General features: G+C 44.2%; 1 protein-coding gene across 1 annotated transcript; it reads left to right on the forward strand.

Moving 5' to 3' along the window:
- The first annotated feature begins 52,216 nt into the window (after positions 1-52,216).
- Vwa3b (von Willebrand factor A domain containing 3B) lies at positions 52,217-235,106 on the forward strand. The gene is made up of 26 exons (XM_038343822.2): positions 52,217-52,331; positions 77,262-77,356; positions 81,362-81,612; positions 83,413-83,575; positions 91,662-91,831; positions 94,887-95,002; positions 124,895-125,020; positions 142,802-142,992; positions 149,169-149,323; positions 154,759-154,897; positions 155,925-156,056; positions 163,796-163,894; positions 169,570-169,749; positions 174,798-174,934; positions 177,331-177,485; positions 183,628-183,738; positions 185,384-185,471; positions 185,566-185,722; positions 198,657-198,775; positions 204,413-204,463; positions 205,723-205,924; positions 218,438-218,549; positions 223,050-223,174; positions 224,619-224,756; positions 225,643-225,743; positions 234,866-235,106. The coding sequence occupies exons 1-26, from the start codon at positions 52,217-52,219 to the stop codon at positions 235,104-235,106; spliced, it is 3,669 nt and encodes a 1,222-aa protein (XP_038199750.2).
- The last annotated feature ends 18,600 nt before the right edge of the window (positions 235,107-253,706 follow it).

Raw genomic sequence — 253,706 nt, forward strand, 5'->3', positions numbered from 1 at the left:
GGGACATTTTCGTTTACTTCAAAAGTATGGAAAGACAATCTCCCTCCGCAAGCACAAAAAGAAAACTGTTCTCCCTTTCAAGAACTTACAGGGAAAAAAAAAAAGAACTTACAGGAATCCATTATAACATAAGCAAGCCATGTTCAGCAGGAAGGGAACAGAATGATACAGCATATCTCAGTGGGATTTAGCCCTTGTATGCAAGCCTCATTCAGATCAACCAGAGCTTGATACTTGCAAGGTTGCACGCTCGAATATAAAAGCCTTGAGAACACCTCAACTGAGGAAGGAGCAACATTTGGGAAATGCTTCAATCGCTTTTGTTAAAAACTTGACAGCTGGGAGTAAAGAGAAGACTGTCAGCAAGCCAGCTACATGAAGCCTGCTGTGAATGCTTTACAGGAGAGCTCCAGGCTCTACAGCAAAATCAGCCCAATTAGCTTCTCGTTAAAGCAGCACTGGCTGAAGCCCTAGCACTCTCTGTGAGGCTGAGCTAGGAGACCAGCCTGGGCTACATGTAGAGACTGTCTCGAAAACAAACAAAGGTTAGCTGTGAAAAGGTGAGCTACTTTTGGAAAGGTGTTAAATATTATTAGCTATTAAGGAAATGCAAATTAAAATCACAGTAGAATACCAATCATCTACTTATCAGAATGCTTAAAGTTAAAATAGTGACATCAAAATACATGTAGAAAACAGGTTGGTCCCACCTTGCCGGTGGCCATGTAAAATGGCGCAGCCCCAATGGGTTCAGTGTGGTAGCTCTCTAAGAAAGAGAACTCAACATGCAGTTGTCAAACATCTGGCAACTGTGCTCTTGGACTTATACTCAACAGAAATCTGATCATAGCTGATTTTGTATTTCATAATAACTTAAAACTAGAAGCAGTCCAGATGTCCTTCAATGAGTGACCAAACGAATTGTGGTGGTTTTCTAAGGATCAAGGGGCACGTTCCCAGACCCCCAGTGGATGCATGAAACTGTGACAGTATTAATACCATATATATGTGACAATGAAAATCAACTCTTCAGTGACCAACAGAGAGCTGGTGTATACACCATGGATTCTCTGGGCACAGGTGAGACATACCTTGAATGGGATGGAGCTGAATGGGATGGGATGGTGTGAACTCTCGTCATGATACTCAGAATGCATGTGACTTAAATGCTGTGGGAGAGTGCTCTTGTACACTGTAAATATTTGTCACTCGTATAGGTTTAATAAAACACTGGTTGCCCAGTAACCAGGCAGGAAGTATAGGCAGGGTAACCAGACTAGAAAAATTCTGGGAAGAGAAAAGGCAGAGAGTCAGTCACCAGCCAGACACAGAGGATGCAAGATGAGAATGCCTTACTGAGAAAAGGTACAAGCTACATGACTAAACATAGATAAGGATTATGGGTTAGGTTAAGTTGTAAGAGGTAGTTAGTAATAAGCCTGGACAATAGGGTGAACAGTTTATAATTAATATAAGCCTCTGTGTGTTTATTTGGGACTAAATGTCTGTGGGACCAGGCGGGACAGAAGCTTTTATCTATAATTTAAATACTACAAATGATTTTATTTCTGCCATTTTCCATTTAATATGGTTGAACTATAGCTGAGCATAGGTAACTAAAACAGCAGAAAGAGAAAATAATATCAGGGAGGATCATCTTGCATTCATGATGTGGATTAATACTCCACAATAAAAAGGAATGAATATTGATATACACAGCAACATGAATAAACCACAAAGGTTAAGTAAGAAAAAAATAAGCTCAAAAAGTCATATGTGTTTCTATTTATACAACATTCTTGAAATGAAAAAAATAGTAACTATGGTGATTGCTGATGTCAGAAGATGGAACTGTACATTAATGTAAAGAGTAGTGAGAGAGATCTCAGTAGTGGCAGGGCGATTCCATCTTCATTGTGGTGGTAGTTACACTAATGTACTGTAGGAGCCAGCCATGATAAGCTAAATATGAACAGATCACCCAAAGAAAATTCTTTACTTCCAAACGTGATCACTTGCCAGAGTAGGACTCGGTCATCAATAAATTTAATAGAGGCCTGAGTCTCAGTAGTTTACCCTGAGGTAATACCTGGTTGCAGGAAGAACCACAAACTGAGATTACCCTGGCGCCACCCAAGAACAGACCATCCAAAGGAAATGCCTAACATTCCAACCACTATAGATAGGACCACCTGTCATTACACACTCACCAGGACAGCCCTAGAGAAATGTCAGCCAATCAGTGGTCCTGAACCTCAGAAACCCCTCACCCCCACCTTTACTACTATAAAAGCCCAACTCTCACTGAGCTCGGCGTACTCTATTTATTCCAATATGTTGGATATGCCGAGAGGCCAAGTTTGCAAACTTGCATGAAATAAAGGCTCTTTGCTTTTACATATGGGACTCTGTCTCCTTGTTGGCATTTGGGGGGACTTCGCGGATTTGGGCATAACACATACACCATTAGTAATGTCTTATCTGACTGTTGTACATCAGTGAAAACAGGAACTGACACCAATACACACCAAAGAGCTTACTCGGTTTACAGTTGTGTGAGCTGTGTGCACATGTGCACGCATGTGTGTGTGTGAATATTTTTCCTCCTGGTCCTCCACGCTTCTTGTGGATACCCCGGACTAAATCACATGGTATGGAGGGTCCTACCAACCTTGAAAGGACATAAAAGCAAGATAGTTTCCATTGTTTGATGAGTGTCTCTGAAGGCTTTCCCCTGGGTCTCCTCCTGTATCATTTTTACTTTATGCTATCCCTCTTAATGATGATCCTCCTCAGGTTTTAAGAGAAGCTTCTCCTTCCTTTTCGGGCCCCATCAAGTTGATTCTGATAGGATGGTGCTCTCTCACCTTCAGGTCTGATCATGACTCCCATGGTGGCAAGGCCCTCTCTCCTAATAAAGCTCATTCCTGAAGAATAATTTGTGTCTGCTCCTTTCCTCAACCAACCAACCAACCAACCAACCAACCAATCAACCAACCAATCAACCAACCAATCAACCAACCAGCCAGCCAGCCAGCCAGCCAGCCAGCCAACCAACCAACCAACCAACCAAACAACCCAAACCAACCAAACAAATACCAACCAACCAACCAACCAACCAACCAACCAAACAAACAAACAAAACCAACCAAACACCAATCAACCAACCGACCAATCAACCAATTAACTGACCAATCAACCCACCAACCCACCAAACAACCCTTCAATCTCAAGCCCAAGACAAATGGGCTAGCTGGCGTGCCTATTTAACATATCAGAGTAGACTCTGGCCAGCTCTCCCAGCATCCTTCAGTACCTAGGACTTCTCTCAGTTCTCACAGCTTCATTCAAGCCATGTGGCTCCTCCCAGGACATCTCACCCTCCCAGTGTTTGTGCTTCTGCTTCTCTTCCCCGAGCCTGATCTCTATAACTCAACCATTTTGGCTACACCAATCTCTAGGTCTCCTGACTCTAGGTGCCTCATGGTTGGCCTCTCCTTTCTTGCTGTCCCTCCCCGCTTCTCCTCTCGTGGTCTGGTTTAGTCTGCTGGCCCTATTCAGCCTGGGCTCGTCTCTCTGCTTTCTCCCTTCTACCTACCATAAAAATCTTCCCCATACTTTAGGCGTAATCATGTCTTCCTCCTTTTGTTTCATTTTTTTCACCAGCCAACAGACCGCCCAACCAACCACATAGTCAGCGTATTACCGAAGCTGAACTTGGGTTCATTGCAGATGACTCTGTAACCAATTAACCAAATTTTCACCGTACCACACCACCACACTTCCGTTTTTCTGTCAGTGCTCTTAGATCATGTTGTCAGGACAGTTCTCAGAGCCTCACAAAGTTTTGAGGGCTAGCTAATTTGATGCTTTGTTTTTCCCCCTATGTTCTTTTTATATTTGTTCAAATATACTTCACTGCATTTAATTGTCCTGAGGAATTTTCCATCAGTATCAGTTTCCTGGTGCTGCTGTAACAAAGCGCCACAGGCCAGGTGGCTGAGAACAATTGTCATCTATTGTCTCGAAGTTCTTGAGGCTGAGAGTCTAGAACAGAGTCTAGAATTCCATGGGGAACACAGGTCATGTTCCCCATGGAATCTGCAGGAGAAGGACCTTCTTGGCCTCATGCTAGCTGCCTTCTGAAGTGTGGTGAAGGTTGGGGTGTTTCTTGACTTGTAAATGTGTCACTGCGACCCTCCATCTTCACACAGCTCTCTCTTTCTTCTGTGTATCTATCCAGTGTGCAAATTACTTCTTTTTATAAGAACATCAGTTGTATAATATTAGGGTCCACCCAGCGAGCCTATTTTAAATTGACAGTATCTGCAGAGGATGTGTCCAGTGATGGTCACAGTCTGGGGTACTGGGGTATTAGGACTGCAACACATTTTCTTCTGGGGGCATAGTTCAACCTATAACTGGGTGCTGGGGTTGGGGTTTGATGCTATGTTCTTTTGTGCTTATAGAACTGGGAGGATTTCATGGTGCTGCCTTCCTCAGTTGCCTCCATCTTTGGGGGATTGTATGATAGGATGCCATTCTGGAAGGGTCTGCCTGCACTGGGTAGAGTGTCTTGCATCTGTAATCCCAGCACTCAGCATGTTGAGACAGAAGGATTCTGAGTCCCAGGTGTGAGTGGGCCATATAGCAGACTCTCAAACAACAACATCAAAGCCAACAATCAGAAACCTGCCCAGTGCCCCGCTGCTCACGATGAGTCCCAGACGTCACAAGAGGCTGCGGTGCTTCCCTCTCAGTAAATGTGTGTGAAGGCTTAGAAGGACTGAAGATGTCCCAAGGGCTCTGTAGGTTCTTGGCACTATTTTTATCCTGTCATGCTGTGTGTTTGTTCTTACAGTCCTTTTTGGATCTTCTTGGGATAAAATATGGTATAAACCAAATTAAATAAATGCTCATTCTCTGCCATGGTTTGGTGGCTTAATTTAATAGCAGCATGGGGGTAGGCTGTGAGTTCCAGGGTCCCACAGTGGCTGTCACAGTGGCAGGTACCTCCTCCATGGGACCCTTTATCAACTTCCCTCATTGGTGTTAGGTCACCTTACACTTCTGCCCTTCTGAGAAACCGGCTCAGGATCCTGGGGTCACCATGTGGCCCTGTGGTTGTCAGTTCTGTCTAGGATGAGAGCTCCTTGAAGGTAGAAGGACCAGGACACTTTCATCATTTCCTCCCACTGGCTTCTAATTCAAAATTTTGTCATAGGAATTATTCAGTAACATTAATGACAGCAAATAGGAGGAACCTTGAGGACGCCATCACAGCAGATATCTAAGGAAAGCTTCAGAACAGCAAACTTGGTCTCACTCTCTATATGTCAAGTCCTGAACAGGAACCTTCTGCTAGAACCCTAATAACAAACAGCGGGGATACAGAGTCACGCCCTCCATCACCCAGATGGAGTTCCTCCGCAGCTCTGTTCTGTGAGCATCCACATTGAGAGCAAGTCACTTGTGCACCTCTGTGTGGGCACCATGAGTGCGAGCCCTTCAACAGTGAGAGGAATGTGTGTGATATGACATCTGTTTCCTGAACAAAACCAGACTCCACCTCAATGCTTTTGCAAGTGATTCCTACACCTGGAACATGTGTGTTAAGAGAAGCCCTGATGGTTTAGCCTTTTCTTAGGAATAAACACATATGTCTTAACATGTATAAGTGATCCCCCTCTCTTCTCTCCAGTTGTGTGGCGTGTGTAGAAGCTGTCTTCTTGCACTTATTAGGACTGTTAATACTCAGTGCCATCGTCAGACTTCATAACTGAATAATGCTTTGTTTTCTCTACCCCCTCCTCTTTTTTTTTTTCCCTTTTTCGAGATAGGGTTTCTCTGTAGCTTTGGATCCTGTCCTGGAACTAGCTCTTTTAGACCAGGCTGGCCTCAAACTCACAGAGATCTGCCTGGCTCTGCCTCCCAAGTGCTGGGATTAAAGGTGTGTGCCACCACCGCCTGGGCTTCCTTTTCTTTTTAAACTATTTTTATTTTAGGAATATGGGTGTTTTGACCACATGTATGTCTGTGCACCATGTATGTGTGTACAGTGACTAAGGGCTCAAAGAGGGCATGAGATCCACTGAAACCAGAGTTACAGATGGCTGTAAGCTGCCATGTGGGTGCTGGGGACAGACCTGGGGCCACTGAGTCATCTCTCCAGCTCCCTCTTCATCCTGTTGAGACAGGATTTCATATTAGCCAGACTGGCTCCCTCACCAGCATCCTGCCTTCCCCTCACTGTGTGATCGACCTTATCTGTGCCCTTTCTCTCTCAGCCCTGCCTTTCCCATCGCCAGGACTCTGGATTTCACAGTCTAGGGAATCTTGAACCTTATGGTTCTTCTGTTCTTCCCAAATGGGCTCCTTGGCTTTGCAACTCAGGGTGTGTCATTTACTGTGAGGAAATGCAGTTTTCTTTGTCTTTGTTTGCTGAGAATGTTCCTAGCCCAGCCACCCTCTGGTCCTCCTCCCCGGAGGAGGCTGCTCTTACTCTTTTCATCCTTCCTCGCCTGTTTTGATTCAGGGTTACCGATAACTCTCCATTTCTTTGAAGATAGAGTCCTGCTCCTGTTCTCACTCACCTTATGCTTTGGGGGTGATTTCTCAGATAAAAGGGAAATTGCCCTCTTCAAATCGCATTTTTTAAAACCAGCAGTGCCCAGAAATGCTTTGCATACCCTAAGAGCTTCACTTTCCATTCTAGTCTTTTGAGTGTCATGTTCAGTCCTAATTAGGGAACTGAAGGCACATTTAAATTCAGTCTTTTCTGGTGCTACCAATGCAAACAATTCAATGAAAGTGAGAATTGATCAGACACTGTCACCCATGGATGGCCAAGCTTGCAGACGTGTAGGCAATGGCAGCCTAGCCCAGTGTGTTCCTCGGCCTGGCTGCTGAAAAGAGCCATGCATTTCCTATTCCTCCATAAAGCGAAAATGTAAAAATGTAGAAAAACACTCTCACGTCATTTTGGCTTGATGACAGCAAGCTGCTGAAGTCCTGTGGATCAGAGAGCGTTGAATGTCACCTTGACACAATCTAGAGTCCCCTGGGAAGGAAGTCACAGTGAGGGACTGTCTAGATTAGGGTGGTTTATGGCCACGTCTATGAGGAAATTTCTTAATTGAGTTAACTGAGGTATGAAAGACCCACATGATTCATTTCCTGGGCTGGGCCTTGGACTGAATAAAGGGGAGAGAGCCAACTGAGAGTAAGAAAGTGTATGCATTCTCCCTCCTTCCCTCCCTCTCTCCCTCTAGACTAGTCGCTTAGAGCTCTCTCTGCATTGGCTTCTCTGTTGCGATTGACTGTAATCTGGAATTGTGAGCCACATAAACCTTTCTTTCCTAGGGCTCTAGTTCAGGGCATCTTGTCACAGTAACTGGAAAGGAAACTAAGAAGAGCATCAACTTTTTTTTTTTTTTTTTTTTTTTTTTGCATGAGCTGACATTTTAAAATAAAGGGAGGAACCATCTTTATTTGTTTTGTGCTGTTGTGTCAGAACCCCTGAGACTGGATACATTTTTATAAAATAAAGAAGGCTCCTCAGCTCACGGTTTCAGGGGTTAGAACTCCAGCACTGGTGAGCTTTTCTGCTTGGCCTGTGACTATGTCACAGCCACACTGACTGGCATCACATTACATGGAGGAGGCTCAGAGGGCTGAGAGCCGTGTACTGAAGAGGAAGAGGCCTGTGAGAGAGATCACACTAACACGGCAAAGGAACACGAGAGAGGGCAAGGAGAACGAGACAAAGTTACGTGACAACAAACCACTCTTACTGTGACCAAGGGAGTCCCAAGAGAGTAAGCACACTCTCCAGGGACCTAACTTATTCCGTAAGAACACTAGTCCTTTAAGCCACCTTTGTCACCATTTGACAAGTCAAACCATAGCAGAAATCAAGTAGCAAACAGACCAACTAGGAAGAAAAGTAACTGCCAGTGGCTTCTTAAAGTCTCCCGCTCCCAACACCATTTATTAAGGACTAAACTGCAACATGCTTGTTTTACATTAATTTTTAAAATTATTGTCACTAGTCAACACAAAATGAACTCAATGATATTTTGAGAACTTTTTATTTCATTTTACTTTGTTTTTTTGCTTTGTAGATCTTTAGCAAATTTGTTTTGATTTTCTCTTTTGTGTTTTTGTTGTTTTTGTTTTTCTTTCTTTTAGGAGAGAGAGAAAGCATGAAGTTGGATGGTTAGAAAGTGGGGAGGGTTTGGGAAGAGTTGGGAGAGGGGAAACAGGATCAAAATATACTGCATAAATTTTTCAACAAAAATCTTTATTATTATTATTTATTATTACTAGGAGAATGAACGGAGGTAGGCAATAAATAGCTATCAAGAGATCTAATAATAGCCCAAGATGAACTGGCTCTGGACCTGCAACCTCACTGCTTTTACAAGCGACGTTCTCACTGGCCAGGCAGCCTTGTAGACTGTAACACAGAAACAACCCCGTGCCACACTGGGAGCTTCAGAAAGGATTCTCTTTCCAGACAGTCTCACGTAGCTGTTGGCAGCAGGCTTCGGTTCTTCACCCTGTGTACCTTTTCGCAAATGGCTTCGGGGTCCTCAAAACAAGGAAGTATGTGTCACAGCTCATCTTCTGGTAGGATATCAGCCATGCTGGATTAGGAGGACACGCTTCTCCAGTGGAAGTTCCTGCTCACTAATTATGTCTACGACGGCAGATCCAAAGAAAGTCATGTCCTACAGAAGGAGTCAAAAATCAGCTGATCATTTCTGGAGAACACAGTTCAACTGGACACTAGAGAAGGGCCCAGAGCAGGTGCTCGACTGGGCAAGGGTTCCTTGAGTCTGAAGTCCCTGCATAAACTCAGATGAGTATGTTACAAGGCCACCCAGCTGTCAAAGAGAACTGGGCTTGTGGGGTGGATGACCCAAGACTGTTTGTGAGACGGAAATTCAATGACCTGGTGCTCAAATGTTGTCTGTGCCACAAGGGTTCATGTGTTGCAAGCTTGGTCCCCAGTGTGGTGATCTGTAAGAAGCCAGGCCTAGTGACCAGTCTTAAGGTCAACTGGGGACATTAGCTTAGAAAAGACCATGGGACCCTAGTCTCTATGTCATCCTGTCGGGAGAGATGATCTTCCCTCTCATGGATGCTCCTGCCACTGTCATGTGAAGGTATCCTGCCCTTGAGTCTCCAGAAGTGTAGCTAAATAATCCTCTTTTCTTTTTTTTTAAAGATTTATTTATTTATTATGCATACAATGATCTGTTAACATATATACACTAGAAGAGGCACCAGATCTCGTTATAGATGGTTGTGAGCCACCACGTGGTTGCTGGGAATTGAACTCAGAACCTCTGGAAGAGCAGCCAGTGCTCTTAACCTCTGAGCCATCTCTCCAGCCCCTCCTCTTTTCTTTATAAAGTTACCTAGCCTCAAGTATTCATTATAGCAATGGGAAATAGACTATACCATACTCAAAGACTATAGTATAACTCAGAGTGGACCAAACACTGAAACAGCAACAAGTATGGTGCCTGGGACATAGAAAGCAAAGGAGCACAGATGTTTAGATTTTCTAGATACTCTTCTTAGTCGGGATGGTGAAATAGTTGAGAAATTGCCACCAGTTGAGAAGCTTAGGGAAAGGGATGCTTGGGACACTTCAGGTACTTTTGCACGTGCTATTTACAGACACAGACTCCCATAGGCATGTTCTTAGAAACGTCTGAAAATAGAGAGTGTGAAGAAACATTGGCCTCAGGAGATGATCAACCAAACATCGCTGTCTCTCTGGCGGAGGCAAACATGGCGGCGATGTGCCTCTTCTGTTTGTTCTCACTATCTTGGACCTTAAGCCACTTGAGGGGAGATGCTTGGCTTTAGCAGTTGGTCCTAAACCTCACGTTCCTCTTTGCATATGCCTTCGCTGTCACCCAACGGCCACATCTCGTTCCAGTGGCTGACCATTTTTAAAACATCACTGTGCATTTTCAGGGTGACAGTCAGATGTGACTGAAGGAAGGGGCTGTCACGTGATGCAGGCAGCTGTGGAGGTCGCTGCTCCTGGGCTTTATGAGCATTTTAAAACTCATCCAATCTTTCCTTAAAAACTTACATTGTTTATGTTTTAGAACTTCTTACACTGTACATCATTTCCAGTCCCCTTTTTCCTCCTCTTCCTAACTCCTTCCACAATCCCTATTCCCTTCCAAATTCATGACTTTTTTATTTCATAATTATATATGTATGTATGTTGCATATATATCTCACACCTATTGAGTCCAATTAGTATTGCTTATATACACGTGCTTAAGGTAGGGCTGAGCACTAAAATTACTTGAGCTTCTACTTCATGCCATAAGATGAAATATACTGCCTTCTGTTTTATAGTATGTGTATGGGGTGTGTGTATGTGTGTGTGTGTGCGCGCATGCATTGGACATGTGCATACAAATCTGTGGAGGTCAGAGGCTGATGTTGAGGGTATTCCTCAAGTGCTGTCCACTGAGTGTATTGAGGAGAGTTTCTCACAAGAATCCAGGGCTTGCTGGCTAGCCAGCTTGCTCCAGGGATCCCCAGAGACTGCGTCCTGATTCCTTGGGATTATAGGCTGCCACACTCACTTGGTGTTCCTGTGGGTGATGAGGAACTCCAGTCTCAGAGTGACTGAGCCATCGCCGTGGCCCCTAGACTGCCCTTCTTAAGGATTTTTACCAGTCCTGAAAACTGAACGCATGTCAGTTTTCTAATTTAAACATTTTTCTCTTAGCGTGTTTCTTTCCCCCCAACCTAAGCCTGCTTTGTCTTCTTTCTTGTCCCTTCAATTTAATGAGGATACTAAATTAAAAGTGAGAGTATCAATAATTTATCAGTATCAAGGATAACTCATTCTACACCACGATCCTTCTCTAAACATATTATTGAGAAATATTTCTAGCCAGGAGCCTCAGGCTGATGAAGGAGAGCTGTCTCCTAATTTGGGAAAGTTGTTCTTGAAAAAAACGCTGGCTTCCTTGCTTGAGATGAGCCACCACTGACACGTGTTTGTTTTGTTTTAATTCATTTTAAAGAGGGTTATAGGAAGGATCTCAACAAACCTTATGTGGAGTACAAGAAGACAGGCACAAAAGAGTGTATTTATATGAAATTTCAGTCAAGTCAAAACTAGTGTATAGTGACAAAAAGCAGATTGGTTGTGGTTTGGGGCCAGGATCGGGGACAGGGGGAGAAGGGGACCATTTTTGGGGTGACGGAAATGTCCTCTGTCGTGATTGTGACGGGGGTTACACGCAAGATAGTCTGTCAAGTGCATCAGACTGTGTAATTATATGTAAGTTATACTTCAGTAACACTGATATACAGGCAAGAATGTGGTGTGATTTGGAGCCCAGATGTGGACAGGATTCTCAAATAAATATAAATAAATATATGTGTATTTTTGTTTGTTATTTACTTAAAGATCTTCTAGCTAGGTACCATAAATGCATCTATTTGCTTTATGTCTGAGTGACATCTCTAGCCATGCATCCTTCTGCGGTCAGTACCCACTGGGCTAAGCAAGGACTTTAAAATAGTCTGAACCAGCTCATTTGCCAGTCCTGCACAAAAACCTAGCTTCGAGGGCTTGGCTTTCTCTGGGTGACAGCTCTACAGGCCCCTCCCCCAGGCAGACTTCCCATCTGTGCTTTTAATTCCTTGAGCAAATGTAGCCATGGGCGTGTACCATTCCTGCATGGGTGGTATCCCAGCTCCACATGGATGGGCATATGGGCGCCTGTGGCAGCCTTCAGGTACACCTGCTGCTCTCTGAGCACCCACACTCAGTCAGTAACAGGGTAACCAGGGCCCCCCACTCCCTCTGCCCTTCCCCGGCCCACCTGCTTTCCTTCTAGACTCAGGTTGCTGCTAGACAGGGCCTCGAGTCCATAGATTTCTCTCTTGCCAGCTGCCTGGATGTGGGCCCAGGAGGAGCCCGTCCTGCCAGTCAGCTGTTGCTGGGAACCGCGACAAGAACAGAGCCGAGTCTCTCTGTAGCAACACAAGAAAGCAGAGGAAGTGAACATGGATCATGACAGACATGGGGCAAACATTAGCCCTCTGTGGCTATGAACGTGTTTCATCTGTGCCCCCAAATAAAGGGCAAACTGAAGCTCCACTCCTCAGGTCCTAACGGTGGAGGGCTGACAGGGAAATGGAAGACAGCCTAAGTCTGGACTTCATGCTTCTTTCGTTTCTTTTGAGAGAGTCTCCCTATGTAGCCCAGGCTGGCCCTGGATTCTCAGTCCTGCTGCTTCTACCTCCCAACTTTTGAAGTTTTGAGTATGTCAGCTCCTTCATGCTTTTTATTGGAACACAAACATAAAGCCAGAACTCACAGTGTGTCCTATGATGCCCCTTCTTGGGATTGTGCTGAAGAACAAAGAACCGTGATGGATTATCATTATCCACAGACGTTCACAGCCTAAGATGGGGCGAGGAGTCTGCTCCATCACAGTCAGTTCCTTTAAAGGGCTTCTCAGCTGGCATGCCCAGTTCTGATTGAGCCGTGGCACTGGCGTGGCTTTGAGGCGGTGTGATGGACTGGATGCCCCTTTGGTGCCTCTTTTTACTATTAAAGATAAAGCTTTAATGTTTTACAGTGTGGAGACTGTGTTGAATCAGTTGACTTTCTTGTGGGCTCTGTGGGCTCCTGAATGTTTCTTTGGTATATCCTGTATGTTGGGTCACCACATGAGTAAAATGTGAATCTTCGTGGTTATAGAGGAAGGAAAGAGGTCCTGGCAGGAGCAGAGGGCAGGAGCTGCAGAAGCAGGGGTGAGCATAGGCTCCCACAAAGCAGCCAAGGGGAGGCTGCAGGAAGTGGGCTACGGAAAGCCCAGTGGCCAAACTCTACTTAATGAGCACAGGTTTGAGAAATGATATAATTTAAGAATTATAAATTCTTTTTGCTGTTTTGTTTTATGAGACAGGGTCTCCCTGTGTAACCCTGGGTTGTCCTGGAACTAGCCCTGTAGATCAGACTGGCCTCAAACTCACAGAGATCCTCCTGCCTCTGCCTCCTGAGTGCTGGGATTAAAGGAGGTATACCGCCACTTCCCAGCTAAAATCGTAAATTCTTAAATGTATCATTTATGCGAAGAAGCACTTACACTATAAGTGAAGGAGCACTGAGCCCAGGCCTCAGGCCTCAGGCCCCAGCGGAGTGTATTACTCTGTGTGCAAGAATGTCTAGGGGTGGGAGAAGACAAGTAACTTCAAGGCTCTGTAAAAACAGTTTGGCGGTGGATTTCTGACATATTTATGAGCCACTTTCTCACCGAGTCTAATTCTCCTCATTAGTAGGATGGGCATGCAAGGAGCTGCTTTGCAGATAAGTCACGTGAGGGTCAAGCAGAAAGAAGTAAACCCCATGGGCACCAGAATTTAGGTTGCTCAAGGTATATAAAATAGCACAGTGTTTGCATATAACCCTCACGTATCTTCCAGCAGACGTTGCATCATGTCTAGGTGACTGAAAGTACCTACCACAATGTCAAGCTATGAAAAGAGCTTGCGTTGTTGGCTTTACCAAGCTCTTACCTGTTCCTTACAGACATGTTTTTTTTTTGTTTCTGTTGAATACTTTTTATTCACAGTTGCATGAAACTAAGGATGAGGAACTCTGAGATACAAAGGATCAATTGTGTTTAAATTAATATTATATGAATACTGAGAATTATTCATCAAACAAACAAAAGGTTCTGAAAGGTGGAGGAGAGGAAGGCAGGCAGACTAGGATCTTTATGACTTGAAGAATGACACTGTGGTGAGTTCCATATATATATGTGTATATATACGTATATATATATATATATATATATATATATATATATATATATATAATATAGGCATATAGGTAAAAGCACATATTTATATTATATACAAATATATTGGTACATACAAACACTCATACACACACACACACACACACATTTGGCATTGTACAGGGCTAGAACTGAAACTGGAGAGCTGGAAATGCTAATGGATTCAGATAAAATGAAAGCAAAGGCCCAGGGGAAGCTCAGCTGTGAAGCACTGGGTGTACAGGGAGCTTTGGGTTCGATTCTCAGTACTGCAAACAACAGTAACAATACACTTGCTCCGCCTGCCCAGAAGTGCTGTGTTGGAACTTTAGAACATGTTAGAAATTGTTCTTATTGGAGATCTTCTCCAAATCGAAGCCTGCCGCCGAGGCTTCTCTTTTGTAGATGCAAGTCAAGGCTGAATTTCCTTTTTCCTGCAGTTTAGTAACAAGGTCACCTGCATTTGCATCCACGAAGGCTCTGTGGGGAGCAGTGACCACACACTTCTGTCTTTAATTGCCAACGAGGCACAACCTACCAGGATCCAGAATGTCTACCTGAACCTGGTAGCGAGAAGAACCCCTGCTTCCTCAGTGTCAAATGAGCCATGTGGAGTCCCTGGGCTTCTCCCTCTACCCGGCAATAAAGAGATAACAACTCATTTTTTCTCCTACAGAACAATATCAAAAGGAGTAACTATAATACATTTTAAATAAGATCCAATGTCTCTTAGGGTCAAGCTGTATGAGATTCAATTAAAAAAAATCACTCATTCTAACAAGAACCTGAAAGCTCATGAACTGAATTTTAAAACAACGAATAAATCCCAGCCCTAAGGTAATAGTAACCAAGGTTAACGAATGAAAACATTTTAAAGCATCTACAATAAAAAAGAAACTTTAATGAACAATTATGAATATGCTTGAAACAAATGAAATCAGTTTAGATTCTAGTCAGGAACGGGAACTACAAAGGACCGTGTGGAGGGGCTGGAGCAATGGCTCAAGGATTACAAGTGCTTGCTGCTCCTGCAGAGGACCTGAGTTCAGTTCCCAGTGCCCATGTTGGGTGACTCACAACCACCGGTAAGTCCAGCTCCAGGGGATCTGGCCTTCATGGGTACCTGCATTCACACGCATGCCTCTCCCCACATACACAAATTAATTAGAACATAAGATAAATCTAAATAAGGAAGTGGATATTTTAGAAATGAACAGCATAGTAACCAAAACCACAACAGATAAGCTCAATAGTAAAAGGGAAGAAGCCGAAGGAAGAACAAGAAAATGTGAAGCTAGAGCAGCAGAGATGACCCAATTCCAATGACAGAAATAGGCTTAAAAATCTAATGGACTGAGCAGGTTATATATAGGCATATTTATGAATATTCATATACATATATGCATGCAATAATAATTAAAAAAGAGGTCATGTCTTTGAAGGAGAGAGGGGAGGGGTATATGGGGAGGTTTGGGGGGAGGAAAGGGAAGGGATACATGTTGTCATTAAATTATAATCTCATTTGGAGGGAGGAAAGGGATACATGTTGTTATTAAATTATAATCTCAAATTAGGTGGTGGTGGCACACACCTTTAATCCCAGCACTTGGGAGGCAGAGTCAGGCAGATCTCTGTGAATTCGAGACCAGCCTGGTCTGCAGAGTGAGTCCCAGGACAGGCTCCAGAGCTACAGAGAAACTCTGTCTTGAAAAAAAAAACAACAAAAACAAAAAAAAAACAAACAAAAAACAAAAGCAAAAAAAAATCTCAATCTCAAGAAAAAAAATAATCTAGCATTGATTAGATCTACTATTTACTATCCTGTGGCAAAAGAACCCATACTTGTCTCGTTAGAGTTTCAAAAAGAATAGAGAAAGAACATAGAACAAAAAAATGCTGAGTGATTTAGGGGCTGAAATACCCCTCAGATTTGACAAGAAACATAAACCTACCAAGAAAGAAGCCAAGAATACTCTAAGTAGAGTTAAGGTAAAGAAAACCACAGTGGAAAAAAAAACCAGAAAGAAGATGATGATGGCACTCCACACACACTGTGGTGAAATGTCTGAAAACTAAATAAAAGAAAAAAATCTGGGAAGAAAAATCAGAAAGATTTTACATGTGGGTGAAAAGGACTTTAATAACAAGAGGTCTTTCATCAGAAAACACAGAGGCTTCAGGGGGGAGGAGGCCCAATCCTTGTGAAGAGCTGCAGGGAAGAACTCAGCTCACTGGCACAAATAGTGTCTGAAATCAAAGGACCGAGGCATTCACGGGCAAAGGGAAAGCAAAGAACTCACCACCAGCAGATTTATCCCTAAATAATGACTCTAAACAGAGAAGAAGAAGAAGCCTTACAAAGGCAGGAAAAAGAAAGAACTAGGAGCCAGGTGGTGGTGGCGCCTGCCTTTAATTCAAGCACTTGGGAGGTGAAGGCAGGTGGATCTCAGAGTTCAAAGTCAGCGTGGTCTACAGAGCGAGTTCCAGGACAGCAGGGGCTACACAGAGAAACCCTTTCTCAAAAAACAAACAAACAAACAAACAAACAAACAAACAAAAAGGTCATTTTGTGTTTATTAAGACCATCCCTCCTGACCTTAAGCCATGTTATATGATAAAAGCAAAACTGGTAATGAATTCTGATGTGGTTTTAAATGAACATGGAGGAAATATTTAAGATTATCTTAAATGTTTAATGAATTAGATACAAATTCATAAAAATGTCTGTATTAAAATAAAATAAAATAAACCCAAACAGAAGGCTAAACAAGTCAAATAATAACATTGGCAGCCAGGAATAAAGGGAGCAGAGAAAAGGTCTGGAGTTGCAGCTTAAACCTGTAATCCCAGCACTCAGGAAGCTGAGACCAGGCTGGGTGTGAAGGAACATCCTTCGTATGCTTATCTGTAAAATGATTAAGCAAAGAAGCCCAGTAATGGCATGCCTGCAAGCCCGTGGCTGGGTTTCCCTCTGTAGTAATATGCCTTTTGGCCTTGGATATTCTCCACCTATTTCCTTACTAAAACACCCACTGGTTAGTAGGAGATGGGTATTGGAGATCTTTGATAAATGTATTGGATGTGGGTCCTCCCTCACCCTGGAGTCCTGCTATGTAGCCCAGGTATTCCACCAGTTTGGGGTCCTCCTGCCTCAACCTTCGGAGTGCTGGGATTATAGTTATGTTGCCACCATGCCCGCCAGCATAGCAGATCGTGAATTCTATATTCTGCTCTCCAAAAACACTTGAAGAGAGGGAACCGAACGTCTGAGAGGTATTGTATACCCTTCCTTTGGAGGTGCATGTAGGCAAGAGGATGTTCCACCAAATCTACCATCTACCCATCAAAGAACCTTCCTCGAACCGAAACTTAGACGTACCTCTCCAGGGAGCTATGAACTTGGGAGAAAATCTTAAACTCTTGTGCTTTTATTTCAGTGATGACGTAACAAAAGCATTGGTGGAGATAGTTCTGGGATTGCCCTCAGGGGCAGCATCATTTGATGCGACATAGTTTTACTTCAGTAACTACAGTTAGGGGACAAAGAACCAAGGCTGATACAATGTAGGCAGAGCACTCTTCCCAGGTGATAGTGAGAGAAAACCCTGGCTTAAAGACAACGCCCACCTGCTCAAAAGGAGGAAAGGGTGAGAGGGCTGAGCATCACAGGGAACACGCGGTAGACAATTTCAGTAAAGTTATCTTCTAGTGTGAGCAGCAATTCAAGTCCATCAAGCCAGTACTATTACACTGAGTTAATTATGTTGATCATTAACAAATGAAAGTAATTAAACTACGGTAGAGCATGGAGAGAAGTTTCAGTGGTTAAAGTGTGTGCTTTGTAACTGTGAAGTCTGGAGTGTCGATCCTAGCATTCAGGTGACAGGCTGGGTGCCCTGTGTGTGCCTATAAGCCCAGCTCTGCTGAAGACAGAGACAGGAGACTCGCCGGGGCTTGTTGACTTCCAGCCAAGCTGTTAAACAGGAGCCCCAGGTTCAGGGAGAGATTCTGCCTCAATGAAAGAGGTGAAGAATGATAGAGGAGAACATTCAATGTCCTTTTCTTCCTCTTGTGCAAGCGTACATACGTGCATATACTCATGTGGAAACATACATGCACCTACAGAAACAGAAGTTGTGTCAGCTAAAATTTTATTATTTTTCTTTTAGTTTACTTGTTTCAGAACTCTGAAATTATCTGCGTAAGGGAATGATTTGTTGTAGGATTGCGTATTTAAGCCACGTTTGATTAAAATCACTAAAAACAATGCTGAGTTGTACAGGAGGACTTTTCTTTAAGCATTGTGCTGTTGTAGAACAGCTTTTGAACTGGACAAATAAATCTCTTCTGAGATTTAGTAGAGAAGACACTCAAGTCCCAGGAGATTAAAGGACTTTTCCAAGGTCAGGCAACTAATCCAAAGCTAGACTGTGACTTGCAAGTCTCGCCTGGGCCCCTTTCCAAGGCACGGCCATGCAGAACTGTGATCCAGGACAGTGGGTTGTTTATATTACATGAGTAGATGGCAAAGCCTTCTGTTAACAGAGGCTGGGAGCTCTGTCTTTCCTTCCACAAAGCTCAGACTTGTGGTACACGTTCTCTGTAGGTTGGGCACAAATGGGAACCAGAGATGAGGTTGAACCTCAGCCCAATACACTGTGCCATTACATCCGAGGAACTGCAGGGGATGATGAAGGATTTACCCAAGGGCTATTATTAACACGGACGGTATGTGGACAGGAGGTTCCATAATGACTCTCTGGTGGAAAGTCCTTTTGTGCTTTGAAAAAACGATCAACACAGAGGCCATGCTGGTGAATGCCTGTAAACCTAACACTTAGAAGTTAGGGGCAGAAGGTTCTAAAGTGGACCGTACAGTGAGACCTCCATTTCACAACCGAACACAAACCATGTCCCCTCTCTGAGGGAAAAGTCTTCAAAGAAGGCTGACGAATTCTAAAATTGAGGTTCATGTTTTAAACTTTGAGTAGATAGTGAAATAATAGCAATGTTGTAATTATTGATTTGTTCAAGTATTAAACTTGTACATATAGATAAATTCATCTGAAACATTTTAGCACAACTTACGTTGTATTGGCTCTAGGCATTCAGGAAACGTGGCACGCATGCTTGAAGGTCACATCTAGGTTGTTCTTGAGCACCTTTCAAATGCTCACAAGTCCAGCAGATGACACGGCCATCTCTACAGTTCAGTGTCTTCTTCTGCAGCCCTGTCTACTGGTCTGTCCATCATCGGCATCCTTCAGTTCTTTCTTAGGCCCATTCCCACCTTGCTTCCTGTGGATGACCTGCTGTCTCTCGGAGATGGCCACACTTCCACCTTCCTGATACACAGACGGCCCTAGAAAACCAGGATCCTGTGTGGAAGAGGGAAGGAGGGAGGGAGTAATTTAATGTGGACAGCGTAATGGAATTAACTCCCGACCCATCCCCTAGGGCCATTAGTTCCTTAATTAGGAATCCATTCTCTTGAGCTGGTGAGATGGCACAGAAGGAGGGGAAGGGCAATCAATGGCTGTGCAAGCCTAATGCCCTGAGTCCAGTCCTTGGGACTCATGAGGTGGCGGGAGAGAGTGGCCTCCTGAAAATTGTTGTCTGATCTCCAGTGGTTGTTTTGGCACACATGCACTGACATTCACACACATATTAATAATAATTTAACAATAACAATAACAACAACAACAACAACAATAACAAAGCATTTAAAAGGAATACTGTCTGTCTTTTAGGGATGGAAATTTCTGGCAGATAGACTTTCTAAGCATCTAAGAATTGAATTCAAGAAGTCCATCAGTCTGGATGGGGAAAAATTCTGAAAGTTTTTTGTAAGCTTCAACTTTTTTTGCAAATTTCAAATTGGTTACTTTAAGCTTTCTTCAAGCTGGCATTTCCTTCCGTTAGGAAGGGGACCAGTCAACAGCAGACAGAAAGTGACAGTCACAGTCCACTCGGGGATTATCTTTGGTGGTCTGTTTGCTGCACATGTCTCAGGATGTTGTTTATGATGATTTTTACTTCTAAAATGCTAGAGTCTGTGTGAAATTTTATTATTGAAAGTATTTACTTGAAAAGTGCACTTATTGCTACAGTAAATTTGTTTTAGAAAACTTTTTGAGGGACCTACAGAGATGGCTCAGCAGCTAAGAGCACTTTCTGCTGCTCTTCTAGAGGACCAGAGTTCGGTTCCCAGTACCTACATTAGGTGACTCATAACCACCTGTAGCTCCAGCTACAGGAGATATGACACTTTCTCCTGGCCTCCATGAACACATGGTAAGCATATTCACGCACACACACCACATAAACTAAACATGTTAATAAAACTAAATCTTTAAAAATAAAAATGGTTTGAGAATTATATTTTATAATTGTTTTCCCTTGCATTCCTATGCACTTCATTTATTAGTTTTAAAACATTTTTTTCCCGATAGGGGGACAACACAAAACACAGCTGTTACCTCAAAAGTGATAGAGATAGAGGGAAATATGAGTGACCATGGCCTGAAGACACAGCTTCAGGTATCCCCAAATTCCACATGCCAATGAGGCGGCCATTTTGTGAGCTAATCATAGTAACAGAACAAATAAAGCCAGACATCAAAACACTTTTCAGGTACATTGGTGGGCACACCAGGTAGGTGGGTTCCAGCAGGATGGGGGAACTCTGCTATAGATCGTGGATAATGCCTTACACCGCCCTTGCCCTTCGACCGGTGGAATCTAGGGTTTTGCTAAGTTAGTACAGCCCACAAGGTGTTTATTTGTTAGCTACAGAATGTTGGGTTAGATGCATAGGTGAGCAAAGAATGGTCATTCAGGGGGCTAAAGATGGTTCAAGATAAATTGTGGTAGGCTCAGGACCTGTGACACTCCAACCTCTCCACATCACTCGTGTTCTGGTCAGGCCACCAGCTTTTGAACACAGTGTCTTTCCAAAAATCCCCATGCCCAAAGGCTTTCCAGGCTGCAAAGAGCACCATGGCACCCAGAAACCCTGCCCTAGGTGGTTAATTGTCATAAGGAATGTCCCCAAATATTTCTCACTGCTGTAGTGAGAGGTGTTCAAGTGTCTTATCCTACTTAGTACTAGATTGGATGCCTTTGTTAAACCCTCAGGGCTCAGGGAACTCTGCAGAAGAGAAGGCAGAAAGATTCTGAGAGCCAGAGGTGATGGGCGGCTCCAAGGAAACAGTGTCTTCCAGACACAGCAGGACCGATGTTCCTTGTATGAACGCACAGAAACTAGGGCAGCACACATAGGGCCTGCACAGGTTCACGGTGGATGGGGTCCCCATCCTGATGGGGGAGGTGGATATGGGCTCCCACCCCCAATTAAGAAGCTATTTGCAAATGATATATGCTGGCAAAGGAAAATATTTTTCCTCAGTGGAGACTCCCTGGGCATATTAACCACACGTCAGGGCAGTGTCTTGCCCACCAATAGATGGTCTACACAAAATGAACTCAATGCTATTTTTGTAGACTTTTTTGGTCTCATTTTGCTTTGTTTAGACAATTATTTGTCTTAGTGGTTGATTTTTTTATTGTTTATTTTGTTTTCCTTTTTGTGGTTGTTTTTCTTTTGGTTTGTGTGCTTTTTGTTTTGTTTTAAGAGAGAAAAAAGAACATAAAGTCGGATGAAAAAGGAGGTGGTGAGGATCTGGGAAGAACTGGGGGAGAATAAAAGCATAATCAAAATATTGTATAAAAAATCTTCCAATTAAAAGAATAAAAGAAAAAAGAGGACACAAATTTTAAAAAAAGAGGAGAGATGGGAATACATAAGAGGGTTTGGAGGGAGAAAAAGGGATGAGAAATAATGTAATTATATTGTAATCCCCCCAAAATTAAAAAAAATAAAAAGATCCAGGTGACTCAGGAGCACAAAGCTTTCCCGTTCTAGGATTTGTATCCTGTTTAGTTTCCTCTGGCTTTTGAGTTGCCCTTTCTGAATTGTGTCCCCTAAAAAGATGTTTCAGTTTTAACTCCTGGCAGCTGAGAATGTGTTACTTCTGGAAATAGGATCTTGCAGATGTAACCAAGTTTAGATGCTACCATACTAGAGTAGATGGATACTATAAACACAGTCTTCATAAGTGGAACTAAGCGAATCCTGTAACTAGGGTACTTGTGAGAAGCAGAATAGAGACACACATGTGGGTGAATAGCATGTGACAAAAGAGACAAGAATGACATGGTACAGACGCCAGCCAAGGGGCATGGTCCACAGAGGCAGAGACTGGGAATGGTACAGATACCAGCCAAGGGGCATGTCATTTTCCTGCTAATGGTTAAAAGTTAAAGGGAGCCAAGGAAGGAGTCCACTCAGTTGCAGAAGGTACTGAGTGAACCTGGCTCACTAATGCTTTGGTTGCAGACCAAAACTTTCTGTTGTTTTAAGTCCAGCCTAGAGCTGGAGCTCCAGTGTTAGAATACTTACTTACATACAACTCTGGGTTTAACATAACCAAGAAAGATTGCAGGGGCTGGTGAGATTGCTCGGCAGGGAAGGTACTGGCTGCCAAGCTTGCCTATCTAAGTTTGATCCCCAGGACTCACTTGGTAGAAGGAGAGAACTGATTCCTGCAATTTGTTCTCTGACCTCTATGAGTGTTCTGAGATGTGGGTGTGCGTGCACGCACACACACACACACACACACACACACACACACACACAGTCAGAGAGGGAGAGAGAAGAAGAGAAAGGGAGAAGGAGAGAGAAAGGAGCGAGGGCGAGAGAGAGAAGAAATAAATGTAAAACATTTTTCCTTACAAAGACTCTAGTGCTCTGTTATTACAGCTTTGGAGAATAAATCCAATGTATATCAGAGCTTCAATAAAAAAAAAGAGGGTTATAACCCAACTAATATCAGAGACCTGGTTGTGTGACTTGGGGGGCCTATTTCTAATAAGGCATGGCCAAGCACCAGAATCTGGTCTGAGGCGAGCATTGATTGTTACATACCATCTGGTTGTGAGGTTGTGGGGAAGGAAGGAAATAGACAGCTTCCACCCACGTCCAACTGGCGAATCCTAGAGACACCAAAAATAACCGCACAATTGTTGGGCCCTGAGATCAGCTCGGCTCAGGGAAAACAGAATGCCACACTTGGTTAGGGCTGCTCCCATCCCTCAAATACGGCAAGCACGATAGTTTTCTTCTATCTTCATTCACAGCCTGGTCTCTCCTGGAGTCCCAGACTTAAATTTAGGAATGTCTGGGTAGAGGCCAAGCTCATCAATGAAGTTATGCTGGCGCCTGTTACTCTGTATCGATTCCTGGGAATGAGCTCCCTCCCAGGGGAGCTCATTGCCTGTGCAGGGACATGCCTGTCTACCCAGGAGTCTACAAGATGGTCTATCTTGCCTGCTTCCCAGGAGTGCAGAATTTGACCTTAGTTGGGATTCTCTTTCCTTGTTAGTACTAAATCAATAATAAAGCCTTCATACTCAAGAAGGCAAATCAGGTCATCATGTGTTTGGACAACAAGTCAGATGCTCTTAAAAACAAAACAAAAAATCCTTTGACCTGTCAGGCATAAGTATTCATCTCTTTTTTTATTGTTGCCCCTTGAGGCAGGGTCTCACTGTGTCATCCAGGCTGTCCTGGAACTTGCTATGTCGATCAGGTTAGTCTTGAATTCACAGAGAACCACTGCCTCTGCCTCCCTCACGGTGGGCTTAAAGGCAGACGCCATCTACCTACCCTCTGACCTTCTGGTTTAATGAAGAAGGGGTGGTGGAGGATAGGGATAGATGAAGCAAGCCTGTTCCGTTCCCTGGGTATATAACCCCCCAGAGACAAGTGATTCCTTGCTCTTAAGTCCTCACTTCTATCATGCTTAGATCTATGTCTCTATTTCTAGAATCTCGAGACTCCTTCTGCCATTGAGTGTTGAGCCTTCTGCTCTTATCTTAAATGTATCCTGAAATTTACCATGATCTCAACAGACTTACATAAAACTCTTATAACACACCAGAACATTCTAAGAAACTACCTAATTGTTACTGGGAAGATGGCTCAGGGGAGAAAACACTTGCTGGGCAAGCATAGGAACCAAAGTTTGTTTCTCTAGCACCTACCTAAGATGTGACCCCAGCAGGCAGGGAGTGGAGATGGGCAAGCTGGCTAGTTAGACGAGCCAAATCAGCAATTGCCGGGTGCCACAGAGATCCAGCCTCCATAAATAAAGGGGAGAACAGTTGAAGAAGGGAACTGACATCAGCCTTTGGCCTCCACACACATGCAGGCATGTGTTCATATGACCTTACACACACATATGCACTCAAACATGAGAACATACACAGACATATGCAGGGCAAATCACACACACACACACACACACACACACACACACACACACCACACAAAGCAACTCAGAGCAACCAAAGACAGCACTCAGTCCTTCCGTTGTTCCTCATTCTCAATACATTTACTTTTCATGGAATTTAATCCTCAAATGTCAGAAAAAAATGTTTTTCAACTTTCTCCTCCGTTTGAGAGATAAAGTCTTTGATGGCACATAAAATAAAAATGTCTACTCCTGCCCCTGAAATCAAGTTTCTAATAGAAGAAAAACCTGTTGCTCCACATATCTTCTAATGAGAGGCAGGAGAGATGGGTGGCTCAGCAGTTAAGAGCACTGGCTGTTGTTGCCGAGGACCTGGGTTCAGCTCCTAGTACATCATGGCAGCTCACAATCATCTGTAACTCCATTTCAGGGAATCCTTTGGCTCTCCTGACCTCCAGGGGCTTCTGTATACACATGGTACACACATATATAATCTGGAATACACACACACACACAAAATAACATAAGGATTTAAAAATTTACAAAAAACAATATGCAATTAAAAATATCTACTAATGAGGTGACTTTGGGTTGAATTAACATTTTTTTCTATCATTCCTATATTATATCCCCCTTTTTTCCTTTAGAAGATCTTTGAATTTAACTGTTTTGTTTAGACTTTTTTATTTTTACTATGACCAATAACAACTTGGAACCAACCTCCCTAAACAATGACAAATCTGCTTAACCCACTGAATAAACAAAACCTACTCATACCCTATCTCTTGGCAATATGGGTATTGTTCTCTAGACTACTCCCTGTTGTCTGTGGGTGCTGGTATCTTTGGGGGAACCTTGAGAAAATCAGGATAATGGTTAAGTCTTGACTGGGATAGTTTGTGAAATTGGCTCAGCTAGTAGCCATAAAGCTGTTTTGGATGCAGAATTCTGAAGGGACTATAACAGAGGCATTTTGAGATGTTGGATCACCTGGGCCATTTGTTTTCATTGGTGTCTTGTTCCCTTGCTCTGAAAACACATAAACTTTTAAAGGTAACTTACATGGCTGTATTAATACAAATATAGACTGTGTGTTATACAAAGTTAACATACAGACAAAATAACAAAAACAACTTTAAATTTGTATCAATAAATCAAAAGATAATTTTTTGTTTTATATTTGAACAGGTAAAGTACACATTATGTGTTTTATAGTTTTTCTAGGTTTCTTTCTTTATGTCTGTAGTCAGGGTTTTCAGGAGGTCTTCCCCGATCAAACCCAATCCATATCAACCTGGAATGAATCTAAAGCTTGCCATTTCCTCTGGAAATAAAAGCATAATCTCTTTCCCAAAGTAACATATCTTTTGACTTCAATTTTTAAGTCAATACATTTTAAAAATATATAGACTGGCTCAATCCAGCAGTTTCTATAATCCAATGTATCTTAGAAGCCATTGTTCCTTCATCAGCAATCAGAAAGTCTAAAGACAGCACAATACCACAATACAGTATTCAGACTCTGTATAGTTTCCATCTTTATTTTACTTTACTCTTTTTTAAAGGACTTTATTATTTCTAAACTATTTTTTTTAAAAAATATTTATTTGTTTATTATGTATACAATATTCTGTCTGTGTGTATGCCTGCAGGCCAGAAGAGGACACCAGACCCCATTACAGATGGTTGTGAGCCACCATGTGGTTGCTGGGAATTGAACTCAGGACCTTTGAAAGAGCAGGCAATGCTCTTAAACTCTGAGCCATCTCTCCAGCCCTTCTAAACTATTTTTAAATCTATTTAATCTCTTCTCTCCCCCAAGCCTATGGATATTTTAAACACACTGTAACCCATTTAAAGGTTTTTCCATCTAGATCTGTCTTAACTGAGTATCTGTATTCTTTGATCGCATGAGATGAATCTTAAACTCTACGTCAGCCACCAGCGCTGCTCAGCTTAGTGGATGGCGCTCGCACATGGTGGCTGGAGGTTGGCTTCCTCCTACAGGCAGCTGCAGGGAGACAAGTCTCTGTTCTGCAGCTGGCATGAGAGACAGAAGAGTAGGAAGCTATGTTTGGTTCTGTTTTTGTGTGTTTAGAATCTTTTAAGCTTTCTTGGGTCTTATGTGGATGTGAGCATCCCATGTTGGAATACCATTTATTGGCAGACTTTTCTGTCCCTCAAGCCCATTCCCAAATAACCACACAGAGACTTATTATTAATTATAAATGATCGGCCAATACCTTAGGCTTGTTTTCTAGCTAGATCTAAAAGCTTAACCCATATCTGTTAATCTATGTGCTGCCTTGAGGCTCTTTACCTCCCCTGTGCACTTCCCATGGGCTTGTTTTGCATCTCTTTGATGTCACCTCAGACTTTGCCCTTTTTCTCCTCAGCATTCTCTCTGCCCTAAAAATCCTGCCAAGCCATCAGCCAATCAGATTTTTTATCAACAATGAGAGCAACACCTCTCCACAGTGTACAAAAGGATCGTGGCACTGCAGTGTGTGTGTGTGTGTGTGTGTGTGTGTGTGTGTGTGTGTGTGTGTGTGTGTATGTGTGTGCGCGCGTGCATGCACATGTTTCTGTGTCTATGTATAGGTTTGTGCATGCTGGCAGATTCCATTGGATCCTCTGGATATAGAGTTTGTGTCTTTTGTGAGGTGCCTGACATGGGTGCTGGGAACTGAACTCAGTCCCTCTGGAAGAGGAAGTACTCCCAAGAACTGAACTATCTTTCCTTTTAAAGATAGGGTCTGACTATGTTTTCCAGGTTGGCCTGGAATGATTCCTCTTCTACCTGAGTGCTAGCATTATAGTCATGAATCATCATGCTTGGTGGTGTTAATTCTTTAGACATTTGTTGGGATTAATAAAGCAATTTGGACTAAGATTTTTGTTTGTTGGTCAGTTAGTTCAATATCTTTTTAAAAGAATTCTTTAATAGCATGTTTTATTTCTTTTTAAAAATATATATTGATTAGTTAATTAATGTCCCAATCCAGTCACAGTTTCCACACCTTCCCACCTCTCCTCCTGGTCCCACTCTCAACCGCCTATCTACCCTTCCTTTCTTCCCCCCATCCACTCTGCCTCCTTTTTCTTCAGAAAGGGGCAGGCCTCCCATGTATACCAGCCAGCCATGGCATATCAAGTTGCAGTAAGATGAGGCACTTCCTCTCCTATCTTTAATTGTATAGGTCTATTCAGGTTTCTCTTTCTTCTTGAGTCAGTTTCAGTAGTGTGTGCACTTCTAAGTGTGATCTAAAACATTGTGCTACGTGTATTCATAGCATTTCCTCGTAACTATTTTTGCTTCTGTCATGTAGGTAATAATTGCTATTATTTGTCTCCTGATTTTCCTTTCCCTTCTCTCTGGTCAGTCTAGATAAATAAAGACTTAATCAATTTTAAGTAAAGCCTCATCAATTTCTTTTCTAATTCTAATTTTTGTTTTGCTGTTTAGTTTGTTTCTCTTTTCCCCAGCATTGTAAGATGGAAAATTAGATTTTTAAATTTATTACTTTAGGTATCTTTTAAAATTTAGTCATTTGCTGCAAGAAAGACATTCCCTCTAGGTACTGCCTTGACTGTATCCTGTAAGCATGCTGCCATATTCCCTTTTGTAGTCAGCTCCGAGTATTTTCTAATTTTCGAGTTCTTAGTGTTTAATATCCATTCCCCAAGTTTCTTTGGTTTGTTTATATTGAACTTCCTTGTGTTTACACTGACTTTATTCTTTATGTGTGTGTATGTGTGTCTGTGTGGGAGTGTGCACTTGTGAGCACGGTGCCCAAGAAAGCCAGGGGAGAGAATTGTAACTGGAGCTGGAGTTATGGGTGGTTGTGAGCCCACTAGTGTGGGTTCTGGCTACCAAACTCTGGTCCCCTGTAGTGCCTGCACTACGGTATGCAAGCTGAGGACTAGGCTGGAGATTTAAAACATATAAAGATACAAGCAGAGACACAGAGACAAGGGTCATCCTTGATACAAGAATGCCAACTTTATTGCGCTCCAGAGAAGCTTATATAGAGATCCTTAACTCATAGCCACACCCCAGCTCTTGGGATTTCCATCTGTAAAACCCACCAAAAACCACTCCCCTGCCATCAGGAACTCATGAGGGTCTTGTGCTCAGAGGAGCTGCAGGCACAGGTAAACAAGTTGCTTTGCTCAGTTCACTCCAGCTGGCAAAGGGTCTGAGGTAGGCAAAGAAAGTCAAGGGGCCATGGGTCTGCAGCCCCCAACAGTCCCCTGTAAGAGCAGCAAGAGCTCTTAGCCTCTGGGCCATTGCTCCAGCCTGTGCATTATTTTAAATAGCATGTAGGTGGTCCTCTGCACAGGAGTGCATTGCTCTGCATGTATGTGGGTCTTTGTTTCCACATTAGCTTGCCTGTGTCCACTTAAGAAAATCTACATTTCCTACAAGGTGGAGCTTACAGCAATGAACTGTTTTATATTTTATTTTGTTTCCAAAAATGTCTTTATTTTGCCTTAATTTTCACAGAAGAACAATTTGCAAAATATTTTCTTGGATATAAGCACTATCATGTTGGTCAATATCTCTTTTCTTTCAACACTTCTGTCTCTCTGATGGGAAGTAGCCTCTGATCCTCCTCAGGTTTTCCCTGTGTGGTAACTTAGTGGTCTCTGCTGCTTTGAAGATTTTTCTTTTGTCTTTGTCTTTGAACATTTTTTATTATGTTTCTGGGTGTGGGTTTTATTTGTGGTGCATGCATGTATGCTCATGTGCGTGTGTATGTGAGTGCATGTGAATGTACTCATGCACGGGTGTGGGTGTGCATGTATGTACGTGTATGTATGTATTTGTAATGTGTGTGTGTCTGTCTTTGTACTGGACAGTCACAGTGCTCCTGTTAGTTCTAGAGGTGCCGTGTTCTAGTGGTGAAAGGGAAGTTCTATCAAATCAGTGACATCATATTTGGCTTTGCCAAATGAAGAGGAATTTCCCTGGTGGAGAATAAGAGGAACTCGAGGCAGAGTGTAATGCCCCTGGGAAGGCTGTGTGTGCACGCATAATTTCTCTTGTAGGTCAAATAAACAATAATGAGTATCTTGTGGTTGGTTTAGTAGGGAGAACAATGAAGGTCATGTTCCTTTTTTCAGGAAGTTGAGAATCTGTCTGGAGACACGAAACGGCAACCACAGTGAACTTGTACGGTAGGAAATATTACTAAGCATCTAGGTGCTATCGGAATGCTGCATGGTCTCAGTGGTCTAGGGAATGTCTTACCTAAAGGGCAGGCAGATGGAACCTCAGGAGTACAAAAACAAACCTTCAGCGATTTGCTTCCCAAACCCTGGTCAATGAGATAGCCAGGCTGGAGGTCAAGATTTATGGAGGAGCCCCATACTTGGAAGGCTTGGTGTGGCCATTATAGTAATGAGGTCAGTTATAACCTCTGAGATCAATATATTTTACCTAGTCAGTTAATCAATGAATTTCCTTCACCCTCTTTTTTTTCTCGCTAGAGGAGAAAGCTAAGAATGCAGGTGTTTTGAGTAGCAAATAAGACCCAGTGACTGGCAGGCTGCTTTGTCAGCTGTCGCCCCCAGAGTCATGGAAGAACCAGTGCTCTAGCTACAGCATCACGTTCCAGGACACAGCAGCCATGTCTGTGCTTTGGAAACTGTGAATTAGACAGAACCCTTCAGGAATAAACTGCGATTCCAGGCGTAGAGGAGTCACCAGTGACATCAAAGCAAGGACTTGATTAAGACTGATCAAGATAACTTTCAGTCATACTGTTAAAAAGATAACTTTGGTCCAGCTGATTTTTACATAGGCCTCATAGTCAGAGGAAAACAATATCTTAAAATTCTTCTTTCTGTCTGTACTACTGATTTCCTGTCCCCGGAGGCAACCAACATTGCAATCTTTCAAGTTTCCTTCCAGAAATAGCTTGTACAGACAAAAAAAAAAAAAATCATATATACATTCTTTTCTTTAAATTTTACTTAATTTTTTATTGTTTGAGTATTTCATACATGCACACAACATGTTTTCATCCACTCCCTCCCCTCCAATTACTCCCTGGTCCTCCTATCTCCCACCCCCAACTTCATGACCTTTATTTTAAACCCACTGCGTCCACTTTGTGAATCCTGTATGTGCATGTGTTTAGAAGAATCTTCTGGAACACGGGGAGCCTCTCTGAGAACACATCCCTTGCTCTTCCAGTAGCCATTAGTGGATAGTTCCTCAGCTAAGGGTGGGACTTCTTGTGCCCTCCCTCTGTCCATGCTGAGATTCGGGCTGATTTGACTTTGCCTAGGTCTTGAACATGTGGTAGTTATAGCTGTTGTGAGTGCGTGTGTGCACAGCGCTGTCACACTCATCAAACACCGTTTTGCCACAGGTATCTATTACCTCTGTCCCTTAAAGTTTTTCTACCCTTCCTTCTCCAATGATCCCTGAGTTTCAGGGGTATGATGTCTCATTTAGAGCTGACAATTCCACGGTCTCTTATTCTCTGAACACCAGCCAGTTGAGAGTTTCTGTATTCATCTCCATCTATTGCAAAAAGAAACTTCCCCGAAGAGAGTTGAAATATGCCCTAGCCTACGGGTACAAGAATTTAGGAGACAGTCTATTTTGAAGTCCATTTAGGAGACCAATAGCATTAAATTCACACTAATGACTAGTTCTTATGTCTACTTGCCAGAAATTTTAACGGAGAAGAGACTTCCAATAAATTAGCCTGCAGGCAACTCTGGAAGGTGTTTTATTCATTGATAATTGATGTGGGATAGTCCAAGCTCTTTTGGGTGATGTCATCCTCTAAGTGAATGGTTGGGGTGTGTGAGACAAGACACCGAGCAGGTCAGGAGGAACAAGCCAGTAATCAGCATTCCTTCATGGCCTCTGCATTAGTTCTGACATCCAGGTTTCTGCCTTGAGTTTCTGTCCTGACTTCTTCAATGATGGACTGTGATGTGGAAATACAAGAGAAAAGACTCTTTCCTCCCCTGGTTGCTTATGGTCTTGGTGTTTTATTACAGCAATAGAAGCAGTAGGACAGCAGCCATGGGTTTTTGGCCCAGGTAACAGTACTGTCTGAGTTCCATTTTGTGGAGAAGACTAAGAGTGGTTTGTTATACCCACAGTGTTCATGCCATTATTGCATGATTGCATATATGGATTTGTACAAACATATATATCATATATTTTCATTTATTTTATTTATTGATGATTTTAGATGCAAAAATTTTTTTAAGGTGAAGAATGTCCTTGTCTTGATTACATGTATTTCCAGAACATAATATCCAACTAAAGGAATATAACTACTTTAAGACTGTATCTCCAATAAAAATGCAAGTTTTCAATGAAATTAATTCCACATTTCTAATGTTTCTAATGAGGAGGTTTTTTTAGAAGACAGAAAAAAAAAAGTACTCTTTCATTAATAATTTCAAGTCCCACTGTGGATATGCCAAAATTTGTTCATTTTCTTTTCTAGAAAGAATTGTCACTTGCAGTCCTGAACCTAAGAACAAAGACACAGATAGGACCTCAGTGGTTTTTTTTTCTTTTAAAAAAACCCCACATTTTCTGCCATTCCCACTCTGCTGGGACAAGAGTATATTTTACACAATTGAGACAAACTATTTGTCCAGAACCCACAGCAGCTCAGACACAGTAGCTAAAAAGCTCTCTGAGCTACTGATTATAAGACAATGACATTTAGTGCATTGCTGAAAGTGACTTTCTTAGAATGATTCCCCATCTCCCAGAGAAAGGGCATTCTAAAGGATGGTGTCCATTAGTTGACTGGGATGTTGCTCACTAGTCTCGGTAGCTTGTCTGGTCTGCGAAGAAACCGTTTCACATCCCTAATGTGGGTTGCCCCATGTGGCGACAAAGGTGTTTCCAAGGCAAAGAACCAACAAGCCAGAAAAACAGTGGGCAAGGTTGGTTAGGGGATGTTCTATCTGTGAGTGGTTGGAAGGTGACATTTCAAGTCAATTTACCTGTTATGTTGACAGAGTCCCATGACTGGCTCTGATGATGCCTATCAGGACCAGAAATATTGAGTGTCCAGTTGCTATGAATGTGATATCAGGGATCACTGAGCACTTGGGCTCCTAGCTTTCTGTAAGGGAAAGGTGCATCACTAGGGTAGGGATGGGCTGGACTTGAATCTATGGAAAGATGTCCACCTTTTATTGCTGACTGTGGATACACTTACCCAGAAAGAATAGGAACAACAACAGCCTTTCCATCCCTAGAAACTCATTTTGATCATTATCCACAGAAGGAAGGCCTTGCTTGGCTTTGCCTTTCTCTAGGGGGTAGAAAAAGCACTTGTCAAAACATCTAGGATGCTTGAGACATCGTGGAGGAAGTCCATCTGTCCTTGGAAGGAACAATACTCTAACTTCTCAGTGGCTCACATTCTTTGCAGTGGATCTGGTTGTCAGTAATCATAGTCCTGCCTCTTCGGGAGCAAGACACAGTCAGAAAAAGCTCTAAGGCCAACTCTATAAATGCAGCTCAACCATGCTTTCTATTGCCCTTCTTTTCAACTTTTATTTTTAAATAGTTGTAGACTCCCAGAAGTTACGAAAATTAGGATGGGTTCCCTGTGCTGTCCCCTCTGCTCCCTGGGGAGACACCACGTATAACTGCGGTTCACTATCAAAGCCAGAAAGTTGGCATTGACACCGGCCCTCCCCTACTACTATCCTAATATTGGAAGATACAAACCCTACAAATTAGAGGCCTGAAACTCAGGAAGAGGACGAGCCCATCTGCTAAGATCGACTCCTACCAGCTGTGAGTTCTCCGCGCCCTGCCCTGTGCAGGCTATTTTGGTTTCAGAACTTAAGTTCCTGGGTATGATGCTTTCTGGCAGATGTACTGGCTCTAGTCTTGACTCTACCTTTTCTTGACCCTGTCTCATACAGATGATTTTCCAGATGGTGGTGGACAGGAAAGAGTGGTATCCATAGAAGTGTCTCTCGGTGTTGAACTTTAATTTAGTCTTCAAAAAAATTTTTATTAAAAAAATTACAGTTTCACAGGAAGTTGAAAATTAGTACAGGAAAGTTTTGAGCACCTTCACCCACTATCTCCTAACTATTACATGTTCAATGCTCATAAGATGATGAATCTTGCTTTACTCTTATTTTATTATAAAAGTTTCTTGGCTTGGAGAAATGGCTCGGTGGGTAAAGGGCTTCATGTACAAAATAAGGACCTGAGTTTGGATCCCTAATACCAACGTGAAAAGCCAGGAGCCATGGCTCGCACCTCTAATGCCAGCACTGAAAGGCCGAGACAAGAGGATACTGGGATCTCACTTACCAGTCAGTGTAGATGATCAGTGAGCCTTTAGTAAGGGACCCAGTCCCAACATTGCGCAGTCCAGGCACCCCATCCTCCTGCTTCTGCCTCCTGAATGCTGGGTTACAGAGATGCACCTCCATGTCCAGTCTGTTCCTTAAGCTGACAACACCCGTCCTTCTTCCTTTTCATTTTTTTGCTTTTTTATTGTTTTATTTATTAAATTTTAATTTTTATTTACTCTCAAAATTTTCATATAATGTATCTTGGTCAGATCCATCCCTGTCCCCACCTCCAAATCCTCCCAGAACCACTCATTACATCTTCTTTGCAATTTCATGTTCTCCTGTTATAATTTTTTTATTTATGCATTTATTTTAACCAACCGAGTCCAATTAGTGCTGCCCATGTGTGCCTGAGGGCGAGGTGACCAACTGGAGCATGGGAGAACTTACCAGTGTTACAAATAGTTTCTCAGCTAGTGGTGGGGCCTTGGCTCAGACTTAGGCAGGACATTGGCATCACCCCCAAAGGCTCAGGGAACATCATGGAAGAGGAGGCAGAAAGAATGGAAGAGGCAGAGGGTGGGGGGAAAGGTTATAAATGCTATTGTCTGGACATGACATGGTTGTTGCACACAAGCTCTCACACACACTGTGGTGACCTATACAAGATCTGCACAGGATCAAGCCAGCCATTCGGATATGTGCCACCACACCCAGCTCAACTGTAACTATTTTTCCTGCTCAGGGAAATGAAACCAGTCTGATTGTGGGAAGAAAGCAAATTCTAGCTTAGCCTCTCTTGTTCAAGAGTTTTGCTGCTTGTTAACCAGTTCAGTTGGAAAGCAGCAAACAAAGAATTATGCGGAACTTCATGCTTTATCCAGCTCATCCATCTTCCAGCCTTCAGGTACAAGGTGGCCTTAAAGACTTTAGTAGAAAACTCGGCATCCCAATGTCCACCCTTCTTTCTTGCCAGACTCATCCGTGGGGATTATTAATGCAAATCTGGACACCGTACGCAGCTAAGAAACATGGAAATTATCTGCTTGCTCATGGCTTCCAAATCTATGGTTCACGGCCCCCATGTGGACTTCAGGAGCTGAATAAGGTGACCATAAAAAAATGTGATAATGGTAAAGAGTTTCTGAACATGCCAATAGCCAAAAATTAACACAGAAATCAAAGCTGTAATCAATCTGAGTTGCTTCTGGAAGGGCTTTCCTGCCTCACTTCACATGACTTTGTTGCAACCTTGGTTTTGAACACACATGTGTACTTGGCACTGCCCACATCAGTTTACCAAGTAAGATTTGAACCTAAAGTATGTTACGAATTTCAGAATTATTTTTTTTTACTGTTTATACAAAGTTTTCAGCTTCTATAGAAAGATAATGGGAAAAAGATATGGGAAAAAGGACTAATACTTTTCTACCATCATTCCTTAGCTTTTAAGTATCAAATACCTTGGATGGCATTGTGTTCTGTTGTTTTAATGTCAAAATTGCTATTTGAGATTCTTACTTGCGTTTCATAAAAAAAAAAAAAACCATTAAATGAAATTGGCCTGGATTTAGTACAGAAGTTCTAAAATGGTTCTAAACATACTTCTGCTATTTTATGCCACACGCTGATATGAAGTGATGTGATCATCACTGCTGGGGATATAATTGATTAATATATGATATATACTGATTAATTATGAAAACCATTGAAAATGGTCTATGAAAAAAGCATGGTGGTGCTTGCCTGCAATCCCGTCACTTAGGACGTGGAGGCAGGGGCATCAGGAATTCAAGGCCAACCTTGATTATCTGAGACCGCCCCCACTTCCCTGTCTCAAAAGTATCAAGTCAAACCAAACCAAACAGTCAAACAAACAAACAAAAAAGACGCCATGTAATATCCAATATTCAGCCAAGATTCCTGTGAAAGTAAACATGTCCAACTCCTAAGTATGCATGTTTGCCTTTGTCTTTAATAAATGCTACACGTGCACACACACACACACACACACACACAAAGATTTAGAAAAAAATCTTTATGATGTGTTATAGGTAAGTGTTTGATTTGCATGCCTATTTTATATACTTATGTTCCTCAGGAGTTGTGTAAAAATTGCACGGTTGAAAAGGGGTCATGGTGGAAAATGTTTAAGAAGCCTCGTGTTAGAGAACACTGTATGGATATTCAGTATGTGCCCATTTACACTTTCAGGTCATGTAGGGAGAAGAGAAACCCGAGTGAGTGCAGTTCCGAGTGGATGTTTGCTGTTGACATGAGCTACCCATGCCAAAGACCCCAGAGCCTCAGACCCACAGAGGAAGGGCAAGGCCATGTCTAGTTCAAGTTCAGATGTTGATGGTGTGCACAGAAATGCAGGCATGACTTTCTACCCTCTGATATCACGGCCTGAAGACTGCTGTCCTGGAGCCAGCAAGTTCGAATTACTCTGTGTTGTTTGTTTTGCTTGTTCTTTCAAAGGATTCCGACATTTATCTGACTCCTTCATGTGATGCATTTAATAAAATCTTTGAATGTCTTCACTTTATATCTGAATGAGAACGATGCTTTTCCCTTTTCCTAAAATGTATCTTGTGTGTGTGTGTGTGTGTGTGTGTGTGTGTGTGTGTGTTTTAATTATTTACAGGGCTGGAGATATGGCTCAGTGATTGAAATCTAACATACAGGCCTGGGAGACAGCCTGAGCATCACTGTGGACCCCACAGGAAAACCCCAGATTCTGACGTGGTAGAGTACTTCCTGACCCTAACACTCCCCTGGGAGAATAATCTGGAAGTTCTTTGGCAAGTTTGCCTGGAGTTCTTAGTGTAGTGACAGAAAAGAGAGACCTGGCCTCAACAAGGTGGAGGGTGAGAATCAATCCGTGAAGTTGTCCTCTGACCTCCAGACGTGTGAGCTCAACAAACCCCTTTCCTTCATGCATTGTTCCGTCTCAGGTGTTCTGTTGCAGCACAAGGAAGTATTTAGAGAGCAGCTAACCTCCATCTGCTGATTACAACTCGTCCCCACGAGCTTTCACGGATAAGAGCTGTTTTCTCTTTTAACACCCACATTTCCCTAACTTAAATCACATAAGGTTAGCCAGCCCGACTGCACTTAAGGAAACATATTTGACACGGTAACGCACAGCCCCCTTGACTAGATCATTGTCTGCACATTGCTATTAATAGATTCGTCTGGTGGCGCTGAGGTCGCTCGGTTTCAAGTACTCAGTTGACCTGTGAGTAAGTCGGGGAAGTCCAGGTAAGACGGTGTGGGGGCGAGACCTTCTGCAGATTCACACATTTCTTTCTTCTTCCTAGGCCCACAGACTTCATAGTCCTGCCTCCCTGGCTGGGAGAGTGGCACTGGGACTGAACGTAGGCAAGGGCTTGTAAGTGAAAGAGACAAAGGCCTCTTTTAAGTCTGCCCTGTGAAAGCGAACCCCTCCCACCTGTCACTCTCCAGCTTCCTGTCTCCTGAAAGTCGTTCATAGAGATGGCAGATCTGGAGGAAGAAGGAACCCCGGTTCTCAGATGGCTTAGGGCAGTGCTTCTCAAGCTTCCTAGTGCTGTGACCCTTTAGTACAGCCCCTCATGTTGTGGTGACCCCCAACCATAAAGTTATTTTTGTTGCGACTTCATAACTGTAATTTTGCTACTGTTATGAATCTTAATGTAAATATTTATGCTTTCTCCCATGGTCTTAGGTGGCCCCTGTGGAAAGGTCGTTTGATTCCCAAAGGGGCCAAGACCCACAGGCTGAGAACTGCGGACTTAGAGGACTAGGATTGGGGGCCTTTCTGTGAGCATGAAAGGAACCTACATCCACTGTGTCTGATGCAGTCTGTTTCTGGACTGCCTACTCCAGCAATCAGGGATCACAGCTGCCTCTGATCTAGCGTCATTTTATCCTCACAGCTGACACTCCACTTCTCACTGAGAAGAAGACGGGTCTTTTTATTTTTTTTTTATTTTTATTTTTTTCCAAGACAGGGTTTCTCTGTAGCTTTGGTGCCTGTCCTGGAACTAGCTCTGTAGACCAGGCAGGCCCCGAACTCACAGATAGCTGCCTGCCTCCACCTCCTGAGTGCTGGGATTAAACGCGTGCACCACCACCTCTTGGTCTTTCTGCGGAGAGTGTCTCCCAAAAGCTTATCAATGAGTGGGAGATATTGCCTCTTTAAACCATCCCTTAAAGAGAAATCATCTGAGGCTGGAAAGATAGCACCGTTGGTAAAGCACTTGCCAAGGGAACATGAGGCTCCCCAAAAGATGGGCATGGTAGCCTTTGCCTGTGATCCTAGCGTGGGGGTGACAGAGGAGTGACAGAGGGGTGACAGAGGGGTGACAGAGGGGTGACAAAGGCAGGAAGAGACTTGCTGGTCAGAGCCAGTGTAATTACATGAATTGGTGAGCTCCTGGTTCACCGAGAGGCCTTGTCTCAATAAACAAAGTGGGGAGTGTGCGGGCTAGTTTTATGTCAACTTGACACAAACTAGAGTCATTGGAAAGGAGGGGGCCTCTGTTGAGAAAATGCCCCCATAAGGCTGGGCTGTGGGCATCTTCTTAATTGGTGATTGATGGGGGAGGGCCCAGTCTATTGTGGGTGAGGCCACTCCTGAGCTGGTGAACCTGGGTTCTATGAGAAAGCAGGCCGTGGAGAGCATGCACTCTTCCATGGCCTTTGTATGCATCAGCTCCTGCCTCTAGGTTCCTGCCCTGTTTAGCTCCTGTCTTCACTTCCTTTGATGATGAACTGTGATGTGGAAGCATAAATCGAATAAACCCTTTTCTTTCCAAGTTGCTTTGGTTGGCTGTGCGGTGGTGGCACATGTTTTAATCCCAGCATTTGGGAGGCAGAGGTAGAGGCAGGGAGATCTCTGTGAGTTGGAGGCCAGCCTGGTCTATAGAGCTAGTTCCAAGATAGGTTTCAAAGCTACAGAGAAACCCTATCTTGTAAACTCCCCTCCCCCCCGCAAAAAAAAACCAAGTTGCTTTGGTCCTGGTGTTTCATGATATCAGTGACAACCATGACTAAGACAAGGAACCATTGAGGAAGACACTGGATGTCAACATTCTAGAAGAAAAATTCAAAAAACAAGGTTTCTTTCCACTCAGCTTAGAAATTCTCCTCTTGGCCGGGCGGTGGTGGCGCACGCCTTTAATCCCAGCACTCGGGAGGCAGAGGCAGGCGGATCTCTGAGTTCAAGGCCAGCCTGGTCTACAAGAGCTAGCTCCAGGACAGGCTCTAGAAACTACAGGGAAACCCTGTCTCGAAAAACCAAAAAAAAAAAAAAAAAAAAAAAAAAAAAAAAAAAAAGAAATTCTCCTCTTATTATTAGTTATATTCTAATTCACCCTAGATTGGGGTGGAGAGGCTCTCTTCTCGTCTCTCCGGCTCCCGCACGAGCAGCAGGGCCCAGCTCCGGCTCAGAAAGGAGTGTATAAGAGGATATGAGCACCGGAGGCTGAGAAGCTCTAACCTTTTGCCCAAGTCCTGTGCCCTCACAGGGTCACCAGGTGACCTTGCATTAGGGGTGGAGGCTCCTAAGAAGAAAAGGCCGTATAGTCCCATGGTGTGTGTCCATCTCTCAAGAACCACAGGAAGCGGCTGACCAGACCAAGCAAGATTCAAATCATGCATACTTATCATTTCCATGTAATCAAAACCTCACTGCAGGTAGCAACCTTTACCAGGTTGTATTCTGTTCTGTTCTTAGTCTGCTGTCTCTGTGGGACATGGCTAAGCTGCTCCAGATCTGTGTAAAAGCAACGGGGCATCTCAAAGGTGTTGTTAGTAAGGAAGTAGAAAGGGCAAATAGGAAGCAGAATAGTTTCGTGTCATTTAAGACTGAAATGTAGCCAGCACTCTGGAAGTTGAGGCAGGAGGATTCTGAATTTGAGGCTGTTTTGAAGTAGATGGTGTAGTCAAGGATAGCCTGAGATCCTGTCTCAAAAGGAAAAAATGATAAGGAGGAGGAATGTGCTTATTCTTCTGTCTCAGCCCCTTCTTATTTCTCTGTAAAATGAGGATGATCATGTTGTCCCCCCAATCCCCTGTGGACATTTTCTCAGTATTAAGTGAGCTAATGGATTTAAAGTACTTAAAATGCTGTTTGCCAATCAACAAATTATAGCTATTATTCATAATGTTAATTCCCTCAAGTAGAAATGAACACTGTAATTGTCAAAGATGGATGGTGTGTGTCTATGAGCTGTGTTTGAGAGAAGAGCTGGCCAGAGCTTGGAACCCATTTTCTTCCCTAATAATGAATCCTGAACTCAACATTACAGCACAGGCATTCTCAGATTTATGATGGTTTGTTGTTTGAGTTTTTTCAACTTTCCTAAGCAACAAAAGTCAAGTGCACTGAGTAGGAACTGTATTGTGGACTGGGAATTTGAACCTTTTCCTGGGCTTTCCTTCAGGTGCCAGACAACAACAGACAGCAAGAGCCTCAGCTCACCGCCAACCCCACCAGCATAAAAGGAATTCAGCACTCTACAGTGAACTGGGTCGCCCGACTATGTTTTCTGGTCAGCTTGGTAGATCAAATGTATTCCCAACTTAAGATATTTTCAATTTATGGCAGTGGGTTTATTGGGAATGGAATCTACTCTGAAATGGAGAAACAGGCACAGAACCAATGTCTGGATTCCACCATCCCACACCTCTGCTGAGTCTCTCGAGGCCGGCTCTGAAAGTCAAGGTGCCTTCCCCAAGAGTTCTAGCAAAGACTCTGCAGGGCTGGCCTCTTGGTGTAGTTTCTTTGTGTCCCCCAAACCTGCTTCCCTTCAGGTTTGTGCTTCTATTTTAATTCTTTTCAGATTCTGCCTCATACATACGCACATTTCCCTCAAATTAATATTTTCTGTCTTCACTTCCTTTGATGATGAACTGTGATGTGGAAGCATAAGTCGAATAAACCCTTTTCTTTCCAAGTTGCTTTGGTTGGCTGGGCGGTGGTGGCACACGTTTTAATCCCAGCATTTGGGAGGCAGAGGTAGAGGCAGGGGGATCTCTGTGAGTTGGAGGCCAGCTTGGTCTATAGAGCTAGTTCCAAGACAGGTTTCAAAGCTACAGAGAAACCCTATCTTGTAAACTCCCCTCCCCCCCAAAAAACCAAGTTGCTTTGGTCCTGGTGTTTCATGATATCAGTGACAACCATGACTAAGACAGGAAACCATTGAGGAAGAAAGTTGAATTTCCCCCTTCGTTTCATTTATCATCCTCCCGTCCCTACCAAGGGTTCTAATTAAAGCCGTGAGTCCAAAAGCAGTGTTGGGGACCGATTGCTGTAAAGAAGAAGGAAAGTCGTGCAACCCAAAAAGTAAACAACTCAAAGGTCAAATAACCATGGAAGGGTTGTCACAGTCAGAAGGCGGTCACTGAGAGTTTGGTACTGACTAGTGTTGCTCTGAGTCTGGGCTGGTGGGGCAGGCGGGCAGGCCTGGGTTTCCACGGGAAGACTTCTCTGCAGAAGCCAATGGGTTGCTGCTCCCAAGCTGTGCCAATCCACAGACATGAAGAGAGTAAAGGCGTCTTTGCTCAGAGAGCGAGGCCTCTAAGGGTTCGTCTCTCTTGGAGGACTGGGATTGGGGGCGGTGGGAAAGAAGGATGATGTGGAAGTGTGATCTGGACTATGGATGGTCAACTCAGCAGGTTAGGCATTGCATTACTTCAGGAATGCACTGTCACAGGTGCTGACTGTGACAGTGATCAGTTGCTGGTTGAAGGCAGGCCACCAGCTCTTTGTCAAAATGTAAGTCCAAATCAAATCTGTCCAAGTTCAGAGCTATGGTGTGGCACTGTTGAAGGAATACCCCGTCCCAAATGATTCTCCAAACAAAAGGGACACAATCCACCTGTAGCCAACCAGATTGCAGGCATCAAAACAGTTAGACAAGACGACCTTGAACTTTTTCACCTTCGGCTTTCTACAATTTAAGTAATGTCTACCGTTTTCATCAGAATGGGTGTTATAGTCGTGTGAATCTAATGGGCCCCAGTCTATCACAGTGACTTCTGTGGCTGTGGAGAGTGTCCCAGGAACTGAGGGGTGGGGGGAAGCATGGGGTGGAGGTAAAGGGGGACCTGCTTGTTGAGATTACTGGGGGAGGACACTGGGCTACCTGCTCTTGTCATCCCCACAGTCCTTGCAGGGTGTGGACAGCAGGCTGATTGTGGCATTGGCAAATGTGACAGATGTAAGTTGTCTGACTTTGTTTCGGTTTTGGTGGGGTGAATAGAAGCTGTTATTTGTGTAGCCAAAGGTATGGGATCTAATAATTCTACAGGAAGACGATTTGTGCTTTAGAATCAAACCTTTCACTACTTTTTAAATTCCGAAGGCAATAAAATGTGAAGAAAAACCTGAACCCCTAAGGATACAGTAGACTTCTCTACGGAAGACAGAGTTATTTCCAAGGTTAGTTATCCTTTAGTACATCCTTGACCCAAAAACCAAGAAATGGAGCCATCACTGTGGCTTGGCAGGTAAAGGTGCTTGCTATCACACTCGACAGCCTGAATTCAGCCCCATCCCCCAAACCAGACACGGGAAGAAAAGAACCAATTCTCAAAAGTTGTCCTCTGACTTCCATACACGTGTCTACCACCACACACATTACACACACACACACACACACACACAAATAAATAAACAACCATGTATGTATGTATGCGAAAGGCAAAGTGGTGTTTTAAGTTTTAATTATCGTGTCTAAGAGATCCTTGAAACAACAACAACAACAACAACAACAAAATGCCTCTGTTCAGCCCTTCGCTCAAGGACAGACAGTTCCTGGAATGCTGGAGGCTGTTGTTTGTGGGAGACAGCAAACCACATGCTTTCGTTCCTCTAACAGGTTTTTTTTTTTTTTTTGACCCAACTACACCAGACATGCTTGAACACGTGTGGGTGAGAGTTACGTGGGCAGGAAATACATCAGAATGTGTACTTGCCCCGGTTGAACCTGATAAAAAAATACGGTGACCCTGTGGGGTGACCTTTTCAAGCCTCTGCAAAATGTGACTCGTGGCCATTTTCTGGAAACCCAGAAATGGACCTGGCCAGAGTGCCTCCACCTGGCCAGTGTTTAATCAAGGCTTGTTCCGAATTTGGCTTTAAATGGTGGTGGTGGTCTTTTTCTCAACTGGTAGGGTTAACGTATGTTTATCAAATGTCAATGATCTGCCCAGCTCTTCAGTTTTAAAATCTAAAGCATAATTTAATATTCAAACATTAAGGCAGTACTTGCTTGTGGAACCTTTTCTTAACACATTTCCATAAGCATAATTTTCTGAGCGAGTGTTTGAAGAATCATAGCGACTCATTTTGAGCCATTTGTAGGTTTGTAAGGCAAAGCTAAAGCATCGTTAAGGAGAGTGGAGAAGACAATCCCTACAGCAATAGTACCCGTAGATATGCAAAACCCGCAACTCTCATCTTAAAGGGAGTAAGAGTTTATACTGGGGCCGTTTTGAGTGGCCATGGCCTGGGAACAGAGATTTAGTTTACCCAAAATTCCATGTTCCAATGTGGGAGCCGTTTCATGAAGCTCTTATAGTTCTACAGAACAAAGGAAGTCACTAATCAAGGCAAATATGAAATACATTGGCGGATCCGTCAGAGGCAGGGACAGTGAGATGGGTCGGGGGAAGCTTTCCTATAGGCTCAAGATGCAACCTGACATTCTTAGTTTTGGATTAAGGGAGGCTGGTTGTCTGCTAGATTAATAGATTCTAAAAGGATCTGTTAGTCACAAGATGTTAGTTCCAACACAGGTAGCAAGGAATGGCTGTCCCCAGGGCTAGAACTAGCCCAAGATAAGGTAACTAACCTCTAGACCTGCAACATTCCAACATCTCCCGCAGAAGTGAAAATCTAATCAGTCAGCCTGGGGAGACACAACTTCTTTTCAGGAGTTTTCATTCTCTCTCTCTCTCTCTCTCTCTCTCTCTCTCTCTCTCTCTCTCTCTCTCTCTCTCTCTCTCTCTCCTCCCTCCCTCCCTCCCTCCGTCCCTCCCTCCCTTCCTTTCTTCTTTTTTTAAAATCGTGGCAGCTCTTTCATCGAGAGTTGCAATGTGGCGAAACTGTGAACACCCCTTTATCTCTGTTAGACCCATACCCCATAAACTGAGCACATGTAATGAGCTGCTCCAACTCCACATTTCTTTCCCTCAACTGCATAACAAAGAAAAGACCTCTTTATAACGCCATGGGAGAAATCAAAACGAAAGACGCAAGCTGGGGTGATCTGCCTGAAGTAATGTGGGGGAATAGACTATCTTCAGCAGGCAGCGTCTCCTGCTTCTGCCTATCTTCTTCCCTTAGCTCCCTTCTGTTCTGCCTGTACTTCTGCCTATCTTTGATTTGTTTGTTAACCTAATTCTTAATATTCGCTACTGTCAGCTTTCCCAGGGTCAGCCATAGAGGACGAACCTTAGATCCTGTCTCTGTTCTGTGGCCCCTGATTGTTCCAGCTGGTTCCACAACACTACTGTCCCACACCTTCATTGCGGCGGGGGTGGGGGTGGGGGTGGGGTGGGGTGGGGTGCCTAGCTCCTCTTTACTCCTGCAGGGCCCAGCGGTGGGCGGGGCCGTATCCCGAGCCACGCCGTGATTGGCGGTGTCCTGGCAACCGTAGCGATGTGGTCGTCAACAGAGATTGGATTCCTGCAACCCTGCGCCCCGGAACCGGGACCCTTCGCCAGCGCCAGCGGGAGTCACAGCCTTGTCCAGCAGTGGGACGCTGGCCGCGCCCACCTGCTTGTGTCAGCGAGGCCCGGGGGGGGGGGGGGGCGACGCTGCTGAACGCGACCCGCCTGGCTTTGCAACTGACAGATTACCTAGTAAGTGTTGGACACCTTCCTTCCAGGCCAAGAACCTTCCAGGTTTCCAACCGGTGTGCGTAGGGAAGAACAAGGTTGCAGTTTCTAAGTTGGATCTCGCTTCTGCTGAAAAAGCGCAGTGGCCAGGTCTCATTCATTTGCTAAATGGGCTGGTTTTCAGGGTCAGGCTCGCAAGCATGTATCAGCCCTTCTTACACAGAGGGCTTTCGCCATCCTCAGCCCCTGCGGCACCTCAGTCCCTTGATGGATAACAAACTCTTTAATGCATGTCTATCCACAGGCTAATTGTAATCAGAGGATGGAGCATGCTGATCAGCACGTTAGAAACTTATTTCTAAGAAGCAATGATCAAAACTAACAGCCCAAATCCAATGTGATCTTGAGCAAAAGCTGTTTGCAACTTTCAGTCTGGGGAAAGCCTCTGCTTGCTTCCAATTCAGTTCTTCTGGGGTGATCACCCACACATCGCTTTCTCTTTTTCATATGGACGTTTGAATTCATGTAGTCGTTCTTTTCATCTTGGGAGCTCGCCCTTTCTTTCCTTCTCATCGAAGCACTCAGACTCTTAGATGTTCAGTTCTTGGTCCTGTTCTTTCAACAAGTGGAACAGACTATTTCAATCTCCTTAACTCTGCCCACGTTTATCGGAGGCGATGATCTTAGCCAAGCTTTGCCTTTTAAGGGCAGAAAGATGGGGGACTGTTAAGAATTGTAACGGGGATGCACCATGAAACATTATCCCAGCTTCCTTCCTTATCCCAGAAGAATCAGAGTTCAGAACTCCCACAACAACCCCCCTCATCCCAGCCCAGATTTTCTTTTTTAGAAACTAGCAAAGATAAAGGAAGTTCAGAGGTGTGGATCATAATGTTTACCAGGGTCTAACTTAAATTAATAGAGTTTAAATTAAACTCTTGTCAAGGGCATGGGCAGCAATGGGGTAGCTCTTGGCTTTTCGCTGTGGGCAGAAGACCAGCAGCAGACACAGAAGGGCCCTTATTATATTTGGTTGAGCCTTTTGGATTTGTACAAACCATCCCCCATGCTGCCATGTGTTCAGGGGTGTGTGTTTAGCCCTAGGCTGGCTTCAAGCCCACAGTCCTCCTGCTTCAGACTCTCGAGTGTTGGGATGACAGGTTTTGACCACCTTAATCTTTCTGTTTACCCAGGAGCTTTGCCTGACCATGGTTTCAGTCCAGGCTGTCACTTCCTCCCTACACTCAGGAAATCCTTCTCTCTTTTTCTGAACTCTATGGCTCATTAGACAATTCCAATTTTTAAAACAGAGGCCAGCCAGAGGTACTAGTATTTCCTTATAATCCCAGTCCTCAGGAGGCTAGGGCAGGGGATACCATAAATTCAAGGCTGGTCTGAGCTACATAGTTAGACCCTATCTCAAAACACCAAAAAAACCAAACCCACAAAAACCCTACCACCAGTAACAAATTATCCCACATTGTAGAGTGATATAGTCTGACCTTTGGGATTCCCTGCCTCAGAGGACACTCCCGAGCAATTATACTAAACAAACTGTATAATCACACCCAGGAAAGAGTGTGCTGATGTTTAAAAGGGTGGTTGTTTCCTGATCATAACTTTCCTAGAACCCGTTTTGCCTTGTTTGAAGACAATCAGGATTTTCTCAGTTGCTGTGAGTGATTGATTTAACTCAACATTATATGTAGTGCGTGTTGCATAACAATGTGCCAGAAGAACTCATATATAGTCTGTCCCTGTAGTCATCAAACTTGCGTTTAGCCTAGAGAGGACAGGCCTGTGTCTGAGACCACAGGGATGAAGCCTCATAGTAAAAACTAGGCTTTTGGGGCTAGAGAGGTGGCTCAAAGGTTAAAAAGAGTCGCTGTTCTTTCAGAGAACCCAGTTTTGGTTCTCAGTCTGTAATTCTGGCTCCAGAGTTTCCAAGGGCATCTTCATACATGTGACAGACAGACAGACACACAAAAAGATTTTTTAAAAAACTTGACTTTTAAGAGTTGCTCAGAGCAGTCTCAGAGGTACAGTAAAGGCAGACCCCCCCTTTTAAAAAAATATTTATTTTTTAAAAAAGAGAGCAAACTACCTTTTTTCACTATACATATCAATCCAAGTTCCCATTCCCTCCCCTCCTCCCATTCCCTCTACATACCCTCCCACTCCACCCCTATCCAATCCTCAGAGAGGGTAAGGCACATTGCTTTGGGGAAGGTCCAATGGCCTTCCTACTATATCTAAGCTGAGCAAGGTATACATCCAAAGAGAATAGGATCCCAAAAAGCCAGTACATACAGTAGGGATAAATTCTGGTGCCACTGTCAGTGGCCCCTCAGTCTGCCCCAGTCATGTAACTGTCAACCACATTCAGAGGGACTAGTTTGGTCCTATGCTTGTTCCTTCCCAGTCTGTCTGGAGTTGGTGAGCTCCCATTAGCTCAGGTAGACTGTTTCAGTGGATGTACCCATCATGGTCTTGACCTCTTTGCTCATATTCTCATTCCTCCCACTCTTCAACTGGACTTTGGGAGCTCAGTCCAGTGCTCTGCTGTAGGTCTCTGCCTCTGTTTCCATCAGTTACTGGATGAAGGTTCTATGGTGATATTTAAGATATTCATCAGTCTAACTACAGGTCAAGTTTGAGCCCCCCCTCTATTCCTTTAGGGTCTTAGCTGGGGGTCATCCTTGTGGATTCCTGGGAATTTCCCTAGAGTAAGGGTTCTTGCTAACCCTATAATGGCCCCCTCAATCAAGATAACTCTTTCCTTGCTCCCTTTTCTGTCCTTCCTTCATCTCAACTATCCAATTCCTGATGTGGGATTTCTCTCTGTATGCTGTGGATACCATTGGTTAGTAAAGAAACTGTCTTAGGCCTGTGATAGGGTAGAGTAGATCTAGGCAGGGAAAACTAAACTGAATGCTGGAAGACAGGAGGCAGAGTCAAGGAAAAGTCATGTAGCCTTGCTTACCCGGTAAGCCACAGCCTCGTGGCGATACACAGATTAATGAAGATGGGTTAATTTAAGATGTGAGTTAGCCAAATACATGCTTAAGCTATTGGTCAAAGAGTATTGTAAATAATATGGTTTCTGTGAGATTATCTTGGGAGTCTGAACAGCCAGGAACAAACAAGTGACTCCCTACAACACACTCCTTCAAGTTCTCCTCACCCCTCCCCTTCTCCCCTCCTCTTCCCCTCCTGCCCTCCCTTCTCCCCCCACCCACATGCTCCCAGTTGTATCAGGTGATCTTGTCTATTTCGACTTTCCAGGTGGATCTATATATGTTTTTCTTAGGGTTCCCCTCATTACTTAGCTTCTCTAGGATCATGACCTATAGGCTCAGAAGGCAGACACTCTTGACACAGGTGCTGAAGGGTAAGACTCCACACTGGACAATGGCTATGAGTGTGGAGAGGAAAGTGGGTGGGCTGTGTAGGAAGGGCGCTTGTTAGGCCTGTGCCCCTCCAGCCTTCCCAGCTCTGATAGCCAGCCAGCCCTTCATCCCCCTGCTGGGAGTGCTTTCTCTCTTCTTTCCTCATTTTCTCTGGCTCAGTTTCACTTCCAGCCCCTTCTTTCCAGGTATTCTCAGGCTATAAAACCCCAGGGTGAAGATCTGAGTCAGAATGACTCACACAGCTTCTTAGATCTGACAGAGCCAGTCACATCTTTAAAAAAAAAATCAACTGTACAAAAATTCTCCCGAGCCCCAAAGGGGCTGGACATGTGTTGTAACAAGTGGGAGGATTCAGTTGCTGCGCAAAGGGCCCGAGCATGTGTCCTTTTTAATTTTATGAAAATTCAAGCAAATTAAAGAATCTTTCCCCTTGGCTTAAAAAGCAAAGACGTGGCCCTTCTTCCCGGCTTTTAAGGTTGTGAGTGTCTGTGAGAAACCCTTATTAGGCCGGTTTGTGTAAAAGCGCTCCCTTTAGAACCCAAGTTGAGTCAGCACCTCCTCAGTGAAGAAGGATGGAGGAGGTGACTGTGTTTCTGGGAAGTGAGAGATTAGCTGGACTTGATGAAACAGCTGGGTCATTCTCCTTAGCTTCTCTTGTTTCTATAGGAACAACCAGGGCAAGATCTTCAGCTGCCATCTCTGTGGACAGATCTCCAAAAGCAGCTTCAAGCACAGTGGCCTGCCCTTGTTTCCACGCTCTCTGAGTTCTTCACAGCCCAGTATGATTGGGTAGTAGGGATTAGGAAAATCCTTGGGGAGGTGGCTCAGTTAGGACAATGCTTGCTGTTGGGAGATCCGAGTTTGGATCCTCAGTACCCATGCCCACGTAAGAAGCCAGGTGCAGTGGCACCACCTGCAACTCCAGCCTTGGGAGGCAGAGACAGGAGGATTCCTGGAGCTCCACGGCTAGCCAGCCTAGCCAGTTGGTGCACTCGGGGCCCAGCGAGAGACCCTGTCTCAAACAGTAAGGGGAGAGTGATTTATGAAGACACCAACTTTGGCCTCTGGTTTCCATATGCATTCACACACACACGCATGCATACACACACACACACACACACCATACATCATGTACATGTACACACACACCATATATCATGTATACACATACACACTATACAACATGTATATACATGCACACACCATACATCATGTGAGCACGCACACCGTACATCATGTACATACACACACACACTATACAACATGTATACACACACACACATACAAAGTGCTTTGAGTAAAAGTATATCTTGAAACAAAAACAGTTGCTAGAATAATTACTTTTAGATACTTTATTTTTACATTAGTTCTTTCCAAAATAGTAAGTGCTTATACACACACAATGCAAACTTTGGCACATTTGATCCTGGCAGCAGCCTCCAGTTACTGTGTCATGCAGGTGTGTTATTCTAGAGGGGCGGAGTCAGTTGCTGTAGTAACAGGACAGGCTTATGCTGAAGTTTGTTAGGCATTTTTTTGTTTGATTTTTGCTTTGTTCTTGAGACACAGTCTCATTATGTATTTCAGCTGGCACCCAAATCTCAATCCTCCTGCCCAAGTCTCCCGAGCGCTGGCACTATAGGCACATGACACCGCTCCTGGCTCACACTGAATTTTGATTTTAACATTTCCCTGCGTCGTGATGCCCTTTAAGTCATCTTGTCACATATCTAAAATGAATCTTGTAACCTTGTTCTCACAAGGGAAGAGTCTCCCCAGTCGTATGGATTTGGAGACCGTTGGAAGTGACCCTCTAAGGATAACACAAATTCGCAGAAACCTTATCATGAAATTGTCATCTTTCATGGCCTAAAGAGCTGAGCCTGTGCCTAGAGAATCAAGGTTAGTGCTCTCTGCCTGAGGACTGGGGAAGTCATACTAGAATGCACCTCCCTCTAATGGTAACCAGGTGGCTAAGAAAAGCCTTTGAATGTCGCTCCTGTTGCTTCTTGGCTATGGCAGAACCCTTGAAAAAGCTCTTGAAATTCTCAAGGCTTCTGATTCCTCAGCTGCAGGCAGGGTGTTAACATCTTGTAACTGCTGTGTTCATGAGAGAGAGTGCAAAACAAAGGGCTCAGCCTCAAGGTTGATTTCAAGTGGAAGCTGCTTGTTCCTATCATAATAAAAGTCACAGAACCTTTGTCAGTTCTCCCACTAGCTGTGAGATGGTGAGCTGCTCTCTCAAATCTCCCTGTCTTGGTTTCCTCATCAGTAACGTGAGAATGAGAGTCATATCTGTCTTGGAAGGTTGTTTGGGTTGATTTTCTTAAAATTTAGATTAAATATTACATGTATACAGATGTGCCAGGTGTGGATTCCTGCACATGAGTGCAGAGCTCTTGGAGGCTAGAAGAGGGGGTCAGATCCCTTAGAGATGAAGTTAAAGGCAGCTGTGCACTGTCCAGTGTGGGTTTGGGAACTGGACTCAGGTCCTCTGGAAGAGCGGAACGTTTTCTTACCCACTGAGCCATCCACCTCATAAGGCTGTTGAGAATGTATGACACTGTATGTGTCAGAGCAGTGTTTACTATTCATGCTTCCAATTTCTTTTGGCAAAGTGTTTCTGGCTTGGGGCCACCTGATGTTTGGACTTGGCTAACTTTCCACGCAGTAACACTAAGACTCTGAAGAAATTGAGCTTCATTTATTTTTCATTTCTATATATATTTTAAAGAATTATTTTCGCATGTGTGTACATGTGTGTACGTGTGTTTGTAAGTATATGTGAGTACGTATGGGGGACACACCCTCGGCCTGTCACAAGGGTGGTTGGATCTGAACTCCCGTCCTCATGATGTGTAACAATCACACTTAACAGTGAAGTCATCTTTCTAGTTCCTAGAAATCCAGTTTTAGAATTGGAAAGGGGAATCTATTTGTTATTGAAGAGGCTTCATGTTCTTGGGAGACCATTTTTAAACACTGAACATTGGCTACATAGTAATTAGAACCTTCTAGCTGCCACCCAGTTACTGATACAATCAGTGAACTCTGGCCTTACAGGGTTACACTCGCTCCCAGTCGTAGGCCCTGCCCAGTTGTGGGGAGCAGGTTAAGATTGTATTAAGGTCTGGGCAGTCTCTTCCTCTTGTGTACACTAGCTATATTTAGGCCAGTTGAGATGAGTTTAATACAGCACATATTGCTTTGAGTCCAGTTGCTCCCAGAACAGCTGGTTCCGCCAGCCAGAACGATGAAGTCCAATTTTAGCGTGAAACCCCAGAAAACAAAGCATTCGGGATGCAGATCTGTGTGTTCCAGTGGGGCTGAGCTGTTGCCCGCCCTCACCTCCCAGATGGCTAGTCCACTTCAGGGCTTTGTTGTTTGTTTTTAACCATCTTTATCCTTGGGTTCAAAATATTCTGTGTCAATGTGTGAATATAATTAGCACGCAGAGGTGTAAAATGGCTTCCAGGGACCGTGTTTATTTTCCAAAGTGGGAGAGTGAGTCCTGTGTTTTTCTAATTATAAAAATAAATCCCAAGCCGGGCGGTGGTGGCGCACGCCTTTAATTCCAGCACTCGGGAGGCAGAGGCAGGCGGATCTCTGTGAGTTCGAGGCCAGCCTGGTCTACAAGAGCTAGTTCCAGGACAGGCTCCAAAGCCACAGAGAAACCCTGTCTCGAAAAACCAAAAAAAAAAAAAAAAAAAAAAGGAGTAAAAAAATAAATCCCATTTTAGAAATGTTCAAATAATGCACAAACTGAAACACTATGGAATAGGCAAAGCTGCACATTAGTGTTAATCTTTCTAGATGTTTCACATCACACATATATGTAGGTATATGATTTATGGCCACCACCTGGTAGTGTGCGTCTATACTGTAATCTTAATGGGTAAATACTATGTTTTAGAGTAACTCAGTGGTGATGTTGATGTTAGATCGCCACCCTGTTGTGGGAGGCCGCTTGTTCGTTTCCTGGTCTTCCAGACTCCTGAAATAATCACATAGAAACTATATTATTTGTCATACCATTTGGCCAATAGCTTAAGCATATTGCTAGCTAGCTCTTACATCTAGAATTAACCCGTTTCCATTATTTTATATTTTACCATGAGGCTTGTGGCCTACCGGCAAGGTTTCAGTTGGCAGCTGGCAGCTGGCACCTTTTCCCTCTGGCGGCTACATGGTGTCTCTTGACTCTGTCTTCTTTCTCCCAGCATTCAGTTTAGTGTTGTCCCCCACTCCCAGCTCTACTCTGCCCTATCACAGGCCAATACAGATTCTTTATTCATTAACCAATAAAAGAAACACATTTACAGAAGTGCTTCCTACACTACCCCAGCATGTTTTCAGGAGCCCTGAGTTTGACCATTTCCCTTACAGGAAGTCCCTTGTGACTCAGGTCTTGGCTTAGAGATGGAAGATTCAGGATCATCTTCCTCTATTGTCCCGGAGCAATAGCCGCAGAAGCTGGAGAGACAGCACAACACCAAGCACGACAGGCATGGAGGAGCAGAGTCTTATTTCATCTGAGCAATGGCTTCAACTGCATGGGCTTAAGAGCAAGAAGCTGAGCTTGAAGCAGATCTTGTCCCAGATTGGATTCCCACAGTGTGAAGGTACAGTACGCACAGAGGCCTTCAGGGATCCTACCTCAGCTCCTGAGAAGCCATAGGCCTCTGCACTTGTTTGGATTCTACATCCTTGCCAGGGGGAAATGCTTGCACATGCTCCACCACAATCTATGTACTTCACATAGAAATACAACTGGAACTACACAGGTTCAATATTAATGCTGCTTCGCTTCATTTGTGTATGTGTATTTGTGCATGCATGTTGTGTGCATATGTGTGTATATGCACGTGTGTGTGGGCCAGAAGAGGATGTTGCCCTCTATTTCTGTACACCTTATTTCTTCAACACAGGGTCTCTCACTGAGCCTGGAGTTCACAGATTTCCTGGTTAGCCTGGGAACCATTAACTTCCGGCAATCTTTTGGTCTCCTCTCTTTCCCACTCTCAGCACTGGTGCTAGTCTCATGGCAGCTTGACCCAAACTAGATTTATCTGAAAGGAGGAAACCTCAGTTGAGGCAAGGCCTCCATGAGAGTTGGCTGTAAGGCATTTTCATAACTAGTGATTGATGGAGGGAGGGCCTAGCCCATTGTGGGTGATGCCATCTTTAGGCTGGTGGTCCTGGGTTCTATAAGAAAGCAGGCAAAGCAAGCAAGGGGGAACAAACCATTACACAGCAATCTTCCATGGCTTCTGCATCAGCTCCTGCCTCCAGGTTCCTGCCCTGTTTGAGTTCCTGTCCTGGCTTCCTTCAGTGATGGACTACAATATGGTAGTGCAAGCCCAATAAACCTTTCCCTTGTCAACTTCTGTTTGGTCAAGGTGTTTTGTTGCAGCAACTAAAACAACTGGGATTGTAGGTTTGTTCAGACACGCCAGCTTTTCCACTTGGGTTCTGGGGGTCATCAGAACTCAAGACCTTATCCTTATGCACCAAGCACTCTAATCAGTGAGCCCTCTTCTAAGCCCATTAGTGTTATTCTTTGTGTTTGGGGGAGTTGTGTGTATATGTGTGTACAACATGTGTATTTGTGTGTGTGTGTGTGTGTATGTATATATGGGGATAAGACTTGGCTCTCCATTTTAATTAATTAAATACTTTTTGCTGGGTGTGGTGGAGCACACCTTTAATCCCTATACTTGGGAGGCAGAGGCAGGCAGATCTCTGTGAGTTCAAGGCCAGCCTGGGCTGCATAATGAGACAGCTACGTGCTGTCTCAAGAAGAAAGTGGGAGGCTGTTTGTTGGTTCCCGGCCACCTGTCTATCTCAGACCCAAAATAATCACACAGAAACTGTATTAATTAAATCACTGCTTGGCCCATTAGCTCAGGCTTCTTATTGGCTAACTCTTACACATTAATTTAACCCATCTCCATTAATCTGTGTATTGCCACATGGCAGTGGTTTACCGGCAAAGTTTTGGCATGTCTGACTCAGTGTAGCTCCATGGTGTCTCTCTGACTCAGCCCCTCTTTCTCCCAGCATACAGCCTAGCTTTTCCCGCCTAGTTCTGTTCTTCCCTGCCATAGACTCAAAGCAGTTTTTTATTCATTAACCAATAAAAGCAACACATAGACAGAAAGAGCTCCCACACCAAGGCCCTGTCTCGAAAATATTTTATTTATTTAGCAGGGTAGTGGGGTGTGTGGCAGTCAGAAGACAAGCCATGGGGATGAGTTCTCTCCTTTCATCATGTGGGTTCTGGAGATGAGCTCAGGTCTCCAGGTTTGGTGGCAAGTGCCTTTACCTGCTGAGGCATCTCTCCAGCCCTCTACTTTATTTTTTTAAGGCAGGAGCTCTCATTGAACCTGGAGCTCCTATATTTGGCTAAGCTTGTGGCCAGTGAGCTCTGCAGAACCAGCTGTCTCTGCCTCCCCAGTGCTGGGATTAAAGGTGTGCACCACCTTCAGCACCCATGCCTTGTCCAGTGCTGAAGATTGGAACTCACGCCCTCGTGTTTGTTTGGCAAGTACTTGACCAACAGAGTTGTTGTCTCAGTCCCAGTTTAATTCTTTGTAATGAAAAGGTAGAAATTGCTTTTATTTACTCACTCCACAGCAGAGGTCTTGATTATCCTCTGGGATTCTCAATCCCCTTTTAGACTGACTGAAGTAATTGCTTTATTGATTAAGACAGAAGCTATGTGCTGTCTCAAAAAGAAAGTGCATTTTTCCTTCAGGGGGCCTAATGGCTCATTGTTCTTATTTTATTTTATTTTTTGTTTTTTAAGACAGAGTTTCTCTGTAGCTTTGGAGTCTATTCTGGAACTAGCTCTTGTAGACCAGGACACCCCCACTGCCTGGCTGGTTTTTATTTTTTAATTTTTTTAATTTTTAGCTTTAAAATATGAATTTATTTATTTATTCATTATGAGCATATGTCCCTGGGAGGTTGTGAGTTTGCATATGTGGAGGTCAGAGAACAACTTGTGGGTCTTGGCTTTCTCTTTTTCCCAAGTGGGTTCTGGGGATCCAACTCAGGTTGTCACTGTGGAGAACAAGAATAGTCACTGCTGATATTTTTCACCAGCCCTGAGGCATATATTTCTAAATATTCTCATTGTCATGTTTGTTCTTATCTCTCAGTAATATCTAATTGCCACCCCTAGGCAGCATGAAATGTGTGAAAGTATTTTTATTTGCATTTTTTGATATTGCATTGACTTGAGGCTTTACTGAAACATGGGGCCTGGGAACCAGGGCTCCTGAGTGTCCGTGTGAGGGATAGCCCACTGCACGAGAAGTACCTTCTCCAGCACATCTGTAACATGGTGCATGAAGGGCATGGCCTTAGGATAATTCAAATTAGGTGTAACATGATCAATAAAAACCCAGAGACAGATATTGAGGTTTAATCTGGAGGTCAGAAAAATAAAACAGCCAGCCACTGGCTCTTAACTCTACCTCAGTACAAAATGGTGATCCTGCCTTCTGGAATCTCAGAATGAGACTGTGTCTCAGAGCTGTCTCCTCCCATTTTATATTTCTCTCTAGTTCTGGGATTAAAGGTGTGCATTATTACCACCCAGTTTCTATGGCAAACTAGTGTGGCTACTGGAATTAAAGGCGTGTGTCACCACTGCCTAGTCTATAAGGCTGACCAGTGGGGCTGTTTTACTCTCTGATCTTCTGGCAAGCCTTATTTATTAAAATACAACGAAATATCATTACATTTTCCCTTTTTGTCTAAAATAAAAAAAGAAGGCTACAACTAATATAAGAAAACTCTATACAATAAGTACAATGACTATACATAGTATATACAGGCAATAAATATATCAACAATGTCTAGTCCATTTGCATTTGCAAATTCAGAGAAAATACTCCATATCTGTCTTATCTTGGTGAGTCCAAAGTCTTTTTTTTTTTTTTTCTCATGGTTTATTTTTTTTTATATTTAAAAATTTCCATCTCCTTCCCTCCTCCTCCCCCCTCCCTCCCCTCCTTCTCCCCTTTCTCTCCCCTCCTTCTCCCCCTTCCCTCCCCTCCCCTCCACCCATACCTCCCCTCCCTCCCTCTCAAGGCCAAGGAGCCATCAGGGTTCCCCACTCTATGCTAAGACCAAGGTCCTCCCAACTCCCCCCAGGTCCAGGAAGGTGATCGACCAAGCTGAGAAGGCTCCCACAGAGCCCGTCCATGAAGAAGAATCAGAGCCCAGAGCCATTGTCCTTTGCTTCTCAGTCAGCCCCCGCTGTTGGCCACACTCAGAGAGACGGGTTTGGTCGCATGATCCATCAGTCCCATTCCAACTGGAGTTGGTGATCTCCCATTAGTTCTGTCCCACCGTCTCCATGAGTGAACGCACCCCTCTCGTTCCTGACTTTCTCCCTCATGTTCTCGCTCCTTCTGCTCCTCATCGGGACCTTGGGAGCTCAGTCCAGTGCTCCAATGTGGGGCTCAGTCACCTTCCCCATCTGTCGCCAGCTGGAGGTTCCCTCACGGTCCTGACTTTCTTTCTCATGTTCTCTCTCCTTCTGCTCCTCATCAGGACCTTGGGAGCTCAGTCCGGTGCTCCAAGGTGGGGCTCTGTCATTTTCTTCATCTATCGTCAGGTGGAGGTTCTATGGTGATATGCAAGAAATTCATCAGTATGGCTATAGGAACTGGCCTTTTCAGGCTCCCTCTCCTCAGCTGCCCAAGGAACTAACTGGGGGCGTCTCCCTGGAAACCTGGGAACCCCTCTAGGGTCAAGTCTCTTGACAACCCTCAGGTAGCTCCTTAAATTCAGATATATGCTTCACTGCTCTCATATCCACCCTTCCTATATCCCAAGCACCCCATTCCTCCGAGCTCCCCCCGCTCTCCCCTTCACACTTTTCTCTCCCCATCTTCCCTTGGCCCAGTCTTGCCCAACCCTCAAGTTCCCAATTTTGCCTGGCGATCGTGTCTACTTCCAATATCCAGGAGGATTACTATATCTTTTTTGGGAGTTCACCTTCTTATTATCTTCTCAAGGATCCCAAACTTATAGGCTCGATGTCCTATAATCATGGCTAGAAACCGAATATGAGTGAGTACATCCCATGTTCATCTTTATGGGTCTGGGTTACCTCACTCAGAATAGTGTTTTCTATTTCCATCCATTTGCCTGCAAAATTCAAGATGTCATTGTTTTTTACCGCTGAGTAGTATTCTAGCATGTATATATTCCACAGTTTCTTCATCCATTCTTCCACTGAAGGGCATCTAGGCTGTCTCCAGGATCTGGCTATTACAAATAATGCTGCTATGAACATAGATGAGCATATGCTTTTGTTGTATGATTGGGCATCTCTTGGGTAGATTCCCAATAGTGGAATTGCTGGGTCCTGGGGTAGGTTGATCCCGAATTTCCTGAGAAACCGCCACACTGCTTTCCAAAGTGGTTGCACAAGTTTGCATTCCCACCAGCAATGGATGAGTGTGCCCCTTACCCCACAACCTCTCCAGCAAAGGTTATTATTGGTGTTTTGGATTTTAGCCAATCTGACAGGTGTGAGATGATATCTCAAAGTTGTTTTGATTTGCATTTCCCTGATAGCTAGGGAGGTTGAGCATGACCTTAAGTGTCTTTTGGCCATTCGAACTTCTTCTGTTGAGAATTCTCTGTTCAGTTCATCGCCCCATTTTTTAATTGGGTTAATTGGCATTTTACCGTCTAGTCTCTTGAGTTCCTTATATATTTTAGAGATCAGACCTTTGTCAGTTGCAGGGTTGGTGAAGATCTTTTCCCAGTCAGTAGGCTGCCTTTGTGTCTTAGTGACAATGTCCTTTGCTTTACAGAAGCTGCTCAACTTCAGGAGGTCCCATTTATTCAATGTTGCCCTTAAAGTCTGTGCAGCTGGGGTTATGCATAGGAAACGGTTCCCTGTGCCCATTTGTTGTAGAGTACTTCCCACTTTCTCCTCTATCAATCTCAATGTGTTCAAATTAATATTGAGGTCTTTAATCCATTTGGACTTGAGTTTTGTGCATGGTGATAGATATGGATCTACTTTCATTCTTCTACAGGTTGACATCCAGTTATGCCAGCACCATTTGTTGAAGATGCCCTCTTTTTTCCATTGTGTACTTTTGGCTCCTTTATCAAAAATCAGGTGTTCATAGGTTTGTGGTTTAAGATCCGGGTCTTCTATACGATTCCATTGGTCAACTTCTCTGTTCTTATGCCAATACCAAGCCGTTTTCAATACTGTAGCTCTGTAATAGAGTTTGAAGTCAGGGATGGTAATGCCTCCAGAAGTACCTTTATTGTATAAGATTTTTTTGGCTATCCTGGGTTTCTTGTTTTTCCATATAAAGTTGATTATTGTCTTCTCAATCTCTGTGAAGAATTTTAATGGGACCTTGATTGGGATTGCATTGAATCTATAGATTGCTTTTGGTAGAATTGCCATTTTTACTATGTTGATCCTCCCAATCCACGAGCAGGGGAGATCCTTCCATTTTCTGGTATCCTCTTCAATTTCTTTCTTCAAAGACTTAAAGTTCTTGTCAAATAAATCCTTCACTTCCTTGGTTAGAGTTACTCCCAGATATCTTATGCTATTTGTGGCTATTGTGAAAGGTGATACTTCTCTGATTTCCCTCTCTGCTTCCTTATCCTTCGTGTATAGGAGGGCGACTGATTTTTTGGAGTTGATCTTGTATCCTGCCACGTTACTGAAGGAGTTTATCAGCTGTAGGAGTTCTTTGGTGGAGTTTTTGGGGTCGCTTATGTATACTATCATATCATCTGCAAATAATGAAAGTTTAACTTCTTCCTTTCCAAATTGGATCCCCTTGATTCCCTTATGTTGTCTTATTGCTATTGCTAGAACTTCAAGCACTATATTGAAGAGATAAGGAGAGAGTGGACAGCCTTGTCGTGTTCCTGAATTTAGTGGGATAGCCTTGAGTTTCTCTCCGTTTAATTTGATGTTAGCTGTCGGTTTGCTGTAAATAGCTTTTATTATATTTAGGAATGACCCTTGTATCCCTAATCTCTCCAAGACCTTTATCATAAAAGGGTGCTGAATTTTGTCAAATGCTTTTTCAGCATCTAATGAGATGACCATATGGTTTTTTTCCTTCAGTTTGTTTATATGATGGATTACATTAATAGATTTTCGTATGTTGAACCAGCCCTGCATCTCTGGGATGAAGCCTACTTGATCGTAATGGATAATTTTTCTAATGTGTTCTTGGATTCGGTTTGCCAGTATTTTATTGAGAATTTTTGCGTCCATGTTCATGAGTGAGATTGGCCTGTAATTCTCTTTCTTGGTTGAGTCTTTGTGTGGTTTAGGTATCAGGGTAACTGTAGCTTCATAGAAGGAATTTGGCAGTGACTCTTGTGTTTCTATATTATGAAATACCTTAAGGAGTATAGGTATTAGGTCTTCTTGGAAGTTCTGGTAGAATTCCGCATTGAAACCATCTGGTCCTGGGCTCTTTTTGGTAGGGAGGTTTCTGATAACAGTTTCTAATTCTTCGCGACTAACAGGACGATTTAGAGCATTTACCTGGTCCTGGTTTAACTTTGGTATATGGTATTTATCTAAAAAACTGTCCATTTCTTTTACATTTTCCAATTTTGTGGCATACAGGCTTTTGTAGTAAGATCTAATGATTTTCTGAATTTCCTCTGTGTCTGTGGTTATGTCCCCCTTTTCATTTCTGATCTTGTTAATTTGCGTGTTCTCCCTCTGCCGTTTGATTAGATTGGCTAAGGGTTTGTCAATCTTGTTGATTTTCTCCAAGAACCAGCTTCTTGTTTCATTGATTCTTTGGATTGTTTTCTGTGTTTCTATTTTGTTGATTTCTGCCCTCAGTTTGATTATTTCCAGTCTTCTACTTCTCCTAGGTGAGTCTGCTTCTTTTTTTTCCAGAGCTTTCAGGTGTGCTGTTAAGTCACCAATGAGTGCTTTCTCCGTTTTCTTTAAGTGGGCACTTAGTGCTATGAACTTTCCTCTTAGCACTGCTTTCATTGTCCAAAGTCTTGTACTTAATTTACTTTCTACTATAACTTGCTTCCTGCATCTGGTAAACAAGGAACACTATAACTATATAGTCTTCAATTCCCTCAGAGACCCAAGAAGAAAATAATATTAACTGAGTAAGCAGGAAGTGTGAGCAAGTGACTTCCAAAAATGTGAGAGATGACAGAAACAGCTGGCTGCCTGGACAGTCATCCAAAGTTCCTCTGCAACATTGGGGCATCTATCTTTGGCCTACAGGCCTAGCATATCCAATAGACTTTTCTGTGAAGCAGGATATTCTGAAGGAATGTCTATCCTTGCCTTGACAATGTTTGGCAATTACTTTCTTTTGTGTCCTGCTTGTCCAATGAGGACCGCACACTGTCAGCGGTTGAGGCAAGAGCACTTTCTTGCCAAGTGGTTTACTTTGCCACAAAGAAAGTAAACTCTATGTGTAGTTTCTTCGATGCCCATTGTCTTCTCTGGAGTAGACTGGTGCTGCCAGGAGCAGACATGTCTCATTGTCATAAAAGAAGAAGAACCCAGGTTATTAAAAACATCTTAGATGCCATATTCTGTGGATCTCTGAAGTGTCTGAAGATGACCTGTCTATCTAAAATATATCTTTGTTTAATTTTGAAAACATACCTAATATGCTGCAAGTTTGATTATAATAGGTGACTAATTGCTAACCTGCGTTTTCCTATTGTCCTAAATAGTTAGTAATAATAACTTTTAGAGACCAGAAATTTGCATTACATTGTTAAATGAGCTATATAGGTACAATACCTTAAACAAGTTTAGAAACATATATGGAGACTGTTTTAACAAAATTAATCACAAATTTGTATAAATATACAAAATTTGTATATAATATACAAAAGTCCAATAAAATGTAAAACACTTAAAACTAGTAGTTGCTTTCTAAAAGTAGATTCAATAATTTACCTTTTTATCTTATAATGTTTATAATCCTCCCTTTTTCCTTTTCAGAGTAGATTCAATAATTTACCCTTTTATCCTATCATGTCTTTATTTTCCTTTTTTCTTGTCGAAACAAGAACATTGAATCTAATTTCCTTTTTTTTTTTTTATCTTTTTTTTCCTAACCATTATCCACAACAACTTGTAACTAACACTCTTAACAAAGACAAACAGTCATAATCGATTTTTGGGAATGTGGTCATAGTTTTCTAGGCTACTTCCTGCTTATTGAGGATGCTGATAATCTTATGGGGACCTAAAGAAAATTTAGGATTATGATCAAGTCCTGACTGGAGTATTCTGTGAAGCTGGATCATCTCAGCCAGCAGTCTTAAAGCTGTTCTGGATATAGAACTCAGAGGAAACTGCAACAGAGGTGCTCTAAAATGTTGGATCATCTGGGTCATCTGTTCCCATTGGAGATTTTTCAGAAGGTCTTTCTTGATCAAACCTTATTTTTCTTAACCCAGAAAGAATCCACAGCCTCTCATTGCCTATGGCTGTCCTGGTACTCACTCAGTAGACCAGGCTGACCTCAAACTCACAGAGAACTGTCTGCCCCTGACTCCCAAGTGCTGTGATTAAAGGTGTGCGCTATCATGTCCAGCTACTCTGTTTCTTTTTAAAGGACTTTCTCTATCCTTTTTTCTCTCTCCCAAGCCTACGTATATTTTTAAACATACTGTAAACTGTTTAGAGGGTTTTTTTGGTCTGAATCTGTATTTAATATTATATATATATACTTTTCTGAGCACAAGCTAGGTGGCCAGAATTAAAGAGGTGGCTTTGGCAGCTGGCTCCACCCCATTCCTTGACTTCTTGGGAGTCTAACTTTATGGCAGAGGTACTGATAGGAGCCATGTTTATTGCAACACTGGAGTTTCTAGGTCCCTGCCACCACCAAGAAGGATGCTGCTATGCTGCTGGCTGTTCATATTCACCATTTAAGTTTTTGGTGGCAGGGCCTGCCTCTTCAAAGAGCCACCATGCAATTTTTGCTGTTAACTCTGAGTCAGGAAGCCTTTTTTTTTTTTTTTTTTTTTGGTTTTTTTCAAGACAGGGTTTCCCTGTAGTTTCTAGAGACTGTCCTGTAACTAGCTCTTGTAGACCAGGCTGGCCTTGAACTCAGAGATCCACCTGCCTTTGCCTCCTGAGTGCTGGGATTAAAGGCGTGCGCCACCACCACCCGGCATCAGGAAGCCTTTCTTAATGGAGCCACACCTCTGCTTGCCTCTAGCAAACAGAGACCACCCAAGAAAATGCTGCTACCAAGAAGTCATGCTTGACTCTGTTCTCTTGTGTCTAGAATTCCTTTCCATGCTTCCTCAGGCTTTATGTGGATGTAGTTGCCCCACGTTGGCTGTCATTTGTAACATAATTAAAATTCCAGAGACAGATATTGGGGTTCAAGATGAAGGTCAGAAAAGCCAAACAGCCAGTCCACTGGCTCTTACCTCTACCTCAGAATGAAATGGCGAGCCTGCCTCCGGGAATCTCAGAATGAGACTGTGTGAGAGCTGTCTCCTGTTTTATATTCCTCTTGAGGACTGGGATTAAAGGTTTGCATCACCACTGTCTGGTTTGTAAGGCTGATCAGTGGGGCTGTTTTACTCTCTGATCTTCTGTCATGCTTTGTTCATTAAAATACAATGAAATACCACTTCATGTAGGTGATTCTGAATTAGTCTATAATGCAAATATTTATTCAGCAGCCAGCAAGACCAAATTTTGAATCTGAATTCCTTGCCATCTCACTTGGCAGTTAGCCCTGCGGTGGTCGTTTGAAGTCTAGATCTGCAGTTGCTACAGACTGATCTGGACTTCCCTGAACACAAGACTTTGCTCTCCAGTGTTCTGCCTTCCTGTCTATTCCCTCTCATGAGCTAGAATGCCTGTGAGCTACTTACATACTTATGACTGAGAGTTTGCCTATGATTTCCTAATATATTTTCATATATCTTCATATCATATAGATCCTATTATAGTAAGATATATTAATATATCTTCATATAATCAATATATTTTCTAATGTTTCTAATATGATATAACATGTTATATATTTTCTAATATATAATATGAAGCATTAATCTAATTAATCATAATTATCAAAAAAATCAGGATTCAGATATTGGGGTAAAAGCCTGGAAGATCAGAGAACCAGGAACAGCTGCCAGTTGCTTCCTACTCTCCTCTTTCCAAAAGCTGAGATCCTCTCTCCACCCCGCTTATCACACTTCCTGTCCCCACCTCCCAAGTGCTGGGATTAAAGAGGTGAGCCACCACCACCCAACTTCTAATTAGTGGCTAGCTCTGCCCTCTGATCTTCAGGCAAATTTTATTTGTCAGAACACAAAACAAAATATCATACAACCGTGATATTTTTAGTGGGCTTTTATTGCTTGTAAAATTTACATTGGCGTCCCCTTTTATTTCTAATATTTGTAATTTTCATTTCTCTTTATAAATCTTTTTGCTTTGTTTTGGTTTATTTATTTTTCATTTTTGTTTTTTGAGACAGTGATTTATTTATTTATTTATTTATTTATATTGTGTTGTTTTTGTGTAGCTCTGGCTGTCCTGGAAATGGATCTGTAGACCAGGCTGGCCTCAAACTCACAGAGGTCCACCTGACTCTGTCTCCCTAGTGCTGGGGCTTTTATTTTTATTATGATTATTTTTTTAAAATGTTCTATTTTATTTATTTATTTTTTCCTTGAGGCAGGGTCTTTGGTTTTTCAAGATAGGGTTTCTGTGTATAACCTTGGCTGTCCTGAACTCACACTATAGACCAAGCTGGCCTTGAACTCATAGAGATCCTTTTGCTTCTGCCTCCCAAGTGCTGGGATTAAAGGCATTAGCCACCTTGCCCTGTTTGTTTTCGTTTCTTGGTCTTGCTATCTAGTCCAGGCTAACCTGGAATTTGCACTGTGGCTCAAGCTTGTCTTGAACTCTCCATCCTTTGTAGAGTTCTCACCATTTATTGAATTAACAAGATCTTCATGTGTGGCTCTTTTCTTGGATACATTTGTTTTTCAGAATTGTATTCTCTACTTTCCAAATATCCTCGTATTTTTAAAGGTACCTTGTTTGGGTTGATTTTCACACTATTGAGGCCAGAACTTTGAGGCTCTGGAAATGCGCTGGTAGCTGATCTGTGTCTCACTGTCTATTTTTGGTGAATGTCCACCCCCGGCCCATACCGAAGAATGACTTTTCCACAGTTACTCGAGAATATTTGTAAGTGTTGTTTAGCATAGGAGCATTGATAGTACGTTGTCCACATATTTAGCAAGTTTTGTGAATGAATTTGCCCCTTAGTTTGGTCGGTTTTGTTTATGTACCTCACCAAGGCCTGGAGCACAGGATGCCGGTGTCCTACCACCGAGCTCATCCCAATTGCCCATCATTTAAGAGATATTTCTGCTTGTGTCTTTCCTATTTTTATTTCCTAAGCCACAGATCAAACTGAGGGCCATCTCCCTTTTCATATTTGTCAACCTATTTTTATATCTTTTGTTTAGATTGGATATTTTTATTGCCATCTTCAAGTTCATTCACTCTTTGTTTTGCTCCTGAGCCCATACACTGAGTTTTTACTTTTGGTTATTTTTATTTTTTTTTACTGTTCAAATATAGTTTAATTTTTTTCTTTTTTTAATTTTTATTAAAAATTTCCGCCTCCTCCCTGCCTCCCACTTACCCCCTCCCCCCTCCACTTCCCCTCCCTCTCCTGTCCAAAGAGCAGTAAGGGTTCCCTGCCCTGTGGGAAGTCCAAGTTCCTCCCCCCTCCATCCAGGTCCAGGAAGGTGAACATCCAAACAGGCTAGGCCCCCCCAAAGCCAGTATGCATAGTAGGATCCAAATCCAGTGTCATTGTCCTTGGCTTCTCAGCAGCTCTCATTGTCTGCCATGTTCAAGGAGTCCGGTTTTATCCCATGCTTTTTCAGTCCCAGTCCAGCTGGCCTTGGTAAGCTCTGAATAGATCAGGTTATTTCTGTTTTTAAGAGAACATTTAGGTCCAGCAAGGGATTGTGGCTCATTTCTCCTTTATTTAAAAAAAAAACTTTATTATTAGCAAAATAATGGGTTCTGAGACACTTCCATATGTACAACGTTCTTTGATCATATTCACACCTCCTATATCATGCCCTCATACTTCCTCCTTATCTTCCCAAATAGTTCCCATTCTTTTGAATGTTCGCTACTCCTTGATTACTCTGCATGTGAAAGAACGTGTGATCCTCATCTTTCTATGCCTGGCATGTGTTTCACGTGACATGATGTCCTTTAATTCCATCATCAACACAACTTCTTTCTTCTTTATGCTTAAAGAACACTCCACTGGGTACCACATTTCCCCTGTGCATTGGTTCAGTCCCTGATGGGCATAGCTAGTTCTGTAGCTTTGGCTATTGAGGATAGCACTGTGGTGAATGAAGGCATGGCAGCATCCCTACTGCCAGATGACTCTAATTCCTTCAGGCGTGCGCCCAGCAGTGGTATACCCAGGTTAGATAGGAATTCTATTCTTGGTGTTCTCAAGACCCTTCATCCTGATTTCTGCCATGGATGGACTGATTTACATCCCCGCCAGCAGCAAACAGATCCCCCTTGTCCCTGCATGATTGCCAGTATCTCTTGGTTGGTGTTTTCTTGATGATAGCTATTTTGATTGAGGTGAGATGGAATTTCTATTTAGTTTTTTATTTGCACTTCTCCGATGGCTAAAGATATTAAACTTTTTTCCATATAGTTATTGGTGAACCGTACTTCATTTGAAGCATCTATTTAAGCATATTTGGTCATTTATTGATTGAATTATTTGTTCTTTGGGCATTCATAGTTTTTTAAAAACAATTATTTAGCTCTCTCTGTGTGTACATGCATGTGTATGTGCACATGTGCATGTGCACAGGTGTCACAGTGTGTATGGGGAGGCCAGAGGACAGTTTGCTGGAGTTAGTTCTCTTCTTCTACATTACGGGTCCCAGGGATCAAACTCAGTTAGGCATAGCAGAAAGTGTCTTTACTGGGTGATCCATCTTGCCTGCCCACTGTTTTTCTTTTGAGTGTGTGTGTGTGTGTGTTCAATATCTTATATCTTATTAGACCATAATGATATGAAACAAGAATTCAACAGCAGGAGAACTACAGAAATTATATAAGCGCACAATATTTGAACAACATAATTTTGAACAATTAGTGGGTCATTGAAGAAATCAAAGAGAAAATCTTAAAAGCTCCCTAGAGTCAAATGGAGATGGCAACAGAGCCTACCAGAGCTGATTGGACTCAGTAAAGGGAGCTCTAGGTTTATATATACTATATAGCTATAGTTTATAGCTACAAGTGCTTACATTAAAAGCAGAGAGGAGCTGGAGAGGTGGCTCAGCAGTTAAGAGAACTTGTTGCATTTGCAGAGTACCAGAGTTTGTGTCCTAGCCCACACGGTGGCTCACACCCTCTGTAACTCCAGTCCCAGGGAATTCAACTCCTTCTTCTTGCCTCTTTGGGCAGCAGGCACACATGTAGTGCACATGCAGGTAGAGCACACATATGAACAAGAAAAAGAAGGAGGAGAGAAGGAATGGGAGCAGCAGCAGGAGGAGGCAGAGGAGTAGGAAGAGGAGAAAGAGGAGCAGGGGATGGAGGAAGGGAGCAGGGGGTGTAGAAAGAGGAGCAGGGGGTGGAGGAAGGGGACCAGTGGGCGGGAGGAACTAGAACATGAACAAGAACAAGCATACAGCACCATTGGGTAGACCACAGTTTAATTATTTGATTATCAGTCAGTAGATGGAAAGCTGATTTTTTTTTTTCTAGCTGGAAATGAACTTGACAGAACCCAAACTCTAAATTCTCTCCCACTAAATACAGTCTCACCAGTTAGTGCCTTCCTTTTGAGGATGGAGAGAAGTCCAGGCTTTACTTTGTCTAGTTCTGATTGCTCTTCAATGGCTTTAGACAGATGTCTTTGCATTCTGTTCGGGGTTCATAGTGTGTGTGTCTGGATGTGTGTGTGTTTAGCCGAAGATCTACACCATTGTTGTTGGAGGCAGAGCTTACAATGCCTTTCTGTCACCTAAGTTAGTCTTCCACAGACTTAGCTCCCTCCTCCCTCCACAAACAGCCCCTCTTTGGAGTTGAAGTAAGATAAACATTTATGGTAAAGAAAGACTGGGGTTGCTGACTTGAAGTCCCTGAGTCAATGGGAGGCAAGAAGCCCAACTCTCAGAACTGGAGTTGTCAGAGTCTGTAGGTCTGCTGAGTGGGGTGGGAAGGGCTATTGATGGAATGTAATGATCTAGTCTTTACTGATGAGGGAGCTGGATTTAAGACTTTACATCTTATCATAACCCTCATGATCTGGGACCAACCTGACTAAGGAGGCTGTAAAATTCATCTTTTCGGCCTTCCTTATTTTTTTTGTACTTTTAGAAATGCTTCTTTGTTTACGTGTGTATGCACGCACCTGCCGTAGCATGTGAGTGGAGGGTAGAGGACAACTTCTTAGGGCCGGCTTTCTCTTTCTTAGTGTGGGACCTGGGAGTCGAACTAAGGTCACGAGGCTAGCTGGCAGGCACCTTCTACTTGCTAAGGCATCTTGATAGCTTCCCTTCTTTTTCTTTCTAAAAGATTTCTTTAAAATTATTTCTAATTAGGTGTATATGTGTGTGTGGGGGTATATGTACATGAGTGCGGTGCCCCAGGAGGCCAGAGTTCAAAGGTCCCCCTGGAACTGGAGTTATGGGTGGTTGTGAGCCACCTGACGTGGTGCTGGGAACTGAAGCAAGGTCCTCAGCAGGAGCATTTGCTCTTAACCCCGAGTCAGTTCTCCAGCCCTGCTCCATGACACATCTTAGTTTGGTTTCTGCTGCTGTAATAAACATGTAATAAACCATGGCCAAAAGCAACTAGGGAGGAAAGAGTTTATTTCATCTTTTTTAACACCCAGGTATAGACTCCCATGGAAGAAGCCACAGTGGTTTGAATGAGAATGTCCCCTATGATATCTGACAATTGAATACTTGGTCCCCAGTTGGTAGTTGCTGTTGGAGGAGGCTTAGGAGGTGCGTCTTTGTTGGAGGAAGTGCATGACTATGGTTTCAAAGCTTCTTGCTTCCTCGGTTTGCTTTCTCTGCTTTCTGCTTGTAGTTTGAGAGGTGAGTTCTCACCGGTTCATGTCATGTCTCTGCCAAGTCACAATTCCCTGCCACTATAGACTCTGCTCTCTGGAACCCTAAGCCCAAATAAAGTTTTTCTGTTGTAAATTGCCTTGGTCACGCTGTTTCATCACAGTATTAAAAAATTAACTAATCTAGAAGGAAAGACAGCACTCGAGATGGACAGGAGCGGTGAGGCAGGGCTGGAGGAGTGCTACTTACTAGCCTGCTCCTCATAGTTTGCTCGGCCTACCTTCTTTCCTTTTTTTTTTTTTTAACCTTGAATTTTCTTTTTTTTTAAATTGATTTTTATTGAGCTCTACATTTTTCTCTGCTCCCCGCCCCCCGTCAGTTCTCCCCCAAGGTCCCCATGCTCCCAGTTTACTCAGGAGATCTTGTCTTTTTCTACTTCCCATGTAGATTCGTGTTGGGAGCTGTGAACCCCCCCAGATCCTGAATTTCTGGTAAACAACTTGTAGTGCTTGCAGCTGCTCTGAGCACGAGACCCTCAGAAGTTCCTGATGGCAGGGGAGTGGTTTCTGGTGGGTTTGGCTGGGGCATAGCTATCAGTTAAAGATCCCTCCATAAGCCGCCCCTGAACACAATAGAGGGGGCATTCTTGGGGCATTTTGGCATCAAGGATGACCCGTGTCTCTCTCTGTGAAACTTTGTGTGTTTCAATCTCCAGCCCCTTGCCTGGTTCATGAACTGTATGGTGACACATAGAGTGCTGACGGGCGTGATGCACTGCAGATTAGATCTATGTAAGTCTCTCTCAGTGTTCTCATTGTTGTCTAAGTTCTCTGGGATTGTGGTTTGTAGGCTGGCTTTCTTTGCTTTATGTTTAAAAACCACCTATGAGTACATGTGATAATTGTCTTTCTGTGTCTGGGTTACCTCACTCAAAATAATGTTTTTTAGCTCTATCCATTTGCCTGTAAAATTCAAGATGTCATTATTTTTTTCTGCTGTGAAGTACTCCATTGTGTAAATGTACCACATTTTCCTTATCCATTCTTCGGTCAAGGGGCATTTAGGTTGTTTCCAGGTTCAAATAATGCTGCTATGAACACAGTTGAGCACATATCCTTGTGGCACGATTGAGCATCCTTTGGATATATACCCAAAAGTGGTATTACCGGGTCTTGAGGAAGGTTGTTTCCTAATTTTCTGAGAAATCGCCACTCTGACATCTAAAGGGGCTATATCAACTTGCATTCCCACCAGCAATGCAGAAGTTTTCTCTTTTCCCCACAACCTCTCCAGCATAAGTTGTCATCAGTGTTTTTGATATTGGCCATTCTTACAGGTGTAAGATGGAATCTCAGAGTTGTTTTGATTTGTATTCCTCTGATGACTAAAGATGTTGAACATTTCCTTAAGTGTCTTTCAGACATTTAGATTCCTCTGTTGAGAGTTCTCTGTTTAGGTCTGTACTCCATTTTCTTTATTGGATTATTTGTTCTTTTGATGACCAATTTCTTGAGTTCTTTGTATATTTTGGAGATCAGACCTCTGTTTGATGTGGGGTTATTGAAGCTCTTTTCCCATTCTGTAGTCAGCCTACTTTCTTACATACTCTAGAACCATCTGACCAACTGGGCTCTTTCATATTAAATATCAACCAAGAAAAATACCCCACAAGCTTGCCAATCTAATGGGCACATTTTCTCAAGTGAAGTTCTTTCTCTCAGATGACTCTAGTTTACATCAAGCTGACAAAAAAAAAAAACTAACCAAGATTTCTCTATTATTCATTTTTTCTTTTCTTTTTTTAACCAAGCATTTTAACATTTTTATTTATTTATTTTTATATACCAATCTTATCTCCCCCTTCCTCCTCTTCTCCTGCTCCCTCCACCTTCTCCTCACCCCACCTACCATCTGCACCTCAGAGAGGGTAAGGCCTCCCCTGGGATGTCAACTAAGTCTGTCCCATCACCTTCTTGAGACAAGACCAAGCCCCTTCTCCCCCATGCCTAGTCTGAGCAATGTATCTCTCCATAGAGAATGGGCTCCATACAGTCGGTTCCTGCATTAGAGTTAGATCCTGGTCCCACGGCCATGGCCCTATATACTGCCCAAGTCACACCCCTGTCACCTGTGTTCAGGAGGCCTCCATCTGTCTAATGCAGGTTCCCCAGCTGTCAGTCCAGAGTCAGTGATCTCCCACTAGGTTGGGTCAGCTGATTCTGTGGGTTTCCCCATCATGGTCTTGACCCCTTGATCATATTATTGCTCCTTCCTCACCTTGATTTTACTTCGAGAGCTTGGCCCAGTGGTTAATTGTAAATCCCTGCATCTGCTTCCATCTCTTTCTGGAAGAGGGTTCTAGCTTCTCTGTAGACTGGTTATCCTTTGCTTTATGTCTGGTATCCATTTATGGGTGAGTATATACTATATTTGTCTTTTTGTATCTGGGTTACCCCACTCAGGATGGCTTTTTCTAGTTCTGTCCATTTGCCTGCAAGTTTAAAGATGTCATTGTTGTTTGTTTTTAACCGCTAAGTGGTACTCCATTGTGTAAATGGACCACATTTTCTTTATCCATTTTTAACCGCTAAGTGGTACTCCATTGTGTAAATGGACCACATTTTCTTTATCCATTTTTTGGTTGAGGGGCATCTAGGTTGTTTCCAGATTCTGTCTATTATTAATAATGTTGCTATGAACATAGTTGAGCAAATGTCCTTGTGGTGTGTTATATTCCCTAAAGTGGTATTGCTGGGACTTGAGGTAGGCTGATTTCTAATTTTCTGAGAAATCACCATACTGATTTCCGCAGCAGCTGTACTAGTTTGCACTCCCACCAGCAACGGAGGAGTGTTCCCTTTACCCCACATCCTCTCCAGCATAAGCTGTCATCAGTGTTTTTGATCTTAGCCATTCTGATCAGTGTAAGATGGCTTCTCAGAGTTGTTTTGATTTGCATCTCCCTGCTGGCTAAGAATGTTGAGCGTTTCCTTAAGTGTCTTTCAGCCATTTGAATTCTTCTGTCGAGGATTCTCTGTTTAGATCTCTACCCCATTTTTAAATTGGATTATTTTGCAGTTTGATATCTAGTTTCTTTTTTTATTAATTAATCTAGTTTTTACATACCAATCCCAGTCTCCCCCTCACTCCTCCTGCTCCCGCCCTCCCTGTGATGTCTATTTTCTTGAGTTCTCTGTATATTTTGGTGATCAGTCCTCTGTCAGATGTGGGGTTGGTTAAGATCTTTCCCATTCAGTAGGCTTCCATTTGTCTTGTTGACCATGTCCTTTCGTGAGATCCCATTTATTAACTGTTTTTCTCGGTATCTGTGCTACTGGGGTTATATTTAGGAAGTGATTTCTTGTGTCAATGCGTTCAGGGGTACTTCCCACTTTCTCTTCTATGAAGTTCAATGTGGTTGGCTTTATGTTGAGGTCTTTGATCCATTTGGACTTGAGTTTTGTGCATGGCGATAGATAAGATCTATTTGCATTTTTCTACATGTTGATATCCAGTTATACCAGCACCATTTTTTGAAGATGCTTTCTTTTTTATATTTTATATTTTTAGCTTCTTTGTAAAATTCAGATGTTCATAGGTGTGTGGGTTAATATCAGTTCTTCAGTTTGATTCCATTGGTCCACCTGTCTGTTTTTATGCCAATCAGTACTAAGATGTTTTCATTATTGTGGCTCTATAATAGAGCTTAAGTCATGCCTCCAGATGTTCCTGTAATGTACAGGGTTGTTTTGGCTATCATGGGTTTTTTGTTTTTCCATAAGAAATTTAGTATTGTTCTTTTGAGATCTGTGAAGAATTGTGCTGGGATTTTGATGGGTATTGCATTGAATCTGTAGATTGCTTTTGGTAAGATTGCCATTTTTAATATGTTAATCTTATCTCTCCATGATCATGGGAGATTTTTCCATTTTCTCATATCCTCTTCAATTTTGTCCTTCAAAGATTTAAAGTTCTTGTTATACAGGTCTTTCGTGTGTTTGGTTAGAGTTACCCTAAGATATTTTATGTTGTTTGTGGCTATTGTGAAGGGTGATATTTCTCTGATTTCTTTCTCAGCCCATTTATCATCTGTGTAAAGGAGGGCTACTGATTTTTTGAGTTAATTTTGTATCCTGCTACATTACTGAAGGTGTTTATCAGCTATAGTGGTTCCCTGGTAGAATTTTTGGGATCACTTATATATACTATCATATCATGAGCAAATAGTAAAAGTGTGACTTCATCCTTTCCAATTTGTAACCCCATTGATCTCCTTTTGTTGTCTTATTGCTCTAGCTAGGACTTCAAGTACTATATTGAACAGATATGGAGAAGGTGGACACTCTTGTCTTGTTCCTGCTTTTAGTGGAATTGCTTTGATTTTCTCTCCATTTAATTTGACGTTGGCTGTTGTCTTGCTATATATTGCTTTTATTATGTTTAGGTATGTTCCTTGTACCCCTGATCTTTACAAGACATTTATCAGGAAGGGCGTTGGATTTTGTCTTTTTCAGCATCTAATGAAATGATCATGTGGTTTTTTTTCTTTCAGTTTGTTTATATGGTGGATTATATTGACAGAATTTCATATGTTGAACCATTCCTGTGTCTCCAGGATGAAGACTACTTGATCATGGTAGATGATTTTTCTGATGAGTTCTTGGATTCAGCTTGCCAGTATTTTTTTTTTTTTTTAGCATTTTTGCATCAATGTTCATGAGTGAGGTTGGTCTGTAATTCTCTTTCTTAGTTGCATCTTTGTGTGGTTTTGGGATCAGGGTAACTGTAGTCTCTTAAAAAGAGTTTGGTGGTGCTCCTTCTGTTTCTATTGTGTGGAACAATTTGAGGAGTATGGGTATTATTTCTTTTTTGAAATTCCTGTAGAATTCAGGGCTGAAACCATCTGACCCTGGGCTTTTTTGGTGGGAGGCTTTTGATGACTGTTCCTATTTTCTTATGCATTATAGGTTTATTTAATTTGTTTATCTGGTCTTGATTTAATTGTGGTATGTAGTGCTTATCCAGAAAATTGTCCATTCCTTTAAGTTTTCCAATTTTGTGGAGTACAGGTTTTCGAAATATTACGTGATGATTCTTTGTATTTCCTCCATGTCCGTTGTTATGTCCCCCTTTTCATTTCTGATTTTGTTAATTTGGATATTCTTTCTCTGCCTTTTGGTTAGTTTGGATAAAGGTTTGTCAATCTTGTTGATTTTCTCGAAGAATCAACTCCTTGTCTCACTGATTCTTTGTATTGTTTTCTTTGTTTCTATTTTTACTGATTTCAGCCCTTAATTTGATTATTTCCTGTCATTTATTCCTTCTGGATGAGTTTGCTTCCTTTTATTCTAGAGCTTTCATGTGTTTTGTTAATTCACTAGTGTGGATTTTTTTCCAGCTTCTTTATGTAGACATTTAGAGCTATGAACTCTCCTCTTAACACTAATCTCATTGTATTCCACAAGTTGGGGTATGTTGTGTTTTCATTTTCATTCAATTTTAGGAAGTCCTTAATTTCTTTCTTTTTTCCTTCCTTGACCCAGTGGTGATTCAGTTGAGCATTGTTCAATTTCTATGTGTTTGTGGTCTTTCTAAAGTTAGTGTTAGTGTTGAATTCTAACTTTAAGCCATGGTGATCCAATAAGATACATGGGTTTATTCCATTTTTTTTGTATCTGTTGAGGTTTTCTTTGTTACCGAGTATGTGTTCAATTTTTGAGAAGGTTCCATGAGGTGCTGAGAAGGTAGTATGTTCTTCTGTGTTTGGGTAGAATGTTCTATAAATGTCTGTTAAGTCTATTTGGGTCGTGTTACCTGTAAGCTCCCTTATTTCTCTGAATTTCTGTCTGGCAGACCAGTTCATTGTTTAGAGTGGGGTGTTGAAGTCTCCCACTATTACTGTGTGGGGCTTAATGTGTAATTTAAGCTTTAGTAATGTTTCTTTTACAAATGTGGGTGCCCTTGTATTTGGGGCATAGATATTCACAATTGAGATTTCCTCTTGACAGATTTTTTTCTGTGATTAAATATAAAATGTCCTTCTTTATCTCTTTTGATTGATTTAGTTTGAAGTCTATTTTGTTAGATATTAAGATAGCTACACCAGGTTGTTTCTTGTTTTCATTTGGTTGAATTTTTTTTCCTAGCTGTTTACTCTGAGGTCATGTCTGTCTTTGAGGTTGAGGTGTGTTTCTCGTATGCGGCAGAAGGATGGATTCTGTTTTTGTATCCAATCTGTTAGCCTGTGTGTTTTTATAGGCGAGTTGAGTCCATTTATATTAAGGGATATCAATGACTAGTGATTGCTAGTTCCTGTTATTTTTGTTTTTGTTGTTGTTGTTGGTATTGTGTGGGTCTTTCCCTTCTTTGGGATTTGCTGCTGTGAGGTCATCTATTGCCTGTGTTTGGGTGGCTATAGTTGACTTACTTGGGTTGAAGTTTCCCTTCTAGTATTTTCTGTACAGCTGGATTTGTGGCTAGGCATTGTTTAAATCTGGTTTGTCATGGAATATCTTGTTTTCTCTGTCTATGGTGATTGAAAGGTTTGCTGGGTATAGTAGTCTGGACTTGCATCCATGGTCTCTTAGTGTCTGCACAATGCCTGTCCAGGACCTTCTGGCTTTCAGTGTTTCCATTGAGAAGTCAGGTATAATTCTGATAGGTCTGTCTTTATATGTTACTTGGCCTTTTTCCTTTTTAGCTCTTAATATTTTTTATTCTGTATGTTTATTTGGTGTTTTGATTATTATGTGGCGAGGGAACTTTTTTTTTGATCCTGTCTATTTGATGTTCTGTAAGCTTATTGTACTTTCATAGGCATGTTCTTCTTTAGGTTGGGAAAATTTTTCTGTATGATTTTGTTGAATATATTTTCTGTGTCTTTGAGTTGGGCTTCTTTTCCTTCTTCTATCCTTATTTTTCCTAGGTTTGGTCTTTTCATGGCATCCCAGATTTCCTGGACATTTTGTGTTAAGCGTTTGTTTGGATTTAACATTTTCTTTGACCAATGAATCTATTTCCTCTATCATATCTTCAACACCTGAGATTCTCTCTTACATCTCTTATATTCTATTGTTTATGCTTGCATTTGTGGTTCCTGATCATTTACCCAAGTTTTCCATTTCCAGATTTCTCTCAGTTTGTGTTTTCTTTATTGCCTCTATTTCAGTTTTCAAGTCTTGAATTGTTTCCTTCATCTGTTTGATTCCTTTTTCTTGGTTTTCTTTAAGGGATTTGTTGATTTCTTCCTATTTTTGTTTGTCTTTCATGCCACTTTTTTTTTTTTTTTTTTTTTTTTTTTTGGTTTTTCGAGACAGGGTTTCTCTGTGGCTTTGGAGCCTGTCCTGGAACTAGCTCTTGTAGACCAGGCTGGTCTCGAACTCACAGAGATCCGCCTGCCTCTGCCTCCCGAGTGCTGGGATTAAAGGCGTGCGCCACCACCGCCCGGCGTCATGCCACTTCTTTAAGAGAATTTTTCATTTCCTCTTTAAGGGTCTCTATCATCTTCATAAAGTTATTTTTAAGGTTGTTTTCTTCCACTTCATCTGTGTTGGGATGGTCATTCAGGCTTTGCTTTTGTAGAACCACTAGTTTCCGGGGGTGCCGTATTGTACTTTATGTTGTTGAGTGTATTCTTACCTTGTTGTCTACCCATCTCTTCTTCCAGTCGGTATAGGTGGAGCCTGTGCTCCAGATGGTCCCTCTTCCTCCATTTGGTGTAGTTGAGGGCTGTGGATCCACTGAATGCTCCTTCAGGTGTAGGCAGAACAGAGCTTTCAGTGATGGCTCCTTCAGGTGCAAGAGGCCCAAGGCTCAGACTCTTTCTTTCTAAAAAGTGTTTTTCCTCCCTCTTCAGAGCTGGGCATTCCTGGGTTTGGATCCTCGGTACCCACATAGAAAGCCAGTGTGGCAGCACACATCTGCAACCCTAATGATGAGGAGGCAGAGATAGGGGACTCCCTAGAGTCAGGGCAAAGGTAGTACTAGAGTCAAGAATGCCATTTCTGGGGTTGAACGTCAGCAACTTTCGTCACATCATCATTATAAGGATGTCTCTGTGAAGCCTTACTTCATCTTCCCCCACCATCAAAGTTCATCCTGAGAGGCTCTGTGGTCTACTGGAAATTTCATAAAGTGTTTAGAAATGCATTTTAGGCAACACCATACTCCCATCCAGTATGCACTGCTCCTGACACACAGCAGGTGCCAGTTAGTGCATGCAGCTAGATGTTTGCACAGCTGAGCAAATAATCCAGTAGTTATTTGACACAGACCTCCGCGTGCATTCCGTTCAGCTACTGAGCCTTCCATAGACCTACATCTCTCAAGCCTCGGCCAATTGCTGTGGTTCTGGCACCATGTTTGGCTCTCCTGGATCAATGGCTTGCTCACTTCATTTCACTAAGTCATGAATCAAGACTCGAGCAGTAGGTAGTACCTTAGTTGAAATTTTACATTTACTCATTATTTTTGGTTAATCAAAGAAACAACCTTTTATTTTGAAATGTTCATTTGTATGTGTGTGTAGTAGTATGTGCGTGTGTAGCGTACATGCTCCTGTGTGCTTACAGGTGTGCATGTGTATGCCCCTACTTTTGGTTTATTGACACAGGCTAATATGTATTTACGCCAGGTTGGCTTTGAAGTCCTCATTCTCCTACTTCCAGCTCCCAAGTGTGAGAAATAAAAGAATGAGTTACCCATGCCTGGTAATTTTTTTTTTTTAAGTTTTGTAAATTAAGTCCAAACCTTCAGTAAAATTCCAGGCATTAAGCACAATTTTTATGTTGTGAATTTGAACACTGCCTTAATTGTTCTAGATAAAAGTGTAACAGGGCCCCAGACATTAGTAGGCTCCCAAGATCTTAAACTGACACCATACTGGAAATGTCATTTGGGCTGTAAACTCAGAGTGTAGACAGCCCCACCGGCCAAAAATGAAAACAAGGATCTATTCCATCAAAGCTCATAGTCCTGGGAAAGTCTCTAAATGTACTAGCCTTGCTGTTTGGCTCCTGTAGCTCTGCTTCTGGCTGTTCTTGCTAACTGAGGTATGTCAACCTAGGACATGGTTATCATGTTTAAAAACCCATCCGGAGAAAGGCCCAGGGCTATTCTGGGATCCTGGGCACCTAGTGTAGCTGCGGGCAGGGTAATGAAGACTTTCTTTTGGCTTCTACCCATGCCTGAGCAATCTCCTCTGGTGAATACCCCACAACGAAAGAACCACAAAGTGGAGCCCATTCTTCCTCCCTACTCATTCATGATGTCAAAGATTCCACACTTATATTTGTCCTTTGTTCTTGCAAAGGCTTTATGACTTGGGACAGAATAACAAAATTAAAAATTACTGAGAAAAATTTCGAAAGTCAACACAAGAAGCTTTGCTGATTTACCGCCTTGACTTTCTAACACTGCAGATTATGTGACTTCTCTGAGGAGACTCGTGACCTCTCGGTATGCTGACGGCCTCTTCCCACAGTTCTACACGGCAGAAGACGGCAGGCTGTACAACGTAAGTCAGCGTTCTCATTGGTCAGGTCTCGTAGGTACAGTCAGCGTTCTCATTGGTCAGGTCTCGTGGAGAGAGTTCTCTCATTGGTCAGGTCTCCTGGAAAGAGGCCTGAGTCACGTAAAGTTGGGGGGGGGGGGAGCCAGACGGTGGCACACACCTTTAATCCTAGCACTCAGGAGGCAGAGGCAGATGGATCTCTGAGTTCAAGACCAGCCTGATCTACAGAGCAAGTCCCAGGATAGCCAAGGCTACACATAAAAATGCTGTCTTGAAAAACCAAAACAAACACACAAACAAACAAAACAAAAATCCCAGGGGTTACGGAGATTCCGGCTTCTGGTCTTCTTTGATGAAGTTGTGGTTAAGCAGCAGGGGAAGGAAGCCCATGGCCTGAACAAGATGAGAGCAGGAAGCTCTCCCCTTCTTTTTAATTGATTTTTATTGAGCTCTACATTTTTCTCTGCTCCTATCCCTTCCTCTCCCCTCTCCTTCAACCCTCTCCCAAGATCCCCATGTTTCCAATTTACTCAGGAGATCTTGTCTTTTTCTACTTCCCATGTAGATTAGATCTATGTAAGTCTCTCTTAGGGTCCTCATTGTTGTCTAGGTTCTCTGGGATTGTGGTTTGTGGGCTGGTTTTCTTTGCTTTATGTTTAAAAACCACATATGAGTGAGTACATGTGATAATTGTCTTTCTGGGTCTGGGTTACCTCACTCAAAATGATGTTTTCTAGCTCCATCCATTTGCCTGCAAAATTCAAGATGTCATTTTTTTTCTGTGTAGTACTCCACTGTGTAAATATACTACATTTTCCTTATCCATTCTTCAGTTGAAGGGCATTTAGGTTGTTTCCAGGTTCTGGCTATGACAAACAAAGCTGCTAAGAACATAGTTGAGCACATGTCCTTGTGGCACAATTGAGTATCCTTTGGATATATACCCAAAAGTGGCATTACCGGGTCTTGAGGAAGGTTGTTTCCTAATTTTCTGAGAAATCGCCACTCTGACATCTAAAGGGGCTGTACCAGCTTGCATTCCTACCAGCAATGCAGAAGTATTCTCTTTTCCCTACAACCTCTCCAGCATAAGTTGTCATCAGTGTTTTTGATCTTGGCCATTCTTACAGGTGTAAGATGGCACAGGAGACCACTTCCTAAATATAACCCCAGTAGTACAGACACTGAGATAAACAATTAATAAATGGGACCTCCTGAAACTAAAAAGCTCTGTAAATCAAAGGACATGGTCAAAAAGACAAAACGACAGCCTACAGAATGGGAAAAGATCACTAACCCCACATCAGACAGAGCTCTGATCTCCAAAATATACAAAGTACTCAAGAAATTGGTCATCAAAAGAGCAAATAATCTAATTTAAAAAATGGAGTACAGACCTAAACAGAGAACTCTCAACAGAGGAATCTAAAATGTCTGAAAGACACTTAAGGAAATGTTCAACATCCTTAGTCATCAGAGAAATGCAAATCCAAACAACTCTGAGACTCCATCTTACACCTGTAAGAAAGGCCAAGAGCAGGAAGCTCTTGATCAGAAACGGATGATCAGCTCTTGATTACTTACCAGCTCTTCATCTTACTTTGAAAAGGAGAGTGAAGAAGAGACAATAGGACAGCATTCTCTGAAGTCACCTGATGCAGGACTAGGGAGATTGTTGGCAGGTGGAGCTGAGTCCACCACACACATCACAGCAGGACCCACACCTGGACTTCATGGTCTTGTACAGAAGTAGAGGTTCACAAAAGTCAAGGGACATCTGTGCGTCATCAGGACTGTTGTGTCCTAATACAGTCATCCCTTGGAGTCCACAGAGGCCCTTCCGGGACCCCCGGGTTAGTCACGACTGTCTAAAGGAATAGGATCAGAAGATAGAACATAGCTGTTAAAAGGGGACTTATTATAGTGGCTACAGATTGAGGTTCATCTTGTCAACAGTGACCACCTCCAGATGGGAAGGCCAAGAAGTTATAGTTGTTTCATTCCTGAGTCGAGATGTCTCGGCAGTCCGTCAGACGCCGGAGTCCCGGAGATTCCTAGGAGCTGCTGGTCTTTAGTCTACACTGGGAGTCTGAAGAAGTGGGTTCTAACCCCAGCAAAGGAGCGCCTCAGCAACAGTATAGATGAACTTGCCAGTGAGAGTGGGGGGCCCAGCAGGCAAAAACAAAAGCCTCTCTTCAGGGTCCTCTCATGTGGGCGGTTACCAGAAGGTGTGGCCCAGATTTAGGGCGGATCTTTCTATCTTGGTCCAATCAAGAAATTCCCTCACAGGAAACTGCTTGGATTTTGGCTAATTTCAGATGTAGTCAAGTAGCCAACTAATATTCATCACAGTTCTCAATAGATGCCCAAATCCAGCATGCTCAATTCAGTTATAGTAGAAAATGGAATTTGCTTAAAACCTATTCAATTCTCCTTTATACCTTAAGTTGTCTCTAGTTAACATATAATACTCGACACGATATAAATGTTGTGTGACTATATCTTAAATCATATTGTTTAGGGGATAATAACAATAAAAAAGCCTGTTCATAGTCAACATACATGCAGTTCAGTTTTAAAAATATTTTCCACCCTAGGTTGATTGAATTTGTGAATTTTAACCCAGTGGATAGGGAGGGCTGACTGTATTTAGTATTTTAAAATTGCTCTTCTGAATTTGGTCTACTATAGCCGTTTTTAACTGGTCCACACTAAAATCACCACAGAGCAGCAGAACAGATGTCTTCGTCCACATAAATCCACTGCCACATCTCCTGAGATCTTTCAGTGCTGTGACTTTTCTTAAAAGACGCGAACAAACATGTTTAATCCCAGACAGGGCACCGATTACAGACCAAAGAAAGGGTTCCATCCTCGTCTAGTTTAGTGAACCAGTGGATATGTACGGGTTACTCAAAGGAGCGTGAGAGTCTCAATTGCAACCGCATCATGGGGAGAAAAAGCCCAATGTACCAAGCATGGGTGATGAGCAAAGCTGCATCCCTACAGCTCAGTTATCAAGTTTCCTCCACAGTGGAGGAAATATTACACAACGGGTCTCATAACGTGGGTTCCGGAAGCTTCTTGAAACAGGCAACGAGATGTATCGGGGGCTGGGGGCGTGGCTCAGTGGAAGAGCACTTGTTGAGCATGCGCAAAGTCTCTAGCACCAAGTTGCCGCCGAAAAATGGTGCTGGCCCATGAGGCGCGAGCTCAATGGGCGACTTAGAGAGTTGCAGACTGGGTACGGAAAAGACTTTACCAGATCTTGTAAACTTTGGTTTCTCATAGCCGAGGCCACAACTTTTTCGTTCTTCTTTTCTGTTGTCTGCCTCTGCTCTCTAAAAAGGCCTTGCAGATTAGATTGTGCTAGGTCTGCTTGCCGGGTCTGCTTGAAGGAGGTGTACACACAAGAAGTTGCCGGCTAGTCTCTGTCACCTTTGGGGGCATCCTGAAGGTATCAGTGGCGGCTGTAACTGGGTGAGCCAGGTCCAGACGAGGTTGGCGTAGGAGGGAGAGGACAGAGCGACAAGTTACAATCTTTAGAGTGAGTAACCGAGCTGCTGCTGTTTTTACAAGGAATTGGAGATGTTTGCAGAAATAGTTTGCAGTGTCTTACACAGAAAAACTTCTTACTGAGCCTTTAAAAAAAATCTGTCTTGGCTGAGTTTTCTTTCTTCTACTTAGTTTTCAAAGTGCCTCTGGCCGTTTTCTGGTATTCTTTATATATTATAAAGATAAAACCCCTGAAAGCTCTTCTCATCTCCCCCCCCACTACAGTTTGAAGAGATCACGTTACCTTTCTGAGAGACTGGAATCTTCCTGGGTCCTGTGGGGTTTGAAGGGCCACCTACAGAATTCTTCTAGATGCATGGCTCCAGCTGCATTACCGTGACTGCCGTTCTAACCGCTTATTTGGCTACTGTCTCGGTTTTTTTTTTTTTTTTTTTTTTTTTTTTTTTTTTTTTTTTTTTTTTTTTGATTGTTTTCTTTCGTGTTTTCCTTCAGCTGACAGCGAAGTCAGAGCTGATCCACCGGTTTGTGGAGCATTTAACACAGGCCGTGGAGAGCTATAAGCAGCGGATGGGCTGGCTTACCAGCAGGAGCCGGCAGATTTTTGGTGTCATCTTGGAACAGAGTGTCACCATAGTCCTGGATTTCAGTGACATTTTGACGGAGGAGCTCAATCTGTGCCAGGATGCGCTGACAATGGTCCTCCGGGAGCAGGTGGCTCTCATCACCAAGTTCAACATCATCTGGTGAGTTCCCAGGGGAAACATTGGTCTCCGTGAAAACTCATACAGACTTGCACGTATTCAGAGTTAAGGAGCAGCGCTAACACAGTTAGCCTGATGGCAAGGGAGGAGGATTATCCTAATTCTGCAGAATATACAGTTTCAGCAGAAAACCCACGATGAATAATGAATCCCAGGGAACTTTTATCTGCTTTTCTCAGGGCACCTTAGGATTTCATGTAGAGAGAGATTTAGAAGCTTGCTTTTCTTCAGTCCACTGGAAGGTCAAAATATGGGAATATGAATTACATATTCATATTATGTATGCATATATGTGTGTGTATGTATTGTAGGTGTGAGCCCCATTTTAGGTTGGATAACACGATTAAAGGCCCCAACTTTGGCTCTCTTTTCCAGACTGAATCTGTGACACCCATTGGCCTCTCTCTTATGAGTTAAACCCTTTTCATTGGAACAACAGGTGGTTGCCTTTCTAGAATTTCACTTATTTTAGAGTTTTCATGATTGATTATTTATGGATTCTTGGAGCCACAGGAATGTGGGTCGCAGTGCTAACTCCTCAGCCACATGAGTGGCTGCATCTCCTTAACAAGAAACATCTGGATGAGTGGGCGGAGGGAAATGTGCCTGAGTTCTCTATTGAACAATGTGCTTTTATCTAAATCGAGGACACCTTTGTGGATGGGGCTGTAGTCCAGATCTTGACTTTTGACCCAGGTGTGTTACGGAGTTTTGATGTGCACAAAACCTTTCCTTTCTCGGACTCTTTACCATAGCGTGCGTGCCACTCAGTCAGACCTCTCAACCCAGAGAAGCCCCAGCAAGGGGACACAGCTATGAGGCAGTGGTCCTTGTGATGATGGGGCATTGGCAGCAGTCAAGTCAATTTACTTAATGTTATAAACACAGAGAAATTCAAATGGTTCCTCTTACTGAGGTGAGGATGCCCTTCAGTCATTTCTAAACCCTAAATAAACGGTTTAAACAAATGTTCTCAGGATTTTAAAGCCCGTACTATTGTTGATGCAGAAAGCAGAGCTGGTGAGACTGGCAGGATCATGAGAACAATGCCACTGGGAATAGACTCTAGAACAATAAGTCGCTACCAACTTGTAAACCATAATACTGTAAGTTGCTATGAATTTGCGATTGAGAGAAGATTCATAATCCTGCCTGTTTATGAAAATACTTTCTCCTAGTGTTGGTGTGTGGATGTGCAGTTACCCTGTGCGCGTGCATGTGTGTGCAGACGTGTGGAGGCTAGAGCTGCCTTTGTCAGTCACTCTTCACTGTATTTCTTTCCCGCGTTTGAAACATCTTCCATGGAAGCTGGAGCTCACTGGTTGGCCGTACTGTATGGTCAGCGGGCCCTGGGGATCCTCCTGTCTCTGACTCCCCACTTTTGGGATTGCAGTGTTTGATGTGGGTGCTAAAGAAGCACACTTTGGTTCTCATGCCTACCCAATGGGCATCTTACTGACTGGCCACCTCCTCGGCCACTCTCTTAGTCTTTTGAAAGCACGTGTACCTTTTTGTTTGTTTCTGTGTCACTCCAGTCGGGTCTCCTGGTCCTTATGCCCATGGGAAGTCATAGCGCTTTGAAATCACGCATTACACTCAGTACACTTTCCTGAACAAGACGGAAGTGTCTGAACTGGCTCATGCATTTTCACGCCAACCTTCAGGGGCCTGGCAGTTTGGTTTTCTTTCTCACTGAGGTAACTTTTGGTTGATACCAAAGGCCTACACTTCCGTGATAGTGTTAATCATGGCCTGGTGACTGCTACTCATGATTCCTTTCAGGGTTTCTGAAGAGCCAGTGAAATGGCAGGAGTGTGCTACCTCTGTGACCGAAGACTCCATAGCTGCCGCCATCAGCTGGGTGGAGAAAATGGCTTTTGAGCCAGTGGCTGTGGGAGAGGTTAACTGCCTGGATGCTCTGCAGGAAGCTGGGAAAGATGAAACTGTAAGTCAGAATCCATGGCCAGCCCAGGTCATCAAACTTAACTGCATACTCTGTGTCTTCCCACTGCTGATCTGGGTCTCCTAGCACCACCACTGAGAGTACCTGCCTCAGGTTCCTCTCCAGTCGCTATGATAACATACCCCAACCACAAACAATTGGGGAAGACATGGTGTAAATTTTTTATTTCTGCTCATGATTCCAGGCTACAGTTGTCATAGGTGGGATGCCACAGCCACAGGAGCTTGAGGGAGCTGGTCACATTGCACCCACAGTCAAGGGCAGAGAGAGAGAGAGATAACCCACAGTAACTCTCAGCTCACCTTCTCTTTCATACAGTCCAGGACCCAAACCTGGAGAACAATGCCGCTCACTTTGGCCTGGGTCTTCCTATATCAATTAATGTAATCAAAATGCCCCCACATTCCCACAGGCCAACCTGATCTGGATAATCCTTCACTGAGAAGTTCTTTCCAGCTGATTCCAGATGGTGACAAGTTGACAGAACTAACCAGCACGGTCCCCAGAGCGTAATCCTGTTCACCCCTGGACCCACACCAGTCTAGAAGCATGTTCCAGGTTTCAGATAGGAATCAGACTATAAGCTTTAGTGATGGCAGAGTTGAAAACATCAAAACGAAGCTCACATATTTGTTCAGTGAGCCTACTCAAGTTTCTCTGTGGGGTCATTACAGAACTTTGTGTAGCTAGTTTGAAGAAAACACACAGGGTGTGGCCATGCCATGCCTCTGTAACATATTAGCTCTATTGTTGCCCTCCTGCTGGTTAGAGAAATGAATTCCTATCTTATAAGTCATGGAGAGAGCTTGGGAGACTTCTTAAAGAATCCTGAGAACAAGGAAATAGGGTTTCCCCAGCACCCAGGTTCTGGATCTTTCCCAGTTCCTTCTCTTCACGCACGGATCTATTATGTGTATCTAAGCTGATGAGCCCCGTATGATGGTTGGCTGTAGTTATCCACTTGACACAATACAGAACCACCTGAGTAGAGAATCTCAATAAGGAGTTGTCTATCTTGGGCTGGACTTGTGGGCATGTCTGTGTGGGATTGTCTTCGTAGCTACGGGAAGACCCAGCCCACTGTGGGCAGCACTGGTGCCTAGGCAGGGAGGCCTGAGCTACGTAAGAGTGGAGAAGTCGAGCTGAGCACAAGCAAGCATGCATGTATGCATTTCATCTGTCTCTGGTCTTACTGTGGATGTCATGTGATCAGCTACTTCAAGCTGTCACCATGACTTCCTTGCGGTGATAGGCTGTAACCAGGGACCGTAAGCTCAAGTAAATGACTTTCTCATCTACATTGATCTTTGTCAAGGTATCTGTATCTCAGCGACAGTAATGAAACCGAGACAGCACCTATGACACATTCTGATGTCTTGACGTATGTTTTTTGATTGGGACCTTTGATAATAAAACTTCTCCTGAGACAAGCAAGTAAGAGGTGGTAGTGCCTGGCATCTCTTTCAGCCACAAGGCATGTTTCTTTGAGTTGCTCTGGCGATGGGACCCTTGAAGAAAGTGAGATAAGGGCAAGGGATTTCTCTGGCTGGGAGGAATTCCTTAGCCAGCTTCAGCTCCTCCGGAGTGGGAGGTGGAGGTCTACTTGCCTTTGAGATATAGATGCTAAATGCTTGCTTCCTCTCTTCTGGAAGGCAGGGCTCTCTGTAGGTTTCGGTCTTTATGTAGCTGTATCCAGGAGTCCTTTCTTTACAAAACAAACAAACAAATAAATGCTGGCACTCCTCCATTGGCCACCAGCTCATGTTTATCAACACTAAGGTGATGGTTTGAAATTGGGAACACATTCTCCCGCTCGCAAAGCCCGCTGAACACATGTTTTCCATTAAAGAAGAACCAAATACGAATCACTTTGTTCTTTGGCCCTTCCAGTCTGTTTTGACATCTGCAAAATTCCAAGTGTCTGGGTCTTAATAAGCATTCAAAATGGAATGTTTCCCAGGCTTTGGATGTGCGTGTGTGTGTGTGTGTATGTGGGTATGTGCGCATGCACGCATGTGTGCACTTGTGTATGTGGGTGGGTGTGCGCATACATGCACGCATGTATGTACGTGTGTGTGCATGCATGCACGTATGTGTGTGTGTGTGTGTGTGTGTGTGTACACCAATGAGCATGCTCTTTCTTTGTGGACTTGACTGTATTGATCACTTCTGACTCTGGCCATCTGGTATGACTCCAGTCTCCAGATTACTTTGATTTCCTCCTTTGTTTTTCCTGGGTTCATTCCTACTTTAGAAAATATGAACAGCCCATTGAGTGCCAGGGGCATCCTTATAGAAGAAGACCCGAGAAAGGTGCCCACAGGTACTGACCACCACATTCAACCTGTGGCCTAAAGCAAGCACAAAACATATACAAACCGCCGGGCGGTGGTGGCACACGCCTTTAATCCCAGCACTCGGGAGGCAGAGGCAGGCGGATCTCTGTGAGTTCGAGACCAGCCTGGTCTACAAGAGCTAGTTCCAGGATAGGCTTCAAAGCTACAGAGAAACCCTGTCTCGAAAAACCAAAAAAAAAAAAAATAAATAAATAAAAAATAAAAACATATACAAACCACAGACGTCCTTCATCAAGAGTCTCTACCTGTGGGTGATCTCAAGGAAAATCCTAGTAGCACAGCTGTCTTGTGTATTAGAAAGTGCCGTGCTCTGTGTTGTGTAAGAGTGAAAACCAGTATGCATGTGCATGGTAGGGTAGGTTGGGTCCCCTAAAGGTCCACTCCTCTGCTTCATGCCTCTCGTGACCATCCATTGTTTCAATTCATCCATGTAGTCTGCTAGGAATAAAAAAGATGAAAATGTCAAGCTACTTTTGGAATAATGACTGCACCACCTAGACTTTTCCTACTGATGACAACCTACTTTGGATTGTCTTCCTCCATCCATGGGCCCTGAAACTCATAGACATTAATATCCAAAAATTAATATGGAAGTCTGTATTATGTGAGGCCCATCTGTAGAGGAGACCATTGGTCTCATTCAGTATTGGGCTTAGTAACCAGAAGAACAGACAAGAAGAGAGGACTGAGCATGGGTCTTGGTATTTAAGAGGAGCCAAGGCAGAATGTGAGGGGTCTGTTTAAACTGTGTCTTTAATACTAGCAATCGCAAGGCACAATTGAAGTCTGGGTCATCACTGTATCTTATGCTGAAGGATCTGGTTTGTGGGAAGGGCAGCCTGGGAGCTATTGAGGAAACATCAGGCAGGTGAGGACTGGGGGTCCTGAGAGCCCAGCTGTTCTGGCCAGCACAGGGTTTCCGCGGTACCAGCGGGCCCTGGAAACCTGCAGACATAGAGCACACAGGGTCTTTGGAAAGAAAGGGCTCTTCAGCAGAGTCCTGGGCCTTGGTTGCCCATGAAAGCTGTCTGAGGAGTTTCCTTCATGCTTTCAGAAGGCCATCTGCCCTGCAGGATGCCTGACTTTCTAATTTTTGTTTATCTCAATTTGCCTTTCATGTACCTGATAGGCGTACATTTGGAGTTGGGGGTTTTTAAATCATATTCACAGGGAGACTAAGTGAGTAAATTAAAGATAGAATCCCCCAGTCCCACGAGGGGCCTGCCCTGCTGATTGCAAAACCATCGGTCTGTAAAACTGACAACTCATTTGTTTCCTCAGAGCAGTCTGGGCAGGTGTAAAATTTTTCTATTGTGTCCCTGATGCCTAATCAGGGCTGCTGAAATGTTTATTGGTCAGTGAAGGAATGAAAAGGCAATACTATCAAGGTTGAGTTTGGGGGCTGGGTATAGTTCCAAGGGGTTCTGGTTCTAAACACATTGCATAGAACCAAGGTTTTTGGCTTTTTTTTGTTTTGTTTTGTTTTTCAATTGAAGAGACAAGAGACATGGATGGTGATGGGCTGAACATAGACCTTAAAACCTGGAAGGGCAGATAGCGATGGTCCAGTGCGGTGGGGGGCGGGGTCTAGAGCGGATCCCAATACTGACTATAAGGAGGAGGCATCACCATGCAGGGAATCAGAGAATCAAAGTGGCCCAAAGAAGGAAATGTCAGCGAAATGGGGAGGACCAGGAGTTAGAGCCCCGGGTATGGGGATGGTTTAAATGCTGCAGTGTTATGAAGAGAGAGGCAGTCTTTGCCAGCCTCCTTGCTGTGCTTTGGGCTGCTTGTGCTTCTTGAGGAGAGAAGATTTGTATGCCCAAGGCTTTGGGATGAGAGCCGGCTTGGACAGGTGGCAGAGAGGGTAGCTGGAGTAGCAGCAGCTGCTCCCTGTCTGTGTCTTTCTTTTCTTCCTTCCGAAGCTGATGTCAGGAAAATAGATGCCAAGGTCTCTTTGTCTGGGCAGAATGCAGGTTGCCATGTAATGATCCAGACTGAAACAGAACCTAAAGGTGCCATCCTAATGTGTGTGTGTGTGTGTGTGTGTGTGTGTGTGTGTGTGCAGGTGATACACACCTGTGTACCTTTCTAAGAAGGCCTGAGGTCTTCAGATGTCACGTATCTTCCTCAACTGCTCTCTGCCTTGCTTTTGGAGACAGGGTCTGTGATTGGACTTGGAGCTCTATGACTGACCAGACTATCTGCCCAGTGAACCCTATGGGTCCCCCATTTTTGTACCACAAAGCACTGTGATTATAGGCACTCAGCACCGAGTCTGACTTTTGCAAGAGTGCTGGGGATCGAATTCAGGTCCCCCTACTTGAGCTGCAAGCCCTTTAAAGGGCTGAACCACCTCCCCCCCCCCCCCCCCCGCTTACCCTTCTATTTTATGTGGAACAATTGCAGGAGCTTTTGGCTCACTCCTCAGTGCAGCAAAGGCAGGTTTCGGTTCAGTGACGTCTCAAGAGGAAAACATCTCGGCTCGAGAGTCTCCATTTCTTGGGCCATTGCCAGCAGCAGTGCAGCATCCTGGCAGAGACTGCGGGCGCAGCCCTCTGCATCTCTCGGTCCTTGTCTCCCTTTTGCTCTCACAGACCCTAGAAGGAACTCTGTCTGTTCCTTGTGCTCAGGCCCTGTGTCGTTACAGATGCCTGTGAGAGGATATTCCTACATTAAATTTGGGCACAGAGGCAGCTGGGAAACGCTTGTGAGCAACCATGCTTCATCCATACACCTGGCTGGCGCAAGGCCTGCGTCACGCTAGGAAGAGGAATGGCCTGGGATGTGTTCGCTGGAAAAACAAAACAAAACAATTCAGTCAACTTAACACTTGATGGAATGCTGTTTCTTGGATTGTTTTCTTCTGCCTGCTAGATGTCTGGTGGGAGGAGATTTACAGCATTCATTAGGTTTCATTTCCTAGCAGGTACTTTCTGTAAAACTCTGGGAGCTAGTGTTGACAGATTGGAGAAGAAGAGCTATGAGAGGGGGGTGGGGCTTTTCTATGCCTGCTAGAGGAGGTAGTGGCTGAGGTAGTCTGGTCCAGGTTCTCACTCTGGTCATTTAACTCCCAACCTGTGTCCTTGGCTACCCCTGTTCTTCTTGCTCCCCTCAGACACCAAGTATGCTCGTTGTGCTGCAGACTGAGGTTCCTAACCAACTGGACAGCCAATCATGAGTCTATCCCCTCTACCAGGTTCAAAGTTAAGGGGGAAACATCCGTTGACTAGCTTCAGCCCATAAAGGGGTTGAGATTAAAGCATAAATAAGTCATGGGCCCGAAGATGCTTGTTTCTCACCCTCGCAGTGCCTTTGTGGAGACCTCTACCCAGTTCTATGTAGAAGTGATCAGTCAAGGTGATTTTGAAAGACAGGCTCAGATGGTGTATATTCCTGGCTTGCTTTGATTGGTACTTCTGAAGACTTCTGTAAAATATACATACACACATTAGCGTAGATCCCCAAAGCTCAGAAAACCAAGCCACTAGGATAAGTTGCATTGTTTTGACCTAAAGATAGGTCACTTTCCTGAGTTCATGCATTCATGTCAGGAGAAGATCTGGTGGGGTACTACTGAGAACACAGCTCATGGGTCCCTTTGGCGGGCTTTACATATCCCTGGGTTATGCCAAGAAGACTTATTTTTGGTAAGATGTGCATCTCCCAGAATTCCTGGATTAAGATGGACATGTCACTGTGGTCAAGGAAGTAAGTCATTTGCGTGTCATAGATGCTCAAACTGGGGCGGGTGCATGCAGAAGAGGTGTATCTGTTACTTTTCTCATTGCTCAACAAAAGAAGGGTTTATTTGGCTCGCAGTTTAAGAAGGGCTACTGTCCGTCACTGCAGGGAAGGCATGGTGGCAGGACTGTGACATGTTTTATAGTAGTCAGGAAATAGAGAGCAGACAGGAAGTAGAATGGGACCATGACACCTCAAAGCCTGCCTCCAGTGACCTACTAGCCTCAGTAAGGCTCTACTTCTTAAGATTTCTAGAACTTTTCAAACTGTTTCTCCAGCTGGGGACCGAGTGTTAAAACAAGTGAGTCAGTGGGGGAATATTTTGCATCCAATCTACAGTAGGAAGGGGACAAGGAACAAGCGGGGAGATAAGAGAGGGTAACAGAGAGGGTAGAAGTAATCAGACTCTATATATACCAGGCAGATATATGGAAACAATGTTAAAGGAATCTGGTATTTTGTATAATTAATGTACACCAACATATAAAGGTGTATTGTAGTCTGTGTTTGTGTGATGTATGTGGTGTGTTGTGTGTCTGTGTGGTGGTGATGGTATATGTGTATGTGTGTAATGTTACCATGTGGTGGTTGTAGTGTGTGTGGTGTATCTGTAGTATGGTTTGTGTATGTGTATTATGTGTGGTGTGGTATGTGTCTATGGGGTATGGTGTATATGTGTGGTGTGGTGTGTCTGTTTGTATGGGGGTATGGTGTATATGTACTATGTTGTATGGTGTGGGGGGTATGGTGAGGTGTGTGTCTGTGTGGTATTGTGTGTGTGTCAGGGGTGGTATGTAGTGCATGTGTTGTGTTTGGTGTATGTGTGATAAGTGGTATATGTGTTAATTATGTATATGTGTGTGTTGTGTGTGTGTGTGCAGTATATGCAGTGCATGCATGTGTGTGTGTGGTGTGGGATCTGGTATGAGGGTATGTGTGAGTGTGGTATGTGGTTGTGCTTGTGTGTGTATTGCTTCTGACGTGGATTGTCCACTGGGCATTGTGCTCTGGCACGGCTGTGTGGAGCAGAGCCAGGTGGGCACACCCTTCCCCTAACCAGCAGCATGGAATGAGGATGGCCTCATCTCCCCAGGTGTGTGTTTCCCTAGTGCGGAGAGAGAAGAGGATGAACCAACTGGGAATACACCCTCTCTTCCGCATCCCACCTCAGACTGACAATGGATGAGTTTGTGCTGCGGAATTCTGCACCATCTGGGGAAGAGGATAATACTGTGCTCCCTGCCCTCAGCAGCTGTCTGGGCCAAAATTTTCTTTTTTTTTCTTGAAAACAACCTTGCCTCTTTGTCTATGTAACTATAGGCAGCTGTAACTGAGGCAGCTGCTCTCCAAATCTGCCATCTATATTCTTTGTGTAGCACCTAAGAACCATAGTGTAGACATAAGTTTCTTTCCTGCCTGGTCCCGCAGCCGTTCAGTCCCAAAGAAACACACAGAGGCTTCTATTAATTATAAACTGTTTGACGTGTTAGCTTAGGCTTATTATTAACTAGATATTACAACCTAAATTAACCCATGATTCTTGTCTATGTTTAGCCACGTGGCTTGGTACCTTTGCGCAGTACAGCGTTCTCATCTTGCTTCCTCTGCATCTGGCGTCTGCTCTCTGCCTTTCCTCTTTCCAGAATTCTCTTAGTATGATTGCTCATCCTATACTTCCTGCCCCTGGCTACTGGCTAATCAGCATTTTATTAAAATAATACGAGTGACAAATCTTTACAGTGTACAGAAGCATTATCCCACAGCTCCATGGCTGTTGTCAAGAGACCTTGAATGATTCACTTGCTGGCCTGTGTTTCGGTGTCATCACAGGACAGTGACCATAGCTTCTGTTAGTTCTGTCCTCTCTTTTTTGCAGCAATTAGGAAATGTGTTGCTGATGAGCGTAGCGCAAGTCTGGGGCATATGACGGGTCGATAAGCGTTGCCATCGGTGCCTCTGTCTTGCAGATCGAAGCCATTTACTACTTCGTGGTGGGGGATGTTCCAGAGGATTCCCAGGAGCTTCTTCTCCAGAGGGTTTTGGAGATCCCGTATCCAGTCTGCACAGTGTCCTTCAATGCCAGAAGAGAAGAAACTGTAGCTTTCCTGAAATATCTGAGCGCCAAGACCTACAGCAGGTAGGCTGAAGATGGACTCGAGAGGGCCTGAGGGGGGGTGGCCCACTTACAATCTAGAGGCTTACCCAGTGTGTCCCTGTGCACAGTCCCCATGGTTTGTGTACCCCTTACTTTATCATACATCAATCCAGTTCTTCTGTTCTGAAGTCTTGGAGTCTTTAGGACTGGAGAGATTGCTCCCCGCCCTAGTCAGCTAATTTCTAGAGATAGGAAGTACTGTCTGGAGGTTACAGGGTCTCATGCTCAGGACAGTTGTCACCTCAACGCCAGACAGGGACAATTGGAGATAGCTCTGCATCCATAGCTCACTGCAGTTCTTCACATTAGCCGATCTTTTTTTTTTTTTTTTTTTTTTTTTGTAGACATACAGGTTATTGTATATTAAATAAGAGGAAATTGTCAATGATATCGAGGCCTGGACTCAGCCTTTATTGACACCAAAGGCAAGCTGGAAACACATATTTTCACCCATCATTCTGCCTAATAGAGTTGGTGGAAAGGCTGTCCTCGCCCACAGTTCTAGGAACCCCGATTTTCCATGTCTGAAGAAGGTCAGGACTCGTCATGTGCAACAAGACCTGTGAGAATCTGAACTCACCACTCTGGAAACTCTTCAACCACTTTGAAATCACCAGGCACAGGGCTTTGACCCTCAGATCTTAAGTATCCCCAAATACACAAAAGAGGCTCCTCATCCACTCTCTCCAGGGTAGAGAGAAAGACAGCTGGCAGGATTCCCTCTCTGGCTTGTCCTTGCTTCTCATCTCCCAGGGAACTTTCTCCAGGAGGTTCAGCGCGGGGGGGGGGGGGGGGGAACAACATGCCACAGGCAGCACTGATTCATCTGCTGCATTTTTAGACTGTCTCTTGCAGGGTGGCAGGTTCGCATGAAATGGTCAGGGGGAGGCTCTCCATCCTCTGCCTGCTCTGGACCCTCACAAAGGAGCCCCGTGCACAACCCTTAGTGCTTCTGCCTGTTGTAGTGCAGGCTCAGACACACCATGCCTTCTGCCGTTCCTTTGTGCTCTGGGCTCCTGGGCCCAGCTAGAGGGCAGTGAATATCCAACTGGAAACAGCATGGCTTTCTGGGTTTAGCTCGCTGGCTGCCTAGGCCGTGAGCTCTCCAACTGGACTCTGAATCTCACCTCCCTAGTGTCCAAGGCTGTGTTTGTGTAGAGCCATCAGCGTGGGTGTGGGTGCTGTGATATAGAAGTACGCTCCAAAGAGCCTTTCACAATTGTGTCTTATCCCATTAGAGATTAGAATGTCTGCCCTGTTCCCTTTTCTAATCTGGAGAAGAGATTAGAGAGTAGAAAGTTCTAGTCATCCAAGGCTTTGGCACTTAGGGTTCAGGGTTTGCCAGGACAGGCTACCCCTCCCCCTCACCACACACACACACACACACACACACACACACACACACACACGTGCACACACGCACACACACACACCTTGACCTGTCAGGTAGTCACCAAAGGAAGAGAGCTTGCCCTTTCTGCTCAGCGAAGTGCCTTCAGAAGGCAGGCGTAGCAAGGCTGGGTGCCCCGGCTTCAGGGACCTCAGGGCCACAGGAATGAGGCCATCTTGTTCACTGCCACCAAGTTACTGTGTGAGTCTCACCAGAAAGTCTTTAGGAAAATGATAGTCTATCCACAATCTCCACAATCCAGGAGGCCCCGAGACTGCTTCCACTTCTGTTTGCCCATCTGTCTACTCCAGGTGGTCCAGCAGCAGCAGGAATCCCTGAGTTGAATGAGCAGTGACAAGCGGAGGCTGATCTCTGAGCATCACCTGAGAACCAGAGATCACCTTTGGGAATCAGAGACTAGTGTCTTATCTCTGACTTTCTGGGTTCCAGTAAGCAGTTTCAGAAGCAGTTTAGGGGCTGAGGATGTAGCTCACTGGTGTACGTGAGGGCCTGTGATCCAACTGTACAGAAGAGGGAGGGAGAAAGAAAAAGAGAGACAGGCCCATCGTGTTGTGCCACACCAGCAGCCGCAAGCTTCAACGTGCAGACAAATCCTCTGGGGATCTTGTTAGAGTCGTGTGCTGACTCAGCGGGTCCAGGCAGGATAACAGATCTCTCACCAGCTCCCAGGCGACACTGCTGCTGTTCCTTGGACCACACTCGCAGCTGGCAGGCCCCCAAAACTTGCCCACACAGGAATTCTTTTCATAAGCTCTTAAGCTCAAAACCTGGGGCAGTATGTGTTTGCTGAGTTACGCTTGACTGAGGCCACTCAGCAATAGGCAAATTAGTCAAGGTCGGCTGTACCCCCAGCTTTCAGTGTTGAGCCAGTCGGTGCTACTGGCTGCTAATGGGGTACCCCATCTGATGCCTGGGCCATCAAAGCTATGTTAACATTATAGAGACTTAGAGACAAAATAACACAAACTATCATTTTCCTAGGAGCAAGAAATACCATTGGTTGAGCTAATTAATATAATGAGAAGCCACACACCACTAAAAGTCACAAACCATTCTTGTGTATGTGCATGTAGCTTTATATGGAGGCCAGAGTCAATGCTGTGCATTTTTCCTGGTCACTTGCCACCTCTTCTTCTGAGACAGGGCTTTTCACTGAACTTGAAGCTCACTGATTCAGTTGGGCTGGTTGGCCAGCAAGCTCCAGGAATCTGTCTATATCTCATCAGTATTGAGATCATAGATGTATGCTCCAACCCTGGCTTTATATGTGGGCTTTATAAGCTGGGGATCCGAACCCAGGTCCCCATGCTTGCTCGACAAACTGAGCTGAGCCATCTCTCTGCCAGGCTTTGATTGTGAAAGTTGACAAGACAAGGCATAGGGAAATCAGAGAATAGGAAGTTCTAAAGAGGCTTGCAGTTGGGTGTGGTGTTGTATACCTTAGTCCCGGCTACTTGGGAGATGGAGGCAGGAGGATTGCTTGAGCCTAGAATTTCAGGGCAACATAGTGAGACCCAATCCCGAGAAAACAAAACAAACAAAACCAAGATTTGGAGCACCAAAGACAGCAAATTGACTGAGCGTTGGCGGGCATGTGCCTAATACAGAACACCTTTCGCCTTTCAGATTCCACGCCTTTGCTGAGAGAACAGAGTGTCTAGAATTCTCTGCACTTTCCACAGAGGATGCTGACAGCTCTATGACTTGGAATTCAAGGAAACTGAAAGGGAGACTCCCTCCAGGTAACCTTAGTCATTTCAAGTGGTCTGCCATGCAGTTTGGAAGTAAAGGCAAAGCAGAGGCCACCCATATTTTTTTTTTTTCTTTTCTTTTTTTTTTTTTTTTTTTTTTTTTGGTTTTTCAAGACAGGGTTTCTCTGCAGCTTTTTTAGAGCCTGTCCTGGACCTAGCTCTTGTAGACCAGGCTGGCTTCGAACTCACAGAGATCCGCCTGCCTCTGCCTCCTGAGTGCTGGGATTAAAGGCGTGCGCCACCACCGCCCGGCTCACCCATATCTTTTGTATTGTTTCTGTGGTACAAGGATGCACCCATTGGAATTTCACAGTGAGTGGGTATGTCTAGAAACTGCTTTAAATGTCTCACTCAAGAAATCTAAAAGTGATATATGCTTACTGACATGGGAACTTTCCAGAGATGTGGCCCTGGCCGTGCTACTGCTGGGGTTAGGTCTAAGGTAGGCTGAGCAACCCTATTGCCTGGGTTAGCTGGGGGTCCCCGTGCTTCTCAGGATAGCACTCTTTGCTTCTCATGATGGGAGCTGTACTTGCAGGATGAGCCTGTCCTTGTGAGGGTCAAGGCTAAACAGGGACTTTTATGGAGGCTGAGGGAACCTCATTTTTCATTCAGGAATGTGGTCTAGTGAATGAGGTCACAAATCATGAAGAAAGGGAGCTATGATTCAGAGAGCCAGTAATGGGATTGTACTCAGAAAGCCAAGAGATGGGAATTCCTTTGGGGCTGATGAAATGGCAAAATGCTAAGACACCCAGTAAAGACAGGGAAGGAAGGTCCTGTCTAGTTATTACATGATGTAGCACAGTATGGCACCTCAGCTATTCAGAAATTGTTGTGGTTTGAATGAGACATTGCCATATCCTCAGGTGTTTAGATACTTGGTCCCCAGCCAGTGATGATGTTTAAAGAGGCTTAGGAGTTGTGGCCTTACTTGGAATATGTCACCTGGGATGAGCTTTGAGGTTTTAAAGCCTCCCACCAACCCCAGTTCACTCTTTCTGCTTCCTGCTTACAGTTTAAGATGTGAACTCTTGCTGGGCGGTGGTGGCGCACGCCTTTAATCCCAGCACTTGGGAGGCAGAGGCAGGCAGATCTCTGTGAGTTCAAGGCCAGCCTGGTCTACAGGGCTAGTTCCAGGACAGCTAGGTCTGTTACACAGAGAAAACCTCTCCTGAAAATAAAAACAAACCCAAAAAGATGTGAACTCTTAGCTTGCTGCTCCCATCGCCATACTTGCCTACTGCCAGCTTCCCCACCATGATGGTGATGAACTCTTATCCCTCCAAAAGGATAATAACGCCCAAATAAACCCTGTCTTCTCTGTGTTGCCTTGGTCATGATGCTTTCCCACCACAATAGAAAGAGAACTCAGACACCAGAGAGAGCCAGTGCCTGCCTCTGCCCTCCTGCTCAACTGCAGTTATTAAGCAGGCTTCTAGCTTCAGTATGAGGTAAGGGTGACTCCTTGGGTGTAGGAAGAAACCTGAAGCATCCTTGCTTTGCTGAACAGCGTTGCCAGGGCTCAGGAGGAGAAGGACGTTTATGTGGTCAGCTAGGCTATGATGGAGCTAATGACAGGACAGCAGTTCAGAAAGCCCATACCCGACACACACTTTGCGTACTCAAACTCTTCATGTCTCAGAGACTAGTAGGAGGGCCCAGCCTACTGTGGACAGTGCCACCCTTGGGCATGTGGTTCTGGGGTGTATAAGAAAACAGACTGAGCAAGGCATGGAGGGCGAGCCAGTAAGCAGTGTTCCTCCATGGCTTCCGCATTGGTTCTTACCTGGAGTTCCTCCCTTGACATCCCTTCATGATGGACTCTAAGCTCTGAAGATGAAATAAACCCTTTCCTCCCCAAGGAGGGCATGGTATTTATCACAGCCACAGAAATCCAACCAGTGGGGGCTTCGATCAGCGTGGAGAGCATGTGCTGTCACCCACTCCCCAAGCCTTGTCAGCAGTTACAAATGGGACTGGATTTTGACCTGTGTGTCCCCTGGGGTCCTGGTCTGTTTGCTGCTGTTGCTGCTGCTGCTGCTATGCTGGAATACCTGAATAATTTATAAAGGATCGGGATGTAGATGGCTCATGGTTCCCAAAGCGGAGAAATCTAAGAGCCTGTAGCTGGCACAGAGAAGGGGCTTTTATGCTGCATCCTAACCAGGGAAGAAGACTGAAAGGCAAATGGGGGGAGAGGTTGGCTTTCGTATCAAGCCCTCCCTCACAGTTACTAACCCACACCCATGATAACATCATTAATTCATTCACGGGGGGGCAGAGTCCCTTTGACCTGTTCACCTCTTAGCAAGTCCCACCTCCCGTGTGCTCGGGAGAGTCACATACAAGCTATAGCACCTGGCATCGGGTGACAAAGGAAACATCTGTCCACGTAGCTAGCGTTTCCACAGCTACCCTCGTCTCAGCCTTGGGAACGGACAACTTGCAGTATGGATAAAAGCATTCTCTAAGAATGAAGTGTTCGGCATATCTTCATCTTAGTAATCATGTGTTCCAAATTTGGGAGGGAGGTGTTTATGCGACCTTGCCTCTCCATCACAATGCCCCAGAAATGCCAGCCTTTCAAAGTTGACTTCTTCCACTCAAAAACTGTTCCGAAGTCTTTGACAGATGACTTTGCTTTAGAAAATGTATGCTTTCCAATTTCACCTGGGCTCCAGTAGCAGTATTTATTTTATTTTATTTTATTTTATTTTATTTTATTTTATTTTATTGTCGTTCTTCCTTCTCCCCCCTTACCACACTGGCTGCTGCAAGAATTTAACATCAGCAGTCTCCCAAATCTTCAACAGGGTGGGTGGGGTCTGACTCCTCGGGAGATCATTTTATCTTCATATCTTAGACTGGCTGCCAGTCTAAGCAGTCAGCAAGCTCCAGGTCTCAAAAGATAAGACTGCAGCCTGGCTGTGGTGGCGCACGCCTTTAATCCCAGCACTCGGGAGGCAGAGGCAGGCGGATCTCTGAGTTCGAGGCCAGCCTGGTCTACAAGAGCTAGCTCCAGGACAGGCTCTAGAAACTACAGGGAAACCCTGTCTCGAAAAACCAAAAAAGAAAAAAAAAAGATAAGACTAAGAGCAACGGAGTGATGAGGAAAACACATAGCATTGACCTGTGGCTTCCACATTCACACATAAAACCGAGGGGGAAGAGGGTAAGGAGAGGGAGAGATAGAGAAAAACAGAGAGACGGAGAAACAGACAGACAGACAGAGATGCACACACAGAGAGAATTAAATTAATTCGTGTGTGTGTGTGTGTGTGTGTGTGTGTGTGTGTGTGTGTGTGTTATATACTCATCTCTGTGTATGGATACACGTCATTCCAGTCCGAATGTCTTGCTCTAACCCTCTGTTGGGTTCCCTCGAGACAGTCTTCCACTGAACCAGAGCTTGCTAGGTTTTGACTAGACTGGTTGGTCAGTAAGTCCCTGAAATCTTCCCTGTCTCCAACCCCTCAATGGTTGAGTTTCAGGCACTCTTGCCCACACCAGACTTTTCTGTGGGCACTGGGGAACTCAGTTTCCTCAGTCCTAAATTAATGTTTAATTGTCTTTAAAAGTAATTTAATTATAGCATTTTATACATTCTTTGTTTTTGATGATCCTGCTTTCCCATGACTCTCCTCCACCCCCACTTCCCTTTCTGGCTAGTTCCCCTTTCTCATGATCCCCATATGCATATATACACACATATAGTAACTAAAAGTCCAGGGTCTTCATGTAAGAGAAAACATAAGTCTGGGTGACTTTACTTAAAGCAATAATTCTAAGCTCCACCCATTCATCCTTTTTCCTGCAACTGTCATGATTTTATTTTTTTGTGATTGAATGAAATGCCATCGTGTACATGTGTCACTTTATTTATTTATTTATTTATTTATTTATTTATTTATTTATATTATGTATACATTGTTCTGTCTTCATGTATGCCTGAATGGCAGAAGAGGGCACCAGATCTCACTACAGATGGTTGTGAGCCACCATGTTGTTGCTGGGAATTGAACTCAGGACCTCTGGAAGAGTAGCCAGTGCTCTTAACCTCTGAGCCATCTCTCCAGCCCCCTCCCACCATGTGTCACATCTTTACACATTCACCTGTCTCTGGGCATTTCTTAACTATTGTCAAGAGAGCAGTTGTGAGCATAGATGTGCTAGTTTTACTGTGGTGTGCTGAGTTAGAGTCTTTCGGTATACACCCAGGACTGAGAGCTGGGTCATATGTGGTCCTATTTTAAGTCCTTTGAAGAAACTGCACACGGACTTCCACAGTGGCTGTACCAGTTTATACTCCCACCAATAATAACTAAGGCTTCTCTTTCTTATGCCCTTAACAACATTTGCTAGTTCTGACTGGGGTGTTTTGGTTAGCTTTACCATTGCTGCGATGAAACACTATGAGCAAAAGCAACTTGGGAAAAGGGGATTTATTTCTCTCCAAGCTCCATATAACATCTCACCATCAAAAGCAGCAAGGACAGGAACTCACACAGGGAAGGAACCCAAAAGCAGGAGCTGATGCAGAGGCCATGAAGGAGTGTGGTTTACTGACTTGCTCCCCATAGCTTGCTCAACCTGCTTTTTTTTAAAACTGATTTTGATTGAGCTCCCCTCGCTACCTCTTCCCTCCCCTTCAGTCCTCTCCCAAGGTCCCCATGCTCCCAATTTACTCAGGAGATCTTGTCTTTTTCTACTTCCCATGTAGATTAGATCTATGTAAGTCTCTCTTAGGGTCCTCATTGTTGTCTAGGTTCTCTGGGATTGTGATTTGTGGGCTGGTTTTCCTTGCTTTATGTTTAAAAACTACATATGAGTGAGTACATGTGATAATTGTCTTTCTGGGTCTGGATTACCTCACTCAAAATGATTTTGTCTAGCTCCATTCATTTGCCTGCAAAATTCAAGGTGTCATTATTTTTTTCTGCTGTGTAATACTCCATTGTGTAAATGTACCACATTTTCCTTATCCATTCCTGGGTCAAGGGACATTTAGGTTGTTTCCAGGTTCTGGCTATGACATACAATGCTGCTAAGAACATAGTTGAGCATATGTTCTTGTGGCACGATTTAGCATCCTTTGGATATATACCCAAAAATGGTATTGCTGGGTCTTGAGAAAAGTTGTTTCCTAATTTTCTTAAAATCGCCACACTGACATCCAAAGGGGCTATACCTGCTTGCCTTCCCACCAGCAATGCAGAAGGGTTCCCTTTATCCCGCAACCTCTCCAGCATAAGTTGTCATCAGTGTTTTTGATCTTGGCCATTCTTACACGTGTAAGATGGAATCTCAAGAGTTTCAACCTTCTTTCTTGTAGAACCCATGACCACTAGCCCAGGGATGCCACTGGGCTATGCCCTCCTCCGTCAATCAATAATGAAGAAAATGTCCTATAGTAGTGGTTCTCAACTTTCCTAATACTAGGACCCTTTAATGCAGTTCCTCATAAAATTATTTTTTGTTTCTTTATAATTGTAATCTTGCTACTGCTATGAATCACAATGTAAATATCTATGTTTTCTGATGGGGTTAGGTGATTCCTATGAAAGCGGTCAATACCCTTTGATACCCCAAGGGGTCGTGACCCACAGGTTGAGAAACGCTGCCCCACAGGCTTACTGCATCCTGATCTTATGGAGGCATTTTCTTAATTGAGGACACCTCCCCTACGATGACTATAGCTCATGTCATAAGACATGACATAAGATTATCTACCACACTGGGGTGAGATGGCGTCTCAAAGTTTTAATTTTAATTGACGGAATAATAGGTGTGTGTGTATGTGTGTGTGTGAGAAAGAGACATTTTGTTTATCCATCCACCGGCAATGGACATGTGGGTTGCTTTTATCTTTTGGCTATTATAAGTTATGCTTCCATGAACTTGGGTTTACAAATACATTTTGACTCCCTGATTTTCATTATTTGGGGAATATACCCCCAAAGTGGGATTCCTGAATCATGTATGGTAATTCTCTTTGTATTTTTTGAGGAGCCACTATACTGTTTTCCACAAAGCTGTTGGTGTTGTATATTCCTGCCAACCGTGCACAATTGTCCCGTGTCCTTGTGAACATTTGTCACTTTCTGTGTTTTTGATAGTGGCCACCCCAATGGGTGTGAGACGGTGCCTCAGTGTGGTTTTGATATGCATTTCTTTGATACTTAATGTCTATCTTTTCATTAGCTTGTTGAAAGAAATATTATAATGTAGTATTTAAAAGTTCAAATGGATCTAACATATCTATGGTGATTAAAATAATGATCCAGCCTCCTTCTTTCCTGCTGGAAACTATTCCTAGCCATTGTGGGGAACCCCTTTCTTGAGCCTTGGGCACTACCCAGAGATCATTGGCAGCACTTAGAAGTCAAATTACCACTCCAGGAGAAGCCACCCCACGATGGACAAACGAGAGGATTCTCTGGAAAGGATAAGGGCTTTCTCACCTGCAGGCTGCAAATCTGAGGCAGTTAGAAAGTGGTGCTGGTATGCAAAGGAGGGAAGGATGGCAGCGCTGTTGGGCCTCTTGGCTCAGCACCAGCTTTACAAGATGAAACAGAACACGGTCCACCTTCAGCTGACCACCCCAGCAGCTGGGTAGGCTCCAGTATTAGGGTGTTCAGAAAGCAGCTGCCCCAATGTCTTGGTTTTGTGGGTTGGATTTCTTTTTTCATAAAATTTGTTTTGTTTCTTATTTTGCTTTTTTCTTTTACTTATGTTTTTTTATTGTGCCCTTGCTAATATTTTCAGAATCAGCCGATGGATTTTTATTCCTCTTACATCTATGTAATTTTGACTGCGTTTCTTATTTGTGGGCTCTTAAATCTCCAGTGGTGTGTGTGGCTACCCCCAGGTGCATGTCTTCTTTGGCATGCATCCTTCTTTCTTTTTTCCCTTTCCCTGCCTTCTTTTGTTACATTCAGTATTATTTCTATTTTTACGCCTTCCAGATTTCTTTTCTAAGTCAGCACACGAAGTAATGGATTTCATTATGTTGTTTTCGCACATACATGGCATTGTCCTTTGTTCTCGTTCATCCACCCTGACCTCTCCACCCACTTGATGGTCTCCTTCCCTCCAGAATGTCCCCACTCTTGCTTTCAAGTCCCATGCGTTCTGTGGCTTCCTTTTTTTTTTTATCCTCCCCCTCCTTGTCTTCCTTTCATGGGTCTCTTTTCTATCTTCATGTCCTAAACACACACACACATACACACACACACACACACACGCACACGCACACACACACACATACACATATGCACACCGTATATTTCAATACCTTCAGTATTTATCATTCTGAACCCAACTGATTTTATTTATATATTTTACTTATATTAATTATCTCCAGTTGTATTTTTGTTCTGAAAAGTCATGATTGATTTTTTTTTTCCTTTTGAGCAGAAGCCACCCCAAGGCATACAAATGAGGGGGTTCTCTGTATAGAAGAGAACTTTCTCAGGCCACAGGCTGCAAGTCTGGGGTGGTCAGAAATGGTGTTGGTGTGGAAGGACAGGCAGCCCCTAAGGGGACTGCGCAGCTCCATTGTTGTATATGTGCCACACTAGCTCTGTTTGTGCAGCTGCTGATGGACACCTAAGCTGGTCCCATTTTCCGGCTATTGTGACTAGTGCGGCTGTGGGTATATGAGTCCTTCTGTGCACCCAGAAATGGCATATTGAGACATGTGGTAGTCGTCCTAGTTTTTTGAGGAACCTCCGCTCTGACTGTCACAGTAACAGCCCCAGTTTGCATCCCCAGCAGCAGCAGCGACAGGCTTCCTCTTTCTGTACTTCCTCACCAGATCTGAGCTCTCTGGTCAGGTTCACTTTCTATTTCCTGGAGTCAAAGGATGCTGAATGCACCTATTTCTTCCTTCAAGAACTGTTTGCTCAGTTCACTTGTCCATTTATTGATTGAATTATTTGATTTTGGCTCTGATATTTGAATTTTAGCATTCCTTTTGTACTTTAGATATTGGTCTCCTTTGGATTTGGATGGGGATCACATTGACTCTATAGATGGCTGTTGCTACTATTGCCTTTGCACAGTATTAATTTTGCCAATTCATGAGCTCAAGAGACCTTTCTGTCTTCAGTGTCTAGATGTTTACATGGTAGAGGTCTGTGCTGGATAGTTTTATATCAACTCAGCAGAAGTTAAAGTCATCTGAGAGGAGGGGACCACAATTAAGAAGATGCCTCCATCCAGTAGGGCCATATGCAAGTCTGTAGAGGATTTTCTTAATTGGTGGGGAGGTCCCAGCCCATTGTGCGTGGTGCCGTGCCTGAGCTGGTGGTAAGCAGCAGCCCTCCATGGCCACTGCATCAGCTTCCGCCTCCAGGTTCCTGCCCAGTTTGAGTTCCTGTCCTGACTTCCTTTGATGATGAGCAGCAACGTGGAAGTGTAAGCCAAACGAACCCTGTCCTCCCCAAGTTGCTTTGGTCATGGTGTTTCACCACAGCAGTGGTAACCCTGACTAAGACAAGATCTCTTGCCTCTTTGGCCAGGTTTATCCCTGGGCGTTTAATGTTCAGATCCATGGTCTCTTCTTTAAATGTTACTGTTTTACACACACACACACACACACACACACACACACACACCCAATGAGTCCATTTAGTGTTGCTCACATGTGTATCTGTTTAGGACTGGGACTGAATACCCTTTTAGGGTGCTCATTCCTGGAGAAGACTGTGTTCTTTCTCTGAGCAGTCATTAATTGCTTGCATCTCCTCATTTAGAGACGAGGCTTTGTGAGAGCCCCCCCCCCCCCCGTATCCACCTTGGAATGTCAACTGGAGGTGTCATTATGCAGGTCTTGTTTAGGTCGCCATGAAGGTTGGGTTTAGTGGCTCATGTTGTCACTACTTGGGAGGCAGGGGCAGGCAGATCTCTGTGAGTTCAAGGCCAGCTTGGTCTACATTAATGAGTTCTAGGTCATCTAGGGCTATATAGTAAAAGCCTGTTGCAAGGAAAAAATAATCCCCTACAGTTGCCTTTAAACACACTTGGATTCAATATAAACAAGTAAGTAAAAGATGTCTGTCCAGGGTGAAATTTTAAAAACACTGACAGAAGAAATTGTAGAAGACAAAATTCCATGCTCATAGATTAGAATAATTATTATTAATGAAAATTGCTGTATTAGCAAAAGTAAACTATAGATTCAACACAATACTCATGAAAATTCTAATTCCATTTTTTTTTACAAAAGCTAAGGGGGAAATTTTTTAACATTCATATACAAGCAAAAAAGACCCCGGGTAGACAAACCAGCCCTGAGAAAATAAAGAATTATGTTAGAGGTCTCCATATCTGAGTTCAAGCTATCCTACAGTGTTCAGAAGTGAAAATAGCGTGGTGCAGGTGTCGACAGACACACAGATCAATGGAAGAGAATGAGCACTGGGTAGAAACCTAGACAGCTACCCGTTCTGACAAAGATGCTAGGAGTATCCAGAGGAAGGAAGATGGGCTCTTCCACAAACGGTGCTGGGGACACTGCTCAGCCACAAGTAGGAGAGTCCATCTAGATCCGGGCCACTCACCCTGCCTGACAATCAATTCCAAGTGGTTCAAAGGCCTTAGTGGAAGGCTCCAGACACTTACTCATTAGAGGAAATGTAGGGTGAAACACGTCAAGATACAGAATAGGTTAAAGACTGTCTCTAAAGGATCAGGAAATACGGTCAACAACTGACAAGCGGCCCTTCATGAAATTGAAAAGCTTCTGCACAGCAAAGAGAGTATTTAATCCAGGAGGAACCAGCCCAAGAATGTGAGAGAAAGAGTCCTAGAATTCATGTGGATTACATCCTGTCTCTAAATTATTGCATGAGAACAATGACATATACTAACCCTATGACTGCCTCTGCCTCTTATAAAACCTGTTCTCTCTCTCTCTCTCTCTCTCTCTCTCTCTCTCTCTCTCTCTCTCTCTCTCTCTCTCTCTCTCTCTGGTGTGTGTGTGTGTGTGTGTGTGTCTTTCTCCCATTATAATTCCCCCCCCCTTTAATCTACTCTTAAGTAAGTGTTCCCAAGCATATTTCATACAACATCTCCTTTAAAAGTCATACTGGTCGTGTGTAGGAAGTGACAGAACATTTTCAATTCTTTTTCCAGGAGTGAAACAGCCTGGAAGTAATTTGTTGAATGCGCATGGCTGGTGTAGGTCAGAGCCAGAGGTCTGAGCCTGGGCTGTCCTGAGTGCTTGTCAGTCAGTATAGACACTTTGAGAACTCCGGGAAGGCAGGGAGGGCAGGGTTCTTGCTACACAAAGACTTTTGCTGTTAAAGCATTTTGAGGTCTTTCCCTTTAGTCTTCCTGCTGTATACTTAAAAACTAATCAAGACATAAGCATCATATTATTGTATAATTTGAATATTTCATTTTATGTTTAATATTATGACAAGTATTTTCTCAAACTAGTATAGTGTTTTATATTACAGACTATTCTGAATATCCTGGATATTCAGATATCCAGGACTTTTTTGAGTTGTATGGTATAATTTTTGTCAGTCTTTGCCTTTTAGACATTTTAGTAATATTTTAATGTTTTCAGTTAGAGCTATTACAGTTACATTTTATATGGTATATTTCTTCCTATTTTCTTAATATTTAAAGAGACAAATTTCTGGCAGTGAAAACTCTGGATCAAAATGTAATGCTGGACCAAAGGGTAACCTCTTCTTTGAGTTGTTTCAAAATGTTTTGCAATAATACATTCACACCAAGAGTATATGAAAAATATCCACTTCAATTAGCATCAAAATGCTATCTTACTGTTCCAATTAGATTTTATTTAACGAAGAGATTAATGTCAACTAATAGTGAACATAATACATTTTGTATTTATTAAGTTTTTTTTTATAAATTACCTTCTTGTCAGGCATATGACTTGTGGGTAATTTATAGTAGCAATTATGTTTTCTTTCATGTAGCTGTTTCTCATATGAAAAATTTAAATTTACATAGAAATGGCAGCCCATAAATCTTGTACCTCCTAGCTCCTTTGTGATTTTATTTCTATCCTGAAGTGTGTGTGTGTGTGTGTGTGTGTAAACAAAAACGAAAATGCCTTTGGTCTAGCTAGATTTATTTTGAAGTAGGCTGGGGTGGGACAGGATGGGATGGGACGAGTGGATTTTTTCTGAATGCACTAACAGTCCCCCTACCATTCAGCCTTTTCACTTGAATGCTACGTGTCATCCTTTGTAGTAAACAGGGTCTCATCCACGATGGGCTTGCTCCTAAAGCACCTGTTCTTCTCATAGTTCCTTTCCTTTTTAGTCCGAGGCTACTCATGCATAGTTTTGACATCGACTTTCCTCACCACCTTGTATATTTATCTTAAGTAAGGGAATGGGTTTGGTGTTCTCCAGGTGAACTTTAGTTTGCTATGTTTCCAGCTGAATTTTTTAGGAGGATATAGGCAAGCTGCTTCATTCAGCCTAAGCTTATTTTCTGTTTCCATTGATATCCTAAGCTTTTGGGGGATCTCACCAGACATGTCTTCCTTCCCCCTTCATTTTACTTCCTTTCCCTCCAGTTTATCAGTCTAGATTTAGTGAGCTGTGGTGCTACAATTGGAAAGGGCAGAGAGAGCGCGAATGTTACCAGCAATTTCTTACCACAGGTTTGCTTGTTGTTGAAGTAAAAGTACTTGTAACAACAACATTGCATTTGTAGCCATTAGCAATTGGAACTATAAAGTTATGAAAGCATTCTCTAAATTTTCCAGAGGACTTTGGGCAGCCCTACTCTAAATTATTAGAGCCTGGATTTGTTATAGATAATTTTGTTGACGTTAAATCTGATTTCATGTAACCTTTATGTACTCATGATTATTTGTATAAGAATGTTCCCCATAGGCTCAGATGTTTACGCAGTTGGTCCCCAGTTGATGGCACTGTTTGGGTAGGTTTAGAAGGGACAGTCCTTTTTTTTTTTTTTTTTTTTTTGCCTTTCACTGATTTATTTCATTTGGAGTTAATAATAAAGGGGCATTTTCCCTTCGGAATTTATTTTTTTGTTTTTTCTTTTTTGTTGTTTTTTATTTTTTTCTTTAAAAAACTATCTTTTCTCATTTTACATACCAATCCCAGATCTCACTCCCTCCCCTACTTCCGCTCCCTCTACCTTCCCCCATCCCACCCTGATCCAATCCTCAGAGAGGGTAAGGCTTCCCATGGGGAGTCAACAAAGTCTAGCACATTGCTTTGAGGTAGGACCAAGACCCTCCCCATTATATCTAGGCTGTGCAAGGTATCCCTCCAAAGAGAATGGGTTCCAAAAAGCCAGGACAAGCAGTAGGAATGAATTCTGGTCTCACTGTCAGTGGCCCCACAGTCTGTCCCAGCCATACAACTGTCTCCCACATTCAAAGGGCCCAGTTTGGTCCTCTGCTATTTCCCTTGCTATCAGACCAGAGTTGGTGGGCTCCCATTAATTAGCTCAGGTCAGCTGTTTCAGTGGGTGTCCCCATCATGGTCTTGTCCTCTTTGCTCATCTTCTCACTCCTCCCACTTTTTGACTGGGTGTTGGGAGCTCAGCCCAGTGCTCCACTGTGGATTCCTGCATCTGCTTCCATCAGTTGCTGGATGAAGGTTCCATGATGACATTTAAGATAGTCATCAATCTGACTACAGGGCAAGGCCAGTTCAGGTACCTTCTCCACTTTTGCTTAGGGTCTTAGCTTTATCCTTGTGGTTCCCTGAGAATTTCTCTAGTGCCAGGTTTTTGCTAGCCCCATAATGGCTCCCTCTATCAAGATATCTTTCCTTGCTTTCTGTCTCTGTCCTTCCTCCATCTCAACCATCCCATTCCCTCCCATTCTCCCCCTCACATTCTCCCCCTCACATTCTCCCCTTCTCCTCCCCTTTAACCCTCCCCTCCCCCCATCACCATGCTCCCAATTTTCTCAGGAGATCTTGTCTATTTCCCCTTCCCAGGTTGATCTGTATGTTTCTCTTAGGGTTCACCTTGTTACTTAGCTTCTCTGGGGTCATGGAGTATAGACTCATTATTCTTTGCTTTACAGTTAGTATCCACTTATGAGTGAGTACATACCACGTTCATCTTTCTGGGTCTGGGTTACCTCACTCAGAATGTTTTTTTTGTTCCATCCATTTACATGAAAATTTCAAAATGTCATTGATTTTACCACTGAGTGGTACTCCATTATGTAAATGTACCACATTTTCTTTATCCATTCTTCTGTTGAGGGGCATCTAGGTTGTTTCCAAGATCTGGCTATTACAAATAATGCTGCTATGAACATAGTTGAACAAATGTTCTTGTAGTATGATTGAGCATCCTTTGGGTATATGACCAAGAGTGGTATTTCTGGGTCATAAGGTAGGTTGATTCCCAATTTTCTGAGAAACCACCATACTGATTTCCAACATGGTTATACAAGTTTGCATTCCCACCAGTGGTGGAGTGTTCCCCTTACTCCACATCCTCTCCAGCATAAGCTATCATTGGTGTTTTGATTTTAGCCATTCTGTCTGGTGTAAGATTGTATCTCAGCGTCGTTTTGATTTGCACTTCCTGATAGCTAAGGATGTTGAACATTTCCTTAAGCGTCTTTCAGCCATTTGAGATTCTTCTGTTGGGAATTCTCTGTTTAGATCCGTACCCCATTTTTTAATTGGATTATTCAGTATTTTGATGTCTAATTTCTTGAGTTCTTTATATATTTTGGAGATCAGACCTCTGTCTGACGTGGGGTTGGTGAAGATCTTTTCCCATTCAGTAGTCTGCCTTTTTGTCTTATTGACTGTGTCCTTTGCGTCTCAGTTTCAGGAGATTCCATTTATTTATTGTTCCTCTCAGTGTCTGTGCTACTGGGGTTATATTTAAGAAGTGGTCTCCTGTGCCACTGCATTGAAGGCTACTTCCCACTTTCTCTTCTATCTGGTTTTAGGAGGTACAGTCTAAAGGAAGTCACCATTTGGGGGCAAACTTTCAGCTTCCTGTTTGTGGTATGAAATGTGAACTCCCAGCTTTGCCTGTTTCTGCTGCTCTGATTTCCTGCCAAGAGAGTCTCTTCTCCCTCTGAAACTGTAAGCCCCAATAAACTCTATGTTCTCTAAGTTGCCTTTGTCATAGTGTTTTACCACACTGACTGAAAAGTAATTATGTACTCGTTAAGCAGATATACCTAGGAATTTGTATTTCTTGCAGCAGGTTTTATAAGCTATAATAATGTCACATATAATAAATTATTTGTGAATGATTACCAAATTTCAGGTCTAGTATTTGGAGATGATTCCTTACATCAGCTTGCTCCCCAGAACAAACAAAAGTTATAGACTGAGAGGAATTTTGCTTTGTTTCTTGCCTCATTGCAAGGGCAAGCAAACACACACACACACACACACACACACACACACACACACACACACACAGACATAGACACACGTCGTGTAAAATCATTTATTCTTTGCTTATTTGGCTTCTTATAGATGTGTTAGTTCTTTGGAATTTCTCCGCCAATTTGATTTTTCTTCCTGTTTGTTTCCCTTGGTCTGGGCTTTCCTTGGATGTGGGAAGCTTCTCAAATGTTTTGATATGGACACTGTATATAGCTTAGAATGGCTCACTGTCATGTTTTAGATATAAAATGTCCCCTTAAAAGGCTCATGTTTTAAAGTCTTGACCTTAGTGCACACACTAAGTGATTAGATCTGATGGGTCTGGCTTCATGAATGCATGAATCTCTTATTGGACTCCGACTTGATGGAGTTAATGGGTGGAGATGGAAACACTGGAAGGCGAGGTCTGGTTGGAGGAAGCAGGTCACTGGGGCCATGCCTTTGATGGGTGCCTATGCTTCCCAGCCCTTCCTTATGGTCACTCTCCTGTAGCCACCAGGTGAGCTGATTTGCTTCGCCCCTTGTTCCTACTGTGATGCCAGGCCCTTTCTTCAGGTCCACAGAGATGGCACCCAGCTGACCATGGGTAGAAATCTCTAAAATCAAAAGATAAAATCAGTCACTGCTTCCCGAGTTTTGTATGTCAATTATTTTATCACAGCTGTAGAGAGTCTGATCAACACCTTCACTTAATGGTTCATTGCATGTTCAGTTTTCCTTACATGATTCTCAGAGCGTCTATGACCTGTGGTTTTAGCTAGAAGGAACTTGAAGACAGAGAACAAGAAGAGGACTACGTTCAGAGTTCCCTACTGAGTCAGGAGCTGTTCTGAGCTGCGGTGCAAAGGTAACTCAGATATGATGGTGGTACCCAGCCTTACTCATCTTCAGGAGACTTTTAGTAGTAGTAGTACCGTCCAATGATCTTTCCCCTGGGACTTCCATGGATTTCTAGAGAAGAGGCATAACTATCTATCCCATTACCCTCTGGGGCCTTCTGTTTGCCTGCACTGTGTCTGGTTCTCCATGTTAACCTGGAGGAAGCTCATCTTCTTCCCAGCGCAATCCCGCCCTCTCCTTTCCATTAAGTGGATTTTAGTAGCTGCAGTGAGTGGAGGTGGACCACACCCTCTCTGGTTCTCCTTTCTTTCCACCTTCACGTTCTGAAACCTCTCACTATTTCTTTTTAGGAGCTGAGTCTTCCCTCTACCCCTAATGGTAGATTCCTTGTACTTGGAGTACCTTGAACTTTGTAGTTTATCTGTCTCATTGAATCTGGAAAATCCCAGCCATTACCTAGCAAAAGTATTGGTGGTGGCAGCAGCAGCAGCAGCAGCAGCAGCAGGAGTGGCAGTAGTACCTTGTGGTAGTGGGGATTGACTTTAGAGCTCACACATGCTAGGCTAGTGCCCTTCCACTGAGCCATGTCCTCAGCCCTCTTTCTACTTTAAAAAAAATATTTTTGAGTTATGATCTCAGCAAGTTACCCAGGCTGACCTTGAACCCACTCTGTGACCTAGGTAGCCCTTGAGTTGTGATCCTCTGCCTCAGGCTCCCGAGCACCTGGATCACCAGTCTGTGCCACCTGGGTGGGCTCAGCAATTATTTGTCATCGTCATTAGTTTATTTTAAAGTCACACGGCTTCAGGCCAACTGTGGTTTGATTAATTTAAAACAGACTTATCCTCATTTAACTGGTGATACTCAAGCCGTATTTTTATTGTGGTGAATTGCATAAGAACCAAAGTCAATCATTTGGACACACTTAAAGCTAGCAGTTCATTGGCCAGAGCTAATCACATGACCAAGTCCAGTGCGAACGGTGGGGCAGACTATTCCACCGGCAGAAAGCTGAGGAGGGATGTGAATAGTGGATAAACAATAAAGCTATCACAGCCTTTCATTCCTGTGTGATTCTGGGTTTGGCCCCAGGAGACAGTGTGTGTTGGAAAATGAGTCAACTTTGGCATCAGATGTGGGTTCAGATACTGGCTTTGCCACAAATTATGCGATGTTAACATGTTACCAAAACTTTACGGTTTCTCATTTATAGAATGGGAATAACAGCATCTGCTTTATATGAGTGTGGGCGGTCTTAAAACACAGGACACACGCACAAATGTGCAGCACAAACCAGCGTTCAATTACCGGCAATTGCCTTTTTCTTTCTTAGAATTCCAAATGGGCATTTCCTGTAGATGCTGGCGCTAGAACATGAGCTAATCAGAAGCGCATGGCAGCCTCTATCGAAACAGTTTGCAGAGTCACCGCACTGACTAGCTTATTTGCCTGCGTGGTGTCAGCTGGAAACTGGGATTCGGAACAGGGAGTGTGATAGGGGCACTGGAAGAGACCGCCCTTTGTGGGTGGTATTGGGGTAACTATGGGGGGTGGGGATTCCTAGTGTGGAAACCTGGAGCCCACATCCCTCTTCTCCTGGGAGTTGAATTTCACTCAGTGGTGGTAGGAATGAGAGCTGGGCCTTTGCTGGGAGTGACTTCACCCACTCTTTTGTAAGCGTGAGCCCAGAGAAAGGCAGAACGCTGTCTGGACCTTTGTAAAACTGGACACGTGAATGACTATCTAGAGAGAGAGATAGTCCCCTCTAGAGCTGTCTGCTCTGCATACAGGCCGGGTCTGCGCATGTTTTAGAAGGCGCTTCGACTGCTGGTGCATTTGGGGATGGCATCCTCTGGGCTGCCCCTCAGGTTCTGAAGGTTGGTGAGCCCACCCACAGTAGAGGTCTGGGTACCCCTCAGTCAGGAAGGAGACTTGTGTTAGGAACTGGAGAAGGCTCCATTTCTGTTTCGCTTCTGTTCTTGTTTTATCATAAATTGGGGGGGGGGGAAACAAGTTGAAATAATGGATGTGGATTTATAAATTTAGATCAGAGTGAAAGTTGTCACCAGGCATCTGTCATTAAAATGGAATAATAATTTTGATGCTGATGCAGCTAGCTTAGCCACAGGACCGGTCATCAAAGCTGACAGTGAACTTGTCTCAGATGGGCCAGAGGTGCCAGGCTCTTTAGGTTGGTAAACTCAAGAGACCTCGGGGTGGCATGATCACTTGGACCGTAAGCCATACTCAGAGCTGTGTGATCCTGCTCCAAGCTGGAGCATCAGCAAGCCAGAGCATCACATGATACCAACATCTGCAGCACGGGCTAACTTGAAGCTGATGTTATACACACCACCCGAGTGCCCACAGCTTAGAACCCTCTCCTTGTTCCAGGGGAATGGGAAGGGACGACAAGGCACATCGGTCATTTCTAAGCTCGTCTCATTAGGCAGCTGTCCCTGATTAGACCTGAGCTCTTCCTCCTGAGCCTGTCCTGGTCTTTGACACTCTCAGGGCAGCTGAGAGATCTTAGTTACTAGCCCAGCTCACTGATGAGAAGTGAAATGACAGACTGGCTTTGCTGGGATCACCACCAGATCTTGCTTGCCAGATAAGAGGGAAAGATTGTGCAATGAATAAATTAAAAGGAATGTGCCATAGCACAAGGTCGTACCAAAAGGCAGCGATACTTTGCTGGGTTTATTTTGTTTGTCACTGGTACTTTGGACAAAACGGTACTAGAAAAGCTACTCTGGGACCAGCAAGATAGATCAGCAGATACAGGCACTTGCTGCCAAGTCTGAGGGTTGAGTTTAACCCCTAGGACCCATATGGTGGAAGGGGAGAGCCAGTTATTGAGAGCTGTCCTCAGGCCTTCATGCAATGGGTATGCTCACATGGACATATAATAAATAAACGGAACTGCAGAAAACTCCTGTTTTTAAAGAATAAAATCTGTAAAAAAAAAAAAAAAAAAAAAAAAAAAGTTGGCTATTTTTGAAAATTTTTTTTTTTGTGTGTTGATGGCAGGGGGAAAGCATGAACTAAGGATATACATTTTAAAACTACATTTTATTTACTTGAGCATACAGCAGGTTGCTATGTTCAAAGAGAAAAAAGGAGCCGTCCTCGCCTTGGCCGACACATGTGATCTTTAATTAGACGCTGAGTCTAGTGGCCCATCAGTCAGGCCTGGCATCACACCGCCTTGTTTCCAGTCTCCAATTTAATTTAAAAGCCCTGGTTGGTGCCTGTTTGTAGCTGTTTCCATTGGCAGCAGGAGGTCCTCTCGGAATTCGCCTTTCTTTTCCCTAGAATTGAGCTTAATTCAGTGGGCAAGGCCAGAGCAGCTGCCCTTTCAAAGCCGCTGCCATGTTACGGTTGATCCAGCGATGACCCCCAGACTCCCCCTGCCTGTTCGGTGCCTTGAATTTCTTATTGTTGCTGAAGGCAGGCCTCTGGCAGTGAGGGTTTATCGAGCGTCTTCCATGGAACTTAAAGTCTCACTAGGGTGAAAATGAAGAACCTCAAAGAAATAGATGGCATGGCTCTGGACCAAGGGACCCCAGACTCTTGGAGCATCCATTTTCACTTCTGCTCTGTGGCTCAAGTTGCCCTTCCCTCATTGCTCCAAGAGCCCAGCTGATGTAGAACAACCCGCCTGTAACTCCCCTTCCTCTGCCCTTACTTCACACATTTGAAAATCCAATGGCTCCCTCACTAAGAGTGAGCCCCCATGGCTAGGGACCCATGGATTTCTGTCTCCATCTTGGAATCCTGTCCAGTTAGGGCTTCCAGCATCCGAGCAGCCTGTTCACTTGTTACTGACAGTGGTGAGATCAGTTCTAGTCTTAGCTCAGACCTGGAAGTCAAGCCCAGAACTAACCGAAAGGGTGCAAGTCTCCAGCAGGCTTCACCTCACCGCGCATGAGGCGTGGACAAATTCATCAAAGGTCTTTTCAAATTTAAACTGAGTTGCTAGGAAAAAAAGAGAGAGCTTCTATGAATTCTGATTACATTTGAATAACCTTGCTTTGATTTCAGACTGAGAGAGCCCTCCAGATGTGTTATTTAAAAGTCAAGAGCTGTGCTGGGCTCTGGGATATGCAGTGATAAAAAAGGGGAGGGAAGGACTCTCAAAAAGTCGATTTTAGAGCAGTCTATTTGGAGGTATTAACCAAGAGTCACGGGAATATTAGTTATTAAAAAGAGATAAACTTAATTCCATCCTTAAGGATATCACAGTCAGATACCTTAGCCAGTTTTCTGTTGCTGTAGTGAAGTGCCCAAGGCTGGGTGCTTACAAAACTAACCAAAGACAGCAATGACGGCAGTAACAGAACCAGATTACTGAGCTCACGCCTTGAAAGGTTGAAAGTCCAAACAGGATGGCTCTGACTCATGAGGGCCTTGGCATGCATTTCGTCACGGCATCAAGGCAAGTTCTTCGCGTTTCTGTTCTTTCTTTGCCCAGGTCTCCACCTCTGTTCACCAGTACCACCCAGGAGCCTGGGCAGGTGTGTGTCTCAAGAGGACAGGAATGGACAGTTAGCTGCGTTTTACAGTGTTCTGTTTGGGTGAGGAATAGGAGGGCCAGCAGACAGTCACACATTGTACCTTCGCTTAGACCTCAAATTGCCCATCCGTTGTATCTGGGATTGCTGTTGAGACAACAGAATGGCCCATTATGAAACATACATACTCCGTGGCTCAAGAGAACTCGTTTTCTCTCCCAAATAGTGGGACTACTCTATATTATTTTAAATTAACTAGTGGGTAATTTCCGTAGAGTGGGACTGAGTGACGCTCCACACAGTGCCTCAGGTGTTAGGACTGTGAGTCCAGATCCTGCCAGCAGATTTTAACATATGTCACACCACCACTTCACAAAACTGCTGGTTTCACCACTTCTTACATGGATGTAATGCGACCCCTTTTTCTCATACCCACGCAGTAGTCTTAGGTCTCTGGGAAATTTTCTTTTTTGTAAAATATTTTATTGATTCTTGAGAATTTTACCCAGTGCATTTTGATCATGTTCACCCCAGCGCCTCCCAGATCCACGTCTACCTTACCAACACCCAACTTTGTATACTCTTTAAAAAAAACCTTCACTAAGTCTAATTTTTACTTCCTGTATACTTGTGTGTGGAGCTGGTCACAGGAGAGTGGTCAACTTACCAGCAGCCTGGAGACTGAATCTCCTCCTCCTAGAGACCGTTACCTGTCCCTAGCTCTTCAGTAACGAACGCATAGGGCTTATGAGGCCCTTCCCCTTCATGCTACAATGTTGACTGGCTTGAACCTGGACATGTCTTGTTAGACAACCACAATAGGTGTCCCACGCTAGCTGAACGCTCCAGTGACACTTAGCGTCTCCACTTCAACCAGTTGTGAATCTCTGTATGAATCATCTACAGCACCAAGAAACGTCTCTGATGGGGTCTGAGGGCTGCACTCATCTACGAGCTGAGAGAGATGAACTGAGAAGGATTCGCTGTTGTGGCCGTTTGGTGGAATAATAGTAGGGCCCGTGAGGTCTTTGATCACAGGTTCTTGGCCAGAGTTACAGTTCTAGGCCCATGTTCCATCCTATGGAGTAGGCTTAAATCCAATTAGAAATTGATTGGTTACATCCGTAACATTCACGTTATTGCCCTCCCAGGCCATGTTGGTTGTTGTAGTTCATAGGGTTCACAGCGGCGTAGAAACTGTTGATTGTTTTTCTTCCACAAGCCTGTAAGAGCTAGCCAGCGGGGAGGAAGCTTCCTGGTCAGTACCAACTTGATTTCTCCATGTCCTGTGACCTGTGTGTGCTATCTTCAGCAATAGGGCCTCACCATCAAGGTCTGAAGGGCAACCAAGAACAATGGCAAGGTCCTGTATTATTCTGGGAGTCTCTGACCAACAACTAGAGGGGAGGTGTCCCCCACCTGCCGTCGGCCTTTTCATTTGACAGCCTATGGCTTCAGGTAGGAGCAAAATCTCCTTCATAGGGTAACTCTGATTAAATTCTTCTATATGGAATATATATATGTATATATATATAGAGAGAGACACAGACACAGACACACACACACACACACACACATATATATATGTGTGAAGCTTATAATATATAAAGTATGTATATATAAGGCTTATAACATAGTAAGTTTCCAACATGGTTTTTCCTAACATCCTCAGTGTTAATAATCCTTCCCCCATCCTATCTCTCTGACCTACCCCCCATCGCTCTCTCCATTTGAACCCCCCTTCTCATTATTTCCCTTTGGTCTCTTGGAAGTTTTAACACAGTTTACAATCTTAAAAGTGTGCTGCTTTCTTAAAATAAAACTCTTTGTTACTTTTTCCTGATGCATGCAGCCTCTTCATAGTCATAGTAAGGCTTTTTTAGATCTTCATGACCAGATAGGAGTAAGAGGCCACAGCCAGGCTGCTGCTCAACTGGATCAGTCCTTCGCTCAGATGGGGAAGGGCCACCTAAGGACTGGGCTGGAGTTTGAGAATCACCACGAGTGCTTCTGTCTATTACTGTCTTCCAGGGCTGCATTGAGTGTTCCTCAGACTGGGGCATACCCGCTTTCTTTCTGGTTGTTTTCCCCTTCTGACCTTTGACCCACAGCATTTCAGGTCCTCAAGACAATCCTGCCTCACCCTAGTGTAAGACCCAGAATAAGACAAAGAGCGACTTGTCTACCACAGTTGATGTTTGGATTCCCGAGAGCATAGGCATTTTCTTGAATGACCCCTGGGTTACATACCACTCAGGAGAGTTTCTTGCAGTAATGGTAGCTGTACATTCAGATGTGGGCAAGTCCAGGAGAGAGAAAGTAGCCGGTGGTAAATAGACGTTCTTTATAACCCACCAAATAGAAGCAAGAAAGTGTTAGATTTAATAACAATTCTTGGTCCTGTGCTGAATGATCTGGAGGGAACACAGCAAGCAGATACATTGTTTCTATACGCTAGACATTCACAAACCCTCTGCGGGGGGCAGCCTTTGCAGCCAGAGTAGCAGTTATGTCTGCACAGTGAACACAGGAGCAGGGCTGGAGGCCAGGCTACAGAGATGAGTTGTGTTACGAGCAGCTGTCTCCTAAATATAAGCTCCTTGTTTGTGAGGGATTGCCTTAAATTAGACTGGACTCGAGAGGATGTGTATACTAACGGCACCAGCACTGGCTCATGCTTCTGTGTGTTTCTTGGAACCGAGGCTGGAGTGACAGCCAGGAATATGCTCTAACAGCCAATGGCGGTGTAACAGGTGCAGATCTGAGGCTCGAGAACAGAGACCAGAGTTTCCAGGGTCTCGTTACCTCTTTACCATACACTGCACAAAGATGCACGGGGAAGGAGATAGCCTATGAAAGGGGAGATACAGAGGAGCCTGGAGGTGTGCTATGCCTCCCCTGTGGCCTGGCTCCAAGATGTCAAGAAAGGAGAGGAGGAAGGATGGGGTACAGTCTGCAGTGATCTGTCAGGGTCATTAACATAGTCCTGATTCTCCAAAGTTGGCATAGCCTGGGCTTTTCCAAGCATGCCTACTGCCTGAGCAAAGCGTAGAGAGACTAATAAAGTCAGCCAGGCTTTCCACTGCTGCCACCTTCCATCTTGTTATTCCTGGGATTTCTTTCTCCTCTCTCTTTTTTTCCCTCCTGTGTCAGCAGAGCAGAGAGTTTGTCCTGGCAGCAAATGGGCGGAGAAGTATTGGTTATGTTCCTTGCTGCTATGACCAAATAGATGACCAAACAACTTCAAGGAGGAAGGTTTATTTTGGCTCATAGTTTAAGGGTGTCATTCATGGTGGTGGTGGTGGTGGGGTAAGGCCTGGTGGCCTGAGTGTGGGGCAGAGAGTCACGTTGCAGCCACAGTCAGGAAGCAGAGACGGATGGGTGCTCGGCTCGATGTCTCCTTTTTATGCCATCTGGGACCCCAACCCATGGAATGGTGCCGCCCACATTTAGCATGGGTCTTCTACCCAAGAACCCCCTTGTATACACGCTCAGTGGTTTGTGTCCTACATGATTCTAAATCCTATTGAGTTGACAGTCAGTGGTAACCATCGACGTGGTTGTGAGTAGGGTATCTCATGGGCACAAAGGTAGGGATGTAGCAGGAAGCTCAGTTGTCTGGGTAGCTGGTCAATGATTGATGATGGCGGGGTGAGGAGTGAGCCTTGGGAAAAGGGAGGGCTGAGCAAGTGTGGGCGAGGGAGGACTGAGCACCGTGACAGGGAGCACAGGGGCCATAAGGGCTGGCAGGACAGTGCCGTGAGCAGGGTCCTAAAGGTAGAATAATGGAGTAATGGGCCCCCCTGAATTCTGGACTCGGGGTGCTCCCCTGTTCATCACTATATTCTTAGCACCCATGTACCCCACAGCACAGGTTGTCACATCTTTGCTGAAGGCAGACCTCAACTTGACTATGACAGCTGGACTCACCCTGCAAGTGGGATGTAGAAGATTTGACAGAGAGGTGATGCTGGGCAGGAGCATGCGTGGTCACACCAAGAGTTCAGCTGTTCCGGGTCTAGTTTCACTTGTCAGACCGGCCAGTTGGAGAAGCCAGTGCTGGCTTCTCACTGATCACAGTGGTCTCATGTGTGATACTAGTGTTTTAACACGGCCCTCCAGATTGCCACCCAGAGGTCAGAGGTCGGGACAAGCATGGGGACTCTCTGGTCAGAGGCTTCTTGGCTATCTCTATGAGATTGCTCATCTTGCTTCTATCTGAGACCGGTGTTGCCTGGCTTAGTCCTCAGAAGTCAGGACACATAAGGCTTCGTGCAGATTCATCTCCTCTGGCTCAGCCTGAAGAATTTCCAATTCACAGAACCCACTAAGGTGGCCCGTGCTTCATCCTCTGTCCTTTTGTACTTCTATTGGGTGTCTCCCTCTCCTAGTTGTACCTCTCAGATGTCTAGCTAAGCCCCGTGGAAGGAAAGAGCCTCTGATCAGAATGCTAACCCTCCTCCTTGCCTCTGTACTCTCCTTTAGTTAAATGGATACACCCCAAATCAGGCCTTTATACACTCTAGATTTTTTTTACCAGCTGGTTTTGTTCCCCCTCCTTTTCCTTTCCCACAAAGCAATTTGTAGTTTAATCACCAGTGAGTGTAGAAGTCTATAGTGTCCCGAGTACGGTCTCCAGTCACTGTAGTGAAAATCGCAGTTCCTGCCAGAGAGTGATCACCCAATGTGACCACCCCAGATTTCCTGCCCCTGGATGACAGGAAGCTACCTTCTTAGAGGCTTTTCCTTTGATGTGGCTTTGGGTGTACTGCCCTGAGACGTTAGCGAGAGGAAAGCCTTATCTTATTTGAGACTTTTGCAGAGCGAGTCCTGTGGTCTTCAGGTTTGCATTTGGCAATGGTGTGAGATTCTTCTAGAATCCCAGAATGGAGCTCGGCATAGTTCATGCTTCGCCCCTTGAGCTAGAAATTGCTGTGCAGCTGTGCTGACCTCTGTCAGGGCTTGCCACTCGTATCATCGGGATGAGAGCCATTAATGCCATCTTACTCCATCTCGGTACCTAAGAAAAAGCCGGGACCCTAGTGTCCCTTTGCATCTGTCCTGCCCTTCTTGGCTGCATTTCACAAATCTGTCTTGATGGCTTCACGCCAGTCCTTTGGTCTGAGTCGAGAAGTCACGTAGGGTGCCCAGAGACTGAGTGGTGGCCAGTCTCCATCCCTGGTTATAGAATCTTGGGTTTCTGTCAACCATGATGTAGACAGGAGTGGTCAGTGTATACGTTGGGGAGGGGACTCCAGGGCCCATTTCTAGGGAAAGCCAACAAGCCAGACAAGTTGGGGTCACCTAGCTGTGTCACTCTGGTTTGATCCTTGACAGGCCCGCCTCTGCGTCCGTTTACCCAGCTGTAAATAGTGAATAGCATTTGCCTGCAGGATTGTAGTGAGATAAAATGGAAAAATACATAGGAATTCCCAAACGCAAAGTCATATAAAAGGGCAGCTTCATGCCATATTTCTCCCAGGTGATACTCATGTTTTAATATGAGTTCCAAATTGCTTCTCTGAGGTCAGAGGTCAGTGCGATAGGGGATATTTGGGCAGAAGGCTTTTTTAGCCCTCTGAGATATTTCTGTGAGCTGGATACATTGTTTCTGGGTGAGACCAGCCTCAGCTGGGCTAGTCCTCAGTGATCAGGACACAGGACATCATGTGGATTTGTCTTCTCTGGCTTAGTCTGGTGAATTACCAGTTCACAGAACCCACACAGGTTTCCTGTGCCTCCTCCTTTGTCCCCTTGCATTTCTTGGGGGCCTTCCTCTCACTCAGCTTTAACTGTCAGATGTCTAGCTAAGCCTCTTTGCTAGAGTTCCTGATCAAAAAGTCCAGGCAGGTACCCCGCAAAGGTGTTTGTCATCTGACAGTTTGACTCCTCTGTTGACTTTCATGATAGCGTCACCAGTGGCCCCTGAGCCAACACAGTGCATCTGTCAGAACAGAAGATGATTTGTGGGCTCAGCGTGGATCTTTAGGTAAAGATGCGTTCCATTTGCTTCACCTTGCTTGCCTAAGGCATCTGATTAGTCTAATGAAGAGCTGAATGGCCAAGAACGAGGCAGGAGAGGGATAGGCGAGGCTGACAGGCAGAGAGAATAAATAGGAAGATAAATCTAGGCTTGAGGGAAGGGAGAAAAAGAGAGGGACATGCCCAGGGCAAGAAGCCAGGCAGTTGCCAGGCAGCCAGACACAAGAAGCAATGAAAGTAAGATACACAGAAGGAAAGAAAAGTAAAAAGCCCTGAGGCAAAAGATAAATAAAGAAAAATAGGTTAAGTTAAAGGAGCTAGCCAGAAACAAGCCTAGGCTAAGTCCAGCGTTCATAACTAATAAATAATCTCCTTGTCACAGATTGGGAACTGGTTCATGACCCAAAAGAAAGCCTGGTACGTAAGGTCTCCAGCAGTTGTCCTTCCTTTTATTCTTTGTTTACCCCTCCTCCTTTTTCGGTAAGTGTGTTTGCATTTATGTACATGTTCACCTGTGTAAGCAAGCACACACGTGCAGGTCAGAAGAATAACCTGTGCCACTCTTTGCCTTCCAACTATTTTTGCCAGGGTCTCTTTGTTGTTGCTACTCTGTGCGCCAGGCCACCTGGGCTCCTAACTTCTCGGCCCCCCCTGTCTCTGCCCTTCCTTTTGCCTTAGCAGCACCCAGACTACAGACGTGCACGACGGTGTCCAGCTTCATATGTACTGTGGGGATCCAAACCCCACAGCAAGCTCTTCAGCCACTGAGGCATTTCCTTAGCACCCCAATTAGTGCTTGAAGGAAACATGACTGAGGTTTCTGACTGAAAGGGGGTAAGAAGACTCCACCCTGCCCCTTGCGAGGAGGAATAGAGCAGTCCAGCTCTGCATAGGAACAGGTCTCAGTAGACATGGCAGAGGCATGTAGGTCTACTCCTTCTTAGGACAGGACTTGGGCTTTTCTTAGGGCCACAGTGCACTCGGTTTCTAGCAGAGTCGGACAGTGCCCTGTGATGAGGCTCTGGCCACAGGTCCGTAGTGAGGCTGCTGTGCAGAACTTCAGGGAATGGTTCCCCGAGAGTGAATGACTCTCTAGGGGATAGTTGTCCTGCCTTCCGGCTGTAACAGGCTATGCCGCCTGTCATTCTAGAAGCCACTTTGAATCTAGTGTGATTTTAGGACGGGGATCTGCTGGGTGATATGGCAACAAGATGATGTGTGGGCCTTGACTTTTATTTTTAAAATATTCTTGAAATAATTGTACATTGATATAGTTATGAGAAATACAGATATGTGAAGTACCATTTAGAGGGCTTCATCCTGCAAAATTACAGGAGTTGTCACGGCTGGATTTTTAATTTGATACACTTAAGATCTCTTATGTTGGGCTGGAAAGATGGCTGAGTGGTTAAGAGTACCCAGAAGACCAGGGTTCATTTCCCAGCACCCACATGGTGTATAACAACCATTTGTAACTCCAGTTCCGAGGGATCAAGCATCCTTTTCTGGTCTCCAAGGGCACTGTATGCAGGAGGTGCACTAACACACAGGAAAACCACTCAACCACATAATATTTTTAAATGTCAAAATAAAAGAAATTATGTTGTGTTTTCACTGCCGTGCCCATTTCCCTCCTGCTCCTACAGCCTCTTTGACCCCCTAGGGAAGGCCTTCTAAGGCTTGAATCTTGACGACAGCACATGTCGTCCCAGACCTGGACCATGAAGACACAAAAGTCTGTATGAATCATATCATTTCAGAAATGTCATGCAACCAAACCTCACCCCGCACTAAGACAGCAGGCGTTTAGAAAAGAAGGCTGAACAACCATTGCTACCTTAGCGCAAAGGAAAGACTAGTGAAAGGGGCTTCAAGGCGGCTGGACACCTCAGCTAAAGCAAGAAGGAGCAGGAATGTTGCTGTCATAGACGACTCAGGTCCACTCATGACTGTGGCTTTCATGAGTACGCTTCTGCTTTCTTCCTGTATCTTACCGAAGGATTGTGTATATTTTATGTTAAGCTATTCTGGCTGCTACAATATTTACGGGCACTGGGTGCCTCCCAACACTGCATGTGTGGCTCATGGAGGTAGCAGCATTTCTCTGGGGGACATTTTTTCTTCTTCTTTTTTTCTTTGGTCTTGGTTTTTTAAAAATATGGAATACTTTTATTAATTCTTTGAGGATTTCATACATGCATACATGTATTGTGATCATCTTCACCTCATCCATCCCCGTAGCTCCTCTTGGATCCATCCTACCATCCAGCTCCTGTCAGAGGGAATTTGCTTGTTTGTTCCCAGCCGCCTGGCTAGCTTAGACCCGAAATAACCACACAGAAACTGTATTAATTAAATCACTGCTTGGCCCATTAGCTCTAGCTTTTAATTGGCTAACTCTTATATATCAATTTAACCCACCTCCATTAATCTGTGCATCACCATGAAGTTGTGGCCTACCGGCAAAGTTTCAGCACATCTGTCTCTGGTGGCAGCTCCATGTTTTCTCTCTGACTCTGCCCTTCTTTCTCCCAGCATTCCGTTTAGTTTTCTGTGCCTAGCTATGTTCTGCCCTGCTGTAGGTCCAAAGCAGTTTCTTTATTCATTAATGGTAATCACGGCACACAGAGGGAAATCCCACATCCCGCTCTCCCACCTCCTCCCACCTTTGTGTCTTTTTTCATTCTTTATTTAACCCCTGATGTCTAATTTATGCTGTCCCTACACCCATATGTATGTGGACATCCACTGGAGTTTGGCTGACCTACCAAGGGCCACACCCTTAAAGAAAACTGCTCTTCTTTCCCATAGAAGCCAGCAAATGCAAAGTACTTCTCAGTTAGGGATAGGGGCTCACAAGTCCCCTCCCCTCTCTAGGCTAGAGAGTTGACTGGTTTGATCTTGTATGGTCTTGTGGAGGCCGCTATGGCTGTGTGAGTTTGTGAGCGCAGTGACCCTAACATGTCCAGAAGACACTGTTTTTGTTAGGTCCTCCTTGCTTTCTGGCTCTTAAATCTTTCTGCCCCTTTGTCTTCAGTGGTCTCTGAGACTGGTAGGGAGGGGTGGAATATGGGTGCTCTGTCTGTGGCTGAGCACTCCATAAACGCTTACTCTCTGCACTGTGACCAGTTTGAAGTTTCCTTGTCAATTGCCAAACAGTTTGAGAGCTGCACTAATCTATGAGTCTAAAGATGAGAATTTAGAGGGAGCTTGGTGTTGGTTCATTTAGCAGTATCATAGTGGTAGGTTCACCCCTGAGCCTGTGAGCTCCCCAGCTATGAATTCTTGGCCAGATTTATAATACCAAGCATGTGTTTCCTTCTTGATGTGGGAGGGTCTTCTGTTTGAGTTGATTTCATTGGTTAATGAAGAAACTGCCTGGCCCATTTGATTGGCCAGCCCTTAGGCAGGCAGAGCAGACAGAACAGAATGCTGGGAAGGGAAGTTAATAAATCGCCATGCCTTTGCTCTCTGAGCCAGATTGCCGTGCCTCTCCTCAGGGAGACAGATGCCATGAAGCCAGCCACCAGGTCAGATGTGCTGAATCTTTCCCGGTAAGACACCACTTCGTGGTGCTACACAGATTATTAGAAATGGGTTAAAGCAAGATGTGAGTAAGAGGCTGAAGCTAATGGCCAAGCAGTGTTTAAAAGAACACAATTTGTGTGTTGTTATTTCGGGGCATAAGCTAGCCGGTGGCCTGGAGCTGGGCAGGAAGCAGCCCGTAGCACATCACTACACCTTCTGCAAAGTGGACCCTACATCCAAATAGAAAGAGACTAGTTACTCCCATAACACTTCTACCCATTGTACCCTTGGCCATATCTTGCCATGCTGGTTTTTATTGCAGCTTTCAGGATTCTCAGTTGGGTAAGATTATTGATGACCTGTAGTCTAAGCTGCCTTTGAACTTGGGGCAGTCCTCCCAGGAACCTTGGCCTCCTGAGCACTGGGATTACAGGTGTATACTACCATGCCTTGGGTGGGGGGTCCCAGTTCTGGTTTTCAAAAAGAGACTAGTAGTAGTAGGGGAAATGTAACTGGATGTTCAGAGATGCCCTCGGTGAGTTGATGTGCCGTGTCTACTAGGACCCCACAGAGATTGGGGGGCCTGTCTCAGCTGCTTGCTTGCGTTGTGCTTCCCTTTCCAGGTGCTGGTGTCAGAGAGGATGTGTTTCTCATTTGGAGAGAAATGGAAGAAGCCTGCAACACACTGGCTCAGATACAGAATCTGGTGGACAAGTCTCCTCAGTCGGATGTGGTCCCCGAAGGCTGCAGTAGGTGCTGTTTATACTGAAGTTTGAAATGCAAAGTAATCAGAGATATTGGGGGCTGGGGATGCCGGTGGGAGGGGTGGAGTTCCATGCTTCAAAGTAGAATTCCTTAGCTCAGCTCAGAGGTGTTTCTGGGGAGAGTCTCTGGAGCTGTGGGGATGTGTGTACATGTGTGCATCATAACAGTAGTTAATGCTATAAAGTTAATGTTATGCTTTTTAGCATAACAGTAGTTAATGCTATAAAGGCAGGAACTGCCTATAGCAAGAGGAGGAAACAAGGCTTGGTATAGAGCTGGGCTCAGTTCTGAACACAGCACAGACATCCACAGTGTGGAGTAGAGGGGCCCCATAAATGGAAAATTACTAAGAGGAGATACAATGAACAAGGAGGCTTCTGTCTGGACTGTCATAACAGTATTCCTGCTGAAGGCTGGATCAGATATGGAGGGCATGAGGAATTCTATTGAAATATTGAACTTGATTATTTATCAATTAGGGGTAGGGTTCTGGTTGTAGCATTTTATTAAGATTTCTGTTAGCTATGCAGAGCTGAATACATAAGTCCAAAGATTGAGGATATTTGAAAAGCAGATACAGAGCAACTCAACTCAAGCTTACTTAAGAAGCATGTGGTATTTGTTTTCTAGATAGGGTCTCTTCCTGTTGCCCTGGCTGTCCTGGAACTCACTATGTAGGCCAGGCTGGCCTAAACTCCCAGAGATCCACCTGCCTCTTCCTCCTAAGTTCTGGGGTTAAAGGTGTGCTCCCCTTTACCCGGCAGGGTGTGCGGGGACTCAGTGATGGGTCGGCTAGACTTGGCCTTGCCTACAGACCGAATCACATCCATACTAACTGTGGCAGGCCACCGTCCTGCCTCAAAGAAAACTGTATTCTAATTTAAGGCGACCCTGCTTTGAGCAGCAGAACTTCACTTGCTGAATGCAGACACAGTCTGGAAGGGATAGGGTCAGTGAGGGTTTGTAGTGCCGGTATTAAAAAGAAGTTGCTAAAATGTACTTGCTCTTCTCAGTCTTTAGAGATCATTCATGCTCTAAGTAGCCATGACGACTGTTGCGTGACACTATTACTGGGGAGACATGGTCAAATATCTATTCGCCCAAGATAGAGAACACATGACAGACCACGGCACCAAGACCCAACTTGATGAATCCATGAGTTTATTGGGATTGCTTACAGAAACAGGGATAACTCAAAGGCAGTGCCTTGTGGAAGGACCACATCAACAATGGTTGACAGCTCACGAAAGCTGGAACCAGGAGCTCTCTGCTCAACTCGCAGTCAGCTCTACAGATTTAAGAGTCTCCTGTAGGCCGCTTGGCTGGTTTTAGGGTCTCCTCAGCAAGTCTTACTGCTTATGTGCTTTCATAACCTTGGGGAGGGAGAGGCTTTGTGGATCTGGTAAGTTTTAGAGCCTTCCTGAGACTTATGAATTACTTACTTTCTTAGTCTTAAAGGGACCCCTTTTAGAACTCCCTGAGTCTTGAGAATCTTCCCCCAGCACAGGATTTTTCGATCTGGAGGAATCTGCTACACAGAGACAACAAGCATCTCGAGTGAGCACCCAGTAGGTGTCAGGTGCTGCCCCAAGCGTGTGATTAGCTTATTTCATCCTAAATAAAACAAAACGAAAAACCTCCAGACTGGGTCACTGTTGTGGTGTTGAAGCTAAGGCACAGGGAGGTTATGGGAATGGCCAGGGGTCACACAGCCAGCAGAGGAGTTTCTTCCCACCTGTCACCCCTTTCAAGTTAGCAGTGGTGCTGTGTCCATCTGAGCATCACTGTCCCTGTCCCTACTGTACCTGCTCTAGTCGGAAACAACGACAGCGTGCCTTGGTTCCTAGAAGCTCTTCCCCATTACAGAGCAACAAGCTCAGGGTATCTTTACTGGTGAGAAACAAGGAGATGACAAGAAACACTTTTTCTTTTTCTTCTACTACCAAAATATTGTTTGTGATAAAGGGCTGGAGTTTTGTAGCAAGAAAGACTCACTTACTAACCCTGCGAGGTGAGCCCGAGTCATCCTCCTTCAGTCTTTGTTCTGTAAAATGACTAGAGCATTGGTAGTTTTTTATTTTTTTTCCTTTTCTCTTTGGTACATGGAGACTTATTTTTACTTATGAATACCCGGTCTTAGCTTGGCTTGTCTCTAGCCAGTTTTTCTTAAATTATCCCATCTACCTTTTGCCTCCCGGCTTTTAGCTTTCTCTATTCTATATACCTTTCTTTTCTTCTTCCTCCGTGGCTGGCTGTGTAGCTGGCTGGGTGGCTGGCCCCGGCATCCTCCTCTCCTCCTTTTCTCACTCCTCCCTCTTCTCTCTCCTCTTTATTCTCTCTGTCTGGCAGCCTATTTCTCTCTCCTGCCTTACTATTGGCCGTTCAGCTCTTTATTAGATCAATCAGCATAACACAGCTTCACAGAGCTAAAAAAAAAATACAACATAAAAGAAGGCAATGCGTCTTTGTACTGTGAAACACATGTTCCACAGCATCAACGAAGGTTGTGCATCTTAAACTAATATTGCACAACAACCATCAGTCCAGGAGATTTTTGCAGATGGTAAAGAATGCATGATCAGCACCAAGCAGGTCCACACTATTCATGTGAGTTTAAGGGGGTCGGTGCATCCAGCCTCTGAATTCTTAAGTTAGTGGGGGGTCTGGTTTCCGCCAGGATGAAGTAATAACAGTAGCTAACCTCACCTGACAGGCACCACTCTGGGCTCTTCACCGGAAGCTCCTTCTCCAGCTGTCCCCCCAGTCCCCTGAGAGGGTCTGCAATGCTGATTTGGTCTACATGTAATGGCACTTGGATTTTTTTTGAGAGAGAAAGAGAGATTGAGAGAGAGAGAGAGAGAGAGAGAGAGAGAGAGAGAGAGAGAGAGAGAGAGAGAGAGAGAGAGAGAGAGATAGAGAGAGAAAGAGAGTTGCAGTTGAGAGCCTCCTGAGGAGCAGGTTTTGAAGTCCCTGAAAGCTACAGTGTCTCTTTGTATTGCTCTCGTCACAGAGGCACCATGGACATATACAAAAACATCACACACACACACACACACACACATGCACGTGCACACACAAAATTAAAACAAAAAAATGGATGAGCTGTGGGTCTGAAATTCTATAATGATCTATAAAACCCTTCATTTCAGTCTAACACATACATAACCCCCAAAGAAAATAACTCTGAGCAGCCATTTAAAAAAATACTCAGGATGTACCTCTTATATTCTAAAAGGGAAATTTGATCACACATATTCCTCCATTAAGTCATCTAAGATTTTGTCTGAATTTGTCCCCAGCATCTCCACGGAGAATGTCTGACTACCCACCCCTCTCCTAGTCACAGCCAGTGATCAGTGAAGCAAAGACCCTGTGTCTGCTTTCTGGGAAGGCAGCAACCATTTCCTGAGCTTAATTGCTCAAGCCCTAAAGGCTGAAGGAGATAGGGGTGGGGGATGGGGAAGGGGAAGGCTTGGATTGCCATTTGGGTAGAGTACAGATGAATTAAACAAAGGGTCTCTGGAGCTGGCTTTCCTCATATTTGTCACTGACTCACCCCCATACACACCTACCCTGGGGGACCCGGTGGTTAAGACAAGTCTGAACATGTAATCATAGGGTGGGGATGCACTATCTGGCTGAGGTGACTCATTAGCCGATGCCTGGGATAAGAAAGCAGGAAAACCCACATTGGGAATTGATTGGTTTTAATCCCAAGAGCAGGACATAGAAATTCCTTAAGGAAAAAAATAACTAACCCCCACTCCGAATATATATAAAACAATGTTAAGACAGTGGACACCGAGCAGCAAGGTGTCCGTAAGGCACAGGGCAGAAGGGAGGTGGCCCTAGCTCTTCCCAGTTGATTGCCTTGCCTTGTGAGGTGGCCGCGGGGCATGAAGGATTAAGCCAGGAGGAGCTTGTCAAAACCTGCTAAATTTGCAGAGACAAAGCTGAGAGTCTGGAAGGAACAAGGCAGCTCACAGTAGAGCATGCCAGAATGGGAAGACGCGCATGCCCAAAGCAGCATGCAGAGGCTCCTCCTTAAGAATTCATCTGACTACTGAGCTTTTCACACATAGAAGAGAGTTGTCTGATGGGTGGGTGGGGGGCTGCTGGAAGGAATTAGGAGAAAAACAGACAATGCTCACATCGCCTGGGGAACAGAGTCAGAGGACTTTGTTAGGACTGCTTGGGAAGGTCTTAACTTTTACTGGTAGGGAAAGAGGAGCCTCATATGGAGCATGGCTCTGGGCACTCCTCAGATGCCATCAGAGTGAGCCGAGAAAAGAAAACAAAACCATTTCCAGGTAACGAAACTACATCTCCCAACAGAACTCAGAGACATTTGCATGGCACAGAGCTGTTTAGCACTCACCGAGATCAAATTCACAATGCTTGGCATTCAGTCAAAGATTATTGTGCAGGAGAAGAAGCAAGAGAAGGCGACCTTTAAAGAGAGAGCGCGAGAGAGAGAGAGAGAGAGAGAGAGAGAGAGAGAGAGAGAGAGAGAGAGAGAGAGAGAGAGAGAGAGAGAGAGAGAGAGAGAGAGAGAGAGAGAGAGAATCAGTCAAAATTGACAGGGAGAGGCGGAATGATGTTGCAGCCAAGAGAGACGGTCTGGTAATGGTCCCCTGTGCTGGTTAGTATTTTGTCAACTTGGTACAACGTAGAGTCACCTGAGGGAGAGGTAACTTTAATTAAAGAATTGCCTCTATCAGATTGGCTATGGTCATGTCTGTGAGGGGCATTTTCTTAATTGTTAATGGATATAGGAGGGTCCAGTCCATTGTGGGCAATACTTTCCCTGAGCAGGTGGACTTGGGCTGTATAGGAAAGGTGGCTGAACATGTGCCAACAGGCAGCGTTCCTCTGTGGCCTCCGCTTCAGTTCCTGCCTCCAGGTTCCAGCCTTGAGCTGCTGGCCTATCTTCCACTGATAACGGACTATGATGTAGAAATATAAGCCAAATAAATGCTTTCCTCCCCGCAAATGCTTTGGTCAATGTTTTATCATAGCAATAGCAAGGAAACCCAGGGCAACTGGCCCTCATCCCTGCTTCTTCAATTCTAAGTAGCCCAGCATGAGATAGATGCCTCCCTGATTGATGGAGGCCCTGGGCTTGGAACCCAGTACAGATCTGCCATAGTCAAACAGTGGTGGGCAAAGCTATGTGATATCCACCACCAGGTAGGCCACCACCTGCAGAAGGGGCAGCTGCAACTGTGTTGCCGCACGTGGCTGACTGTTTCTCCCACCTCTACTTTAACCCCAGCTGCAGAGCAAGGAGGAAGACGTAGCTGGCCATGGGGGAGGGCCAGAAAGGTAGCCCAAAGATTTGTGATAGTGCTAAGATCCAGGCTCGCTGCATAAGGTCCAGTGGATAGTAGAAGCTGGAGGTGGGCCAGAGCTCACAGATGGAGCCTCTAGATCAGCTCTGGCCTCAGGAAGAGACCCGGGTGCTAATGGGCCGGGCGGTAGTTTTAGCCACATTATATCTGATTTTGGAGTGGGTTCGAGCACACCCCTCTGGAGCCACTGCAGACCCCTGTCACTATGGGATTCATGTGTGGCCCATCTTAGCATCATTGCTGATGGGCAAGAGACTGTCTCATCCCCAACCCCAGCTCGGGTGGCACAGCTGTCATTGCTAAGAGACAGGGGAGCTAAACTGTTCTACCACCTGGTAGAGACTTGTGTTGCAAGGGGACACACTTGAGGTTTTTTTTGGGTTACATCTCTGCCAGCTGCTGGGCCTCAGATAGCCAAGACTGTGTGGGTACTTCCAGCTGTGAGACTCAGGTAGCTTAGCTTAGCATATGCTGGGATGGTTAAGGGACTGCGTTCACCAACATTTCCCCAGCCTCAGACACCATAGCATCATGGCCAAGATCCCATTTCATATGAGTATGGCCATTGGAATCACAAGATTTTGTCCTGGTTCTGAGTGCTCAGCTGGTCAAACCTAATGCTAGAGATATTCTAGTGGCCTCCATCCTAGGAATGCCAGTAGATGGCACCTCTGAAGGAGTTGTAGTGTTAGAAGACAACACTGGGACCATTGTCCCAGCTGCCATCTCCTGTGGTGGTAGCAATGGCCGTGGATCAGAGATTCACCAAATCAGCTGGCAGCTCATAGCTGTACGAACCTGGGTTGTAACCTAGTTGTTGGACTGGTCTTGGCAGGTTGTTGGTGCCATTGGTAGCCATGGTGTGACCAGAGAGCCATAGCTTGAGACCGATCACTCACTATGACTGTGTTTAGAGGCAGACAGGATCCTCCAGCATCTGATCTCAGGTTGGTGACTGTGAAATGAGACATGAGGGCCTTTTTAGGTCACAGGGAGGGAGTGGCTTGTGAGGACAGCCTGCTTACTTGATGTGCTGTCTCGGTTCTTTCTGAACAATGCACCATCAGCACATACAAGAAGTCTGGGCTTGGGTTGCCCTTTGTTCCTGAAACAGTAGCCACATTCCAACGGCAGACTCATGCTTATTTCTATCTGGGTACCACCCATTGCTGAAGTGATGAAAGCAGCCACATGATTGCATGTGTCAACATGCATCTAGCAGATGTGTCCAACCTCTTGACATTGAGACATGCAGTTGTCATCTACAAGGTTCATGCTCAAGGTGCTTTTAAGTGTGTGTGTGTGTGTGTGTGTGTGTGTGTGTGTGTTTGTGTGTGTGTGTAAGGACGTTTTGCCTGCAACTATGTCTATGTCCCCTATGCATGTACAGTGCCCATGGAGTCCAGAAGAGACCATTATATTACCTGGGACTGGAGTTACAGATGCCTAGAACCTTTGTAGGTTCTAGGAACTGAACCTGGTCCTCTAGAAGAGCAGCCAATGCTCTTAATCACCCAGCCATCTCTTCAGCCCCTCACAGTATTTTAAACAAGTTTCTGATTTTGGGTTGGGTTGCTTGACAGCACCCAGAGTCAGGAAACTATGACATGATACCCGGGAGGTAAACAATTTACTTTTGAATAAACAATGGACCATGGATAGAATCAAGAAGAAAATTAATATTTTTCCCTGACACAAAAGAAAAGGGAGACACAACGTCTCAAAGCCTCCACCAGAAACCATAGCAAAGTGAGAGTGTATAGCAAGCAAGCTGTGCCCCCGTCGGAAAAGTGGGAAAAGTGCGAAGGGCTAAGACTACTGCCACTGCCTCTCCAGGAGCTGGGGATGGGAGAACCCATTACGTCCCACATGAAGATACAGAGAGAAATCAAGATCTGAGCCGAGAGGGGGGAAAAAGGATAAAACCCACCAAAGACTGACAAATCAGAGCTGATGCTGTAGACAGACAAACCCTGACTTAGACTCAGGAAGGAAAGAACAGGTGACACCAGTAAACAAGGCCCGAGAGAGGAAGGAAGACTGACACACTCCACAAGGGAAGAGGTCACTGACATCGCCCGGAACAACTGCACCAGCAAGGTTGAGAACCTGAAAGACATGGGCAGATTCCTAGATAGCAACTTACCAAGACTGAAGCCTAGAAAACCAGAAACTCTGATGATTTGATAAGAAGAGCATACGAAGGGTCATTTGTAGCATACCTACAGCCAACAATGTACTGGGAGGTGAAGTCTATGGACCTTCTCTGAAGGTCTAAAACAAATCAAGCATGCCCACTTCATCACCTTTATTCAGCTCAGCCCTTGAAGTATGAGCCCGAACAATCAGATAAAAGAAGGAAGCAAAGGCATTCAGTTTGGAACCCAGTGAGCTCCAGCTTCAGTGAGGCAGCCTTTCGCAAAATAATAGATAGATAGATAGATAGATAGATAGATAGATAGATAGATAGATAGATAGATAGATAGATAGATAGATAAATGGTGGGAAGTGACAGAGGATACTCAACACTGGCTTCTGGCCTCTACACACATGGGTATGCACACACACACACACACACACACACACACACATACACACAGGCTAAAACCTGTTTAGACATAGAAGATTTGAGTTTCTCAGTAGCACATGCTACTGATGAAGGGATACATCACCTGACATTAGACCATGACTGGCTGAGCTGTGCACTGTTAGCCATAGACAATCACTAGTATTACAAACAATACAACAAAGGAGATGGAATGAGATATCAAATTGAATGAAAATAAAACTCTTAAAAAAAACTAGAGGAGAGAAAGTGGGTATGGCTGATAGGGAATGGCAGGAAGGGAGTGTTTACCAGTCCCATGCTGTTCAGGGGGTGCTGGCTTCCACAAGTTAAGGGTAATTGGCTATTGTGGTTAATTATACCTTCATACAGAGCTATTAATAAAGCCCAGGAGAAGTGCCCAAGGGCACTGGCTCACTCACCTGGGCACTCCCTGTATGATCCAGGCAGGATCTGGCCTTTGTCATAGAGTATTAAAGAATTTTGACAAACTTCTTTTCTTTTTGGATTGTGCTACAGTTCAAACATTTCAAGGGCTCCTCGTGCTTTAATCGTGAACAAGAGCACGAGAGCTTACTATCTGAGCCCAAGCTCTGACTCTGAATATTGACTTGTTCCAAAATATCAAATTTGATGTCACAAGGCTAAAAGCTCTTCCAAGCCCTTCAAGTAAGTTTTGAGAGCATGTTTATTGAACCAACAGAGAGGGAAGGTGGTCGTTTTGTGGGTGCCGTGCTAAATAACCAGTAATAACTAGTAGGATTTTGTTGTAGTCCTGAGCTGCGGCGAGATGCGGAGAACTGTAGTTAGAAATGTACTAGAGCTGGCTTTGCCCAGTCCTGCCGAGTGCTTCTTGCTAAGATGCTATCTGTGCCACAGTTTCTAAACAGGCAAAATATGAGCAGTCAAGAAAGCTAATTTTAACAATGTGTAGAGAGCTGGGGAGAGGGTACAATGGCTAAGAGTGAGTATGCTCTCGCAGAGGGTCCGAGTTCAGTTCCCAGCATCCCACCTGCAGCTCCAGCTTCAGGGGACCTGGCATTCTCTTCTGGATCTCAGGTACTCACATGTGTGTGGGGGTGTGTGTGCATGCATGTGTGTGTGCACATGTGCAATCCTTAAAATATTAAATTAACCATAAAACAATAATTGATACCAATTCTAGAAACTTCTCAAAAAATGTACAAAAGGAAGACAGACTACTTCCTAGTTCAGTCTATGAGACCAATATCATCTTCACAGCAAAGCCAAGGACTCTATGAGAAAAGTAAACTTCAATATTTGCTATGAAGAAAGATATAAAAATTCTGCTTAATAATAGCAAACTACATCCACTGGAAAAATAATTATATAGCTTAATCAAATGAGAGACATCAAGGAAATGTAAGATTGGTTTGACATCTAAAAGTCAACAAATATCATATACAATACTAACAGAATATTAGGGGGAGCCACACGGTCACCTCAAAACAGATGGGATAATCGCTCAACAAAATCCAAGAGCAAAAATAAAAACAAAACAAAAGTAAAAAAATAAAACCTCCAAGAAAACAGAAATTTAAGATCACCTTTAAAAAACATTTCTTTTCCAGCTGGGTGGTGGTGGCACCAGTGCATGTCTTTAATCTCAGACAGAGGCGGGTGGATCTGTGAGTTCGAGGCCAACCTGGTCTACAGAGTGAGTTCCAGGACAGCCAGGGATACACAGAGAAGCCCTGTCTTGAAAAACCAAAACAATATTTTTATGCTTCTATTTATTTTATGCACATGACTGTTTTGCTTGTATGATGTATAGGTATCATGTGCATGTCTGGTCCCCATGGAAGTTTGGAGAGGGTTGGAACCTCTGGAGCTGGGGTTACAGATAGTTATGAGCTGCCAGTGTGTGTGCTGGAAACTAACTCCAGGTCCTCTGCAAGGGCAACAAGTATTCCAAACCACAGAGCCATCTCCCCAGCCTCTATTTTATTTTAAATCATGTATATATGTCTTTGTGTGTATGTGTCACATGTGTGTGGGTGCTTATTAAGTCAGATGCATTGGGTCCTCTGGAGCTGGATTTATAAGTGGTTGTGAGCCAATTAATCTGGGTGCTGGGAATCAAACTCAGGTTCTCCACAAGAGTAGCCAGAGCCCTTAACTGCCAAGTGTTCTCTCTGGACACTAATGTCTCATTCTTAACCCGAGAAAGAGCATCTGTTGAAAATGCAGAGGTAGAGTAACTAGTGAAAGCCTGGTGATATTCTTCCTGATGTGAGAGGAGGGTACAGGAACAGGAGAGTCTAGCCAGTACAGCCAGCCAAGAAAAAGAATAAGTTCCCGTCTTGGCACCCAACAGGTAAATCAATATTTACAGGTAACAGTTACTCATATTGAAACTCTACAGGATCCACAAAGAAACTATAGGAGCTAGTAAAGACTTCGCCATGGTTGCAGGAGAGAGCATCAAGCACAGTGGACTGTATGTCTATATATTAGCAAGGGACATGCCATGGGTGAGGTTAAGGAAAGAATCCCACTTATAAATCCACCAAAAATGAAAATGAAAATGAACTCAGTCAGTAAAGGGCTTGTCTCCCAAACAGGCCTGAGTTTAATTCCCAGAACCCGTGTAAAATGCCAGGCATGGTAGCACAAGGCAGAGACAGGGGCATTTCTAGCTCAATGGCCAGGCACTTTAGCCTGATGTGAGACCTTATCTCAAGGAAGGGGTGGTGTTCCTGGGGAAAGCACTTGAGGTTATCCTCGGACCCCTACATGCACGTGTGCTCACACAGTCACACACACATACACATGCACCAACCCATACCTGAACACACACACACACATACATACAAATGCAAAAACACTGAAATACTAGGAACATTTAATGAAAGAAGCATAAGGATTGTATACTGCAAAAGAAGACACAGATCCTTGAAATTAATAAAGTTGTGCGATACGCTGGTTGAGATGGCTCTCTTCCAAACTGACTTCCAAGTTTTACACAATCTCTGCAAGAAATCTCAGCTGTCTTTTTGGCAGAAATTGACAAGCTGTTCCTAAACAAATTTGGAAATGCAAAGGACACAGAATAACCAGGAATGGTCTTGAAAAGAAGTTAGAAGATATGTGTGTGTCATCTTTAAAATCTACAACAGAACTGTAATAACCAAGGCTGTGTAAGGCTGTCCCAACATGAATGCATAATGGCCTGGGTATGGTGGCATTGACTTATAATTTCAGCATTGGGGGCTAAGGCAGGAAGACAGCAAGCCTATAATCAACTGGGACTCCAAGGTGAGTTTCTGTTGAGGCAGGACTATACAGAAAAAAAACTCTGTGAAAACACAGGTGCATAGGTTCATGGAATGGCCCCAAAATAAATCTACATATCTATTGTAGATTTAATTTTGGCCAGGGTATCAAGACATTTCAATGTGGAGAAAATAACCTTCCAAAAAATTGGCATGGGAGCAACTACATACACAGTACTCTTGGCCTCTTATCTCACCCGTAAACAAAAGCAACAACAACAACAACAACAAAAGACCTCATAGTGTATTAAATACCTCAGTGTAAAAGCTAAATTATATTACTTTGGAATGAACCTACACACAAATATGCATTGTCTTAGGCTTAGCAGTGGTTTTGGCTGTTAGCAATAGGAAGAGTAGCGGAGATAAGACTGTGGTGGTTTGGATGAGCTCTCCAGTGAGTAGAACTGTTTGGGGAGGATTAGGTGGTGTGGCCTCGTTAGAGTGGGTGTGGCCTTGTTTCAGAAGGTGTGCCAGAAGGCCCCATCTGGCTCACCCTGTCTGCCTGCTACTTCTCCAGCACCATGCCTGCCTGCCTGCCACTGTACTGTCCACCATGATAAGAATGGACCCACCTAGCCGGGCGGTGGTGGCGCACGCCTTTAATCCCAGCACTCGGGAGGCAGAGGCAGGCGGATCTCTGTGAGTTCGAGGCCAGCCTGGTCTACAAGAGCTAGCTCCAGGACAGGCTCTAAAAAAAAAAAGCTGCAGAGAAACCCTGTCTCGAAAAACCAAAAAAAAAAAAAAAAAAAAAGAAAAAAGAATGGACCCACCTTTTGAAGCTGCAAGCCGGTCCCCAATTATATGCTTTCTTCTACAAGTCGCCTTGTTCATGGTGTCTCCTCACAGCAATGGAACAATGAGCTAAGATAGGGACCTCAGGAATGTGTGCTGTTTCATGCTTCAGTGGACACTATGGAAAAGAGGAATGGGCACCCAAGAATGGACGTAGTTAGAAATAAGATATTCACGAAGATTCTAGGTGAAGAAAAGCATTGGATGGTTACAGTTTGGAAATAAAAGACTGATAACCCAGCCTTCACTACATACTTATGAGACCTTCAGATGTCACAATTTCCCAAGCTCCCAAAGTCCCTTTAGACTTTCCTCTTTTTAAACTCATCTGTCCACTTCATATTCAAATCCTAAGTTGGTCTGTAGATATTTCCACAACCTTGCTATTTTAACATTTTTAAAGAAAGATTTATTAATATTTTTCTAAATTTTAGGCGTATGGGTATTTTGTGTCTATGCACTATGTACGTGTGGTGCCTCTAGAGGCCAGAAGAGAGCATCCAATAGTCATTCGCCAATGTGTGGGTGCTGGGAATTGAACCCAGGTCTTCTCAATTGCATGCACCCGCTCCTGTGGTGTAATGGTTAAGACTCTGAACTCTGAATCCAGCGATTCGAGTCTGTACCTTAGTAGAACCTGTTCCTTGAGGAAGTGACCTGGTCAGTATTCCTCATCAGCTCAGACCATGAAACCATGAATAGAAACGGGCTGCCCATGCATGCTTCACTTTTCAATTGCTGAGCCATCTCTCTAGCTCCTAGCCCAGTTGCTTTAAAAGTTGCTGTTGGAGGTACAGGTTGGTGCCGGCCCCAGTGGTCCTCAGCTGTTCCCACTTGAGAAGGCCATGGTGTGGAGACTTGTTGGAGCACGCTGCCTGTGATTCTTCTGCAGCCTGGGCTCCTGATAATGTTTTCTTCTTAGCCCTGTGCGGGTTTGTCACTGGGCTGAACTGTTGCTCCCCGCTGCTGAACAGTCTGTGGCAGGCGTCATGGTTTAGTGTCCTCCTGAAGCTGCCCCGCTCACAGCTGAAGTGCTGCCTGTATTGAAAGCCATTTCCCCGTGCAGCTGTCAGAGAGAGGAGCAGAAGAGAAAGTGAGCAAAGTGTGGCCCAAAGGGTCCTTGTTCCTCCCTGTGTTATCTTCACTGTTAGGACTTTGCTTTCTTTTTCAAGCCTGTTTCTTTTCTACCTCATTCTTTTCTCTCCTCCTCTCCTCTCCACTCTCAAGGAACTAGTGACCGGAGGGTTGGAATAAACAAATTGGGTGAGTGGCAGAGCCCTTCACTGCAATGAAAATCATACTTTGATTTTTACAGAATTAACAAGAAGGAAGTAAAAATAAGTAAGTAAATAAATAAATAAAATCACTTTATAGTATTCCAGGGGAAAATAGGCCTAGAACTCCCTGGGACTCCATTTTATTCTCCCTTGAAGTTAAGAGTTTCAAACAGGCTCCTGCCAGTTACCTGATGCTCCTTTCAGAGCAGGGTCGAGAGCTTCCTGCTTGGACCCAGGCTCACATTTGACCTTCCACACCAAGGCCCTCTGTGTGTCCCATCGGGCCTCAACCCTCACGCGTAGTGCCCAGGACACCAAGACTATTTACCTCCATCTTTGTCGAGAAGTCTCTGTGCAGTGATGGTGGGTTTCCGCCCTCAAACTCCATCCTTCCGCCTGGTACCTGTGAGGTCCTGGGCACATCCCTCATCAGTAAGGGCTCTAGCTCTTCACTGCTGAGGGAGTTACCCCACAAGAGGGACTGGGGCTTCCTAGAGTCTGTCTCCCTCTGTTCCCAGCTGCCCTCAATTCTGTTTCCTCCCTCTCTCTTCCCTCTCTCTCCCCTTCCATTGTGCATCAGGCTCTGGTGTGTAGACCACAAGCCCTCCATAATTCCCTGGATAAAGGGACTCTGAATCTAAATAACTTCAGATTCCCAGATAGTAGGATTGGGAGTCCTGTTTGCAGTGAGCCCCATGCTCTGGGGGGAAAAAGTCTTAAAATCATCAATAATCCCCAAGTTTTTAGGTTCTCTAGCTTTTTGCCTAAGGAGCCCTCTTTCTGAATAGCAGCAATTGGTACTAAGTGGGGGACAGAGCATGTGGCGTTTGCTAGGAGAGCCATCAGATTGATGTTATCTCTAGAAAATGAGTGCCTTCATTCAGGGACAGCTCAAGGACCTAGCATAGCAGGAACGATGTGGCAGCTGAGTAGCTTTCAGTGGAGGGGGATAGAGGGCGCAGTTTGGTGTGGGGTAGTAAATCCTTAATGGTACCTTACGGATCTCACTTTGAGGGTAGGTGTATGAGTGTCAGAAGGTGTTGTTATGAGGGGAGGGGGAGGACAGACTGATAAGCTGTACTCAATATCATTTTGATTGTGTCCCTGGTTATACCACGATGGTTTTCAAAAGCAGTATTCAGTATGGCTTCATACCTGGAAAAAAAATGTTTTGAGACTGATCAGTAGGACAGAGAGGACCAGGCAAGTAAATTCTACAGTGTGGATGTGCTCCACGGTCTGCTTCCCTTGCGCGGAACTCCAAGAACATCTTTAGCAATCTGTCATGTGGAGGTGTGGATGCCATGTGATCAGAATCACTGTGAGCTCACACCTCTGCCGTAAGTGAAGGCTCAGAAGGTGAGAATTCATACGACACTCTTAATTAAAATAACTGCAGGAGAATTGGGAAAGAATCCCTCAGTGAGCGACGCTAATGAACAGATGATGCCCTTCTCTTTCCCTTCCTCGGGCTAACAAGGCTCAGCCACTAATTGGTGTAATTAGCGGTGGATGAATATGAAAAATACTTCACTCTCCCCTCGTTTCTCCAGCTCTGGCACGCCTGAGCTCTCTGCTTTGGTTGCTTGGCTGCCTCTGATTTCCTTTATGAGGCTCAGGTTGGAAGGGGTCTTCACCCCCATTTTGATGATAATTGGGAGCCTGGCTCCTGTTCTTAAGTGGCTGCACCCTTGGTCCTGCCTGATGCTGGAAGGTGAAGGTTCATCTTAGACTCTTTAAAAACCCTTGCTAGGATTGGTTTGTATGGCTTCCAGAAAGTTCTTTTTCTCCTAAGTTTGGACTTAACGCTTGATGAAGAAACCTTCATCTTTTCCTTAAAAAGGTAAGCCCCCAAACAGAACAAAAGGATACGTGTTGCTATGGAAATCAATGAATGAAGAATTTGAACAGGAAAAGGAGGAAAGGGACCAGCTATATAAGGAGGACATAAAGAGGAGCCTAAGGTGCAGAGAGTGATTAACAATGACTGAAGAAGTCATAGGAAGGCATCTCCAAGGATGCTCATCTTCCCACAGACAGCCACATCTTTTAGCCGCTTGCAGTGGTGCCAAAAGCTCCCAGGGGACGCTCAAGGGGCTGAGTATTCTGGGAGGCAGCTGCTTGAATTCCTTGAGAAGGGTAGGAAGACATTGTGGTTTATAAGGACGCCAACGGCTGCCATTCAGGATGTTGCTCAGAGGGGCTTTTGATGCCACATTGGCTTGAAGTTCGAAAGCAGAAGCCAGCTTTAATCAGTTCAGATTCCAGTAGGTTTCAGAGTGCATTGTTTTAAAATCTGAGGACAAAGCCAGCTCAGCTGACACACTCACAGGCAGCCTTTTTACACACTATCGAGGACTAATTGGCTGCAAGCTGTTTTATTTCCCCAGGTCCTGGTCTAATTATATAGCCCCTTAAATGTGGTAAGCCTAGCAGTAATTTAATCTTTTATTTAAAGACTTATTTTTATTAAAAATTGTATGTGTGTGTGTGTGTGTGCACACATGTGAGTTTAGGTGCCCTCAAAGACCAGAAGAGGACATTGGATTCTTCAGAGCTGGACTTACAGGCAGATGTGACCTGCTCAGTACAGGTGCTGGGAACCATATTCGGGTCCCCTGCAAGAGCAGTACAGGCTGCTAACCATAGAGCTGTCTCTCTAGCTCCGTGCTGGCTAGCTTTGGACAACTGAGTACAAACTAGAGTCACCTGGGAAAGGGGAACCTCAAAAAAGGAATCACCTCCATCAGATCTGCCTGTGGGCTTGTTTGTGGGGCATTTTCTTGGATTAATAATGGATGTGGGAGAGTTCAGCCCACTGTGGGCAGTGCCACCCCCTCAGCACGTGGTCCTGGGTTGTCTAAGAAAGCAAGGTGAGTGAGTCTTGGAAGCAGTGTTTTCTCTGTGCCTTCTGCTCCAGTTCCTACCTAGGGTTCCTGCGTTGGCTTCTCTAGATGACTATAAACGGTAAGTTGAAATAAACCCTTGCAGTTAGTTCGGTGTTTTTTACAGCAACGGAAAACAAAGCAGGACAAACCCCAGGAGCAACTTTTGATGACGATCTGAGCCTTGTAGTTTCAGGCTCCAAGGACTGAACCGACTATGAATCAAAAATATTTAAGGAAAAAAAAAAGCCACTGTACCAGCAATGCACAGGGATTTTGTCAGTGTTCTTTAAACAGTACCGTAAACGGTATGGTGACCGTTGGCAAGTGTTGCCCTGTGTCGGGTGTTATACGGGATCCAGCGATGATCTGAAGTGTACAGGGGCAAGGCTGTCAGTTTTGTGTACCATCACAAGAAGTTTGAGCAGCCTCTGATTGAGGTACTCATAGCACAGTCCTTGAACCAGTCCTTCCTGGAGACGGGATACACTGGTACTGCTGACCTCTGGAAGACAGCAGAGGAGAATGTACCTAACATTGGTGGACAGCTAGCCTTGTGGGGTGTACTCTGTGAGATGAGAGAATGAGACAGTCTAGATAGAGCGCCAGGCACTTCCGCTGACAGATGAGGTTTCTGAGCCCACAGAGCTGAGGGCCACACTCTGAACAGGGCCTAGGGACCTTTGCATGTTGTCTGACCTTGCCTGCCTACAGGCTACATGGGCCTCCTTCTATATCCCCTTTTCGTGAAGCACGCTCAAGTGACTAGATTCACTGAATTGCTCTGCTTGCCACAGCAACACAAAATGAACAAGGGCACAACTCACGCAAACTCTTGGTCTCTGCCTCAGACTTCCCGACCCTCATGCATGTTGGAGTTTAGAAACCACTGATATTGAGAACTGACTATGAGAAGCCATACTCATTTGGGCCCTGTTGCCATCCTGGGGACCAAATATCTACCACATAAACTTTTGGGTCCGCTCTCAAGACATTTCTAGATTATATCACTAGTTTACATGAGCTATACCTAAGCTATGAACTAGGTCTATAGGAATTCAGGCATTAGCAATCCCTGGATTAGTTAACAGTATGTCAAAAGAAAACCCCACTCTTCTCCCATACTGAATAGAATGAATACATTATATTAATAACCTGGAAGCCTAGAATAAATTCTCCATAAATATAAAATCAGATTCTCCAAGAAGGCCAAGCAGATACCCTCTTCCGTCTGCAGGTAGAGATATTTGCCTGAGCTCAGAATGACCAAATGGGTGAATCACATTTGAGCTACTTGCCTAAGGTAGTAGAGGGCACAGCCAGGACTGGAACCCAAAGCTTCCGACCCTGTATTCAATGCTTTCTTGACCTGTGGTCCTGGTCTCTCAGCCAGAGCCATTCTGGTGTGAGGCCATTTCAAACACATAGAGGAGAAAATGAGGTAAAATGAAGAGTCCCGCTGTAGTATACTTCCTGAGGAGATGCTTGGGCTCCATAGTCTGGCAGTGGGAATGTTCCAGACTGGTAAATATGAGGGTGGGAGTGTTGGAGGAACTGGTCATGCAATATGAGTGGCTGATGAACTATGATTCCAGGAGCAACGTCTGCTGAGAATAAAGAAAACGTAGAAGACACCTGGGATTCTCAGCAGTGGCTCCAGAAATACGGCTTGAGGGCCCAGAAGCTGACTTTTTACGACGTTCTTACTGACTGCTCCTTTCGCCACGTTGACGGAGTCGTTGACATAAGAGCCAAACCGGAAGACGAGTCTGTGCAGACCAGTGCGGTAGGTGAAAGCTGGTGGGGCTGTGGGCCTTCTCTTCTTGCCTGGGGGTGGGGGAGCAGGAAGCCTCCCTTGGATCAGAAGCCGAGGGAAAGACCACATTGAAAGATGGCAGGGAAGGGAATCATCCAGGGTTTCCGTGAAACAGATGTCCCTTTGCCTCCTGCCTTCTTCTCTAGATGGTACCCACGGGAGTAGTCAAAGCCTGGGCATGGCTTCTACACGTCTTAGTCTGTTTTGAGTAGCCAAAACAGAATGACTGATGCTAGGTGCTTTTTGAAGAAAAACTTATAGTTATCTCACACTTTTGGAGGCCTAATACCAGGTAGGTACCATCTATTTAGCCTCTGATGCAGTTCCCTAGCGCCTAGCGGTATCACAGAGAAGCAGAAAGCCATGGGCAGCTATGGATAGAACTAGCTAGCCACGGGCCGAACTAGGTAGCCATGGATAGAATGAGCTAGTCACGGGCAGAACTAGCTAGCCACGGGCAGAATAAGCTAGCAATGGGTAGAACGAGCTAGCTATGAGCAGAACTAGCTAGCCATGGGCAGAAGGCTGAAGTGCTGATGACTTCGTTGTGCTGCAACCAGATCTCATTCCGCAAGATCAGCATGACTTCCTGTCATCAGCAGTCCCCAGGATCTTCCAGTAGACCTTACCTCCTAGAGCTTTCCCTGCTCCCAACACTGCCACCATGGGCGCATACACCACAGGCCCTTTTGGAGACACACTCAAGTTTTTAAGCTATAACAGCAGATAGAAGTGAGTTATACCCAAGCTACCAGCTGGGCCAATAGAAGTTCAAGTCTTACAAGTTTCTGAATTGTTCAGTATTATGTCAGACAAAAGGCTCTGTGTTCTCCCATGTTGAACAGAAGAGAGAAACTGCTGGTGAGCATGTAAAAACCAGGTGTCCCTTTGGTCCTCTTGAATCTCAAACATCTTGAAGATGCATTACTCCAGTAAGCGCCTGCCAGCATATAGTAGATTTCCAGTAAACATGAAATCGGATTCTCCAAAGGCTCCTAGAAGCAGATGAGCCTGTGTTTCAAACTCTGAGAGATATAGTTCCATTGTGCCAAATGGGGTCCATGGGGTTGCAACTTCTCACAGTGTCTGACTCTGGCTCCCAAAGACCAAATTATTCTCAGTTTGAATGCTTTCTAAACTCTCCCATCATGCATCTGAGTCATTAGGTCTGAGGTGGGTACCAGAATTTTACATTAGTTATGTCACGGATAAGGGGGAGGGAAGGGGAAGGGAGAAAAGAGAGAGGGGAGATAAATGTGATCTGCAGTGGTTGATGGTTCTCAGCGCGAGTTAGAATCACTGGGAGAAAAACCTTTGGGTTTACCTACGAAGGAGTTTCTAGATTGGGCTAAGGGAGGTGCGAAGATCTACCCTAAATGTGAACAAAACCATCCTAAATGTGGACAGCACCAGTCCAGGGCTTGGGGTTCTAGACTGATTGAAAAGGAGAGAGTGAGCTGAGCACCACTACCCATCTCTCTTCTCCCTGACTGTAGATGTGACGTTGAGCAGACGCCCCATGTTCCTGCTGCCATGACCTCCCCACCACGGTGAACTTTACCCTCAAACCATGGGCCACAACAAAACCTCGCTTCTTCCCTTAACTTGGGTTTGCTGGATACCTTGTGACAGCAGCAAGAAAAGTAGCCCAGGCAGGGGAAGCTGACCTAGTTTGTAACAGTCCACTCTTAGGGTAACTAATCCCACATCTGAGCCTCCGAACTCACGCCAACAGAAATACTTGAGTGTCTGTTAATCAGCTTTTAAAGGCACCACCTACTGGGACTGCCCTGTTGGGGATGAATGCTCAGTACGGTGGGGACAAACCACATTCAAACCATAGCAGACATCCAGGTGAGGGTGAAGGTGGAGGACCAACAGCTACACATTAGGAAATGGTCATGTGTAGGTGGAGAGCAGGGACCGCAATACTCCGTATCAATTATTAATACAACCAGAGAGACTAAGCAGTGTCACATTGTGAAGCAGAAAATTGTGTGTGTGTGTGTGTGTGTGTGTGTGTGTGTGTGTGTTGGAAATGGAGGACGTGGGAGGATCAATACCCTGCTCAAATACTGGGTCACTTGGTGTGTGTGTGTGTGTGTGTGTGTGTCTATCCTTAAAGACTATGATTTAGGGTCAAGGCCATTACTGAGAGGCTTGTAGATCCACCAGAGGGGACCCTGCCCACTCTGATGTGTAACTTTGCTGGCTGACCACCCAGCTCCTTGCCTGACCTCCCTCCCCCGTCCGGCTGTTTTTTTTCTAGCTGTTCAGGTTTCGCTGTGTTGTGCTTTTACCTCCTTACCCCTGTGTGTTTACGATGGACTGCAGGAGGAAAATACATAAATTAAATTAGAAAAATGCAGCATTGACGAAAAGCTTGCTTCCTGCCGTATCCTAGGAGGCAGAGTAATTGCTGCTGCACAGGGGAAATCTCATTAGTGGCTTTCCTCCTGAGCACAGTTTTCTAGCTTTGTAGACATCATTCAGTCATGTTCAGGAAGTCATCCATAACTAAATTTTTACTTAGAAAATATTCAGTCCTGGGTATTTATAAGTATTCACCCTTGCCGATTTTGACATAGCCCACTGTGAGCTTCTGACAATATGGCAGGCTCTGAATCAGGCTCTGATGCTGAACTTTGTCTTCCTTCTTTGCAGTTTCAATGAAATTTTAAGGGCCAGTTTGAAGAGAGAGGCTTATAAATGTGGAGCTTGGCTCACGTTTCTTGTGTTAATGCATAACAATATGGTGAAGGTTGAGAATTATGCTAACGATTCCTTTTCATAGACAGTGGTGAGAAAACATTGTTCCTTCATATTTTCAGACCATAGGTCCCAAATTGGGTTACTCCTAAGGTTGTGTTATGTAGGGGGACTTTGTAGCTATAAAATGGGTCAATTCTTAGAGTTCCCTGGCAGCCAGAGGGTGAATCTAGTGTATGATTATCCATATAAACACTGGTTTAGATGTGGTGTAGTTGTTCACATCTGAGAAATGAATGACTAGAAAGACCTTGGTGTGTAGGGTTTCCCAGATGGATGAAGGGGTGGGGTTCATTTCACTACCAGTAGCTTCCTTCTTTCTGTTTTTAAACTGGGCATTGTCAGGTCCAACTTGGCAACTGCCTGTCTGAGCACAGAGCTTAGCTGTTAGGAGATGCCCGGGAGACGTGGTCTTTTCTCTATCACAGACACTGACGTCACAAGTAGAGAATCAGCCCTGGGAGTGCTTTGTGCTCTGTCTCGTCAAGATACCTTAGCTGCTTGTGCTCAGTTTTACACTGGAGGGGATGAAGTCGCTGGGCCTCCCGGCCGGTAGGAGCTCCTCCTGTGACGTTGTGACGGACAGAGGCCCCTGTGAATGGGACCCTCTGGGCTGTCATGTCATTATCATTCTGTCTTGCTGCTGCCTGGTAGCCTGCCTCCCCGTAGCTTTGTGGCCTGCTGTTGCTTCACTTGGCTGTGCTTCAGACTTCCAGGGAAATATCGCGGGACTGAGAGATAGGCAGGAAGGATGCTTTTGTGGGACAGCCCCAGGGGTGTGGTGGAGGAGGAGAGGAAAGGCACCATGGCAGAGGACAGCTCCCTTCCCACCCCTCTTGGCAGCGTATCGCTCACCACTGACCCACCACCTGTCTCCTGGTTCTCCTCCCTATGTGACCCCTGAGTTCTTACCCTCTGTAGCAGGGGCTGGACTCTCTTGGACCCATTGGCCTGATGTGGGTGGTAACTTTTCTCCTGTTGCTGCTTCCTGACTGTCCTTACCAAGTCACCAGACCTCCTCGGGCTATGCTGAGTCCACCTCACCTGCTTATGTCCTTGACGATGAGTTTGTTCCTTGCCACTGCGGACTCCAGCCCCTGTTTGCACTCTTCAGGATGTCGGTCCCACGCGGATGACCCTTACGACACTCTGCTCTTTCATTTCTTTAGCCCCTCTTCCAATGACTTCCTCCTCCACACCGCCATTTCCCCTCCCTCCCGTAGGTGTGCCTTCGACTTAGTTTATGTCTGCAAACATAGCCCACGCAATCATTTCTAACCATCCCACTTAGATTACTTCCCTAGGACTTTCCCCAAAGCTAATGAAATCCAACATTGTGCCATCTCCTGGGAATGACCATTGACTGTTCTGGAGAAATCTGGGGGCAAACACTCAGGCACGATGCCCAGTTTCACTTTGGATTAGTGCTTCTGTTCCCAGGAAGAGTTGACCTTGTGCCTATCTAACACCCCATGCCTGGACTCATCTTTCACTTGTTCATTCATTTCCTCCCTTTACTTTAGATGCTCAATGTTGTCTTTTATAAGCATGCATTTTATGATTGTATCTGCGCATGCACATGTGTATGGACCAGAGGTCAATGTCATGCACTACTCTTGATTGTATTTCTTCTTTTGAGAAAGGGTCTCTTCCTGCACCAGAAGCTCACCCATTGATTTAGCTAGATTGGCTGGCCAGTGTGCTGAGGATCTGCCTGTCTCTGTCACTCCTCTGCCAGCCAGCACTGTGGATACGTGTATGCTGCCATGCCCAGCTATTTCCATGAGTGTTGAGGATATGAACTCAGGTCTTCATGCTGTGAAGGAGGTACTTTACCAGCTGAGCTGTCTCCCTGGGCTACTGTATGATATTTGATTACATACAGGCATTTGATGGCTTTTTTTCTACTGTGCACGGCTCCCACTCCCTCGGAGTGATGACTACTGGTATCTGCCTCTGCCTGTGCCTCATCTGCTTAGTCTGTTTCTCCTTGAAGGCCAACTCTTCCAACGAATGTGATCCATTCTCTTTCTCCAGCTCTTCACTGCCATTCCTACGTGCTCAGAATCTACTCTGATTATGCAAAATTCCCACTTCTCCATGGAAGTTGGGATGTATGAAAATTTAAATTCAGGGATTAATTCTTAGTTTCTAATGCTCTTTCCCCCTCTCCTTCCTTCCTTCCTTCCTTCCTTCCTTCCTTCCTTCCTTCCTTCCTTCCTTCCTTCCTTCCTTCCTTCCTATTCTCTCCATTATCCCCTCCCATCCCTTTCTCTTTCCATCTCTCTTTGCTCCCCTTCTTTCCTCACCTCCCTCCCCTCTTCCTTTCTTTTTCTTTCCTTTCCCCTCTAGTCCCCTCCCCTTGCAGGAATCACTCACTGGCTTCTCCAAGACACAGATGCAATCTGTGTACTTCTGACCCTGTCCATGGCCTCCATCACAGGACGGTCTGTGGAGCAGGCACTAGCACATGCTTGTTGAGTTTAGACGTGAATGATCTCTCAGTGGAGATGTGTGCTAAGAGGTGTACGAGTCAAGTAGAGATGGGGGTGCTACTTGGCTATTTTTCTTCCTTATATGGTTTCTGAGTGGCCTTGTTATTACAGCTTTAGTCCCAAAGCCCAAGGCCCGGGATTCCCCATAGAATGGGCTCATTCATATCCCATTGTTCCATTTAGAGAGGTAAGAGTGAATGATTTCATCAACATGGCTGCTGGTCACATTGCAAAGTGTAGACAAAGAAGTTCATTGACCCCAAAGTCTGTCTTTGGGGTACCGACTTGAACTGTAGTCTTAATACAGGAAGAACTGGGGCAAAGAGAAAGGGCTGTCTACTTCAGCTGTCCTGGGCAAATTCCATCTGGTTGATCTTGTCTCAGTTCTGGTTCTGCAAGGTTTGAAGTTGTTACTGCCATTGTTGAGAGGATTGGTCTGGTTCCTGTAAGGTAGTTACGGCTGCCGTGTGGGGGAAGGCTTCTCATTATAGAGTCATGTATCTTTGAGGCTCCACTGTTCCTGGAATCCGGAGTAATTGCAGGCTTACCGCAGACCTTCAGGTGCCTTTTTTGGGTGGTATCAGGGGGATCTGGAACAGGACTCTGCACAGTGAGATGTTTCAGTTGCTCTTATCAGTATCCTTGCAGAAGGGGCCTTGCTAGCTATTGTAATGTTATGTTCAGGCACTCCTTTGGAGATTAACATCCCAATGTGCAGATTTACCAGGTAATGGCTTCAGAGGAGACAGACACAAGATGGATACAGAGATGACCAGACTTTATTCAGCTTTTAGTTATTTTTGTGGACCCACATGAGGAGTCATGGGTTTTTTTTACCCCCATGAGAACCTGCTCGAGTCTGTGACTTTGTCCTTTCTTTAGGACCCCAATAGGAAGACAATCCATGCCAAATACTGCAACAGATTCATCCACGTTCCCTGGAAGGATGGGAGCTTGGTCCACGTCAACATCACCAGGGAGAAGTGCAGATGGTACAGTGAGAGAATTCACACAGCCCTGGCCAGGATCCAGAGGAGGTTGGTATGTTTGTATGTGGTCACTAGTGAGCTACTTTCTCATGCAATACCACGTGAGCCCAACTGAGTGAAGTGACCAATAGACATCATTGTTGAAGAGTCTATCTGATGGTTTATTGATGATATTATTAATAAAAGAGAAATGCTGGTATTCAGATTTCATCCGAAACAGAACACAGAGTTGTTATTGTGTGTGCATGGTGGGGGGGACATATGTACATGTATGCATGTGGAAGGGAGACAAAGGTTGATGTCCATCTTAATTTTTGAGGCAGGGTCTCCCACAGAACATGGAGCCCAGTGATTAGTTAGACTGGCTGGCTAATGCTCTCCAGAGAGCTGCCTGTCTCCCCGGGACTGGGGTTACAGATATGTACCACTATCCCTGTCTTTTATGTGGGTGCTGGGCATCAGAACTGAGGTTCTCACGCTTTTGTGACAGGCACTTTGTCAATGGCACCATCTCCTCAGCTTCCAAAGGAGCAGTTTTGAGGTGATGGCTGTTAGGAGATTAAGGGCTACTTCTATTTATGCTGGGGGGGGGGGAGCAGTTGTGAGCCATGGGTATATTATAGACTATATTACATCTACACTCTCCTACAGAACTATTCCAGCTCAAGGCAGCTCTTACATAGCTGTGACAAATTACAAAATAATCAGATGTTGTATTTATTTTAGAAAACAATGAGAATACATGGCCTTCTATCTGTCTTTATCCTGTTGTGCACTTAGAATCTACCATGCTCATTGAGTATGGTGTACTGATGCCATGACCTCAGGGTTGATTCCATGTGGATAATTTAAATTAACACCCTCAGGTATCAGATGTCAGGAGACAGTTTTAGACCATGGAGATCAAATTCATTTAGGGGTATTGGCCCTGAGGTCTCAGAGAACTGGAAAAATAAGAAATTAAAAAACAATGAAAATTCCAGCTCTGCCACTTGCTGTTTGGCCCTGGGCAAGTTAGTTAATGTCTTTTTGCATCTGTTTCCTTGGTTATAAAGTGGGAATAGTGATGACATTTGTAAATCTGCTCTGTGGATTATGCCAGATGCTAAATCTAATGGGTTTAAGCCAGTGGCAGCCTGCTACAGCCATTTGAAAATGAGCGTTCCCTCCTTCCTTGTGCCATTTTTATTACAAAGTCATATGTAGCAGATACCCAACTGCCTAGTATTTATACCCAGAGCCCCAGCATCTCAAAGGCCACATGGTGATGGATTACTCACAGAAAGCTGCCCTGTGTCGAGAGTCTCCCCTGCTATAGCTTCAGAGATGACTCTTCAGTTTGTGTTTCTAGTCTTGTAGGGGACATGCTGCTTGCAATGCACTCCAGCCTCTGGGTCCCTTTGTCCCTTGCCTTCAGGGTATCAAGAGTGGGTAGGAGCTCTTTTCCTTTTCTGTTTCCTGCAGAACTCTGAGAATTGGCACCATCTCTACCTTATATGTTTGGCAGAATTCACCATTAAAGCCTGGAGTTTCCTTCTCTGTAGAAAGATTTTGTGATCCAGAACTTAGACAACACTAACTTTTCTTGGAAAGTAGGCTGTATATGTTAGTTACATATATAAGTTTTATTTTGTTGGTTGTATTGTGCTTGTCATCCATACTGATTTTTTTTTCTTTAGTTGTTCTATAAACTATTGAGAAGATTTTGAAATCGCTGAGTCATTTCTGTGTGGCTCTTTCAGGTCTATCAACTTTTCCTTACTACTTTGAAATTCTGTTAGTTGGTGCATGTATGCTGCAGAATGTTACATCCACTCAGTGGATCAGCTCCTTTATAATATGAAATGCCCTGTTCAACTCTGCTAAAATTCCTTCCTAGGAAATGTACTTACTCTGATATCTGAGTAGTTGGTGACTCCAGCTTACCAATCATCATTGTCTCCAGGGTTCATCTTTTTCCTTTTCTCTCTGCCTACCTGGCTCATCATTAACTGAGCTTCTTGGAGACAGAATGTGTACCAGCGATGGTAGTGCCACGATGATTCACATTTAACTTGTTTAGATTTAAATCTGGGATCTTATCATTCTTTTTTGTTTGCTCTGTCTTCTCTCTGCTCACTTTTAAACTTTCATGCCCCTCTTCTTTGGCCTTTTTTTTTTCTTCCTTTTGTCTCCACTGTTGCCACATTTGCCCTATCTGCTATATTTTTATCTTGACATGTGTGACTATTTGACATTTACGCTATACATATTAACCTCTCAGTCTGCCTTCAGACAAGATCATACCACTTGGTATATATTATAATATTACAACGCCTACCCCCTCTGTCTTTTCCATAGTTACCATGCACTTTATATATATGCAGCTCCTATGAATTCAACAATGCAGTACAAATAGTCTAATGTCCTAATCTAATGACTAACAGAATAAATGCATGTTGTATTTGTCCATGCTTATTTCTAGTACGCTTTACTTCTTTATGTAAATCCAGACTTCCACTGGGCATTCCTTCGTTTCTACCTGAAAAGCCTTCTTAGTATCTGTTGTGGCTTGAGTCTGTTAGTGATGGATTGTATTAGCGCCCTGAGAGTGAAAACCTCTTTAATTCACCCACCCCCCTTTTTAAAGGATCTTTTTGCTAAGCATAGAATTCTGGCTAGACATTTTTATCGGTTGTTTCTTTTTAAAAATCTTTAGTGTATTCTGGTCTGTATGGTTTATGATAAGAAGACCTTTATTCTTAGACTTGTTCCTCTGCACTGTGATTTTTTTTTTTTTTTTTTTGCCCCTTGCTGCTTTTAATCACTGAGTTTCATCGAATTTGTGATGTACTTTGCTATGGTTTCTTCTCTTCTCTTCTGATAGGTTCTTTGATCTCCTTGAATCTGTAGGCAGACTGTTTTCATCAAAATAGAACATTATTTTGAATCTCTTTTCTGTTTCTCCCTTTCCTGTCTGTGGCAGAGCCTAATTACAGACACACTTCTTGTATGTTACAGAACTTTTTCTTCCTAGTTTTCTGTTCCACTTTGGATTGTTTCTTACTACTATGCTATAAGAAATTCTCTGATTTTTTTTCTCTGCTGTCCCATGAACACTATATATATATATATATATATATATATATATATATATATATATATATATCTTACTATGAACGCTATATAATCCACTTTTCCAGTTCAGATGTGTCTCTCTAGGTGTCCCACTTAGGGTCTTTTACATTTTATTATTTATTATAATTTGTATTTATACTTAAGAATTCCATTACATATATGTAAAGAAATAGAAATTTCCTCCTCCAGTTCCCCCAAACACGGCCATGCTTTATGCCACTGTCCCCATCATTGACTTCTCTTCTTTTCTCTTCTCCTTCTTTGTAACTACTAAGACCAGTTAGTGCTGTCCCTATGTGAACGGGCATGGGGCCATACACTGCAGTGTAGGAAACCTGCCAGCGAGAACACGCTCAAAAAGAGAAAGTCCCCCACCCCATCAGCAATAAACTACCCATAGTTCCACAGCAAGTGCTCTCCTGGAGCCTCGGAGCGCCACCCCACCCTAGCTTGGATTCTTCTAACTGACTTGGCTTTATGCAGATCCTGTAAAGGTAACCGCAGCTGCTCTGAGCTCAGGAAAACGGCACTACATCTTGTCTAGGACTCAGCGTTTCTCAGTACTCTTCTCTGTTCGCTGTCTCTGACATTCTTTCCACTTCCTCCCATTTATGTCTCCCATTTCTCTTCTGGGTCTGTTCCTGAACATGTGAAATACATTTGTAGTGACCGTGCAGCACCCTTTTCTTTACAGCTAATTCTAGTGTCTGGGTTGCTTGGGGCTCTGTTGATCAGATTTTCACTAATCGTGGATATTTTCCTGCTTCTTGGTATGCCAGGAGTCACTTTCTCTTTTCTTCTGGATTCCAGGCATTTTGAATTTTTACACTGTTGTATAATAGACTTGATTGCATTTTTATATGTATTTTGTAAGCGTGTTAAATGGGTTAGACCCAGTTTGCGTCTAAGCCATATTTTAAGTTACACAGGTTTAATTAAGCCCACAGTAGTCTTTATCCTAGGGCTGACTTGGCTTTACTAGCGAGGTAGCAGCATTGTGAGAATTCCACTTGACACTCTTCCCTGACTGCTGGGGAATGAGCTGCTGTTCTCAGGTGTGTACGCTCCAGTGAGTGCTCTTGGATGGCTTTTCTCCTTGACTTCTGTAATTTCTTCACACACATGCCCTGATCATTGCTTCACCCGGACCACTAGGGCACCCTGCAGATCTGGAGTATGACTCTCCCACCACCTGCTCCGTATCCCTCCCAGTCTCCCTACCTTCCTCTTCATTAAATGCCGGTTGGCATTTTGCCCTACAAATCCCAGTTGCCTAAGACTTGCTGAACTCCATTCGATAAGACATTTTCTCTATCCTCTTCCCCCAGCACTCACTGCAAGGCTTTTCCTGAAGCCATGAGCTTCAATGCATCCTGTGATGAACTCTCAAGTGTTGACCACAGCAGCAGCCCTGTGCATGCAACCACCTGGTACTTAGTTGGTTCAGGGCCCCAAGTCACTCAGGCCAATCCACAGACCCCACAGGCTTCAGGAGCGAGATGATTTCGGGACCTCTTGAGTCATCGCTGAGAGCCTTCCACACAGTAGCGATCTGGAAGCTATTTGCTCATGGCCCTCTTTGCAGCTATTTTTCTGTCATATTGATTTTCTTTGTTTTGTTCTGCTTGAATTGGTGATGGGAAGGGGAGGGGCCTGATAAGAGTGCAGCTGAAATGCAAAATTATTTCTTTTTATTTGTGGTGTGTGTGTGTGTGTGTGTGTGTGTGTGTGGGTGTGTGTGTGTGTGTGTGGTGTGTGTGTGTTTGTGTGTGTGTGTGGTGTGTGTGTGTGTGGTGTGTGTGTGTGTGTGCGTGTGTGTGTGTGGTGTGTGTGTGTGGTGTGTGTGTGTGGTGTGTGTGTGTTTGTGTGTGTGTGGTGTGTGTGTGTTTGTGCGTGTGTGTGTGTGGTGTGTGTGTGTGCGTGAGGGGGCGTGTGTGTTGGTGTGGGGTGGTGTGTGTGTGGGGGTGTGTGTGTGTGTGTGTGTGTGTGTGTGTGTGTGCACGTGAGAGTTCCTTCAGGAACCAGAAGAGAGTATTGGGTCCCCCTGAGCTGGAGTTATGGGTAATTGCGAGCTGCCTAAAGTGGATGCTGGGATCTGAATTTTATCAATCCTCTGCAAGAGCTGCAAGTGATCTTAAGTGTTGAGCCGTTTCTCCAGCCTCAAATGCAGGGGGTTTTGGGTTTTTTTTTTTTTGTACAGAAAAACAAACAAACAAACAAAAAACCTAAAACCTGAAAGTCAAGAATTCGTTCATCAAAGATCAGGTACAAACAATGTGGCAGAGTTCCGGTTCTGTAGCCCTGTGTTCCGATGAAGACGATCTTGTCCATAGACTCTGTTTACTTTGATATTCTTTCCTGTCTAGGATTAAGTGGCTGCAAGATGGGAGTCGAGTCATCTTTGGAAAAGTGTGTGGAGATTGCGTCTACCTCCTCATTGATACATCTCACTCAATGAAGAGCAAACTGGACCTGGTGAAGGATAAGATCATCCGGCTCATACGGGTGAGGTGGGAGTGTCACGGGCTTGTGCTTGGGCTGGTGTCTCATAAACACGCTTTCGGTAGTCCTTGTCTGGAGTGGCTCTGGGCAGTGGGCAGGGCCACGCTGCACTGCAGGGTTCCTAAGAAAGCCAGTCCAGAAATGTGCCCCCCTCTGCTATTCTAGAACTCTCTCAGTGCCCCCTGGCAATCAGACCTGTCCTCTGATTGGGTCCTTTCTGTCGCCATCACCCCTGGGTCACGTAGGTGTGTGTCTATACTTTCCGCCTGGAGTTGTCTCTAACCTATGATACACAGAAACCTCTGTTGTTTCCCAGATTTTTTATTATCTTGAATTTTTAACTTTCCTATGTCTATTAGGGAAGCTGTGTGCACCGGCCCCAAAGTTGTAGATGGGAAGAGGGTAGGCCTGTGACGGGGGCACCCCGTTTCTGTCCCACTCACCTGGGCTGCCCCTGAATCATTTTCTTGGAAGCAGGTTGCTTTCTGAATCCAGTTTCTATAGTAACTAGGTCTCACAATATTGTCATGAGTCTGTTGTGCTGAGAGTGTAGAGTGTTTAAGAAATACAAAATATAACCAGCTTCTGGGGTGGGGGCTGGCGGCACGGTGTAGGCTGATGAAAGACAAGCGAATATGTCTGTACCAAAAAAAAAAAAAAAGCCTTACCCAAGAGGTAGTGACCAAAATGATGACATTTTGAATATTCTTTCTTTATTAGCATGCTATTCAACATTACATTAGTGTCAGTGTCAAAGCCAGTATTTAATGTTACAGTACAATATTACCTACATATATGTAGGTAGCATATAATACTAGCAGTACATTCATATATAACATCTGTAGAGGCCAAACATCCAAACTCTATAAATTTGGCTCAAATGCCTTTTGCAGCAGAAACAGTTTTTTTTTTTCAATTGCACACAATTCTCAGCTAGCTTCTAGAGCTAAAAATGGATATCCTGGAGATTCACTTCAGCTTTGCTGACATTTGAATGGCTTTATGGCTAAATAATAATTGTTTCTTCCAGGAACAGTTGAGATACAAGCGTAAATTCAATTTTGTGGCGTTTGATGGTCAGGCTACTGCTTGGCGGGAAAAACTTGCTGAAATCAATGAAGATCATTTGGAACAGGCTGAGTCGTGGATTAGAGACATTAAGGTAAAATGTCTAGGCTGGGAGAGGTCTGAGAGTGTCTCATGGTAGTGAGTTCACTCATCGGCTAGGAGTTGTCGAGAAATGGATTGAGCTCCAAGAAAGGCAGTGTCTATACATGGGCAGTTATTTGGCTGCAAAGGTCACATGCATTCAATCTCATTAGTCAGATCTTAACATCTACATAAACATCTATTTATAGTCATCATCCCTTGGTATCCATGGGAGCCTGGTTCCAGGACCTCCCCCGCATCCTATGAGAGCCACAGATGCTCAAATCCCTAAATGCTGTGAGATTCTCAGCCCACACAACCCCCCCATGTGCCAAAAATTATCTCCACACAAACTCACAGCTCCCAGTGCAAGTGATGAGTATTATACTGTATCATTTAAATAATAAAAATGGGAAAAAGCCTGTATAGGTCCAAACAGATCATCTTTTATGTATGTGTATTTACACATAGTGTGTATGTTATATGTGTGTATCTTCAGATTTGTGCATATGAATGCAGGCATACATGAGCTTGTGGAGGCCAGAGAACAGCCTTGTGCATTGGCCCACATCTTCTGCCTTGTTTTAGACAAGACCTCTTTGTTATTTGCTGCTTCCGTCTACCAGGGTAGCTATCCCATGGGATTCTGGGAATTCTCTGCCTTTCATTTTACGGTAGGAGTGCTGGAATTACAGATGCACACGCTTGCACCCAGCTTTTACATGAGTTCTGGGCATTCAAACTCAGATACTCATCATTTACATAGCAAGGGGTTTACCCATTGAGCCATCTCCCCAAGCCCAGACACAATCAATCAAAAGTGCACAAGCCTGTGCGAATGAGCATGGGGGTGTGTAGTGATATTTCATTTAATAAATAAAGCTTGCCTGAAGTTCAGAGAGTAAAACAGCCGCACTGGTCAGCCTTATAAACCAGGCAGTGGTGACACACACTTTTAATCCCAGTAACAGCACTAGTTTGCCATAGAAACTGGGCAGTAGTGGTGCACGCCTTTAATCCCAGCCCTGGAGAGGAATTAAGACAGGAGGAGGCAGTTCTCAGACACAGTCTCATTCTGAGATTCCTGGAGGCAGGATCGCCATTTTGAACTGAGGTAGAGGTAAGAGCCCATGGCTGGCTGTTTTGCTTTTCTGACCTTCAGGTTGAACCTCAGTTTCTGTCTCTGGGTTTTTATTAATCGTACTACGTGTGTGTGTGTGTGTGTGTGTGTGTGTGTGTGTGTGTGTACGCACATGCATGTGTACTCATTCCACAGTTGGTTGGATTTGTGGGTGTATAACCCTTGGACAAGGCGAGGTAGCTCTCTTTCCAAATCTTTCCTGGGCTCAGGTTGCAGCCTCTTGATGAAAACAGATTTCAGCAGATAATATTTTGGGTGCTCAGGCCTTCAGATCTGTCCCATTTGACATCAGCATTTCAAAGGCTCTGAGGGGGGCCACACAGCTGTTCCTACTGAACTTTGTTCAGAAGCAATGAACTCCTGGAGACAGTACAGTCTGAGTATCTAAAGCTGAGAGCAAGAAGAGAGAGGAGGAGGACCCAGGGAGACGGTGAAGTCATTTCTTAGGTCTGCATTTTTCCTGGACACTGGAAAGCTGTTATTTCTTGTCACAAGGGCTACCGGGAAGGACTTTCTTCTTTTAGAATTTTCTCTTGCCTTGAGCTTCTCTTAATCTTGAATATATTCCAGAACCATATGGCATTCCAGATATTTGAGAGACAGTTATATATCTGAGACAGGGCTGTTAAAAAGTTGCTTAAAATAGCTTACTGCTTGAGTATAGAGTCCTAGATTTGCCCAGCAGCCACAGCAGACATTACTGAACTCCCTGAATCTGGACTGATCAAAGCAGGCCCAGGCAGACACTGGAACATCCCAAGTTCTTTATAGGGGTTGTTTTTAAGATGGAAAAAGAAGGCAGTATGTTGAATAAAAAGATAATATTTTTAAGTAATTGGCCACCTTATCCTGGGTAGAGTGTCAAGGCCATACTCAACTTGTTAAGTTTCCAGTATTACCAATGTTCTCTTCTTTTTATACACTACCAGGAATGGGAGGTCTGTTGTTAACGGAGCGCTCACTGTCCACCGAGGTATTACACACTTATTCTTACTGGGTGAGAGCATCCGTGGCTTCTGCTCCGCTCACACTGGTACTATTAACAGAACGGTAGCTCAGCTTAGTCAGTGCCCATCAGATTTTCCACTTAAACAACTGCACTATCTCCCTGGTCTCCCAGTAGGAGAAAGCTTCTTATTCTTCCTTGGACATGAATGATCTTGACACTTTTGTAGAACACTGATTGATATTTTCTAGAACATTCTTCAGATTTTTGATTTTTATTTGTTTTGTGACACTGGGAATTGAATCAGAACATCGGAACATGCCAGGCAAGTGTTCTCAGTGAACTCCATCCTTTGCCCTTTTAGAATCTTTGGTTTGGGGTTAGGGTTGCTAAGTTGCCTAGGCTGGCCTTGAACTTGAGATCTTCCTGTCTCAGTCTCTTTAGCTGGGAATACAGGTGTATGCCACCATGCCTTACTTCTTCTGAGGCAGTCTCTTGTTGTGTAGCCAAGGTTGGCCCAAATCCAGCTTCCCATTAGCTTCCCAAGAGCCAAGATTATAGCAGGCATCACTGTCCCCAGTTTTAAAAACAGCCATCCTGTTGTTGTTAGTTTTCTGTATCTCTGGACTGTTGAATCTCTCTGATTCTGCTCCTCTATCTCTTCTTTATTTCTTCTTGCTCTGAGTGGACATTGCTCTTCTTGTTGAAGGTTCTTTAGTCAGTAGTACAGCTTGCTTTTGGAGGTGTTTCCATTGTTCCAACGTAAAATACCATGGGCACAAATTTTCCCACCAGTATGGTAGTAGCTACATTCTATAGGTTTAAGTGTTTTACTTAATTTTCCATAATTTCTAGTTAGTCTTAAAGTTTTGTGTTTTCATTTTTTGAACCATCAATTATTTAAAACTTATTGTTTGACTTCCAAGTATGTGGTAATTTTCAAGTTGTTTTTCTGTTATTAATTTTGATTCCATGATGACTGAAGGCAAACTTGGCATGATTTAAATTATTTTTAAATTTGTAAAATGTTTCATTAAAATGGAAAATTTACTAGAAATTATGGAAAATTTAGCAAAGCACTGAAATTTAAAGAAAATGGCTCCCACAGTTCTGGCTATTAAAGAAAATAACCATCATTGGTCATTTTCCTATTTTTTTCTTTTTCAACTTCATCAAATTTTGCTTTGTGTGTTTTGAAACTATTGTTTGGCACTTAAGTATTTAGAGCTGGTGTCTTTGTAGACTGAGCCTTCAGTCATTATTTACTGTGCTCTTTGGTCCCTAGTAATTTTCACTGCTCTAAAGCATAGAGTGAGTCAGGCTTTGTAGGACATGCATACCCCAGCACTTAGGAGGTAGAGGCAGGAGGATAATGAGTTGGAAGCCTTCTTATCTACCTAACAAGGCCTAGTCTCAAAAGCAAAAATAATGCTCCAAACAAAAAACAACAAGTCCACCCCCCAACCTAAAGTGTGAGGTTAACATTGCCATTCTTGCTTAAAAGACTTTTATGACATTGTATCACTTTCGTCCTTTGATCTCCAGCTTAGCCATGTTTCTCTATTTGACATGGCTTTTCTTGTAGATGTTAAGGGATCTGCTCAAGATTTTGTAAGTTCTCCGATCCCTGTCAAGTAATGGAATAGTAAGACGGTGTAGGTATTATTGATATCTAAGGCTAGTGTCTATCATTTGGTTATTTGCTTACTGTGGAATCTCTTGTTTCATTGTTTCTCTTGCCTTCTTGTGGGTCCTTTGGGCACTTTTAGTGTTCTGTTTTAACTCTTCATTTCACTTTTTACTGTAGCACTTCCTATGGTGTTCTAGGGCTTTCCATACGCAAAGCTGTCATTTATCACAGCTCCTGATCTGATGTATTCTGACTTCAAGGGAGCAAGCCTGATGTTAATTTGCACCCTGTATGCTCCATACATACGAAATGTGTAACGGAGATGACTCCTCTGTATCCAATCATTATTGGCATGAAAGCTTCTTAAACTGTAACACATGACTTGGGAGCTTTGGGGAGTGAAGGATGGTCTTCTCTGATGACTTCCATGTTCAGGGCTTGAGTTTCTGTTACCGTTTCTTTTGAGTCGTAAGCTTCCATTAGCTGCCCTTTAAAGATGAGACTCCCAGCAACAGAATCTCACATCAGGCCTGAGTAGATGTTCCCACCAGATGTGAGTTATGACGGGAGATTCATTTCTTTCAACGCCCCAAGAAAGTTGGGTCGCTTCCTTTTGTCTCTGTGGTTTCAGATGAGAAGTGGCTGCCACCCAAATTGGAATTCTTTAATGGGTACTGTAATATGCTATTTCTCTTTGGCTGTTCTTAGGGAGTTAGTTTCGTTTCTTTAATTTTCAGAAATTTGCATACAATGTATCTAGCTATGATTTTTCACAGATTTTAAAACCTAATTGGTGTTTTTCTCAGCTTCTTGAGTTGCAGTTTTTCTAATTTCTGCAAATTTGAGGATTTTTAAATTTTTATTATTTTAAATTATGTTTACGTATATATGTATTATGTGGAATTATGCACGTAAATGTGATGCCCGCATGGTCAGAGGCATCACAGCTCCTGGTTTGATGTGCTCTGGCTTCAAGGGAGCAAGCCTGATGTCAGTTTACATCCTGTATGCTCCACACATACTAAAAGTGTAACGGAGCTGACTCCTCTATATACAATCATTATTGGCATGAAAGCTTCTTAAACTGTTGTGAGCCACCCAGTGAGGGTGCTGGGAAATAAATTTGGGTCATCTGCAAGAACAGTACACACTTATAAGCCCCAAGCCATCTCTCGAGCCCCTTGAGGATTTTTTTTTAAGGCTATTCTTTTTTTTTTTAAAAAAAAATATTTTTAAATTCCTCACTCTCCCCTCTCTCTTTTTCTGGAACTCTTACAGTATTAATGTTCTATTTGCTTTATTGTCTCAGAGATCTCTGAGGGCATCAGTTGGACCACTTTCCTCAGACATTATACCTCTTTGTATAATGAGTGGTTTTTCTTTATTGCATTCGGGGAAAGTTTTATTATTATGTCAGGAGGCGCTAATCCCATTGAAGTCTTCTCATTTAGCCAGCAGACACCGTATTTAGGTTTAGCCTGTTCAATCTGGCTTACATTTGTGGGTTTTTGCTACACTGATAATTTAGTTTTCAGAGCCCCCTCATGCTGCTAGGACCCCCATTCAGTACCCGCTTGGCGCTATCACAGGGGTGCAAGGCAAATCCCTGGGTTGCCTGTTTCTGGTGGGTGACCTTCTGGGGACGCGAGAATAGAAATTGCTAGGGGTAAAAATGCAGGAGCTGTACGTGCCTAGCCCAGAATATACTCAGCAGATTTTTCTATTACCTTCAGCACTGCCACGACTTTCCCAACAGTTTGCCTCATGTGGACGCTTTAGTGATAAAATTACTTATCCTATCCTGAACAAAACAGGAAGTGGGGCTTCTGTTTTGCCTGCTCATCCGTTCATCTTTTAGTAGCCTTCCATGCCAGCCCCACCTGGAGGCATCTTTAGCTATGCACTCAGCTAGAGTAACGCAGCCTGTGCTGGGCATCACTAGAGCAATATTAGCACAGAGCTGGGATGTGTTTCCTGGCTCTCAGTATTGCCCTAGGAAGCCCTCTCCAGACAGTGTTGGCCTGGTCCGGTCAGTTGTGTTTGAGTCCCAGCAAGATGCATGGCGAGAGTATTGGGTGCTTATTATTACCCATGGAAAGTTAGTGGAGGCTGCTGGAAGAGGCCCAGGGGAGAGAAACTGCGTGGGAGGAGTCATAGCAGCCTCCACCTGTGTCTGGGTTTAAGCAGCTGCTAGCAGAAAGGGCATTCAAGGCCCACAGCGAAGCTTGACAAGATTTGAGTATGAGTTGGATATTCCCATTCCTTTGGCTACCCGTCTCCATCTTCTCATCCTGATTCCAATAAGGGCGGTAGGACCTGTTCACCATATGGAAGTGGAAACGCTGGCCTCCGTTCAACTCAGGAGGAAGTACGAAGGCGCAGGCACACAACCTCAGAGTATCCTCCCTGGGTTTGAGTTGAGAGTCAGTGACTTCAGATGGTGGGTCTACCCGCCATGACAGTGGTGGCATGTGCAGTCTGGCAAAGCTTCTTGGGTGGCAGAGGCAGTGGGCTGCTGGTCCACCTCGTGGCGACAGTTCCCTGTTTGGGTGTGGCTAACCACAGCATCTGGTGTACTGGTGGTGTGGCAGTGGGGCTCCTGCCAAGTAGGCTTGCAGCAGGACTGGGGACCCCCGCTCCATGATGTGAGGTCCCAAGCTAGGCTTTCCTGCCAGATGCGAAGACTGCAGGCTATCCAGATGCCCTTTGCATAAATTCTTCTTGCTTGGATCTATCACGATTGTTTTTGTAGCTTACAAGTCTGGCTGAATTGATACCCTGGGTCTGAGATGCAGGGATGGCTTAAGTAGGCTTTGGAAATCTTGAAGTTCCATGTGTCTTACTGGACAAAGATTATTTCTTGGTAAGGCTCATTTTTTGTGTGTTAAATCAAGTGCACTTCAGCAAATCTAATTTATTTGATTTCTTCCCATGCTAAACTGAGTCATGAGATTTTTTCTAATTATAATTGTTTGATGTGTTTGGTGACATTGTTAAAACCTATCATTATTTGATAGGTTGACATGCAATGTTTATCTTTTTTCTTTTTTGTACAAAGAATTGTGGTGGTGTTATGATTAATGTTATATGTAAGAGAGAAAATTAATCATAATCTTTCTCTTTGATTGATTATGATTTTAATTTATACATTTAGCCTTCAGTAGCCATGGGGAAGTGGTCCTAGGATCACCCTCCTCCCCACGAATACCCAAATTGACAGATGTTGCTAATATAAAATAGAGCATGTTTGCATATGAACTATGCATATCCTTTTATATCTCTTTCAATCATCTTCAAGTTACATGTTTGTAACATAATATAGTGCTGTATATAGTATATATGTAAAATAGTATGGTGAATGCTTACAATAATATATTACTTGGGGAATAATGAATTTTTTTCGATATTGAGTGTCTGTGTAATTTTGTTCCTAAATATTTTTAACATGGTTAATTGACTCCCCAGAGTATGGAACCCATAGATCCAGGCTGCCTGCTATGTCGGTTTATTTTCATCATACACAAAGCAGAGCATCAGGACCCCATGCATTCACATAAGATCCAATAATATGTCATGCAATTTAGGGTCAGTGTTCCACCCTAACCTTTGTGGGTTGGATTTATGCTAGAAACATTTGTGTGTTCATCATTAGGCCAGCAATAAGACCACACTCAAGTTTGCCGAAATCTGGGTGGCACAAACAAATCCTGAGTTGAAACAAACATGATCCCAACCAGGATGCATTCAGGCGGCTTGATCCAGCTCTGCTGACAGCAAAGCCATCCTTAACTGAGTGAGTATCTCACACAAAAAACACAGATGAAAATTGCATTAAGACTCCGGTTGTCAAGACAGGAAACCCACAGCCTTGGCTCATAGCAGATCTTGAACTACCTGACTAGAGACTCTGATGGCACACCTGGGAATTTGGTTTTTGGAAATCCCTGGTCTTAAGTCATTTTCTCAATGAAATTTTGTCTCTTATTTCAGATGCCTTTTTTGCTCCCCCCGACTGTCTCTTTTCTTCCCCCATAGGCTGGAAGTTCCACAAATACCCTGAACGCCCTGAAAATTGCTTTTGCCGACAAAGAAACAGAAACCATCTACCTTTTGACGGATGGGAGACCCGATCAGGTACTCACTAAAACAACTAAAGAATACCAGTTGAAGATGCCGTGGAAGGGAATGCCGAGAGGAGGGGGTGACATCACAAGGCAGAGAAGCTGATCTTGGTGACTCAAACCTGTCATCCCACTTAAATAGGAGGCCGAGGCAGGAGAATGACAATTTCAACAGCTGCTTGGTTATAGAACGAGTTTAATACCAGCATAAGCAACTTAGCAAGACCCCCGTCTCAAAATTTTGTTTTGAAAAATTCTTCAAAAGAGGGTTAAGGGTATAGCTCAGGGTTGAGTACTTGCCTAAGCATTCAAGAGGCTTCTAGGTTCAATATCCAGAGCCCCCAGCACCACCCCAACAAGAGGACATCGAGAGGTATGTCCCTGGCATAGGGGAAGTCAGAACTGAGGTAAGACAAGACACCAAGGGGCAGCCCTGTCTTCTACAACTGAGGAACATTTATGGGCATTGTGATGGTGGTGAATGTTTTATGTTCAGTGTGACCCATCTTCACAGGCCTGGAGGCCACGCCAGGGAAGGAGACGCTGCATTCCATGGCACCCTGGCTTATGTTTTATGACACAGTAGGACCGCCGAGACTGCCTTCCATTTCTTTCCTTTGAGGACTCAAATCTAAACATGTCACTGGGCCGCGCCCTTGGTTCTATTCCTAATTTTAGCTTCACCCTCACTTAAACAAAAGCAGGCCTTTCAACTGAGACACTCTTGGCTTTGTTTAGCCTGCCTGGAAAATATTTGAGACGTTTTAGAAGAGTCTGTTTTGTTTCTTTCGAGCTTTGTGAATGAAAGACGAGGACTCCCGGCGTTTAAGTAAATATGAGGATTTTCCAGGCCGGCACAATGTAAATTGACTGCTAAGGTGAATTAGTATCAACATGTATCCTGCCTCAGAAGATGTTTATATGTGTAGACTGCCTGTTCTAAAATGCCGTGTCAAATGACTCAGGGATTAAATACTAAAGCCACCGGATTTTACTACTGCATTAGATTCATAGCAGAGAAGTGGCATTTCAGGGAAATTTAATTTGGAAGGCTTTCCCTGTCAACTTCATTGTGGTTTCTATTCAGAAGCAGTCTGTCACTCTCATGTGTGTCCTGGGTGGTGCCAAGGTTTGACTGATCCTCGCCTTAGGGAAGTTTACCTTTAGGGAATGCGTTAGATGTATACAGTCTATTTTGATACAATCCAGAGGCTGAGATTGTCTGGTCTATGTCTAGCAGCACAGAGGGATGGATTTAGCTACACAAGATGGGCAGAAAACCAGGGAGGGTTCTCTAAGTAGAGGGGGGCATTCGTGCTGTGTCTGAGAAGAAGAGAAAGAACTTTCTGAACAGAGAAAGCCGAATTGTCCTAGGTGGGAAGGTACAGGAAGGGTGGGCATGAGGGTCAATGCTTAGTAGAAACAATCAGGGCATGATGGAAGTGTGCACGTGTTGTTGCGGGGGATGTTGTGTTGGGGTTAGAAGGTCACCACAGTGGAGACCCTTTCATAGAACAGAATTTATCACCCTCCCTAGTTTGGAAGCATGGATGCCCCGATAATGCCAGGGACATGCCAACTATGCCAGAGCTTCTGCTGGGACCTCGATGAGGGCCTGTAAGCAGCGTCCGCTGGCAGCAGGAGAACTGGGGAGGAAGGGACTTCCTTTAGAGTCAGTGGGACTTGGTGCCCTGTTTGGTAGCAGGCAGTGGGGGAGAGGAGAAGGCAAAGGAGGTTAGCAAGGGGTTAGCTGCTTCCTGGCTCATCTTGATATGACTAACCCAAGCAAAGTTTCAATTAAGAGCAGACAGGGTTGGGGTTCTTGTGAGCATATTATTTGTATACTTGGGCTACATGGATGTCCAGAAGCCCCAAGAAATACGAGGATAGTTCAGTAGCTCAGGGTTTCTCACAGTATAGCATTCCAGGGTTCTGAAATCTCACATCAGTATATCCAAATACATTCATGTAGCTTTCTAAAGACGAGTAGCTTTTCTGAGAGAGATTGTGGTTCATTTGAACATGAAGCACTGAGGAGGTAGGTGATGGTCAGAGTCCCAAGAATGACGATTACCCAAAACCTAACCTATAAATGCGTTCAAGTGTTTGGTGTTCGTGTTCACCTTTTCACATGCGAGTCTCTTCCACAGATTCTGTCAACAAAGCAAATGGATATCAGATATTTGTGTTCTGTGTAAAATATGTTAAGGAGCCCCACCAAGTCTCCATGGTTTCAGTAGTGATAACAAGTTTAACCTAACACTGGCCCAAGAGCCCCTGGCTCTATCAGGACATTCTTCCTATGAGTTTAGCTGGTGGAGGGGGGAGGCTTGGAGTGGGAATGGGGGTCGGTTCATTCTCGTTTGTCAGTTCCACCACCTTTGAGGAAGCTCACTGTGTAGGGCCAGTGCGAGTCAGAACGCTCAGCAGTGTTTCCTTGTTGGACGACCACGTGGACAATCTAGATCCACCGGCATCTGCTTACCATTCGTTTCATGATCAAGCCAGCATTAGAAGGTGACACACTTTAAAACTCATCCTGCTCCAAGAATTTTAGAAATGTCAGTCTTCATAAGTAAAAGGGTCCCATTACACAATTGTACTTGGGTGGGTGTGGGCAAAGTCTAGTCCAGCTCTGGCTATGGTTATTTTAGGACTCCTTCAAGTCAAAGTCTTTCCAAGTGGACGTGACGAATACTTTTTGCATCCTTCTAAGATGAGAATAATGGATAAAGCCTAGCACAGGCCTATGGAGTCTAAGGATGGGGAAGTCACAGGTAGCAAGGAAACCCAGGGTCCCACTTTCCGGCCGCTGCCCTGGCTGATGATGGAGAGTTAGCTGCACACCTTGCTCAGCCTTCTCTGAGGAACTGGAGAGAGCTGGAAAGAGTCCCTGGGATGAGAAAAGCTTCTTACGCTTCCACAGGAGTGTGAGAAACTATGACTCCTCCACGCCACAGCCCAGAGGACCCTGTCAGGAAGCCTCTGTGGAGAGTCAGAGCAAGCCAGGCTGTTGTGGGAAGAGCTTGATGCTGACCTTCAGAGTCTTCCTCTGCGGTGTTCTGAGGGTTGTAAATCAGCTGAGGCCATTCCTCAGCAGGCAGATAGGAATGGCTGTTGCATTGCGTGGAGTTTTGCTTTCCAGTCTAGAGCATGCCATCTCTCTCCCCAGCTCTTTAATGCCACAGGGGGCCGCTGGAACACCGTGTGGGTTTAGTATTGTGGGGTTCGGGGCTGGGTGCAGGGGGTGGGCTATCTTGCTCTAATGTGCTCTCTAACGGGATAGAATAGCTTGGAGTTGGAAACCTGGGTTAAGAAACTGACCCCAAACACTGTCCATCAGAGCATCCTTAGACAAGAGTCCTTCAACTGGCATTTCCTCATCTGTACTTTAAGGCTAGTCCTCCTTCCTCGCGGGGTTGTCCTGAGAAAACAAATGATACGGTATTTCCATAAATGAACTCCATAAACATTGACTGAGTACCAGGGCTTCTCTTCTCAGCCTGAAGCTACAAGAGTGAGCAAGATGGAGAAGGGGCTGACTTTCGATGAAGCTTTTAATGGAACGAGAGGGAGGGAATGAGCAAATAAATGCATGATGTCATGTAGCTAACGAGGTGGAGGCGCCCGCTATGGTTCCCAGCATGCAGCTGGAACTATAACGCTGTTGTTTTTCTTCCCCTCTCAGGTGTATCAGCTGTAAGTCAATGTAAGAGTGGCCCTTGCTGACTCCGTTTATTTGATGACCCAAATGAGGAGGTCCTGCCTCTTGTCTGGTGTGTAGAGTCAAGGAGCAGAAGCTGGGTGTTTTTAGTAAGAAGGAAAGCCCGCATCCCTACCTCGGAAGGTTGTAGAAAGATGTCAGGGGAAGCCTGCTAACATCTAGGAAGCCCTCAGAAAGGGGAGCTGAGCCGGGAGCAGGCAGGGTGGCGCGGTTCTCTCAGGCCTTGTAGTTGGCAAGAGAAACAGGGGCGCAGCTTGTTGGTTATGTTGAATTGATGTAAACCAGCTGATGGTCAGACGAAATGCATTTATGAGTAAGCATGGACTCAAGGCTATAAATAGACTGAGGGGATGGTTGAGTGATGGCTTACACAAGCTCAGTCTCTGGGGACCATTTAAACAGACGCGTCCTGAGGAGGCCAGCTAGCTCTGAGTACAGTCCCCGCTCGTTCATCACCCTTTCCCCCAGGGCTTCATGGGAAAAAAGGATGAGGCAAGGTTAAAGGGTAAAGGGCAAGAACCACAGGTAGAAGATGGAACTGGTTGAAGGACTATCAGAGAGGAATTTGTAACACCGAGAACACAAGGGAGCGTCCTGGGACAGCTGGGGACAGTTTCTAAAGGCACTAGTTGGGCTGTAATGGGGAGAAAATGGCAGGGGAATTCTTTCCTGGGAGGTAAGCAATGGTACTGTGAGTTGATGGTGGTCAAGAGGCGATCTCTGTCATCCTCTAGGGGAGTAAATCTCTGCCGGCATTCCTGTTCTCCGGTTTTACCACCCGAGAACTTGGTGACGTGGGGAAACTTAACCATACAGAACCTCAGTTTCTCCACCATGAAATGGAGGTGCTGGCTATGTGTCCCTTGGAGGGAAAACCTGGGAAAGGCAGTATCACAGGCGAATGGTGGCGGGCTGAGAGCTGCCTTTGCAGGGGTGAGAAATCCAGCTGTAGCCGGCCTAGTTCTATAGTGACCCGCACGGCATCCCAGAGAGCAGGCATCCTCTTGTTTTCACACTACATCTTTGAATATGTGCTCCATCCTCGTGGTCACAGCTGCTCTGGGAGGAGAGTCCATTTCCCAGGAATGGAGAAGGACATTAGACTCCTGTCTATTTTTTTTATTGAGAAAGGGAATCTCCCCCTGAGAACTTCTGGGTTTCATTAGTCAGAACTGGGTGGTTTGGCCACTCCTAACAGTGAATGATAAATTTTACTGTCTTATTATTGATGATTTTGATGCCTTTTTTTTAAACTGACAATATTACTATCACGGAAAGAAAACTAGTGTTTTTATGGTTTAAAATGACAAGAGGAATGGATAGTAGGTGGGGGCGTCATTCCTTCCAAAGCTTCCCCACAAGATGCTCGGAAGGAGTACCTAGTGGTTGTAAGGAGGAGCTGGGAACGTAAGCCCTAAAAGAAGTCCCCAGTGCATGGACAGACGTCTAACAAGAGGGGGGTCTTCCTTTTTTCTCTCCCTGTATCTCTGACAAGCAAATTGCCTACAACATGGCAAAAGCAGAAATTACTCTTTTGCTAGAGATGTTTGGAATCCAAACTGGGAAACTGGGCACTCACTGTGTGGGGTCCCAGTGACCAGGATGTACATGGGGCTCCATCCCAGTACTCTTGTAGCCTAGACCACAGCCTAGCTGGCATGGTCTCCATGCACAGGTATGTTTCAGGTTGAGGTGATTCTGTTAGACAAATGTTTTTCCTAAGTTCCTTTTCCTACCACAGAGTGAGAGTTCAGAGGGCCAAGACCATGGCCTTTGGGTCCCCATGCTCTTTAGTAGGCAGTTTACATATGGAAGTGAACTAACATATAGACAAAAGGTCGCTCACCATGTAAGCAATTCCAACCTCAGAATTTGACTGCCTATGGCAAATACTAAGAGTGTGTCATGTGATACAATTTTCTTATTCTTCTACCCTTCCCCATTTTCCTTATTTGTCATTTCAGCCACCAGAAATGGTGATGGACCATGTCAAACTTTTCCAGAATATTCCCATCTATGCCATCTCCTTTAATTACAACGATGAGGTTGCGAATGAGTTCTTGAAGGAGCTGGCCTCTGTGACCGGAGGAGAGTTCCGCGCTTATAATTTTGGCTGCAAGGATCTCATCCCCCAGGATATTCAGGTGGGAACTTGGTGCACTGAGGAAGATGGTTCATGTATTCATCTGAGTCTCAGAGATCAGGGGCAGCCCCCAATTTGGGAAAACGGCAGCCATATACAAAACTGTTAAGTGGCTGGTACATTGAGATGCACCAGTATTTCTCCAAATGTGGCCCAAGGATCTCAGGATACTTGTGATGATGTGGACCTCGTGGTTATGGGTACAAGCCAGGAAGTCCTATAGATACAATGACCTCAGAATCTTAATGCATTTTGTTTTTGTCTATTTTTTGTGATAGGAAGTTTCAAATATACACAAAAATACGAAGGTCTATGGATCCAGTTTAATCACCACTCAGTCCCAAGAAATCACACAGAGGTCTATATTAGTTATAAACTGATTGGCCCACTAGCTCAGGCTTCTTATTAACTCTTATAACTTATATTAGCCCATTATTCTTGCCTATGTTAGCCACATGGCTTGGTACCTTATTCGGCGAGGCAGTCACATCTTGCTTCTTCTGTGGCTGGGTCAGGACTGCAGAAAGAACTTTCCTCTTCCTAGAATTCTCATTGCCCCACCTATACTTCCTGCCTGGTCACCTCACCTATACTTCCTGCCTGGCTACTGGCCAATCAGCATTTATTTAAAATATAATTGACAGGATACAGACCATTGTCCCACACCACCCCTCAGTTCAAAATTAGGAACATTTTCTCAAAGTTCAGGGGTCTGCTTTAAAAACAAGGATTCCAGGGATCCATATGTAAAGAGTGGCTTTTTAAAATTTTTCAAAAATATATATTACTTAATGTGTATAGGTGTTTTCCTGCATGTATGTCTGTATGTCACTTGCATGCCTGATCCCTTTGGAGGCCAGAAGAAGGCTTCAGATGGTTGTGAGTCATCATGTGGCTGCTAATACTTGAACCTGTGTCCTTTATAAGAACAGCCAGTGCTTATAATCACTGGGCCGGGCCATTTCTCCAGGCCATACATAGAATGACTTTTAACTACTCCTGTATAAACGCACATATGTGAGAAACACTAAAAAAAAAAAAATTGCAGATGCTAAGTAGTTGCCTCCGAACTTCTCAGGGGGTGTAACCATGTGACCATCTGATGAGGCAATTCACTCTGATGGGCGAGGGGTAGGGGAGTAAATGAAAGTATTCCGTAACCCTCCAGTCTTGGCCTGAGGAAGATTACTCAAGGGCTCTGCCAGAGGAATGTGGGGTTGTCGCTCTTTTGCCTTCTTGTAGACCCAGGAAGAGACTTTGAACCATAGCAAGATATTATGAGCACAAACCAGAAACTGATTAACACTGAGACAGAGGAGACTACCTGAGTCTGAGGACTGAACCAGGCAGAGGATGGGAGGGAGCTGTACTCTGAGTTCCCCCTAGGCTGGGAATAGTGATGCATTGGTCAGAGAGAATGGGAAACCCCATTCTCCCGTAGGTACTTGTAGAGTACATAGAATGGTCATGCTCCCTTAGTAGAAATCTGGAGGACAAGGCTCGGAAGGATGAAACTGTTTCCAAGTAACTTAACCACATGCATTATAGAACAACTCCCCCAGATAATGATAGGGAAACCAAAATACATACATTGTCTGGAAACCAATCAAATATTATCAGGCATACAGAACAGCAGGAAAACATCTACCCATAATGAAAGGGGAAAAGCACTGTAGCTAATGTTTGTGTGTGTGTGTGTGTGTGTGTGTGTGCATGTGCATGAGCGTGTGTGTGTGAGTGTGCGTGTGCGTGTGTGTGTGTGTGTGTGTGTGTGTGTGTGTGTGGAGCTGTACTGATGCAGACAGCATGACTTTGGTGGAGTAACAGCTGCATAGACCATTAGAACAGTTGCAGGAATACCCAGCGAGCCCCTCCTGACTGCTTCTAGACAGAGGCTCAGAACAGTTCAGAGAAGGAAAGATCGCCTTTTCGACAAAGAATCAGAACAACTGACCAACCACAGGCAAAATGAGGAACCTCAACCTAAATGCTGATCTTCGTGCGCATATAGATAGATCATGCACATGCAAAGTAGACCATGGGCTTGAATATAAAACACAAAATTATAAAAGTTCTAGAAAGAAGCTAGGCCTTGTGACACAGGCCTATAATCACAGCTTCTAAAAGCCACTTATGAGTGAGTACATGTGATAATTGTCTTTCTGGGTCTGGGTTACCTCACTCAATATGATGTTTTCTAGCTCCATCCATTTGCCTGCAAATTTCAAGGTGTTGTTATTTCTTTCTACTGTGTGCACATTTTTCTTATTCATTCTTCAGTCGCGGGGCTATGACAAACAATGCTGCTATGAACATAGTTGAGCACATGTCCTTGTGGTACGATTGAGCATCCTTTGTGTATATACCCAAAAGTGATATTGCTGGGTCTTGAGGAAGGTTGTTTCTCCTAATTTTCTGAGAAATCATCATACTGATAACCAAAGCAGCTATACCAGTTTGCATTCCCACCAGCAATGGAGAGGAGCTCCTTTTATCCTCTCCAGCATAAGTTGTCATCAATGTTTTTGATCTTGGGCTACTCTTACAGGTGTAAGATGGAATCCTCAGAGTGAACAATAGACATTTAAAATAGACTTACTGACAATAGCATCAGAAGTAAAAAAAATAAAAATAAAAAGAAAAGAAAGAGGAGGAAGAGGAGGAGGAAGAGGAAAAGAAAGAAAAGAAAGAGAGACAGAAAGAAAGAAAGAAAGAAAGAAAGAAAGAAAGAAAGAAAGAAAGAAAGAAAGAAAGAAGAAGTGTGGGGATACATCTGTCAAAATATGTGAACACAGGGAAACACTGCCAAGAGGTGCATGCTGAACATGTGTTGGAGGACTTGACAACATTAAGTTCTCTATTCCCTTCTAATGGATCTGTTACTCAATACAATCCCAGTCAAAACAAAAGCAGGATTTTAATAAAAATTAACACACTGGGGCTTGAATGATGGATGGGTCAGTGCATTAGAGCCCCTGTTCTGCAATCATGAGGACCTGAGTTTGAACCCCCAGTACCATGTAAAAAGCTAGGGGTTGCTGCAGGCACCTACAACTCTGGCATTATGGGGCAGACACAAGTGGATTCTGAGAGTTTGCTGACCATCAAGCATAATGGAAATTCAGTTCTCTGTTCCATTGAGAGCCTTGTATTCAAGGCAGAAGTCAGAACTCCACGTGCCTGCATCTACACATTAACATGCATCATACACGTGCACACACACATGTACACACACTTGTGTGCAGCACACACACATGTACACACACGCGTGTGCATCCATACACATGTACACACATACATACACATGCACACACACATATACACACCCACACCCACACACACATGTACACACACATAAATACATACATATGCACACCCACATGCACGCGTGCGCGTGCACACACACACACACACACATACACACCAGCAAACTGATCTTATGGGTAGGCCAAGGATTTATTATTACCAAAATAACTTTTCTGAAAAACAAAATTGTAGAACAGGGTCTCCCTATGTAGCCCAGGCTGGCCTCAAACTCTTGGTTCTCTTACTTTGGCCTCCCAAAGGCTGAGGTTACAGACACATGCCACAATGCCTAGCTGAAAAAATATGTATACATACTCTATAAATATGTTTTAGATAGTATATAAAATTGTAATCTGTAGATGAATAAGTGGATCACTTGTGATAAACCCAAAAAACAAGCTTTCTCTGAAAAGACTGCCACAATATAAAAAAGGAATGCTGTAAAGTAGGAGAGATTTTCAAATTCTGTGTCCACTAAATGACTTATACCCAGAATATTAAAAAATTCTCAAAATTCAATAATGAGGAAACTCAAAATATGGGCCGAATTTTTTTTTTTTTTTTTTTTTTGGTTTTTCAAGACAGGGTTTCTCTGCAGCTTTAGAGCCTGTCCTGGAGCTAGCTCTTGTAGACCAGGCTGGTCTCGAACTCACAGAGATCCGCCTGCCTCTGCCCTCCCGAGTGCTGGGATTAAAGGCTGTGCGCCCACCACCGCCTGGCTGTGGGCCGAATTTTGAAGAGAAATTTTCTCAGAAAGAGTATAGATGGGATCAGGTCAAAGGGGTGCACACCTGTAACCCCACTCCTGAAGATGCAGTTGGAGGACCACGAGGTCGACGCTAACCTGGGATATAGAGCAAGACCCTGTTTTAGGGAAAAACAAAGCATTAACAAAAGAATATGTGCATGATAAATAACACGAAAGGATGCTCATCCTGATTAGCATCAAGAAATCACATTGAAGCCACAAATAGACACTATTAGGCAAGGGTTAGAATGGGGGGAGAGTCATCCACCAGCCATGCTCTATACCTTGCAAAGATCTGGAGGGTCTGGGACTCGTACCTTACTGGCAAGATGATAAATTGAACAACCATTTGGGACATACAGTTTGGTAGTTCGTCCCAAACAGTGACATCACCATCCACATGATCTAGTTGTCCAAGGCTCCTGTTTACCAAAAGTAAGTAGAAGCTTATGTCCACACAAATGACTCACACACAAGGGTTCATAGCTTTATCTGCAACAGCCCAAGTCTGGAAAGAGCTTAGCTGCCCATAAGCAAGTGAACGGATACATTTTTACATTTATTATACAGTAGAAAACTACTTAACACTAAAATGAATGAATGGGGGGGGTTCACACTACAATATGAGCGAATTTCAAAATAAGTATGAGTGGAGGGAGCTCCGAGGATTTGAGCATTTATTGTATGATTCCATTCGCAGAAGATTCAACTCATGTGTAGTGGCAGAATATATTGAGTAATTGCTTGGGTAATGAAGGAGAGGGGTTGTAGGAAGGAGATTTACAATCGGGGATGGGGTGCCTTGGGGAGGTGGTGGCTGGCAACATCACAAGTGTGACTGGCGTAAATTCTCTTTGTCATAGGTGACTAATAGACCATAAGGTTGGTCGGACATGGGATGGTGAAAGAGCCGTGAGATGCTTTAGGTTTTGCTCTGCCTGACGCAGTCTGTGTCCCAGGTGCTTGCCTATGACTGTCCACTTCTCACTCAACAGGATAAAGACATGAGCCTTTTGATCCAGGAGATGCAACAGGGCTACAGCGACCTGGAGAAGATTCAGGAGCTTTACTCCGAGTCCTTAGTCATGGACCTGGTGGTACAAACGGAGAAAAGGGGGGAGGCCTCAAGTGAGTTGCCAGACCACTTCCCATGCTCCCAACCCCCCACTCTGTCTCACCCCTCCCTGCTCTCCTCTGCTCCCCCAACTCCCCATCTAACCCCCTCTCCCCTGCCTGCCCTGCTCCCTCCCTGCTCCCTCCACTTCCTCCCTGCTCCCCTCCCCCCATCTGGCCCCTCCGGTGCTCCTCTTTCTGAAGGACTTTGGGGGAATCTAGTGTAAGAAGCATGTTAGTTCTGGTCATGTTAGGGTATTTTACGGAAAGAGAATGGTCTAGTACCATGGGCTGAGATCACATGTGCACTCTGTAATTTCTATCCAGTATAGATCCCACCACCCCATCCGGAGCAATGACAGGCAGAGAGGGGTGTCTGAAGTGGGAGACAGCCTAGGGCTCAACAGCCTGAGGTCTGGGCTTCAAGTCTGTGAAGCACTGATAGGCACTTCACTTCCCCTCACACCTCTCCATGACCAGATCTGGATCTGTTTCCTGATCAGGCTGTGGTCACAGGTTGGGAAGACACCCTTCTTCAGTCCTTCCTCCAGCCTGTATCGTGCTTCTGCTTGTGGTGGTATCAACAAAACCGCAACTGATCCCAACGCTCAGGAAATGAGTCAAATCTTATTAAAGTGATTTAAGGTTGTTTGTGCAGATATTCATGCCCATCCTGCCAGGAAAATAGCTAATAGGGAGATAGCAAATGGAAAGACTGAAAATACATTTATTAGCCAGATTTTTTTTTATTCATCTAAACAAGTCTTCCAATTAACAACTTAAGCATTAACACAGATATCAAGTTAGGAGAAAAGAGGCCTGTCCTATAGTGGGTTTTTCTTAGAAGGAGATTGTGCAGAGTTTTGAAATTTGGGGGAAGCACAAATGTGTTTCTAAACTTCGCAGATAAACTGACAATCAACTAAGCAAGCATCCCTTGAGTATAAGCTAGCTTTTCCCTTCTTTTGGCCAGCACCTGAACTGCCTTCCTTGTTTAAACAAAGAAAACCTTAGACAAAATGACCAGCCGGTGCTAGAACTTGGATTTGGTCTGGTTGTCTGGTTGTCTGGTGTCTGACTGAGCAGTGACCGACGATGTTTGTGTTTTCAGTTTCGAGGGCTGGGAGGACTGCATGCTGGATGGAGTGAGAGATGTCTTCCCACTTTGGGCAAGCTGCTTGGCTCAAGGCGCTTCTGTTTTCCCATCTGTAATGTGGGATGTGGGAAAGGGCGGTGATAGGTGGTTGGGTGGACTTGCCTGTGGCTCACAGTAGGAACTCTGACTTAACAGGAGAAAAGAGCAAAAGGCGGTGGCTTCAGCCTACAGACTGTCGCACTGTCTAGTTAATTGCATTAGAAAAGTGATTTCTTATCAACCACAGACTACAGTTTTGAAGTTTTCCAATTAGGAAAAAAAAACCATATCAGCCTCAATAATTTATTTATTATTTATTTTTTTAATACACCGAGGACAAACCCTGCTCCAGGAGAAATGGGTGCAATGAGTCCTGGTTCCTTTCTGCTATGGGGTGCACAGTGTGGATGTTTTCACACAAAGGAACAGACCACGGGGCCCCTACTGTGAGCCCACGCATCCACATACCTGTGCCGTGGCTGCTCTTCTCAGAGCCTAGACAAGGAAATGTTCTGGGCAGAGACTTGAGCTTTTCTGGATCCCTCCTGGTCTCAGAGAGTCTCTACAATCGGGTGCTGCTATTTTGGCTGGTGTGGGAAGTCTAACCTTGCGCAAGAGCTTGATCAATGGCGCTTCCGTAATAGTTTTCCATAAGTGGCATGCTGCCTCGTCTTCGTCCCCACGGCAGTCCCGTGTAGTCGGTGCACAGATGAAGCTCCTGAGTGATAGGTGACAAAACTGAAGAAACTTAGTGACTTCAGTGAGGTCACACATCTGTGACAGGAGTCACACTGCCCCACTCAAGGGCTGGACTTGACACTCTCTTGTGTCCGTGCACCCAGGCATATTAATGCTTAGTTTGATAATTGGAAGACTGAGTCTTTTGTTTTGTTTTTTTTGTTTTGTTTTGTTTTTGTTTTTCGAGACAGGGTTTCCCTGTAGGTTTCTAGAGCCTGTCCTGGAACTAGCTCTTGTAGACCAGGCTGGCCTCGAACTCAGAGATCCGCCTGCCTCTGCCTCCCGAGTGCTGGGATTAAAGGCGTGCGCCACCACCGCCCGGCAGGAAGACTGAGTCTTGATCAATACGTTTATTTTAGCCTGCCCATTATGCTGGCCCTCTTAGTTAAAGGGACCTCCTTTTGAGAGGGTAGCTCACTTCTTTAAGTCTGCAGTGTTCAGTGTGAATGTATTACTCTGCTTCTCTTCCTTCTTAATGGACATTTTCTTTCACCCCCCCCCCCCTTTTTATTGGTCTACTTAAAAAAATCTGAATTAAACAGGCATCAGAAGGAAATCTGCTCCATGGCTTCAACCCCAGAAAATTGTGCAAACTCTAATCGGAGCCAACTCAATGGCTGTTTTAACCCCAAAAAGTGTTTAAAAGGACCATGGAAGGTTTTGGATGGAAAGATGCAGAAAAAGAAACTCCTGCATGGCAGGTACCTGTGCCCAGAATGGCGTCACTCTTGGCTGGCTTTTCCTCCAGTAAGATGGACTAAAACCAACCCACATGGGATTTCTTTTTAGAAGACCCTAATTTAAGTGTTGTTTGTTTATTTTGGTGCCTTACTCATTCCTGGCAAACCCACCACTTCTGAGCTACCCTCAACCTCTTGTGCGTGTTTTTTAAATGAATTTTATTAAGACAATTTGCATGATATCAGAACATTACCCTATAGGCGTGTTCCCGCCGCCGCCCCCCCCCATGGTAAACCTTATAGACAACCACAACCAGGATATTGACACTGGTAAAGCCAAAAGGTTTTATTCAGATTTGTCCCAGCTATTCTCGTCTGGCTAGGTTTTTATTGTATGTGTAGGGATGTAGGGGAATTCCATCACCATGAGGGCCCTATAGGGTCTCACCCACACAATTCTATACCTGCCCCTGGCCTTTGGGAATCACTATGCTTTCTTTGTAAACTGTTACATTTCAAAATATTTTAAGAACAGAATCACAGAATTGATTGTTTTCTCACTTAGCGTAACTTTCTGTAAATGCATAGAAGATTTTACATGTGTTAACAGTTCATTCCTTTGTATTGGTGAGTAGTTCAAGGGATATGCGTGCCACAGTTGCTTTAACCGTGTATCTGTTGATTAATCCAAGTTACTTCTAAGTTCAGTCTATTATAAATCAAGCAGATTATGAGCATGCGTGCACAAATTCATTGTGTCCTTAAGTTTTCTTTTATTTAAGATAAATAGCCGAGTGCAATTGCCAAATCCCATGGTAATTCACCATTTCACTGTGAAGAAAATGACCGAACAATTTTTCCAAAACAACTATGCCATTTTGCCCAAGTGAGAGACCAGTTATTTTACATTTTCAACAGCAGAATGTTTTACCATTGTTTTTTGAATCTCAGTCTTTCTGATGGTCACGCGATAGCTCGCAGTGACTTTAGTTTGCATTTCCATAGTTGCTAAAGGCGTTGAGTGCTTCAGTGCAATTTCCTTGTTACTGTTTTTGCCAGCTGGTGTGCACTTGTAGTGAATGTTTGTGTGGTAAATTTTTCAAATGAGTGTGAGTTTCATTGGTGAGTTTTAAGAGTTCTCATATGTTTCTTGATTGATGGAGTAGCAGTATCACAGTGATTTCTTTAATGTTTTTATTCTAAATAATTATTCAATTATTCTAAGTTTTGGTGTTTTGTGTGAACTCTAGAATACATTTGTCCATTTCTATTATAAAACTCTCTGGGATTTCTCAGTGATTGCATTGAATGTATGATTTCATTTGGCACATCACCCCAGCTCATAAGCATGGGATTTCTCTCCATTCATTTGGGTCTTCTTTGATGTCTAACACAGCGGTGTTTTGTAAACTTTCCACATATCCCATAAAATACAGTAGCTGGTTTTGTTGAAATCTGTAACTGGATACTTCACTGAAGTCGGTAGTATGAAGAGTTCTCTTTTGGGTAGATTCCTATCATGTTCTATATGGTCATACTATAAAAGTAGGGACACTTTTTGTATTTCTTTCCATTTTTTTTCTGGCTTATTTCACTTTCTTACCGTCATTTCAGTGGCTGGAACCTCTAGTACTATTTTGAATAAAGGTAACAGTGGTTGTCATTTTCTTTTTCCCAGTATTTGGGGGAAACAGTTTTTTACCAATTAAATATTATTTCAGCTGTGCAGGTTCTCATCTAGTCTTTATCAAGCTGGGAATGTGCTCCACTTAACTTTCTGGAAGGTTTTTATTTTTCGTCATGAATGGGTGCTGGATTTTGTTAGGTGCTTTTTCTGTGTCCATTGATATCTGACTTTTCTTCTTTGGTCTATTGATGGATTGATTGCGCTGTTTGTCTTCACATACTGAAGCAGCCTTGTATATTTTTTTCTAGCTTGCTTTCTGTTGCTGTGACTAAACACTCTGGCCAGGAGGAACTTGGGAGAGGAAAGGGCTTATTTCACTTTAGAGTCGACCACCGAGGGAGCCAAGATAGGAATTCCAGCAGGGACTTGAGGCAAATCCACAGAGGAACACTGCTTGCTGCTTTACCAGGCCCATAGTTAACTAGCCTTCTCACACAGATCAACTGTACAAGGGATGTGTCACCCGTCAACAACGGGCTAGGTCCTCTTATACCAACCAACAATCAAGACTGCAGCCTCCACACTCCCTGACTTCCCCAGGCCAATCTGATCTGAGCAGTCCTTCAGTTGAGGATTCCCTTTCGGGTGACTCTAGGCTGTGTCACGTCAGGTGAAACTAAGACAACACCTTAAATGTTTCCTAAATGGTCTCAGTGTACAACGGTTGTAATCTGTCACTTCGGTTCCTAAAATATTTTGAGGACTTTCACATCAAGGGTGACAGAAGTTACCGGTCTGCACTCTCCTTCCTTCTAAAGTCCTGTTTCCTGAGTTTTCATGTCACACCAACACCATCCTCATCAAAAGGGTTGATGTTTTCCTCCTCTTTCTTTCTTGGGAGAAAGTGATGCAATTTCTGCATGTCGCGTAAGAGTCTCACGAAGCCAATTGGACCCAGAAATCTCTGAAAAGAGATTTTTCGTTCTGATTTGATTTCTTGTGGGTTTTAAGATAACCTTATCATCTGTTTCGTCTTGTCTGGTTTTTGGAAATTCCTGATTTTTTTCTTTATTGACTTTCAGTTTCTGCACGATCTATAGTTATGTCCCCCATCTTGACATCATGATTTGTGTCTATCTTCTCCTTTTGTTTTTATTTAGTCTTATTAGGGGATTTATCAGTTTTTTTCTAATTCTAAGAGAATTATATTATTTGTCAAAATTTTTATGGACAGCTCTTTGAAATTCTCATCAAATAATCTTAATTTCTGTTTTCCATTGGTGACATTTTTGTTGCCTTTTATTATTCAAGATGTGTTTTTCTTGACAGAAGAGTAAATTTTTGAAAAGTATTTATTTTTAATCATGTGTGTTGTGTGTGTAGCGCTGTGTATGTGTATTGTATGTGTTGTATATGTAACGTGTGTGTATATATGTGTATGTGTGTATGTATGTATGCTAGGTATACTTACATAGTATAGGTATCTGCAGGAGGCCAGGAAGAGGGTGTCAGGTCTCCTGGAGGTGGAGCTTACAAGCTGTTGTGAGCTCTCTGACATAGGTGCTAGAAACTGAGCTTGGTCCTGTGCAGGAGCATCGTGGGCTTTTTAAAACTACCCGAGCCATCTCTACAGCTCTAAGTGGTGTTTTTAAAGCATACCATGCGCACTCTGCTATATTAGAGACACCGGATCCTATTGAGGTCTTTTATTTTGGCATGTTGCCACTGTATTTGTCAGACATGTTGACTTTGGCCTGTTTTTGTGGGTTGTGGTTCTAATGATTTAGTAATTTTCACTGCATTTGTTACAGGTTTAGTGTGTGTGTGTGTGTGTGTGTGTGTGTGTCTGCTGGTACTGCTGAAGGTGGCAGCAGTGTGCTCTTCAGACCAGAATGCTAAGTTGCTAAGTGTGTCTTAGGAGCAGAGTGACTTCTCCCCGTGCTGTCGCGTGGTGTCTCATGAGTCTAGGCGAGACAAGGCAGTCAGCCCTTGAGCCTCATGCGTGTCCTGTCTGCTTGATTTTGATGACACTGTCCAGAAGGGAAGTAGGCTAGGCCTGTGGAAACAAACAGGCTGCATTCCCATCCTTGGCCGACCCTTTGCCACCCTGTCTCGGTGAGCCTGACTTCTGCTAGACCTGCTAGTTTACACTTCTTCTAAGTGTCCTAATGACCTTCTGCCTCTTTCACCACATCACTAAGAACTTCAGATCCTGGATATTGACAGGCGGGCCGTGTACTAAATTTAATTTACCTTAATGTTTAATGCAGAAGAGAAATGGAACAAGGAGGGGGAGTAGACGCCATTGCCAAATACAGCTTTTCACTTCTGTGATTCATTGCTCTCTTTCCCACATACTCCATTCCCAAGAAAAGGTGTCTTTTTTTGTTTTTTGTTTTTTTTAATTCCTGGCTAAAGAAGCAGCCAAGATAGGCTCTGTCCTCTAGTTACTTAGAAAGCCAATGAGCTTCATACAGTAAGCTCCCTTATCCAGTCATGGAACTCACTGGGGTTGCTATTGTATGTAAAAGAAGAGGGAAAAAAACCTGGGCATTTGAAGATTTCCCACTCTTAATCATTCCTGCTATCTTGTGGGGAAGAGCGAGTCCAGGTTGAGAGCACAGCAGGATTCATTCACCGATGCCTACTTGAAGTTGTGGGTGCTTGTACCCCCAGCTTGAAAAGAACACAGAACACGCCGGGCGGTGGTGGCGCACGCCTTTAATCCCAGCACTCGGGAGGCAGAGGCAGGCAGATCTCTGAGTTCGAGGCCAGCCTGGTCTACAAGAGCTAGCTTCAGGACAGGCTCTAGAAACTACAGGGAAATCCTGTCTCGAAAAACCAAAAAAAAAAAAAAAAAAAAACACAGAACACATGTACCGCCAGTCTGTTTATCAAATGTGCAAAGTAACCAAAATGTCTTGCCATTTGCGCATTATTCCTTAATGCACACAAGTCAATGTCAGTATCTGATAAATGTCGTCCTTTAGTGGCAAGGACCAACAGAGGGTCAGGGTAATGCAATGTAAATGGCCTGGTGGTACCGTGGTAATCAACATTTGTTAAGTGACCTAACAGAGATATCTTGCCCTACACCACACAACTCTTGATTATGGATTGTGTTGTGTTAATCTAAAAGCAAAGTTATCCTGGTGGGTTTAGTATGACCACACAAAATCTCTTTAAAAATGGGAGCTTTCTCTGGCTAGTGGCAGAAGAGAAAGTCAGAAATTTCATGCACCATGCCTGACTTAAAGATGGGGACACACATGGTAGGCTATATGTACTGCATCTCCAGGGGCTGAGAAAGACCCCTTGCCTGTACGGAATCATGGGTCTCAGCTCTACAACCTCAAAGAACTACACCCTCAACAGGGGTATGATGTAGGTGTGTCTTCTATCTATCCGATGATTTAATTGGTTAATTAATAAAGAAACTGCTTGGCCTAATAGGTTAGAACATAGGTGGGTGGAGTAGACAGAACAGAATGCTGGGAAGAGGGAAGTGAGGCAGATGCCTCAGGCAATTGCCCTGCCTCTCCTCTCTGAGCCAGTCCATGAAGCCAGCCACCAGGTCAGACTGCCATGCCTCTCCTCAGGGAGACAGATGCGATGAAGCTCCGGCCCAAGATGGACGTACGCTAGAATCTTCTCAGTAAGGCACCACTTCGTGGTGCTACACAGATTATTAGATATGGGTTAATCAAGATGTGAGTAAGAGGCTGGAACTAATGGGCCAGGCAGTGTTTAAATGAATGCAGTTTGTGTGTTGTTATTTCGGGGTATAAGCTAGCCAGTGGCCAGGAGCCCGGCAGGATGAAAAGCAGGCCTGCCCGCAGCTCCTCACTACAGGGGCACAGCTTGAACTGAACTGAAGAATGCAATCAGTATGGCAGACCATCCTCTGAAAAATGGAAAGCTAAAGTTATATATATATAAAGTGTATGTGTGTGCACCTATGGAGGAGACAGGTCACCTTTGGGTGTTCTTCCTCACCTGCGTTTTGCCTTGTTTTCTTCAGGCAGATCTTTCATTGGCCTGGATCTCTCCCGCCAGGCTAGCCTGGTAGATCAGCAAGCCCTAAGGAGCTGCCACACCCCCAGTGAGAGGATGACAGCCCTGCCTGGCATTTTTGCTTTCTTTTTTTTTTTTGTTTTTTTTGTTTTTTTTCGTTTTGTTTTTGTTTTTGTTTTTTTTTTTTTTTTTTCGAGACAGAGTTTCTCTGTGGCTTTTGGAGCCTGTCCTGGAGCTAGCTCTTGTAGACCAGGCTGGCCTCGAACTCACAGAGATCCGCCTGCCTCTGCCTCCCGAGTGCTGGGATTAAAGGCGTGCGCCACCACCGCCCGGCTCATTTTTGCTTTCAAATGGTTTCTGAGGAAGCAAACTCAGGTTTTCATAAGTGGAGAGCAAGCGCTTCATTGACTGAGCCACATCTCCAGCCTAAAGTTACACCAATTTAACAAAGCGGTTCTATCTAATCAAACATCTCCTTCCACTCCCAGTTCCTATAACCCCTCTCTCTGTGGTGTCAACAGAATCAACCAAAACCAGCCTACTCAGAAGCCACATAGCCACCTCCAAGAGTTACACCAAGGACAGCTCCAACCCCAGCAGCTGCGTCACCGCTGCTCCGAGTGACAGAGGCAAGCACAAGAGGGTCCCTACCCCAGCAAGCCCCATTCATCTTCTTTTTGCCCACTGTTCGATGCCTGAAAGACACAGGTGGGATCTGGTGGGATCTGGTGGTATCTGTTGGGGGTAGTAAAAAAAAAAAAGGCCACACTTAAAGTGTTACAGATTCCTCCCACACAGGTTGGCTTGTAAGTCAGGAATACCTACTTAAGTGCACTGCATTTTCCTAGGGCTAGATTTGGGCTACTCGTGTCTGGGTGTTTGGCACACTCATAGCTGCTCACTCGACTACCATGTCAAAAGAAATGTTTGCTCCTGTGTCCTTTAATTCTGAAACTCTTGCTACCCAGTCAACCTCTCTCTGGTTCCAGCTGTCAAACTTGTAAGGCTAAGTATGAGGAAGGTAGAACTTGTCCACTCAGTGACTAAATTATGAGATGACTTTTCTTAAAACAATAAATTGAATCCTATAGTGTGCTCTCTACAGTTCACACTGTTAGTTACTAAATCCTGTGCCCCAAACACAGTCCCTTATGTAGTGGAAGCACCTGAGTGTCAATTGTGCCCCTGTGTTAACTTGTCATGGTTGAGTCAGACTCTGCTTCAGGGCCATTGTGTGGGGGACCTTTCAACCTAGCTTGCATGTCCTCAGTCAGACAAGTGCAGCCTGCTAGCTTGCACGTCCTCAGTCAGACACGTGCAGCCTGATAGCTTGCATGTCCTCAGCCAGACACATGCAGCCTGCTAGCTTGCATGTCCTCAGGTGGTCACATGCAGCCTGCTAGCTTGCATGTCCTCAGCTGGTCACATGCATCCTGCTAGCTTGCATGTCCTCAGCTGGTCACATGCATCCTGCTAGCTTGCATGTCCTCAGCTGGTCACATGCAGCCTGCTAGCTTGCATGTCCTCAGCCAGACACATACAGCCTGCTAGCTTGCACGTCTTCAGCCAGATACATGCAGCCTGCTAGCTTGCATGTCCTCAGCCAGACACATGCACACATAAATCCATTCATTATGGGACTTAGCACATGACGACTAGAACACGGTTTCTTAAGCATTTAACCAACACACACCTCTCCTGAGTCCCTTCTAGCTGCTGCTAACTCAGTGAAGGACTACTCCCTTCCATTTAGAAATACAAGGCTATAGAAGGATATACATTTAAAACCCCAAATACTAATTTCAAAATTTGAACTTGACAATTCCACAGACTCCTACAGTCTTTGGTTTCCCACACTAAGCTGAAGAACCATGAAAAAAAGTGTCTGGATTGAAAAATGTCGATCAAGTCCCTCCTCTAGCAGTTGTGGGGGAGGGGGGGTTGATGCTGAAGCCATCACTGGTAAATCGTAGTTTTGTTAAATGTTTTAAACATGGATTTTGAAGAAAGAGACTGTATGTGCATCTGATTCTCCTGTGGAGAGAGTGCTCACCACACCCGGGGGGTAGGGAGCGAGTGGGTAAGGCAGGACTGTGTCACCTGGGCCTGGGGCTCCAGTGGAAGCGGCTAATGCATTTTGCCTGAAAGCCTGCTCTGGAGGGTTAAACTATGGCCTCTGAAGTGCGGGCTGCCATTAGCTCCTCCATCTGAGCGAGAGAGATGGATCCTTGATGTCAGCCCTAATATATATCTCATTGCCGTCTCACTCCACAGAAATGAGCAACCCGTGGGTGAGTAAGCACCTAGATGACAAACTGTCTGAAAGACTCACCAGAAATGGAAGCCACGTTACTGGCCACACGTGAGTGCTTTAATCTAAGAAGGACATTTTGTTCTGGTTTTGTTTGTGAACGCCTAAGTTGCGGGTTTTAAACTCTAGGGTCTTGTGTTCTTAGCTCTGCAGACATGTCCTCTAAAAACTGGCTCCAAACCCACAGCCTGGTGGCCAAGAAGCTCACCATCATGGATGCCTTGGCTGGAACAGTAGTGCCCCACAATGCCACCTATGTCCCCATCCTGAATAAGCATGTTGTCTCCAAGGTCTTCGGTGAGGTAATGTGATGGATTGTTTGTGTGCCCCCTCCCCCTGCTCCAAATGATATTTTATTTTCTGCTCATATAAAAAATAACCTGCTTTAATTTCTTGAGCGATTGTAGAAGAGGTATTTGTCTCAGAAGAAGATGTGTGTAGAGGCAGAAAATGAGGGACAGAAGTGGGGACGCTCAGGACTTCCCCTTCTGGGGCGGGAGGAACTGGCCTTCGCTGAGCTGACGATTTGCAGCCCCTTGCTGCTGTGGGGATGTGTGGAGCTGCCGAGCTGTTGAAAGCTCCCCAGAGAATGAGTGGGCATCCAGGGACCTAGGGACCAAGGACGGGGGAGGAGGGAGGGCTTTGCCAGAGAGATGAGGCCCTTTCTTTTCCCAAGTTGAATAACACTTTCTCTATTATAAAAGCCACCACAAGCAAGGAGAAAGGAGGCGTGGGGGAGGGGGCTGGATTTGAAGTGGTCATACTCCTGGGGAAGAAAAAGCCTCTAGTATGAGAGTGTGGTAGGTAGGCCAAGGCCATGCATGTCCACTTAGATCCAGCTGGTCCTTGGTGTCTGTGAACTCTTCATCTATGGCTTCAGCCAGTCTTACCTCAAAAGTTACATCTGCACTGGGCATGTACATTTCCCCATTACTTCCTAACCATGCGATATAATAGCTACTTACATGTCGTGCACTTTGTAGTGGGAGTTATGAATCACTGATGACTTAAGGGACACAGGGATGGGGGGAGGTTATGTGCAGAAACCCCTCCCTTTCGCAGAAGGGTCTGAGAGTGTAGACAGTGGTGGCAGTATGTTCTGGAGCCAGTCCTTCCACAGCGAGGACCAGTTGTGATGAGAAGCTCCCTGTCTTCAGGGAGAGCAGTTTCTGAAACAGCCGCGCTAGAGCGGGATGGCGGGATGTCAAACACAGAGGAGATGCGAACGTGAGGACCAAGGTCCACTGGGAAATACAAAGAGGCTGAAAGTTCAAGTAGCAACCCTCAGGCTTCCCAGCTCTAAAGGGAATGACATCCCTAAAGGAACATCCTGAGAGGATTATGGCTGGGATGCTTGCTGTCTGCCTCAGGATGTCTAGATGGGACAGGGTAGCAGGGGCTAGGAGAGACTGGAGCAATTTTTAAATTGGGAAAAGGTCATCAGGGAGGACAGCTTATTGTGCAATTCTGTCTGTTTTTTCTATATTTGAGATTTTCCACAAGAACATCTGGTGAAAAGGTTCTAACTGGCCTTGGCCTTGCTGGGGCTGTCATACTTAGAACAGCCGACAGAGCAACGGAATTCTCTTCTGTTAGCCATCAGTCACATTAAAACTGTAACCAGTGGAGGTCAGTGCCACCCTGCTGGCTGTTGCCGTTCACCTTGGAGGTTGTGGGTGGCACTGGTTGCCCTGTACTTTTTTGTCTCAAGGCTCCAAAGGCAAAGTGAGTGATCGCTGACCTGTCTCTTCCAGGAAGTCTGGTGACATTTTCTTCAAGTTCCGTGTATTTCTTTCATTCATATATTTGGGATTTATTTGGACCAAACCTGTTTAATGACTTCCTCTTTGGAAGTAGAATTTCCTTGGGCTTATAGCATCCCTTCTTGTAAGTTTTCCAATGACTTGAGATACATTGGAATGGAAAGTTCTCTAAAGCACATGTGGCAGGCTAGGGGAATGCAAGTAGATGATCAAAAGAAGAAGCCATAAAGAGAATATTTATCCCCTAACTGCATTGAAATGGACCAGTGCAGAAGAGGGGTGTCAGAGGCAGTGGATGACGGCCAGGAGATAGGCTTTTCCAGACACACAAAGCAGGGCTGCTGCATGAGCTTGCAGTGGTTGTGACAGCTTATACAAGACCTGTGCAGGCTCAAACCAGTCCAGACTCCAGCACTGACAGGGTGGGTTGTCGATGGCACAAAACCCTACCCCTAGCTGAGGAGCTATTGGCAACTGATAGATGCTGGAAGAGGAGGTTCTTAGTTTTCTTTAAGCGATGGCCCCTGGTAGGTAGAGCATGCTCCAATGAGTGGCCCCACCCCCAAGAGTACATGAGCAACCCAAGTGGACTCAATGGGCTTAGAAAAAAGTGAGGGCAGGTGGGAAAGGAAGGGTTGATCTGAGAGGAGTTAGAGGAGGGGCATGCATGTTACCAAAATGCATCATATGAAACTCTCAAAGAATTAATAAAAATGACATTCTCCATAAAAATATATGAAGTAAAAAACAGGTATAAGAAAATGTTTGTAGCATATACAATGAAGGAAGGTCATAAGAATTACATTATTAATATACTTGCTGGAGGTTTAGTATATATCAGTATGTGCGTAAATTGGTATTTAGCCTATATGCACGCACGCACACACACACACACACACACACACACACACACACACACACACACACACACACCTTCACCATGAAGGTATACAGACATGATAAATATTTCAGTGAGAAATCTGAGATAAAAGGGTGAAAAGCCAAATGACACACAAAAATAAAATTTAACTTTAGTAGTAATCAGATATATGAGATAAGAAATATACAAATTTTGAAAGCTAATTGGCTACCCTTCTCCCCATCAAATTGGAAAGGTAAGAGCCAGTGAGATGGCTTGGTGGGTGAAGGCACCTGCCACTAAGGCTGGCTTTAACAGGAAGGAGGAGAGATGCTTCTGCAAGTCGTCCTCCGGCTTCTTTAAACTAAAGCTTTAATTGAGTTTAAAGATTTTCAACTCTGTCTTGAGGAAAATAGGACAGGTTTTTATCATGGCTTTTTGCTGCCTAAGTAACAGGCAGTGTGGACATGCGAGGCTGAGAAGCGGTGGCAGTCAAGAGGCAAGTCCGGACACCGATGACTCCGTGACGACACCGGGCAGAGGCAGAGGCCGGTGTGAAGTCACATCAGTGGGACTGAATGGTGTGGGGCTGAGATGTCCAGAGATTCCCGAGATTTCACCCACACGAAAGCATCAGAAGCACACAAGGGGACAAAGACCGTTTAATGCACAGTCCTGGCAGGACTGGATGTGCTGCACGACAGAATGAAATTAGACCAGCAGCTCTCATCCCAGAGAAACAGCAAAGTGGATCAACATCCTCCATTTAAATGTGAACCGCCAGAACTGCCAGAGGAAAACGTAGGGAACGCATTTCAAGTCATAGGCACAATCAAGACTGTTCTGGACAGGACTCCAGCAGCACAGGAAATGGGCCCAAGAATCAACACATGGGCTGACGTGAGATTAAAATGTTTCTTCACATCAGAGAAAACCATCATCACAGCAAACACACAACCCAGAAAGTAGGGAAAATTTTTTGCTGTGCTTCAGACAAAACTCAGCTACACTTCAAATAGGAGGTTGATGTCTACAATATATAAAGAACTGAAAGAATTAAACGATAAAAAAAAGGAAGCAGTCTATTGAGAAATGGGATCATGAAATGAAGTTAACCAAACAGGAAACAGAAATGGATAAAAAATATTTTTAAAAGTCCTAAACATCCTTAACCATTAGAGAAATGCAAATTAAAACCACTTTAATAGTTCCCTCTCACCCCAGTCAGAATGGCTCACATCATAAAAATGAATGACCCTAAATGCTGGCGAGGATGTAAGGATGGGGGACCCTGAATCACTGCAGCAGTGTGTGTGTGTGTGTGTGTGTGTGTGTGTGTAAGTGGGCCTCAAAAAATTCAAAACAGGACTACGATATGCCCTGAATATAAAAACCCAGAGCACTTCATATCCTACCAGAGAGATGCCTGTAGCTCCATGCTTATCGCTGCTATATTGGCAACATCCAGGAAACGGGATCAGCCTAGGTGTCAATCAATAGAGGAGTGGATAATGAGAGCGTGGCATGTATAATAATTGGTATATTACTCAGATGTTAAAGAAAAATGAAATTTGTGAGAAATGGATGAATCTGGAGAGTATTATATTAAGTGGCATGACCCAGACTCAGAAAGACAAAAATCACATGTTCTCATATGCAGATCCTGTATCCATTACTTTCCTGTTGCTGTGATAAAGGCCATGACCAAAGCAATTTGCGAAAGAGAGAGCTTTGGCTTTATGGTTCCAAGGGATAAGAGCCCATTGTGGTGGGGAGGCAAGGCTCGGCAGCACGCAAGGGACAGCAGGCGTGGCCAGAGCAGGAAGCTGGGAACTCCATCCTGTACTGCAAGCACAAAGCAGAGAAAACAACAACAACAACCACTACAACAAAATACAAGTGGTAGAACACTTTGTATTTCAAAGCCCGCCTCAAACAGCATACTTCCTGTAGCCAGGCCACATCACCCAAATCTTTCTAAATAATGACACTAACAAGGAACCAAACTACGGAGACTGTGGGGAGAGGGGCATCTCATCCAAACCACCATCCATCCTGACTTTTAATATTTACAGTATGTAAATAAAGGGATGGGAGAAGAATTACAAGCTATGAGACTAGATAGGAGAAGCTAGGTAGGAGAACATTATCAAGGAAGGACAGAAGGGCCAGGTGAGCATAAAGACGCACGTGACACGTAAGGGGGCTGCTGTAGACGGGAGTGGGGGAAGAAGGAGGAAGAGTGCTCGGGAGAAGAGGGGAGGAGAAGTAACAAAAACAAAGTCAGTTTTGCTTGAAAAATACCACGACGGAACTGCTACACTATATGCTGGTCTAAGCTAGACTCCAGACTTGGTTGTTTCAACAGAAACATTCAGGAGGAGGAGTTAGGATCCTGAGATTTAGGAGAACATTCTGGTGTTTCACTTCCAGAAACCAAGGCCAAAGAGAAGGGGATGGACATCTCCCCAAGGACACTTGTGTTTGGTGCCTTTTGTGATGCCGTCCATTCCCATCCCAAGTATACAGACAGGATTGTGCGGTGCCCACCTAATTCACCCTTCATCACTAACAGACGGGCAAGAATTCGATGACGATAGAGGTAGACCATCATGCATTTCAATCTCATCTCCAAAACAGAGTTTATGTCTTTACATTTTTAACTAAATTTTTTTTGACAAATCCTAACTTTACGTGTTTACAGGGCATAATGTGATGGCTTGATATCAGTTTACAAAGTGACATGATTAATTCAAGCCAATTAGCATATCCAATGCCTTGCTTAACTGTGATTTTTTTAAAAAAAAATATGTATATGCATATGGGTTTGTATGTATGTGCATGTAAGCAGAGTGCCCACGAAGGGCAGAGGAAGGCAATGACATAGTTGCCATGGTGTCAGCCACCATGGTTGCTGAGGGCTGAACCAGGGTCTTCTGCAAAAAACAAAAAACAAAAAAAAAAAACCCAGCACTTGCTCTTAGCTACCGAGCCATCTTTTCAGCCCCTGTTATTTTGTTGTTGTTGTTGCTTTTTTTTTTTTTGTGATGAGAGTGCATGATCTCACCTGTATAGAGAGTCTAAAAAAGTGGAGCTCCTAGACGTAGGGTGGAGTGCTGGCTCCAGAGGCTGCAGGGAGGGAGCGGAGAGGAGGACAGCGGGGGCTGTTGATCAAACGGTACAAGGTTTTAGACAGACGGGAGGGATAGGCTTGGAGATCTATTGAACAGCAGTGCGACTCCAGTAGTAAATAATGTAGTGTGCATTGCAAAATGGCTGCAAGAGTAAACTCCAAATGCCTTCTGTTTGTACCTTTTGTTCTCTAATAGTTCCTTAGACCGGGAGAGACCCTCAGCTATAAATGGGAAGAATAGAAAAAGAATACGCTAAAATGTCTCCCAGCTTAGTAGAGAGATTTTTTTTTTTTAATTTGCCATGATCATTTTGTGGAAAAGATGATGGAACTGGCAAGCAGGTGGGCCTCAATCTTTTCTCTGCCCTGAGAATTTTAACTGGCTCCTCTCTGTTCAATGCATGGCAACATCTGTGTGGGCCAAGAAGCAGCGTCTGGTTTTGTAAGGAGTCTTTGTTTCATTCGTGGCTTACTTGGGGGATCTTTCTTCTTCCGAAGCACAATTCTGTTTTGCTTTCCAGCTTCCTGGACCAGTAGCAAATCTGTCACCTTGGAAATGAAATACTGAGCAGAAAGGTTGCCCTAGCAACTGTTCATTACAAGATATAAAATAGGCCAGATAATTTTATCTTAGCTCTTTCAAAAAGATGAATTCATCACTAAGTCATACACAGAATAAAATTGCTTTAGCCATTAGATGAGCCTAGAATTCAGAGCTCTTTATTGATAATTGCCTTTTAAAAAAAAAGATAATTTGGGAAGATTAGCCTGAATTACTGCAGAGCTGACGACATCCATCATCATCTTCATCATCATCTTCATCATCGTGTCTGTTATAGCATCCCGTAAAGGCCACCTGCCTTGTCCTCTGGGCTCTGTGCATAGCTTTATGCCTTTGTGTCATTTATTCCTGGAGGACCACAAAGAGGTCTCTAATCTATTCTATGATGAATACTTACCATGTACTAGGCTCTGAGAAAAACATTTGATGTCATTAAAGTATCTGCCCTAAATCTTAGAGCAACCTGTGACGAATCTATTCATCTCGCCATTTAGCTGACAGGAATATTAGCTACAAAGAGACCAAGGATGTTGTTTAAATTATGTTTTCCTGCTTTCAGATATGGGAGGATTTTTCTATCCCTAGCATTCAGGAGGTTCAACAAGAGAACTGCTAGAAGTCTGTAGCCCAGCCTGGGCTATATAGTGAGGTTGAAACCAGTCTGGGCTCCAAAACAAACAGCAACAAACCAGACAACACAACAAACAAACAGTAAATACAGGAGGATTAAACTTAAATCTACTGAATGGAAAATTTAAAATTTTTAAATGGCAGTTATTACAAAAGCTATTTACATATTCATCACACAGAAAGATGAAACACTATAGATATGTGAACAAGAAGCCATGGAATGGCCGGACCTTTCTTTGGTCCTACATGTCCTTTGTTCTTCCCTTCAGATTTTAACCTCAGTGAAGTCAAAATGAGCATGGAGTTTTGAGGTTCTATTTTCCATCCCTCAGTATCACTCAATGCCACAAATGCTGACTGACTTTTTTTTTAATTTAGAGCTAAAATGTGAATGACAATCAAAGCCACAGTCACACACTTTCATGGTTTTTTGAGCGATCTCATTGACCACCGCTTTGCCAGTCGGTTCTGTGAACCTTGTCTTCATTTGTTCTGCAGAGCTCGTAGAAGCTACCATTTAAAGGGCATGCCCTTAAGATTCAGGGCTCGGAAGCCAGGCGGTGGTGGCGCACACCTTTAATCCCAGCACTCGGGAGGCAGAGGCAGGCGGATCTCTGTGAGTTCGAGGCCAGCCTGGTCTACAAGAGCTAGTTCCAGGCCAGGCTCTAAAAAAGCTGCAGAGAAACCCTGTCTCGAAAAACCAAAAAAAAGAAAAAGAAAAAAAAAAAAGATTCAGGGCTCGGCAGTTTCGACAACAGTGATTTCTAGAACACCATTGTGTCTGCATTCAGAAATATGACCACATGAGACTCACGGAGCTCTGCATTTTCGTTAGACACATCAATTAGAGCTTTCCCTTGCCTGGTTTGTCACTGAGTGCTGAGATATTTATTAAAAACACTGGAATTCATAAATTTGGTCTAGATTAAACAGTGAAATGTAAAACCATCAATTTCACACAGTTTTTTCAATTTCATCTTCTGCTACTTCTAATGTCATCAGGTAAATTCCTTCTGATTTATGTTGGAAATTAATAGCTGTGTACATAACATTTCCTTCATTTAGCATCTGCTCTGAACATGTTTCCATGTAATGATGATTTTTTTTTGATAAGTTTTAATAACATTTACTAATAGGAATTGTAGAGCCGAAGACACATACTGTTTGTCCCACAGGACCTGAGTTTGAAGCCCAACGTCCATGTTAGATGGTTCCCAGATGCCTATGCCTCCAGCTCCAGAAGCTCTGACGCCCTCTTCTGGCTTTCATGGGTACCTGCACACACGTGCACATGCCCAACACAGACGTACAGGCCTACAAATGATTAAAACTTTTAAAATATCTTTTTAATTTTTTTTTTCGAGACAGGGTTTCTCTGCAGCTTTTTTAGAAAGAGACACGTTAAACTGTGACAACATATTGAGCTATTCCTCCCATTTGGGGCAACTTGCATGGAGTCCTGAGAGTACCTGTTGCCTCTTTCTGGTGACACTAAAAAACATGGAGTCCTGAGAGTGCCCATTGCCTCTGTCTTTCGGGTGTCACTAAGACACAGTGACATGCACACATAAAGCAAACCAAACAAAAACTTGACCTTTTCTATTACCGTGTGTTTCGTTTCAACATTCAATCATTTTTACCGTGTTTGAATGAAAAAGAAATAAATCTCTTCAAAATCCTTTTCACATTGCTCGTTTTGGTAAACTCCCTCCAGCAGATAAAGTCTTCCTTTGTCCCGTGCCTCCATTTCTAACAAGACAAATTTGGCAGAATCTAAACTTAATTATATTTTACAGTATATCAAACTGTTTTAGTCTTTCATGTTATTCAGTACATATTATGCACATTTTATTATATGTTTATGTTTAGTACATGTATTATACCAGCAATTTGTAATTCATATGTGTTATAGGGGTAGGACACACGGGTCACATGTAGAGGTGAAAGGAGCCGATGCTCTCCCAGCTTTATGTGGGCCCTGGTGAACTGAACTTAGGTAGATAGGCTTGTGCAAAACCACCTTTACTCACTGAGCCATTTCAATGACCTCCCCCCCCCCCAGTAAGCAATACTTATAAAAGCCAACTAAAGGGGTCTGGAGAGAGGCTCAGCAGTTCAGAGTGCTGACTTCTCTTCCACAAGACCTAGGTTTAATTCCTGGCACCTACGTGGTGGCTCACAACCACCTGTAACTCCAGTTCCAGAGGATCTGGCACCCTCTCCTGGTCTTTGCTGGCCCTGAGCTCACACATGGTGCACAGACATACATGCAGGCAAAATGCCCATCTATAAAAATAACAAAGAAATTACAGCTCAGCGGAGAGTTTAGTTTGCCATATAACAAAAGCTACAATTAAATGTATATTTGTCTATAATGGCATTGAATGAGAGCATATGTAGAGAATGTCTCTGTTATTCCTGGCAGAGAATGAGGATAAGTTATTGTTGTTGTTGTTATTGTTGTATTTTCTTGAACCTGCTTTCCAGTTAATGGTCCAAAGTGTTACATGTAAGAGTAGAACAATTATAACTATCAGCCCAATTTTGCCTACCCATAAATTCTAGAAATTTCTACCTCTGTGGTTTATCTTTCTATCCATCTCTCTATAAATTACCAACTCTACAAACTTACTCCATGTTCCCCTCTAGTCTACTGCTTGCTCTCGTAGTTAAAATCTTGTCACTAAGGGGTAGTTGTATGAATTTGGTGAGGACTCTAGTTTCACCTCAGAGAACTAAAGTAGATGGCGCCTTAGGCTTCTTCCTATTCCCAAATGTTGTCCGGATGGATCCCCCTCTGAGTTATAAAAGTATGAAGGAAGTCATTTTCAAAGAGGCTACGATCATGTCCCTTTACTCTCTCCAAAACTGAGACCTCAGCTTCTTCATGAACCTCACTGCCCTCCCCACTCACTCTTCCCAGATGCTAGGCAGCCTGACTGTAATCCCCTGAGCCCTGGAATGTCCCTTGTGACACTAAATTTGACATCATAAAGAGGGTGGATCATCTGGCCTCTAAGTAACCACCATGCTGTAAACTAAGACCAAAAGACTGAAGCTGTGGAGTATGCCTTTGTGCCCCCAAGTCCTGCATGCAGAAAGGAAGGCGAGTGGGTGCTACACAATCTGAACAGCTAAGCTCAAGTCCGTGATGGCCAAACCAAGCATGAGATCTGCATCTTCCAAAGAGGGAAGTACCATAGGAACTTGCCTTTAGTTGAGCAGGTGAAGTCAAGAGTCAGGATTTTGACTAAGCATTTTTTTAGTACTGATTTATCGTTGACCGCTAGACTGGTAAACTGGGAGAGACACTTATAGACTTCTGAAGGGGCTGCTTTCCTGCCAGGCCACGGAAAGTATAACTGTCTCTCATTTTGGTTGGCATTGATTTTTTTTTTCAAGTTTTTGTGATACTGCTCTATTTTGAGGGCTGATGTTTTTTCTTTCTTTCTCCTTCATCTTTTTATTTTATTTTATTTTTTTACACACTTATGCAATCTTCAGTTTCAAAACCCAGGCCTTTCACCTTTAGCCTCCTGTTCTGTTTCCTTCCCTTTGAAAGGCGCGTTCAGCGGCCGCATGCTGACTCTGTGTGATTTCTCAGTAGCTGGTTAAACTCCAAAGCTTTTCACTTCCTGCCTTTCTCTTCCATTTTCTAAACCTTTGGCCATTTTGCTCTCATGGGTCCTAGGGATTTAATTCTAGGGTGAATATATGTATTTTAAAATACTTAAGCACTAAAATCATTAAACTTTCGTCTTCCTCCTAGAATTCCCAAGTTTTAGGCATAGCTACTTTTGATAGGTTAAAACCCAATGTTATGCATGTTTTAGATACTTTTTGTTGTTGTTTTGGTTTTTTATGATAGGGTTTCTCTGTGTTGCTTTGGCTGTCCAGGAACTCACTCTGTAGACCAGGCTGGCCTCAAACTCACAGAGATCTGCCTGCCTCTGCCTCCCGAGTGCTGGGATTAAAGGCTTGCGCCATGACTGCCCAAGCTGTTTTAGACACTTTTAAAGGTAGTTAAGGAATTACGAGTAATATAAAGAACCCCCCTGTCACTTTTTTTGACCCATTCCCCTCCCTTCTTCCCCAAAGGTAATCCCTTAAAGGTAAAAGGAGCTTTTGTATATGCCTCAATACAAAAATACCAAGCCATGTTTCTAACCTAAAACTTTACTGTTAAAAAATATTCAAAATGCCGGGCGGTGGTGGCTCACGCCTTTAATCCCAGCACTCAGGAGGCAGAGGCAGGCGGATCTCTGTGAGTTCGAGGCCAGCCTGGTCTACAAGAGCTAGTTCCAGGACAGGCTCTAAAAAAAAAAGCTGCAGAGAAACCCTGTCTCGAAAAACCAAAAAAAAAAAAAAAAAATATTCAAAATGGTGCAACCTTTATTCTGGAAACTGAAAAAGGAACTTGGGAGGCCAGGCTATTGTTAAATCTTAAGACAGGTTAGCAGCTGAGCCTCTGAATTGGCTGCAGACTCTCCCTTCCCTGCCGTGAGAGCTGACCCAGTGAAGAAAGATCCCCGACAGCTACACCTTCCATACCAGGATCCAGACACCCCTCCCATTCCCCAGAACACACAGACAGACTGTGTCTGGCTCTTTTCTTATCAAACAGCTTGACTCTGGCCAGCACCAACGTCAGTTGTCAGCAAATGGTGTCTTTCCGACCCGTCTGCAGCTTAGTGCTTCGTTACAGCCACGTTTGTGAAGCTTCTGCACGCGCCGTCAGATGTCACTTCTTGTGTGCCCTTCCTCTTTGATTGTATTCTTTCAACATTTCTATTACTGTACACTGAAGCTTCTCAATAGCTATCCATATATCCCCCTCTCTGCCACCCATTTATCTGTGTTTTTGTCTGTGGGGACCTCTATAAGCCACTACTTCACAAGCTCTTTGTAAGTGATTATGCCTAGTTTCAACTTTGTTCAGTCTATGAAGATCATTCCTCTATTCCAGTTCCAATGTCATTCTTTCAAGATTCAAAAAAAGAATTGCATCCACTTAGAATTTCAATGAGCTTTTGTTTGTCTTGGTGCAGCCCAATTGACACCAAGCAATAGGTTGAGTGCAAAGCCCCAGCTGAATGCAGCTGAGAAAGGGTGAGGAAGAGTTCCTTCCTTGCAGTATATAAAGGCAACATAGAAGGTGTGCATACATTGATACTCTCTCTCCAGGCTTGGTTGTGAGGCTATGTGAATGTCCTCTCTTGCTAATCAGTACCTCCTTCCAAGGATGAGGGACTCAGTCACCTCAACTAAGCTGAGCCCAGCCTAGACCCTTGTTCTCCAGTGCACTCATAATCCCACTTAGCTCTGAGATTTGGACTCTCGTTGCCATTGTTATCGCTGGGCACAGAGTCAGCGACCCACAGCTTCCCCCCCCCCCGATTCACCTCTTTACATTTCTTCAATTTTTATAGCTATATATCCATATAGAGTTTCTTCTTTCTTCTTTGCACTAGTTTCTTAATATATTATTGCACAGTTTTAGAATCTGGGGAACCAAACGGCATGAACTTCATAACCTTGATTGAAAGTAAAATGATTTCCCCATTAAAAGTAATTTCTTGGGACTAGGGAGATGTCTCGGTGGTTAAAAGCACTTATTGTTCTCGCGAAGGACCAGGGTTCGATTCCCAACACTGACACGATGATTTCTAACCACTTATAGCTTCAGTTTCAGAGGGTCTGATGCCCTCTTTTAACCTCCACAGACACCATGTGTGGTGCACGTACATACTAAGCAAACACAATTATATATAACATGTATAATTATATATATATACATATATATAATTATATACACACATATATACATGTAATATATACATATATAATTATATACACACATATATTATACATATATAATTATATCCACATATATAATATATAATATACATATAATTATATACACATATATACATATAATATAAGTATATATAATATATATACATATATATAATTTCTATTTTTTATTGCCTACTCTTACCAACTTAATAGAAGCTTTTAAAGATAACACTCAGTGATGACAAGGGTTTCCGGAAACAATTTTGGGTTTTGTGGTAGTGATTTTGAAAATATGTAGCTTTTAAAATTGAAAAAAGAGAAGTTAGTAATTGTATTTCTTATTATTACTTTTAAGAATTACTACATTCTACTTTTCTGCACTTCCAGTATGGTTTTCATAGTCAGAAAAGCATGTACCCATATAAATATACATTTGAGAGCTTGCATGGACCCGTCAAGTGACACTGTCGCTTCTGTCTCCGTTGCTGTGTAGGTTTCCCCTCTGGCACATGTGGGCAATGACACCAATAAGATGATATTAATTAACCCCCAAGGAGTCAAACTCAATATCTACAAGCAAAATGTGGAACAGGCCATTAAATCCTACGAAAAGTGAGTATTATTCCCCAAAGCTCTTGAAAGATAATTTGCTTTGGCTTTTTTTTTTCCCCTCTTGTTTTGGCTTAGATTGTTTCATCTGAAATAGCAGTTTTAAAATAGCCCAGTATCAACACATAAGCGACAGCTCACGTGTGGTCCTACTGGGTGCTGGGTTAGGCTCCTGAGCTGGTCTTTCCAACAATTTAAAATAAACCACCTCCCCATCGTAAACTCCGTAGAAATCTTGTGTTTCCAGGAAACCTTCCAAGTTTTCCTCTTACCGCAATAGCTTTGATCACATCGGCCTGGGATAACACTTTGGAAAATAACTAACAACGCCACAGTCGAGACATAGCCGCTTCTTCTACTCAGCCCTCTACAGAAAAAAAATAACCAGGAAGGCAAATGGTGTCTGACCCAAACATGGGCAGACTGCTTTCTTGTCATATTCCTCCAAATACAAAGCAAGTATGTGCACAGAATTTACATGATCCTGGGTCTTGGGGACCATCTACATGTGACTTACAATGTCTGGCAGGGTTGGCCTTGATTATCTGCAAAGGCAATAGCTGTTGACATGCAAGGACAGAGTGTCCATGACCGTGATAAATCTGTAGTCCATAAGGCGGACCTTGAAACCAATTCCTCACAACCACTGAGGGGTAGCTCTATACTATAGATTACTTTTTACATGTTTTATATCAAGAAGATAATTAAGATGACTACTGGGAGAATTCTACACTCAAACAGTTCAAAAAAGGTGGAGACTTTCCTCAGGGACAGGTGGCCTATCCGTCACCTTTTCCCATGACCTAGAATTAGCCCTTAGTGTGCACACTTAAGGGACTTTTGAAAGTGCCCAGCTTCTTTGGAAAGCTTATTCTAGATTCTGGAAACTTCATAGTTGGGTTTTCATTATCAACACATGAGAGTATAAGTAATAAGACACATAGAGGTTAGAGGGTAGTGATGTGGCCAGCCCCCCACTAATCCACCCATCATAACTCAGGGTGAGGCAGGCTTAGTGTGTACTCAGAGCCTGACTCCTGCCCACACACTCAATCCACAGAAAGATCTTTCCCCACCACTGTACGGCCCTTCGGTCTTCTTAGTGTCAGACTCCTTCACTGCCCTCCCAGAAGGATTGGTTCCGCCCCCCCCACCCCCGCCGTGTGACTCTCATCAGTGGTGTTTATAGAGTTGTCAGCACAAGGTGTGATCCCTTATCTGGAGGGAAAGGGTCAGGAGAATCTCAGGTTTGACTATGCATGAAATGGGTTGCCCTTGGAATTGGGCCCAAGTCAAAACATTTTTTTTTTCACTGTTTGAAATAATTTCATGCCAGAAGTAAAAGTTTTATGGCACGGGTGAGATTTCCTACTTGTCACGTTGGAACTCAAAAAGGTTGGGATCTAGGGTGTCTTTGGATTAGGGATGCTCTGTCTGTTTCTCCGCATCTTTCTGTCCTCCATTTTTATCTTGGTAACAAGATGACCTATACTAAGCTTCCTCCTCTCCCTGGTGCTTGCATGAAGTCCTCCCTTTAAGGGACTGTTATTCTGCTGTCCCTCAACTGCTCCTTCTTCCTAACGGCCTCCTCAGAGAGGACATCCCCTCCACACCCCTCTCTAGCTACTCCCCTATTGTGCCCTGTCACACTCTTAGCTAGTGCACTGACCACTGGAGTTACTGACATTCTGGTCCACTAGTTTACAACTGGGCCAGCCTTGTTTTCCCTACCATGTATTTCTAGCAGAGGCCTGTGCACCTGACTATTTGAAATTCATTCAGATTTGATATAATTCCAGTTTCATTATTAAAATGTTCAAGTTTGATTTGGGTATTCAAATGCAATAAAATTCCATTCAAATTCTAATGTCATTTGCTTGAAATGTTTAGATAGCTGAGTTCTGTAATCACTTGGCCTATAAACATCGGGTACAGAGGCGCAGGCTAGCGCTTAGAGGTCAGGCAGTGCTTGCATGTTTTATCCTTAGCCCAGACCAATGCCTACTTCTAAGCATTGAGAGCAGATGACTTATTTGCAGAACCCACGGCACAAGGCTGTTGGGAGGGGTGTTCAGGTCGCACGTAAGAAACATTCCGCGTGGATCTGCCTCCCACCCCGAATCTGTTGAGCCTAAAATAACCATGACTATGTGCAACACAGTGGCCCCTTGACTCCTTTTACCATGTTCACCTCTTCCTGAGGGTCTCAGAAGGGAGGGAGGCCTCTATTTCCAGGCAGAACAGCACTCCCTTGAGAAAAAAGCCCAAACACAGAGTGAGTGATCTGTCTCTCCGAGTAACTCTCAACAATTCTTCTGCTCATGCTAGAGGAGTATTGCTGCTATAAGTTGAACAAAACCTCCCAAGAGTTCCCAACCTCAGATGCTCTAGACATCAACATTTTTAAGTGCCCATAATGATGCCGCCTATGGTAAATCCCATTCCTGATCCCATGAATATGTTGGTGCATGCACTAATAATTGTGCACAAATTTATTTCTGGGCTGTGCGTGTGAGGGAGATAGGAAAGCTAAGTAAATTTTGGTTTTGGATTTGGGTCCCATCCTTAAGATATTTCGTTACATACATGCAAATATATTTCAAAATCTAAAATCCCAAACATTTATGGATAAGAGATCTTCAACTTGTACTTACAGTAATAATAATTTTTACATTAATGACATTAGCTTTAGTATAGTTGATGTTTAATATTTTTATTCATTTAACAAATACTGGGTTTATTGTCTTGGGGTGTATGTTAAATTATTTAATATTGTGTCCAGTAGTATTAATAATAACAATATTATACAGGGCAAAAGCTTCCTGAGCCTTTGAATTCAGTAGTACTGGAGAATTTTGTTTGTATAAATGCCAGTTCCCTTTTTCTGTGTTTTCCCATGTGTATCTTTCTCATGGTGTGAAAATGCTAAGTGATGGGCACGTATCCTGTCCCATGTCTGCTGTCACATCTCTGATGTTTTTCCTCCAAAGTAAGCCAATGTCACCTTGAAAATAAATGATATTATACATCCATAAGTCCACTCAAGCTAGCGATGACCAAGCAAATGGAAGTTCACAGGATGGTATATAAAGGAGAGCTATTTTTGACACAGTGTCCGTGGGTGGGTGTCCTTCAGTTCCAGGATTTCAAGAGTCTGGGCTCTGTGTGTCTGAACAAAAGCTTGAATGTTTCTAGGGCTGCTCACATTCAGAGGCGGCGTTTTTTCTTGCAGCTTTTTTTTTGACTGCCAAAGTCAAGATCTCAGTCCTCAAATCCACAGGAGAAGTCTCAGTTCTAGTCCTGCTGGGCCCGGGCTTCAATGACTCTGTTTAAAAGTCTTCTCTTTCTTGCTGGCCAGGTTTATGATGTGCCAGTAGTTAAACTTTGCATTGCAGGCAAGTCATTTCTTGCTACAGCTAGAGCTACGGCAATCTAATGAATGCAAACCAGCAGCCAGGACTCAGGGGCTGGACCAGCTGGAGGACATTCATTGCCCTCCAGGTGCCTCAGAAGAATGGTCATCACACACTCTTGGTGGCTTTGCCATAATCGTTCTACCAACTGAATAAAACATTGAAATGTTGCAAAACATGTGGACAAGAGGGGGCACACATGTACTGAATATGTGCCCCTGGGAAATATTATCTTATGTTTTGAGTTTAAATTCAGTCCACGCTAGCTAATTGGACCCATTAATCCTGCATTACCGATGGCCTCTCCGTGTCTCTAGGCTCACCCTTCTTTTGATCCGTCCAGAGGAGAGGAACATTGAGGTACTCCTGGTACTTCACATACATTTCTTCTTTATCCTCTCAAAGCCATGGATGGATACTGCTAGCCTTGTTTTTATCCCTGAGAAAGCAGCACTTCAAAGGATTCTGCCCAACAGGATCACATAGCAGCCCGGTGGAGCTGGGGGCTGAGCTTGACCCCAGGCCTGTGTTGCGCTGAAGCCCTCTTCTGCCCTCCCAGCTTCCGCGCTACACTGAGTTTGCTTTCAAGTCTGATTGAAAAGAGTGTTGGATATATTTTAAGAAAAGCACAGAAAACCAAACAGTCTTAGAAGCCCTGATCATTGTTACAAGAGCCAAGTGACTAAAGAAACCCAATTTCCTAATGGAACCCAAAGGTCCTAAACCTTCGAGAAAGACTAAAGCACGAGCTGGCCTGCTTCCCTCTTCCTGGCTCGCGGTGGTTGAGATCCATTTGCTTTATTTTGTTTTCTGAGTGCTTTGCCTGAATATGTGTGTATGTGTATGCCTGGTGCCTGTGGAGGCAAGAAGAAGGCATCAGATTCTATGGAAATGAAGCTATGGATGGTTGTGAGCCACCATGTGGAGGCTGAGAACAGAGCTGCAGTCCTTTGTAGGAGCAACAAGTGCTCTTAATGGCCAAGCTATCTTTCTAGCCCCATTCTTCCTGACTTTTTGCCATCACTTCAAAGCCTTTGCCAATGCCAGACACAATACATATGCTATGCACATAAGTCCTTGCAGAATCCTCATGGCTGCACCAGGGGTGGGGATTCTCTTGTCAACCTGAGTTGACAGAAAAGTTGACTCTATTCTAGTCCAAAGTCTAAGCCGGGAATGGGAGAAGCTGAGGTCTGGACCCAATGCTATGGCTTTTCTCCCATGTCCACCCAAAGAGTATTCTCTGCATACTGTGCTGATGCCAACTGACCTCAGTGGTCAGAGGAGCACTTCCCAACTCCACAAGCTTTGGAGTCAGTGTTCTGTCCCCTGCTGTCCACAAAGCCCGAGGTGATGACATACTGTCACAGAATGGGCTGGGTCCACCGAAAAGAGCATCATTGATTGGGTACAAGGAAAGGAGCCAGTACTTCATCTCCCTTTCCTCTCAGTCAGGTGGCTTCCCTGTGAGGATATGGTCAGTGAGGGGCTTCGGTTCCCCCCCTGGCAGCTAGCCAGGTGGATGCTTGAGGTATTTTGTGTGCCCATCTTTGCGCTGCCACCCAGAAGACAAGGTGGTTAGATTGCATGATTTGTACATTGTTCTGAATGTATGGCTTATGGTCCTGTTAGCTCCCTTTGCTCTCAGAATCCAGGCAGAAGAGTGTCTGCAGAAGGCAAGTTAAGAGTGCTTGCATTTGCCTTAGAAAGAAAACTGTAGCACCTGAAATTATTTTTTAAATGTAATTTGTATTGCATTAATAGTGTGTGCATGCATGAGTGTGTATGTGTCATAACACACAATGCATGTGTGGAAGACAACTCGAGGGAGCCGGCTTTTATTTTCCACCACGTGGGTCCTGGGAAATCAAATTTGGCAGCAAGCTTCCTTTTCTGCTGTACCATCTTGCCGACCAATGAGAAACTTCCTAACACAGAGATGGTAAGGACCAACTTGCTTACAGCCTTTACTTGAGAGCAAAGATTTCCCTAGTGTTTGACACAGCTCTCACCCAGCCACCAGGCTTCCTCGGTGATGCTTCCTTAGGGAGGAGATGTGTCTGTGCCATCTCTTTAAGTGGGTGACAGCGGTGTGGTCCAATGATGGTTGGCAGCTGGCTTGGCCTTCCCTTTGTCATCCTCTCAGAGCCTGAAGTCAACTATTTTTTTTTTTTACTTAAAACAAGTTATTGCTCCTAAATTGTTGTTATTATATTTTTCTTAACAGACGCTTAAATAAAATCGTCTGGCAAGCACTGTCCCAAGAGGAAAAAGAGAAGTAAGTCATTCCATTCTACCTCAGTTCCGAAATGCCAGTGAAATTCGTGTAGCCGAAGCTAGCCGTTTTAAAGCATGGGGTCCAGTGGTGTTTAGAGTGTGTAACCCCCCAAACATTCACCACCCCAGAAAAAGACTTCTATGTACCCATGAAGCAGGTATTCCCCGTTGCTCTCTTCTCCAGCCGCCGCTGACTCCAGTCTGTTCTCTGTTTCTGTGGACCTCTCACATGATAGATCATGTGAAAGAAAGAACACACGTGGCGCTTCTGTTTCTGTCTTCTAGTACTTAATATTTAATATTTAATAACTTTAATATTTTCAAAGCTCATGAAAGTTGTAGCATGTATGCACATGTATACATACATGCATGCACTAAGGAAGTTTCTTTTACACACTCATACGTACACGTGCGTGCACACACACACACACACACACACACACACACCACTGATTATCTACTCCCACTGATGAACCTTTCAGTTCCCGCTTTTTTTGGCTGTTATGAAGAATGCCACTGTGCTCACGTGAGCGGACATTTCTCTATGAACACACTTTTATTTCTCTAGCATATATGGTGAGGAGTAGGTTTATCACACTGTAATTCTTGCTTCGGTTTTTGAGAAAGCTCCAGGCTTGCTGCCAGCAGCCACACTACTTCACATTCCCACCGTCTCGGCACGAGCATTCCTGTTCTCACTTCCCTGTGTCCTCACCTCTGGCACGAGCATTCCCCTTCTCACTTCCCTGTGTCCTCACCGTTCGCTGCTGGATGGGCGTGATGGTGATTGCCCATAATCCTAGTGGTGGGGAGACTCATGAGTTTGAGACCAATCTGGGCTACATAAGATTTTTGACTGAAAGAACAAAACCAAACAACAATAACAACCAAACAAACCACCGGGAATAATACTTACCTCCAGCTGTACAAACTGATAAATGGGTCAGTAGGCAGTTTGCCACCCCCCCCCATGTGAACATAATCTAAGATGGCCGTATCACCAGCTGATGTAATTGAGGGACCTCCGTCATATAGCAACATGGCTTTATACAGTGCCCAGGCTCGTTTTTCATCCATTCTAAGGACTATTTCTAATTATAACTAATCTTGAAAAGTGGGACCTCTGGGGGCTGGAGAGGTGGACCCGGATGCACAGCTGGCACTGTCCTCTGATGTCCGTGTCAACAGATGAGTCTCAGGAGCTTTATTGAGAAACGGAATACGTTTTTCTCTTCTTCCACTTCTCTCTTTGTTTCTCAGGTTGGATGCCATCAAGCCCCTACAGTACTTGGAAAACAAGGTAGTTTTAAACGAGGCCCTGGAGCGCCTGAATTGGCCCATTTCCTTGAAAGAGCTGTCGATGCTGGAAAATGAAATCCTGGCTGGGAAAATGTACATCCAGCAGGCGATGGAGCTGCAGGAGGCTGCCAGGAAGAACTGCGCGCACAAGACCCTGGAGGAGGTGGGTCCCCGAGTTCTCTGTACCCCACCCTCCCTGCTCTCACTATTACTTTCTCTGCCTGGGCCTCCTCTTTCTCCCACCCGCCACATACTGATTTTATGAGAGAGAAAAAGGAGATACTATTTGATTTTTAACATCTTAGTTTTAGAATAAGGGATCTTTGAGTTGAGACACAACACTGTAAAGTAGCATTTTGTCCTGATGAGATGCCCAGGCTTTGATCCAAACCAGATAGAGTACTCACCTGAGATTTTTTTTTAACTACTTAATCTTTATCTGTCTTGGATAGGTTTTCACATTTCCTTCAACATTCATATTTTTATATCTATAATAAGAGTATTAAAGCCCAGTGGATTGCTGTTAGATAAGAAGGGTATTTATGTTTTTAGTATTGAAAGCCCACAAAAATGACATCAGTTTTTGCATTAAGAAAACAAACCTAAAAAGAAACCAGCGCATCACCTTGCTGCCCAGCTAGCACCATTTGGAGTGTTTCCTTTTGGCCCTTTTTTCTCCTCAGATAAATCTTTTCTCTTTTTTTATACTTTGGGGGACGGGGGGGGTCTTTAGTATTTTATAGCCTGCCTTGAACTTAGCATTATCTCATACAGTCTCCGTACTTTCGCTGACTCTTCAGACCGACATCTTTGGTGGATATATACAGGATGTACTTAACTCTTCACTGAACTGTCTCCTTCTGGTTTGTTGGTTTTTTGCCTTTTATTCGTTTTGTTTTTGCCTCTTTCTCACGCTCTTGTAAATCCCATGGTGTATACAGTTATTTTATGAGCATCCTGTCTTTGGAGTGGTATTTGTGGACCACAGAGCATGATCACTGGTGCTGGAATACAGAGCTCCTTTCTGACTGCGTGCAGGTCCTTGTAGATGTAGGCTGGTCCATCCAGAATCCCGACAGCTTCCATACAGCCCTCAGACAAAGGTCTGAAAGGCATTCCGGGACTACTGCCATGCAGGATTTCTTTGTTAATTTCAGGATCCGTCAAATGAGGCAAGGTTTGCCTGGCTTTAATTCCCATGGCCACTATTTTAGATTCTCGCTTTTGCTTTGAATTACTCTGTTTCGTGTGTATCTGCATGTGGGTTTCTACATGTGCTTGTGGTACCCAACATGGATGCTGGGTACTGAACTCAGGTCCTCTGCCAAAGCAATATACACTCTCAGCTGCTGAACCATCTCTCCGGTCCCTTTGCTTTTATTGTTTTCCTTCATTCTTTTTTTTAAACTCCACAAATTGTACTTTCCCCTTAATGTGAGAAGCTGTACCTTTTGTGCAGAAAAAAAAATGGTATCATGAAGCATTAGGCATCTATTCCTGTTGTTCAAAGAGACTTCCTCAGAAGCATCCACTGCATTCTGGTAAGACTCCCTCTGGCTACCAGCATTTCTCTGTTGATTGGCAGGTGTCAAAGGACGCCTAAGAATCCAGAGGACCAAACATGAACTCCCTACTTTTCCCTGAGAATGTTCTTCGTCTACCTCTTCCTGCCTTCTCATCTCTTTGTTTACTATCTAAAATATTCATGAGCATCCCCAAAGTGCTAGGTGTGATAGCAGATGCCAGCCGTGCCTGGAACACACTAAGTCCTGCTCTCATTTGGATGGGGGAGAGAAAGAATTATTGGATCCCAGTAATGGATTTTCTCATTCCAACCTCTTCATACATATGATCTTTTTGCTAAAAGATTCTTCATAGATTCTTTTAGCAAAGGGCAATGACTTGGAAAAATGATTATAAGTTAGAGAAGAACAAACTTTCAACTCCTAAGACCCCCGAATTTAATGTGTCACAATAATGGTCAAAGTTCCTTCCCATGGATCTATGAGAAATGTTCATGTGTATTCCGAAGTTTGAGGTCACTCTGCTTGGACCGGCTAATGTGCGTGGTGGAGTTTGGGGACCTATGGCTTTTCCCTATCCTCTGCTGCAATGGCGTTGTCATTCACTCTAGCTGTCCCTTTGGCTCTTGATTTGGGGGAAGCATCATGACTTTTCTGATGGTAAGGGAAGGAGATGAGCTATAAACACTATGACCAGGGAGTCTGGCCTTGCTCTTCACCTTCGGACTTCCCCTGACCATCCTTGGATGGCAGCAGATAAGAATGGATGGATGGATGGATGGATGGATGGATGGATGGAGGACTGTAAGCTGAGAACCACCATTCTTACTGATCTGCAAGCATCCTGCACACTCTGTGCTTGAGTGCCTAATGATTTCCCCCGTGATCCATAATCCACCAGATTTATGACGTCCCCAGAGCTTGGCTCGCTGACCATATAATGAGAAACCTTAAGTCTGAAATGCTTAAAACGCCTATCACCAGCACCACCTTATTGCCATAATTACAGATTTCACTCTCCCTTACTAAGCCTGCAGCCCCAAAGCTGGGCTGTGAAGGGCATCGGGAAACCGATCACTGACTTTTCTGTGGGCTCCGTGAGAGCCTGGTCTAGGAAAGCTCAGATGCACAGTTCTGAGCATTTTCCTAAGAAATGCAGATTGTTCCCATAGCAAATCCTACAGAATCCACAGCTAGAGAGATCCAAAGCTCTCTTTATCCCCGTGGCCTTGACCACCTGGGGTGATTCGACTGCGTGAAATCTTTTTAAAGCTCTGAGAACCTGTCATCAACACTCCCGGCAAAGCCTCGGGGATGTAGGCACACAGCTGGCGACATGTGTTTGCTTCTCAAAGGCATGGCGAATGAGGAATCTGGAGCCCATGGATTTTGTGAATGGTGAATTTGGTGTGCTACTTTAGGAAAAACTTTCCAGGGTAGAGTGTTAGGAAAGCTCACAAAGGAGAGAGGTGTGAGTGAGTTGGGTAACTTTACCCAACTGGGGGAGAGACCTTTTGAACCTAGGACCTTATGCCAGGTGGTGACTTGGACACTGTGTGTCAGAGGAATGCTGGATATGGTGACCTAGAAGAAAACATCTTTGAATTGTATAAAGTGGTCAGAATTAGTATAGTGTCTTTGTTACTATAGTACTATAGTACTATACTTTGTTAGTATAGTAACTGTACCAGTCGTTTTTCGTGCATTGCAACCCATTCTGTCTACAGTTTTCAGATTCCCTCTTAAAGAGAGTAAGAGGCATGACACCTTAACTCTGCTTGTGAGCCATTGTCGTGCCACTGTGAAAACATCTGTCTGCTATGCTAACATCTGGATCTGATGGGACGCTGGTTCCCTGGTGCTGTGAACATTCTCTGATAGTATAAGACCTCTCGTGTGAAGATGGGAGGACACACGTCTGGGCTATGCAATATGACATTGTCATCTGAGAACGAATTAGATGTGAAAAACAGCCACATTATCCCCAGACCGCAGTGCAGTGCCAAGCTAGGATCTGGAACGTGCATAGGTGTGATGGCCTAAATGAGGAAGAGTCTCAGACTGGGGGGTGGAAGGGTGGGTGAGAGAGGATGACAAAGAGGACACACAGCCAGCACTGGAGTGGCCACAGCAGCTAGAGTTCCTAGCAGAGTACGCTGCCCAGGAACTCCGGTCACTGGAAGAAATCAAAGGAAGAAAGGAGAACACACACACACATGTGCGTGCACACACCACAAATGCCATTGACCCAAAGAAATCCTCTGACTGGTATCTTGTTCCGGAGTAAGATGTCAACTTCGAGGATCCCTAAGGTGGCAAAACCCACATCCACATTGTCCCTAAAGGCTTTCCCGCTCACTGAAGATTCTTACTGGATGGATCCCAGCACTCTCCCTCCGCCAAGGTGCTCTTTGTGCTCTGGCATTGATGCCGACCGAGCACCATAAACAGGTCTGGGAATGGTTTTTACCCACTTATCCGGAGTACGAGCACTGAATGTGGAAAGCATATCAGTGGAACCCAGGCAGGGAACGAAACAATCCATTTAGTCAGTCCACACAGAAGAACATCAGTGCAAGGACTGTATTCAGGTGAGGGACATCGGGGTCAGCCACAGGAAAGAATGGGAAACCTAGAGCCCAGCAACAGCAAGGGACAGTGGAAACCATAGAAACCAACAACAGGGAGACTGCTGCCCTGATTTTTCTCTCCTTTTCCTTTCTGTTCTCAGTCAGTACCTCCCATAGTCTGCTGCTCCAGAACCAGCAAGAGAAACAGGGTCTGGTCCCTGGTGAGCCGTGTCTGGGTACACAGAGCAGGGCCCTCAGAGAAGAGCAGAGTGTGTATGTAGGGGGTGAGTGGGTGGAGGGAGACTAGCCCAGAGACGCAGATGTCTTGGGAGGTTTTCCTAAAGACCTAGAGTTTATTTGTATAGCATGGAGTTACGTGAGAAACATACATCAAACAGGAAACTGGTGTTGGGTCACATGCCAGGCAGTAGCACAAAAGGAACATGGGTGACATCCACGTGGCAGGTCTCCAAGTGTCAGTGACTTTCAGCACTCAATATTTAAGACACTTAGGGTTTTCCTTTCTGTACTTTTTCCCTTTAATAAGCTATTTTTCATGATAGCCCTTGAAGTTGCTAAGAGCAGTGGGCTGGAGGCCTTGCCTCCAGAGATTGTCTCCTCCAGAGCCCAGAGCTGTCCCCGGTGTCAGGGAGGGGATGGCCAGTCTTCTTTGGGGCTTCATCCCTATAACACTTTCCTAAGCATCATAGATGTTCACAGAGTGTTGCCAACTGGGATGTACAAAGACCAGCCAACTCCCTGTGTATGATCTGCTCAGAAAACAGCACCCCAAAGGGAAGTAGAAGCTGCAGGGAGGTTTGGGGGACCTTCATTTCTCATGCTATTTCCTCAAGGTATCCCCTTCTCCAAGGAGGAGAGAAGACAACTCTTTTAGAGAAGCCACCCCCAACCTTCCTCTGGTTTTGAAAAGCCAAGCTAAGTAAAAGTCCCTCTTGAGCAGGATGGCAAACTTGCTGTTTGGAGACAACCTTTGCAAAAAGACTTGACCTCCTCTGCAGGACTAAGGAAACCCTGCTTAGAGCTCATTTCTTTGACACACTATCTACCTTCTGTTAAAACCATGAGTTTACAGAGAGGAATCACGCTGAGACGAACACACCACGGATACCATCAGTGGACTCCCAGAACTGGTCAGGAGTTACCGTCTCTTCTCCTACATTTTCTCTACATTTTCCCCTCATTCTCTCTCTTCAGAGCCCATTTTTTAAAGAGTAAAGACCTTAGATGTCTTTAGGGTTGGAAAGGAGAGAGGCAGAGAACGTGTCACGTCACACTGGCCCTGTCCCGTTCACCAAGCCTCTGAATGGAGTAATATTATTCATAAAGGCAGTTTGCAAAAGTTCTGGTCTCATAATTGGGACCCCTAGAGAGAAAGGTCGGAGCACGCTGTCCTGCCATGCATTATCTTAACGACAGCAGTAACAGACCTCCTTGAAGCAAACTAGGGGTGCTGCTAGAGCGATTTCGGGGTTCTGTATGGTAGAGTTCGGTGATTCCAGAGAACAGAAACATTTAGGGTTAGTTCTTTTGCATATTTTAAAGTGGAGATTAGTAGTAGTAAACTGTAGGCGTGCAGCTACAGCTGCTGCAGAAGCATGCTGTTACTCAACAGGAAAATGAAAAGCACCGAATATCTAGGAGCCGTGCTGTTCCTACCAATCTAATCCCAAGAACGCGAACTGGAAAGAAGCCATGGCATGGCAGGAGGGTGGCGTCTCTTGGGATCTTGGCATACATCACCTGGTGACCGAATCTGGAAAAATAAGTCAATGAATTCTCTGGATTTTGAAGGCAAGGCTGAAGCCTTTCCCCATGGCCGCTGCTCTTCTGACTTCCTCTGCGGACCTTGTAGCCACTCTTCTTCGGGGCCTAAGCTTAAGCTTAGAGATACGCCGGCCAGTATTTCCTGCTCTCTGTTTCTTCCAACGTTTGCATCCTGTGGATGTCTTTGTAGAAGTCAGTGTTTGGTTTGTATTTTGAGCGTGTCTACCTAGGTGAGCTAAAGCAAGAAAGAGATAGGCTAAGGTGTTCTTTGTCGTGGACCATGTAGCATCTCTAAAGCCATCAGCACAGTTCAAAAACATCGGCTATCAAGTTTTGGGGAAAAGTTGTCAAAATTCTGGCTGCAGGAACAGCTTGTCTAACAGCCCCGATGACCTGTCTTACTACCCTGGGATGCCCATGTTTTGCTTGTGAGGCACAAATTGTCGTATTGATGCAGGCCCTTGAGATGTCCTTTTTCTTGATGACTCAGCTTTGTCTTTGAGTCTCATCCGTCATGCTGAGGTACAAAAATACCACTGAGGAAGCCATGTGAGTGCCCTTTCCATAAAATTACATGCTGTGGAATCGACTAGAAAGGAACTCTTCTCAATGGCAGGAGCAGTTGGAAACCTGAACAGTAAATGGGAGTCACTGGTACTTCAGTGTTAGTCATGTCTCTGAGCGGTTTGAAGGGAACAATACTTTCAGCCATTTAGAAAGGCCTTTGTGGCATTTAAAATGAAAGCCAGCACTCTCTCCACTGGGGCCCGCCCGTTGTTGCCACCCATGTGGAGGAAGATCTCCATCGAGTTAAAGGCTGATACACATCAGATGAACTGACAAGGGAAGAATTACAATGGGGCAAAAAAAAAAAAAAAAAAAAAAAAAAAAAAACTTGGTATTTTAGGCAAGCTGATTTCATAGATCTGTACCCTGAATCCATTTTAAAAACATAAAAGAAAATTTCATCCATGGCTAAGAGCTTGGGATCCAAAGGTAAAAAGAATCGAGTTAAATGAATGTTGATAGTCTAACTGTGAGCCTGAAGAAAGGACTTCAGACATGGGCTCTAATGAGCAACTTGCCACAACAGCCTCTCTGGAACTGCTGTGCACATGTGGCTTTTGGAATAGCAGGCTGTGGTCTGTCCGGAGGCAGGCAGACTCCCCGGCAGCCAACTTGGTCTTGGATGTGAACATGGGTGTTAAGAAGCACGGAGATTGTAAACTTTATATCAATGTGGAGGTTTTTTTAAGCCATCAACTGATTTGACTCAATATGTTCCAGTCTCTCAGTTTTCCCAGTGACTGGAATATTCTACAAGGACGCTTACAGTGAATTTTGCCTGCAAGATATTTTGGCTGAGAAATCTGGAGAACTCATATTCTCAGTTCTGGCACTGAAAATATGAGCAACACATTGGTATCCATGTCCTGGTACACATGAGGCTTAGCTGTCTCCTAGACTGCAGAAGCAGATCTTTCCAGACAGAAACAGAAAGCTAAAGATGGCTGAGAGCATGTGGTTTTCTAGGAAGGTCAAGAGATGCTGCCCGTTCATTCAACCAGGCAGGCAGCACGCAGAGATGTGTGTCTGTGTCCTGGTCCAGACTCATCCTCCAGAGGTTATTTGTAGGCAGCAGAGGGTTATTCTGAACTTCCTATGGGGGCTTAGATTCTGAATGAAAGCTCAGAAATAAGGAGATAGCATCCACCATTGATGCTCCCAATCCATTCAAATCATCCAGGGATGCTGAGCTTTGGTAGATGGATTGAATCGGTGAATATGCAGCTTCCAAAGAGAGGGTGTGGGCAGGATACAAACCCTGGCTAGATGGGACTGTCATAACAAATGAACAGCATACATTGTACATTTCAGACCACACCTTTGGAAACACTCATCTAAGGAATAGATTACATCCTGAAGGCCCCTGAAGGGATCTTAACCCTTAGTTCACTGATTGGCCACTTCTGAAGATCCATGTCCGAATTTTTATCTCTGAAGAAGCAGACTATGTGTCTACTCCTTTTAATGAAGGCCACAGCAGACAGATGGCAATGACAGATGACAAAAACGGACCCACTTGCATGGCTCACTAAGGAGAGGAGCCACGTAACTAACAGAAAGAACCCAAACCGTACTGAATGTGAATCATGACTCAGGAATGGCCTGAAGTTATTTATATGTTTACGGTCATCTCCGTCACGAATCGGAGACCTCCCAAAGCGAGAGCCTGCAGATGAACTCATAAAGCACCGTGCTGCGTACTTTCTTTGTGATAAAATCATAGCCTAGCAAATTCACAGCTACAGTTTTATGGCTGTCGCAGTACCAAAGACAGCCTCAAAATGCCAGTGGAAACCACCTCCGATTAGCAGTCTGTGTCGCCAGGAAGGGGGCATTTGACGGTCCGTAAAGAGGAGAACCTGCAAGATGACTTTGATGGGCACTGTAACAATGACTGAGTTGATGACAAAGAAAAAGTAAAGAATATGCCAGGTAGACGGCCTCAGCTTGTGCAGCACAGGAGATGGGAAAGAGCGGTCTCATTTCGGTTTTAAAGCAGATTCAGGGTTGAGGATGTGGCTTGGTATAGACCCAGACACTTCTGTGCACGTTTGATCGCCTGGCCCGCTATGTGCGACTGGAGTTAGATAGAGCAAGCCAGAAACAAATGGCTACCTGTTTTTACTCACCCCTCCCCCAAAAAAACAGATGTGTGGGGGGGGGGGGTGTGTAATTTACGCGTCATAAAATTCACCTCTTTCATCTCAGTGGTTTTCAACAAAACTGACCCAGTTGGTCTCCCAGTTGCATTTCTGTTGCCGAGCTAAAATACCCCAACAAAGAGCAGTTTTGGGGAGAAATGCTTAATTTCAGTTCACAGTCCCAGCTTACAACCCAGCATTGCAAGGGAGTCACAGGGGCAGGAACTCCAAACAGCTTGAACTCCAGGCTCACATGACACCCACAGTCAAGGGAAGAGAGAGACGAATGCCTTCATGGTCGCATGCTTGTTTGCCTCCTGCTCAGCTCTCCTCCCACTCTTACACAGTTCAGGACCCAATGCCTAGGGAATGGTGCTGCCCACAGTGGGTTGGGTCTTCCCAAAGCAACTAACTCAATCAGCCATGACAACCCCCACCCATACATGGTCACAAGTCAACCCATTGTGGAGAGTCTCCCCAATTGAGACTCTCTTCCCAGATTCCAAGTTGGTCATGTTGATAAAGCCAGTCTATCACTGTTGCTAGCCATCAATCATAAAATCTGGTTACACCTTCAGCTCCAGGTGACCACTAATCAACTTCTAGCTCTATAAATTAGCTTGTTCTGTGTATTTCACTGTGTAAGTGACTTATAAAATCTTATTGTATACCACATTGTATTTATCCCCTTTCCAGTTAGTAGGCACTTGAATATTTTTGCATCCTCAAAAATAATGCCAATATCATACTTGCTTGTATGTCTTTGCATGGTTATAAGAGTCTATTTATCTTAGTGAGGTGCCTGTTTACCAGCCAAGGTAAATTTATTGTTTAAGAAAGAATCAATTTTCCTTCCAAATAAAAAATTAATTGATCATAATGGCCTCTTAATACTATCCCCATGATCCTGTATGTGATACTTTCTTCATTACTGTAAGTTAAAGTTAAGTTTTGAAATAGAAAAGTAGACATCCAAATTATTCATTTTCAAAACTGTTTTCGATTGGGCTGGGGAGATACCTTGGTGGTGAAGAGCTTGTACTACCCTTGCAAAGGTCCTGAATTCAGTTTCTAGCACCCATGGCAGGCAATTCACAACTGCCTGTAACTTCAGCTCCAGAGGTCCTGATGCCATCTTCTGGTCTCTGTGAGTACCTGCACCCACATGCTTATACCCGTGGACACAGGCACATAATTAAAATTAAAAATTTCTTTTGTACATTTGTAAGATAATGTTACTAGTTTCTTCATTTAGAAGACATAACCAAGACATTCATACCAACTTTATCTCATATGACACCATTTAAAAATAAGAAGATTGTCTTTCCCCATTTTTTTTTTAAATTCCCTGAATGTGACCTGAGTAAAAGTTATCGCTGAGTTGGGCCAGACAGAATTATTTGACTCAGAAGACAGACACTGCTCCTTCTTAAACACTATTTTCTCTCTGTCCTTCGTTAGTTTGTCAGGAATACTGGTCTTTCCTCTGATAGGACAGTTCTATTATTAAATAGATATAATGTATGTCTGTGTATTCTATTTTATCTCTAAAATTTTCATATATGTCATATAGAATAACAGTTTATATGTTTCTGCTGTTTAAAAAACAATTGTCGTTTAAGACAACTGGGCTATGGTTAAAATTGCTGGTTTTAAGTTTTATCGATCATTTTAGCACCTAGGTATCTCAGTATCAGAACCTATTGGTTACCTTTTACCTGAAGAATTGCTCATAGTTTGTTTACCTATGTTACTCTGTATGTTTCATTTTTATTGTATAATGGACATTTTGAATATTGGTGTTCAAGATTTTGTTTTTAAATTCTTTGTTGAAGGATGAGCATTTTTAAGAAAACTTGGTTGCATGTTTCCTTCTACAGGCTCTTCCTTCTTCTCCTCTGAGCCTTTAGCAGTGGTCCCCACGTCAGCTCAGTTTCAGAAGGCCGATGTTTACTCTGAGTTGCCCTCATTCATATCGCTTGAGGCTTGGCTGGGGCTCTGGGTCATGAAATGAAATGAAATGGTTTGCATTTCAGTTTAGTTCTCAGAGCACCTGCTGCATCTCTCTTTCCTGCACATGTGCACTTCCTGGGTGAGCCCAAGTTCCTCCCTGAAACAGACTGCCTATTTTTAATCTTACCATAATACTTCATATGGCGACAGCTGACCTAGTGTTGAGAGGATGCTGATGATAATGGTCCTCCACTTTCCGTGCCAGTCTCACTCCTCAGAAGCAGCATCCTTGGGAGGTTGGCTTTCAGTTCTTTGCTTCACACTTGATGGATCCTCTAAGTCATTATTCTTCATAGTTACACAATAGGCCTCATCCCACTCAATGGCGTCTCTCATCATTCATTCCCTTCTCCTACTTGCATTTTGTGATATTCAATGTGCTGAAGCTTATATCTGGATATGCCATATTTCTTCCCTTCCTGCTCCACATGGCGGGCCCCTCCGTACTAGGACTTTGTCTCTCTGCTTTGGATTCCATCTTCCAAGAGCAGCTTTTATAACACTGTGTTGACGGGTGTGTTTCCAAAGAGTCATTGGAAAAATTTTAAGAATCCACAAGGTAGCATCTACATTGCTATAATTATATTGTCCAGTATCAGGATAAACCATAGGTTAAGAGCACATGGCCTCTTTGAAGGTCCTAAAGTCAGACAATCACAGATTGCTAATAATATCAAGAGAAAATGATTTCCTTAATTCTTGTCCTTTAGTCTGTAAGCTTGTGCTATACTTTTGTCTGTATTTAAATGTTTTTGTATGTTTTAGGTTTACATATGTGTGTATGTATGCATACTATATGTATTTCCGGGATTCCTATGTCCTTACCCTCCACCCCCAAGATTTCCTGCTGGTCTGACTGTACACATCTATTCCCTGGAAATTTCTCTCCCTGCTCTTGGACTGAATCCTGCCTCCTAGAGTTTCTTGTTGCTCTTACTTGCTTTGCTCCTTCTTTTTGCTGGAGTACATTTCCAAGCTTCCTATGCCAGGATGAACTGGAGGGAGATGTTTCCACTTAGGGAGATGATTTGATGTTTAAGTTGCCCTTTGATTTGATCCATGGCTTACTGGCATTTAGAATCCTAGATTGGGGTTTTCTTCCAGAACTTGGAAAGTGTGGCCCATTGCCTTCTAATAGGATGGTTTTTCCAGCAGGGGAAGTGAGGGCTTGGCTAATCCAGTCCATAGCCCATGCATTTCCTTTCTGTGAGGTAGAGTTTCTAAGGGTTTGTCGTTGCCGTGGAGGGGTGGGGTAGGCCTCTGTGTTTCTGTAAACTCCTGTGTTTTCACACTTGCCTCTCAGAGATGTTGACTGTGGTTGACTTCTCTGTTGAAAGCATAATCTCCTCATAGTTCTGGAAGGCAGCAGCTTGGGCCATGGTTCTCAAGTGGTCTGCATCTAGCTGTGACGCCATCTAGAATCTTAGGAATTCTAGTTGTATGTACAATTTTTGAAAAGTTTCCCTTTTCTTCAATTAGTTGTTCAATTCTTTCACTCTAAACTAAATTATATATATATATATATATATATATATATATATCTTATTATATGTTAAATATAATTACTATACATATAATTATATCTGTAACAATAGATCACATTTACATAATATATAATTATATATGATATGTATATATCACATATAACATTTGCATTTATATAATATATAATTATATATGATATGTAATTATATATAACATATAATAAAATATATAATTTAGTTTAGAGTGAAGAAATTGGATAACTGATGAAAAGAGAAACTATATATTACATAAATTATACATTATATAAAATACATGCACATCATTGTATATGATTATATAATATATAATTATATAAAATATATAAATAAATTTTAGTTTAGAGTGAAATACTAATAATATATATAGAGAGAGCGAGAGACAGAGAGAGAGCCCCAAAGTTACCGTGTGGGAAGGGTAGTCAGTTAATGCAGGACAGAGGTGTCCAGATGAGCATGTGGTACACACGGTGAGCAGTGGTGGCTACGGGGCTGCTCTAGTCAACACTGTCTGCACTGCCTTCTCCTCATCACTTCTTACTGTTGGTCTTTTTCAGCAGCAGAAATTACAAGGGTGTCCAACAAAGAAAACCAAATCAAGGAAAGTAGATCCCCTCAAAGGCCATAAGGTCATTGCCAGATGTGAGGAGAATGGCTTCTATTTTCCAGGTACATTTTTCAGACTCGTTTGCTAAGCGACCTGATCCTGGGGAGAGGAGGGCTCAACCGGAACTTTCCCTAGAACACTGACGTTTCGTGAGCTTGACTAAAGATATTCTGCTTCTCAAGCAAAAAATAGTTCTTTCCCATAGGCGGGGCAAAAGAGTAGTAGAAAATATCATTTCTTTTAATCTCTCATTTGTATAGAGAACACATTTCTGTTACAACCTACCATGTTGCATGTGTGTATAATATTCGGAACATGCCAAGCTACATTTATTTATCTTATTTGTGGGGGAGGGGTGGACATATGAGCCATGGCATGTGTGTGTGTCTGGAAGGAGTCAGAGAACAACTTGCAACAATCGGTTTCCTGTTTCTACCATATGGGTTCCAGGGATCAAACTCAGGTCATCGGGCTTGGTCACAAGCACCTCAACCTCCCGAGCTACCTCACCAGCCCTGGAAGTACTATGGTGAACAGACACATGGATATTCTTGTCTTCAGGGATGTTGTTTCTTACCAAGGGCACAGGGGCGCCACCAGATAAACAGTAAAAATACTTAACATGTTAGATATAGTACCATAAGGGGAAAACCAAGAGAACCGTGTCATGGAGAAGGTTGCGATTCTAAACACAGAAAGTCTCCTGGGGAGCATGGCACGGTAAGGACATAGAGAAGGCAGTGCCACCATTAGATTATCTGGGAGAAAGACTCAAGGCTCGAATGCAAGAGACATGTTTCAGGGGACGCAGACTAGCGCAGTTGACTGGAGAGATGTCCCCAAGACGTCCTGCGAGATGCGATTCCTGAAGGAACCAGCCGGATACACTCAGCGGGGAATGGAGGCACGAAAAGGGCTTTGCAGACAATGGAAATGATACCTGGCAAGAGCTAGGGAGTAAAGATACTGTGTCTGGAGATAGAAAAGCGACTCTGGCCGGCACGGGGAACACCGGAGAGCAGTGAGAAATAATAAAGCTTTCTTAGTTAGGGTTACTGTTGGCTGTGATGAAACACCAGGGCCAAAAGCAAGTTGGAGAGGAAAGGGTTTATTTGGCTCACACTTGTATATCACTGTTCATGGTTTAAGGAAGTCAGGGCAGAAACTCAAACAGGATAGGAACCTGGAGGCAGGAGCTGATGCAGAGGCCACAGAGGAATGCTGCTTACTGGCTTGCTCTTCTTGGCTTGTTCACCCTGCTTTCTTATAGAACCCAGGACTACCAGTCCAGAGGTGGCCACACCCACAATGAGCTGGGCCCTCCCACATCAATCACTAATGAAGAAAATGCCTCCAGGCTTGCCTACAGCCTGATCCTATGGAGGCATGTTCCCAGTAGAGGTTCCCTCCTCTCAGGTAGTTCCTCTAGCCTGTGTCAAGTTGACGTAAAACCAGCCAGCACAAAAGCTTTCCAGGTCAGTAAGCCTGGGGTCGCTCACAGCAGGCACTTCTGAGCAGTTTGCACTTTGCTCTCAGGGCATCAGAGAGTCACTTTTAAAGCCAGGAGAGGGGCTGGAGAGACAACCCCGTGGCCTGGATGGAAAGATGGGTATATGCTTAGGATATGTACTGAGGGTGCCTGCGAGATGCCCAGGAAAACACGTTAGAGAAGCCTCTGGAGTCTGGAAAGGGACACTGGAGACAGAGCTTCTGGAAACATCAACGCAAGAAGTGCCACTGAAATGGGAAGGGCGAGCAGGCGAAAGACCACCCTGGAGAAGCCTAGAAGGAACAGCCAATTAAAATGCAGAAGCCTCGCCATTCATCAAATGTAATTAAACAATCTCTGTACCGTGTGAGAAGTGAATTCAGCAAAGCATTTGGCTTCCAGTCAGCATGTGACTAGAACTATGGACTAAGATGTCCTCTTTGAAATCCGGAAAATGAACTTGGAGTTGATTGGACGGAAGGAAATAGAACCAGGCTCTGAAATAGCTCACAGGCGAAGCATGAAAGTGCTGTGCCCGATCAGTGGCAGGGTGGGGGTGGGAAGCTCCCCTTGCTTGGGGCTGAGAGGGGGTCACAGGAGGCCCCTTCTGGGGAGGCATCGTGACTTTCCGAAGTTAAGCCATGGAGGGGATCCTATGTGAATCTGCCGTTTAAGTGGAATGTACAAAGGACTGCATTTCAGCTGGGTGGCTTACAGAGTAGGGTTTGATGGCTGGCCAGGACTCTAGGAAAATGAAGAATAGCTCAGACTTCCCAGCATCACTGCTGTGTGTGTCCAGGCTGGGGGAACAGAGAGGTAAGGTTAACGTCATAGCCACCTAAAGTCCCTGAGACTGTATGGCATTTTGTTCTTAAGCGTGTCATCGGAGTCAGTAAGCATCCTCATAACTGCATGCGAGCTGCCTGACAGAAACATTTAAATTTGTTGCAGCTGTGATTGAATTCAAATATGTTGATGAGGAGGAAGTAAACATTTGAATTTAGTTACAGAACTAGTCATTTTGATCTGTGGCTTGTCAGTAAACATTAATGCCACCAAATTCGATAGTCTGTGGGGCTGGTTGGTGGGTAAATCACGTGCCATACAAGCGTGGGGACCTGGCTTGAGGTCCCTAGAACTAAGTCAGACACAACAGTGCCCATCTGGAATGCCGGCACTCCCACAGGGAGATAGGAGACATAGAGGAGAAGCTTATGGCGCAGCTCCCCTGGTGTGGACGGTGGCGAGCAAGAGGCTCTCTCCAACAAGGGATAAGGAGTGCACATTGTTAGCGCTTGGAGTTGAGGTCACAGCCTGGTGGATGAACTCACAAGTGTAGGTAATGTGCTAAATGAGTGGCAGGGGTTTGCTAACAGCCCGCTCTGTCCAGGGAGAGGAGTTTGCAAGGGATAAGGAGAGGAACAGCTCCTGAGGGTGCCCTCAGACCTCTCCACAGGCACCAAGGTATATGTGCACCGGCACTCACCCCCACAAACAAGCACACTGCGTGGGAGAGCTGGAGATCTCAGACTCTGTGCCTTTCTACCCTTCAGAGTCAACAGATCTTTTTAAAATCGGAGAGCCTATAACTTCCCCTCTAGAGTCCGTTTTTCTATAAATAAAGAAACAAACAAACAGTAGAAAAGTTACAAGGAAAATGGAGAATTCTAAAGTTCCCTTTACCCAGATTCACTAATTTTTATCATTTTGTCACATTTTATACTGTGAATCTTTTACTTTTTCACATTGTCACTTTCCTTTCCTACACGCAGACACATACACACACATACAGATAGACACACACACACACACATATAGAGACACACACACATACAGTCACGCAGAGACACACACACATGAACACACCCAGAGATACCCACATACATACACAGACAGACACACACATAGAGACACACAGAGACACACATATAGACACACACAAACACACAGACACACACATACAGACAGACAGACATACACAGACAGACACACGCACACCTTTTCTGAACTGTTAGAGGTTAGGCAGCGTTCATCACAACTCTACTCGAAACCGCAGGCACTTGCCTAGTAGATCCACCGTAAACATGGCCTTCAGGGACGCTGACATCACCATACACATTCATGTGCATTCTGCCTTTGTCACTTGCCTGCCAATGCCTTCCACTTTTTCTTTAATGCAGATCCAAATCCAGAGCCACATGTTACATTTGGCAAACATGAACCCTTAGTGATTTCTTTTTTTAAATAGAGTCTTACTATGTAGTTCTGGCTGGCTTAGAACTTTCTTTGTAGACCAGACTAACCTCAAACTCACAGAGATCTGCCTTCCTCTGTCTCCCGGGTGCTGGGATTAAAGGTGTGCACAGCCACCACACAACACTCCTAAATCTACAATTTTGCTTTAACCTTTTCTGTAAACATTCATGATGCTAAAAGCAAGGGCAATTGAGGATGGCCTGACTCAGTTTGGGTTAGCTCAGAGTCAATATGTACATTCTTTCCTAAAAGACAGCCTGGGTGATGTCACTCAGGTGCCATTCTGTCCAGAGGCACATGATGTCCATCTGTCCTCTTAGTGGTAGTAATTTGGACCAAATGGTTGGTATGAGTTTGCAATCTCTCTCTCTCTCTCTCTCTCTCTCTCTCTCTCTCTCTCTCTCTCTCTCTCTCTCTCTCTCTCTCTCTGTCTCTCTCTCTCTCCTCTCTCCTCCTCTCTCTCTCTCCTCTCTTTTAAAAAAAAAGGCTAAATTGGTTTTAATAGACAACTTATTGGTGACTCTTTCTGGTGACTGTTGTTCTAAACCCCCTAATGTTTCCTCAAGGAAAGGTCTGATTTACATTCTGTCAGCAACAGGCAGCATTGCAGTACTGAGCTGGGTGCCCATTGCCTGAAGTCAGATCTACACTGGTGCACCCTCAGCCTGGCTGGCTGTTACTGCGAGCCTCAAGATCATACAGGGATCATATGTGGGGTGTGCTGATTTAAACAGGCACATGGGGTGACTCAGCACAGACCACAGGGTGGAGCAAGCCTGCGGCCCTCATCAGGTGTTGTTTCTCTTGAGTCCTCCAGGGGTTGTGAAGAAATGTTTGAGCTCTACCCATGCACTGGTAGACTTCAGATACGGAGAAACTAAGGTGGTGTCCATCTCCTTCATCACACCAGTTGGGGGCGCCATGCCCTGCCCGCAACTTCAGGTACCTACTCTCTGGTCCCTTCTGGGACCCTTTTATACAAGTGGTTCTCAAGCTGTGGGTCACAGCCCCTTTGGGGGTGAACGAACCTTTCACAAGGGTTGCCAAAGATCATCGGAAAACCCAGATATTTATATTCTTTTATTTATATTTACATATTTATATATAATTATGTTTATATATATTTATATTCATAACAATAGCAAAATTACAGCTATGAAGTAACAATGAAAATAATTTTATGGTAGGGGGTCACCACAGCACGAGGAACTGTATATTAAATGGTCACAGAATTAGGAAGGTTGAGAACCACTGCTCTATACTGTCCACAAGGGTCTTGGATTACAGAGGATGGCAGAGGTCCCTATGTGGCCCTCAGGAGCCTGTGTTTGGGCAGGAAGAACAGCAGCCAGTTTCTTTACCCCATCACTTGGCAATTGCTCTGTGACTGATTGCCAGGTCCCTCTTAATGTAGCCGGTCACTGTGTATAGTGGCTTATATATCTTGTGATACTTGTCACGAGTGGGGAAGGAAATTGTGTGGCTCCTAGTGTTCCTGACACTTTCTCTGCAGAAGACTGCATTATCTTATATGTATCAATGACAGAACAAGTGATTTCTGTGACTCTGCAGTCAGCCGCTGCCAACCTGTGATGTCATAATGCAGTTCCCTCAAGTGTGCTTGCCACAAATGAGACAGACGAATATGCTCTCATCTGATTATAAATGAACAAGCACTACACCGTGTCTGGGTCATCCACCGGCCACTGTCTTGACACCAAGATGGGCAAGGCACAAAAGGAAAGCCTTTTCAAAGCCTCAGGGCTGCTATTCCTTACATGGCGCAAGCCAAGGAGGGATCAGAGAGGTTAGCCTTGGTCTGTTCCGACTTCCTGGGCCAGACCCACAGTACACCTCCTGCTCCCTTCTCCCGATGTCTGACAGGTACCCAGCAGCCTCACTGAGCCCTTTGGCAGAGCCATCTATACCTCTGGGTGACCTTTCCCATGGACTCCACGTCTGTGCTGGGACTGACAATCACTAAACCCACTCTTTTCTTTTGTCTGGGGGACAGACACCCTTCTAACACTGAGGACACTCTTCATGTCTTTATATCAAACCCCCTAGATGCTCCTTCAGTCACAGTCATTGTTTGTACCAAATTCTTTGAGTTTCAGAACCCTAACTAGCTTGCTGACTGTCCCAGGACCCTTGTCAATTGCCAAACTCCTACTAAAGCTGGGTTTTTCAAAATTGCAGGTGTAGCCCAATAAACTCAGAGAATTCTGGAACCCTTTCTTATCTGATGTTTTTTTAAAGCTCTATATCAGAATTTTATCACCAGTACCTGCCAGTAATCGGGAGTTATTGTGAAACAAGCTTATATTAAATTATGTATGAGCTCTGTAAACAAATTCTTTGCTGTGAAATGTGCTTTCTGCTACAGGTTGGGGATTATGTGTTTGCCAAAATCAAGACAAGCAAAGGATTTGACTTCTATGTCCCCGCCATCGTCATAGCGCTTCCAAATCGGGATGTGGCTTCAGAGAAATTCTACACAGTTTTAAAGTGTAACAACCGCAGAGTAAGTGTCCACCCAGACAACTGCCTTCTCGCTAGGCCGAGGATGGGTGGGAGCTGAGGGAACACAGCTGTCTACTCCCCCACTCAGGCATCCCTTGTGGTCTGGACCCTGCTCGAGCTGAGAGCGCTGTGGTCTCCTTGCTTCTGTATGGGAGAGTCATTTGGTTTTCCTTGTCAGCTGCAGTTGACAGCTAGACAGGTTTACTCTGGGTGTTTTCTCTCTCTCCCTCTCTCTCTCTTTCTGTGTGTGTGTGTGTGCGCGCGCGCACGCGCGCGCATGTGTGCACACATGCGTGTGTTCGTTTGTCTGTCTGTCTCATGGTATATATGTGTCTGTATGCAAGGTCCAATGAGTGGAAGCCAAGGGTTACCATTAAGTATATCCCCCATCACTCTCCACTTCATTTACTGAGGCTGGGTCTGTTGCTAAATCTGGTACTCACCCATTCAGCCAGTCTAGCTAGCCGGGGATCCTGTCTCTGCCCTTGAAGTGCTGGGATCAGAGATGGGCTGCCATGATTATGCAGCTCTTACATAGGTCCTAGGGATCCAAACTCCGCTCATGTTTGCATGATAATCTATTTACCCACTCAGTCACCTCCCTGTGTGCGCGCGCACGTGTGTGTGTGTGTGTGTGTACATGTGTGACTGACCTGGGTAGACTTGGCAGTTGATGTAGAATTTAGAGGAATGACCAAGGACTTAACAATGACTTATTCAGCAAAGAATTATAAAGCAACGTGAACTTAGCCTGCTCTCTTGAGTGGCACCCCGAATAGGATAATGACTACTAGCTCTGATAACGGCTTGAGCTGGTTATGACTTGTTCATGACTTGGAGGCTTCTTGGGTTCAATGACATGACTTCTTTTTTTGGTGTGATTACAGGAATTTTGCCCTCGGAGTGCACTTATAAAGATCAGCCAAAACAAGTATGCTCTCTCTTGCTCTCATATAAACGTGTCCCAGGTTGAGAAGAACCAAGCAGTGTAAGTACACCCACTCATACTGGAAAGCTTTTTGTAACCCGATAAACCTCTCCATCGACGCAATAATCCAAATCAGACCAAGTCAAACCAAACTAGGGAAAGCACAGGTTTAATGGATACCAGCACTCCGGGGTGACCTTTCAGCACCTCAGAGAGGAGATGGGGAAGACCAGAAAAACACGTGTTTGTTTTCTGGGGGGTGGGGCAATTTAAATACCCTGTGGGCGTGGTCTTGAGCATCTTTAGGGAGGGGTCAATATTTGGTGGGCTTTCTTGGAGGTGGAGTCTGGACTGAGGCAACTTCCAGGGGAGTGGGCTTGGGCTGGAACTTCCACCCAAACATTCCAGATTCTTTGGGTATATGAATGTCAGGAGCTGGGGTGACACTTCCACCCAAACGCCTACCTCTTAAATATCAACTTAGATTTTTGTACCTTTATTCTGTTGCTGAGATCTACACCTTCTGAGTACTAGTAGAGATGGAAGCCTCGGTTCTGTAAGCATTAGCCAATCCATCTCCTTCCATTGAACTGCTGTTTGTCACTCCATCTGGCTCCAATCTCAGAAACAACATTTTTTCCCCTGGCCCTACATAAACACATTCAACCCTGCCATGAAAAAGAGGCGATTACGCCACTTTTGTGTGTAAGAATTCAAGGCCTTCTATTTAAGCCTCACTTAGGAACTGTCCCCTAAGTGTCCCTTCCATATAGGCGCATATATAGGAGGGAGGTTCTGAAGTGGCTTTACCAGAGGAGTGTGTCGGGGTGATTTGGGGTTACAAATCCCAGGGTCTACACTGGGGTAAACAAATCTCCACCTTAAGCAGTAGAGTTACTGAGAGATGTGCAGGCCGACTGGCCCAATGTCAACAGGAAAAGACTTGAGACCTGAAGAGCAGGCAAAGCCCATGTCCGTGCGGCCAGCAAGAGCAAGGGTGAAGTCACAGCTTGGAGTTAAAGGCACATAAAGAAGAAGTAAATGTGGGGTTTGAGCAAGGGCTGTAATAGGGGATTCAGGAAGCACCTTCTACTTTCACAGAGTGAATGTGTTGTTTTGGGGAGTGAACCTTTTTTTCTGGGGGTAGCCTTTATCAACAAAACACCTCGTACCCCCGAGTTTGGGGCATGTGGGACTCAGCCTTTCTCTGTGATGTCAAAGAATATTAGTGTGTCTCATGTAATTGAAATCTGATCTACCCACCCGTTCTGGAAGCCCATTCCTCCCATGTCCTGGGTCCTGACAATGAGGGTGACCATTGCGTTCCACCATCCTTTTTCCTTAGCTTCCCCAACTCAGAGGGAAAACAAGTTTCTCCTGCACTCACCCACAGAGTGTCCATCTATGTGCCTGTACATATCCCCCCCATCTCTCACTGCTCCCTCCCCCAGAGCTGTGGTGTGATCTAACTCACACTTCCCTTCTCTGTCAGTCTCTTCTGTAGAGCTGGAGAACCTCGACTCCATTTGGTTCCCTCCCTGAATGTGGATATCAGTTTTCCCCATACCCCTTACTAGAAAGGGATTTCACAGAGCCAAGCTGAGACCCCAGACCTGTCCCAGTCCTCAGGCATTGCCCACCCTGGCCATGCTTACTCTTGGGATTGCTCTTGACGCACAAACCTGCCCTCTCGGGCCTGCCATGGCTCTCTAGGTTTCCTCTCTGCCTGACTTTACTCACACCATTGTTTCCATGGTGCCGCTCACACCAAGAACCCTGTGTCTCTTTCTCTGACCCAGTCTGTGGCTCTACATCAGAGTCACAGCCCCCAGGAATGGACCTCCAGCGAGCCCTTATGAAAGCTGCCCACGTGTAAGCAATGGGCAGCCGCAGTAGATAGTTACAATAGAGAGGACACTTTGGAAACAGTCTTAGCGCCATATCCTGCCCCACATATGGACCAGAGGTCTAAGATGGGATTGTCCGTGGCTATGCTTGTCAAGTGTAGGTATTCTACACGATGGAAATTGCACTATTCCCAAATGCCCACTGGTGTGTGTGTGTGTGTGTGTGTGTGTGTGTGTGTGTGTGTGTAGGTGCCCATGTGTGTGCATATGGAGGCCACCAGAGCATGTTGGGTGTCTTCTTCTATCACTTTTCCACTTTGTTTTTAAAGACAAACTCTCACTGGCTGAGAATTTCCCCATTCTCCTCTCCCCAACACTAGGGTTACAGGCACATGTAGTTATGCCCGACTACTATGTAGTTGCCAGGAATTTGAACTTGTCTGCTTGCTTCTGCAATAACCCATTTCCCTAGCTTCCCACTGACTCTTTGCACCTGCCGTCATTCCAACTCAATGCTTACAGACTGAGCTTGGTCCTCAAGCCTGCTCCCAGCCCCGGGCCCACTGTCTCTGCTCCTCCTCCTCCCATGAGCCATCGAATTGTGCAAGCGGGCATCTTCTAGTCAGTTACCAGTCCCATCTGTCTCCATCTTATTGCGATCCAGCCTTGGAGATGGTTTGCAGCTCTGTTGAGGCTCAGTGCTTTAGGCAGGAGCTCTGAGTTGCTCCCATCTAGGCTTGCCAACCCAGGCATATTCCCTGGGGAGCTTGACTGATTGATTTTCTTTGAATGCAAATGGTTCTTGTACCATCTCCCTCACTTAAAAACCCTGAGACCTCACCACCATCTGGATCCCTCTTTCCTATCTTACCCTTTCCTATGTGTGGTGAGCCTGTCTCCCAACCCTCCAGGGCATACTACTTCCCAACGCCATGCTTTCTTGGGTCTCTGTGGTTTGCATAAACTGTGTGCTACTGTCTCAGAACACTATTAGCCTCCTGGGAAATCCTAAGATCGGACACCAGTGTCCCCACTACCATGAAATGTCCTGGTACCTAGCTAGCTTCTCCCATGTACTAAAGTGGTCCCACCGCATCTTCTATAGGTTTTCATGATAGAAAATGTCCCTCGTGCTAGACTGTCTCAGTCCACTTTCTGTTGCTATAACAAAATGCCTAAGGCTAAGAACTTTTCAAAGAAGAAAAAAAGATGTTTATAGTTCAACTTTGAAGGTTGAAAGCCCAAGGTCAGATGACTCCATCCATTTGGCCTCTGGTAAGGGCCTTTCTGGTCTTATTAGGACAGAGTAGACAATATCCTGTGAGCAAAGGCTAGTAAAATGGAGAGACAAGGAAACTAGAGACTGTGGAGGGGTTCGGCTTATTCTTGTAAGTCAATTTGCTCACTCCAAGAGACCCCAGTAATCTCTTAAAGGGGCCAAGTCCCCAGTGACCTAATTGTCTCCTACTGGGACTCACCTTTCAATGGACCCATTATCACCTCTCCATATGGCTATACTAAAGATCTACCCTACATACAGCATATGAACCTTTGGAGAGAAATATTTTTAAACTCTAGCCATGATAAAGGAATATGAATATTAGTCTAGGTATTGACTATTTTCACTGAACTCAAGATTATCATTAATCATTTTTTAATTAAAATTCATTTCTTTCTGTGTGAAGGAAAAAACCTTTGTGTCTCACATTCCCTGGGCCTTATTTAAATCTCTTAGCTGCTAATTATCTACTCTCACCTCTAGGGCTTCACACAGGAGATATGTTCATTGACTCTCTAATTTCCTTTTCCTTTTTTTTTCACTCTCAATGCCTTCCTCGGAGCAACAAGCTATGTTTAATTTTCCCAAGCAGGAGCCATCTTCAACCTGCTAATTCCAGAGCTTAATAAGTCTCTGCTTCCATAACCAGGGCTGAATACAAGAGTGCAGTTTAGCTGTTTTCTAGTCTCTACCTTCTTTCAGGTCCCTGGTTCTTAATTCCCACTTACCTCCTGTGTCATCTCTTTGTGAATGTCTGTGTTGAGTCCTCCGGCCTTTATACCAGGGAGGCCATTATGGAGAATCCTGATCCCTGTGTGTATGTGTCATTAAAGAAACATACCCCAGGTCATGATTCCGACAGGACCTTCATTTCAGGTATTGACTCAGTTGTGCCTATCAATCCAGGGGTGATCAGCCAGGGCGTGTTACCTCCAGACACCTGGGTAGACCAGCATGAACGACATGCTGGTGTCTGTCATCTCACCCTCTCTTCTTCCTTCTGGGGGCCTTCAGCTGCGGCTGAAGCATTTCAGAGCATTTCCTACAGAGAGATCCCTCTCCGGGTCCTCGATAGAGAGCATAAGCAGTGAAAGATGTGGTGGGAACTGGTCAGAGGATACTGAGATCCAAAGGGATCAACTAGGGTCCGTGCAGTCTTCTGTTCTCAACCAGTCTGGTCACCTCTTTTGGGGACCTGTTCCCTTCTATCAGAGGTCCGTGGCAGGGGAAGGGGGCATCTGGTGGGTTCGATGCTCTGGCTTCCAGATTTCTCCCTGAGGGAAATCCCCTCAGCCAGGTGTCACTTAGCCAGCTCCAGACCTGGGCGTCTGGCAGGTCTGAGCAGAATCCACACACCTGGTGCCCCATAGCTGGCTGCAAACCCCTCCAGCAGAGCTGGAGTCTACCTGCCCACTCGACAGAGCCAGGCCTGGGCAAGTCAGCCCTCTAGAAAGATGTTCTCTTAAGAGGCTTTATGATTTCCCAGTTATAATAACAATAATAACAACAGTAGCGACATTATTCCAAATGTGACTGTGGGAAAACCAAGTTAGACTAACCCATTTTCTTTGGGCTCCAGAAAAATCCATATGATGGGAATTGAAAATCAGGCACCTGAGGAGAACTGCTCATCTTCCCTTGCTGCTCAATTGGCCCTGTGGGGTCTTGGGGACACTCTTGTGTGTGAGAAAGGAAGACTTTCCCAGGCCTTGGAGGTGGTCGTTTGAGTCTGTGGTCAGCTCACTATTCCCTGTTGCACAGAACATTAGCATCCCATTGTCTCTCCTCTGAGCAGCCTGGTGACTTCCCATGGCTTTAGGCATATGTTTCCGTGGGAGGGCCGATTCCCAAGCGACTTAGCCTCCTTCCTGGACAGCGCGGAAGAGCCTCACACTGCCTTCCCACAGCAGTGGAATGAGCTCATTGATGAAGCATCAAAGCCCAGCGCTGCTTCTGGCATTGCATGAACACATCACTTCCCTTGCTCTGACGTAGTCGCTCCTGACAGAGCTTCCCTGGGAGCTAGCTGGGCATTTGAAATCGGCAAGTCTGTACATCTCATTATCCCTTCATCCCTGCAGTCAGATGAGAGCAAAAACCTGTGTCTGTGTATATCCTATGTTGTCCGTAAGTGCAAAGGCTATTTCCTACTTTCAAGAGAATGCTAGGGTGTCTTCAAGAATCAGAGACTTTCAGACCAATGGTATCAGCCTCTTGATTTTCTTCTTCAGTTGTCAATTCGGAGGCCTTCTGATCCCATGAGACATCTGTCTGGTGTCTATTCCAGAGCAAAAGAGACAATGTAGAAAAGAGGCCTCTGGGGGCCAACAAGAGAGTCAGGGTATTGACAAATCTTGATCAACTGAATAGGTGGATTTTGAACCCCGAAAAAAATGTATCATGGTTTCTCAGCACTTTCTCCCTAGAAATGAGTCCTGAACCAGTTAAGACACGGTGCCTGGCTCCTCATTCTATCCCACTGTGTGTATTCTGATCCTATTTATTGAATTGCAACTTATATTATTGTATATTGTATATTATCCCTAATCCCCAAATCCAAAATCCAACATGCTCACTGTCTTAGGGTTTTTTTTTTAAAGATTTATTTATTTATTAAGTATAAAGTGGTCTGCCTGAATATGTCCCTGCAGGCTAGAAGAGGGCAATATCTCATTACAGATGGTTGTGAGCCACCATGTGGTTGCTGGGAATTGAACTCAGGACCTTTGGAAGTGTATTCAATGCTCTTAGCCTCTGAGCCATCTCTCCAGCCCTGTCTTAGGGTTTTATTGCTGTGAAGAGACACCATGACCCAGAAAACTCTTATAAAGGAAAGCATTTCACTGGGGCTGGCTGACAGAGGTCTAGTCTGTTGTCATCATGGTGGGAAGACATAACGGTGCTGGAAAGGTAGCTGAGTGTTCTGGATCAGCAGGCAGCAGGAAGTGAATGCTACACTGGACCTGGCTTGAGCATTTTAGACTTCAAAGCCCCCTTGTGACTCACATCCTCCAACAATACTGCACCTACTCCAACAAACCACACCTATTAATAGTGCCAGCCCTTGTGAGCCTGTGGGGTGCTCTTTGTTCAGACTACCACACTCAGAAATTTGAAATTTCTTAAAGAACAAACATGATGCCATGAGTAAAAAGCTTCACACCTGGTTCAGGTGTTGGGTGGCAGCCACGGTTCAGAGCCAGCAAAGGTATAGTATGCATCCGCTTACACAGGATGCATAAGGGTGTGTGGGAAACAGAACTGAACTCCATGTTATGACTCGGGTTCCATCTGCAAGGTGTCTTATATATGCAAAGAATCCAAAACCTGGAACACTTCTGGTCCCAAATATTTTGGACAAGGGACATTTAACATTCAATCAAATCTATAACCTAAAACAATTAATGGTTTACCTAGTTTAATGTTTCTTTAGTGTGAGATTGAAGTAAAGAAAGCCATCGAGTGGGTCACGTCCAGTCATGGTTATGGCTTATATCCATAGGGTCATGGCAGCCCTTTCTGTCTCCATAGTGATTGTGGCTAAGAAGCAGGGTAAGATGTAGGGGGAGGGCAGGGATAGGAGCTTGCATATCAGCCTCCTGTGGAGGATCCACCCTTGTAGATTGTAAGCCAATCTCCAGTCGGATGATCTTCTGGCCTCCTTGGGAAGTACACACACACACGCACACACACACACACACAGAGAGAGAGAGAGAGAGAGAGAGAGAGAGAGACAGAGACACAGAGACAGAGACACAGAGAGAGAGACAGAGACAGTGCACTTAAATACATGCAGGCAAAGCACTCATAAAATAAAAATAAACAAATATTTTAAAAAGTTTTCTTCTGGTCAAACCTTTTTGTTCTAGCCATGACAACTTGTCTTTTTTTGTTCTTGTTCCAAAAGTAATGCACAACTAATATTACTTATAAATTAAAAGCAACTGGAAAACCTTCTTTTTAAATCTACAACCTAATGTGTCATCAGTAAGCACTGTGTTTTGGTGTGCGTTCCTCTAGATTTTTTCATCTGCTGTGTTGATTCATACGTTTTCTTCAAAGCCAAAAGCACTATTGCTTTTACTTATCATGTATAGCAGTTGCAAAACATTTTAAATGTGGGAAACATGGGGTTGGAGAGATGGCTCAGTGGTTGAAAGCACTAGCTGCTCTTTCAGAGGACCCAGGTTCTATTCCCAGGGCCCACATGGCAGCTCATCACTGTCCATATCTCTATTCCCAAGGGATCTGACCCCCTCCTCTGTCCTCTACAGTCACCAGGCACACATGTGTTACACAGGCACACAAATATCCATGCACATTAAATAAATAAATAAATAAATAAATAAATAAATAAATACATGTAATATTTTTAAATGTAAAAAGGTGAATAACATATCAATTCTATTGGAATTCATTTCCCAGAGGCAACTGTTTCTAGTTTACTTCAAGGTGTCTAGTCTTCTTTGCCTAATTCACAACCCTAATAACAAAAATGAAAATATAAATATTCTCATTTGTAACTCTTTTCCCACTTACTAATATATTTATTACCTCTTTCCATAACAGTAACCCCTGCTATTTCATTATTGCCTGCCTAAAATTACATTACGGGGTGACCTATAACTCATTCATAGAACTAGACCTTGCAAAAGCTGTACATGTATTGCTTCTTGGCTCCCGCCTCTTCTCCAGCTCCTGCAGACAGGTAGACAGATCTCTCTGCCTATGCTTTGAGTGCTTTTAACACATCTGGAAAACCCCTGCTACCCTTTCCTTGGTGCTTATCTTCCTAAGAAGCCATAGGTTATAAAAAACCAATCAATTCTAATGGATGGCCAGTGGAGAAAGACAAAACAGAACCATCTTAGCTTCAAGGGAAGCAGCAGCGTGAGCAGCAGTGGACCTGGAGCTCAGATTTCACAGGCAGGTGTTCTTGTGCAGTCTCGAGGTGTGGTCTCCATATCTCTAGGCACATGCTCTCCCAGAGAGCTGGCATCTACACAAGCACAGACCTCACATAAGATAGTTTGTGTGGGGGATCCAGGAAAGCCTTTTTCTTCTGTGTACCGCTACTGCTTGGGCCAATTTTTTTCCCCTCTCTCGGGAATTCCCTTCTGAGTCTTGTGCTAATCTTTGAAAAATAACCACATGCGATACAATCTTGATCCATTACAGAGTAATTTGAATAATGGGATTTTTCTGTTTGAAAATAACTAAGGGCCTTTTCCCGGCTCATATTTTTCTCTGACATTTTTTTTTCCAGAAGAATTGAAAACAGTAATGATTCGAAGTTATTTAGGGCAAAACCAAAACCCTAATGTTACTGAGTGGAGGCAAGGGTGGTCAAGACAACCCGTGTAGAAATGTGAAACAAGAGCAGGGTTTAAACCCAGGTATTTAGTGCTCTTAACACAGCCCAGAGGTCTGAAAACAGTGAAATTGACGAATCTGTGGGCCACAATGAGTGGGCTAGAATGAAGTCATGGTGTTCCCAAGATGCTTTCTCGAAAGAAAAGCCAACATTCCTTGATAAACAAGCTTCGTCCGGTACATTTTCTAAATAAGTCTCTATCTATGACATCATAGGCAGGCCTGTGCTTTTCCTATTAAATGTAATAAAAAGTCTCAGCGCTGCTGGCATTTGGGAGTTTCTGATGTTGCACCTTGAGCCACGTAGTTTGAGAAACCTCAGCGGTGATAGAGTTGGGCTGGCCCATCCGTGGCGACCAGTGGGCAGTGCTGAAGTGTGCGCTGGGGGCATCTGAGCTTGAGTTAGTTGTTTCTTGACCGACTGGGTAGGGACTGTGTACATGTGGTTATGTTTTCCCTGTTGTGTGGGACTCCTACTTATGGGCATGAACTGAATGGAGTTTAAGTCTAAAGTATCCAACACCCAGGGCAGCCGGCAAGGCTTAGAGACTTGTGCAGGCATGAGCTGGAGATCTATAGCCGTCAAGCCCAGGGTGAGCTGGCGATCTGGAGAGATACACTGTAGCAGTCAAGCCCAGGGTGTCTAAAATCAGCCTCAAGTTCTCCTCTGTTTCTCTCTCTAGGAAAGAAGTGGAGGCAAGAAAACCTTCCCCACTCTGGACAGTGATTGAAGAAGACACTGGAAATCTGAGACAGTCAAGACAAGAGAACCTTAAAAAAAAGAAAAAGAAGTCCACCAGGCGGTCACCTCTCCGGGAGATGATGTCCTCGGATTCAGATGGCTCTTCCCATGGCACCAGGTCCCCAGAGTCTAACCCCAAAACCTTCCATGAGCCCAGGGTGGGGGATTGGGAGGCACCCTGAACCTATAGGACACTTTGAAACCTCTTTCAAGAATAATGTATGTGGGATAATTCCCCAGTTTCCGGGCCAGCGTAGGTCCCGGCACAACAAAACAACCCCCTCCACCGCCCCCCAAGTCATGCTGACATCCACTTTCCCAGAGAAGGCTCTCCGCTCGAGGCCTAGGACGCTGCCAACCTCGCCTTCGCTGCTACACCAGCACCAGGAGCAGTCCTGCCCTGACAGATTCCAGCCACCCACAGCGAAAGGGGCTGAGGACCCATTGCTGAGGAACCCTAAGGCGTACACCCTAGTGGCAGCTAACTTTAAGCAAGCCACTGTTCCTCCAGGGCTGCTCAGATCCTAGCCTCTGGACCCTATGGAGCAAGCCTCTCTGCTGAGGTAAGGCTTGCCTTTATTCCGCTCAGTGCCTTCCCTGTTGATGAGAACCAGGCCCCAACCTGCTATTTGAGCTTAGGGATTTTTCTGGCCATTCCATATCCTACTTTTTTCCCCCAACACCACAAATTGTCCTCAGTCTTTTAATACACTCTGTATACGTAGCAGCACTAGGGTGATGAGCTACTATCAGAATGTTCTCAGGGGGTTGGGGGGAGTCCGTTTAGTTAGGCCCCACACCTATGATCTTGTTTTAAATTGGTTCTTCCTTGTGAGTTAAGAATGTTGTCACACAACATGAAGACTGAAATTAAGCCCTGGTTGGTAGCTTGCCCGAGATCTGTAAGCCTGAGCATTCTCTGTGTTACTGTCTTCTGAACATTTCTACTGAGCCCTTCCTAATTGGCTGTGTCTGTAGTCTGTTGTAGGTACCTCTAACTGAGAGCAGAAGCTGAATAAAATCTTACATTGGAAAACATTGCTCTGGCTGCTCCTTTGCTACTGTATTCTTTGAACGTTTAGTGCCAATGCAAAAGCATTCAGCTCTGCTCGCTAACTTCAGGGCTGAAATAGCTCTCTCAAAGTCTCCTTTGTCCAGGTGGTAACAGTCCTCAGACTATTAAAAAAAACAAACAAGCAAACAAAAACCAGCACAGGTTACTAATAAGAAACATGGACAAGTTAAACATGGTGTTCACATTCCCCAGAGCTAAAGTTGGAGAAATGAGAGGAGGAACCCACTTCAAAATCATTGGAGGATGAGAAACATCAGCTCCAGCTTAAGCTGAATACCACGAGGAAATGAGGATGGCGCTGGAGGCTGACGTGTGCCTGAAAGTGGGAAGCAGGCAGGGGAGCCTATGGGAGGCCTGTTATACCTCCCCACCCTAGCCCCAAAGACAAAACTCAAGCCCTTCCTCTTCAGTCCTGAGAGAAAAGCCTGAGGAAGTGTAGTAGGTCCCTGCATCAGGAGCGCTGGCGGGGAAGAGGGACATCCTTCAGTCCCTGAAAGCATGGACACCCTCATGCGTTTATTTAGTCGCTCAACTGGAAGCTGAGTGTTGGCAATGAGCCAGGCTTCAGGACAGCCGGTAAACACAGGAGGATGGTCGCCTCTTCTATATTCTATGTCCTCATCTCAATGTTCTTTTCTTCTCCTCCTCTTCCTTCTGCTGTGGGGCAATGGTCTATACCCTGTCAATTGTATTCTAATACAATGCTGATTGGCCAGTAGCCAGGCAGGAAGTAGAGGAGGGGCAACCAGGTAAGAAGTGGAAGCAGGGCCAGAACACCAGAATCCTGGGAACAGGAGTCAGTCTGCAGTCATCACCCAGACATAGAGGAAGCCAAACACAGAGCAAGCAAGATGTGACTGCCTCGCCAACAAAGGTACCAAGCCACGTGACTTACACAGACAAGTATTATGGGCTAATATAAGTCATAAGAGTTAATAAGAAGCCTGAGCTACTAGGCTAACCAGTTTATAGTTAATGTGGACCTCTGTGTGATTTCTTTGGGACTTAATGACTGTGGGAACCGGGCAGGACAGAAACCTCAGTCAACAGAATGGTGCCCAGTGTGACACCAGTCAACATCCTTCTTTTCTTATCAAACTTTGTTTTAATGAATCACAAAAAAAAATTTAAAAAATTTTTAAAAAGCCTCCAGAGAAGATATTGACCCTGTGTTAGGGAAGTCAGCCAACCCCTAGTGGTTATATAAACCAGGGAGGGTCTCAGCTCCTCTGTAGGTTGAATAGCTAATATTTCTCTTAAACATTCCCTTTGATCCCTTTTCCTTAAATGTATAACCTGTCAGCCCATATCACATTTCTTGATCTAGACTGGAAGCAAGAACAACAGACGCTCCAGGGGGGAATTTTCCATGGGAAGATGGCTATCAATAGGCTGCCTGGATTCGAACAGCCACGTTGTCTTTTGCCACATGGAACTAGAATCAAAGTCCCTGTTGTTTGGAAAATACCAAATACCGAAAACAAGGAAACATCTACAAGAACTCAGAAAGAGATGGCACCGACCTTCTCTTTTTCTTTCGCATGTCTGTTGTACTGCAGCTGGAGAGTGGGAACAGAAGCCAGGCACCCAGAGCATGACAGGGCAGACACAAAAGCAGAGAAATATGGTGTGAAGGAGTAACTAGAGAGGAAGACCATTCTCTCTCAGAAACAGGCCTGCAGAAGCCTGGCAGACAGCGCAGGCATTGCCCTGAGGAGCTGCCATCTCTAGCTTCCAGATCGAGCAGGAATCTAGCACCTGGCAACCTAGTCCTTGGCTCCCAGTTGAAATCTGACCCAAGACTGGTCCCTAGCCTGCTACAGTTTCATGTGAGCTTCCCAGGTTTATCCGTCTTAAAAATGTCAACTCCTCCTGGTAGCTGGCCAGTGTTGGAGGCACATGGCTGGGAAAACATTAAGTCTTCCCAGAACCCAGCAAACATATCATGCAACATAGTGTGTCAAAGGCCATAGAACCTACTGTGGAGGTCTGACATTGCCTCCTTGGTTTGATAAAGGGAATTGACTATTGACCTTGTCACAGGGCCATAGAGTCTCTCCTATTTCCACAATCCCATTAAGCATCTAGGAAAGGAAAAAAAAAAAGATGGGAGAAGATTGGGATGTGTGACTGAATGCCTGTGTCACGGGAGATTCTAAGTGGCAATCCCCTAAGGACTCAGTTGTACCGGGAAGTTTTATAGGTGCCACCATTTTTGTGATTGCCTTAACCAAGGTGATGGTGAAGTTACATGGTCATCGTCATCTTGATGATGTCACTAACCAAGATGGTGGCCAAGTCCTGTAGTTTCCACCATGTTGTTGATACCTCAGGCTCTGCCAGTTGTGAGCTCAGCTCCACGATAAATTGAGCCCATTCTCCCACAAGTATATAATTTCCTCTGGGATTCAGGTTTCTCACAGATTACATGTGGACACTCATTCCCTTTCTCTGAAAAACAGAACAAGACACCTGAGTTAGCATAGCATGGAGAGAGCAGGCGATAATACAACTGGGCCAGGAGAAAATGCTGGCGGGGGGTAGGCCCCAAATAGCAAAGCAGAAAAACGGAGGAGGAAGGAATTCCATGGTGTCCCGAGGAAGGAGAGTCCATGTGCCTTACCAGCATTGTAATTGGGAATATCAAATGATGTCACCTTGCTCTTGTTTTGATCTAGGTAACAAGACGCTAGAAAAGCATTTCCTGAAGGAAAGCGAGGGACTAAGAAACTGTGCCAAGACCCATAGGTGGCACTGTTGCCTTGGGACCGCATGGAGTAACTGGGAAGGAGAGTATAGCCTTGATTCCCACTTTGTTCTACCTGAGCATGGGGACTGAGAACAGATTTGGGACCACCCACTGCCACTCCTGCTCCCCGTGTTAACAGAAATTCATGTCCCTTAGAGACCAGCTTGTTACAAATAGTCACTTGTGATTTAAACAGCTACCCAGTTAGAAAAGCATCTGCCTGGGGTCATGCCGTCTATACAAAGCTGGTGCCCACCTGACCTTAGGGTGGGACACATGGGCCTAAGCACAGCAAACTCCTGTGTGTTTCCCTCCCTTCCGGCATATCTGACCCCAAATCTCCCAGATTCTCTGAGGGAATAATAGTGGAGAAAGAGTCCTGTGTCCAGAAGAGTATGCCCAACACACTAAAAGCCTGAACAAAGTTTATCTAAAACTGTTTCTCTGAGTGTCAGTCTCAAGGCACTTGAGCGCTAAACTTCAGGGGATTTTCTTTTCTTTAATTCTGTTTTGATTTAATGTGCTATGTCATGTGTGTGTTTGCCTATGTGTATGTGTACATGAGTACCTACGGAGGCCAGAAGACAGCATCGGATCCCCTGGAACAGGAGTTACAGACAGCTGTGAGCCTCCATGTGGGTGATGGGACCTGAACGTGGGTCCTCTGCAAGATCAGCAAGCCCTCTGTGCCTTTCTCCAGCCCCAACTTTAAGGATATCTCAGTCAATGAAATCAGCTCAATAAGAAGCACAAAGACCTCCACTAGAGCAGGCCCAAGCGAGTGACCTCTGTGGAACCAGGCCCAAGTCAATGACCTCCACTGAAGCATGCCCAAGCCAGCTACCTCTGCAGGATCAGGTACAAGGGAGTGACCTCCGTGGGGTCATTTGCAATATTAAAAATGCCAAGTTCTTTACCTACTGAGCCATCTTGCTGGCTCCAAATAAATCATGTTTAGTAGAGATACTTTTAAAAGGAGATACCTGATTAGCCACAAGTGCCTAAAGAACTGGCCCACTCCATTGGTCATCAGGGAAATTGTGGTAGGCATCAGGAAAGAACCTATGTTACAAAATGACTGGGCTACTATACCCAGCTATTTAAACATGAGTCTAAGTGCTGTTGTGAGACTGTATGAGACTGTAGGTCATAACCAGGAAGGAAGGAAGAGCCCTAGGTAATCTAAACGGGTCTGGTTAAATCAGTTGAAAGGACTTGGAAGAGCAGAGGATGTCTGGATGAAGCTAGGATCCTGTGGGAAGCAGCTCCCACCCTGTACTCTGAAGCCCTTGACCTGCCCTGCCCTTCCTGACCACCTGCTCTCCACAGCTTGACTGGCCCTGGGAGCGTGAAGATAAAGGCTGGGGAGGAGATTCCTGGCAGTGCCAGGAGGCCTGAGAGGAGACAGCTCTGTGTAAAGGTGGCTATATTGCCATCTTCTGACCTCCAGGAAGACAGGAAATACACATGCCACACACTCTAGGGCTGCCCTGTGAAGCTCCTGGGACATTAGACTCCCCAGGTTCTAAGGACAGGCTACATGGAGCCATCTGGAGGACAGGGACCGCCAAAAGTGCTAGATGACCAGCGTCACGTATTTGTTTTTACCTCACTCATACCCCAGCTTCTGGAGTGGCCCCTGATTCACCGAGAGACGAGCACTCACTTCCCCAGGGACTAGGACTTCCTTTGGAGCTGGGTGGTCCAGTAATTTACAATCCCAGGACTGCAGGGGGGGGGGGAGGTGTGCAAGGCATAATTGAGTAAAGCTGCCCTTCCCCTTTCTTTTCCACCTCCCACTGTAGCTATCCTAAACCTTATGTCTGTTTTGCTGTTTTTCTTTGTCTGAGATCCAGAAAAAAACAAGCAACAAACAAACACACACAAAAACATCCAATCCTACCAACACTTAATTCTCAAAGCACAATGTGTCTCTCTTCCCTGGACACTAACCTGCCTGCAATCTAATTTCTGCATGGTTATTTGTATTTGTGTGGTTCCAGACATTTCCAGGAAGGCCTCCAGATTTTCCTGATCACTACCATCTTAGCTTGGAAGCCCCAGCAAACTGGGATTTTTCTCAACACTTTGTGTTATGAAGGGTGTGGTGGTTTGAAAGAAAATGGCCCCCAAAGGGAGTGGCACTGTTCGGAGGTGTGGCCTTGTGGCATTAGGTGTGGCCTTGTTGGAGGAAGTGTGTCACTGTGGAGGTGGGCTTTGAGGTCTCATATATGCTCAAGTCATAGCCAATGTCTCAGTCTACTTCCTGTTGTCTGCAGATCAACATATAGCAGCTCCTTCTCCAACACCATGTCTGCCTGCATGCTGCCATGCTCCCCACCATGATGATAATGAAGTAAACCTCTGAAAATGTAAGCCACCCCTCTTAAACACTTTTCTTTTAAGAGTTGCCATGGTCATGATGTCTCTTCCCAGCAATAGAAACCCTAAGACAAGGACTTTCCCTGAAACTGGCAAGTATATAACTGGAAACCTTTGCTTTTGCTGCAAAGGCCAGGTACCTCATGCTCAGGTGGGTTTTCCTTGATAGATGAACATCCTGGCTAGCATTAACAGCCTAGAACCACCAAGGGGAAAAAGAATCTCAACTGAGTAGTTGTCTTTATCAGGTTGGTCTGTGTACATGTCTACGAGGGATTCTCTTGTCAATGTACATGAAGACTCCAGCCCACTGTGGGTGGTACCATTCCCTAGGCATGTGGTCCTGCGATATGTAAGAAAGGTTGCTAAGCATGATCCTGTTGGTAAGCAAGCCAACAAGCAGTGTTCCTCCATGGTTCTTGATTCCAGGTTCCTGATACCTTTTTTTACACTTCTCTCCTCCCCAACCCCGCAATTGCTTTTGGTCAGAATATTTATCACAGCAACAGAAAGGAAACTAAAATAATTATGGTAGAAATGCATAACAATTCGCCATCTTACCATTTTTCATTTTGTTTCATATGAAAATGAATCATCATTGTAAGTTCAAACTCTAGGTCACAGGGATTCAGGAAGTTAGGGTGTGTCACTGTAGATGGAAGTTAACCTTCCTGTTTGTGAGAGTTACAGACAGTACCAGGAAAGGAGTGAGGTCACTTGGAGACCATCTATGATCAGGTCTTAAACCTCATTTGCTGCTATTTTAACTTTCTTCATTGAAAGTATTTCTGTATAAAACAAAACAAATATTGTTTCTAGATTCGCAACCTTCATTGAAAATATTGGTAATTATACTGAAAGTTTTTTTAAAGATTTATTTTATGTCTATGGGCGCTTTATTTGCATGTGTCTGTGCACTATATGCATGCCTGGTACCCATGGAGACTATCTATAGAGTAATTCCACCATGCTGGGGACCTATCTAAGTCTCAGTCTTCTCCTGACGAGGACTCTAGAAACCGTGGAACATGATGATTACAGTCAGCTTCTGCGTGCACTGACAGGTTCTACTTCTGTAGCTATGACAGCCTCGGTTAGAGCATAAGAAGGAATAATGCATCTGTATTATAGCATGTCCAGACTTCGTTCTTGTTAGTTTCCCCTAAGGAATGTGGTATAACACCTGTTTGCACAGCATTCACCTTGCATTAGGAATTGTGTCATATAGAGGTTGTAAAGCTCCCTAGAGGAGGATGGGCACAGCATCCTGTGCAAATATCATTGTGTCTTGTGATACTTAAGGGACTTAAGAGGCTGCAGAATTTTGTATCCACAAGGGCCCCAGAACCACCATACTGAGGGACCTATAGTTGGGGATTTGAAGGTTTAATGTGTCTCTAAATAGCCCTATTGACAACACAGACTTGCAAGTCCCACTCCCAATGACACACAGTCAATACTCTGAGGTGCTGCCTGCCTTTCTGTATATTTACCACTTTCTCTGTCTTATGTGAACTCTCATTTACCTACGACTAGAGAAACCGAGGTTCTCTTTTGGAGTTCTTAGTCTCATAAATAAAAGAATCTAGAAATTGAATAAAAAAGAATCTCAAGAGAATTTTATCAGGGTTTAAAACAGGGTAGAGGTTAAGTTAAAATCCCAGCTGCTGCCAGAAAATGGAAAAAAAAGTCTCACCTTTTAGAATAGGTGTGGAATAGAAATAGAAACTGTTGGCTAAGAAAGGGAAAAAACACTCCAAGAGTAGAGGTGGGCTAGTGAGCTGGGGAAAGATTCCAAAAAACATCCAGACACTCTTTATATAGTCATTTATTACCATAACACACTCACACGCACACTCACACACACTCACACACACACCTTACTGCCCCAGTTTGTAGTTTTGGACAGTCTTTCACCACAAACTGGCTTCTTTCACATGTTAATCTTGATTTAGTTTTCAAAAATCCTACTCTCCAGTGTTTTGGGGGTCAAAGATGGCTAGAGGGTCCAGGAGAGCTCCTGAGGAGGTCTTAGCCCGTTTCAAGACTTCTGTACCACACCAGCTCAAGGCTCAGGGAACATGGCCGACGAGGAGCAGAGCATTGTGGAAGCTGAAAGACAAGATGGGAGGAGGGCTATGAAGTACTGTCTTCTGAACCTGACGTGTCTGCTGTGCTTCATGACCTTCAGCCGCTGTGATTCCTGTTGTTCAAGTCAACCCATGACAACCCATCACCACCCTTACAGGCAGCAGTAACTAAGCTAAATGGGTACCAAGAAAACCAAAGCCAAGCAAACAAAAAGAACATTACTGAGGGAGAAAGAGACATTGAGGGGATCGGAGGAAGTGAGGGTGAAGCCGAGAGTACGATCAAGACACGTTGCACACGTGTGTGAAATTGTCAAAGAGTAAATAAAATAGTCTAAAACTTAAAATAGGCATTAGATAAACATGAAATGCAAATTATACATAGCATGAAAGTATAAAGAGGATTCATGAGAGAGGAAGAGGAGGTCTACAGGGCAAGGAGGGAGGGAAAAGAAAAGGTAATGAGATAAACGCACACTATGAAAGCAGGAGGGACAATGGGGGAATGAGAAGGGCCAGCGAGAGGAGGGGAGGAGGCGTGGGGAGAGCAGAGTGGAGTGAATAAAACCAAATTATAATGAGCTATATATAAAATATCATAATGAACTCTATTACGTTGTATGCTGACTAAAGTTAATAATGAAAAAAGAAGTTGCCAGTTTCCAAGCCATAGCATTTTATGTTTCCAATACCAATGTGACCTTTGCCCCACATCACTTCTAAGACCGGGAGCTGCCTGTTTTGTTGACACTAGTCATTCTAGGGGTGTGTCCTAGTAGCTCACTGAAAGGTCAGTCTGCACTTTAACCTTCCTATTAGAATTTTAACTACTAGTGACATTATTTTTCATGGGCAGATATCCCATCCCTTATATTGTCCTCGACAAGATGTCTGTTCTAATAATATTCCCATTTGATAGCTGATTTTTGTTGTTGTTGGTAGTGACATGGGATTTTATTCACTTTAAGAATGAATGCTTTCTCAGCCACGTGTGGATGTTTTATCTGTTTTGCAGCTTATCTATGCATTCTTTTTGCAACACTTCTTTTAAATAACTTAAGAGAAACTGCAAAAACTGTCCAAAGAATTTCCACACTGTCTTTCTTCACAAACCATGATTGTTAATATTCCACCATATCTCCTGTTTAACACATTATCTCTTTGCTTCTGTCTCTTATGTGTACACCTTGTAATCTTGTTTGCTTGTTTTTTGAGACAGACTCTTGCTATGTAGCCCAGGCTGGCTTTGAACTTGTGGCAGTCTGCCTCCCTCAGCCTCCCAAGCTCTGAGATTACACATGTGCCACCAATAACAACTCAATATTTTTTTTCTAAACCATTTGAGACTAAGTGGTAGAGACTATATTCTTTTACATGTACTCCTTCGGTGAGTAAATTTCTAAAAACAAAGGCATTCTCTTTCTTAGCCATAGTGCATGATTAAAAATAGTACCTTAACACTGAGAGTGTTTTATAGTCAGCAGACCTTATTCTAAACACACCAAGAGTCCGACAATGTCCTTTATAGAAAAGAAAAAGTTGCTACCTTCACGGGTCTGAATCATAATTGGGTTCCTCTGATCTGAGCATTTCCTCATTCATGTATTCATTTGCCATCTTTGGCACAACTTTGTAGAGTACATGCTATATATTTCAAATAGCTCATTCTGAAGGTGGCCTTTGCAGGGAGGGATTGTTTGTTAATTTGATGAAGTACAGTTCCTGGTTTTGGTGTATTCAACTTCTTGTGTATTCAAGTTTTTGTGAAAAAAGTCATAGGAATATTCTGGGATTGTTTGTTTTTACATGTTATTAAAATCTTGTTTTTAAGCCGGGCGGTGGTGGCGCACGCCTTTAATCCCAGCACTCGGGAGGCAGAGGCAGGCGGATCTCTGTGAGTTCGAGACTAGCCTGGTCTACAAGAGCTAGTTCCAGGACAGGCTCCAAAGCCACAGAGAAACCCTGTCTCGAAAAACCAAAAAAAAAAAAAAAAATCTTGTTTTTATACTGAAGAAAGATTGTACTTTGGCTCATGGTCCAAGATGTATACAGTCCACCATGGTGAAGTCGCTACTGCTGGAGCTTAGAGCAGCCAGTCACACCTTCCAACTACATCTACGGTCAAAAGACAAGAGCAGCGAACACATGACCTCTCCCCCAACTTCCTTCAGATCCTCTCTCCCTTCCTTACTTACCCAATTTCGTAACCCCCCCCCCTACTTTTTTTTCCATCAAGTCCAATTTGTGCTGTGCTCTTGGGCTGACAGACATCGCTGGAGAAAACTGATTCTCCCTTTCACAGTAGCTGTCAAATGAAGGAAGTCCTATCCCTACCTCAGCCTACCTCAACTAGGGGTGGGACTTCCTGTCAACCTGCCCTCTCCACGCTGTCTGACTTGAGTGTAGGCTTCCCACCAGTCCGTTTGTGCTCTGTTGTGTCCAGAAAATCCTGTTTACTCATAGTTATCCACCACCTCTGACCCTTCTAATCTTTCCCTCTTCCCTCAATGATCCCTGAGCCTTGTGGGCGGGGGCAATGTCAATGTCCCATTTAGGGCTGAACATTCTGCCGGCTCTCATTTTCCGTGCCTCGACTAGGTGTCATTCGCTATGTTAACTGCCATCTACTACATAAAGAAGCTTTTCTGATTGGAGGCGAGATACACGAATCTATTAGGAATCAGTTTAATAGTATGTCCATTGAGCAGAGGAATAGTGGTAGATTCTCCCATTGGGCCCATCCCCTGTCCAGCCACAGTTTCCTGGCCCTGACAATGGCACCAGGTATGGGTCTCGTCTTGTGAAGCAGACTTTAAATCCAAGAACGAAGTGACTGGTTACTCCCATGACACCCTTGCCATTACTGCACTGGTGGGCATGTCTTGCCAGGGTGTCCATTTGTGTGGTGTGTAGGGTTCACAGGTGGGTAAGACTGATGGATACTTTTTCTCCTCTAGTAGCCTGTATACACTGACAGCTATTAGCTCTTTTTCTAGAATTTATTTTTAGAAACAGTCTGCGTGTGTACCTGTTTCTTGGTATACGCACTGTGTAAGTGCAGGTTCTGAGGAAAGCAGAGAGGGGGTTACATCTCTTGGGACTGGAGTGATAGGCAGTCATGTGGAGCATGATGGGAGTGCTGGGTACAGAACCAGGTCCTCTGCCAAGACAAGAGCTTTTAACCACTGAGCCATCTCTCCAGCTCCCAGGCTCTTATAATTAGGTCTATCTAAAATCTATCACAATTTACTTTCCCTTCATAAGGTAAGATAGGGCTCGGCGTTGACTTTTATCTATACATACCCTGTCATTTTAGAATCTTTTCTTAAAGATGAATTCCCTTTCCCTAATGACTTATGTTCTAGCTGGCTTCTGATTCTGTGAAAAATAACCACTATCAAAAGCAACTTGTGGAAGGAGAGGTTTATTTGGCTGACAGGTTGCAATCCATCATCAGGGGAAGCCAAGGCACAGACAGAAGCAGGGATCATGGAAGAATAATCCAGGCTTGCTTTCCTGGCTTGCTCAACTGCATGTCTTATACATCCCAGGACCACCTGCCCAGGGATCGCACCACCCACAGTGGGCTGGGCCCTCTCAGCTTAATCAGCAATCAAGAAAACGCCCCCACAGACATGCCCACAAGGCCAGTCTGAGGGAGATAGCTCCCCAGTTGAGAGTCCCTCTTCTCAGATATATGTCTAGGTTTATGTCAAGTTTGCAAAAAGCTGTCACCTTTTATCAAAGGATCTTTATCAAAATCAGCCGAACATATATAAAAGGATCTTTTTTCTAAAATTTCTGTTTGGCTTGCCTCTTTCCTTTCCTCTCTCTCTCTCTCTCTCTCTCTCTCTCTCTCTCTCTCTCTCTCTCTCTCTCTCTCTCTCTTTCTTTCTTTCAATTTTTCGAGGCAGGGTTTCTCTGTGTAGCCCTGGCTATCCTGGACCCGATCTGTAGACACAGAGATCCTCCTTCCTCCCAAGTGCTGGGATTAAACGTGTGGCCCACCATTGCTCCCCTGACTAACCTGTTTCATAAGACAATACCACACAGTTTGTATTATTGTAGTTTCAATCAAAATCTTGAACTAACACAGTATAAACTTTTCAGCTGTCTGTCCTTCAGATGGCTTTGTGTAATCTGTCTCCTTCGATTTTGCATGACGTTTGAGAATATAATTTCTTTGGAAACAGTTGCTGAGATTTTGACTGGGATTGCATGGAATCAGCAGGTTGGTGTGGAAGACCTCAATAAGTTTCCGAGACTTCACATTGTCCTCCGTAATATGCAACCATATTACATTCCATCCAGAGTAAGTGCCGGATTTATTCTTGGGTGCTTGGTCCTGTGAAAATGGTATTTTTTAAGTTTTCCTTTCTATTGTTTATTGTTCGACTGTGTAGCACAACTGAGGTTTATATATTAACTGTTTGGCGAAACTCCCTGACTGGTTCCATGGTTTGGGTATACCGCTCAGGTTCCCACATGCGTGAATGTGCTGTCTGCCAATAACCAGTTGTCTTCTCGTCTCAGGGTCTTTGCTTTTTTCTCTGTTCTGTGCTTGCTAGGAATTTCAGTGCCGAGTTAAGCAGAGGTATTGAAAGAGAACACCCTTGCCTTGCTCCTAATCTGGCCCCAAATCAAGCATGATTTTAACATCCTGAATGACTTTGATCAAGTTGAAGATGTTCCTTCTATTCTTAATTTTCTGAGTTTAGAAACACACACATGGGGGGGGGGGGTATTAAACTTTGTGAAATAAACTATACAACCAAAAAGCCTAAACTGCCATTTAAGAAAAGGCTCCTGGGAGTGAGAATATGAGCAAAGAGGTCAAGACCATGATGGGGACAGCCACGGAAACAGCTGACCTGAGCTAATAGGAGTCGCCAACTCCAGCGGGACAGGGAAGGAACCAGCATAGGACCAAGCTAGGCCCTCTGAGTGTGGGTGACAGTAGTATGACTGGGACAGATTGCAGGATCACTGGCAGTGGAACCAGGATTTATCACTACTGCTTGTACTGGATTTTTTGGAACCCATTCTCTTTGGACGGATACCTTGCTCAGCCAGCCTAGATATAGTAGGGAGGGCCTTGGTCCTTCCTCAAAGCAATGTGCTAGATCTTGTTGACTCCCCCATGGGAATCTTTATTCCCTCTAAATAGTGAAGAGGGGTAGTGTGGGGGGGATGTGTAGGGAATGGAGGAGGGAAGGGAGTAGGGACTGAGATTGGTATGTAAGATAAGAAAAGATAGTTTTTTAAATAACAAAAGATTACAAATTAAAAAAGAAAAGAAAAAGGCTGCTGGGCTGGAGAGATGACTCATCGGCTGAAAGCATTTGCTGCTCTCGTAGAAGACCCAGGTTTGGTTCCCAGCATCCACACAGCCGTTTACAGCCGTCTGTATCTCCAGTTCCAAGGAATCCATCACCCTCCCTAGGCTTCTAAGGGCTCTGCATGCATTGCTGTACTTCCACAAACTCAGGCAAAACACTCACATATATAAAATAAAAGGAAAACAGTTTCTGACTCTTATGTAAAAAAAAATGTTTTGGTCTATGAGTGTATATCACTTTGGGCCTGATCAAGAGACAGAAACTGCAGCATGATTCAGATCAGTATAAAATTAACTATTTTTTTAAGTCACTATAAGAGATAAGAACACTTCATGGCACCCTAGAGGTGGGAAAAGTAGCCAGACAGACTTGGAACGGGACCTTTCCTCGAAGCGAACACAGACTTCAGTGCAAAGGGCAACATGGCAGCCCAATGGACCAAAGAGAAGTGAGATGCTTTGCACAGACGAGCCGGCAGGAGGCAGCAGTCAAGCAAGCCCCAGCCTTGGCCAAACATCCAAGCAGGCAGAGACTATGGAATGTCAGGGTAAATAGGACACCTGGGGCCGTGGCCTTGATGTTGGGAGGTTTGCAGTTCTAAAGGATCAGGAGACACACCTGAGGAGGGGTCACCTGGAAGCAAGGGACTGTGCCTTCCAGCCATGTGACTAGGACAGAGCACCACCGGTTATCCTTATTCCTGCTTTCTAACCAGTGACGCCACCCCAGAAACATCAGGGGAACCCCTTTCTGCTCAGTGTCACTCTATTGTCCTCTACCAAGAAACTTCAACACTTCCTCCCTTGTTGGGAAGACAATAAAGGTTTGAGGCTCAGAGAAAAGCTCTGGAGACGTTCCCGGGTTTGGTTGTGTTGGGGATAATATTCATTCAGTATTCAGTATCTTTCATCAGGACGTTTGCACACTCTAAGCCTACTTACTCCTCGACCCGGCAGGCACACTGCCCCATCCTCACCTGCGTCACCATCGAACACCCTCCTCAGCTTTTCTAATCAAGACGTCCAGAGTCTTTATCCACCTTGTATCTCCTGGAGGTATTTGCATTTCTAAATGAATCAAAATAGGAAAATAAATGATGCTCTGGTGGTAGGGTTTTCCAGCTTCAGTGGTCAGATACTAGAATTTTGGGTGGAGTGGGAAGGCTGATGTTGGAGCCTGATGATACTCTCTTACTGGCCACTGGGTGCTGTGGGACAATGGTTTTACCCTATAAAGATTTGTTTCTTGTACTTCTTTAATGGAATACTGATTGGCCAGTAACCAGGCAGGAAGTAGAGGTGGGGCAATAAGAACAGGAGAATTCTGGGAAGAAGAGATATTCAGTCTGCAGTTGTCACCCAGACATAGAGGACGCAGACGAGAATGTGCCTCTCTGATGAAAGGTGCAAAGCCACATGGCTAACACAGAAAAGAATTATGGGTTAAGATGTAAGAATTAATTAATAAGAAGCCTGCACTAATAGGCCAACTAGTTTATGATTAATGTAGACCTCTGTGTATTTCTTTGGGACTGAACGACTGCAGGACAGGGCAGGACAGAAACCTCAGTCAATGACTGGGCAAGGCTGGTCTGTAGTACAGGCAGAGCATTCCCTGGAGATGAGGCAGATTAGCTCTCATGGCCCCACAGTCCACCCCAGACCCTTCGTGACACGGATGGAATTTTAACTCTTTCAATCTCATTAATTGTATTTGCCTTCTGTCTTTCAAACTGCCAGTTAAGTGTGAGAAATAGACACTATCACTGTTGCTGCCTGAGAAAGGAGTGGACAAATGGACTTTTATAAGGATAAAGCTTCTTCCCACCATGGATCCTTTCTCCTGCAGCCAAGTTTGCACTGACTGGGAATTTCCACAGTGGGAAATGACATACTGCCACATCTCCTAAAACCCTTGATTTCACAAGCCGCCTTACCACTAGCCAAGGACCCAGACCCTCTACCCAGACAAGCCCTATCTGCTTCTAGTGCCACATCCTCTGTTCATCTAATTATCCTCTTATCAGAGTGAGTCCTCAACTCAGCCAGAGGGCCATAAAGCTCCCAGCAGAAATACCTATGCTTTTGCCCACCTTGGGGAACAATTTAGGTACTTTTGAATGAATCTTCACCTGTAAATCTCAGGTCTTTGGTACATCTAAATTTGTTAGAACTAAAAAAAAAAAAAAAATTTACATAATCATAGAATGGTAAAACACTAATTCTTCTGTTGCTTTTTAAAAAGCAATATAAATATATATGAATATATTACTTTCATATCTATGGATATATATGTCTGGGGATATACACATATGGATATGTGTTTATTTGGATATATATACATATATCACAGACTAAATAATGAATTATAAAAACTGAGAAGAAAGGCAAAATGCCTGCTGCACACATATGAGGACCCAAGTTTGGATCTCTAGCACCTGTGCAAAAATTGGGGACAGCAGCTCACACTGCAGCCCCAGCACTGGAAGGGCAGAGCCAGTGAATTCCCAGAAATTGCTGACCAGCAAGTCCAGCCAAAGAGTGAGCTCTAGGTTCAGTGAGAGGCTTTGTTCCAAACACTAAGTGGACAGTGTTAGAAGATGACAGCTAGCATCAACCTCTGCCTCCATACACGCAAGAGCAGGCATGGGCACCCGTGTACACACATATTACACATATGTGTACACACAAGCATACAACACACACACGTTTATTTACACAGGGAAATTGAATAAATGAATTGAAATGCATGAAATACCTCTGAATCTTACCAACTTAATATCGATCGACAAAAGCAAATCTCAGAAGACAATGCAGACCTTCATATTTACCCTAAATTTCAAAAGTCAATAATCAACAGGATATCCCTTACATCACTCATGTGCAGATCTGACCCAAGCCCTCTGGGCGTGGCCAGGGTTCATTCTTTAAATTCTACAGCACCTAACTCACAGGTGGAGAGAACCAGTCACATCAGGGGTCCTGGTTCTTGTTTCCCTCTGCTTCTGGTGGCTGGAAGCCACTTTGAGCCCCTCACAGAACCCTCTGCATCTCCCTGGCATGGCCTGGCTGAGGCTCAAATTGCTCAGGGTCCCCCTAGTCCCTGTCTCTCCTGTCCAGTCCCACTGCCCTGTCAGAAAAAGGATATGGAGCTTTCTCTACGGTTCCCTGCTCACAGCGGTCTATTTTAAAACTCAGCTTGGAGTTTCTGAAGATTTCCCTCCTTGGTCTCCTTGTGCCATGGGGCAGTTGGACCATGCCATTAACTCTCCTGGGGTTGCTCGGTACTGACTGTATCCTACATGTCGACCAAAGATTGGCATTTTTCCTAACTGAGCCAGGCCCAGTTGTTCCTTCCTCTCTGTGTCATTCCTCAGGTAAAGCTTTGGCAATATCACAGGTCCCCAGAGAGCATTCCACTCACATGTATCGTGAGCGAAATCTGGACCTTTTATGTCTTAGGCCCTTGCTCCTGGCTGCCTTTTGCAGACAAATTCACAGAAATACCCGTCAGACTTTTTCTAATCATTCCCTGTCCCAGGTTGTCTGTTTCTTCTTTTTTTTTTTTCCCAGCAGCCTAAGTTCTTCAGAGATAACCAGTGTTACACCCATCAATGCCTGAGGGTCAACTGCGTGCCTGGACCTGTCCCAAGTGCTCTGTCTCACTCCATCAGATGTAGTCTATCTGTCCATTCTGGAAGGTCTTCCCCCTGAGTCTTAGACATAGCATCCATTTCAGAAGCCAACAGATGAGGGGGCTTTCATTTTTGCAGGATGATGTCTGAAGTCACACCGTGCTAACCACTGCATTTTCCAAAATGGGGCTTTAAGATTCTTTTAGAGCCCTGCTGTGTTTCCAGACAACAGAAGACACCCATCTGCTTCCTGTCTTTTCCTGAGGACAGGCCAATGGAGAACAGCTTTAATTTGTAGCCTAAATTGGTGGTATTAGAGGAAATGAGTTGTTTCCCGATGGCAAAGACAGAACAATTGCACATGATAACTGAGATGCGTCAGAGAGTCTCTGGAATGCGAACTCTAAGCAAGCTCCTTGATACAAATTTATGTTTTCTTGTGTGTTGAATTAGTTTCAAGCTCCTTCTTGGAGCATACACAGTAAAATAAGCACCCTCTGCTCCACCCTTTCATGGCTTTGATTTGAATTTTGTTCATTTGGTTGATTTTTTTTTTTAGCTTGGTTTTGTTTTGTTTGTTCTTGTCATTTGTTTTCTGGTATTTTGGAACACAATGACCAGGGTTTGTGTTAGAACTCAATGTGCAGCACAGGCTGCCCTTGAGCTTCAGATCCTCACGCCGTCTAAGGACTGGGGTTATAGGCGTGGCCTCCACATTGGGCTTCAGCTCCTCAGGCCATCTAAGGACTGGGGTTATAGGTGTGTGCCTCCACATTGGGCGTCAGCTCCGTTCATTTACATTTCTGCTTATTTTTTTTATCTGAATCTCTTGAATCTAAACAAGACTGAGGTGTCTTCAGAGGATTTTTTCTGAGCTTTGTTTTCCATTTTTATGATGTGTGTATTGGGGCACACATGTGGATACACTCATCTATTTTCCTAATTCCTAGCTTTCAAGAACTTCAATGTTTGTTTTGTTTTGTTTTTGTACGGTGTGAGTTTAAGTCCTATGCCATCTGAAGATGACTGCCATCATGAAAAGGAAATTTAGTAAGTGTTTTCAGGAAATTTCATAGAAGCTCCTTGGAGAAGTTCCAGCATGCTAGCTGCTGTAGAATTCTGCTTTTGAGGATTTTTTGTTTTGTTTTGTTTTGTTTTGTTTTGTTTTGTTTTGCTTTGCTTTGCTTTGCTTTTTCCTTTGTGGTATATTGGCCAAGAACACGAAACTCAGGAGATTGTCCAGTCCTTGTCAAATAAGAGGGCATAGTTTGCCCCTGGGACTTGCTCTGGGGCTTCAGAGCCAGAGATGGCTACTGTAGTAATGGAGAGGTGGGATTCAATCTTTCTTCCTCCTCCCTCCTCCTTCTCTTCCCCTTCCTCTTTTTCCCAGCTAGTGGTTGAACCTAGGACTGCACACAGGCTAGGCAGGTGTTCTACCCTGTAGGTAACCACTCTTAGCAGCATTATCCTGTACACTTGAACCTACTGTATATAAATCAAACTTGGGGAACTG

Source organism: Arvicola amphibius, chromosome 9 (genome assembly GCF_903992535.2).
Source record: "Arvicola amphibius chromosome 9, mArvAmp1.2, whole genome shotgun sequence".
Classification (NCBI taxonomy): Eukaryota; Metazoa; Chordata; class Mammalia; order Rodentia; family Cricetidae; genus Arvicola; species Arvicola amphibius.

Coding starts and splice junctions, on each gene's coding strand:
- Vwa3b (XM_038343822.2), top strand. CDS start 52,217: ATGGAGGAGCAGAGTCTTATTTCATCTGAGCAATGGCTTCAACTGCAT. Junction 125,021..142,801: donor TGTGGTCCCCGAAGGCTGCA/GTAGGTGCTGTT, acceptor CTATGATTCCAG/GAGCAACGTCTGCTGAGAAT. Junction 177,486..183,627: donor GAAAAAGAAACTCCTGCATG/GCAGGTACCTGT, acceptor CTGTGGTGTCAA/CAGAATCAACCAAAACCAGC.